Source organism: Globicephala melas, chromosome X (genome assembly GCF_963455315.2).
Source record: "Globicephala melas chromosome X, mGloMel1.2, whole genome shotgun sequence".
Lineage (NCBI taxonomy): Eukaryota > Metazoa > Chordata > Mammalia > Artiodactyla > Delphinidae > Globicephala > Globicephala melas.
Window position 1 is genome coordinate 57,665,798 of NC_083335.1, and position 288,358 is coordinate 57,954,155.

Sequence of the window (288,358 nt, forward strand, 5' to 3'; positions counted from 1 at the left end):
GCAAACTGATAAGTAGGCAAAATCTGTCTTTGCTTCCACTTTTTCTCTGTAGCATCTACCCCTCTTCATCTCCTATCCCTTTCATGGTCTTACTGTCTATGTGTTCTCTCCCTCTACACCTAGTCCAATAAAGGGACTCACCTGCTATCGTTAAAGTTCACTTTAGCATTAAAGTTTTCCAGAGCATAGGGTAGAAATGTAAGAAATTGTTTCTTTTTTTTTCTCCTTACTCTAGGGCAAGATGAACAAAGCTGAAGCAGGGTATCAGTCCCGGCCCCAGACCCAGGTAACAAATATACATCAGTGAACACTGAGTAAGGATCTCCATCTCTCTGAGGAGCAAGATACCTGGGGCCCTCTTTCCAACATTGTCAGTGACCTCAAGTAATTCTGGAGACTTCAGACACTGAGATTCTAAATCCTTTAATGGTCTGATTCAATGTCCTTAGCCTTGGTCCATGTAGACCTCTATCCAAGATTGAAGATGGTTAGAGATCCTCACTGTCCTAACCCTTCTTCAGAATGGGAATTGGTACTGTATTATTCAAGCCATCTACAACACCTGACACCTGAACACATTTGTACCACCATCATCAGCCATCACAGGAAAGCTACCTCTTCCTGAGCTCCCAACTTACTTATTTATACTTGAGCATGTAGTAATGAATCTTATGTATTAATGTTTTCCTTGCTTAGTGACAGAAATTCACAAATGATTGCAGCTAGCCCTTTATTCATTTGTTCATTCATTCAAAAAATATTTATTGAGTGCCTACTATTTGTCAGGCACTGTTCCAGCTTTTTGGAATGTAGGTGTAAACAAGTCAGACAAGATCCTTTCCCTCATGCAACTTATAGTATAGTGGGGGAAAAAAGACAATTAACATGTAAATATATAATATAATATCATATAGTGATAAGTTGTATGAGGTAAATTAAGTCTGTGTAAGGTGTTAAGAGAATGCCTAGGGAGTGTGACTTTTTTTTTTTTTTGATGAACCGACAGGGTATAATGAACATATTATAACTTTCTGTAGTTATAAATTTCTATTACCTTCAATACCTTTTGGCACCCAAGACCTAAAGTAGCTCATTCTTGTCAGGAAATAAGGAGTATGCACCTGTTTGTTCTGCTGTGTATGACCCCTTAGATAGAAGGCATGAGGCAGATAAGAATATGAGAACCTCTTCTCTTGGCCATTGAGGTGGAACTGAGGAACAATAGGGCCATAGAGGGCTGGATTATATTAGGTTCATGACTTCTTTAAAAATAATAATTATATAAATGTTAAATATACACAAATGTAAAGAGAGAAGAATGGTGAAGCCCCCATACATCCATAACTCAGATTCAACAGTTGTCATTACTTTGCCAAATTTGCTTTATCTAAACCATTCTTTTGCTGAAATAGTACAAAGCAAAACCCAGACATCACATCTTTTCACCTCTACATATTTCTGTATGTATCTCTTTAAGAATGGACATTTTCTTACATAATCACTGTTAACCTCATCCCTAATAAAATGGAAATGATTTCTTGGTATCATCTATTAGCCAGTACATAGTCAGATTTCCCCAAAAGTATCTCTTTTTAAAGAATGTGAATATCACATGAGCACAGAAGGCAATATAAAAAAGTGCTTATATAAATGATGGACTTTGAAGTTAGGTGCTGCTAAGTTTGTATCCTGATTTCCTTATTTACAAATGTCGTGAGGTTAACCTCTCTGAGACTTGGTTCCTCCTCTGAAAACAGGGATAATAATATCTCAACATTGTTGTGGAGCTTAAATGAGAGAATATATATAAAGAATTTATTTAATATCTGGTATGAGGTCATCATTCAATGAAAGGGCAAGTATTACCATCACTAGGTATGGTGTGAGAAAAGGGAAACAGAAATACAACCTAAGACAGGAAAAAGTGGGCTTTGCTTTTCTGTAAGTGCTGGTTATTAAAAAAAAATCTAAAACCTCTGTTTGACTATACAAAACTCATGATAATTAAGATCATTTAAATGAAATGTTTGCAAATTTTGCTTTAGTGCATTCAGTAACATAGTGATTACTCATATTTAATATTCTTAACTGTAAAACAGAGTTAACTCCCTCCTCTCCTGAAGATTAAATGTGATGACATATGGGAATATATCCAGGATGGTGTTCAATATTGTGGGAGCTTAATAAATGTAGATTAGATTTGAGTTAAAAAGGCCTGACTTTGTAAGTTTTATTTGATTACCACATCAAATTATTCATGTATGCTGAGTTTTTGTAGTTTATTGCTCATGACATACACAGATTAAAAATATTACTAGAATGTTGCTTAGGAACAGGTTTCTTTAGAAACAGGAGAATTGCCTAGATGAATGCTTGTGGTCCTTGGAAGCTCTATAATTCTAAGTTATATTAAACAATTTTTTCCATTAGTATTAGAATACTAATGAGGATTTTGTCCAGGTAAAGATTATCTTTAAGATTTGAGAGTTATTGACCATTATCTGCAGGGGAGCTTGTTCAGAATATCCAGGGTAGCCTCACTAATGAAGGCACTGAGTTACACATAGGTCTAAGCCACAGGTCTCTAAAAGAGAGTTCCCCTGGCCTGATGCTATCTTAACACCCACTTCAGATAAGCGTTACTTTTAGTTTCATAATATTTTACACATTATGTCAACATCCAACTCTGTTTCTGCAGCTCCTTCCTCCATTTCTGATCACTTAGTTCCAGGTCTTGCTTTAAAATTTCAGTCACAACCCTCACCCATTTGATGTAGACCTTGCCAGGACCAGCTTAAATTTAAAACTCTCTTGACCAACATCCTTGTCAATTTACCTCTCTCAAATCAACATCCTTAGAATAATGTGAAACCTGCTCTCCCAGGTTTCACATTATTTAAGAATATTTATGATATTTTTTTATCAAGTTAGAGGTAAAAGTTAAGATGAGGTGAATTATTCTCATTATCAAATAACTTAGTTACTCGATTACATTATTCCAAAAGAGTTAATTAGATTCAATTCACTTAGTAACTAAGTTACTTTATTTTAAATTAGAAAAGTGAATTTGTAAGCACAAATACAATGAAATGTTTTCACCCCTTCCAAATATGGACTCATTTTTTGGCTGTACCTCATATTTTAATTGTAACAAAAATAAGTTAACTAATCCCTTCCAGTTAGCTTCAAACTACTTCTCCATATTCTGTCCTCATATTTTCCTTTTCCTATACACTCGGTGTGCTTGTAAATACTTAAACTGGCTCTCTGGTGAAGATGAAGCCCTGATTTGTACTGTTTGCTGATTTGCATTATGTTACTATCCCCACCATAGCTGACTTGAAGCTATCAAAGTGACAGAATTGAAAAGAGATGCACACAATCAGTTCTCCTGAGGAAGTGCTAGTATGCTCCAGCATACCACTGTCATTATTCACCTATTCTTCTTCCTACCCACTTAGAAGAATATTTAATGTGTCTAGTTTTTAAATTTTCAAATTTCTTTGGATACAATGCTTTTGAGGACAAGAAGAGGGATACAGGTGGGTAGGGATATAAAAGACTCTACATTAATACTTAAAAATTAAAGATATTAAAATGGCAGATCCATTGAAGCTACCATTTATTAAATGTAGCAGATTCTCCAGGTTTTAAAGACACAAATAACTGCTTTTGAAATTGCTACACAAGATCTTAACACTAAAGGTTTGGCTGTGAAGAACAAAATAGAGGCAGACTACCATAAGCACCAACTATGCATAACCTAAGGCTAGATTGCCAATTGAATATGGTAAATGTTAAGAAAATGGCTGTTGCCATACTAAATTGCTGAATCCTAACTAGAAATCTTACTGCTCACACTGTCAATTTAGATTTTTAGAACCTATAGAAGGCTCTCATGTATCATATCAGCTGCGAAAAAAATGGGTTTTATTACAGCATAACTCAAACAAGCTAATTACATTTCCTGTCCTATACATTGTGTCGCCAAATAAATTTGTGGTGATGAAAAATTAAACTCGAGACTTCTCTGATGGTGCAGTGGTTAAGAATTCACCTGCCAATGCAGGGGACATGGGTTCGAGCCCTGGTCCAGGAAGATCCCACATGCCGCAGAGCAACTAAGCCCATGTGCCACAAATACTGAGCCTGAGCTCTAGAGCCCACAAGCCACAACTGCTGAAACCCACGCACCTAGAGCCCATGCTCTGCAACGAGAGAAGCCACTGCAATGAGAAGCCCGTGCACCGCAACGAAGTGTAGCCCCCACTTGTCGCAACTGGAGAAAAGCCCACGCGCGGCATCGAAGACCTGGCACAGCCAAAAATAATAATAATAATAATCTCAATTACAGTACTCAGCAAAGAGATGTGAATCTAAACAAAACAACACAGATGGGAAGCAGACTGGGGATTTCTATTGAAGGAAAAATATTAATAATAAAATTCCTCAGGACTTCCCTGGTGGTCCAGTGGTTAAGACTCCACACTTCCAATGCAGGTGGGGGGGGGGTAAACCCACACACTTAAGGTCAATTAATCTACCAGAAAGGAGACAGGGATATACAATAGAGAAAAGACAGTGTCTTCAATAAGTGGTGCTGGGAAAACTGGACAGCTACATGTAAAAGAATGATACTAGGACACTTCCTCACACCATGTACAAAAATAAACTCAGAGTGGATTAAAGATCTAAATATAAAACTGGAAACCATAAAAATCTTAGAAGAGAACATAGGCAGAACACCCTTTGACATAAATTGTAGTAATATTTTTTTGGATCTGTCTCCCAAGGCAAAATAAATAAAAGCAAAAATAAACAAATGGGACCTTAATGATAAATTGGTGCAGCTACTATGGAAAACTGTATGGAGTTTCCCGAAAAACTAAAAATAGAAATACCATATGATTCAGCAATTTCACTCCTTGGTATGTATTCAAAGAGAAGGAAAACACTAATTTGAAGATACATGCACCCCATTGTTCATAGCAGTGTTATTTGCAATTGCCAAAATATGGAAACAAGCTAAGTGTCCATCAACAGATGAATGGTAGAAGATATGACATATATATACAGTGAAATACTACTCAGCCATAACAAAGAATGAAATTCTGCCATTTGCAACAGCGTGGATGGACCTAGAGAGTATTATGCTTAGTGAAATAAGTCAGAGAAAGACAAATACTCTATGCTATCAGTTATATGTAGAATCTAAGAAATAAAACAAACAAATGTATATAACAAAACAGAAACAGACACACAGATATAGAGAACAAACTAGTGGTTACCAGTGGGGAGAAGGAATGGGGAAAGGCAAGATAGGGATATGGGATTAAGAGACACAAACTATTATGTATACAACAGGTAAGCAACAAAGATATATTGTATGACACAGGGAAATATAGCTTTATTTCATAAAAACTTTAAACGGAGTATAAGCTATAAAAATATTAAATCACTATGCTGTAAACTTGCAAATAATATAATATTGTAAATCGACCTTACTTCAATAAAAACAAAAGAAAAAAAAACTTCTTAAGGCAAGCTTATAAAATGATGATATATCACTTTCATACAGTCTATATAATGGAAGCCAGCTGTATAGAATAGTGTAAATTTTTCAAAAGGAATCATGAAAAATTTCTTTAGCAAATAAATTTTCTGTGTCATTTAGAAAATTAACTCTAATGGAAACAAAGATACTCATTTAAGTTTGAAAGAAAGATGTTATAAATTCTTATATGACATCCCAAACACTTCATATTTTCCTTTGGGTTTTTTTTTTTTACATCTATATTGGAGTTTAATTGCTTTACAGTGGTGTGTTAGTTTCTACTTTATAACAAAGTGAATCAGTTATACATATACATATGTTCCCATATCTCTTCCCTCTTGCGTCTCCCTCCCTCCAACCCTCCTTATCTCACCCCTCTAGGTGGTCACAAAGCACAGAGTTGATCTCCCTGTGCTATGTGGCTGCTTCCCACTAGCTATATATTTTACGTTTGGTAGTGTATATATATCCCTGCCACTCTCTCACTTTGTCACAGCTTACTCTGCCCCCTCCCCATATCCTCAAGTCTATTCTCTAGTGAGTCTGTGTCTTTATTCCCATCTTCCCTCTAGGTTTTTCATGACATTTTTTTTTCTTACATTCCATATATATGTGTTAGCATACGGTATTTGTCTTTCTCTTTCAGACTTACTTCACTCTGTATGAGAGACGCTAGGTCCATCCACTTCACTAAAAATAACTCAATTTCATTTCTTTTTATGGCTGAGTAATATTCCACTGTATATATGTGCCACATCTTCTTTATCCATTCATCTGATGATGGACACTTAAGTTGCTTCCATGTCGTGGCTATTGTAAATAGAGCTGCAATGAAAATTTTGGTACATGACTCTTTTTGAATTATGGTTCTCTCAGGGTATATGCACAGTTGTGGGGTTGCTGGGTCATATGGTAGTTCTATTTGTAGTTTTTTAAGGAACCTCCATACTGTTCTGCATAGTGGCTATACCAATTCACATTCCCACCAGCAGTGCAAGAGTGTTCCCTTTTCTTCACACCCTCTCCAGCATTTATTGTTTCTAGATTTTTTGATGATGACCATTCTGACCGGTGTGAGATGATATCTCATTGTAGTTTTGATTTGAAACTCTCTAATGATTAATGATGTTGACCATTCTTTCATGTGTTTGTTGGCAATCTATATATCTTCTTTGGAGAAATGTCTGTTTAGGTCTTCTGCCCATTTTGGGATTGCATTTTTTGTTTTTTTGTTATTGAGCTGCATGAGCTGCTTGCAAATTTTGGAGATTAATCCTTTGTCAGTCGCTTCATTTGCAAATATTTTCTTCCATTCTGAGGGTTGTCTTTTGGTCGTGTTTATGGTTTCCTTGGCTGTGCAAAACCTTTTAAGTTTCATTAGGTCCCATTTGTTTATTTTTATTTCCTGTTCTCTAGGAGGTGGGTCAAAAAGGGTCTTGCTGTGATTTATATCATAGAGTGTACTACCTATGTTTTCCTCTAAGAGTTTGATAGTTTCTGACCTTACATTTAGGTCTTTAATCTATTTTAAGGTTATTATTGTGTACGGAGTTAGGGAGTGTTCTAATCTCATACTTTTACATGTACCTGTCCAGTTTTCCCAGCACCATTTATTGGAGAGGCTGTCCTTTCTCCAGTGGACATTCCTGCCTCCTTCATCAAAGAAAAGGTGACCATATGTGCGTGGGTTTATCTCTGGGCTTTCTACCCCATTCCATTGATCTATAATTCTGTTTTTGTGTCAGTACCATACTGTCTTGATTACTGTAGCTTTGTAGTATAGTCTGAAGTCAGAGAGCCTGATTCCTCCAGCTGCATTTTTTGTTCTCAAGATTGCTTTGGCTATTTGGGGTCTTTTGTGTTTCCATACAAATTGTGAAATTTTTTGTTCTAGTTCTGTGAAAAATGTCAGTGATAATTTGATAGGGATTGCACTGAATCTGTAGATTGCTTTGGGTAGCAGAGTCATTTTCACAATGTTGATTCTTCCAATCCAAGAACATGGTATATCGCTCCATCTATTTGTCTCATTTTTAATTTCTTTCATCACTGTATTATACTTTTCTGCCTACAGGTCTTTTGTCTCCTTAGGTAGGTTTATTCCTAGATATTTTTTTCTTTTTGTTGCTATGGTAAATGGGAGTGTTTTCTTGATTTCACTTTCAGAATTTTCATCATTAGTGTATAGGAATGCCAGAGATTTTTGTGCATAAATTTTGTATCCTGCTACTTTACAAAATTCATTGATTAGGTCTAGTCACTTTATAGTAGCATCTTTAGGATTCTCTATGGATAATATCATATCATCTGCAAACAGTGACAGCTTTATTTCTTCTTTTCTGATTTGGATTCCTTTTATTTCCTTTGCTTCTCTGATTGCTGTGGCTAAAACTTCCAAAAGTATGTTGAATAAGTGTGGTGAGAGAGGGCAACCTTGTCTTGATCCTGATCTTAGCGGAAATGGTTTCAGTTTTTCACCATTGAGGACAATGTTGGCTGTGGGTTTGTCATATATGACCTTTATTATGTTGAGGAAATTTCCCTCTGTGCCTACTTTCTGTAGGGTTTTTATCATAAATCGGTGTTAGATTTTGTCAAAAACTTTCTCTGCATCTATTGAGATGATCATATGCTTTTTCTCCTTCAGTTTGTTAATTTGGTATATCAAGTTGATTGATTTGCATATATTGAAGAATCCTTGCATTCCTGGAATAAACCCCACTTTATCATGGTGTATGATGTGCTGTTGGATTCTGTTTGCTAGTATCTTTTGGAGGATTTTTACATCTATGTTGATCAGTGATATTGGCCTGTAGTTTTCTTTCTTTGTGACATCTTCTATTTTTGGTACCCGGGTGTTGTTGGCCTCATAGAATGTGTTTGGGAGTTTTCCTCCCTCTGCTATATTTTGGAAGAGTTTGAGAAGTATAGGTGTTTAGATCTTATCTAAATGTATGATAGAATTCTCCTGTGAAGCCATCTGGTGCTGGGCTTTTGTTTGTTGGAAGATTTTTAATCACAATTTCAATTTCAGTGCTTGTGATTTGTCTTTTCATATTTTCTATTTCTTCCTGATTCAGTCTTGGTAGTTTGTGCATTTCTAAGAATTTGTCCATTTCTTCCAGGTTGTCCATTTTATTGACATACAGTTGCTTGTAGTAATCTCTCATGATCTTTTGTATTTCTGCAGTGTCAGTTGTTACTTCTCCTTTTTCATTTCTAATTCTATTGATTTGAGTCTTCTCCCTTTTTTTCTTGATGAGTCTGCCTAATGGTTTATCAATTTTGTTTATCTTCTCAAAGAACCAGCTATTACTTTTATTGAACTTTGCTATCATTTCCTTCATTTCTTTTTCTTTTATTTCTGATCTGATCCTTATGATTTCTTTCCTTCTGCTAACTTTGGGTATTTTTTGTTCTTCTTTCTCTAATTTTTTAGGTACGAGTTAGCTTGTTTATTCGAGATGTTTCCTGTTTCTTAAGGTAGGATTGTATTGCTATATACTTCCCACTTGTAACTGCTTTTACTGCATCCCATAGGCTTTGGGTTGTCGTGTCTCCATCGACATTTGTTTCTAGGTATTTTTTTATTTCCTCTTTGTTTTCTTCAGTGATCACTTCATTATTAAGTGATGTATTGTCTAGCCTCCATGTGTTTGTAGTTTTTACAGGTCTTTTCCTGTAATTGATATCTAGTCTCATAGTGTTGTGGTTGGAAAAGATATTTGATACAATTTCAATTTTTTTTAAATTTACCAAGGCTTTATTTGTGACCAGGATATGAGCTATCCTGGAGAATGTTCCATGAGCACTTGAGAAAAATGTGTATTTTTTTGTTTTGTTTTTGGATGGAATGTCCTATAAAAATCGATTAAGTCCATGTTGTTTAATGTATAATTTAATGCTTGTGTTTCCTTGTATATTTTCATTTTGGATGATCTGTCCATTTGTGAAAGTGGGGTGTTAAAGTCCCCTACTATGAATGTGTTACTGTCGATTTCCCCTTTTATGGCTGTTAGTATTTGCCTTACGTATTGAGGTCCTCCTATGTTGGGTGCATAAATATTTACAGTTGTTTTATCTTCTTCTTTTATTGATCCCTTGATCATTATGTAGTGTCCTTCTTTGTCTCTTCTTATATTCTCTATTTTAAAATCTATTTTGCCTGATGTGAGAATTGCTACTCCAGCTTTCTTTTTGTTTCCATTTCCATGGAATATCTTTTTCCATCCCCTCACTTTCAGTCTGTATGTGTCCCTAGGTCTGAAGAGGGTCTCTTGTAGACAGCATATATATGAGTCTTGTTTTTGTATCCATTCAGCCAGTCTGTGTCTTTTGGTGGGAGCATTTAATACATTTACATTTAAGGTAATGATCGATATGTATGTTCCTATTCCCATTTTCTTAATTGTTTGGGGTTTGTTATTACAGGTCTTTTCCTTCTCTTGTGTTTCTTGCCTAGAGAATTTCCTTTAGCATGTGTTGTAAAGCTGGTTTGGTGGTGCTGAACTCTCTCAGCTTTTGCTTGTCTGTAAAGGTTTTACTTTCTCCATCAAATCCAAATGAGGTCCTTGTTGAGTAGAGTAATCTTGGTTGTAGGTTTTTCTCTTTCATCACTTTAAATATGTCCTGCCAGTCCCTTGTGGCTTGCAGAGTTTCTGCTGAAAGATCTGCTGTTAACCTTATGGAGATTCCCTTGTGTGTTATTTGTTGTTTTTCCCTTGCTGCTTTTTATATGTTTTCTTTGTGTTTAATTTTTGACAGTTTGATTAATATGTTTCTTGGTGTGTTTCTCCTTGGATTTATCTTGTATGGGACTCTCTGTTCTTCCTGGACTTGATTAACTATTTCACTTCCCATATTAAGGAAGTTTTCAACTTTAATCTCTTCAAATATTTTCTCAGTCCCTTTCTTTTTCTCTTCTTCTTCTGGGACCCCTATAATTTGAATGTTGCTGCGTTCAATGTTGTCCCACAGATCTCTGAGACTGTCCTCAGTTGTTTTTTCTTTATTCTTCTCTGCAGTAGTTATTTCCACTATTTTATCTTCCAGGTCTCATATCCATTCTTCTGCCTCAGTTATTCTGCTACTGATCTCTTCTAGAGTATTTATTTCATTTATTGTGTTGTTCATCATTGCTTGTTTCCTTTTTATTTGTTCTAGGCCTTTGTTAAATGTTTCTTGCATTTTCTCTATTCTATTTCCAAGATTTTGGGTCATCTTTACTATGAGTATTCTGTAATCTTTTCTGGTAGGCTGCCTATTTCCTCTTCATTTGTTAGGTCCGGTGGGTTTTTATCTTGCTCCTTCAACTGCTGTGTGTTTGTCTGTCTTCTCATTTTGCTTATCTTACAGTTTTGGGGGTCTCCTTTTTGCAGGCTGCAGATTTGTGCTTCCCGTTGTTTTTGGTGTCTATCCCCAGTGGGTAAAGTTGGTTCAGTTGGTGGTGTAGGCTTCCTGGTGGATGGGGCTAGTGCCTGTGTTCTTGTGGATGAGGCTCAATCTTGATTTTCTGGTGGGTAGGTCCACGTCTGGTGGTGTGTTTTGATGTGTCTGAGGTCTTATTATGATTTTTGGCAGCCTCTCTGCTAATGGGTGGGGTTGCTTTCCCGTCTTGCTAGTTGTTTAGCATTGGTTGTCCAGCACTATAGCTTGCTGGTCGTTGAGTGAAGCTGGGTGTTGTTATTGAGATGGAGATCTCTAGGAGATTTTCGCTGTTTGATATTACATGGAGCTGGGTGGTCTCTTGTGGACCAGTGTCCTGAAGTTGGCTCTCCCACCTCAGAGGCACAGCACTGACTCTTGGCTGCAGCACCAAGAGCCTTTCATTCACACGGCTCAGAATAAAAGGGAGAAAAAGTATAGAGAAATAAAGAAAGAGGATAAAATAAAATAAAGTTATTAAAATAAAAATTAAGAAGAAAATTTTTTAAAAAAGAAAACAAACAGACAAACAAACAAAAAAACGGACGGACAGAACCCTAGGACAAATGGTGAAAGCAAAGCTATACAGATAAAATCTTACAGAGAAGCATACACATACACACTCACAAAGGAGTAAGAGTTGAAAAAATAATAAATCTTGCTCTCAAAGTCCACCTCCTCAATTTGGGATTATTCATTGTCTATTCAGGTATTCCATAGATGCTGGGTACATCAAGTTGATTGTGGAGATTTAATCCATTTCTCCTTAGGGTGCTGGGAGAAATTTCCCTTTCTCTTCTTTGTTCGCACAGCTCCTGGGGCCCAGGTTTGGATTTCACCCCGCCTCTGTGTGCAGGACACCAGAGAGCATCTGTTCTTCGCTCAAACAGGGTGGGATTAAAGAGCAGCTGATTCAGGGGCTCTGGCTCACTCAGGCCTGGGGGAGAGAGGGGCACAGAGTGTAGGGCGAGCATGTGCTGGCAGAGGCCGGCAGGATGTTGCACCAACCTGAGGTGTGCTGTGCGTTCTCCCGGGGAAGTTGTCCCTGGATCCCGTGACTCTGGCAGTGGTGGGGTGCAGTTTCCCCGGAACAGAGGTGTGGATAGTGACCTTTGCTCGCACACAGGCTTCTTGGTGGTGGCAGCAGCAGCCTTCGCGTCTGGTGTCTGGTGCCCGTCTCTGTGGTCCACGCTGTTAGCCGCATCTCACGCCCATCTCTGGAGCTCCTTTAAGCAGCACTCTTAATCCCCTCTCTACACGCACCAGGAAACAAAGTCTATTCCCTCTTTGGCCGGTCCAGACTTTTCCCTGGCCTCTCTCTTGGCTACCCGTGGTGCGCTAGCTCGCTTCAGGCTGTGTTCACGCCAACAGTCCTCTCCCGGCATCCTAGCGAATTCCGAACCTCAGCTCCCACACCCCCTTCCCGGCCCCAGCGGGTGAGCGGACAAGCCTCTCGGGCTGGTGAGTGCAGTTGGCACCGATCCTCTGTGTGGGAATCTTTCCACTTTGCTCTCTGCACCTCTGTTGCTATGCTCTCCTCCGCCGCTCTGAATGTTCCCCCCTTCACCACCCACAGTCTCCGCCTGTGAAGGGCCTTCCTACTGTGTGGAAACATTTCCTCCTTCACAGCTCCCTCCCACTGGTGCAGGTCCCTTCCCTATTCTTTTGTCTCAGTTTATTCATTTTTATTTTGTCCTACATAGGTACGTGGGGAGTTTCTTGCTTTTGGGGAAGTCAGAGGTCTTCTGCCACCGTTGAGTGGGTGTTCTGTAGGAGTTCTTCCAAGTGTCGATGTATTTCTGATGTATCATTGGGGAGGAAGGTGCTCTCCGGGTCTTACTCTTCCGCCATCTTCCCCTTCTCTCCTTTCCTTTGGGGTTTATTGTCAGAATCCGACTTTCAGAAGCTACAACTTTTAGGCTTCTATAGCTGCCATTTCTTGTTTTTTTTTTTTTTTATCTTTAACTGGTTTCTACAAGTTTTTTTTTACATCTTTCTTGTAGTATAATTGCTTTACAATGGTGTGTTAGTTTCTGCTTTATAACAAAGTGAATCAGTTATACATATACATATGTTCCCATATCTCTTCCCTCTTGCATCTTCCTCCCTCCCACACTCCCTATCCCAACCCTCTAGGTGGTAAAAAAAGCACCAAACAGATCTCCCTGTGCTATGCGGCTGCTTCCCACTAGCTATCTGTTTTATGTTTGATAGTGTGTGTATGTGTGTATATATATATATATATATATATATATATATATATATATATATATATATATATCCATGTCACTCTCTCACTTTGTCACAGCTTAACCTTCCCCCTCCCCATATCCTCCAGTCCATTCTCTAGTAGGTCTGTGTCTTTTTTCCTGTCTTACCCCTAGGTTCTTCATGACATTTTTTCTTAAATTCCATATATATGTGTTAGCATATGGTAGTTTTCTTTGTCTTTCTGACTTACTTCACTCTGTATGACAGACTCTAGGTCCATCCACCTCATTAGAAATAACTCAATTTCGTTTCTTTTTATGGCTGAGTAATATTCCATTGTATATATGAGCCACATCTTTTTTATCCATTCATCTGATGATAGACAATAGGCTGTTTCCATCTCCTGACTATTTTAAATAGAGCTGCAATAAACATTTTAGTACATGACTCATTTTGAATTATGGTTTTCTCAAGATATATGCCCAATAGAGGGATTGCTGGGTCATATGGTAGTTCTATCTGTAGTTTTTTAAGGAACCTCCATACTGTTCTCCATAGTGGCTCTACCAATACACATTCCCAACAGCAGTGCAAGAGTGTCCCATTTTCTCCACAGCCTCTCCAGCATTTATTGTTTATAGATTTTTTATGATGGCCATTCTGACTGGTGTGAGATGATATTGCATTGTAGTTTTGATTTGCATTTCTCTAATTATTAATTATGTTGAGCATTCTTTCATGTGTTTGTTGGCAGTCTGTATATCTTCTTTGGAGAAATGTCTATTTAGCGCTTTGGTCCATTTTTGGATTGGGTTGTTTGTTTTTTTGTTATTGAGCTGCATGTGTTGCTTGTGAATTTTGGAGATTAATCCTTTGTCAGTTGCTTCATTTACAAATATTTTCTCCCATTCTGAGAGTTGTCTTTTGGTCTTGTTTATGGTTTTCTTTGCTGTGTAAAAGCTTTTAAGTTTCATTAGGTCCCATTGTTTATTTTTGTTTTTATTTACGTGTCTCTAGGAGGTGGGCCAAAAAGGATTTTGCTGTGATTTATGTCATAGAGTGTACTGCCTATGTTTTCCTCTAAGAGATTGATAGTTCCTGGCCTTACATATAGATCTTTAATCCATTTTGAGCTTATTTTTGTGTATGGTGTTAGGGAGTGATCTAATCTCATACTTTTACATGTACCTGTCCAGTTTTCCCAGCACCATTTATTGAAGAGTGTGTCCTTTCTCGACTGTACATTCCTGCCTCCTTTATCAAAGATAAGGTGACCATATGTGCATGGGTTTATCTCTGGGCTTTCTATCCTCTTCCACTGACCTAAATTTCTGTTTTTGTGCCAGTACCATACTGTCTTGATTACTGTAGCTTTGTAGTATAGTCTGAAGTCAGGGAGCCTGATTCCTCCAGCTCCATTTTTCGTTCTCAAGATTGCTTTGGCTACTTGGGGTCTTTAGTGTTACCATACAAATTGTGAAATATTTTGTTATTGCTCTGTGAAAAATGCCAGTGGTAGTTTGATAGGGATTGCAATGAATCTGTAGAGTGCTTTGGGTAATAGAGTCATTTTCACAATGTTGATTCTTCCAATCCAAGTACATGGTTTATCTCTCCATCTATTTGTATCATCTTTAATTTCTTTCATCAGTGTCTTATAATTTTCTGCAAACAGGTCTTTTGCCTCCATATGGAGCTTTATTCCTAGGTATTTTTTTCTTTTTGTTGCTATGGCAAATGAGAGTGTTTTCTTGATTTCACTTTCAGATTTTTCATCATTAGTGTATAGGAATGCCAGAGATTTCTGTGCATTACTTTTGTATACTGCTACTTTACCAAATTCATTGATTAGCCCTAGTAGTTTTCTGATAGCATCTTTAGGATTCTCTATGTATAGTATCATGTCATCTGCAAACAGTGACAGCTTTACTTCTTCTTTTCCAATTTGGATTCTTTTTTTTTCCTTTTCTTCTCTGATTGCTGTGGCTAAAACTTCCAAAACTATGTCGAAAGAGAGTGGTGAGAGTGGAAAACCTTGTCTTCATCCTGATCTTAGTGGAAATGGTTTCAATTTTTCACCATTGAGGACGATGTTGGCTGTGGGTTTGTCATATATGGCCTTCATTATGTTGAGGAAAATTCCCTCTATTTCTACTTTCTACAGGGTTTTTAATCTTAAATGTGTGTTGAACTTTGTCAAAAGCTTTCTCTGCATCTATTGAGATGACCATATATTTTTTCTCCTTCAATTTTTTTAATATGGTGTATCACATTAATTGATTTGCGTATATTGAAGAATCCTTGCATTCCTGGAATAAACACCACTTTATCATGGTTTATGATCCTTTTAATGTGCTGTTGGATTCTGTTTGCTAGTATTTTGTTGAGGATTTTTGCATCTATGTTCATCAGTGATATTGGCCTGTAGTTTTCTTTCTTTCTGACATCCTTGTCTTGTTTTGGTATCAGGGTGATGTTGGCCTCATAGAATGAGTTTGAGAGTGTTCCTCCTTCTGCTATATTTTGGAAGAGTTTGGGAAGGATAGGTGTTAGCTCTTCACTTAATGTTTGATAGAATTCGCCTGTGAAGCCATCTGGTCCTGGGCTTTTGTTTGTTGGAAGATTTTTTTTTTTAAGATGTTGGGGGTAGGAGTTTATAAATTAATTAATTTTTTTTTGCTGTGTTGGGCCTTCGTTTCTGTGCGAGGGCTTTCTCTAGTTGTGGCAAGTGGGGCCAATCTTCATCACGGTGCACGGGTCTCTAACAATCGCGGCCTCTCTTGTTACGGAGCATGGGATCCAGACGCTCAGGCTCAGTAATTGTGGCTCATGGGCCTATTTGTTCGGCCGCATGTGGGTTCCTCCCAGACCAGGGCTCGAACCTGTGTCCCCTACATTAGCAGGCATATTGTTGAAATATTTTTAATCACAGTTTCAATTTCAGTAATTGTGATTGGTCTGTTCATATTTTCGATTTCTTCCTGATTCAGTCCTGGCCGGTTGTGCATTTCTAAGAATATGTCCATTTCTTCCAGGTTGTCCATTTTATTGGCATAGAGTTGCTTGTAGTAATCTCTCATGATCTTTTGTATTTCTGCAGTGTCAATTGTTACTTGTCCTTTTTCATTTCTAATTCTACTGATTTGAGTCTTCTCCCATTTTTTCTTGATGAGTCTGTCTAATGGTTTATCATTTTTTTTTACCTTCACAAAGAACCAGCTTTTAGTTTTATTGATCTTTGTTACAGTTTCCTTCATTTCTTTTTCATTTATTTCTGATCTGATGTTTATGATTTATTTTCTCCTGCTAACTTTGGGGGATTTTTATTCTTCTTTCTCTAATTGATTTAGGTGCAAGGTTAGGTTGTTTATTCAAGATGTTTCCTGTTTCTTAAGGTAGGATTGTATTGCTATATACTTCCCTCTTAAAATTGCTTTTGGTGCATCCCATAGGATTTGGGTTGTCGTGTCTCCATTGTCATTTGTTTCTAGGTATTTTTTGTTTTCCTCTTTGAATTCTTCAGTGATCACTTCGTTATTAAGTAGTGTATTGTTTAGCTCCAATTGTTTGTATATTTTACAGATCTTTTCCTGCCATTAATATCTAGTATCACAGCGTTGTGGTCAGAAAGGAAACTTGATACAATTTCAATTTTCCTAAATTTACCAAGACTTGATTTGTGACTGAAGATATGATCTATCCTGGAGAATGTTCCATGAGCACTTGAGAAAAAAATGTATTCTGTTGTTTTTGGATGGAATATCCTATAAGTATCAGTTAAGTCCATCGTGTTTAATGTATCATTTAAAGCTTGTGTTTCTTTCTTTATTTTCATTTTGGATGATCTGTCCACTGGTGAAAGTGGGATGTTAAAGTCCCCTACTATTAATGTGTTACTGTCAATTTCACATTTTATGGCTGTTAATATTTGCCTTATGCATTGTGGTGATCCTGTGTTGGGTGCAGAAATATTTACAATTGTTATATCTTCTTCTTGGTTCAATCACTTGATCATTATGTAGTGTCCTTCTTTGTCTCTTCTAATACTCTTTATTTTGAATTCTATTTTGTCTGATATGAGAATTGCTACTCCAGCTTTATTTTGGTTTCCTTTTGCATGGAATACCTTTTTCCATCCTCTCACTTTCAGTTTGCATGGGTCTCCAGGTGTGAAATGGGTTTCTTGTAGACAGCATATATATGGGTTTTGTTTTTGTATCCATTCAGCCAGTTTGTGTCTTTTGGTGGGAGCATTTTATGCATTTACATTTAAAGTAATTATTGATATGTATGTTCCTATTCCCATTTCTTAATTGTTTTTGGTTTGTTATTGTAGGTCTTTTCCTTCTATTGTGTTTCTTGTCTAGAGAAGATCCTTTAGCATTTTTTTTAAAGCTGGTTTAGTGGTGCTGAATTCTCTCAGCTTTGGCTTGTTTGTAAAATTTTTAATTTCTCCATCAAATCCGAAAGAGATCCTTGCTGTGTAGAGTAATCTTGTTTGTAGGTTTTTCTCCTTTATCACTTTAAATATGTCCTGCCAGTCCCTTGTGGCTTGCAGAGTTTCTGCTGAAAGATCAGCTGTTAACCTCATGGGGATTCTCTTGTGTGTTATTTTTTGTTTTTCCCTTGCTGCTTTTAATATTTTTTCTTTGTATTTCATTTTTGACAGTTTGATTAATATGTGTCTTGGCATGTTTCTCCTTGGATTTGTCCTGTATGGGGCTCTCTGTGCTTCATGGACTTGATTAACTATTTCGTTTCCCATATTAGGGAAAATTTCAACTATAATCTCTTCAAATATTTTCTCAGTCCCTTTCTTTTTCTCTTCTTCTGGAACCCCTATAATTCTAATGTTGGTGTGTTTAATGTTGCCCCAGAGGTCTCTGAGACTGTCCTCAGTTATTTTTTCTTTATTCTGCTCTGCAAAAGTTATTTCCACTATTTTATCTTCCAGGTCTATTATCCAATCTGCTGCCTCAGTCATTCAGCTATTGATCCATTCTAGCATTTTTTTTTTTTTTTTTTTTTTTTTTGCAGTACGCGGGCCTCTCACTGTTGTGGCCTCTCCTGTTGCGGGGCACAGGCTCCGGACGCGCAGGCTCAGTGGCCATGGCTCACGGGCCCAGCCGCTCCGCGGCATGTGGGATCTTCCCGGACCGGGGCACGAACCCGTGTCCCCTGCATCGGCAGGCAGACTCTCAACCACTGCGCCACCAGGGAAGCCCCATTCTAGCATATTTTTAATTTCATTTATTGTGTTGTTCATCATTGCTTTTTTCATCTTTAGTTCTTCTAGGTCCTTGTTAAATGTTTCTTGCATTTTCTCTATTCTATTTCCAAGATTTTGGGTCATGTTTACTATTATTATCCTGAATTCCTTTTCAGGTAGACTGCCTATTTCCTCTTCATTTGTTAGGTGTGGTGGGTTTTTATCTTGCTCCTTCATCTGCTGTGTGTTTTTGTCTCTTCTCATTTTGCTTATCTTACTGTGTTTGGGGTCTCCTTTTTGCAGGCTGCTGGTTCGTAGTTCCAGTTGTTTTTTGTGTCTGTCCCCAGTGGCTAAAGTAGGTTCAGTGAGATGTGTAGGCATCCTGGTGGAGGGGACTAGTTCCTGTGTTCTGGTGGATGAGCCTGGATCTTGTGTTTCTGGTGGGCAGGTCCACGTCTGGTGGTGTGTTTTGGGGTGTCTGTGGCCTTATTATGATTTTAAGCAGCCTCTCTGCTAATGGGTGAGGTTTTGTTCCTGTCTTGTTAGTTGTTTGGCATAGGGTGTCCAGCACTGTAGCTTGCTGGTCATTGAGTGAAGCTGGGTGTTGGTGTTGAGATGGAGATCTCTGGGAGATTTTCGGCATTTGATATTATGTGGAGCTGGGAGGTCTCTTGTGGACCAGTGCCCTGAAGTTGGCTCTCCCACCTCAGAGGCACAGCACTGACTCTTGGCTGCAGCATTAAGAGCCTTTCATCCACACGGCTCAGAATAAAAGGGAGAAAAACTAGAAAGAAAAGAAAGAAAGAGGATAAATAAAATAAAATAAAGTAAGGTAAAATAAAATAATGTTAGAAAAATAAAAATAATTATTGAGAAAAACATTTTTTTGAAAAGTTAAAAAGAAAAAAAGGACGGGTAGAACACTAGGACAAATGGTGAAAGCAAAGCTATACAGACAAAAGCTCACAGAGAAGCATACACATACACACTCACAAAAAGAGGAAAAGGGGAAAAAATAAAAAATCTTGCTCTCAAGGTCCACCTCCTCAATTTGGGATGATTCGTTGTCTCTTCAGGTATTCCACAGATGCAGGGTACATCTAGTTGATTGTGAAGATTTAATTGGCTGCTCCTGAGGCTGCTGGTAGAGATTTCCCTTTCTCTTCTTTGTTTGCACAACTCCCCAGGCTCAGCTTTGGATTTGGCCCTGCGTCTGCATATAGGTCGCCTGAGGGTGTCTGTTCTTTGCTCAGAGAGGACCGGGTTAAAGGAGCTGCTGATTCCGGGGCTCTGGTTCACTCAGGCCGGGGGAAGGAATGGGTACGGATTGTGGGGCGAGCCTGCGGTGGCAGAGGCCCACACGACTTTGCACCACTGTGAGGCACGTTGTACGTTCTCTCGGGGAGTTTGTCCCTGGATCCCAGGACCCTGGCAGTGGCGGGCTGCACAGGCTCCTCGCAAGGGAGGTGTGGAGAGTGACCTGTGCTCACACACAGGCTTCTTGGTGGCGGCAGCCGCAGCCTTAGCATCTCATGCCCGTCTCTGTGGTCCGCGCTGTTAGCCGTGGCTCGCCCGGGTCTCTGGCGCTCCTATAAGCAGCTCTCTTAATCCCCTCTCCTTGCGCACCAGGAAACAAAGAGGAAAGAAAAAGTCTCTTGCCTCTTCGGCAGGTCCAGACTTTTTCCCGGACTCCCTTCCCAGTAGTCATGGTGCACTAACCTCTTCAGGCTGTGTTCATGCCGCCAACCCCTGTCCTCTCCCTTGGTTCTGACCTACGAAACTGGAGGCTCAGCTCCCAGCCCATACCCGTCACTGTGGGTGAGCAGACAAGCCTCTCGGGTTGGTGAGTGCTGGTCGTCCCTGATCCTCTGTGCGGGAATCTCTTGGCTTTGTGCTCTGCACTCCAGTTGCTTTGCTGTCCTCTGCGGCTCCTAGGCTTCCCCACTCTGCCACCCGCAGTCTCCGCCTGCGAAGGGGCTTCTAGTGTGTGGGAACCTTTCCTCCTTCACAGCTCCCTCCCACTGGTGCAGGTCCCATCCCTATTCTTTTGTCTCTGTTTATTCTTTTTCTCTTTTGCCCTACCCAGGTACATGGGGACTTTTTTGCCTTTTGGGAGGTCTTCTGCCAGTGTTCAGTAGGTGTTCTGTAGGAGTTGTTCCACGTGTAAATGTATTTCTGATGTATCTGTGGGGAAGAAGGTGATCTCTGCATCATACTCTTCCACCATCTTCCCTTAGGTCCGGCTGCCATTTCTTGACTTACTTAGGCTCCTGACCACTCACTTTCTTTTTTTTTTTACATCTTTATTGGAGTATAATTTCTTTACAATGGTGTGTTAGTTTCTGCTTTATAACAAAGTGAATCAGTTATACATATACATGTGTTCCCATATCTCTTCCCTCTTGCATCTCCCTCCCTCCCACCCTCCTTATCCCACCCCTCTATTTGGTTACAAAGCACCGAGCTGATCTCCCGGTGCTATGCGGCTTCTTCCCACTAGCTATTTATTTTACGTTTGGTAGCGTATATATGTCCATGACACTTTCTCACTTTGTCATAGCTTACCCTTCCCCCTCCCCATATCTTCAAGTCCATTCTATAGTAGGTCTGTGTCTTTATTCCTGTCTTACCCCTAGGTTCTTCATGACATTTTTTTTCTTAAATTCCATATATATGTGTTATCATACGGTATTTGTATTTCTCTTTCTGACTTACTTCACTCTGCATGATAGACTCTAGGTCCATCCACCTCATTACAAATAGCTCAATTTAGTTTCTTTTTATGGCTGAGTAGTATTCCATTGTATATATGTGCCACATCTTTATCCATTCACCTGTTGATGGACACTTAGGTTGCTTCCATTTCCTGGCTATTGTAAATAGATCTGCAATGAACATTTTGGTACATGACTCTTTTTTTTTTTTTTTTTTTTTTTTTTTTTTTTTTTTTTTTTCAGCACAGATTTAACACATTTAATATTTTGACATAAATAAATATTTACATTCTCAACTGATAGATCATTAAGAATCATCTTTAAGAAAGGATCATTTTGTAATTTTTAGCAAATAACTTAGAAGAGTTAAAAAATTGACATTGTGATAACAAAACTTTTGTATTCAATCCTGCTTGTTTATATAAAGAGGTTTTCTCCACACTTCTTTTTTTTTTTTTTTTTTTTTTAACATCTTTATTGGGGTATAATTGCTTTACAATGGTGTGTTAGTTTCTGCTTTATAACAAAGTGAATCAGTCATACATAAACATATGTTCCCATATGTCTTCCCTGTTGCGTCTCCCTCCCTCCCACCCTCCCCATCCCACCCCTCCAGGCTGTCACAAAGCACCGAGCCAATATCCCTGTGCCATGCGGCTGCTTCCCACTAGCTATCTACCTTACTGCGTTTGTTAGTGTGTATATGCCCATGACTCTCTCTCGCCCTGTCACAGCTCACCCTTCCCCCTCCCCATATCCTCAAGTCCGTTCTCTAAGAGGTCTGCGTCTTTATTCCTGCTTTACCCCTAGGTTCTTCATGACATTTTTTTCTTAAATTCCATATATATGTGTTAGCATACTGTATTTGTATTTTTCTTTCTGACTTACTTCACTCTGTATGACAGACTCTAGGTCTATCCACCTCATTACAAATAGCTCAATTTCGTTTCTTTTTATGGCTGAGTAATATTCCATTGTATATATGTGCCACATCTTCTTTATCCATTCATCTGGTGATGGGCACTTAGGTTGTTTCCATCTCCGGGCTATTGTAAATAGAGCTGCAATGAACATTTTGGTACATGACTCTTTTTGAATTTTGGTTTTCTCAGGGTATATGCCCAGTAGTGGGATTGCTGGGTCATATGGTAGTTCTATTTGTAGTTTTTTAAGGAACCTCCATACTGTTCTCCATAGTGGCTATACCAATTCACATTCCCAACAGCAGTGCAAGAGTGTTCCCTTTTCTCCACACCCTCTCCAGCATTTATTGTTTCTAGATTTTTTGATGATGGCCATTCTGACTGGTGTGAGATGATATCTCATTGTAGTTTTGATTTGCATTTCTCTAATGATTATTGATGTTGAGCATTCTTTCATGTGTTTGTTGACAGTCTGTATATGTTCTTTGGAGAAATATCTATTTAGGTCTTCTGCCCATTTTTGAATTGGGTTGTTTGTTTTCTTTGTTATTGAGCTTTCTTTATTGTTTATTAAAGCAAACTGACCTGGCCTGAATTTATCTTTTTTGGTCTCTGGGTTTTTTGTTTGTTTGTTTGTTTTTTAACTTGACCTTTGTATTTGAATCTTCCCAACTTTTTGCCTGCCAACTTAGATCCTAACGCTGTTTTCCCAATATTTTTCGTGCTTTCTGATGCTTATTTTCTTTAACTGAATTCTTGATTTCTGTAATCCAGTCTGGCACCTCTGGATCCAGAATTTTGCCTGCTGTCTTTTGCTACATGTCTGATACGTTTTCTCTAACTGCCTATAATTTTGGCCTCACTGTCTTGTTCTCACTATTGGACATTTTATGTGCACTTACTTTGTTTTATTCAAATGGTTTCAGACCATTGGTTCCACCTTGGCTTTGACACAGCACTTAGATCCTTTAATTCATCTTACCAGTCCTTAGCTCTTCAACTTTCATCCACTACCTAGTCCTGGAAATGACATGGTTGTTAATAGTCACTTTCAACAGATCGGGCTTCCCTGGTGGCGCAGTGGTTGAGAGTCTGCCTGCCAATGAAAGGGTCGCAGGTTTGTGCCCCGGTCGGGGAATATCCCACATGCTGTGGAGCGGCTGAGCCTGTGAGCCATGGCCGCTGAGCCTGCACGTCCGGAGCCTGTGTTCCACAACGGGAGAGGCCACAACAGTGAGAGGCCTGTGTACCGCAAAAACAAACAAAAAAACCCCAAAAGATCATCAACTGTATTTGATCAAAAGTATATCATTTAGTAAATTACTGATCCATTGACCTTAGGTAATTCATTTTTTCTTCCTTATCCAGAAAAAGTGATGGTAAGATGATGTGAAAAATGAGATAGGTGTTTCCTTGTTCAATCTACTTGAAAAGTAGCCACCTCAATCCTTTATATTTTTAGTGCAGAGTGGTTTTTCAAAAGCTTGTCAAATGATTTGAGGCATTCTGGGATGGCCCACACTTCATAGTGCTAATTAAATAACTAGTCCCTTTCCTGGCAATTTATCTAGTCTACTACTAGCACTCATTACCAAATAAATCATTTTGTGTATCATCTCAAAGCACATAACAGGAAAGTTATTTCCTAGAATATACCCAGGTCAGCAAGTTCACAGATAATCTATATGAAATCCATGGTCTCCTCCCACAATAAATGTCATGCAAATTTTTATGTGAGTATATTTCTGGGGAAAGTATCCATGGCTATGTCATATTAACAAAAGTATCCCTAATCCCCTAGATGGTTGAGAACCATTTTAGAATTTAAAGAAAGGCAGTTTAACCTTGATAAAGCAGTATATTTCTTTCCCCATATAAAGAAGTTTCAAGCTGCTTGTTGAAGTCAGTCAATGTAATTATGTAGGTGCCTTAGATATCTGTCAATATGCTACAAGTAAATTTCAATATGGAAATAGAGAAAAAAAGGAATCCATTTCATTGTGCCATCTAAAGAGAGATGTTTATAAGTGGACATTTTATGGATGCATGGAAAATGTTGAATTTTTTTTTTTGGTTTTGTTTTATTGTTTTTTGGTTTGGGCTTTTTTTTTTTTTTCCCTAGCGGTTTGCTTTGCAGAACTGCTAAAGTAGAATAACTAAGGCTCTGGCCCCTCACTTTATTCTGGCATCAGTAACATGACTAAAAGGAAAAACATTCAGAGAAATATCAGGAATATAGCTGTTGACACCTCAGAAGCAGAACTCCATGCTGCAAATGCTGATCACTCATATTTGTAGTTGTAGTTTTCCTAGATCCACTCTCAACCCCCGCTTCCATCCCATCTCTATCTCACTATTTTGCGTTTTCTCTTTAAGTCTGTGACTGCTGTACTAGAATATGAATATTTTGAGAAAAGAAATCATGTTTTAGTAAATTCTCTGTGGCTGACACATAACAGGAGCTAAATAAGTGTTTGTGGAATAAAATTGCCTCCATCATTCCCCCTCATACTTAGATCTTAATATACTGGATCCCAAACTTTTTCATACATAAGAGTTTCCTGTATGGCTTGCTAAACACTGGTTGCTGGGCCCCACTTTCAGAGTTTCTGAATCTGTATTTGGGGCCCCAAAAAGTGTATTCCTAAAAGTTCCCAGGTGATGATCCAGGGAAAATATGCTCAATTTAAGTAGAAACAAACAGGAATATTAATAATATATCATATCTCAAAAACCACAGTGGAGCTCAGAAATCAGTTTCATTTTGGAAATTTGCTAGGTGAACAAATTTCATTAATACTTTTTCTATATGAGCTACCTTAATAAGTAAAGTACAAAGTAGAAATTTAGTATTCTGCAGAAGTCATTTACAGAATTATTATAGCAGAAGAGGACAGACTAATGTTTCTCAGGGGTTTTCCCCTAAACATTGTATGAGAGAATACTTTCCTCTTAATTGTACTTTGACCTGCCCCCACAGTAAGGTGTAGGAAGTTCCTTCAAGCAACATCTCTTTAACTAACCAAAATACTAAGAACAAGACTGTCATGGATAATTGAAATCCATTGAGAACCTATAAATTTATTTATTTATTTTTCTCATTCTTTTTCTATTACTCTATTGAGATATAATTCACATGCCATACAATTCACACCTTTAAGGTGTACACTCCAATGTTTTTTAGTATATCCAGAGTTGTGCACGTGTCACCACAACCAATTTTAGAACATTTTCATCACTCCAAAAGGAACCCACACCCACCCTGCATCCACTAGCAATCACTCCAATTCCCTATAACCACTCTCACCACCACGCCCTAGCCAACCACCAACAATTTATTTTCTGTCTCCTTGGATTTGCCTATTTTGTACATTTCATGTAAATGGAATGGTGTAACACGTGGTCCTTCGTGACTGACTTCTTTCACTTAGCATGATGCTCTCAAGGTTCATCCATGTTGCAGTAATTTCATTCGTGGGAATCCATTCCATGGCAATAAAAGCATTTGTGCTTCAGGACAGATGCTTATTGTAGAAATTTTCATAGCCATTAAAAAAAGAAAAAAGAAGAGAAAGAAAAAAGAAAAACTGGAAATGGTGAGGACGCTCATGAACAGGAATGGAATACACACACCATGGAATATTATGCAATAGCAGAAGGATGCATGGGTGCCATGCCAGTTGCATCGGAGACAATTGCTTAAGCTAGAAAAGGGAAGATACAGAAGAATGCATATTATATTCTAACCCAATTTTCGATATATAAACTAATTTAAAAATTACTCTTGATTTAGGCCTTATGCCTGAAACTGAGAAGACCTAAACTGGGTTCAAAGATGGCAGAATGAAACTCTTGAATGCTGTTAGTCCTACTCACAAGCTCCATTGAACCTAAAAAGTATATGAGAACAGCCCAGACAAAGGGAACATCTGAAAGAGGGTGGTTTTTTGTGGTCACCTACTTTTCTTCCTGCAGAGGGCTCCAGCCAGGTGAGGAGGTTGCATTCCTGGGCTTTTGTTTTCTACCCCCATAAAGGCCTGCCAGCATCTGCTTATACCACACACACATCAGTCAGCAATCTTGCTCCTCCACAAGCCCTGTCTGCCAGGGTCACTGCTCAGGGCCTGGGAGCTGAAACTTGCTGGTCCACACTGAGGGAGCTCCCTTTTTGGTGCCTGAATCTCAGGTTGTGTGACTTCCTGCATTTGCAGGATCCAGGCCTTTACCATTTATATCCACTTAGGAGCTTTCTGTGGGCAGGCCTGGCTATGGCTTCACCCAGTATGTGTGTAGATGGAGAAAGATATGGACACACACCAGGTTGTAACCATGGGCTCTGGGAGCAAGTAGGTCGGGGGTAGAAACCTGGTGGTAAAGGAAAGACAAGAAAGGGAAGGGGGTGTTAATAATAAAAGAAAAAGAAAAAACAAAGAGGAACCACATACAATTGCATTTATGCATCTGGATAAAATTCTACATATTTTAAGACATATATAAAGAAATTAAAAGGACAAAGAAAATATATATGCTACTTGGCTAATTTTAAAAGGATTAACACAGAAAATGCCAGCTACCTGACTGCAAGAAGAACTCTACTCTTCCTTCCTGTTTTCCATATCTCACCCCCGGGAAGGGTTTTGTGTGGAGGACTGTGAGCACACAGGCTGCCATTTGGCTCCCTCCGTGTTCCCTTAATGCAGCTTCCTAGAGCGTATTAGCCACCTTCCTATAAAATTCTACCATGAATAATTGAAATTAAGCATTTCCAGTCAAAATAAGGCAACACAATGATACAGTGCCCTCATTTTTTCCTGTTTCTTATATCTTCTCTAGTCAACAAAAAATCATCATCTACAGTAAATTGAATTTCCCAGTTTTATTGCTGAATTTGCCAGGTTCCAGTAAATTGATTGTTAAGTAAAAGCAACAATGAACTGCAGGGAAATCTTGAGCATATGTGTCTGAAGAAGAATTGTTAGCTCTTATTCCAAAACTTCTTGATTAATTGAGGTGAGAAATTCCAGGCTTGTATGAGTGGCTCAAAAACCATCAGAGTGTATGATAACATCACAAACCCCAATCTTTCTAGCATTCTTCTCTGGCATTCTCAAATGTTGAGCTTCTATCCTAGATGTCTTACCTCATTGTGGTAGGTGAAACGGTGCTCTCCCAAAAGGTATGTCCACTCAGAAACTATGAAGGTGACTTTATTTGGATAAAGATTCTTTGCAGATACAATTAAGTTAAGGATCTCTAGATAAGGTCATCCTGGATTAGGATAGGCCCTAAATCCAATGACAAGTGTCCCTAGAAGAGAAGGGAAGGAGAAACACAGATAAAGGTGCTGTGAAGATAGAAGCAGATATTAGAGTGAAGTGTCTACAAGCCAAAGAACTCCAAGCATTGCCAACAACTAGCAGAAGCTAAGAGAGAGGCATGGATTCTACCTTAGAGCCTCTAGAGGGAACCAACCCTGTGGACTTGATTTAAGATTTCTGGCCTCCAAACGGTGAGGAAATTAATTTCTGTTGTTTTAAGTCACTGTGTTTGTAGTAAGTTGTTACAGCAGCCCTAGAAAACGAATACACTCAGGGTCTAAATATGGCTGTTGCACCGCAAACATGACATCCGACACCATTATATTCAATGCAGAAAGAGAAGAGGACAAGGCAGAATTTTATTTTTTATTAGTGGAACTTTACTCCCCTTTCTTCTTATTAGCCAGGTCATGTGGTCATCACTGGCTGCAAGAGAATTTAGGAAAGTGAATATTTGGCAAAAAGGAGTAACAGGAGTTTGAAAATGTAGGGGAGTGTGGGGGAGAGGGGAGGGAATTTTTAGTTATCAACAATGGCTATTGTCATTTAATGAGTGGGGACCAGAGATCCTAAAAGCCTTTTAATAAGCATCTGTTGAGACACACTGGAGATCAATTATGAGTTATTCCTGCAGGCTCAAACCTGCCTGTCCTGTTAACAAGAAACGGGAGGGAGGCGGGCAGGAGGGGAGGTGGATGGGTGGGCAACTGACAGCGACTGCTACAATGTGAGAACGGTGCACTGGGAGAACCTATACATTTAACATTGTGTTTTGATTTTTAAACTATTTCCTTCACGCTTTGAATCAAAAGAGTTTAAAAGGAGGACACTTTATTTTAATTTTCTCATCCATTTTTGGTGCACAACTTCTATTGGAGATGTCCGTAAACTCCAAAATGCCTAAAAGTTGTGCAGCAAAAAGTGAAAGAGACATAAAGAACATGAGCAATCTAGAAAAAAAAGCATTGAGCTTCTGGTTAATGACATCAGCTTGATCAGAGAAATTAACCTAATTTGAAATAGCTTAGAAATTAGTTTTTTTTAACCTACCAAGCTATATTGTTTAGAGCTGTGTTCTGGACTTATACAGGAAGGTTTCACCTGTATCAATAAATAGTTGCTTTGGTTAAAATGAATAGGTAAATGAATTGCTTACTAGTGGGAAAAGTTTAAACAGGGAAAATGAAAGTTGAAAGCACTTCCTTTGGTGTATGCAGCCCTATACTGACCCAAAATACACTGTGAAATGTTTTATTTAGATTCTACCTACTGAAGAATAGTAAATTTTTTGCCTTTTATTAGTGGAATTCCAACCTGGAAATTTCCTCCCATTCAACTCCACTAAACCAAATCCTAAGAAACCAAATCCACTTCTACCTTTAAGGCATTTTCTTAATTCCTATATGACATGATGCAGAAGTCAGTAAAGTCTATGTTGGAATGAACTTTAGTAGTCACTCAATATAATTAAGGCTTCATTAATTGATTGATATTCATTATTTGTGTACATTCCCAATGATTGAGGCCTTTTGACTTTACAAAGCAGTCCCTATCATTTTTGAATGCTTGAATGTAAGCTGAAACTTGTCTCCCTGTTAGTTGTCTGTTTTGGCCTTGGTTTTGCCTTCTGGAGAACCACACGATAAATCACATGTGTTTTTCCCCAGTAGTCTTTCAAATATTTGAAGATAGTTATATTCTCTCCAGATCTTCCCCTTTTTAAATTAAGCAACCTCAGTTCCTGGAGCCTTGCCTCATATCATATATTTTTTAGGTGCCCCATCATTCCTAATTGCTCTTCTCTATATGGAGCTGTTTGTGAATGTTTCTTTTAAAATGAGGGGCAATCAACTGAAAAGAGCAAATGTGTCTGATCAAGGTAGAGGATAGTAGAACTTCCTTGTTTTAGATGCTTTTTCTTAATGCAGTTTGTCTCAATTATCTTGCTTAACATCTATGGTATACTAGCTCATATTGAATTTATAACATTTTGAAATAAATTATTTCCCACCTTAGGTATTTATTGCCCATCCTGTACTTCTGCAACTGATTTTTGTAAACATAAATGTAAGACCTACTGTTGGGCCCTGCCAAACTTATTCTTGTTCCATTTGTATGTTGAGTCTTTTGAGATCTTTGAAATCTTGGTTAATATATATGCTTTAATTATTCCTCCCAGATTGTTTTCATCTAAAAATTCAATAAACATGGATTTAATTAATATATTGTGAACAGGGTAGGTACATATTCCTAAGCCATGATACTAGAAACATCTCTGACTTCTGAATATTTGTTACTCTAGCATAGATTATACCATACAATCTATGCTTTCTTATATCCATTCACTGAATAAAAAAGGCTCATTGAGTGCCTACTACATGCCAGGTATGGTTCTGGATACTGGAGCTATAACAGTAAATAAAAAAGATAAAATCACTACCCCTTTGGGGAAAAGCAAAATGAGCAAGTAAGCAAATTATATGATTTCCTACAGTGGTATAAGAAAAATAAAGCACAGCAGGAGGATAGAGGAGATAGAGAGTGATTTGAGGATGCTATTTTATTTATTTATCTATTTTTAACATCTTTATTGGAGTATAATTGCTTTACAATGGTGTGCTAGTTTCTGCTTTATAACAAAGTAAATCAGCTATACATATACATATATCCCCATATCCCCTCCCTCTTGTGTCTCCCTCCAACCCCTCTAGGTAGACACAAAACACCAAGCTGATCTCCCTGTGCTATGTGGCTGCTTCCCACTAGCTATCTATTTTACTTTTGGTAGTGTATACATGTCCATGCCACTCTCTCACTTCATCCCAGCTTACACTTCACTCTCCCCATGTCCTCAAGTCCATTCTCTACATCTGCGTCTTTATTCCTGTCCTGCCCCTAGGTTCTTCAGAACCTTTTTTTTGTTTTTAGATTGCATATATATGTGTTAGCATACAGTATTTGTTTTTCTCTTTCTGACTTACTTCACTCCGTATGACAGACTCTAGGTCCATCCACCTCACTACAAGTAACTCAATTTCATTTCTTTTTATGGCTGAGTGATATTCCATTGTATATATGTACCACTTCGTCTTTATCCATTCATCGGTTGATGGCACTTAGGTTGCTTCCATGTCCTGGCTATTGTAAACAGAGCTGCAATGGACATTGTGGTACATGACTCTTTTTGAATTATGGTTTTCTCAGGTTATATGCCCAGTAGTGGGATTGCTGGGTTGTATGGTAGTTCTATTTGTAGTTTTTTAAGGAACCTCCATACTGTTCTCCATAGTGGCTGTATCAATTTACATTCCCACCAACAGTGCAAGAGGGTTCCCTTTTCTCCACACCCTCTCCAGAATTTATTGTTTATAGAGTTTTTGATGATGGCTATTCTGACTGGTGTGAGATGATACCTCATTGTAGTTTTGATTTGCATTTCTCTAATGATTAGTGATGTTGTGTATCCTTTCATGTGTTTGTTGGCAATCTGTATATCTTCTTTGGAGAAACGTCTATTTAGGGCTTCTGCCCATTTTTGGATTGGGTTGTTTGTTTTTTTGGTGTTGAGCTGCATGAGCTGCTTGAAATTTGGAGATTAATCATTTGTCAGTTGCTTCATTTGAAAATATTTTCTCCCATTCTGAGGGCTGTCTTTTCATCTCATTTATGGTTTCCTTTGCTGTGTAAAAGCTTTTAAGTTTCATTAGGTCCCATTTGTTGATTTTTGTTTTTATTTCCATTTCTCTAGGAAGTGGGTCAAAAAGGATCTTTCTGTGAGTTATGTCATAGAGGGGATGCCATTTTAAATAGATTGGTCCCTGACGACACATCTGAGGAGGTAAATTTTAGAAGACAATCTGAGTGGAGAAGTGTGCTATGTGGAGATCTGAGAAAAGAGTTTTCAAAGAAGGCACAAGTGTAACATCTATAAAGAGGGAACAGGCTTTCCAGAAAGAGGGGAGTGGAGTAAAGGCAAAGGCCAGTGTAACATAGTGAACTAGGGCAGAAAAAAATGGTGGAAAATAACCATAACAAGGATTTAGAACTTTATTGTTAATCTAATGGGAAGCATTTGGAGAGCTTTAATCTGGGGAATGATATGATCTGATTCAACTTTGTGAAGACTATTTTAACTGATGATAAAAATAAGTATCAATATTAAAGAAGGACAATATAAGATGATAGGAAATCATGTACGATGCTTTTGTGTTGGTTCGATCTAGAAGTGACTGGTGTAGTAGTAATGGTGGAAGTGAGGAGTGCTCATCTTTGGAGCGTATTTTTGAAGATACAGCATACTGGTGGCTTGAATATGGAGTGTGAAGGGAAAAGAAGAATGATCAATAGATGAATTTAATTACCTCTTTTTGTACTCTGGTTTCATATATGTCTTCTCGTCATTTGGGCTATAAATTTTTCAAGGGTAGGGAAGCTGCCCTTCTTTTTCTCTCAGATCACCTCAGTTCAAGGTATGCAGTAGGTACTTAATGAATATGTTAATCCATCATAGGTTGGTCATCTCTGAATTCTCCACTTTCACCCTTATCATTCCTTCTTTGAAATGTCTCAACTTCAATTATTTCTCTTTATTTATGCTCTTAACATCCTGATCTCACCCCAAGTCATCTAGAACCTGGATTACTACTACAGTTATCTAACAGACCTCTCTCACTACAGCCTATCCCCAATCTGATTCAAACTGCAAATTGATGACTGACCGACCACTTGAAAAATTTTCTTTCAGTCATTCGTTCAAAAAGTGCTTACTGATTTCTCTACTTTGTGTCCAGGACTCTTCTAGATGCCAGGTATATAATAATAAAACAGACAGAAAAGCCCACTTTCATGGACCTTACATTTTCAATAACTAAAAATATAGAGTATATTAGTAATAAGTGTTATAAGGAAATATTAAAAGTGAAGGGGTATAGGTATGTATAGGGAGTGTTGAGAGGATCACAATTTGAAATATGGTTACTGTGCAACCTCCTTAAATTTTAAAGAAGTTACTTTTTAATCTGCAAACCATAAATGCTGGAGAGGGTGTGGAGAAAAGGGAACCCTCTTTCACTGTTGGTGGGAATGTAAGTTGATACAGCCACTATGGAGAACAGTATAGAGTTTCCTTAAAAAACTAAAAATAGAACTACCATGCGACCCAGCAATCCCACTACTGGTCATACAGCCTGAGAACACCATAATTCAAAAAGAGACATGTACCACAATGTTCATTGCAGCTCTATTTACGATTGCCAGGACATGGAAGCAATCTACGTGTCCATCGACAGGTGAATGGGTGAAGAAGATGTGGCACATATATACAATGGAATATTACTCAGCTATAAAAGGAAATGAAATTGAGTTATTTGTAGTGAGGTGGATGGACCTAGAGTCTGTCATACAGAGTGAAGTAAGTCAGAAAGAGGAAAACAAATACCATATGCTAACACACACATATATATAGAATCTAAAAAAAAAAAGAAAGTGGTTCTGAAGAACCTAGGGACAGGACAGGAATAAAGACGCAGATGTAGAGAATGGACTTGAGGACATGGGGAGGGTGAAGTCTAAGCTGGGACCAAGTGAGAGAGTGGCATGGACTTATATATACTACCAAATGTAAAATAGACAGCTAGTGGGAAGCAGCCACATAGCACAGGGAGAGCAGCTCGGTGCTTTGTGACCACCTGGAGGGGTGGGATAGGGAGGGAGGGTGGGAGACGCAAGAGGGAAGAGATGGGGGTATATGTATATGTATAGCTAATTCACTTTGTTATGAAGCAGAAACTAACACACCATTGTAAAGCAATTATTCTCTGATAAAGGTGTTTTAAAAAATTTTTTTAAAGATATAAATGGTCTGCAAAAAGATCAGCTGTGCTATTCTTTGGAATGGCATTCTTTCCTTCAGAAGAATTCAGGAAAAGAATAAAAATTAGCTGGTCAGTGAATTAAATCCATAGGATTGATTTCATAAGCATGGGGTTTGTATGAAAATATATCCAAGAGGTTTTCTCTTGTAACAATTTGACACTATAAACAGTTAGTTAAGACAAAAAGAATCAGCTAGAATATTATTTTCTCATGTGGGAAAAACATCTCTGTTACTTGTTATTTAAGATATTTCCAATGAGTTGTATTTTCCTATTTGTCCTCTGGGGCATCAACAAGCTTATTTCCTCAGTATGTTAAGACTGTCAAAAAAAGGAGCCATTCTGGGAACATTAAAAAAAAAATTAAAGAAGTTACTTTTTAAAGAAGTTACGTAAAATTAATATACTTTAAAGAGGTTACATTTGAGGAGAGATGTGAATCAAATGAAGAACTGCGTCCTACAAAGTTCAGAGGGAGCAATAGTGCAAGGGCCCTGATGTGGTCATGAATTTAACTTGTTTGAGAAATGGAGAAAAGGCTGGTGTGATTGGAAAGTTAGTTAGTGGCAGAGTGGCAGGAAGTGAGGTGAGAGAGATGGGAAGGGGCTAATTTGTATTTTGTAGTATATGTGAGTGGAAGCCATTGAATAATCTGGAGCTAGGCATGATCTGACTTTTGTTTAAAAAAAACACTCAAGCTGCTCTATAAATAATCGACTAGAGAGTTCTGATGTACCCTGCCCTAAGGCCTTTGGTGGCTTTTCAAAAAATCAAAGTTCTCTGCCTACTTTCAAAGGCTTTTAGTATCAGTCTGTCCTATCTCCCACTAGTCCTCAACATACACCCTCTATTCGTTCGGCTGATTTCATCATGGACCTCCTCACAGTTTATATATATATATATATATATATATATATATATATATATATATATATATATATATATATATATATATATACTTTTGCCTATTTCTTCCCCTTTAAGACAGTGTTTTCCATCCTCTCTTATCCACCATTCAAGAAATAGCTCAAATTTCAATTACAACATACAATGTTTCCCAACTCTCCTCACCTCACTGATGTTTTCAGTCATTAACGATGTAACTCTTGTCTGTAGTTCATGACTACATGACTGAGCACATGATCATGTACTTTATTATATTGTTGTGAAAGTTTAATGTGTGCTAGTCACATCTTCCGAATGATATTATAAGTTATATAATAGCAGAGGACCAATGAATTCTACATCTCTCATGGCATCCAGCATATTTTGGGAGTGTATCAAGTGTGTTAACTGATGTAACATATGGCTTGAGGGGTTTTTTCCTGTAATGGTGATTACTCAAGTAACTTCCAGCAGAACAGATATTAAGGTTAGGTGAACAGAAGCAATAATTTAAATTTCTTCAGTCGCCAGAGTCAACTGGAGACAAAAAACAGTACACTCACTCTTATCGACAAATTCTAAAGGCTCAGTGGACACCTTCTTGATTTCAGTAACACTGAATATACATTTGTCAATTGAACACTGACAACAAAAAAACTATATTTCTGTATGTTATCATCTGATTTTGGCAGCGTGCAACAATTCTGCTGCAAGCGAATCTCAAGTCGGAAGACCAGGCAGCACCTGCTGAAATGGCTGGCATATAACTACTATAGTCACAGGGATGCTGGGCGTTCACTTCTACTCAGGAAGGGAGAGGTACAGAGAGGCCTGGCTTTGGATGCAGCTGATATGTGCTGGGAAGAGGCAGCCCCACTGCAGGCAGCTATTTCTCCTCCCCCCTCCCCACTCTTGGGTTCTGGGCTGAGGCCAGGGACTGTCCGGAGCTGATCTCGGCTCCCATTGGCCGCTGTCTTTTGTGACGTCACGATCATGATGAGAATTGATGATCGGACACGCTGATTTCATTGTCTGAGGAGGCAGTGGAGACCCAGGAAAAATCTCGCTGAATACGCCTGCCCCAGCCCTGGCTTGATCTGGGATCCTCTGATCCCTCCCGTCACTGCACCACGCCCGAGGTAAGCACCCAGCATGGGTAGGTGTGAAGGGCGAAGGAGGGCGAGCAAGGCACCGATCTAATGCTCTGCCCAGTGGGGGGCACGGAGGTTCAGAGGCCTAAAGAGGCTGCCAACAAACTGGTGCGGTTTTGGGGGAGCCAACTGCCTCTATCCTCCGAGTGAAGCCTGGCGGCAGCGTGAGATTAAAAACGAGATGAGGATAGGGATACAGTAGACACTGGCAGAGAACGAAGGACCTTGCTCCGAGAGAGTGCGACGTTTGGGACGCGCTTCTGGCCCCTGAGTAGGAGAAAGTGGCGCCTCTGCCTCCGAAGAAAGGAGGGGGAGTGAATTCTAACACTTCTAGATTTCACTGGACTGCAGATTTCTCACAGCCCTGCTCGAACGCGCTGGAGGTGCTGCGCCTGCGCAATAACAACCTCTGCGGGGAGGTGGGGGTGGTAGGGCGGAGTTCGTGGCAAGGAGTACAGGCGTGGAGTTTGCGTTTGCGCATGCGCCTTTTCCGTTTCGCTAGAGGGGGTTGGGCTGAGGTCTGTCTGGGCAGAATATGCGAAGGGTTGGTAAGTTGGCCTTGTGATGTTTCAAGCGCTAGTTGATGGAAAGAATCTGCCAGTTACTTTGAATCTGGCCTAATGAGCATATGCAGCCCCAGAGTGGGCCTGAAAAATGTAAGAAGGCAAATTCTTAATCTACAGTTATCAGGTTTAGAATAATGGAAAGAAGTCAGGAGTTTGGAATAGAAATTACTGAGATGAAAAACCATTTGGAGAATAGAAACATTAATTATTCAAGTGAATCCAACTTTTAGTCTTCAAGGAACTCTGATTTGGCGTGCCGCTCAGTGATTTTTGAAACAAATTCTTTGGAGAGACTCAGAGTAAGAAATTTTCCTTTCTTGTCTTTTTTTTTTTTTTTCCTTCTTGGAAAGGTTTCTTTTAAAGCTTTGGTCTCGGTTTCAGGTTTGGCGCTAAGTCCTTCCTTCTTCCTCTGTGTCTCTGTTAGAACCACCAAGGTCAAATCCTATTTTGAGAGATCCTGTATGACTCCCCTTCATTGGGAGGGGCTATATCACTCGGCAACCATGAGGAACATCCTGCCTGTCTGTCCTTGGTGGAGAAATTGTATAGTAGTGTTAATACTTCTGCTCCACTGTCTGATCATGAACTCCTATTTTACAGAGGAATCTGGATTTTTCTCCATTTCTCATAGTTAAGGGATTATCAAGTTCTGGTGAGTTTTCCTTTGAAAGCCTCTCCTACCATTTTTCCCTTATTTTACAGTCTAGACTCTCATTACCACCCATCCAGTCATTCCAGGAGCCTCCTAGCCAGCCTTCTAATTCATCCTGTCAGACTAACGGCTTGATCACTTCCTTCATCAAGTCATTTTTCTCCACCAAAATACTATTGGCTTCTTATTTTCTATTGTTCCAAGCCCAGTTACACTTGGATTGCAAAGAGCTTTGTAATCTGACTTTATTATACCACAGGAACCTTATCTTAGTTTATTTCTCAGTGCACAACTCTCCCTAATGTCGCCAGAACAATCTACCTCCAGAGCTTTGCTCCTTGTATCACTACCATTCCCTTCACCTAAGATGCACTCTCTTTGCCTATTCACGTCTTACCCACTTTGGAAGCTCAACTTAAGTTGCACCTCTCTGTAAGTACCTTCCAAGTCTAATCCAACCATTATTAAGCTCACCTTTTCTAGAACTCCTATATCAGTTCTTATATTTGTCACTTTCTTATAGCCTGCCTTATACTGTCTTCTTATTTTTAAATTTTATTGTGTGTGTGTATGTATGTGTGTGTTAGACTAGACTCCTCAACTGGATTTTAAACCTGTTCTTAAGAGTTGGGACCATACCATCTACTATATACTTCTTTATCCAAAGCATCTGGATGACTATTTGAAATATCTACAGCTATATATGGTCTTTGTTTTCCAATTTCTTGGGAAACAAAGTAATACAGTTATCGAAAGAACTGTATATATGTGAAAAATTATTCATCATTAGTCAAGCAAGGGACCCTTCAGTGACTGAATAAACCTCAATATGATTCAAAGAAAATGCAATACAGAAAAACAGACATCTCTATATATTGGGTAGCCTGCAAATATGTTCTGTCCTGATAAATAAGACCAAGAGAACATTATCCCAGAAGTGGTTCTGTGTGTAATTTTCTCAGTTTGAAAAATACTAAGACATTTTCCATTGTCTATATTTCTCTTTGATAACATTTCATTATGCATCTTCTCTTAAATCCACTAATTATTCACTCTTTTTATTACAGGATGTCTTGTGTTTGCTGCTTTACATTGACTGTCACTGATAGTTTTCATCTTGAATCAGAGCTAATCATTGTGATGGCTGCCATAATTGCTATTTTATAATATATCAGTTGTCACTTCCCTACCCCTTGGGCTTCAAACTGCATTGTTCCATGGAGCTCAGTTTTATTTGAAAGAAAGTGAATGTGGTTTAATACAGAGGCTTTCTACAGATTTCACTTGGACTGCTGCTTCACTTTGAGCCACCATCCCAATATCCCATCAATGTTTGAGGTTTAGGAACATGGATGAAAAGCAGTCCAAAAGGGTATTATATTCTGTAAATTTGAAAGCTATTGTCATAGCCTATTGTAAGTAAACTATGAATATTTTAAATATATATATTTAATTAATTCTGCTTTTAAAATTGTATTCCCAGAGGGAATTATATTTTTATGTAGTGTAATCCCCAACAAGGTAAAAATATTTGAATTGTTGATTTTGATTTTACAGTGGAGTCAGTTAGCTAAACATGAAATTGGTGGTGTCTTATACTTGCACTGAGTACACTCTATCTAGGCATAGTGATATGGAAGTAAACAGTGAAAATTCTAGAGACATATATTCTGCATACAAAGGGGACTGGAGAGGCTAGTGTATTCAGATACTGTCACTGACTGAGACCTTTCTAGACTGCATAAAATTTCAAGACAATAAACTGAAACTTGTCTGTGCAAATGGAATCATCCTTGTGCCAACTAGTAGCAAAATTGCCTGGATTAACCAGAGATCTAAGTACATGGCAACTGAACAATTGGCATTATATTGTCAATCAAATACTATACATCTGACATCTGTAAAGAAATCTACAACAGCAGAGCTGTCTTACCTTCTTGATCTCCTGTTGTTTTACATGAGACTTATGTCCAATTGGGTTGATCCTTAGAATCTTTAAATGTGTTATTTGTTAGAGTGGCAAAAATTGAGGAAAACATTTTCTTAGCCTCTCTTCCCTTGGGATTGGGGGAAATTTATTTTATGGTTCTTAAAACAGCCATGGAAACATGTGACTTACATGCCCTGGGTAGGCACTTTTCTCAGGTAGACAAGCATGGTGCTTGTCCAGGGTCATACAAGTAGTAAGTGGCAGAGCCAGTACTTCAAAGCAAGTGTCATTCTAGAGGCTTCATTCTTAACTACTAGGTTATAGGCTGGAGAGCTAGAATGAGGCCCTTCTTCATTTGTTTTCAAAAATTGTGTTTGTCTGTGTGTAAAATTTCTCCCTGACTTACTCTCTTTATGAGTCTGTAATGCCTATGACATTTTCCTTTCTCTCTCAGTGGAAATGAAAATTTTGAACAGATAGAATGACTTTTAAGAGAAAGGGATCCTTGTTTTGACTCCAGTGCCTTCGGTGGCAGAAGGCTTGTAGACCCATACACTACTTTTTCTATTGTCAAGTACCAAGCAATGGTGAAAGTGTTTCTTCATTGGGTTTTGTGAAAGGATAGATCATAACTTTTCTCCAACACTAATATATTGCTTTAATATATTTCTTTATATATTATACTTTCTTACTTGGTTAGCTTGGTCTACCTACAGTGTGCTTCATGGATGAAATAGCTATGCCATTTAGGAAAGTAATTATCCCAGACCCATTCTCCAAATAGCTTTGCCCTTTCATAGACCAATCATTTATTGTGTTGAAATCTCCTCAACAGAGAAACAATTGGAAGAGATCTGAGGAATTGTAAAATGTGGAAGAAGAAATATATTCTACATTAATGGGAAGTATTACATTAGGTATAGAATGCTCAGACTTTACTCATCCCCACTATTCTAAGACAACATGAAGTTATTTTTGAATATGTATGTAAGTTATTAAAATAATCAGTCAAGCATTTTAATTAGAACCTAGAGGCTCACTTTTATCACCAATGAATGCTTAAGAGATGCTAAAGGTCATTTTTGTTTTTGTTTCTCCCTTTTTGCAATTAGTAGTACTTAATGTAGAGAAAGACTACTTTTGAACTCAGTATTGGTTGTGATTTGGAGCCAGTTTACTTATCTGGTAGGGTTTGGTGCATCTGTGTCTATTAAATCCTTGCAATTCAAAGTGTGTTCCATGGAGTAGCAGTATGGGCATCACCTGGGGACTTCTTAGAAACTGCAGAATCTCTGGCTCCACCCAAGACCTACTGAATCAGAATCTGCATTTTAATAAGATCCCTGGGTGATTCATATGCACATAAGAGTCTGAGAAACACTGATACAAAGTGAAATATGAATTCTTGTACAACTTAAAATTTTTAAGAGCTGGTAGTTATAGAAATCTCTGAATTTCCTTTTGTCCATTTTCACATGTGTAAAGTAATATGTAATCAAAGTATTATCTGGCTAATATACATCAGTTTTGCTCCATTCTGGAGTCAACATTGTCTCTTTGAGAAGATAGCTACACCTATGTGATGGGTAAAATTGTTAAGAGTGACTGAACCCACTTATTTTGTTGATAGTAATGACCTTACCATTAAAATGATATTTATCCTAATTACTTGACATGTCAACAGTGTTACAGAAGAGTATAGATTTATTGGGGTCACTGTTGCTAATACCTTCAAGAGGAACTGTATTAGTTTTCTATTTGCTCCTGTAATAAATTACCACAAACACATGGCTTTAAACAACACGTGTATTATGTTACAGTTCTGGTGGTTAGAGATCTGAAAGAGGTCTCACAGGGTGAAAATCAAAGTGTCTTCAGGGCTTTCCTTTCTGGAAGCTCTAGGGAAGAATCTGTTTCCTTTTCTAGCTTCTAGAGGCTATCCACATTCCTTGGCATGTGGCCCTCTTTCATCTTCAAAGTCAGCAATGTCTGATCACATCTTTCACATTGCATCACTGTGACACTTACTCTTCTGCCTCCATCTTCCACATTTAAAGATAATTGTGATTACACTGGGCCCACTAAAATAATCTAGGATAATCTCTTTATTTTAAGGTCAACTGATTAGCAGCCTTAATTCCTCCTTCAACCTTCATTCACTTTTCCCGTGGACTCTAACATATTCACAGGTTCCAGGAATGAGGATATAGATACCTCGGGGTGCAGCGGGGTAAGGGTCAGCACAGGAATTGATGGCCTTTTTGGCTGATAAAGGAAGCCAGCCTCTAATCTTGTTATTGGGATAAGTAATTGGTTAGTGTTCAGGGAGAATGCCATCTAAACATGAAGATGGCCACTTACAAGAGAGGCCTACAACCCATCCTTCCCTCATTGTCCTCAGAAGGAACCAACCCTACCAACACCTTGATCTCAGACTTCTAGTCTTTAGAACTGCAAGACAATAAATTTCTGTTTAAGCCACCATGTTTTTGGTACTTTGTTATAGCAGCTGTAGCAAACTAATATAGTCAGGGTAGTCCTTTAGTTGATATTTAAGTTGATATCATCCTCAAAAGCACTTATTTATTAAGTTTGTGTTCTTTAATAGTCTAGGTGTTGGATAAAGTGAATTAGGCATCAAAGAGTTTATAATACACATTAGACATTTTTCATAAAACAAGTTCTGAAATACATCACATCTCTGGCCCTCAGTTTATTCAACCGTGAAATGAAGGCATGATCTTCATAATACCTAAGGATATCCCTAGCTTTAAAATTCTATGATTTTATTTATTAATTAAATTTTAAGAAGTTATTAAATCCATATATTAATAAAAAGTATTAAGTACAGGCAAAATTGTGTTAATGTTCTCTTCAGGAAACAGTATTTTAATAACTACCATCCCTGCCATTCATCACCCACTTCCTAACCTTCAACTTTAAAAAGAAGTAATAAAGATATTATTGAGAAACACCTTTGTTCTTTTGACTCTCTTGACTCCTTTGAAATTGGTTTAAGACTTAGGTTCAGAACACAGTAAATTAATAGCTCTCTATATGCAAATATATGCTTAATAAATAAAATTTTAAGTGACTAAATTAAAATATCTTTGGTAATTCACTTATATATTGGCTGCTTTTGAGAGCAGTGACTTGGAGAAGAAAGGGTTATTTTGCAAAAAGTGTTTCTCCGACTTCTCACTACTGCAAAGTATATTGAAGCAATATGTGTTCTGACAATTCACAAGTGAAGCTATTGTTTCCAAATAGCCTTGAGAATATTTTTGCAAATGGTTATCTGGTTACCTGAATTAAATATTAGTGGTAAAATAACAATTGCTGAATATGGTCATGATTAAACCTTGGATAGTATAGTCCATGTGTTCAGATCTGGTCTGATTAACACCAGTGAATAGCATTGTGACGAAATACACAGAAGCACATTTGTTATGTAACAATATCTCATTTTGTGCTCATATCCAAGTGAAACACATGACTAGGCAGGAGAAATGCAGTGCTGGCAAAAACATTAGAGGTCACTGTTTATCCCATTCTTCAAACATATATACATCTATGATTTGGTAATAACGTATGTTTTCTATCTTAATGTCATAGGCTTAACATAGGGTGGAGTCTCTAAAAATTGAGGTCTGCAGACCCCTAGGGGTCCAAGGACGTGTTCTCAGAGGTCTGCAAGTTTTATGAAAATTTTTAAATTTGAGGGTTTTATTTCACTGATAACCTTGAAAAGAAAACCTCACAATCTGCATGTGTTCACTTACACACAGAGCCTTTCCTCCAGGTATAATGATAAAACTTCTCTTTTATAGTCATAAATCACAATTAAAATACATTTGATGGAATGAGTTGAGTACCTTAAGGCAGAGTTCCTCAGACAGAGACCCAAAGGTGGATTTGGACAATATAGGAAAGATTTTGTTTTTGATTTTGTTTTCTTCTTTTAAAGGAAGAAGAAAGATAAGACTTTACCTATGACTATCAGATTTTAGTTGCAATCCATGAGGCTTTTAAACCATTAAGCAGTACTTAGTCTATTAAAATTATTTGTAGGGATAAATTTATGCTTCCACTATTTGATGAATTAGATATGTGTGTGTGTTGGTTCAACACTATACATGTGTGTAATTATATACTGTTACCTACTTACCACCAGATGGGGTGCTTTGAGAAATCTTTGTCCAACCCCCAAAGAACAGGATGTATACTTTTTCCCCAAAAATTTTTGCAATAAAATCAGGAATGGAAAGTATGAGAGTCAAACAGTCCATCTCTTTGCTTCTAGGTAAAACTACCCTTAAATCTTAACATATACTATGTAAATCTAACTCATAAAACACCAAAAGAATATCTAGTTTAAGTGAATAAATATGGCTTTAACATTTTAAAAACAAATTTTAGTTACCAATGGAAATTCTTGCTGGGAGTGAGAGAAGAGGTAGGATAGAGTAGGAGAGAGTTGTGTGGATGATAGAAAAAATTAAGAGAGAACAAATAAGGATAAATTCACAGTATGGTGAAATTAAAGAGACATATTATTTTGATATAATGAGTAATTTATTAACAATCACTTTTGCAATATACAGCTATGAGAAATTTTATAAAGCTACCCTCAATAGTAAATTAAAATGCAACCTATATTTAAAGGTATTAGAATGTTAATTGCAGGATGTTAGGGGTCAGTGCTTATGGCAGTGGAATCACTATCATGAACTAGTGAAAGATAGAAATGATTTGCTTGCATGATTTGCTTGGGGCTAGAAATGTAAAACAGAAATAGAATTCAGTCACAAATATATATGGATCAAGGTAGTATTTAACTCATCAGGAGATGCTATATATCACTGGTCATTAATTGTCATTTATTCTGTTTGAGTGTATGCATGTGGGATTGTATGAAAGCAGAGCTAAAGACAACAGGAAATCAATTATCCGATTGAGGCCCTGTTTATGCTTCTGTTGTCCAACTGATTATCTGTTTGAAGTTGATCTTTCTTATTTTGTTATGAGTTTTGACATCTGAGTGTTTGATAAGGTATTTGTAGTTTAAAGGTATTTTATTATTTTAACATTACCACTTTGTGATAAAAGCAAGTGTCATTAAAAGCTAACAAATTATTATAATTGATGAAAAAATCTGAGATTAGTATATCTACTTGCCAGTGATTGTTTTTGAACAAACATTCATCATCTTTGAATTTAGACATTAGACATGTGGCTATAGAGATATATGTCACTGTAGATATATCTTTTCATCTATTTATATGAAAACTTTATACATAATATTATCTTGGAATTTGTGCCCCTGTCATTATGAATATATATTTAGCTTTCATGTAGCTGGAAAATATGAACGTTAATTATATAGAATTCTTAAGTGTTTTTTAAAGTGAGGTCAGTGTACAATTTCTTTGTGCCCTGAGAAAGTTTTCTGGGTTGTAGTTAAAATTTCCTGTTTCATGTTTCCACCTAAGTGATAGAGGCCAATTATACCTCTAAAATGGAAGATAAGAGATGTGTGCAATGCATTTCAGTAGTTATAGCCCAATGAACAAATAATGAATATCCTTTTATAGTATTTGAATAGATGCAATGCCTGTTACTTGACTTTATGCTTAGAAGATGTTGAAATTTATTTTTTGCAATATCTGCAAATTCTGTCAAGTTCATTATAAAATAACTAAATAGAGCTGCTGTTTGTAAAGATGAGGATCATTAAATGTAAATGATACATTAAAGTGACAGCTTCTGAAAACAGATTTACCATAAATTCTTTTTTTTTAATAAAGTTATTTATTTATTGGCTGTGTTGGGTCTTTGTTGCTGTGTGCAAGCTTTCTCTAGTTGCAGCAGTCAGGGGCTACTCTTTGTTGCACTGCGCAGGCTTCTCATTGCGGTGGCTTCTCTTGTTGTGGAGCACAGGTTTTAGGTGCACGGGCTTCAGTATTTGTGGCACGTGGGCTCAGTAGTTGTGGTTAGAAGGCTCTAGAGCACAGGCTCAGTATTTGTGGCACACAGGGTTACTTGCTCCGCGGCATGTAGGGTCTTCCCAGACCAGGGCTCGAGCCCGTGTCCCCTGCATTGGCAGGCAGATTCTTAACCACTGAGCCACCAGGGAAGTCCACCATAGCAATTATTTTACATGTATTCAAATTTCATTAAATTCAAAGTGTCAGTTCATTATTGTATATTTAATCAAGCGTTTGCTAAATATTACATTAAAAAATTATGCAGAGGCACCTACATACATGGACACCATGCCCATTGGTGGTGTGCTTAAGTTTTTCATTCTCCAAAACTTTAAAAGATCAAACTCTCATTACATAGAAGAGGGTCAGGATCTGTCTTCCTTTTGCCATGAGAATATATTAATGTATGTTTCCTTTATTTGAGGTTTATATACACATGATGTGGGAGTGGTTTGGTATATGTTAAATTAATTATTACTATTAGGAATGACAAGTTGGTTACATAAATGTTTACAATTAACAAAAATAACTTTTGCATAGCACATTATAGTTTACCAAGTATTTTAATTAAGATAATTCATCATGTGAAGAAGAGTAGGACAGATTTTATAACTTTATTTTCCAGATGAAACTAAGGCCCAAAAGGTCAATTATCTTTGCTAAGGTCACAAAACTAGCAAGTAGTGAAGCTTAATAGGAACAGAGATGTCCTCACTCCTAACATAGTGTTCCCACTCCACCACTCCAAAAGGCCACCTGAACTTCTGCTTACGGCTATGATGAAGTAAAAAGAACAGGGTTTACCCTCTCATCTTAAATATCTAAAAACAAACAAAAAAAACAGCAAAAATATGTATGAAACAGTGGATTTTGGACATTTGACAAAAAGTAGCACAGGACCACGATGTTTTGAGAGAAGGGAAACAAATAAGATAAGCCCTGTGAATGTCCCAACTCACTGCCTGGAGAAAGTATCCAGACCACAACCAAGGGAAAGGGAACCAAACAGCCTGGAAGTCTCTCTGAGTTGAGGAGACAGAATTCAGAGTTCACAGAGGACAGGGTGACTAGAATTTGAGGTATAGAGTACTGGAGGGGAGAACGCTCACAGGAGAAAACTGCACATAGATAGAGCTCTGGAGACTTGTAGAGGGGCCCCTTGAATCTTTGGCTGAATACTGATCAACGCCAGTGTGTTGCAGATGGGGAAAGAACCACCAGAAATGATCAGGCAAGCAATCCTCAGAGCTCACATAAGACGAGGAATAGTTTAGGTTTTCAACCACCAGGCTGGAAAACTATATTTCATGGAATATCTAGGAAGGTCCTCAGAAAGGTATTACTTTAGTAATGAGACAAATTAGCCCTAGACTAAAGGAAATTTTGGATTTGCCTAACAAAGCAAACCTCAGATGAATCAATTTCCAAGTAATTTAAATATATCCCAGAACAAAGTTCCAAAATATTTAAAGAATATAAAAACATCCAGTATCCAAGAGCATCATTAGCAATATCTGCCATTAAATGAAAAACTACAGAAAGTATGCAAAGAAACAAGAAAATACAGCTCATAATTTGGTGAAGAAATAATTTAAAAAAACAGAATGAACAATAATAGAGTTTAGAATTAGTAGAGAATGTAAAAGCAGCTATTAAAACTGTATTCTCTATGTTCAGGAAGGTAGAGGAAAGCACAAGCCTGATGAGGAAAGAAATGGAAGATTTATTAAAAGATCCAAATTGAAATTCTAGAGACAAAAGTAAAACTATGGGAAAAAAAAGTGAATGGACCAACAATGAGCTGTGGGACAATATCACTCAATGTAATATACATGTTTTTTGAGTCCCAGAAGGTGAAGAAAATTATTTTTAATTAACAGTTGAAATTTTTCCAAATTTGATGAAAACTATGAACCCACATAGTCAAGAAGCTTAACAACTTCTGAGAAGAAGGAAGCTAAAGGAAATGGCTCCAAGGCATCTCCTAATCTAACTGCTCAAATCCAGAGAAAAAAAGCTTAAAAGTATCCAGGGCAAAAAATATCACCTTTATGTACAATCACTTTTGGGGAACAAACATTAGAATGACAGGAGGCCTCTTGTTGAAAACAATGCAAGTCAGAAGACCATGGAATGACATGTTTAAAGCACTGAAAGATTAAAAAAAAATCTGTTAACCTAGAATTCTATATCAAAATATCAAAGCAAAACAAAGGTTTTCTTACTCATTCCAAAGAAAAACAAAATGCACTGACAGCAGAAACACACTACCAAAAATGTTCAAGGAAATCTTTCAGGCAGAAGGAAAATGATACCAAATTGAAATTAATTTTTCTTCATTATTATGTTTTTGTTTTGAATGTAACCTGTAGAGAATTAAAGAAAATGAAGGGCATTACTACAGTAAAGCTCCTTGCATTTGCACCTAAAAAAAGAACTTTGGACCTACACAATGGAAGTAAAAAATATGTAGGTAAATATGTATGATTTTTAATTTTTGAAAATCACTTTCAATGATAACTGTTTAATTTTTTTAAATAACCATTTATTGGAGGTTTTATAACATATGTAAAAGCAAAATGTATGACAACAATAGCACAAAAGACAGTAGAACAGAACTACAGGTATACTATTGTAAGATTCTTCTATTATATGTGAAGTAGTATATATAATATTATGATAAATTAACTTGATAATAAATTAAAGGTGTATACCATGGTCACTAAAACAACCATTAAAATAACATGACAAAGAGGGATGAGCTAACCAAGAAGATAAAATAGAATTATAAATAATGTTTAATTAAAATCAAAATAGAAAAAAGGAAAAAAAAGGAACAAAAAACATATGAGGCAAATAGAAAACAAATAGATTGTATCTAAGCCCAACCATATCAATAATTATATTAATTTCAAAATGGTCTAAACATACCAGTTAAAAGGCAGGTACTGTCACATTAGACTTTAACTCATCTATAAATGTCTACAACTAACCCACCTAAGTATAAAGAAATAGATAGGTTAAACATAAGTAAATGAAAAAATATATACAATGAATCTAAATAAAGTTGACTATATTCATATCAGATAAAGAAGATTTCAGAGAAAAAAATATCAGCAGTAAAGAACATCATTCATATTGATAAGGGGATCAATTAATTAAGAGAACATAAAAATCCTAAATATTTATGTACCTAATATCAGAGCTCCAAAATATATGAATCAAAAACTGTTAAAAGAGACATGAGAAACAGACTAGTATACAATTAGAAATGTTAACAGCTTCTCTCAGTAATTGCTAAAATAAGTAGAGAGAAAATTAATAACTGTTTAAGACTTGAACAACACTTTCAACCAACTCAACCTAATTGAATCCACCCAAAGAGAGCAGAGTACACATTATTCCCAGAAGCACATAGAAAATTGATCAACATGGACCATATTTTGGGCCATAAAACAAACCATCAAAAGTTAAAAAGTTGAAGTCATATGAGGGATGTTCTCTGATCATAAAGGAATTAAACTAAAAATCAATAAATCAAAGATATCTGGGAAATCCCCAAATAGTTGGAAAGTAAACAACACAGTTGTAGGTAACCAATGGGTCAAAGGAGAGCCCACAAGAGAAATTAGAAAGCACTGTATGATCAGTGAAAATGAAATTGCAATATATCAATATATGTGGAATACAGTTAAATCAGCACTTAAAGTTCATTTAGAGCATTAAAAACTTGTAGTAGAAAAGTAGAAAGCTTGAAAATCTGTTACTTGAGCTTCACTTTAACAAACGATAACTAGAAGAGCAAATTAAGCCCAAAGCAAGCAGAAAAAAGTAAATAATGAGAGCAGAAATAAATGAAACAGAAAACAGTAACAGATACAAACTACTATATATAAAACAGACAAGCAACAAGGATATACTGTATAGCACAGGGAATTAGACCCAGTATCTTGTAATAACTTATAATGGAATATAAGCTGCAAAAAATCCTGAATCACTATGCTGTACACCTGAAACTAACACAATATAGTAAATCAACTATACTTCAATTTAAAAAAATAGAGAAATGCAATGAAACCAAAACATGGATATTTGAGAAAAGGCTGTACACAGAAAAGAGAGAAGACACAAATTACCAATATTAGGAATGAGAGAAAGGATATCACTACAGACTGTACAGACATTTAAAAATATACTACTGGACTATTAACTTTACACCTATAAATAAACAACTTAAAGTAAATGTATATATTCTTTGAAAGACAGAAATCATCAAAGCTTGTTTGAGAAGAAATACAATAACTGAGCACTTTATTAAAGAACTTGAATTTGTGATTAAAAATCTTTCTTTTAAGAAATCTCCAAGCCCAAATTACTACACTAGTGAATTCTACAAAACACTTAAGAAAGATAAAAATTTACAGGTTCGAGATCCCTTGAAACAAGTTAAACTCAAAGGAAATCATGCCCAGACACATTATAATCAAATTGCTAAAAATCAAAGATATAGTGTTGAAAAAAGCTGGAGAAAAACAAAATACATAGGGAAACAAAGATTTGGAAATGACCATGGATTTCTCATGACAAAACATGGAAAACAAAGTCAGTGGAAAAACCACTTCAAAAATATGGAAAGAAATGTAGACCAAAAGCCAATGAATTAAAACATTACAAAGACATATTAAAATAATAAAAAAGAAGTTGGAGAAAGGGGAACAGCAAAACAAAAAATCAGAAGGACAAACAGAAAACAACTAATAAAATGGTGCACCCAAATCCATCCATATTAGTAATTACGTTAAATGTAAGTGATCTAAACACACTAACTGTCATACTGTCATACACATACTGTCATATTGGGTTTTTAAAGCCCAACTGTATTCTACTTATAGGAAATCTACTTTATATGTAAAGACATAAATTAAGATAAAATGAAAGAAAATTATATACTATGACAGGTTATTCAAAACAAAGCTGAAGTATATTCATTAGTGTCAGACAAATTAAAATACAGAAAAAGGAATCATATGAGGAATAAAGAAGGGGTATTACATAATGAATAAAGGATCAATTCACCAAAAATATGTAACAATATTAGTTGAATATGTGTCTAACAACAGATCTTCAAAATACATAAAGCAAAACTGATACAATTAAAAGTAGAAATAGACAAGTGCACAATTATACTTGGGGACTTCACCTTTCCTCTTTCAGTAATTGATAGAATAAGTCAGGAAATCAGTAAAGATACAGAAGATCTGAACAACACTATTAAGCAACGTGACCTAATTGACATTATTAGAACTATCTGCCTAACAATAGCCAAAGATACATTCCTTTCAAATGTTCATGGAACATTCTTTAAAAGAAACCATATTCTGCCTGTGCCATAAACTTTAAAAAATTTAAAACAGTTGAAATAATATAAAGTATATTCTCTATTCATAACCACACTAAACTAGAAATCGATAACAAAGATATCTGGAAAATACTTAAATATTTTAAACAATAAAGAGGAAAATTAATATTTTGAACTGAATGACAATTAAAACACACCCTGTGTCATGATAGTTTTTATTTGCATTTCCCTGATAATTAATGATGTTAAGCATCTTTCAAATACCTGTTGACCATTTGTTTGTCTTTTCAGAGAAATGTCTGTTCAAGCCCTTTGCCCATTTTTAATTGGATAATTAGTTATTTTGCTATTGAGTTTTAGGTGTTTCTTATATATTTTGGAAAGTAACCCTAATCAGATATATGGTTTCAAATATTTTCTTTCATTCTGTAGGTTGCCTTTTTTTTTTTTTTTTACTCTAGTTGGTGTTGACTGTCCTTTGCTTTGCAGAATATTTTTAATATGATGTAGTCCCACTTGTCCATTTTTGCTTTTGTTGCCTGTGCTTTTGGTGACGTATCCAAGAAATTGTTGCCAAGACCAAAGTCCAGAAGCTTTTTTTGTATGATTTCTTCTAGGAGTTTTACAGTTTTGGGTCTTATGTTTAAGTCTTCATTTTGAGTTGACTTTTTGGTGTATGGTGTTCACACCTGTTGGGAGGCCTATTATTAAAAAAACAAAAGATAAAAAGTGTTGGCAAAGCTGTGGAGAAATTGGAACCCTTGTACATTGTTGGTGGGAATGTAAATTAATGTTCAGCAGCTATTGTAAACAACATGGAGATTCCTCAAAATGGTTAAAAATAGAACTACCATATGATCTGGCAATCCCACATCTGGGTATATAGTCATCCCTTTGTTTCCATGGATGTGGAACCCATGGATAGGTGGATACAGAAGGCCAACAGTAATGGACTTGAGCATCCTTGGATTTTGGTATCTGTGGGGGTTCCTGGAGCCAATCCCCCAAAGATAGCAAGGGACAACTATCCAAAAGTATTGGAATCAAAATCTTGAAGAAATATCTGCATGCCCATGTTTATTGCTGCACTATTCACAATAGCCACGACATGGAAATAGCCAAGTGTCCATCGACAGATAAAGAAAATGTAATATATACATACAATGGGATGTTATTCAGTCTTTAAAGAGAAGGAAATTCTGCCATTTACAACAACATGGATGAAACTGGAGGACACTATTCTAAGTGAAATAAGCTAGTCATGGGACAAATACCACATGATTCCACTTATGTGTGCTATCTAAAATAGTCAGAAGCAGAGAATGCAACGGTGGTTGCCAGGATGGAGGGTGAGGGAAATGGGAAGTTGTTATTCAGTGGATACATAGTTTCAGTTATGCCAAATGAAAAAATTCTAGAGACCTGTTGTAGAACATAATACCTATAGTTAACAATACAGTATTGTGCAGTTCAAAATTTGTTAACAGGGTTAATCTCATGTTGTGTTCTTATTACAGAACAAATAAACAATGGGACATAAGGAAACTCTGGGAGGTGTTGGATATGCTGATTACTTTGATTATGGTGATGGTTTCACTAGTTTTTGTATAAGGCCAAACTCATCAAATTGTAGACATTAAATATTGTACAGCTGTATGTACATCAGATATACCTCAATAAGGCTGTTAAAAAATCCAACCTATCAAAATTTATAGAATTCAGCCAAAGCAGTACTTAGAAGTAAATTTATAGCATTAATTGCTTATATTTAGAAAAGAAGAAAGCTCAAAGATCAATAATCTAAGTTCCCACCTTAAGAAACTAGAAAAAAGAAGAGCAAATTAAGTCCAAATAAGCAGAATGAAGGGAATAGTAATGATAAGAGCAGGAGTAAATGTAAATGAAGACAGAAAAACAATAGACAAAAGTCAATGAAACCAAAAGCTAATTATTTCAGAAGATCAATAAAAGTGATAAGCCTCTTGTTAACTGACCAAGACAAAAGAAACAGATTGCCAATATCAAGAAGGAAAAATACAACACAATAGAACCTATAAATATTCAATGGATGATAAAGGAATAGTATATAAGAAACTTTACACCTTTAAATTCAGCAACATAGATAAAATGGGCCAATACTTTGAAAGACACAAACTGCCCAAACTCACTCAAGAAGAAACAGATTGTCTGAATAATATAGAAATGTAATGCATAGCTTAAAACTTTCCAACAAAGAAAATTCCATTCTCAGAGGGCTTCATTGGTGATTTCTAACAAAGATTTAATGAAAAAATAATAATTCTATGTAAACTCTTCCAGAGCATATAAGTAGAAGGAACACTTCCTAACTCATTGCCTGTACCAAACCAAATGCAATACAAGAAAAGAAAATCACAAACATCCCTCATGAATGCAGACTCAAAAATTTTCAACAATATATTTCCAAATGAAATAAATATATAAAATGAATAATACATCACCACCAACTGGGGTTTATTCAGGAACAAAATACTCATCCAACACTTGAAAATCAACCAGCATAATTTACCATATCAAAAGATTAAAGAACAAAATATGTGCAATTATCTCAATACAAACAGGAAAAAGCATTTGACAAAATTCAATATCCATTCATTATAATGATGATAGTAACAGTAATAATAATAAAAACTCTCAGTTTAATAGAAATAAAAGGAAATTTCCTTAAACTTGTAAAGCATGTGAAAAACCTACAGTTGATGTAACACTCAATGGTGAAAGACTGAACACTTTTCTTCTAAAATTGAGAAAAAGGAACAAATGTCCAATCTCACAGCTCTGATTAAAACATTATACTATAGGTCTTAGCCAGTGCAATAAAGAAATAAAAGACCAGTACCTACAGAAATGTAGATCAATGGAACCTGATAGAAAGCCCAGAGATAAATCCATGCAAATACGGTCACCTTATTATTAATTTTTTTTGTGTGGTATGAAGGCCTCTCACTGTTGTGGCCTCTCCCATTGTGGAGCACAGGCTCCAGACGTGCAGGCTCAGTGGCCATGGCTCACGGGCCCAGCCACTCCGCAGCATGTGGGATCCTCCCGGACCAGGGCATGAACCCATGTCCCCTGCATCGACAGACGGACTCTCAACCACTGCACCACCAGGGAAGCCCTGGTCACCTTATTTTTGATAAAGGATGCAAGAATATACAACGGAGAAAAGACAGCCTCTTCAATAAGTGGTGCTGGGAAAACTGGACAGCTACATGTCAAAGAATGAAAGTAGAACACTCCCTAACACCATACACAGAAATAAACTCAAAATGGATTAAAGATGTAAATGTAAGGCCAGACACAGATCCTTTTTGACCCGCCTCCTAGAGAAATGGAAATAAAAACAAAAACAAACAAATGGGACCTAATGAAACTTAAAACCTTTTGCACAGCAAAGGAAAACATAAACAAGACAAAAAGATAACCCTCAGAATGGGAGAACATATTTGCAAATGAAGCAGCTGACAGAGGATTAATCTCCAAAATTTACAAGCAGCTCATTCAGCTCAATATCAAAAAGCAAACAACCCAATCCAAAAGTGGGCAGAAGACCTAAATAGACATTTCTCCAAAGAAGATGTACAGATTGCCAACAAGCACAGGAAAGGAGGCTCAACATCACCAATCATTAGAGAAATGTAACTCAAAACTACAATGAGGTATCACCTCACACCAGTCAGAATGGCCATCATCAAAAAATCTACAAACAATAAATTCTGGAGAGGGTGTGGAGAAAAGGGAACCCTCTTGCACTGTTGGTGTGAATGTAAATTGATACAGCCACTATGGAGAACAGTATGGAGGTTCCTTAAAAAACCAAAAATAGAACTACCATACAACCCAGCAATCCCATTACCGGGCATATACCCTGAGAAAACCATAATTCAAAAAGAGTCATGTACCACAATGTTCACTGCAGTTCTGTTTACAATAGCCAGCACATGGATGCAACCTAAGTGTCCATCAACCGATGAATGGATAAAGAAGATGTGGCACATATATACAATGGAATGTTACTCAGCCATAAAAAGAAACAAAATTGAGTTATTTATAGTGAGGTGGACGGACCTAGAGTCTGTCATACAGAGTGAAGTAAGTCAGAAAGAGAAATACAAATACCGTATGCTAACCCATATATATGGAATCTAAAAAAAAAAGAAAGTGGTTCTGAAGAACCTAGGGGCAGGGCAGGAATAAAGACGCAGACGTAGAGAATGGACTTGAGGACATGCGGATGGGGAAGGGTAAGCCGGGACGAAGTGAGAGAGTGGCATGGACATATATACACTGTCAAATGTAAAATAGATTGCTAGTGGGAAGGAGCCATATAGCAGAGGGAGATCAGCTCGGTGGTTTGTCACCACCTAGAGGGGTGGTATAGGGAGGGTGGGAGGGAGATGCAAGAGGGAGGAGATATGGGGATATATGTATATATATAGCTGATTCACTCTGTTATACAGCAGAAACTAACACATCATTGTAAAGCAATTACACTCCAATAAAGATGTTAAAAAAAAGAAGAATGAAAAGGGAAATGTATTGGAAAAGAAGAAACAAGCCTTTCTCTGTGGATGACATATTTGTTTAGAAAATACCAGACAATCAACAAAAAAGCTGCTTGAATCAGTAAATTAATTTAGCAAGGTGAATATACCAAATTAAATTGTATGTTGATATCCTAGCAGCGAACGATTGGAAATTTTTTAAATTTCCAGCTCTATTGAGGTATAATTCACAAATGAAAATTGTATATATTTAAGGTATGCAATATGATGGTTTGATTTTATATATATATATATATATATATAATGAAATGATTAGTACAATCAAGGTAATGCATATATGATATCCATCACCTCACATAGTTCTATTTCTTTTTGGTGTAGTGAGGACACTTAAGATCTACTCTCTTAGCAAATTTCAAATATACACTACATTATTTTAAACTATAGTAACCATGATTTTAAAAATACCATTTACAATATCCCCCTTCCCCTTCAAACAAACAACACACACATAAGAAATACACAGGTATAAGTTTAACAGACTATGTACTGAATCTGTATACTGAAAACTATGAAACTCTGAGGAGAGAAATCAAACAAGATCTAAATAATTAGAGAGAAGTATATCATATTCATGATTTGGAAGACAGAGCAATTGTCCCTAAACTGATCTATAGATTCAATCCAATCCCAGCAGAATTTTTTGTTAGTACCAACAATCTGATTCTAAAATTCATATGAGAATGTAAAGGATGTAGAATAGCTAAATTGATTTTTTTTAATTACAGTATTAGAAGGCTCACACTTCCTGATTCAACAGTTATGATAAAACTACAGTAGTTAAGACAGTGTGGTTTTAATGAAAGAATTGACACATAGATCAATGGAACAGAAAAGAGTGTTCAGAAAAAGAGCCACACATATATAGTCAAGTGATTCTTAACAAAGATGAAAGAGCAATTCAATAAAAAGTTTTTTTCAATTAATGGTACTGGAACAATTGGATATCCATATGCAAAAAACCCCACAAAACTTCGACCTGTACTTCACACCTTACACAAAAATCAACTCCAAATGGATCCTAAACTTAAATGTGAAATGCAAAAATATGAAGCTACTAAAAGAAAACATAGGAAAAAGTTTCTGTGACCTTGTGCTAGACAAAGATTTCTAAGGTATGGCACTAAAAGCACAATCCATAAAACTAAACAGCAGTGATAAATAGGGTTTCATCAAAATTAAAAACTGCTCTGTGAAATACACTGTTAATAAAATAAAAACAAGGCACAAGCGAGGATAAAATATTTGAAAATCATATTTCTCATAAAGGACTTGTGTCCAGAATATGTAATGAACCTTAAAAGTTAAATAATAAGAAACAAACAATCCAATTTAAAAATTTGCAAAATATTTGGACACTTCTACAGAGAAGATGTATGAATGACAAATAAGAATAGCAAAAGATGCTCAATATTATTATCACTAGGGAAATACAAATTAAAACCACAATAATAATACACAATTACAGAACTATTAAAATGACTAATTTTTTAGAAATATGTGATTATAATTCTGGTAAGAAAGTGAAAGAACTGAAACTTTCATAGAATGTTGGTGCAAAAGCAAATTTGTACTTTTGGAAAGCGTTTATATTTGAATTATAAAGTTAAGTATACATTTACCATATGACCCAGCAGTCCAACTCCTAGGTATTTATTCAAGAGAAATGGAAACATATTTTCAGACAGAAACCTGCACACAAATGTTTTTAACAGTTTTATTCATAATAGCTAAGAACTTAAAACAGCCCACATGTCCTTCAATGGATGAATGGATAAACTGTGGTATATTCTTACAATGGAATGCTACTCTGCAAGAAAAGGGAGCAAATTACTGGTACAGACAACACAGATGAATCTCAAATACATTATGCTAAATGAAAGAAGCTAGTCTCAGAAAAAATACAAACTGTATTATTCTGTTTATATGGCATTCTATAAAAACAAAATAATAGGAACAGAATAGGGATTGTCAGGGGCTGGGTGGCTAAAGAGATTGATTATAAATAAGCAGCATTAAGGTTTTTTTCAGAATGATAGAACTGTTCTGTACCTTAATTGTGATGGTGGTTTCATGACTATATATGTTTGTTTTAACTCATAAAACCATGCATGAAAAATAGTGACTTTTACTGTATGTAAATTTAAAAGCGAATAATAATAATGGATTAAAAGGACAATGTTAATAGAGACATGTTGGCCAAGATAAAGTTATTCAAGGTATTATATTAACCTAAGCTCAACTCTTTGTAAACATACAAACAAAAAAGTTGATGGCTTACCCAAAATTCAAATATTTAGTGTTGGCAAGAATGTATTCTATTTGAATTGGTGATGATTTTATGGACTCATTCCATTTTTAAAACCAGGTTTTCCAAGAACGAGTCCTTAATGAGTAAAATTTTTTTGTACTTTTCAAATGATTTAGCCACTTTAAACATTATTAGGGCATTATTAGAGCTGGTTTTAAGTATGATATCAGATATATAAGGACAGTGTTACATAGGAATTTATCTGAAATATTCCAATGTAAAAATAGAGCCTTAGCTATATTTTAGCTATTTCATTCCTCAAAGCTGTATTTTTCAAGTATTTCCAAAGCAATACATCTAAAATATTTCACTCATTGCTCTGCTTGTTTGAATAGAACATACTGAGCATAGTTTAATCTTTTGCCAATGGCTCAGGGTCTTCATTAAAACACCAAATCCTAAAGCTGAGAGCAACCTAAGAAATTCCATATCTGAATATGATAGATAAACTGAAGGGCCTAGTTATCCTTTAAAATATAAATATGTTACAACTATAACATGCTTTAAAACTTAAGAAAAATGAGAATTCCCTGGCAGTCCAGTGGTTAGGACCCCATGCTTCCACTGCAGGGGGCACAGGTTCCATCCCTGGTTGGGGAACTAAGATCCCACAAGCCGTGGGGTGTGGCTGAAAAAAAATGCAAGAAAAATGAGTTCACATATCTTAAATTACTTTTAACAATCCATACTGGTAAGTAAAACAAGTCATATAATCCAGAATTTTACAAACTAGGAAATGGATGCTCATAGAAATTAAGTGATTTACCAAATAGTCTCCAGTGGAGTTGAGAGTAGGACACAAGTTGTCTTATTCCTTGTGGGCTGGCATATGCTCAGTGGGTAGTACAATGCAAAGAGGATTAGACTAGGAAATCATGAGGTAAAGCTAAATGACTTGTTATTTCAATATTTAATCCCCTAGTTCAGTTAATTACCTTCCCTACCCCAATACAGTAGACCTCACTTTCTATGAATCCAATGGATTTTCATTTTATCTTCCACATAAATAACAACCCAACTTTTAAAATGAAAGGTTTTACATTTTTTTCCTGATTTTTGTGCAAGCGATTAAGAACTTTGGCTGTGCAGTCATTCAATAACTTGCCACTCCATAGACCAAGATAACTAATCTGCCATGCTTTTTAAGATTCATATCATACTGGAGCAACAGTTGTAGCCAGCCAATAGGAAACCATTCCTACATAAGGCAGCTATAGTGATACACTTGGGGATCAGCCATATCTTGTACTCTAGGCTTTTTTATGGTAGTTACAGCCCTACAGAGAAGAATCAGAGCCATTACCCGTATTATGCATTAGTGAATTGAAATTTACCACACTCCTCAGATCTCATTCCAAAGTACTGGAATACCAATACCTTGCTTCTTAATCCACAACAGATGAGGTATTTCAGGTATTTGACCGTCATCTTCTGGCTCCTCTCCTGACTGTAGCTGAATCACTTAGGAAAAGGAACCCCAAATTGCTCTGAAAACTGGCAAACATGATAGTAATATTGCTTTGATGAATATCGTCCTCTGGCCCAAACATCCTTGAAAATTTGGTCTGGTTGCAGATAAGAGGTTTACATTTCCACATTGTTGTACTTGAATGAGATCCCCTTCATAAAGTGGAGTTATTTGTTTCTGAATGTTCCTGCCCTCTCTCACAGGCAATTTTCTCTCATCTGATCTCTTAACATTATATAGGAAAACGTTTGCATGGTCAAGAAAACAAGTCGTGTACAGATTTCACTGGATGGCTATGTGACTCTCTTTAATTTCTTTATGAAACTGCTTTATTGTTCAAAATATTCAAAAAATGGAAATTATTTTTTATTTCCATGTCAATGTACTTAGTTTTTTCCATACCCAGTATACTAGAATGATTTCTGTTTGGTTTGGCTTATATTGTTTTAGTTGCCACTGTTTTCCTAATTTTGAAGAGATTCATTCCTTGCAAAGGGTTTTCTTTCTGTCAGCTTTTAGGAATAACAATTTTAGTGTGACAGCTTTTAAGAGGAACCTGAAATTGCCTTTATCTAATTAGTGTTCTTCTTTATAAAATGCACTACTAGAATTCATCTCCTTTATGAAGAGTTTGACCTGCTTCTATTTGTGAGATTCACAGAGTTGTTCTCCCTTAATATTAAACATCTTGCCTATTGGCAAGAAGAGCAATGTGTTTTTAAAATTTCTCTTGTCTAATTATGATGTTGTCGATTAAAAGTACTTGGTATATTTTTAGTAAACTATACATGATTTTTAATTTTGGTTTATATACTACAGCTATTAAAAATAATTATTTTGGTTAGTATTGCCTAAAGCAAATACATTTTCAGTCACTAAAACTTCCTGTTTATTTTTAAGCTTTAAAGAGAGATTTTGACTTAATATATTAAATGAACCCCTTTAGCCCAGAAAAATAAAAGAATAAACGCACCCTTTTGTTTCGGAGCACAGCTTTTGGCTGTAAGACATATGCCAGATGCCTTGCTTGACAAAGAACAGTGAGTGTCCCTGTTGATAATTGACCACCTATGGCTACTACCATGCCACAATCTCTGGCTTTACTAGCCATAAATATTTATTTTGGTGAAAGAAGCTTTTTCTCTCCATGCACTGACACTAACCAGATAAGGGCTTTCTGCTTTTTTTTTTTTTTTTTTTTGTCTTTAAAGTTGATACTTTTTCTGAACAAATTCAATAAGGGTTCACATTATGCATAATATTCATTATTATGAGAACCTCTCTCCCTTTAGCACACAAATTATTGCCCATTACTGGGATTATTTCACTTAAAGAAATCTTGCAGCTTGAAAGCATTGAAATTGTATCAAAAAACAAAAACGTGCAAATTCTACACAAACCCAATTTTTATTCAAATTTTCAGAATATCTTCTTTTCTTTTTAGATGAATCTACGTTCTGTATTTACTGTAGAACAACAAAGGATTTTACAGCGTTATTATGAAAATGGAATGACAAATCAAAGTAAAAATTGCTTTCAGCTCATATTACAGTGTGCACAGGAGACTAAGCTGGACTTCAGTGTAGTCAGGGTAAGTATTGAGGTCTTAAACTCTTGAATTTATAGCTTTGTACTACAAGTCATAATTGCTTAATATGAAAAAAACTATCAGGGTGTGAAGTCACTAACTATAAACAGCTTCATTTTCCTGGTATAAAATTACTATTTTTTAATAAATACCTAATCATTTAGTATGTTTTTGTTTTCTATAAATACCTTGAAAGCACTAAAACTTTTGCATTTTAAATATATCTTTTAAAAATCCCAGTCCTTTGAACTAATAGGTACCTTTAGGATTAGTTGCTGATCTCATGCTTGGTTTACACCTAGAATTTATCTAGATATAATCCTCCAAACTGATATTAGTAAAACAAGCATTTACCAAGGGAGTTAGCATATTTTCTTGTTATGTTTAAATTTTTCCAGCAGGTATTTATGAATTTAGTATTTTTGTCTTTTTAGGAAAACCTATCCTTTTTATGAATATCTCTTCCTCCTTTTAAGTAAAATGTATGCATTTTAATGGGTTAGCAAGTAAGGGACAAGAAATCCCTAGGGAGGAAAATTTCCTTTATCACAACCATTGTTATTCAGCTGTAAAAATCAGAGCTGCTACACATTTGGGAAAGGCAGTGAGAAGGTGATAGAGAGGAGGCAAGAGATAAACCTAACAGAGCTAGTCACAGATTTCATAGTGAGTGCATAGGTCCTTTCATGATTGTCTGAACGGGCTACAAATCTCCCTGGAGCGAAAGCTTAGGGATTCAAAGATTAGCAGTTTTCCCATCCTTGTCATTCATTAGGCTAATTTGGTAAGAGAAGGACTTCTATTTAAGTTTATTTTTCTGTTGGAGGAACTTTTAAAGACCCCAAAGATAAAAATCTCTTGATAAGAAGAATTCTTTGGAAAATCTATTATTTAAAGACTGAAGGATATATTCACCTTCAAATAGGGAATTATGCCACCAGTTCTAGGAGGGAAATATCCAGGATATCTGTTTCTTGTTTGCTGAGATCAACCATCATACTCAGATTTTTGTAAGAACTAGAAATATCTCCTGTTGATAGCTCTAAATTCCCTATTTGCAATACCTTTAGTAAAACCTCGAGAAAAAATGTAATTGACTTAGAAAAATTATTTTAAAATGTGTAATATTTCAAGTTGATGAGTTTTCCATTTTATAAGTACAAACTCATTTTTTTCTGCAATAACTTCTTTCTTTTCTTCTGTCTTATTTTACCATTACTTTAAGATGAAAAGTCTTCTTAGGCAGCTGCTTTGTGGACTGTGACCTTTCATATTTACAATTTGCTATTGCAATCTTCCCCCTAATAATTTACTTGATTGTACTTGAATATTGAGAGTGTTGAAATACAAAGGTTTATATCTTGCTCCAAATGGTGTGAAATCTGTAACAAGTAATGGAAATGAAAGAAATAAACTTTCTAGAACGTAAGCTTACAAGTAAAATGTTATGTAAGTTATAAGGAATGGTGTGAAACAGATTCATTTTCTCTGTTCTAGGAGAGTGTTTATTCTGCAGAAATTCAGTCTTTCTAATCTAAATTTTAACACAATTTTGGCAGCTTTTCCAGCCAGAGGTGAAGGGAGTTGTTTATAGACCCATTATTCCACAACCTCCCCTGCCCCTGATATTCTGCTAGGTCTATATGTTCTACTTGAAAGGGACCTTCCTTTATTATTTTTAATATAGTATTTGAGCCTAGTATTTTGCTAGGTCTACATGTTCTACTTCAAAGAGATCTTCCTTTATTATTTTAATACAGTATTTATTGTGTTTTTTCCTCAAAAGAACTAAAATCTCACTGTACTAAGAACTTGATCCCAATGTAAAAAGAACTTAAAAGGTTAAAACATCCATGATATATATATATATATATATATATATATATATATACATATATATATATATATATAGTGGGGTAAAGGAACAGGAAAACAAAGAAGGAGGTATAGGAAAAGGAAAAGTTTGGAGACATTGACTTTCTAAAAAAGGACTGAAAAAGAATTTAATGGACACCAAGGATTGGTGACCCAAATTTATTGCCTTTCTTTTTTTCTATGTAGTATCACTTTATTAGTTCCAAACCCCAAATGCTCATCATATCAATTTGATTGACCCATTTTTTCTCTCTAACCAATGAAACATTTGGAATGAGAAATTTACATCCTATAGGCAATGGTAAATTTTGGATCCTGTAACTGAATGACTTTTAGTAAAATTTAATTCAGTTACTGATAACCCTTAGGTAATGCATTTTCTTTATTTTCAACATTTTACTAAAATATATTTCTTAACTATATACTTTCCTACTTTACTTCAATAGAGACTATTGAAAATAACTGAACCTTTACTTTTTGACTCAGGGTTTTACTATGGAAATCAATTATTGTACTGTGCTATAAAATAATAATGCTTACAACATGGTAAGTTATATGGAGTGACTTTCTCCTTTACTAAAGAACCCCAGACCATTTAATGATTTCTCACAACAATTCTCTTTTATTTTTCCTTTCTTCTCCTTTTTAGTGAGTAATATTTAATGAATATTCTTAGTTTTGGTGCTATCAAGGTGTTTTCAACAGCAATCACTATTACCAAAGCCCCATCCTGTTTTGTTAAAAAAAAAAAAAAGATACCAGGTTTGGTAAAATTATGTGTAAAATAAGATAAGGTATGTTTTAAGATCAAGTGTTGTCTTTTCAGTAAAGTACATGGGTCTTGTGACATCTATATTGGCTGCATTCTGCACAAGTGAAGTTGTTAGATAGCTGAGTTTCATATTCATGTGATATTCATTTTACTATTGCATTTTACTTTTTTATGGGTACACGATATAGATATCTAGTAAACTATATAAGTAACTATATATATGAACTATAAAAGTAAGCCATAAATTTGCAGTGCACTAAGATCACTTAAAATTCCTATGTTAAGGTAGGTATTGTGATGAGAACATGGTAGGTTGTTTGCTTTCTTAGAAATCTTGTCCAAAGTTGCCCTCCAGATGTAGTAGATCTTGAGTTTAAATCTTACCAATTCACTATGCTTTCCCATTGAAAGTTTTAAAATATTGAAATTACAAACAAATACATCATGCTTCCTATGCATATTTTTATTTGAAAAGCCATAACACAGTGACTTATTTTGAATATCTGTAATATTCACTTTTTTGAACCATAAATTGAAATTATATATATCCCCAAACATTTCCCTTTTTTTTAAACATCTTTATTGGAGTATAATTGCTTTACATTGTTGTGTTAGTTTCTGCTGTATAATGAAGTGAATCAGCTACACATATACATATATCCAGCTAGTGGGAAGCAGCCACATATTTCTTTTAAAATATTTCGAGTGTATACTTTAGAACCTTTTAGTTTTTCTCCCCTGCCTCCTTCTCTTGTGACATTTATATTCATTTGTCCCTCTGCTTATAATTCTCACTTCTGCTGTTTAGTAAAGCTAAATAAGAATGAGTTTTAAATTCCCATAGCCTCATGTGAAGCAAAATGGAGCATCTCAGTTTCTGGGACATTTTATTAGATAAGTACTAATTATAAAAGTAAAATGTCCAACAGAAGTGGCCAACTCCATTTCAGGGGTTTCTCACCATAGTGGAAGGAGAATGTTCTTTGAGGTCAAGTTAAATTAATTTTGATTCCTTGCTCTGCCAGTAGCTGACAGGATATCTTTCCACAAGCTAGTTAATATTTCTGAATCTCAGTTTCTTCATTTATACAATTAGAAAATAATACCTAGCAAAGGAGCTAATATATATGAAAACACATAATGGGGATTCAATACATGTTAGCTTTTATTTATAGTATTACAACATTTAATGTTGTATATAATATAAATATACATTGAAAATTGGATAATTTATGTGGTTTTCAAAAGCACATCACACAAAATTAACCAAATACACTCTGCACCGTGTTTGTGCAAGGCTAGTTCATTTAATGTTTTCACTTATTTATTTTTTGAAATTCTTAATAGATTAATGTGTTTTGGTAGTTTATAATATGGTATGCATTTTGAAATAATTATAAAGTTTACTAATAATTTTATGGAACATAATATTTCTTATTGCATATTTTAAGAAGAATCATGATTCAGTGTAATAATACTAAGATTATTATAATAAATTACTTATATAAAAGTACAGTTTGTAATCAAATTCTAAATGCCAACCACTGGTATTTTTATTAATTTTTGGTTTATAAAAGTAATACATATTCACTGTATAAGATTTGGTAAATCGAGAAAAACATAAAGAAGAAAATAACTACCACAAATTAATGACAAACTGGGAAAAATATTTGCAACTTGTGACAAAGTGCTGCTACCTCCAGTAGGAAATTGCTCTTATAAATCAATTAAAAATGACAAATACCCTAATATAAAAATTAGTAGAGGTAATCAGTAAGCAACTCTATCAAAGTGATATAGTAACCAGAGAACCTCAAATCAAAACAGCAATTATATACCTTTTCTTAACTCCTGGGCTAGTAGAGACTACAAAAAGATAATGCAAAGTGTTGTTGAGGGTGTGGGGAAACCAGAACTCTTATACATTGGAGGGTAGTTTGAAAATATCAAAAAGCCTAGCAATTTTCCTTCTAAAGATGGCATTCTAATGGACCAATAGTACAAAGATGCATGCACAGTGAAGTGTATTGCTATATGGTTTAAAATAGTGAATATTTCTAAAAGTAATCTAAATATCTAGCAATGTTAAATTAACCAAGTTATGATATATTCATAGAAGTTGTTAAATCTGAAGATGCCTAGTGTATATTTCTTTAACAATACTATGAGCATTTTCCAATGTCATTAAACATCCTACCTCTAGTATGTTTCCAATTTTTCACTATTATACATAAATATGATGAACATCTTTGCATATAAACTTTGTATACATCTAGGATTACTTTTAGGATAAATTCCCAGAAATGAATTTACTAGGTCAAGGGATATAAACATTTTAGGGTTCTTGCTACACATTAATTGGAAGGGTTTTGAGGAAAAGAAGAATAATACAATTCTCCTATCAAAGTTCCTAGATATTTATTACGTGCTGGTCCCTGATTATCTCTGACCTTATACTTTAGTTACTTTTTCTTTTATTTTTTTCTTTTAAATTTGTATAGGCCTTGATTTTATGACAAATGAGAATATAATTTATCACATAGGAATTGTTTTTTCTTGTTTTTTGGTTAAGAACTTTTCCATAATATCATTTTTTTTATCCTTCCAGACGTGGGTTGGCAATAAGAGAAGAAAAATGAGTAGTAAGAATTCTGAATCAGGAGCAGCAACAACAGGAACTGTTTCTGGTACTCCTTTGGCAGCTCCAGACGTTACAGTCAGAAATGTGGTTAATATTGCTCCAACCTCAAGACAACAGTCTTCTTGGATATCACCCAATAATGATGTCATTGTAACTGGTATATACAGTCCAGCCAGTTCATCAAGTAGGCAAGGGACAACCAAACATACAAATACACAAATTACAGAAGCACATAAAATCCCTAGTCAGAAAACAGCCAGTAAAAATGATACTGAGTTTCAGTTGCACATTCCTGTTCAAAGACAAGTAGCACACTGTAAAAATGCCTCTCTGCTCTTAGGTGAAAAAACAATTATTTTGTCCAGACAGACAAGTGTGCTAAATGCTGGAAACTCTGTATACAATCACACAAAGAAACACTATGGAAGCTCTTCAATGCAAGCCTCTGAGTTGACGGTACCACAAAAGCCATCTGTGTGCCACCAACCTTGCAAAATTGAACCAGTCGGAATTCAAAGATCATATAAGCCTGAACACACGGGTCTAGCATCACATAACTTATGCGGGCAAAAGCCACCTATTAGAGACCCTTACTGCAGAACACAAAACTTGGAAATCCGTGAAGTATTTTCATTGGCAGTTAGTGATTACCCCCAGAGAATTCTGGGAGGAAATGCCCCACAGAAGCCTCCTAGTTCAACAGAAGGAACTTGTTTGTCCATTGCAATGGAGACTGGAGATGCTGATGATGAGTATGCCAGAGAGGAAGAGTTGGCATTGATGGGAGCACAGATACCAAGCTACTCAAGATTTTATGAAAGTGGCAGTTCCCTTCGAGCTGAGAACCAAAGTACAGTTTTGCCCAGACCAGGAAGAAATATGCCAAATTCACCAATGGTGAATATTAGAGACTTGTCAGACAATGTACTGTATCAAAACAGAGAATACCATTTGACACCACGGACCTCATTACATACAGCATCTACTACAATGTACAGTAATACAAATCCATCACGGAGTAATTTTTCTTCACATTTTGCATCATCAAACCAATTGAGGTTATCACAAAACCAAAACAATTACCAGGTAATGTGTATGTTTATTTTATAAAGGTTTTATAAAAGTTTGTTTGGTCTAAAAAATTGTGTTGGTAATCAATTAGACTTGAGATCTGGGTCACAACTTATATTTTGAAGTACTTTGATTTGTTTGCTTCTAAATAGTGGTTTGGGGTCAACTCTTTAAAGAATCTTGTGCTTTCTTTGTCACGTTTAAAAATGGTGCATCCTTTTTTTTTCATGGAATATAATAATTTTTATAACATGGTAACTATCTCCTGACATTTCAAATAGTTTTGTTCAGGAAATAATAGCCTTATGGGAAGCATGGCATTTCCTATCACTAAAATAGGACTGAATTGGCTAGACTCATCCTCTTGAACATAGATTATTCCTGTTATGACTTTTACTTGCAGTTTAGGAAGATGTCACTAGATGAGTGGTGCTTTCCCTGAGTACATAGTCAGGCAAGTCAATCATTTCTCTAGGCGACAATGGTTGAGAAATCAGAGCCTGCAGTAACTCAGCCAGCTGTTTTTTTTCTAGAAGTAAATGCTTTATTAAAACATTAAGTGCAACGTTAATCAAATTGTCTTTTTTAAAATGTTTAGAGGGAAGAGACACATTCAAAGTACGAATTAAAGCAATTTTCGACCTGTGCAAAAAATAAGCATTATTTTTTTACTGTTTCACATATTTAGTTGTTTAGATATGCTTCAGATAATCTCAACAGTGAGGTATAAACCTACCTCAGAATATCTCTTAAGGCCATAGATCTTCTTTCTGAAAAAATCTGCTTTAGAGAATTTGAATAGCAAAGCAGGAATGTTTGCCATTTTTTCTTGCTGCTAGCTAGACCCTTTAATTTGTTCAACCACAGTATTTTTTATCTGTATTTAAAATGCTTCCAGGCTATTATCAACCAGTATAAGGAACCAACTTCTCTTGACTCCTTTTATCTTATAGCTCCCTGCTACAAAATGAAAAGCAATAATAGAGTATAGGAAGTATCCCTCTGGCACCTATCTCTAACAGAATAGTACTCCATCGTCATCATTAGTAGACATTTCTTATTAAGGATCTTTTCATTTTTCTGTGTTTGCTCTTTCCTAAAGCATGCTTAAAGTAACATTGAACTATACCTTTAAGATCCTTCCCAATGCCCCTTTTCATTCACCTCTTTTGTACTTTTTACCCCTTCAGCAGTGTTGTTCCTAATAATTGTAATAATAATAACATTTATGATTTGTTGAGGGCCTTGCATGTACTAGGCACCATCAGTAAATTTATATACCTGATCTAATTTAATCTTCATGGCAATCTGGTCATATAAGCATGTTATCCATGTTTTAATATCTTGTCTAGAATCATACAACCAATACAAGACAGAACCAGGATTCCAACTCAGAAATATATCATGTGGGTTTTTTTTTCTGCTTTACCATGCAGCCTAACAATTTCAACTTTATTAGAATATTTGGAGGCTTGAGAGTGCAAAGTTTAAGTTTTAATTTTTCATAAATCGATTGCTCCGTAAAGGATAATTTAGCCTAAAAAAAAGACCTTTTTACAATCTTTATCTTTTTTCCTGGCAGAACTTTTAAAGAAATAAAATTTATTTTATATAAAAGATCATTTTAAATGGAATAAAACTTAACAATATTTTTGGAAAAGTAATCTCTTTAAAGAAAGACAATCTGACATAATTTAGAGCATGGGCTTAAAGCCAGACAGACCTGGATTCAAATCTAGGCTCTGCTACTTTCTACTCATGTGACCTCAGGCAAGTGTCATAACATCTCTGGGTAACAGTTTCCTAATTTGAATAATGCACTTAATAATATATACTTCACAAGAATGCTATAAATAAAATAATACAATCTGTGCAAGCTTCCGTATACATTCCCTGGCACATAAATTTTCTTGTACTTATGACATCATAGTTGGAAAGTTAATGAAACTCTGCTAGTCCAGGTCTTCTTTATATTCCATTTCAAGTAAAATATTGCACAGCCCACAGTTATCACAGTGTGATTGAGGAAGAAATAGCTGTAGTGCTGGCTGAAAGAAGATTGGTGATCAGCTTTCAACCTCACCATAATCTATGTATTAAAAGCCCATATATTTCTATTTATATTATAACAGAACTCCTCCAACTTGATCTGAGACAGTATGGTAGAGAGTCTTTGCATAGAACTCTTGGGGCATCACTTTGCCCCACCTTTCTTTTTTGTTTGTTTTTATTTATATATTTTTACATTGAAGTATAGTAGACACAATATGATATTAGTTTCATGCCCCACCTTTATTTTAATTAGTAGAGATTTTAGGGAACCAAGGTAGCCTGGGGAAGTGTAGTCCATGAAGACTAATGTTTTAGTCCATTTGGGTTTCTATTACAAAAATATCCTAGACTGGGTGACTTGAAACCCAACAAACATTTATTTCTCACAGTTCTAGAGTCTGGGAAGCCCAAGATCAAGGTGCTGGCCGATTTAGTACCTGGTGAGTGCCTGCTTCCTAATTCATAGATCGCTATCTTCTCACTGAGTCTTTACGTGTCAGAAGTAGTAAGGGAGCCCTCTGGGGTCTCTTTTGTAAGGACACTAATCCCATTCATGAGGGCTCCATTCTCACAACCTAATCACCTCCCAAAACCTCTACCTCCAATTGCCATTACTTTGGGGATTAGGTTTCAACATATGAATTCAGCTGCGACCCAAACTTTCAGTCCATGGTAGTTATCCTCCAAGATTCTGATGACACTCTATTACCAAGCTATATTATTAGTAGATCTGGACTTAGAAAAATAAAACCTATGACCATCTTGTCAACTTTCTAGCTATGAAACTATAAGCAAGCAAGCAATTCTCTTTAGTTTCTGACCCTGGGACTATAATATAACAGAGATATCTGCCTCTTCTCTCTGTTGTACCAGGTATCTTCAAGCCGAGGTCCTATTCCTAGAGTATAGCCTAGTTGCAAGCTATATAGGTGACTGAGTACAAACTGAGGAAATCCATGAGAATGCTAAAGAGTTGAAATCAGCACTGTTTTGGAGTCACTTTGGAATACCATATTAAGAGTTGAAGTGATGGTAAGGAAACTGTCAGGAGGTAACTATACCAGGATACTATAGCCCAGTTCTATTTCAAAATCTCTATGGGTTGACCTCACTCCTTTGGAGCTAGATTGCAACTGTATTGGTCTCCAAAGTGCCTTTCACTTTTCATATTATGTCTATGTCAGCCCATCTTGAGTGCTGTGTTGATTACAGATTAATAATTGATGATAATCTATGTGAAGATATTGGGGTATTTTGGAAAACAAGTGCTATACATTCAGGATTTTGTTGTAATTATTATTGTTACTTAAAAATTAACTATATTCCCAACTCTTGTGAACTTCTTAAGAACTTAGAAGTTAATAGACATAGAGCACTTTGAGCTTTCTTTAAAAGCTACTAAAAAAGTACAATGTATCCCCCACCAGTGGGAGTAATTTGGTATTACCCTCCAAATTTATTCAGTATTTGTGTGCTTAAGTCCACTTTTTAAATAAACATGGAAATTTAATAGTTGTAAAAACTTTAAACATCATGACATTCTAAACCAATAAAAATGGTATTTTGACCTGAGGAAAGTGAGGGCCAGTAAGATTGACTTTGCTAAAATAACTCTCAGGCAAATAGTGAACTTTAAAAAAGCAATAGTAATCTGTGTTGAATAGGTGTAGTTATCATGGATCATTTTTAAATGACTTTATTAAGGTATAATTCACATAGTACAGCAGTCACACATCAGAAGTGTACAATTAAATAGTTTTTAATATATTCACAGCTCTGTTCAAGCAGTACCACAATCGAATTTTAGAACATTTTGTTACTTCAAAAATAAACTACATACTGATTAGCACAACAAATCCCCCATCCCAGTACTAGACAACCGTTAATCTTTCTCTATGGATTTACCTATTCTGAATATTATTATAAGTGGCATAATACAATATAATGTTTTTTATGACTGGCTTCTTTCAGTTAGCATAATGTTTTCAAGGTCCATGCTATAGTATGTATCAGCACTTCATTCTTTTACATTGCTCTATGATATTCCATTGTGTCTATATAGCATAAATTGTTTATCCATCCATTAGTTGATGGACATTTGAGTTGTTTACATATTGTCTATTATGAATAGTGCTGCTATGGACATTCATATACAAATTTCTGTGTGGAAATATGTTTTCATATCTCTTGGGTATATATCTATGAGTGCATTTCTAGTTCATATTGTGATTCTATGCTTAAAGTTTTGAGGAAATGCCAAAAGTTTTTCCAAAGTGGTTGTATCACTTTACAATCCAACCATCAATGTAAAAGAATTCTAATTTCTCCACATGCTGACCAACACTTGTCATGTCAGTCATTTGATTATAGCCAGTATCATGGGTGTGAAATATTTCAGGGAGATCTTGATTTGCATTTCCCTAACAGCTAACAATGTTAACTCCCTTTTCATGTGCTTATTGGCCATTCAAATATCTTATTTGGAGAAATGTCTATTCAGAGAATTTGGCCATTTTGTAAATTGTTCTTTGAGTTGTGTTTAGATCTTCATATTCTCTATACTGGTCCTTATCAGATATATGACTTGCAAATATTTCCTCTCACTCCATATGCTTCCTTTTCACTTTCTTGAGGGTATTGTTTAAACACAAATTTTAATTTTGATGAAGTCCAATTTATCTATTTTTTTCTGTCATTACTTGTGCTTTTGGTGTTGTATCTAAGAGCCTATTATCTAAGCCAAAATAACAAAGACTGACTTATATGTTTTCTTCTAAGAATTTTATACTTGTATCTCTTATATGTAGGCGTTTCAGCTGTTTTGATCTTGTTTTTGTGTATGATATGAGGTAGGAGTTCACCTTGATTATTTTGCATATAAATATCCAGCTGTCCCATCATCATTTGTTTAAAAGATTATACTTACCCCATTGAATGGTCTTGTCGTCCTTCTCTAAATCAATTAATCATATGGAAGAGTTTATTTCTGGACTCTCAGTTCTATTGAATTGATATATATGTTTCTTCTTATGCTGAAACAACACTGTTTGTTTGTATTACTGTACCTTTGTAGTAAGTTTTGAAATTGTGAAGTGTGAGTCCTCCAAATGTCTACTATTTTATCTAAATTATTTTAACTATTCTAGGTCCCTTAAATTTGCATATGAATTTTAAGATCAGCTTATCAACTTCTGCAAAAACGACAGATGGAATTTTGATACAGATCATATTCAATCTGTAGATCAATTTGGGGAGTATTGCCATATTAATAATACTGTGTCTTCTGATCCATGAACATGGTATGCCTTTCCACTTATTAGGTCTTCTTTAATTTCTTTTAACAATGTGTTAAAAAGAAATGTGTCTTGCACTTATTTTGCTAAATTTATATATAAGTATATAACTTTTAACATTATTTTAAATGGAATTTCTTTCTTAATTTAATTGTTGGATTGTTCATTGATTTTTGTACATTCATCTTGTATCCTGAAAAAGTACTGAACTAATCTATTAGTTATATTAGACACTAGTGGATTGCTTAGGGTTGTATTTATGTAAAATCATGCCATCTATAAGCACAAATAGTTTTACTTGTGTAAAAACTTACTACATTTTCTTTTTCTTGACTAATTGCTAGAACCTCCAATCCAATGCTAAGTAGAAGTGGTAAGACATCTTTCTCTTCTTCTTAATCTTAAATGGAAAAAAATTCAGCATCTCGCAATTAAATATGGTGTTACCTGTGGTGTTTTTGTAGATGGTCTTTATCAGGATGATAAAGAATAAAAGACCCCTTTTATTCCTGGTTTAGAGTGCTTTCATCATGAAAATGTGCTGGATTTTTGTCAAATGCTATTTCTGTATCTAAAGAGGTATATTCATGTGCATTTTTCCATTTATTTTTATATTAATATGGAGCATTACATTTTTTCTTTTCATTTTCTTTTTTTGATATTTATTTTGCATATATTTTTCAGTTTTACTAAGTACAGTACTGTATAAATTTAAAGTGTTCAGCATAATGATTTCATTTACATATATTGTGAAATTATTACTAAGTAATAAGTCTAGTTAACATCCATTATCTAATGCATAGATTTTAAAAAGAAAAAGAAAAAAAAATTTCTTTCCTTGTGATGAGAACTCTTGGGAACTACTTTCTCAACAACTTTCAAATACACCATACAGCAGCAGTGTTAACTATAGTCATGACACTGTACATTATATCCCTAGTACTTATTTATCTTGTAAGTGGAACTTTGTACCTTTTGATCATCTTCGTCCAATTCCCACTCCCCCACTTCCTGCCTCTGGGAACTGCAAATCAGATCTCCTTTTCTATGAGGCTGATTTTTTTGTCTGTTCATTTGTTTTAGATCTCACATATGAGATCATACAACTAATTGTCTTTCTTTGTCTGACTTATTTCATGTAGCATAACGCCCTTGAGGTCCATTCATGTTACTGCCAATGGCAGGATTTCATTCTTTTTTATGGCTGAATAATATTCAATTCTATATATATTTCACAACTTCTTTATCCATTAATCTGTTGATGGGCACTTAGGTTGTTTCCATGTCTTGGCTATTGTAAATAATGCTGCTATGAATATGAGCGTGCAAATATCTTTTCAAGTTAGAGTTTTCATTTCCATTAGATATATTCCCAGAAGTGAAGTTGCTTGATTATATGGTAGTTTTATTTTTAAATTATTGAGGATCCTTAATACTGTTTTGTGTAGTGCCAATACCAATTTACAATCCCACCAACAGTGTGCACATCTTTGACAGCATTTTTAATCTCTTGTCTTTTTGATGATAGGCATTATAACAAGCATGAGGTGATACCTCATTGTGAGATTAATTTCCATTTACCTTATGATTAGTGATGCTGAGCACATTCCATATACCTGCTGGCTATTCATTTATCTTATTTGGAAAATATCTATTGATATTTTAATTGGATTATTAAATTGGATTATTTGTTTTTTGCTATTGAGTTGTATGAATTTTTTAATATATTTTGGATATTAACCTCTAACCAGATACATGGCTTGCAAATATTTTTTCTAATTCCATAGATTGTCCTTACATTTTATCAATCATTTCTTTTGCTGTGCAGAAGCTTTTTAGTTTGATGTAGCTCCACTTGTCTATTTTTGATTTTGTTGCTTGTGCTTTAGGTGTCATATACAAAAAAATCATTGTGAAGATTCATGTCAAGGAGATTGTTTTTCTGTTTTCTTCTAGGGGTCTTATGGTTTCTAGTCTTATATTTAAGTCCTTAATCCATTCTCACTTAATTTTGGGGAGTAATGTAAGATAGTGGTCTAGTTTCATTCTTTTGCATGTGAATATCCAGTTTTCCCAGCACCATTTATTGAAGAGATTGTCTTTTCTCCACTGAGTGATCTTGTCTTCATAGTTAAATATTAGTTGAACATATATGGATTGGTTCATTTCTGAGCTTTTGATTCTGCTCCATTGGTCTATGCATCTGTTTTTATGCCAGTACCATGCTGTTTTGATTACTATCGCTTTTTTCCTTCCAGTTTTATTGAGATACAATTGACATACAGCACCATATAAGTTTTAATGTGTACAGCTTAATTTTTTTTTTTTTTTTTTTTTTTTTTTTTTAGCGGTACACGGGCCTCTCACCACTGTGGCCTCTCCTGTTGCGGAGCACAGGCTCCGGACGCGCAGGCTCAGAGGCCATGGCTCACGGGCTCAGCTGCTCCACGGCACGTGGGCTCCTCCCAGACTGGGGCACGAACCCGTGTCCCCTGCATCGGCAGGTGGACTCTCAACCACTGCGCCACCAGGGAAGCCCCCAGCTTAATGTTTTGACTTACACACATCATGAAATGATTACCATCATATCATATAGCCACAGATTTAAAAAAAGAACAAAGTGTTTTTCCTTGTGATGAGAACTCAGGATTTATTCTCTTAACAACTTTCATATATAGCATACAGCAGTATTAATTATATTAATCATGTTGTACATCATATCCCTAGTTCTTATTTATCTTATAACTGGAAGTTGGCACCTTTTGGACCACCTTCATCCAATTCTCCTTCTCCCCTTCCCTGACTCTGGTAACCACAAATCTGATCTCTTTCTATGAGCTTGTTTATTTGTTGGTTGAAGCATAATTGACCTACAACACTATGTGAGTTCCAGGTATAAAACATAGTGAGTTGATATTTCCATACATTACAAAATGATCACCATGATAAGTCTAGTTACCACGTCACCATACAAAGATATTACATGATTATTGACTATATTCCCTAAGCTGAACATTTCTTCCCCCTGACTCATTTATTTTGCAACTGGAAGTTTGTACCTCTTAACTCTCACCTATTTCACTCATTCCCCACCCCCCCAGCAACCACCTATTTGGTCTCTATCTCTATGGCTCTGTTTCTGTTTTGTTATGTTTGTTCATTTGTTTTGTTTTTTAGATTCCACATATAAGTGAAATCATGTGATATTTGTCTTTCTCTGTCTGACTTATTTCACTTAGCATAATGTCCTCTAGGTCCATCCATGTCACAGATGGCAAGATTTCATTCTTTATTATGGCTGAGTAATATTACAGTGTGTGTGTGTGTGTGTGTGTATCAGATTTCTCTTTATTCAATCATCTATTGATGGGCACTTAGGTAGCTTCCATATCTTGGCTATTGCGGATAATGCTGCAATGAACATAGGGGTGCATATATATTTTTGAAACAATGTTTTTGTTTTACTCAGCAAAATACCCAGAAGTGGAATTGCTAGATCATATGGTAGTTCTATTTTTAATTTTTTGAGGATCCTCCATCTTGTTTTCCATAGTGATTACTGTAGCTTTTTAATATAGATTGAAATCAGGGACTGTGATACCTCCTGCCTTGCTCTTTCTCTGAATTGTTTTGGCTATTTGGAGTCTTTTGTGGTTCCACATGAATTTTGGGATTATTTTCTACTTCTATAAAAAATGCTATTGGAATCTTGATAGGGATTGCATTGAATCTATAGATGGCTTTGAGTAGTACTGACATTTTAACAATATTAATTTTTCCAATCCATGAACACAGGATACTGTTTTGCTTATCTGTGTCTTCTATTTCTTTCATTAATGTCCTGTAGTTTTCAGAGTAGACATCTTTCACCTCCTTGGTTTAATACATTCCTAAGTATTTTATTATTTTTTTAAATTAATTAATTAATTAATTAATTTATGGCTTTGTTGGTTCTTCATTTCTGTGCAAGGGCTTTCTCTAGTTGTGGCAAGCAGGGGCCACTCTTCATTGCAGTGTGTGGGCCTCTCACTATCGCAGCCTCTCTTGTTGTGGAGCACAGGCTCCATATGCACAGGCTCAGTAATTGTGGCTCAAGGGCCCAGTTGCTCCATGGCATGTGGAATCTTCCCAGACCAGGGCTCAAACCTGTGCCCCCTGCATTGGCAGGCAGATTTTCAACTGCTGCACCACCAAGGAAGCCCTATTTTATTGTTTCAATGCTATTGTAAATGGGATTATTTTCTTTTTCAGATAATTCAATTGTTAGTGTATAGAAATGTTACTGATTTTTATATGTTAATGTTGTCTCAGTCTACTTTACTGAATTCATGAATTAACTCCAACAGTTTTTTGGTGGGCTCTAGGGTTTTCTATACATAAAATTTTGTCATGTGAAAATAGAGCCAATTTTATTTCTTCCTTTCCTCTTCCTTTCCACTTGTGATGTCTTTTATCTTTTTTTTTCTTGCTCTATTACTCTGGCTAGGACTTCCAGTGCTAGCTTGAATAAGAGTGATGAGAGTCAACATCATTGTCTTATTCCTGATCTGAAAAGTAAGGCTTTCAACCTTTCACCACTGAGTATAATGTTAGCTGTGGGCTTTTCATATATGGTCTCTTTATGTTTAAGTGTGTTCGTTCTATATCTAATTTGCTAAAAGTTTTTACCATGAGGATTCTGATGTCACCCATATGGCAAAATAGTTTGTTCCTGACTTCACTTCCCCTCACAACAAAAACAACTAACAAGAAATGAAAACTAACAACACCTAGCAACTCAAGAATAAGACACTACTGAGAGAATCCTTGAACATGGAGATAAGGATGAATCATCCTGCTGCACCACAGAGACCAAGACAGACTGCATTAGAAGGGTAAGAGAAGGAGCTACATATAGACTGCATTGTCTCTCACCCAGGCCAGCAAAGCACCATGTGGACAGGTCTCAGCTGAGCCTTTGGTTCCTCTAGTGGGAAGAGAGAAAATAGGGGGACAACCAGCCCACCCCCAGCATTCTTCAGCACTTTGAAGGAGCAACTACTCTGCAACATGGACGTTCTCAGGGGAATCTGTGTGGCTTGACCACTGGGAATCTGAATGTGATGGGGGGAGAAGCTTGCAAAAACCAACATACAGATCTTGGAAGACTGCATTCATACTTGCAAATATGATAGTATATTTGCTATATAGTAATCCCACCCAGCAGCTCTGCTCATCTGTGGAACCAAGTTGGGGCTACATTCTGACCATGGAACATGGCGGGGTAAAGATCTGCCTGATTTGGATTCTCAAAGAGGAGTTTTGCTGACACACCTGCTGTGGAGAGTGCCTTCTGGCCCTGTCTGCCCAGAAGGGCTGGTGACAACTCTTGGAAGCTGTGAGGCTCAGTAACACTTGAGGTAAGAGGTGGGCAGATAGAGCCAATAGTTGGCAGAACAACATCAGTGGTCCTGTTCAGTAAGGGAACTTGGGATATGGGTTGGCTTTGGTTAAGACAACAAACAAAGAGGCTTTCTGACCTTGGAGATGATTCTTTTGCTTAGCCTAGGCAGGGAAAATAATTCACAGCCCCATCCATTTCTGAATATAACCTTCAGTCCAACTGAAGAGGGAACCTAACCCAGTGCACATGAGAAGGTATATAGCCCATCCAACAGCCTGCTTACAGTAGAACTTAAATAGAGAGCACAGCCATGGCTTTCTCTAGCTGCAGAAGAAAATCTGTAGCCCTGTATGGCCACAGAAATCAGAACATAGTCTTGCCTGATTTTGGTCCTCAAACAAGGTGATATGCAAATTGTGGGGCCTTTTCTTCTGCCTTGACAAGGCAGGGAATCAAATTCGTAGCCATGCTTACACTGGAATATAAATCCCAGACCTAAACACTTAGTTAACCTGAACAAAGAGTCCAAGCAACTGCAGAGCACTTTCTATAGCCTCACATAGGTAGGAAACCAAGCCAGTGGTTCTATCCAACTATTCTAAACCAGTGGCACACACCTGTATCTCTGTCCTCAGAGCTCTCGGACAGTGACCTTGCCCAAAAAATAGACCCTGATAAAAGTCCCACTTGCTCAAGGACATTACCAGCAGACATGCCCAGAAATCCAACCTGAGTTAATGGGTGAAGAACTATCTCTGCCAAAGAGAAACTTTAAAGTCTGAGAGAGGAAACCACTTACTCAAATGCACAGATACCATCTTAAGGAATCAAGGATCACTAAAAAATTAGGTAAATGTGACATCACCAAAGGAAAATAATATAGCTCCATAACTGACCCTAAAGAAATAAAGACCTATGAACTGTCAGAAATAATTCAGTGATATCTTAAGGAAGTTTAATGTACTGTGCAAAACCACAGAGAAACAACTTAATGAAATAAGGGAAATAATGTATAAACAAAACAAGTTCAATGAGGAAATAACAGCATCAAAAAAAAAAAAAACCAACCAAACAAACAGAAATCCTAGAGTTGAAAAATAAAATAACTGAAGTGAAAAATTCAGTAGAGGTTAAAAAAATAGATTTGAAGATAAAGAAGAAACATTCAGTGACCTGGAGGACAGGACAATGGAAATTACCCAGAGGAGCAAAAAGAAAAAAGAATGAAAAAGAGTGAAAAAAGCTGATGGGAATTATGGGATATGATGAAAAGAAAAATATTCATATCATGAGAATTCCAGAAGGATAAGGGAAAGATACAGGGACAGAAAATATATTCATAACAATAATGGTTCAAAATTTCCCAACCCTGAGGAGAGGAAAGGACAGCCAGAGGCATGAGGCCCAAAGAATCTCAAACAGGTTGAACCTGAATAGGACCACAGTAAGAAACATTATGATTCAATTCATGGAAGTCAAAGGCAAAGATAGAATTTTAGAGCACAAGAAAAAAGAGAGTAGTTACATAAAAAAGAATACTCATACAACTATTGGTAGATTTTTCAACAAAAATTGTTCAGGCCTGGAGAGACTGGGATGACATATTCAAAATATTGAAAAAAAATAAGTCAACCAAGAATCCTATACCAGCAAAGATGTCCATCTGAAACAAAGGAGGGATAAAGACTTTCCAGAACAAATGAAAGCCAGTGGAGTTCATTACCACCACACCTGCCTTACAAGAAATGCTAGCGTTCTTTGAGTGGAAGTAAACAGACACTAATTAAGAACATACATAAAAAGGTAGCATAAATCTCACTGGCAATATTAAATAAATAGTCATAGTTATAGCCTGCAATATGGTAATAGCAGTGCATAATTTACTTACAACTAGTTTAAAAGTTAAAAACATAGCCAAAGTAAACATAACTGCAATACTATGTTATTAGTTACACAATAGTAAAAAAACTTGTAAATTGTAACAACAACTATATGAAATGTAAAGGGAAAGAGAATTAAAAGTGTAAAATTAAGAAATTCTATTAAAGTTAAGTTTATCAGTTTAAAATAAGGCATTATATATTTAAGATATTTTAAGTAAGCCTCATGTTCAGCACGAGGGTAAATCCTGTAGTAATTACACAAAAGAACATGATAAAGAATTCAAAGCATGCTGATATCAAATGAGACAAAAACACAAAAAAGACAGCAGCATAAAATACAAGGTACAATGGATCTACAAAATATTCAGAAAACAATTTTGAAAATGGCAATAGTAAGTGCTTACCTATTAATAATTATTTTTAATATAAACAGAATAAATTCTTCAATTAAAAGACATGGAAAGTCTGAATGAATGAAAGAACAAGATCCAATAATATGCTGCCTACAAGAGGCTCACTTTAGACTTAAAGACACACATAGATTAACAGAGAACGGATGGAGAAAAGACATTTTAAGCAAATAGTAACCAAAAGCAAGCACAGGTAGCAATACTTATATCAAACAAAATAGACTTTAAAGTGAAAATGGTAAAAGGAGACAAAGAGTGTCATATAATGATAAAAGGGTCAATCCATCAAGAAGATAGAACAGTTGTAAATATGTATGAACCCAACATTAGAGCATCTAAATATATAAAGGAAAAACTAACAGAGCTGAAGAAGAAATAAACAGTAATAAAATAATAGTTAGGGATTTTATACCTCACTCTCAGCAATGGATATAGCATCCAGAGAGAGAAACAATAAGAAAACAGTGCACATGAACAATACTATACCAAATAAACCTAACAGATATACACAGAACATTCTAACAACAGCAGAGTACACATTCTTCTCAAGCACACATAGAACATTTTCTAGGATAGACCACATGTTAGGCCACAAAACAAGTCTTAGCACATTCAAGAAGATTTACATCATACCAAGTATTCTCTGACCACAATGGCATGAAACTAGAAATCAATAACAAGAGGAAAACTGGAAAATTTAAGAACAAAATGAAATTAAACAACTCTTCTGAATAACCAAAGAATCAGAGAAGTAATTAAAAGGGAAATAAGTTTCTCAAGACAAACTAAAATGGAAACACAACATACTAGCACTTGTGGGATTCAGCAAAAGCAGTTCTAAGAGGGAAATTCATAGCAATAAATGTCTACATATTAAGAAGCAATTAAGATTGCAAGTAAACAATCTAATTCTATGCCTCAAGGAACTAGAAAATGAAAAACAAACTGAGCCAAAAGGTAGTAGATGGAAAGAAATAATCAATATAAGATCAGAAATAAATGAAATAGAGAGCAGGAAAAAATAAGAAATATTAAAAAAATCAAGAGAGAGTTCTTTGAAAAGTCAAACAAATTTGAGAAACCTTTAGCTATACTACACAAGGATAAAAGAGAGAGAAACCAAATCAACAAAATTATAACTGAAAAAGGAAACATTACTATTGATACCACAGAAATACAAAGGATCATGAGGCTACTATGAACAAGTATACACAAAAAATTGCATAACGTAGAAATGGAAAAATTCTTACAAACATACAACTTGCCAAGACTGAATCAGGAAGAGAAAGATATCTGAAAAGATCAATTGCTAATAAAATGATTGAATCAGTAATCAAAAATCTCTCAATGAATAAAGGCCCAGGACCATTTGGCTTCTCCAGTGAATTTTACCTAACATTAAAAAAAGCATTAACTCCTATCTGTCTCAAACTCTTCCAAAAATATCATAGAGTAGAGAACACCCACAAACTCATTTTAAGAAAGCAGTATTGTCCTGATACTAAAACCAGAAAAAAGGATACTGCTGGAAAAGAAAACTGCAGGCCAATATCCCAGATGAATATAAATGCAAAAATTATCAATAAAATAATAGAAAACTGAATTCAGCAATATATTGAAATTATGATTCACCATGATCAAGTGGGAATTATCCCTGGGATGCAAGGATATTTCAACATATCCTTGTTCAACATATTCAACAATTATATTCAACATATCCTATGTTCAACATATTCAACGTATTTAACATCAATATATTGGTGTTAATCAACATATTGTTACCATACATTAATAAAATGAAAAAAAAGAATCATGTGAACATCTCAATAGACACAGAAAAAAACATTTAACAAAACTGAACACCCATTCATGATAAAAACATTTGTTAATTTAAAATGAAGCAAGTTAAATTATTTAATTTTTTAAGGGACACACATCACTGTATAAGTTTAAGGCTTAGAACATGATGGTTTGATTTACATATATTGTGAAATAATTATCATAATAGGTTCAGCTAACATCCATATTCTCATATAAATAGAATAAAAATATTTCTTATGGTGACAACTCTTATGACTATTTAACAACTTACATCTTTATAATACATCAATGTTAACTATCATCATGATGTTGTAATTACATCCCTAGTATTTATTTATCTTATAACTGGAAGTTTGTAACTTTTGACCACCTTCCTCCATTTCTCCCTCCTCCCACATTCCAACTTTGGTAAACACAAGTCTAATCTCTTTTTCTATGAATTTGGTGATTTTTTTTATTTTGTAGTTTCCACATATAAGTGAGATTATACAGCATTTCATTCTCTGACTTATTTCACTTAGCATAATGCCTTCAGGTACCTACATGATGTTACAAATTATATGGTTTCCTTGTTTTTTTTTTATGTCTGAATAATATTCTATGGTATATATATACCACACCTGCTTTACCCATTCATGCATCAACTGACAGTTAGGTTATTTCCATTTTTTAAAAAACAAATCTGTAATTTATTTATTTTTTAACATCTTTTTGGAGTATAATTGCTTTACAATGTTGTGTTAGTTTCTGCTAACAAATTAACAAAGTGATTCATCTATGTATACACATATATCCCCATATCCCCTCCCTCTTGTGTCTCCCTCCAACCCTCCCTATTCCAACCCTCTAGGTGGTCACAAAGCACTGAGCTGATCTCACTGTGCTATGCAGCTGCTTCCCACTAGCTATCTATTTTATATTTGGTAGTGTATATCTGTCCATGCTACTTTCTTACTTCATCCCGACTTACCCTTCCCCTGCCCCATGCCATATCTTCAGGTCCATTTTCTAAGTCTGTGTCTTTATTCTTCTCCTGCCCCTAGCTTCATCAGAATCACTTTTTATTTACATTTCATACATATGTATTACCATACAGTATTTGTTGTTTCTTTCTGACACACTTCACTCTGTATGACAGACTCCAGGTGCATCTACCTCACTGCAAATAACTCAATTTCATTTCATTTTATGGCTGAGTAATATTCCATTGTATTTATGTACCAAAACTTCTTTATCCATTCATTTGTCAATGTACATTTATGTTGATTCCATGTCCTGGCTAATGTAAATAGTGCTGCAATGAACATTGTGGTACATGTCTGTTTTTGAATTATGGTTTTCTCAGGGTGTATGCCCAGTAGTAGGATTGCTGGGTCATATGGTAGTTCTATTTTTAGTTTTCTAAGGAACCTCCATACTGTTCTCCATAGTGAACATATCAATTTGCATTCCCACAAACAGTGCAAGAGGGTTCCCTTTCCTCTACACCCTCTTCAGCATTTATTGTTTGTAGATTTTTTGATGATGGCCATTCTGACTGGTGTGAGGTATTACCTCATTGTAGTTTTGATTTGCATTTCTCTAATGATTAGTGATGTTGAGCATTCTTTCATGTGCTTGCTGGTAATCTGTATATCTTCTTTGGAGAAATGTCTATTTAGGTCTTCTGCTCATTTTTGGATTGGGTCGTTTGTTTTTTGGATATTGAGCTGCATGTGTTGCTTGTATATTTTGGAGATTAATCCTTTGTCACTTGCTTCATTTGCAAATATTTTCTCTCATTCTGAATATTCTCTTTTTGTCTTGTTTATGGTTTCCTTTGCTGTGCAAAAGCCTTTAAATTTCATGAGGTTCCATTTGTTAATTTTTGGTTTTATTTCCATTTCGCTAGGAGGTGAGTCAAAAAGGATATTGCTGTGATTTATCTCATAGAGTGTTTTGCCTACGCTTTCCTCTAAGAGATTAATAGGGTTTGGCCTTACATTTAGGTCTTTAATCCATTTAGAGTTTATTTTTGTGGGTGGTGTTAGGAAGTGTTCTAATTTCATTCTTTTACATAAAGTTGTCCAGTTTTCCCAGCACCACTTATTGAAGAGGCTGTCCTTTCTCCATTGTATATTCTTGCCTCCTTTATCAAAAATAAGATGACCATATGTGCCTGGATTTACTTCTGGGCTTTCTATCCTGTTCCACTGACCTATATTTCTGTTTTTGTGCCAGTGCCATACTGTCTTGAATACATAGCTTTGCAGTATAGTAAGAAGTCATGGAGACTGATTCCTCCACCTCCAGTTTTTTTCTCTCAAGATTGCTTTGGATATTCAGGATCTTTTGAGTTTTCATACAAATTGTGAAATTTTTTGTTCTAGTTCTGTGAAAAATGCCATTGGTAGTTTGATAAAGATTGCACTGAATCTGTAGATTGCTTTGGGTAGCATAATCATTTTCACAATGTTGATTCTTCCAGTCCAAGAACATGATATATCTCTTCATCTGTTTGTATTGTATTTAATTTCTTTCATCAGTGTCTTATAGTGTTCTGCATACAGGTCTTTTGTCTCCTTAGGTAGATTTATTCCTAGGTATTTTATTCTTTTAATTGCAATGGTAAATGGGAGTGATTCCTTAATTTCTCTTTCAGATTTTTCATCATTAGTGTATAGGAATGCAAGAGATTTCGGTACATTAATTGTGTATCCAGCTACTTTACCAAATTCATTGATCAGCTCTAGTAGTTTTCTGGTAGAATCTTTAGGATTCTCTAGGTATAGTGTCATGTCATCTGCAAAGAGTGACAGCTTTACTTTTTTTTTTTTCCAATTTGGATGCATTTTATTTCTTTTTCTTCTCTGGTTGCTTTGGCTATAACTTCCAAAACTATGTTGAATAATAGTGGTGACAGTGGGAAACCTTGTCTTGTTCCAGACCTTAAAGGAAATGGTTTCAGTTTTTCACCATTGAGAATGATGCTGGCTGAAGGATTGTCATATATAGCATTTATTATGTTGAGGTAGGTTCCCTCTATGACTACTTTCTAAAGAGTTTTTAACATAAATGGGTGTTGAATTTTGTCAAAACCTTTTGCTCCATCTACTGAGATTATCAAAAGATTTTATCCTTCCGTTTTTTTTTTTTTTTTTTTTTTCGGTATGCGGGCCTCTCACTATTGTGGTGTCTCCCGTTGTGGAACACAGGCTCCGGACGCAGAGGCTCAGCAGCCATGGTTTACGGGCCCAGCCACTCCGTGGAATGTGGGATCCTCCCAGACTGGGGCACGAACCCATGTCCCCTGCATCGGCAGGTGGACTCTCAAACACTACCCTACCAGGGAAGCTCTATCCTTCTGTTTTTTTATATGGTTTATCACACTGATTGATTTGCTTATATTGATGAATCCTTGCATTCCTGGGATAAACCCCACTTGATCATGCTGTATGATCCTTTTAATGTGCTACTGGATTTTGTTTGCTAGTATTTTGTTGAGGAGGATTGCATCTATATTCCTCAGTGATATTACCCTGTAGTTTTCATTTTTTGTGACATCTTTGATTGGCTTTGGTATCAGGGTGATGGTGGCCCCATAGAATGAGTTTGGGAGTGTTCGTCCTGCTGTATTTTGGAAGACTTTGAAAAGGATAGGTGTTAATTCTTCTCTAAATGTTTCATAGAAGTTCACTGTGAAGCCATCTGGTCCTGGACTTTTGTTTGTTGGAAGATTTTTTTTTTTTACATCTTTATTGGAGTATAATTGCTTTACAATGGTGTGTTAGTTTCTGCTTTATAACAAAGTGAATCAGTTATACATATACATACGTTCCCATATCTCCTGCCTCTTGCGACTTCCTCCCTCCCACCCTCCCTATCCCACCCCTCCAGGTAGTCACAAAGCACTGAGCTGATCTCCCTGTGCTATGCAGCTGCTTCCCACTAGCTATCTACCTTACGTTTGGTAGTATGTATAACTCAATGCCATTCTCTCACTTTGTCACAGCTTACCCTTCCCCCTCCCCATATCCTCAAGTCCATTCTCTAGTAGGTCTGTGTTTTATTCCCATCTTACACCTAGGTTCTTCATGACATTTTTTTTTTAGATTCCATATATATGTGTTGGCATATGGTATTTGTCTTTCTCTTTCTGACTTACTTCACTTTGTATGACAGAATCTAGGTCCTTCATGACATTTTTTTTTTAGATTCCATATATATGTGTTGGCATATGGTATTTGTCTTTCTCTTTCTGACTTACTTCACTTTGTATGACAGACTCTAGGTCCATCCACCTCACTACAAAAAACTCAACTTCATTTCTTTTTATGGCTGAGTAATATTCCATTGTATATATGTGCCACATTTTCTTTTTTTTTTTTTTTCTAACATCTTTATTGGGGTATACTTGCTTTACAATGGTGTGTTAGTTTCTGCTTTATAACAAAGTGAATCAGTCATACATAAACATATGTTCCCATATGTCTTCCCTCTTGCGTCTCCCTCCCTCCCACCCTCCCTATCCCACCCCTCAAGGCTGTCACAAAGCACTGAGCCAATATCCCTGTGCCATGCGGCTGCTTCCCACTAGCTATCTACCTTACTGCGTTTGTTAGTGTGTATATGCCCATGCCTCTCTCTCGCACTGTCACAGCTCACCCTTCCCCCTCCCCATAACCTCAAGTCCGTTCTCTAGGAGGTCTGCATCTTTATTCCTGCTTTACCCCTAGGTTCTTCATGATATTTTTTTTCTTAAATTCCATATATATGTGTTAGCATACGGTATTTGTCTTTTTCTTTCTGACTTACTTCACTCTGTATGACAGACTCTAGGTCTATCCACCTCATTACAAATAGCTCAATTTCGTTTCTTTTTATGGCTGAGTAATATTCCGTTGTATATATGTGCCACAACTTCTTTATCCATTCATCCGATGATGGGCACTTAGGTTGTTTCCATCTACTGGCTATTGTAAAGAGAGGTGCAATGAAAATTTTGGTACATGACTCTTTTTGAATTATGGTTTTTCAGGGTATATGCCCACTCGTGAGATAGCTGGGTCATATGGTATTTCTATTTGTAGTTTGTTAAGGAACATCAATACTGTTCTTCATAGTGGCTGTACCAATACATATTCCCACGAGCAGTGCAAGAGTGTTCCCTTTTCTCCACACCCTCTTCAGCATTTATTGTTTATAGATATTTTGTTGATGGCCATTATGACTGGTGTGAGATGATGTCTCATTGTAGTTTTGATTTGCATTTCTCTAATAATTAATGATGTTGAGCATTCTTTCATGTGTTTGTTGGCAGTCTGTATATCTTCTTTGGAGAAATGTCTATTTAGGTCTTCTGCCCATTTTTGGATTGGATTGTTTGTTTTTTGGTTATTGAGCTGAATGAGCTGCTTGTAAATTTTGGAGATTAATCCTTTGTCAGTTGCTTCATTTGCAAATATTTTCTCCCATTCTGAGGGTTGTTTTTTTGGTTTTGTTTATGGTTTCCTTTGCTGTGCAAAAGCGTTGAAGTTTCATTAGGTCCCATTTATTTATTTTTGTTTTTATTTCCATTTCTCTAGGAGGTGGGTCAAAAAGGAACTTGCTGTGATTTATGTCATAGAGTGTACTGCCTATGTTTTCCTCTAAGAGTTTGATAGTTTCTGGCCTTACATTTAGGTCTTTAACCCATTTAAAGCGTATTTTTGTGTATGGTGTTAGGGAGTGATCTAATCTCATACTTTTACATGTACCTGTCCAGTTTTCCCAGCACCACTTATTGAAGAGGCTGTTCTTTCTCCACTGGACATTCCTGCCTCCTTTATCAAAGATAAGATGACCATATGTGCATGCGTTTATCTCTGGGCTTTCTCTCCTGTTCCATTGATGTATATTTCTGTTTTTGTGCCAGTACCATACTGTCTTGATTACTGTAGCTGTGCAATGTAGCCTGAAGTTAGGAAGTCTGATTTTTCCAGCTCCGTTTTACATTCTCAAGATTGCTTTGGCTATTCGGGGTCTTTTGTGTTTCCATACAAATTGTGAAATTTTTTGTTCTAGTTCTGTGAAAAATGCCAGTGTTATGATATGTTTGATAGGGATTGCATTGAATCTGTTGATTTCTTTTGGTAGTAGAGTCATTTTCACAATGTTGATTCTTCCAATCCAAGCACATGGTATTTCTCTCCATCTATTTGTATCATCTTTAGTTTCTTTCATCAGTGTCTTATAATTTTCTGCATACAGGTCTTTTGTCTCCTTAGGTAGATTTATTCCTAGATATTTTATTCTCTTTATTTCAGTGGTAAATGGGAGTGTTTTCTTGATTTCACTTTCAGATTTTTCATCATTAGTGTATAGGAATGCCAGAGATTTCTGTGCATTAATTTTTATCCTGCTACTCTACCAAATTCATTGATTAGCTCTACTATTTATCTGGTAGCATCTTTAGCATTGTCTATGAATAGTATAATGTCATCTGAAAACAGTTACATCTTTACTTCTTTTCCGATTTGGATTCCTTTTATTTCCTTTTCTTCTCTGATTGCTGTGGCTGAAACTACCAAAACTATGTTGAATAAGTGTGGTGAGAGTAGGCAACCTTGTCTTGTTCCTGATATTAGTGGAAATGCTTTCAGTTTTTCACCATTGAGGATGATGTTGGCTGTGGGTTTGTCATATATCGCCTTTATTATGTTGAGGAAAGTTCCCTCTATGTCTACTTTCTGGAGGGTTTTATCATAAATGGGTGTTGAATTTTGTTGAAAGCTTTCTCTGCATCTATTGAGATGATCACATGGTTTTGTTCCTTCAATTTTTTAATAAGGTGTATCACATTGATTGATTTGCATATACTGAAGAATCCTTGCATTCCTGGAATAAACCCCACGTGATCATGGTGTATGATCCTTTTCATGTGCTTTTGGATTCTGTTTGCTAGTATTTTGTTGAGGATTTTTGCATCTATGTTCATCAGTGATATTGGCCTGTAGTTTTTTTTCTCTGTGACATCCTTGTGTGGTTTTGGTATAAGGGTGATGGTGGCCTTGTAGAATGAGTTTGGGCATGTTCCTCCCCCTGCTATACTTTGGAAGAGTTTGAGAAAGGTAGGTTTGCTCTTCACTAAATGTTTGATAAAATTCGCCTGTGAAGCCATCTGGTCCTGGGCTTTTGTTTTTTGGAAGATTTTTAATCACAGTTTCAATTTCAGTACTTGAGATTGGTCTGTTCATATTTTCTATTTCTTCCTGATTCAGTCTTGGCAGGTTGTGCATTTCTAAGAATTTGTCCATTTCTTCCAGGTTGTCCATTCTATTGGCATAGAGTTGTTTGTAGTATTCTCTCATGATCTTTGTTATTTCTGCAGTGTCATTTGTTACTTCTCCTTTTTCATTTCTGATTCTATTGGTTTGAGTCTTCACCCTTATTTTGTTGATGAGTCTGGCTAATGGTTAATCAATTTTGTTTATCTTCTCAAAGAACCAAGTTTTAGTTTTATTGATCTTTGCTATAATTTCCTTCATTTCTTTTTCATTTATTACTGATCTGATCTTTATGATTTCTGTCTTTCTGCTAATTTTGGGGGTTTTTTTTTGTTCTTCTTTCTCTAATTGCTTTATGTGCAAGGTTAGGTTGTTTATTCGATATGTTTCATGTTTATTAAGGTAGGATTGTATTGCAATAACCTTCCCTCTTAGAACTGCTTTTGCTGCATCCCATAGATTTTGGGTCCTGTCTCTAGTGTCATTTGTTTCTAGGCATTTTTTGATTTTCTCGTTGATTTCTTCAGTGATCACTTCGTTATTATGTAGTGTATTGTTTAGTCTCCATGTGTTTGTATTTCCTTACAGATCTTTTCCTGTCATTGATATGTAGTCTCATAGCATTGTGGTCAGAAAAGATACTTGATACAATTTAAATTTTCTTAAATTTACCAAGGCTTGATTTGTGACCCAGGATATGAGCAATCCTGGAGAATGTTCCATCAGCACTTGAGAAAAATGTGTATTGTGTTGTTTTTGGATGGAATGTCCTATAAATATCAATTAAGTCCATCTTGTTTAATGTATTATTTAAAGCTTATGTTTCCTTATTTATTTTCATTTTGGATGGTCTCTCCATTGGTGAAAGTGGGGTGTTAAAGTCCCCTACTATGAATGTGTTACTGTCAATTTCCCCTTTTATGGCTGTTAGTATTTGCCTTATGTATTGAGGTGCTCCTATGTTGGGTGCATAAATATTTACAATTGTTATATCTTCTTCTTGGATTGATCCCTTGATCATTATGTAGTGTCCTTCTTTGTCTCTTCTTATATTCTCTATTTTAAAATCTATTTTGCCTGATGTGAGAATTGCTACTCCAGCTTTCTTTTTGTTTCCATTTCCATGGAATATCTTTTTCCATCCCCTCACTGTCAGTCTGTATGTGTATCCAGGTCTGCAGTGGGTCTCTTGTTGACAGCGTATATATAGGTCTTGTTTTTGTATCCATTCAGCCAATCTGTGTCTTTTGGTGGGAGGATTTAATCCATTTACATTTAAGGTAATTATTGATATGTATGTTCCTATTACCATTTTCTTAAATGTTTTGGGTTCGTTGTTGTAGGTCTTTTCCTTCTATTGTGTTTCTTGCCTAGAGAAGATCCTTTAGCATTTGTTGTAAAGCTGGTTTTGTTGTGCTGAACTCTCTCAGCTTTTGCTTGTATGTAAAGGTTTTAATTTCTCCATCAAATCTGAATGAGATCCTTGCTGGGTAGAGTAATCTTGGTAGTAGGTTTTTCTCCTTCATCACTTTAAATATGTCCTGCCACTCCCTTCTCACTTGCAGAGTTTCTGCTGAAAGATCAGCTGTTAACCTTATGGGGATTCACTTGTGTGTTATTTGTTGTTTTTCCCTTGCTGCTTTTAATATGGTTTCTTTGTATTTAATTTTTGACAGTTTGATTAATATGTGTTTTGGCATGTTTCTTCTTGGATTTATCCTGTATGGGACTCTCTGTGCTTCCTGGACTTGATTAACTATTTCCTTTCCCATAATTGGGAATTTTTCAACTATAATCTCTTCAAATATTTTTTCAGTCCCTTTTTTTTCTCTTCTTCTACTGGATCTCCTATAATTCGAATGTTGGTGCATTTAATATTGTCCCAGAAGTCTCTGAGACTGTCCTCAGTTCTTTTCATTGTTTTATCTTTATTCTGCTCTGCAATAGTTATTTCCACTATTTTATCTTCCATGTCACTTATCTGTTCTTCTGCCTCAGTTATTCTGCTATTGATCCCTTCCAGAGCAGTTTTTTTTTTAACATCTTTATTGGGGTATAATTGCTTTACAATGGTGTGTTAGTTTCTGCTTTATAAAAAAGTGAATCAGTTATACATATACATATGCTCCCATATCTCTTCCCTTTTGTGTCTCCCTCCCTCCCACCCTCCCTATCCCACCCCTCCAGGCAGTCACAAAGCACTGAGCCCATATCCCTGTGCCATGCGGCTGCTTCCCACTAACTATCTACCTTACGTTTGTTAGTGTATGTATGTCCATGCCTCTCTCTTGCCCTGTCACAGCTCACCCTTCCCCCTCCCCATATCCTCAAGTCCATTCTCCAGTAGGTCTGTGTCTTTATTCCTGTCTTACCTCTAGGTTCTTCATGACATTTTTTTTTCTTAAATTCCATATATATGTGTTAGCATATGGTATTTGTCTTTCTCTTTCTGACTTACTTCACTCTGTATGACAGACTCTAGGTCTATCCACCTCATTACAAATAGCTCAATTTCGTTTCTTTTTATGGCTGAGTAATATTCTATTGTATATATGTGCCACATCTTCTTTATCCATTCATCCAATGATGGGCACTTAGGTTGTTTCCATCTCCGTACTATTGTAAATAGAGCTGCAATGAACATTTTGGTACATGACTCTTTATGAATTTTGGTTTTCTCAGTGTATATGTCCAGTAGTGGGATTGCTGGGTCATTCCAGAGCAGTTTTAATTTCATTTATTGTGTTTTTCATCATTGCTTGTTTCATCTTTAGTTTTTCTAGGTCCTTGTTAAATGTTTCTTGCGCTTTCTCCATTCTGTTTCTACGATTTTGGATCATCTTTACTATCATTATTCTGAATTCTTTTTCCGGTAGACTGTCTTCTTCCTCTTCATTTGTTAGGTATGGTGGGTTTTTATCTTGCTCCTTCATCTGCTGTGTGTTTTTCTGTCTTTTCATTTTGCTTATATTACTCTGTTTGGGGTCTCCTTTTTTCAGGCTACATGTTCGTATTTACTGTTGTTTTTGGTGTCTGCCCCCAGTGGGTGATGTTGGTTCAGTGGGTTGTGTAGGCTTCCTGGTGGAGGGGACTGGTGCCTGTGTTCTGGTGCATGGGACTGAATCTTGTCTTTCTGTTGGCAGGACCAGGTCTGGTGGTGTGTTTGGTATGTCTATGAGCTTAGTATGATTTTAGGCAACATCTCGGCTAATGGGTGGGTTTGTGTTCCTGTCTTGCTAGTTGTTTGGCATGGTGTGTTCAGCACTGGAGATTGCTGGCTGTTGTGTGGAGCTGGGTCTTAGCTTTGAGACAGAGATCTCTGGGAGAGTTCTTGCTCTATGATATTATGTGGGGCTGGGAGGTCTCTCATTGTTCAGTGTACTGAACTCAGCTCTCCCACCTCAGAGGCTCCAGCCTGACACCAGGATGGAGCACCAAGACCCTGTCAGACACACGGAATTATCAAGATTGTGGTCACTGGCAAGTGAAATTACAAGAGAAGAGGCCCTTGCTATGCCTGGTCTTGCTGAGCAATTTTCAGTCTTCACCTCATTCTGTCAACTAGGCGACTGGGTCAGCGGCACAAGGCAGGATGGGGTCCAGGAGGCACATGACTCTCAGCTGGTACATGGCATAAGTGGTACAGTCGAAGGCCTTGGGTAAGGCCTGCAGCAGCCAGGACTCAGCCTCCTGTGGCTGCGGCCCCTTTGGGGTCTCCCTCCTGGCATCAAGTCACTCTCACTCCACCTTTGGTGGCCATGCAGTGTGCGAGGTGGCTCTGGCTGAGGTGGTGGAGAAGGGGACTGGTGGTGGGGGTGCTGCGGCTGAGGCTGGGGCTCCAGCCAGCAGCTCCAGGGCATAGTGACCTTAAGGAGGCTGCCGCGGTCTCTGCCTTCAATGCACAGAGATTGTGGCATATGGTGAAGTGGGGGCTTCAGCTGTACTCTTTAAAGTTTTTAGAAATCACAACACAGATATCAGTAAGTTCTTGGGCATTCCTTAGTAGAGTCATTCTCTGGCAACATTTCCACATCTGGTATGCCTGCAGCCATTACACCCTATGCAAGCGCCGCCATCTTAGGTCTTAGATGAGCCAGTAATTTTCATATCTTCACTACTGTAAATACTACTGCTATGAACATGGGGTAAATGTGTCTTTTCATTTTAGTGTTTTCATTTCCTTTGGACATTTTCCCATAAGTGGAATTGCTGGATCATATGGTAGTTCTATTATTAATTTTTTGAGGAAACTCCATACTGTTTTCTATAGAGGTTGTATCCATTTACAATCTCTCCAGCACTGCACAAATGTTCCTTTTTTTCCACATCCATGCCAGCATTTGGTTAGCTCTTGCTTTTTGATGATGGCCATTCTTATAGACTTGAGGTGATACCTTGTTTTGGTTTTAATTTGCATTTCCCTAATGACTAGTGAAGTTGAGCATTTTTTTTATGTACCTGGTGGGCTTTTATATATCTTCTTTGGAGAAATGTCTACTCGGGTCCTTTGCCCACGCCTTAATTGGGTTACTTGGGTTTTAGCTATTAAGTTGTATGTGTTCTTTATACACTAGGGATATTAACCTCTTCTCAGCTATATGGTTTACAAACATTTTTTTCCCACTCCATAGTTTGCCTTTTCACTTTGTGGATGATTCTTTTGCTGTGCAGCAGCTTTTTAGTTTGATGTAGTCCCACTTGTTTATTTTTTATTTTGTTGCTTGTGCTTTAGGTGTCATATATAAAAAAATTGTTGCCAAGATCCACGTCAGGAGAATTTTTCCTATTTTCTTGTAGGGGTCTTATGGCTTCTGGTTTTACATTTAAGACCATTTTCAGTTAATTCTTGTCAGTGTGTTAGATAGGGGTCTAGTTTCATTCTTTTGCATGTGAAATCCAATTTTCCAAGCACCGTTTATTGGACTGTCTTTTCTCCATTGCATACTCTTGGCCCCCTTGCCAAATATTAGTTGACCATAAATGCTTTGGCTTATTTCTGTTATCAAATGAAATATTCTGTATATATCTGTTAAAACCATTTTGTCTACAGTATTGGTTAAATCCTCTGCTTCTATATTGATATTCTTCCTGAATGACCTATTCCTTTTGGAAAGTAGGGTATTAAAGTCCCCAACTATTCTTGCATTGCTGTTTATCTCTTCTTTTACTTCTGTTAGTGTTTGCTTTATATATTTAGGTGCTCCAAAGTTGGGTGCATACATATTTATAATCATTATAGTTTCTTGATAGGTTGAACCTTTTATCATTATATAATGACTTTCATTTTCCCTTTTACCAATTTCATTTTAAAGTCTACTTTTCCTATTATAAGTATAGCTACCCCTGCTTTCTTTTGTTTACCATTTGCTTGAAATGTCTTTTCCCATCCCTTCACTGTAAGTCTATGTGTGTGTCTAAGGCTAAACTGAGGGTCTTGTAAGTTATCAGTGGATCTTGTTCTTTCATCCTTTCAGCCATTCTGTTTCTTTTGATTGGAAATTTAATCCATTTACATTTAAATTCATTATTGATAATCAAGGACTTAGTATTGCCAGTTGCTAATTATTTTCTGGCTGTTTTGTAGATCCATTGTTCCTTGTTTCTTATCCTGATGTTTTTTTTAATGTCCTTTAGTATCAGTATGCCTTGATTTATTATGTTCTTTTTTTGTAATTACTACATGATCTTTCCATTCTGGTTACTATAAGACTTACATAAAACATCTTAAAATTGTAACACCCTATTTTTAATTGATAACAACTTAACTTCAATAGCATTCCTAAACTTTATACTTTTTATTGAAGTATAGATCATTTACAGTATTGTATTAGTTTCAGGTGTACAACCTCATGATTCAATATTTCTATAGATTGTACTCCATTTAAAGTTATTACAAAATAATGGCTATATTTCTCTGTGCTGTACAATATATCCTTGTTCCTTATCTGTTTTATACATAGTAGTTTGTATCTCTTAATCTAATACCCTTATTTTTCCTGTACCTCCTTTCCTCTCCCCATTGGTAACCACTAGTTTGCTTTTTTATCTATGAATCTGTTTCTGTTTTGTTATATATATTTGTTTTATTTTTTATATTCCACATATAAGTGATGACATAGATTATTTGTATTTCTCTTTCTGACATTTCATTAAACATAATACTCTCTAGGTCCATCAATGCTGTTACAAATGGCAGAATTTTATTCTTCTTTATGGCTGAGTAATATTACATTTTAATATTCCATTCCATCCACATTTTTTTCCATTCATCTGTTCATGGACACTTAGGTTGTTTCCATAACTTGGCTAATGTAAATAATGCCGCTATGAACATTGGAGTGCATGTATCTTTTCAAATTAGTGTTTTCATATTCTTTGGATATATACACAGGAGTGTTAGTTCTATTTTTAGTTTTTTAGGAACCTCCATACTGTTTTCCATAATGGCTGCACTTTACACTTTTAATTCTCCTCCAACTGACATTTTAGGCTATAGACATTATACTTTACATAGTTTTATATTACACAACCAGTAACAAATTATTATAGTTATGGTTAATTTTTACTGTCTCTATTTTTTAACTTTTAAACTACAGTTGTATGTGAATTATGCACTACCATTACCATATTACAGAATCTAACTTTGACTATATCTTTACCACTTGCAGTGAGTTTTATGCTACCTTTGTACATTTTTATGATGTTAATTAGTGTCTTTTAACTTCCACTCAAAGAACTCCCCCTAGCATTTTGTTCTAAGGCAAGTCTAGTGAAATCCCTCAGCTTTCGTTTATTCAAGAAAATATTTTTTCTTCATTTCTGAAGGATAGCATTGTCAGATATAGAATTTTTGGCTGACAGGTTATTTCTCTCAATATTTTGAATATATCATCCCATTCTTTTCTAGGCTGAAGTTTCTGTTGAGAAATCTGCCTTTAGTCTTATGGGGGTTTCCTTGTATATAACTTCTCTCTTCTCTTTTGCTACTTTCAAAATATTCTCCTTCTGGAATTCCCATAATATATTCTTTTTCATTGTGTCATATAAATTATTTGGGCTTTCTTCATTCTTTTAAATTCTTTTTTTGTTTTTGCTTCTCTGACTGGGTAATTTAAAATGTCTTCCCGGTCTTCTAGGTCACTGAATCTTTCTTTTGTGTGATCAAGTCTTCCTTTGAAGCTCTCTATTGAATTCTTCAGTCACTGTAATTTGCGTCTCTAAGGTTAATTGTTGTTGTTGTTTTCTTATTGTTTCTGTTTCTTTGTAATTCATTTTGTTTATGTTCTGTTTTTCTAATTTCATTTGTACATATGTTTCTGTAGTTCACTAAACTTCTCTAAGAACATTATTCTGAATTCTTTGTATGAAAAGTCAAAGATTTCCATTTCTTTAGCACAGTTATTGGAGTTTTATTAGTTCCTTTTGAAGGTATTGTGTTTACCTGGTATTTTATGACTGTTGATTCTTTGGTATCTGCACATTTGAGTAAGTTGTGTCTTTCAGACTTTACAGGTTCTCTCTGGCAGAGACAGTTCTTCACCAGTCATCTCAGGTTGGGTTTCTGGATGTGTCTACTGGTTATGTCCTCAGACAGGTGGTAGAGCTTGCTATCAGGGTCTATTTTTAGGTGAGGCCACTGACCAAGCTTTTTGTTTGGGTGGGTTGCAGCTGGCCGAGAATGGTTGTATAGTACTGCTGGCTTGGTTTCCTACCCAAGTGAGGCTGTAGGATATAACAGCTCTGCAGTTGTCTGTATTCTCTGGACAGGCTTACTAGATAGTCAGATCTAGGTACTATACTCAGTAGTTGGTGAGGCTATGAATTTGATTCTCTGCCCTGGCAGGGCAGCAGGATAGCACCAAGGGCCTATACAGCTCATTCTTTGGGGAACAGAATCATGCCAGAGTGTGCACTGAATTCCCTGGTCAGATGAGTCCTGTGGTTTTGCTTTGCAGATGGGGAAGCCATGGGTTGTGCTCTCTTTGAGTGCCACTGTGCACGGGGCTGTTGAATTAGCTGTGTAGCTTTCTGTGTACTCTCATTAAGTTCCTTGATTGGGCAGACTGAGAGCTGTGAACAGGACTATGAGTTCATTCCCCTACCTGTGGGTAGCTGGAGAAACAGCTCCAAAGCTGGTAAAGCTCTTTGTTTTTGGTCTTGACTCAAGGTAATCCACTCTGTCAAGTTCCCTGGCTGAATGGGACCATTGGCTTTGCTCTGTCGATGATCAATTCTGCCTGCTGGACTCTCCACCCATTGTTGGGCTCTCCAGGTGTCTTGGCCAGGCTTTCTTATTGGGCAGGACAGAGAGGTACACTCAGCAGTGAGCAGGCTTGTTAACTAGCTCCCCTGCCTGGGAAGAACAGGAGGGCCAGCCCCAAGAAGGCTCTCAGGTATTCTGGGTCAGGGTCTCTTGTCTTGAGGGGCCTGGAGCTATACTTAGCAAAGGGTGGAGCTAGAATTAACTCCCCTGCCTGGGCAGAACAGGTAAACTGACTCCAAGCTAGGCAAGGCTCTTTATTTGTCATCTTGAATCAGCTGACCCCCTCGTCAAGTCTTCTGGCTGAACGGTGCCCCTAGGTTTTCTCTGTGGGTGATCAGTTCTGCCTGCCATACTCTGCTTGAGTGTTGTTGGACTATGTAGTTTTCAGGTCTTCTGACCAGCCTTTCTGATCAGGTGGGGCTGGGAGCTATGCTCAACAGTAGATTGGGCTATGACTCAGCTACCCTGCCTGAGTCGGGGAAGACCAGGCTCCAGGATGGGAATGCTCTTCCTTTTAGGACCAAAATCAGGCAGACCTGCACCCTGTCAAGTTCCCTGGTCAGACTATGCCATTGACTTGGCTTTGCAGATGAGCAAAGCCACTGTTTGGAGCCACTACTTGGGTGTTCCAGGTAGGAACTTGGTCTACAAAGATTCAAGTTCTGGTTGTTGCTAGCCTCTCCCCTTTCCTCCATCACAATCAGATTCATAGTGGTCAAGCCCCACAAATTACCCCATAATCCCTGTAGGATAGACCAGAGTGGGGAATACCAAGAAGTGACCCACAATGCAGGGGATGCTGGATGTCTACCCTGAGTGCTGTCTTTCCACTGGAAGAACTGTAGACTCAGAGGAAACCTCTTGGTGTGGTGCTGTGTCAGCTTGGGGGAGGGGCAATGTGGTCAGCATGTAGCCGTTACTCTTACCATTCTAATGTGGTCTGTCTTGTTCTCTGTGGTGCAAGGGGCTGCTCCATCCTCACTGCACTGTTCTAAGATTTTCTCTATGATGTCTTGTCCAGTAATAGTTGTTATTTGTTCTTGTGAGAGGGAGCAAAGTCAGGAAAGACTTATGTCCCATCTTAGTGGCTTCACTCCTGATTAGTTTTTATATGTTGAACCAACCATAAACTCTTGGGATAAGCCCCAGTGGGTCATTGTGAATAATCTTTTTAAAATGTTTTTTTCTATGCCCATTGAGGTTATCATGTGATTTTTGTCCATTATTCTAGGAATATGATATATTATGTTAATTGATTTTTAGATGTTCAGTCAACTTTGCATTCCTGGGATAAATTTCACTTAAACATGGTGTAAATCCTTTTTACATGTTGCTGGATTTTGTTTGCTTCTATTTTGTTGAAGATTTCTGGGGGTATATTCATAAGAGATATTGGCTTATAGCTTTCTTTATTATAATACTTTGGTTTGATATCAGGGCAATACTGGCCTCATAGAATGAGTTGTGAAGTGTTCTCTCCTGATTTTTGGATTAGTTTGTAAAGAATTGTTATTAATTCTTTAAATGCTTGGTAGAATTCACCAATGAAGCCATCTTAGCTGGGACTTTTTTTTTTTTTTTCGCGGTACGCGGGCCTCTCACTGCTGCGGCCTCTCCCGTTGTGGAGCACAGGCTCCGGATGCTCAGGCTCAGCGGCCATGGCTCACAGGCCCAGTCGCTCCGTAGCATGTGGGATCCTCCCGGACCAGGGCACAAACCCGTGTCCCCTGCATAGGCAGGCAGACCCTCAACCACTGCGCCACCAGGGAAGCCCGCTGAGACTTTTTTGTTGGAGATTTTGGTATTACAATTTTTTTATTTGTTTAAGCCCATTCAGATTTTCTATTTGTTCTTGGATCACTTTGGGGATTTTAGGTCTTTCTAGATATCTATTTTGGATAAGTTATCTAGTTTGTTGGCATAAGGGTTTTCATAGTTTCCCTTTTCATGTTTTAAATGTTTCTAAGTTTGGTAGAGAGTGCCTTCTTTCATTCCTAATTTTAGTAATTTGTGTTCCTCATTTCTCTTTCCTTTTCCTTTGGTTAGTGTATTAATTTCCTAGAGTTTCTATAGCAAATAACCACAAATTGAGTGGCTTACATCAGTAGAAACTTATTCTCTCACCGTTCTGGAGTCAAGAAATCTGCAATCAAGGGGTCATTAGGGTCATACTCCCTCTGATGGCTCAAGGGGGGAATACTTCCTTGCCTCTTTCAATTTCTTGTGGCTCCAGGTATTCTTTTACTTGTAACTGCATAATTCCAATCTATGCCTCCATCTTCACATGACCTTTTCTCATCTCTTCTCTTCTTTCTCTTGTAAGGATACTAGTCCTTGGATTTAGAGTCCACCTGAATAACCTGGGATGATCACACCTCAAGATCCTTAACTTAATTACATCTTCAAAGGCCCTCATTCCAAATAAAGTCACATTCATAGATTCCAGTGGTTAAGACATGGACATATCTTTTTGAGAGTCACCAGTCAACATACTACAGTCAATCTGCCTGAACTTTTTAAATGTATTGCTCTTTTAAAAAAATTTGTTTTCATTGATTTTTCTATTGTTTTTCTTCCAGTCTCTTTTGTATTTTTTTCTCTTCTTATACTTTCATTTCCTCCCTACTCCATTCTTTCCTTTAATTTGATCCTCCTTTGCCTTTTTAAAATCAGATTGCTTCTGTATTGTTGTAGATTGTAAGGGTTCTTTATATATTCTATATATTAACTCCTTATTGGATATATGATTTACAAATATTTTCTGCCATTTCATTGGTTACCTTTTCGTTCTACTGATAGTATCCTTTTGATTCACAAAAGTGTTTAATTTTGATCTAGTTCAATTTATCTAGTTTTTATTTTGTTCTTATGTTTTTGGTGTCATATCTAAGAAATCATTTGCCAAATCCAATATCAGGAAGCTGTTCTATTTTCTTCTAAAAAGTTTATAGTTTTAGCTTTTATGTTTAAGCCTTTGTCCCATTTGAGCTAATTCTGTATATGGTGTAAGGTAAGGTTCCTTAGATCTATAGTGAGTCTGTTGTAGACAGACTATGGTTGGATACTGTTTTTTTAATCCATTCTTCTAATCTGTCTTTTAATTGGGAAAGTCAATCCAATTACATTTAAAGTAATTACTGATAGTGAAGGACTTACTATTGCCATTATGTTACTTATTTTCTGAATGCCTTAAATATTCTTGTCCCTCATTTCCTCCATTACTACTTTCCTTCCTGTTTAACTGTCTTTTTTATAGTAACTCTTTTTGGTTCCTTTCTCATTTCCTTTTGTATATATTCTATACATATTTTCTTTGTGTTTACCATGGGGGTTACATATAATGTCTTAAAGTTATAACAATCTATTTTAAATTGATAGTAACAACTTCAATTGCATACAAAAACTTTAATCCTTTACAGTTCTGTCCTACCATTTTACTGATATCACAACTTACATTTTTATATATTGTGTACCCATTAACAGATTTATAATTATTTCATACCTTCATCTTTAAATTCCTGTAGAAAAATGAAAAGTGGAATTACAAACCAAACGTTACATTAATACTTGTTTTTATATTTGTCCATGTATTTACCTTTACTGGAGAAATTTATAATTTCATATGGCTTCAATTTAATGTCTAGTGTCCTTTCATTTCAACTTGAAGGACTCCCTTTAGCATTTCTTGCAGAGCATATTTAGTGGTAATAAACTCACTCAACTTATATTTATCTAGAAATGTCTTAATTTCTCCTTCATTTTTATTTTTCTTTTTGCGGTACGCGGGCCTCTTACTGCTGTGGCTTCTCCCGCTGCGAAGCACAGGCTCAGCGGCCATGGCTCACGGGCCCAGTGGCTCCACAACATGTGGGGTCTTCCCAGACAGGGGCACGAACCTGTATCCCCTGCATCGGCAGGTGAACTCTCAACCATTGTGCCACCAGGGAAGCCCTCTCCTTCATTTCTGAAGGACAGTTTCCTAGATATATAATTCTCAGCTGATAATTTTTTCTTTTACCACTTTAAATATATTATCCAACTTCCTTCTTGCCTGCAAGCTTTCTGCTATGAAATCCCCGTATAATCTTATTGAGAATCCCCTGTATGTGATGAGTCACTTTTGCTGCTTCCAGTACTCTTTCACTGTCCTTGTCTTTTGACAGTTTGATTATAATGTGTCTCTGTGTGGAATTCTTTGTGTTTATCCTACTTGGAGTTTTTTAAACTGCTTGGATTTGTATATCAATTACTTTTCTCAAATTTAGGAAGTTTTCAGGTATTTATTCAAATCATGTTTCTGTCTCTTTGCCTTTCTCTCTTCCTTCTGGGACTTCTATAATGCATATATTGGTCTGCTTTTGATGTCCCATTAGTCTCTTAGGCCCTGTTTACATTTTTATTGATAAGAATTATTTTTCCTTTTTGCTCCTCAAACTTCATGATATGAAATGACATCTTTTCAAGTTCATTGATCCTTTCTTCCACCTCTTTTGTCTTCTGCTGAACTCCTTCAGTTAATTTTTCCATTCAGTTACAGTATTTTCAGCTCTAAAATTTCTGTTTGGTTCCTTTATAATCTCTATTTCTGCTGATATTCTCATTTTATACATATATTGTCACCCTTATTTCTTTGTTTTTCTTTATTTCTTTGAGCAGATTTAATATAATTGTTTTAAAGTATTTGTGTAGTAAATCCAATGTTCATGTTTCTTCAGGGACATTTTCTGGACATTTATTTTGTTCTTTTGAATGGCTGATGTTTTCCTATTTCTCTGTATATTTTGTGATCTTTTTTTAAATTGGGCATTTGAATAAACCACCACTTCCCCCAGTCTTTGTAGTCTGGGTCTGCACAGTTGAAGACTTTCACTAATTAGACTGGTGTAAAGGCTTAAGGTCTTTGTAGGCCTTTCCTGGACATGTGTCTCCCCTGGTCCTGTGTGCATGCTTTGTACTGACTCCCCTCTGTACACAGCTACTTTTAAATATCTTTATTTCCTGAAGATTCTCATTCTTGCTTATCCTAGACCCTTAGATGATCTAGTATATTCATCAATCAGTAATCTCTTTCTCCAGGTGTATGTGGGTCTATAGTCTTCTTGCCATTTTCTTGAGTCTTGCCTGATGCTTCCTGCTACTTCTCCTAGCCCGAGATCTGAGTCGTCCCACTTTTGGCTATGTGAGCTCCAAGTTAGGAGCTAAAGAGATGAATCTCTCAAGGAGCCCAAAGCCAGGTTAGAATGTTGTAAATTCTGTCTACTCTGTTCTCTTTGGTTCACATAAGGGGACTGGTGACAAGGCCAATACTTTTCCTGATCCATGTCATGCTACACAAGGAAGAGAGTGTGACACTTTTTAAAATGCTGTGAAATTTCCTACATTTTTAGTATGGCTTTTTCTTGTTTATTTGCTTGGTTGCTGTAAGATATTTGACTAATTTCTACCATGATGTTATCCTTGTCAATCTGTAGTTTTTAATTTGATGTTTCCAGGGAAGAGGGATGAGACTCTAGGTCTGCTTAAACTTTCATCTTGCTGCTGTCTCTGCTGTTTGTTTTTTAAATTACAGAGTAAGTGTATCAGTACATATAGTGTTAGTGCAACAAACAACCAGGATGTTTGATTTCTTTTAAATGCCTATGTTTTGGTTCAACATGGATCCATGTGCAAAAGCAAAGACATGAAACCATGATTCATGTTAAGAATGCTAGTCTAGCCCAGCAAGGATTGTAGCTTGGTAAGAGCTATAAATCTTTTGCTGTATTTTAAGGAACTGATCTCTGAGTATACATGTAATAAAACATTTAATTTCAGTTGTAAAAATATATGTAGAACTTAAAGCTAACATTTGACACTTTATTTTCTAAAGTTAGTAAAGAATTTTTATATTTTCTCAATTTTTTTTTACATGAGTAGCATTGAGATAATATTTTAAAATATTTCAGGGGATCCAGATTTATAATTGTAAACTCCCCAGGTCCTTGGCATCAGAACTTAATCATTCCACATAATAATTTATATTATTTTACTTATATCCTTCCATTATTTTTAACAGCCAGTATCTCTAGAATCAGTGTGGTGAAATCAGGCTTGTTATGCCATGTATGTGTACTTTTTATAATTCCATTGAAATGTCTCAGAATTCCAGTTTCTCTGATCTTAATCTCTTATGGTTTGTGAATTTTTAACTAGTAAAATTATATAGAAAAAAACAAATGCATCTTGGTTGTCAATTACAAGAATTTGTCAGGCTAGTAAACTTTTCTAAACACTAATTTCATATGACTTAATATAAGAACAATCCATATGCTTAAAAAAGGGTGTTAGTTCCTTAGCCAAAAGTAGTAATATTAAAATTTCAATTGTAAGCTTATTTAGTTTCTGAAAGCTTTTCTAGACTTGGTAGAGAGACGAGGGGGAAATATTTTTAAATAAGCCAGTACTTCTTTTCTTCTTTGCTCCAGAACACATTGTTCTCAACCAGAAACAACGAACCCCCTTCCTCCCAACTGCCTACCCTATATAATGGTCTCTTGTATATTTCCACTCTTGGCCTTTTTTGAATTATGGCAAGTGAAGCTAGTTAATAATAAAGGCACAAGTTAATTCAATCAACATATATTTATTGATTGCCTACCACACGCCCAGCAGTGTCCTCTATGCTCTATAATTCATAATTGAAAGACGTCTATGAAGCCCTGCTGATTAAAGCAGAATGCTTGATAGGTTTGATAGGTTTTAATGCTCAAGTGATACCAAAACAACTGATGGAAAGCTAAAACATTAATTTATGAATCACTTACTGATGAACTTTGCTGAGAGACATGGTTATTGTCTGAGGGTTTCAGATAATCAATTTCTCTTTAAGCATATGCTTATTAATAATATACTTAATTTTCCTGGCTTATATAAAATATAGTATATTTCAGATAAGAGCTTTGTTAGACCCATGAACTGCCCTGAAGTTTTAAAAATATAATACCTATGATATGTGTAGAATTGTCTTTCTAACAAAGATTTTTGAAATCAAACAAATGCTTTTTTGTGTATATTCTCTGTGTTACTATATAAAAATAATTAGACTAAATTGTTTTAAACATGATACTTTGTCCTTAAGAATCTCATAGTCTAGAAGAAATATTACAACAGAGTCATATGTAGGGTCTAAATCGTATAAAATGAAATATAGTAAAAATGCTTTTAAAAATTCCTTAAATCATCCACAAAAGTAACTATATGCATGCTTTCCTGTGAATGTATAACCATGTATAATAATGTGTGTATAAAAAGTATAATTAATATTCTGATATATGGTATCTATTTTAAGTATAATTTTCCATGAGAAAGGTAAGTGTTATAGTTGGATTCACAAATCTTAACTATCCATATGATGTGACTCCAGTTTACATTAAAATTAGTGTGTTACATACGTTAGTGTATCCACTTTTAGCCAAGAGAAGCAGATTTCCAACATTAGGCACTTCCTTGCATTCACATTCAAAGTTGTGACTCTGCAACTCTCCATTAGTTTGAGCAGGACAGCCATTTGTGGAGGCAGTTTTATGATGGCCATAAAAAGACTATTCCAGTAATCTCCAGACTGTCTAGTTATCTTCTATCTCATGCACAAGACCTTTCTTTAGAAATATGTTTTATATTTCTCTTCTCAATTCCTACCTCCTTTAACCTAGTTCCAAGCCTAGATTACCTCTTGCCTAAATTATTGTGAAAGTTTCCATACTTATTCAATTCATTATACACATTTAGTCACATTAATCATCCTAATGTATAAAAGTACAATTCTGACCATATAACTCATCTGCTTAAAAACTTTCAATGACTCCCCATTTTCTATAGAATTAGATATAAATGTACCTTGGCATTCATGGCCTCCACAAAGACTCTAACTCCCTTTCTAGTTCTAGCTGAATTCACCATTCCCAAACACACCCTATCCTTTTATTCCACAGTATTCATGCCATTCTTTACTCCTGGAATGCTCTTTTATTTCTATCAAGATTCTACTCATGTTTTAAGGTTCAGCTGAGATATAAATTCTCAAGTTGATGTAATTTTGCCGTGTCTTTAACTCCTATTGCACTTCATTTATTGTACCTCCCTTGTGGCACTTATCATATTTATCTTTGTATTACAATCATTCATATACCAGTCTTATCTTTCCCTCTAGATCATAGTTCTTGCCCTCCAGGAAATTATGTTTTACCCATCTTTTTGTTTCCTGTAGCACCTAAAACAGCACCTAGTACAGAGATGCCTGATAAATATTTGAAGAGAATTCAAATTGGTTACCTTGGAAAGTTATCTATACTTATTTCAATAATGTTCAATTTGTCAAAAAGTTTTTGAAGTTCTTTTACAATTGCTTTAAGGACCTGTGGGATTCTTATAAGTGCTTTCAGTGGTGACAAACATTTCAGGGAAAATTTGATTTTGGAAAATAGAATTCATTCTGAGACAAGTTTAGTGAATAATATGGATGTTCAATCTGAGCTGTTATATTTTCAGTTAAAACAAAGAGAATATGAATGAGACAGAATATCTAGGTGAGTCATGAACTAACAACTCCAAAAGAAAAGTTCCCAAAGTGCTTTCAACAATAGCAACATCACTGTAATGACTTCATAACTTCCAAAGATTTTTATTTTGAAACACAAAGTACTCATTTGGATATGTAAATTCTAATATATTTGTTAAATTAGTCTTGTCTTGTAGATTCATTTTGCAGTTTTCCAAACCAGGGTGTTGAAAAGTGTGTTTGGAACTTAAATATCACTTAAATGATAAGTATATTTTCCGACTCATTTTAAATACTGTATTTTATAGCTTCTGGTGAGGGAGAAACCTTCTCATCATTCTCGCACCAAAGAAAACATTCCAAATTTGAGGGAAACATTTATACAGTACTATGATTCAAAAAAGCCTACAAATTTAGCTACTATGCTTGGCCATTCTTAAGTTTTAGCAGAAACATAAGGAACTGAAGAATAGATTTAAAGTAAATAATAGAGGGTAGTTGAATATAGCATTTGAGTATCATGTAACTGGTGTCACAGAATTATAAAACAAAAAAATGAAACTTCATCTCTTCCCAAATCACATGGAATTTATAATATTTGTATGTTAAGGTGTTTATAGGAGTCTTCCATTTTCTTGGTTACATACAACTGATTTAATCAAGAAACCACATTTTATATTCTTAAAATATATAAGGTCCATGTTTAAAGAAATTCAATTACCATGTTTATTATGTGTATCATTGTTATGGTTTCATGTTAACTTTTTATTAGTTACTAGTTTATGGGGTGGTTGCAATGCATTTGGTTTAACATGTTTTCTCTAGCAACTTTACATAATCAGTTTTAAAATATCCTCACTAATAGATGGAAGTATGTGCACAAATATTCCAAAATAGTTGGATATCTCTATTCTTTCAAGAGTATATTATGTGATTATTTTAGCAGATTTACCTCCTTCATTGAGACTAGCAGTCAATTTACTTTGCAAACATTGTATCATATACCAAGTATTAGTGGGAGGACAAGAAGTATACTTTTTAAAGAATTTTTCTGTAGAAATTTTCTCTTCACTCTTGTTCACCATTTAAAAAAATCAATTATTCAAACCTTCTCATGACCCTCAAGGATTCTAGTTAATTGTCATTTTACCATAATGGGATTTTAACTTTAGTAAAAATTTTCCTTACAACTATTATTTGGAGTTTATATCATTTTTAGCCTGTCCCTACCATACTGATGCATTTTGAACTCAAAGTAAAATGGAAGGTCTGGTGGCCAGGGGCAGTATTCTTTTACCTGAAATTTGAATAATTGAGGATATTACTCTACTATTTACTTTGACTGTTTGATCATCACTTCTTATCAGTAAGCATAATACAAATTAATTGGCCATCACTGAATATAATTTATCAAAACCAATAAACGTTTGATTGAATACCACATTCCCACCACCACTACCACTTAGCAAGGCTGATTTGACTTGTCGGTCTCTCAGGAAGCACATGTTTGGAAGGGGAGGAGAGGGCAAAGTGAGAGTATGGAGTACTCCCCAATTCTTGTGTGTCCCAGGAAAAGGTATGGTTAAGTCCAGACTAACCTGAGCCATAGCTCACAGAAGCACCTTGATCTCTTTAAACACTCCCCAGAATCCTGTGAGAGTAGCATCTATCTCCTTGAGCAGCAATGCTGATGTAATAAGGTGTTACTAGTTATTCACCTTAGTAGTTTCTATGTAAAAAGGGACTTGCAGTTATGTAAGATGAATAAACCTAGAGAGCTAATATACAGTATGATGACTATAGTTAATTATTTAATTATTGTAACATTTATTCCACAGAACACTGCATTTTTATTATAATAATTTTATTGTCCATAGATTTCCAAACCTTCCAAACCGGGTACTTCCAGGCCCGAAAAATGTCTTCAAAATTTTCTTGAATTTTCAGAGCAACTGCACTACTTCTTGAATTTTCCCACAAAGGAAAGCCTTTTAAATCTCTTGCTTTCAATAAGGTAACAGCATTGTCCACATGGGAGATATGCTCTGAATGCAGACCTATCTTGACATCTTGTATGAATTCTTTGGTGTTGATCAGCATTCCAATAGTGTCAATGCATACCTTACTGAGATTCCATTTGTTGTTTCCACAGATTTCAGGAAACCTTACTGTGCCTTGGATTACAGGGTGTTCTAGAAAAAGAGCAGTAAGTAATCTTTCATTTAAAGCAGCAAATGGGTTTCCCCCATCTCGTTAGTAAGAATGCCATTGAGAAAGTTGTTATGATATTTGTAAAGTTGACAAAACTGCACTTCAATAAGTTAATTAACCTCGAAGGACATATTTTGAGATTATAATATTTATATACACTAAAAAGATAACCTTAAATAAAATGCAGTAACCAGCACATTGTATAATCTTTGAGCAGATTTTTGTAGTTTAAAAAAATTTTTAAAGGTATTTCATAAAATACCATAATTTTTCTACATGTAATAAGCCCAGTTAATTTGATCATAGAATTGAATCATGATTGATATAAACATCTCAAAGTTAAATAATTTACATTACTATTTATTATTTGTGTGTATTTCAGTGTTTAGAAGTGATGAGTAACTAATATTTTAACAATACTATTTTCTGGCTTTCTGCTACAACTCTTATGATTCTTAAAATATTAATATAACAGAATTTCATTAAAATGTTTTTTGAAAACTTTTTTTTGAGTTTGCTCAAAGAAGCTCATTCAGTTGGTCTGTATAGGACCCATTAATCTGCATTTTAACATGCAGGAGATTTTGATGTAACTTTTCCTTAGAAGGGAAACTATTAAAGGATTTCAAAAGTAAAAAAATAAAAAGACATGAGCAGACTTTTAGAAAGATAGCTCAAGTTATTGTATGGTAGATAGCTTTGGAACAATGGAACTGAATTGAGAGTGCAGAAATAAGTTGTTATATTTATAGTCAATTGATTTTATACAAAGATGTTATGACAATTCATTGCGGAGGAGAAAGATAGTCTGTTCAACAAAGTATAGTGCATAGAATTTAAAAATGGATAAATTGGATCTCAACAAAATTCAAAACTTTAGCACTTCAAAAGACACCATGAAGAAAATGAAAAGACAAGCAACAGCCTAGAAGGAAATACTTACAAATCACTTATCCATTAAAAGACTTGTATCCAGAATATACAAAAAACTCTTACAGAGACAAACAATCTGATCATAAAATGGACAAAAGATATGAACATATATTTCAACAAAGCAGATACATAAAATTTTAATAAATACATGAGCAGATGCTCAAAATCATACGTCATTCAGGAAATGCCTATTAAAACCAAAATAAGGTATTTCACACTCTCTACAATAACAAATATTGGCAAAGATATGAAGATAAAGGGACAATCATACATTGATGGTGGGAATGTAAAATGATACAGCCACTTTGGAAAACAGTTTTGTAGTTTCTGAAAATGTCAAGCATAAACTACCATACAACCCAGCAATTCCACACATCAGTATCTGCCAAAGAGAAACAAAAACACTTCTACATGTGGGATTGAATGCATGTGTTCAGCAGTTGATGTAACAGCCTTAATAATAGTCCAAAATTGGAAACAACATAAAAGTCCATCAACTTGTAAATGGATAGACAAAGTACAGTATATCCATACAATGTAATAAAATTCAGTAATAAAAAGGAATTAACTAGTGACACATGATGCATCATAGATGAACCTCAAAAAGATTATGCACTGTGACAGAAGCTAGACACAAGAGACCACATATTATATGATTCTATTTATATGAAATGTCCAAAGACAAATACAAATTCATAGAGACAGGAAATAGATCAGTAGTTGCCTGAGGTTGGGGATTAGGAATATGGAATATCTGGAAATAGACATGAGAGATATATTACAGAGATTACAATGTTCTAAAACTGATAAATGATGATGTTTTCACCACTAAGTGAAGTTACTAAAAATCATTGAACTCTATACTTTAACTCAACATATTCAAAATTTTATTTAAGCATGTAATTAGTATAAAATTTGAGATTTTTACATATTTTTACTGCACAAAATCTTTGAAATCATGTGTATTTTTCCATTTATCGTCCATGTCAGTTTGATGTTAACTTTTCATCATACAAACTTGATCTCTATGTAAATTTCATGATTTACAGTTGAAAAACTGTTTATATTATGTAAACATAATACTGTAGTAAAGTTGTTTTTATAAACAGATAGCATTAAGAGAATGAAAGACAAACCACAGATAGGGAGAAAATAATTACAAATGGTACAGCTGATAAAGAACCTGTGTCCAGGATACAGAAAGAATTCTCAAAATTCAATAATAAGGGAACATGACATTTTTTTTCTTAGATTACATATATGTGTTAGCATACGGTAATTGTCTTTCTCTTTCTGACTTACTTCACTCTGTATGACAGACTCTAGGTCCATCCACCTCACTACAAATAACTCAATTTCGTTTCTTTTTATGGCTGAGTAATACTTCATTGTATATATGGGCCACATCTTCTTTATCCATTCATCCAATGATGGACACTTAGGTTGCTTCCATCTCCAGGCTATTGTAAATAGAGCTGCAATAAACATTTTGGTACATGACTCTTTTTGACTTATGGTTTTCTCAAGGTATATGCACAGTTGTGGGATTGCTGGGTCATATGGTAGTTCCATTTGTAGTTTTTTAGGAACCTCCATACTGATCTCCATAGTGGCTGTACCAATTCACATTCCCACCAGCAGTGCAAGAGTAATCCCTTTTCTCCACATCCTCTCCAGCATTTATAGTTTCTAGATTTTTTGAAGATGGCCATTCTGACTGGTGTGAGATGATATCTCATCGAAGTTTTGATTTGCATTTCTCTAATGATTAATGATGTTGAGCATTCTTTCATGTGTTTCTTGGCAATCTGTATATCTATCTTCTTTGGAGAAATGTCTATTTAGGTCTTCTGCCTATTTTTGGATTGGGTTGTTTGTTTTTTTTGTTATTGAGCTGCATGAGCTGCTTGTAAATCTTGGAGATTAATCTTTTGTCAGTTGCTTCATTTTCAAATATTTTCTCCCACTCTGAGGGTTGTCTTTTGGCCTTGTTTATGGTCTCCTTTGCTGTGCCAAAGCTTTGAAGTTTCATGAGGTCCCATTTGTTTATTTTTGTTTTTATTTCCATTTCTCTAGGAGGTGGGTCAAAAAGGATCTTGCTGTTATTTATGTCATAGAGTGTTCTGCCTACGTTTTCCTCTAAGGGTTTTATAGTTTCTGGCCTTACATTTAGGTCTTTAATCCATTTTGAGCTTCTTTTTGTGTATTGTGTTAGGGAGTGTTCTAATCTCATACTTTTACATGTACCTGTCCAGTTTTCTCAGCATCACTTACTGAAGAGGCTGTCCTTTCTCCACTGTACATTCCTGCTTCCTTTATCAAAGATAAGGTGACCATATGTTGGTGGGTTTAGCTCTGGGCTTTCTATCGTGTTCCATTGATCTATCTTTCTGTTCTTGTGCCAGTACCATACTGTCTTGATTACTGTATCTTTGTAGTATAGTCTGAAGTCAGGGGGCCTGATTCCTTCAGCTCCATTTTTTGTTCTCAAGATTGTTTTGACTATTTGGGGTCTTTTGTGTTTCCATACAAATTGTGAAAATTTTTGTTCTACTTTTGTGAAAAATGCCAGTGAACCTAGCGGTAAGATGGGAATAAAGACACAGACTTACTAGAGAATGGACTTGAGGATATGGAGAGGGGGAAAGTTAAGCTGTGACACAGTGAGAGAGTGGCATGGACATATATACACTACCAAACATAAAATAGATAGCTAGTTGGAAGCAGCTGCATAGCACAGGGAGAGTAGCTCGGTGCTTTTCAACCACCTGGAGGGGTGAGATAGGGAGGGTGGGAGGGAGGGAGATGCAAGAGGGAAGAGATATGTGAACATATGTATATGTATAACTGATTCACTTTGTTATAAAGCAGAAACTAACACACCATTGTAAAGCAATTATACTCCAATAAAGATGTTAAATAATAATAATAATAGTAATAAGGGAACACAACCCAATAAAAAAGTGGGCAAAATATTTGACAGACACTACACCAAAGCAGATATGGAGATAGCCAATAAGAGCATGTAAAGCTGCTCAACAACATTAGTCACAAGATAAATGTAAATTTAAACCACAATATGACCACTCATTATAATAGCTAAAATTTTTTAATCATACCAAGTTTTGGTAAGGATATGAAGGAATCGAAAATATAATACTATAAAGCTGACAATAACAAATATTGGCAAAGATATGGCGATAAAGGAACAATCAAACGTTGATGGTGGGAATGTGAAATGGTACAATCACTCTGGAAAACAGTTTGGCAGTTTCTTAAAAAGCTAAACATACACCTACCCTATGATCCAGCTATTCTGATAAGTATTTACCCAAGAGGAGTGATAGCACATATCCATACAAAGATTTGTACATGAATGTTTATAGCAGCTTTATTTATAATAGCCTAAAATTAGAAACAAACAATGTTCATTAATAGGTGAATGGATAAACAAATTGTTTTTGTTCATATAGGGAAATAGTACTCAACAATTAAAAACATGAACTATTGAGGCACACATCAACATGAACGAATCTCAAAATAATCAGCCTGAATGAAAGAAACCAGATGTAAAAAGGGTACATACTGTATGCTTCCATCTATATAAAATTATTGAAAATGCAAACAGGAAGCAGATCAGTGGTTGCATGGTAAGGTAAGAGGGCAAACGGTATGGCAAATTGATTGAAAGGGGGCATTAGGAAACTTTTAAGGATGATGGGTATGTTCGTCCAAGATTGTTTCTTGAGCATATACACATATCAAAACATCAAATTGTACAATTTAAATATGTGTAATTTAGTTTTCGTTAATTATACCTCAATAAAGCTTAAAAAAAACCAATTCAGTTATTAGAAAACGTAGGTATTTGAATCTTCTTTTTCAACTGTAAATCTTATGAAATTTACATATAGATCAAGTTTGTATGATGAAAATTTAACATTCAAACTGACATGTACTATAAATGTAAAATACACATGATTTCAAAGATTTTGTACAGTAGAAATAATATGTAAAATTCTCAATTTTTATACTAATTACATGTTTAAATAAAATTTTGAATACATTGAGTTAAAGTATATTATTAAAATTAATTTTACCATCAGTTTTTCATTTTTTTAATGTTGCTACTGGAAAATATAAGCCTACATATGTGTCTAATATTATATTTCTATTGTACTACACAGGTTCACAGTGTGCCAGACATTGTGCTTGATCTTAGGGATACAATGGTGAGAAAAAACAGATGTTTTCCCTGCTCTCATGGAGCTAATGACCTAGATTTAATAAGAAGAGAGGTATTCATGAAATAATTACATAATCAGATATAAAATGCCATTGTGAGAAACGCCCATGTTGGTCACTTTCTAGCCTCTTCTGGAAGCACACTTTATATACACAATGGAATATAACTATTGCCTCTGAAAATTCTCTCACCCACTTCCAAGGAAAATTTTACCAGTGTCAGTGTCCCTCAGTCAAACCCACTAAGAATAAACCAGTAGTTAAATAAATTGTGTTTATTACTTGTTGCAGCAAAGGAAAACACATACCATGGAGAACCATGACACATCAAAGTAAGAAGATGTTAGAAATAACTTACTGGAGGATTTGGGCTTTGGTTGGGTGATTTAAGGGAGGGTATAAGGAAGTGAGGATTTGCTCTAGATTGGATGCTGTGAGAAAGTGGGAGCAATTCTGTGATAGGGTATTTTGCGTGTGGCATTGCAAACTTGGTTTTGTCTGTTGAGGCAAAATTATGAAGAAGCCTTGTTTTGTTTCATCTTATCATAGTCTCTGAATAATCTTGTTTTAGATTGTAGTCTGTGAAATTAAACAATGTGTTCAACAAGAGAACAAAATAGCCTGACTGTGAGTGCCAGGCCAGCATGTAATAATATTGTGGTCTAGCTTTGAACATCCGTTTAATTTTGGATGACGGTGGCTGCTTTTTTTTTTTTTTTCTATCTCACTAGTATATATCTTGACATCATTATACACACTGTGTTTAACATTCTATTCATATTACAGTTACTGTCCATGCACACCATCCTGAAAAGTCATCTTTGTGAAACTGATTGTTAAATTGATGGTTAGTATCAGTAAGGGTCCAAGCAGGAAAAGAGAAAACTCGCCAGAAAAATTTAATATGATAAATTATTTAGACAGGTTTTAGAGGATTTTAAAAAGCATAAAGGAAACTGTGAAGCTTCAAGAGTGTTAAATTCAGGAAAGTAACTATCACCCCTTGGGCTAGGAAAACAAAGATAAGTTTGTATTTTCAGAAACTACAAAATTAGAGGAGAGGTTTGCTGAGATGGGACTCATTTCTGAGTTTTGTACACTGCCAGCTAATGCTGGTACCTCTGGGGGCACAATGAGGTTGATTCTGGTAGTGTAGAAAAGCAGGAACCAGCTGCGGCTATTACCAACAACCAATGTCAGGACGAAGGGTTGTCCCTTGGGTGATACTGATAGGAATAGGAAGCAAAACAGGAAGGACCATCTTCTCTTCCTCAGCCTTCCAGTCTCCTTCTACTGCTCTCTATTGTCAGAATCTCATTCAAAGACATTTGGTAAGCAGAAATATACTTTGCAGAGTCCCATGAAAAACATTGTATAGAAGAGCGCATTTGGAACTGAGAAAATGTAGTGTAATTACCAATACAGAAGAAATTAGGAATTTTCATTTGCTTGTTTTCTGTATAATCAGACTGTATGAGTGTATGCTGCCACTTGTGGAATCAAAGTAAGTCTATATAAATTAGGGAATTACTATAGAATTTTAAAAATCTGGTTAGTGTCTTTTTGACTTTTGAAAACTACAAATGGTTCTGGTTGTTCTTATTATAACAAACTATTTATGTATGTTAATACTACTCATATTAGGTTGTGGCTCTTCAATAGTAAAAATCATATTAGCATATGTATAGTATTTTATACTTCAAAGGCATTTTACTTAGATTATCTCATTCTAATCCTTGCAAAAATGTAGAGAGGTAGATAGGGTAGGCGTTTCTATTGAAACTTTATAGATGAAAAAGCTAAATTCAAGATGGTTAAGTTACTTGAAAAGATTGTATATCTAGTAAATGATTGAATTTGGATTAGAACTCAAGTCTTTTATGGCTTGTAGTTCCACTACCTTTAGTATTTTGCCTCATAGTAGCATCAGGAAAGGGGAAAAGATACTGTTTGTTTTCAGCAGAAGTCCTCAGCTTTTTGTTTTTCATTTTGTTTTGTTTTTGAGTAAGAACGCCTTTTTCTTTTTAGATTTAGTTGGAGTCTCAACCTTCCTGCAACAGGGTCTGACTAAAAGGAAAGTGAAAGGATGAATGTAGTTAATTATCTGTTTCAGTCAGTTTTGGAAGGATATGGAAGTATAACCTTTTAAGTAAGTCATTGCAAGTGGATTCTAATGGCAACTCTATTCTCTTCAGCCCCTGGAATGAAGGGCAAGCCTGGAGAAAAGTCAGTAACGTGAAGATCCGTCCAGTCAGTATGTGTTTCCCAACCTTGCCTGATCATAAGAATCATTGGAGTTTGTACATTGGGGGTAACGGTGACCTGTTAAAAATAAATGTCTGGATACTACCCAAGATATACTGAATCAGAAGCTCTAGAGGAAAACCTGGAAATAGTATTCTTAATAAATGGCCCAGTGGGTCTTATGATGAGCCAAGGTTGGGAAACACTGTCCTGGTTCTAGTGGTTGGTGGTACACTGATCAGACTCCATTGTCTAGCAATAACTGAGCCATATTGTGAAAATTAATTCCACCAAACTTTTTTGTTTGTTTGTTTTTGGTTTGTGGTTTTTGGCTTTTTTTGCGGTACGTGGGCCTCTCCCTGCCGTGGTCTCTCCCACTGTGGAGCACAGGCTCCAGACGCGCAGGCTCAGCGGCCATGGTTCATGGGCCCAGCCGCTCTGCGGCATGTGGGATCCTCCCGGACTGGGGCACGAACCCGCGTCCCCCGTATCGGCAGGCGGACTCCCAACCACTGCGCCACCAGGGAAGCCCTCCACCAAACTTTTTAAATGACTTTTTTCCCAAAAGGCTACAGGTCGATGAAGCTACATGATTTATTTACAATTTCAATTAAATCCTCGCTAATTTTCTGTCACTTCTATCTACATACTGAGATTTTCTTAAAATATATTCTCATATTGTAACTTTCAGCAGAAAGGATAACTTAAAAATACAGATTGGTACTTAGTGATCTACTCACTTAGGTTAATTGCAATATATTTTCAATTCTGCTAATAACGTAATTTCAGGATTTCTAAGAAATCCAGTGAAAGCATGAGAACACCATGTTTTAAACATGTAATACAATTTAAAACCACCAAAAATACAATGTGTTCCTCTCAGAAAAAAAGAGCAATACGAGTCACATAAAATAATATTAAACTAAACCTTTGAAACTCTAGTTTTACTCTCTTTAAAAAAATAATGGGAGCTTCCCTGGTGGCGCAGTGGTTGAGAGTCCACCTGCTGATGCAGGGGACATGGGTTCGAGCCCTGGTCTGGGAAGATCCCACATGCCACGGAGCGGCTGGGCCCGTGAGCCATGGCCGCTGAGTCTGCGCGTCCGGAGCCTGTGCTCCGCAACGGGACAGGCCACAACAGTGAGAGGCCCGCATACCGCAAAAAAAAGTAAATAAATAAAAAGTAATAATGGGAATGGTGTCAGCAAGATTCTCCTTCCCCACGTGACATCCCAATTCAACAGCAATACACAGTTCAGTTCCTTTTGTGAGAAATCAAGACAAAAGTTAGAGGCTCCTGCACTCAGGGCAAGTATGAAACTAGCCAAGTTAAACTGGTAAGAAAATTGGAGATACCTTCTCATCATAATCCCCACCCCTGGCACAGAACCATATGATTGGGAGGAAACCCTCAGCTCACGGCTTCTTCCTGAGTAGGGAAAGACATGCACCAACCATCCAATATCCTAATTTTTACAGGTGCTATCTGAAGAACTGGTTTCTATCTCACTTGTCTCAGAGTCCTGATGAGACACAGCATATACTAAACCTCTGGGAGCTACAGAAACAAAGGAGATAACACACCCAAACTCATTTATAGGGGCTAGCATTACCATGATACCAAAGCCAGAAACACTATAAGAGGGACTTCCCTGGTGGCACAGTGGTTAGGAATCCACCTGCCAATGCAGGGGACACAGGTTCAAGCCCTGGTCTGGGAAGATCACACATGTTGTGGAGCAACTAAACCCATGCACCACAACTACTGAGCCTGCACTCTAGAGCCTGCAAGCCACAACTAGTGAGGCTGCATGCCACAACTAGTGAGACCGCATGCCACAACTACTGAAGCCCACATGCCACAACTACTGAAGCCTTTGTGCCTAGAGTCCGTGCTGTGGAACAAGAGAAAGCATCACAATGAGAAGCCCGTGCACCACAACGAAGAGTAGCCCCCACTCGCTGCAACTAGAGAAAGCCCACATGCAGCAAGGAAGACCCAATGTGGCCAAAAATAAATAAATTAATTTATTAATTAAATTTTAAAAACTTAAAAAAACACTATAAGAAAACTACAAACCAATATTCCTGATGAATGTAGATGCAAAAATCCTTGAACATATACTAGAAAACTGAATTCAACAGCATGTTAAAAAGATCATACATCATGACCAAGTTGGATGTATCCCAGGGATGCAAGGATGTTTCAACATGTGAAAATCAATTACTGTAATGCAATATATTAAAATAACATAAGATACTCACATGATCATCTCAATAGATGCAGAAAAAACATTTGATAAAATTCAACACCATTTCATGATAAAAACCCTCAGAAAACTAGGAATAAAAGGATAAGACCTCAATGATATAGCTCATATATGAAGCTCATATATGAAGAGCCAAAAACTAACACCACACTCAATGGGGAAAAATGGAAAGCTTTCCTCTAAGATCAAGAACAAGTCAAGGATGCTCACTCTCACCACTTCTATTCAACATAGTACTGGAAGTCCTAGCCAGAGCAATTAGGCAAGATGAAATAAAAGGCATCCAAATTGGAAAGGAAAAAGTAAAATGATCTCCCTTTGCAGATGACATGATCTTATACACAGAAAGCCATAAATAACTCTACAAAAGACCCCGTTAAGACTAATGACTGAATTAAGTAAGGTTGCAGGATACAAAAATCTGCTGTGTTTCTATACACTAACAATGAACTATCTGAAAAAGAAATTGGGGAAATAATCCCATTTGCAATAGCATCAAAAATAATAAAATACTTAGGAGTAAACTTAACTAAGGAGGTAAAAGATGTACAGGCATGCCTCAGAAATATTTTGGGTTCAGTTCCAGATTACCACAATAAAGCAAATATTGCAATAAAGTGAGTCACACAATTTTTTTGGTTTCCCAGTGCATATAAAAGTTATGTCTATGCTATGCTGTAGTCTATTAAGTGTGCACTAGCATTATGTCTAAAAAAAATGGACATACCTTAATTAAAAGCACTTTATTGCTAAAAATAGCTAACCATCAGCTGAGCCTTCAGTGAGTTGTAATCTTTTCGCAATAGTAACAATAAGGATTACTGATCACACTATAAGAAATATAATAATAATGAAGGAGTTTAAAATATTGCGAGAATTACCGAAATGTGACACAGACTTGAAATGGGCAAATGCTGTTGGTAAAATGGCACCAATAGATTTGCTCGAAGCAGGGTTTCTACAAACCGTCTATTTGTAAAAAAAAAAACAAAAACACAGTATCCACAAAGTGCAATAAAGTGAAGTGCAGTGGAATCACAAAGGACTCAACCAAATCAGTGTTAAAGAAGACAGAGTTGAAAGCCTTACACTTCCACTTTTCAAAATATATTACAAAGCTACATTTAGATCTCATCTTAAGTGTCCTTACAACAATAAAATAAAAATAATTGTAAAAAATAATGATAGAAACACTGTTGAGAAATGACCCTTTACATGCCTCTAAATTTTTTTAATTTGAGTGTTTTTTTCTTACTTAGTTTCAAATGAAATAAATTTGTAAATCAATAGTTTAATTTGATAAATAGGAAGGAAACCTTCTGAGTTAAAACCATAAATCTAAACACTAAACTAAACTTGTAAAATGCCTCATGAATGCATGATAGTAGCAAGAGAGTATTATTTAGTGGCCATTTGTTTAGCCTACTTTGTTATTAATTTTGGTGTAATTGTCTCATATCTTGAACATGTAAAAGTGAAGTTCTGTGAACTTTTTAAAAACACCTATGTCTAGAGATATAACTGTATATAGATATTTTATATAGATATGTATTTATGTATGTAGTATATGTGTCTCACTATTCAAGGCACAGCTCAAATGTCACCTCTTTTGGGAGAGGTTTTCCTTTATCACTCTATCTAAAAACTCCTCTCTAGCCCAAGTTGCTCTTTATCCTACTACTCTATTTAATTTTCTTCTCGCACAAAACATTAACCCAAAGTAGCACATTTATTTGTTTGCTTGTGGTTTTTTTTCCACCACCAGATTTTAAACTCCATGAGAATATGAACCTTGTTTATCTTGGCCACAGTCTGTAGCTTAATAATTATTTTTGTATGAGTTATATTTGTTGCAATAAGCCATATGTCATATGCTGGACCTACACTGCTGACCAGATAGAATCTGAAATTTTTTAAAAGTTAGTCACCTAGGCAGGGGTCATTTAAATATTAAATTTACAAAGGTCACTTGAACATGGGATTCATGGATTCATGTATGCATGTGGTCTGTGGTTAATACTGTAGGCTTTTTAGATTTAAAACCATGTCCCACAACTTACTACTTGTGTAACCTTAAGCAAATTATTTAACCGCTCTAGACATCAATTCCCAAATCTGCAAAAATCTAGATAATAATATGTACCACTGATGGTTATTTTGGGGTTTAAATGAAATAAATTTGAAAGTGCTCAATAATGGTGTATGTTGTAGTTGAATGTATTTTTTAGGTTTACTAACTATGGTTCTGGGATTAGAGTCCAGCTTATTAAAAAGGATTATAGTTTATGCTTCAAACTAAGTTGGCACCAAGAGAAGAAAAAATATATTTTCCAAATAGATTAATAGCATTCTCTAATACTTTTGTAAAAATATAAAGCCTGTCAGACCCTCAATCCATAGCTCCAAAATAAGAAAGCAATAGGACAATATCACAAATCAATCTGCCACTGCAGTCATCAGACTGAGTCTCTGAAGAAGTCATAGTACATGTGCAACAACTAACCATGGAATACAAATAAAAATATAGTGGAAAGACATTTTTAATTCAGATAATGTTACTCTTAAGAAGCATTTCTTCTTTTTTCCATATCTGTTTAGGTGGACCTTTTTAAAGTTACTAACTTGTACGTAGACACATATTTAAAATGTGAAAACTATGTCAAAAAAGAAGATACTTGTCTGGTCTATCAGAGATTGAAATTTTTCTCATGTAAAATATTTAGAACTTTAAGGAAAATAAATTGGACTCATGAATATTTATATTTTTAAAAGGTGAATGACCTTGGTCATCTAAATTTTGGATGGGAATTAAGTTTTTCTAAAAAGAATAGATCATTGATAGATGGAGTTTGATATAAAATCTTATAATTCTTGTTTTGTAGCTCTTTTTCTTTTTAGAATATTGCCTATAAACAAAATTTTTTAACTAAATTTTTCCCTTCATATTTATGTAAAATCAATACAAGTAAAATCTCAATTCAATGATTATTATTCCATTAAAATTTTCATATAATATGTATGCAAAGATGGATTTTTTTTTACAACACAAAACCCAGTGGAACAAGTGTACGCTTCATTCTCTGCCTATTTAATTACCCTTCTATATTGTGAAAATAAGTGATATGCCCTTTCAATGAAGGAAAAGATCTCCTGTCAAGTTATAGTTAATTCTCCTTATTCTTTCTACTTCACACACCTCATCTTTCAACTTCTCACTCAAATCAAAGTAATTATTCAAGAAAATTGGAAGATAAAGGTAGTTAAACATATAAATATTTACATGGTACCTCCTGCTTTCTCCTTTTCACCTATTTTTAAACAACTCTTTATATCTTGCTTCTTTAAACTAAGAATACAATAGATTATAATTAATTTTAATAAAATTCCCATATTCATCCATTCATTCAATTATTCATTTAACAGATATTTTTATTTGAAGTTCCTACTCTGTTCCAAATTGATGTAAGCATTTGACATATATTAGGAACCATACAGGCAAAGATCCTTGCCTTTGTGGAGCTCACTTTGTAGTCAGGGGACATACACGGTAAACAAATAAAATAAGCAAATAAATTGTATTTCAGAAGGTTTTAAGTACTATGTAGAAAAAAGGAAGCAGAGTAGGGATAATTGCAAGGGTTTAGGGGTGGGAAGGACAGACCGCAGTAGTAAATAGTCCTCATTACAGTGAAAGAATATTTGCTGCAGTGTGTGTGCATGTTTATACTTAACTGTTCCATTACTCAAAAGGTATTTTGCTTTTGCAGTCTCAGCAACACTATTGTGGAATTTCTTTAGAGTTAACTATTATGAAATGTAACGGTTTAAAAAATATAGTGTATTACTTATATATGAATTATTTGTCCATTATTTAATAATTATATACCAGTCTTTGCTTTGATTTGGAATTCATAGTTATATTCCTTTCCCTTGTGATATTTGAAATATGTTACCCCAGTTTGGTTTCTATAACCCTGTTTAGCATTTATATAATTTCTTTCATGTCCTTCTTCTGTTGATGCAGCTACTGTGTCTCCTCATTGCCTCTGGAATCTAATAAAACTTATTCTAGCATTAGAGCTCGCTATTTTCTTGTTCCACCTTGCCTGTTTAAATACATTTTTCAGTGGAGGTTGTTGTCTCCTTTTGTCACTTGAGAAAATCTTTTGTATTCTCTGGTATCCTCACCTACACTTTCACTTTCTCACTTCCTCTATTATCTCTCTCTAGTCAACTGTTACTCATGCCTCAAGCCTCAACTCACAATCCTCCCCAGTGACCACCTACTAGCTCTCTTTCGTCTGAAATTCCATAGCACTTATTGTTTGTACCACACATTTCAGTCTTCAATTCCACTTAGCCTTCAATTTCTGTTTATCCAGTCTTCCAGCAAGCCTCTCTTCTATCACCTATAATACTTAGCAAAGTTCTGAGCCTTTACCTGTAAGCATGTTGAAATGAATGGGTAATGTATTACATTACAGTATTCTCTATCTGAGGACCTTAGATCTGCTATTTTGACTTAAGATTGATCAGTCAGTTACTGGACAATAATCAATTTGATGATTTTTCAAAAACTGTGCTGATTGTTTCTAAATTTGTTGACTCATACCATTGCTTAAATATACTATAGTTGTGACACAGCTATGGTATTGGGAAAATAGTATGAATTGTATGTAATAGGAATCACAGGAGCTATGTATATTTTTAACAACACAAAGTGTGTATTTTAAAAAGTATCTTTATAATTCAGATATTTTTTATGGTCTAAGAAACAACTAGATTAATCCTTTTTTTTTGTTCAGGAATTAGATGGTCAGAACAGTTACTTGCCAGTTAATTAAGATAGGCTCTCTTTATAAAGGGTTAGCCAAAAAATAAGAATTATGAATTTTTAAAAATAAGATTATCAGTCTGATTTATTCAGAGATACTTTAAGTTTTTTATAAAACTCTTTTTACTTATGTATTTATTTATGGCTGTGTGAGTCTTCGCTGCTGCCCACGAGAGTTCAGTAGTTGTGGCTCACGGGATCTAGAGCACAGGCTCAGTAGTTGTGGCACATGGGCTTAGTTGCTCCATAGCACGTGGGATCTTCCAGGACCAGGGCTCGAACCCGAGCCCCCAGCATTGGCAGGCGGATTCTTAACCACTGCACCACCAGGGAAGTCCCCAGAGATACTTTAAAGTATCACAGCGTCTTTTCCTTTCTGTCTTTTCCCTATTCTAAATTAATGTGTACTCTTTTTTTTTCTGACAGTATTGTGTGAAACTGGTAAAACACATCCATCTTCTGTCGAGTGGGTGTCATGTAAAACTTCTTTGAGACTTTAATATATCATGTTTACATGATAAACATTTTAAACTACTTACCTACATATATATTGGTTTGTTATTTAATTGTAATGGAGTTTAAATTTAAAGAGCTTAATTTACAGACATTGTGTATGTCTGTTGAAAGACATACATTATCTGGCTGTATATACCCAAAAATTGTTACTTAAGAAGTTGGTTACTAAGCCTATACTTTGTGGTTTACTGTTGAGCTATTAGATAACTCAAATTTCTGTACTTGGTGTCAAGTCTGTTGCAATATATCCAAATTAGTAAAAACTAAGGTCCGTACTAAATCTGATTTTGGTCTTACTCAGAACTTGAAATCTCTTTCGGGCACTGATTCCTCTTTGTTGTTTGTTAATATGGAGTAGGGACCTGGATTTTCTTCTGGTGGTGCTATAGCTCCCAAATGATAATTCTGCAATATATTCTTCTGGATTATTTAGTTTTATTTTTGTTTATTTTTCAGTTTTGTTTTTGAATTGGATGTCTCAATGTCAGCAAAATAAGTTTCAGCTTTTTAGTTTTATTGAGATATAATTGTCATACAGCACTGTTATAAGTTTGAAGTGTGCAGCATGATTTGACATATATATTGTGAAATGATTACCACAGTAAGTTTAGTCAATATCCATCATCTTATATAGATACAAAAAAAAATTTTTTTTTCTTGTGATGAAAACTCTTAGGATCTACTCTCTTAACAACTTTCAAATATACTATATAGCAGTGTTAACTATAGTCATCAGGTTGTACATTACTTTCCAATACTTATTTATCTTATATCTGGAAGTTTGTACCTTTTGACAACCTTCGTCCATGTCCTCCACCCTTTTTTTAGTGTTACATAAAGTACAAAGGACATTCTATTTAACCCTTATTTTATCTATCAGTGTTTCTTAATTTGCTTATTTAGATTACAATCACTTGATGTTTCAGAGTCAAATTTACTAGAAAACTTGACCAGAGTCTAACATTTTCTGTATGCAAGTAGCAAATAGTTCATTCTAAGGTGATTGATAAAATTAGTTACTTTGATTTCTCCCAAAGTCATATTGGAGCAAATAGTTCCAGACTTTTTAGAATATTTTCTAAGAAAGCATAAATTTTATCATAAACACACGTTTAAGCTCAAATATAAAATTATAATTTTAAAGGTTATTTGGGGGAAAATTCACACAAATATGACTTTGCAAAGTACCAGTGTCTTTTGTGTGAAAATTCCATGTGATTTTCGATTGTATGTTTTAGGTTAAAGATTATACATCCATTAGAATGGCTAAATTCAAAATGCTAAGATAGCAATTTCTGATGAGGAGCAACAGGAACTCTCATTTATTGATGGTGGGAATGTAAAATAGTACAACCACTTTGGAAGACAGTCTGGCAGTTTCTTTCAAAGCTAAACATAGTCTTACCATATGATCCATTAGTCACGCTCCTAGGTATTTACTCAACTGATTTGAAATTTTATTTCTACCCAAATCCTTAATGCAAACGCTTATAGCAGCTTTATTCATACTCACAAAAAACTGGAAGCAACAAAGATGTCCTTCAATAAGCAAAGGGATAAACAAACTGGTACGCTGAATAGAATTGGAATACTATTCAGTGATAATAAGGAATGATCAATGAAGTCATGCAAAGACATTGATGAATATTAAACATATATTGCTAAGAGAAGCAGCCAATTTGAAAAGGCTTTACACTGTATGATTCCATTTCCCATTCTTCAGAAGGCTGTAGAGATATGCATAATGCCTGCATTATATTGCACAATATTTCAGCCTTTCAAGTTAAATTCATTGAAGAGTATTTCTCAAGTTCTACATTTATCTGCTTTAATCAGTAACACTTATCCACATTATAGATTTAAGTCTTGTTATGAGACAAGTCTCCATTTGAATACTTTATTGTTAAGCATGATAAAGTTATGAATTTCTTCTGACTACCTCTCTAAACTATTTTCCTATTCAAGAAGATGTTTGTATGAAAAGTAATTAAGCCAATCTTTTTATTCTTTTACTTACAATTTAATTACAATAGATTGCAAAAGTTGCCACAAATTAAAATCTCCTGGTTACTTGCATAGATCCTCGTTTTGTACACTGGGTAACACTAGATGAATACTGATACTTATTTATTCTGGGTAATTTTGAAATTGTCCAGCCTTGACTGGGGAATTGCTAGAGATCTCTTTCTCTGCAGTTCTATGAGCCACATGCCCCTGAATTATGCTCTTAAATCTATGCTAAGCATTATACAAAGAAAAGCTAAGTCTTTCAATCTGTGCCCTCTAGTAGCTTACAGTTAAAAGCTAAGCAAATTTTTGGAATATGTTAAAAAACTTATACCATTACAAGTACAACACAACAGAGGCTACTAAGCTACAATATTGGAAACAGGAATTAACATTTTAAAATTTTTTTCTCTAAAAGTTTATTTAACATAGGACAGAGTAAAACTGGATATGAATTATTGCATTAATGACATTTATTTTTTATTTTATTTTTCCCAGTTTTATTGAGACATAATTGGCATATAACATTGCATACATCCAAGCATAATACGTACATGTTGAAGCATATGTACAGCATAATGATTTGATATGTATATAGCATGAAATTTTAACCACAATAAGTTTAGTTAACATCAATCACAGGTTAATAATTTACTGGAAAAAATAGAATTTTTTATTACACTTATCAACAGCAGCTTATTTTAAGATTCCATAGGACGATATGCTTTAGAACTAGATGTGTGTGTGAATAGAGATTGGGATGGTTGATGCTTCTAGGTATACAATGTAATATTAACAAAATAATAACAACAGTAGCAGGTAAATGTAGCCAAACATATGGCCTTGATGACTTTTAACATTTTTAGTACTTATTACTGAAGTTAACAGTGAAAACTGCATATAATGCATATTAATATAAAATTACAGTAGACTTGAAATAACTTTTTTTTCAATTTTACCACAAAAAGCAATAAACTAATGTACATTCTTTTGGAAGTTGTTTTTAGATCTTGATTGGGTGCAGATTTCTCTATTTATGGTTTATGTTATCATGTATGAAATCAGGTTTCAAAATTCATGTGTGATATTATAAAATCACCTAAGAAAAGTCTCTTCTCCCTTTGGGTGACTTAATTTCAGTCATCTGTAAACATTCATGTTAATTCTAAACATTTGCTAGTGTAAGTCTGCATTCCCAAAAGCTTTTCTTCCCGTATTGGTGATGGCATCATTCTACAGATAGATTAGGAAAGGCCAGAATTGAGAAGAAAGCTATCTTTTTATCTTATATATACCACTTTTGAAATTTATATAATTGTTCATATTTTCAAAATGGTCACAACCTAATTTGGTTATCAAAACTATTTTAAGAATTATTTTTCTTTTTTTAAGGTAAAGTTTCTAAGTGATTAAAATGCACTTTGTAATTTGGATTTTTAATATACATGCTATTTAGCTATCATGTTCAAAGTGTCAAGATTCAGAAACTAAATCTTTTTGCTTAGCCACATTACCTACTAGATTCTGGTGTTTCTAAACATGGATCGAAGCCCATTTAAAAGCAAGGTTTTCCAAACATATGGTTATTAAAGGGAATCACAGGGGGAAGTGGGAGGGCACGGGGAGAGAAATAAATTAGGAGTTTTGAATTAATATATACATACTACCATATATAAAATAGAAAATCAACAATGACCTACTGTAACTCTACTCAACATTATGTAATAACCTAAATGGGAAAAGAATTTGAAAAAGAATAGATATATGTATATGTATAACTGAATCACTTTACTGTACACCTGAAGCTAACAAAATATTGTAAATGAAATATACTCCAATATAAAATAAAAATTTAAAAATAATAAAGATAATACAAATTAAAAATAGATAAAAACAATGACCTACTGTATAGCACAAGGAACTATATTTAATACCTTGTAATAACCTATAATGGAAAAGAGTCTGAAAAATAATATATATATATGTATAACTGAATCACTTTGCTGTACACCTGAAACTAACACATTTTCAAGTAACTATACTTCAATTTCAAAAAATGTTTAAAAATATATATCATCTTTCACTTGCTATCAATTGATTTCAACTCCATGTAAAAAATAGATAAATTAAAAAAACAATAAATGTTTTCAATAAAAAATGCACCAGTCAAATGAATTTGGATTTTTAATCTATTGTGCAAGTCTTCAGAATAGCTCTGTTCTTCATTCTTTCACACTTGAGTAGGTTAGGGACATCCTGGCTGGTAAGACATAGTTTTCCCCTAAATTAGGCCTTATTCTTTAGAAAATGCTTATGGACTTGTTTTTGTTTTGTTTTAATCTGTTTTCAAAACATCAGCCTTTATGAATATGTTATTTTTAAATAGCATACTTTAAGGCAAGAAAAGTAGGTCTAAGTTTGGGCAATTTAATGACATTATATTAATGCTGTCATTTAAAGGTATAAATATTTTAAATACAGTTGTAAAAGTTATTATGGACTTTTTTCTTTCACCTGAGTGTTTTAGGATAGTAGTGTGGGTGGCAGGATAATTTCCTGCTGTATAGATATTTTATTAAATTAAACTGTCTTGTCTCTCACATGCTGAAAATGAAACATCTTAATTGTTATGATTATATTTGTTTTATACTCATTGCAAAAGCTTTCCCATTCTCAGGTAAGAACCCTGACTGAAAAGTCATACCTTCTGATAAACCTTTTGGAGTTTAATTACATTTTACAAGAATAATTCTCATTTTTAGGTCTGTGTTATACCTTAGTTCAGTAAGATAAAAATATTTTTTAAAAGAGAATGTAAGAACAAAAAAGAACCTGTACAATGCAGTGAAATTAAAGAAAAGAAGAATTTAAGTGGCAAAAGTCTGCTGGGGTTCAAACTTATATTACAGAATCCTCAGCCACACATGAGTTTTAGTGACAGCAAATGTAAACTTATAAACAGTAAACCTGTATGCTTATGTATCACGCAGTAGACACCCAGTAATGTTAATTGACTGTCTGACAAAATTTCGCATCTAGTGGAAGGTTTACCACTGATTTTTCTTCTCACTTAAGGTTATGCAAAAAGTTACTGTCATTTGATGTCTTAAAATTGCTTATTAAATATGGATGTACATAACTTAATATCCATATATGATGCCAAAAATGTACTTAACACTGAAAAATTTAACAGCACTTTCTGCTACTGGATTAAGATTGTGAGACATATGTAAGGAAAAATTATGTAAGTTTTCCTCAGTGCTGAACTACCTGATTTGCTACTATGCTTACCCGCTTTGTGTCTAATTCTATGATCCTGTATTCTCCTTTCTGTCCTAGTGTCTGCTGTTTTATTAGATCTGAACATTCCAAGATGTCTACAGGTTTATTCTATTGTATCAATAACAGACTCCTCTCAAATTACATTTTTAAAATTTTTATTGGTGTATAGTTGACTTACAATGTTGTGTTTGTTTCAGGTGTACAGCAAAGTGAATCAGTTATACATATATCCACTCTTTTTTAGATTCTTTTCCCATATAGGCCATTACAGAGTATTGAGTAAAGTTCCCTGTGCTATACAGTAGGTCCCTATTAGTTATCTATTTTATATATAGTAATATGCATATGTCAATCCCAATCTTCCAATTTATCCTCCCCACGCCCACGCTTACACCCTGGTAACCATGTTTGTTTTCTACATCTGTAACTCTATTTTTTTTTGTACATAAGTTCATTTGTATCCTTCGATGTGGGCATCCTATTTTGATTTATTTTTTAACTTTTTCCTAATTTTATTAATTACTAAATTAATAATGGAGAAATATAACCAATGTATAAGAACTATAGGAAGTAAGCAGCAGAAGTTGTGGCAAAGAGCAGATGACCAAGTGCCATATTGCAGAAGGATCCTGCAGCAGTTTGCCTTTTAGGTCCAGAACTTTGCTTCAGGACTCCCAAATATTGGACTCCCAATATTTAATTTAGTCAACAAAGAAAGTTCCTCAGACAGCACATAATAGCTGGCAGTACCAAATGTGAACCTGAGCAGCCATCACAGGGGGATCTCTAGAAGACGTTCTGAATGGTGATGTGATACTGGCAAGACAGGAAATCAGACTTTCTTCACATGCTAGCTATCATCCAAGTGACATCTATGTTCCCTGGGAACTGTGACTAAAATATAAATAGTAAAAAAAAAAAAGTTACATCCTCTGTCTTGAATATATGCAAAGGTATAATTTCTAAAATAAGAAAAAAATAGGCAGGATGAGATGTCCTTCACAAAGAAGCTGGGGCAAATTCCAAGCATGCCCAGCTACAGCTGTTTTTTGTTTTGTTTTCTAAAATAGCAAGTTATTCCCTCAGGTATATGTGATTCTTCTTTTAAATTAGTCTCCCCCTAATAGCACCTTGTACTTTCTTCCTGTTTAGGATAGAGGTAGGTGTGTCGGGGGTGGAGTAGGTGCCAGGGGGATACTAACGTTTATTTGGTCCCTCTATGAGCATGTTTTGTTTTATATGGGTTTTCTCTTTTAATCTTTTTAGCAATCTTATGAGGTAGGTAGTATTATTCCCATTTCCAGATAAGGAAACTAAGCCTCAGAGATTAAGTCACTTGCCCACAACTAAGAAGAGACAAAGTTAAGATTAAAATCTAGGACTTTATGATTCCCACTATTTTGCACTAAGGAGTAACATTACAGCTCACTACTTGTTACCAGATCTAAGCCCCTACTATATGCACGTCAAAATCAGAATCTCTGCTGCCTCTGGCTTTTAATTTTTGTTGCTAGAGAAGTTTTGTATACATGTTGAAGTGATGTGAGATTTTGTTGTCTTGTGTTTTGTTTTCAGCAAATTTGCTCTTGTATGTAGAGAGTTACCAACAATTCCTTTATTTTGTATTGAGACTACTGCCTGCTAAGTTTAGAGAAAAAAAAACCCTTATTTGATTCTTTCCAAAGAGGATGAGTCAGTTTCTCCAGGGAATTCTTTAAAAGTCTAGTTATCTGCATTCAATGTTTTTAAACTTACCTATGATAATAAGGGTTTTTGTTTTACATCTGCTCATCAGTATAAAGAAGTTTTCTGTTTCTGCCTGATACATTTTGTATGGTGTTCCTGTAGCAGAAGATTGTGATTGAAACTGTATGTGAGACAAGAAAAATGTCAGCTAGACACTGTCAGTTTAAATTCTAGAGTTCGCTGTTGATCTTTTTAAAAGAGTGAAACCAAAAATGACAGTAAGGTCTTATAAGTGGTGGCTTTTGAAGGACATTGAGTCAAGGATTTGGATGACAGTATTCCTAGGACTAAAGGTTCAAGATACCCTATGCCCAGACACCTATAGTGTAAAGTTGAAGGATGTTCTTCTCAAGATTAAAGTACAAGTGTCCTTAGGTTTATAAAGAGATTAGTCAGAGTTCTCCAGAGAAACAGAACCAATAAGATGTATGTATGTACATATGTGTATGTATATTTATATAAGGGGAGAGAGAAAGTATATATATGTGTGTGTGTATATATATATAGATAGAGAGAGAGAGAGAGAGAGAGAGAGAGAGAGATTATAAGGGATTGGCTCACACAATTATGGAGGCTTAAGATGTCCCAAGATCTGCAGTCAGCAAGCTAGGGACCTAGGAAAGCCAGAGTGTATTTCCAGCTGAAGTCCAAAGACTTGAGAATCAGGACAGCTGATAGTGCAAGGCTCAGTCTGTAAGCCAGCAGGCTCCAGTCCCAAGAAGTGCTAATGTTTCAGTATGAATCCAAAAGCTAGAAAAGACCAGTGTTCTAGCTCAAGCAATCAGGCAGAAGGAGTACCCTCTTACTCAGTGTTTCTATTCTATTCATGTCTTCATTTGATTGGATGAGGCCCACCCAAAGTAGGGAGGGTCATCTGCTTAATTCAATCTACTGATTGAAATGTTAATCTTATCTTGAAACACCATCAAAATACACTCATAATAATGTTTAACCAAATGTCCGGGCACCCTATGGCCCAGTCAAGTTGACACATAAAATTAATCATCATAGGAATATATCTCAGAACTTCAAGGAACAAAAATTATGAGAACTTAAAAGATAAATCTCTTATCTGATAAGGTGTTAATATTAGGAATATATAAAGAACTCCTACAACTCAACAACAGAAAAACAAATAACATGATTAAAAAATGGGCAAGGGGAGGAGCTTCAAGATGGTGGAAGACTAAGACACAGAGATCACTTTCCTCCCCACAAATATATCAGAAATATATCTCCATGTGGAAAAACTCCTACAGAACACTTACTGAACGCTGGCAGAAGACCTCAGACCTCCCAAAAGGCAAGAAACTCCCCACGTACCTGGGTAGGACAAAAGAAAAAAGAGTAAACAGAGACAAAAGAATAGGGACTGGACCTGCACCAATAGGAGGGAGCTCTGAAGGAGGAAAGGTTTCCACACACTAGGAAGCCCGTTCACTGGCGGAGACTGCGAGTGGCAGAGGGGGGAAGCTTGGGAACCACAGAGGAGACCGCAGCAACAGGGGTGCGGAGGGCAAAGCGGAGAGATTCCCGCACAGAGGATCGGTGCTGACCGGCACTCACCAGCCCAAGAGGCTTGTCTGCTCACCTGCCAGGGTGGGCCGGGCTGGGAGCTGAGGCTTGGGCTTTGGAGGTCAGATTCCAGGGAGAGGGCTGGGGTTGGCTGTGTGAACAAAGCCTGAAGGGGGCTAGTGCGCCACAGCTAACCAGGAGGGAGTCCAGGAAAATGTCTGGAGCTGCCAAAGAGGCAAGAGACTTTTTCTTGCTTCTTTCTTTCCTGGTGTGGTAGGAGAGGGGATTAAGAGCACCGCTTAAAGGAACTCCAGAGATGGGCGTGAGCCGCGCCTATCAGCACGGACCTCAGAGATGGGCCTGAGACTCTATGGTTGCTACTGCAGCCACCCAAAAGCCTGTGTGCAAGGAAAGGTCACTATCCACACAGCCTCTCCCGGGACACTGAGTAGCCTGCCACTGCCAGGGTCCTGTGATCCAGGGACAATTTCCCCAGGAGAACACATGGCACGTCTCACGCTGGTGCAAAGTCACGCTGGCCTCTGCCGCCACAGACTCACCCTGCATTCCATACCCCTCCCTCCCCATGGCCTAAGTGAGCAAGAGCACACAAAGCAGCTGCTTCCTTAACCCCATCTTCTCTGAGACGCCCTCAGGTGACCTGCAAGCAGAGGTGGGTCCAAATCAAAGCGGAACCCCAGGAGCTATGTGAACAAAGAAGAGAAAGGGAAATTTCTCCCAGCAGCATCATGAGCAGTGGATTAAATATCCACAATGAGCTTGATGTACCCTGCATCTGTGGAATACCTGAATAGACAACGAATCATCCCAAATTGAGGAGGTGGACTTTGGGAGCAATGATATATTTTTTTTTTCACTTTTTCTTTTTGTGAAGGTGTATGTGTATGCTACTGTGTGTGATTTTGTCTGTATAGCTTTGCTTTTACCATTTGTCCTAAGGTTCTGTCTGTCCGTGTTTTTTTTGTTTGTTTTTTGTTTTTAGTATAGTTTTTAGCACTTGTTATCATTGGTGGATTTGTTTTTAGGTTTGGTTGCTCTCTTCTTTCTCTCTTTTTTTATTACTTAAAAACAATTTTTAATAATTATTTTTATTTTTTATTTTAATAACATTATTTTATTTAACTTTATTTTATTTTATCTTCTTTCTTTCTTTTCCTTTCTTTTTCTTTCTTTCTTTCTTTCTTTCTTTCTTTCTTTCTTTCTTTCTTTCTTTCTTTTTCTTTCTTTCTTTCTTGTTTTTCTCCCTTTTATTCTGAGCCGTGTGAATGATATGCTCTTGGTGCTCCAGCCAGGCATCAGGGCTATGCCTCTGAATTGGGAGAGCCAAGTCAGGGACACTGGGCCACAAGAGACCTCCCAGATTCATGTAATATCAAATGGCAAAACTCTCCCAAGATCTCCATCTCAATGATAAGAGACTTGAGATTCAAGTCCCACTCAACAACCAGCAAGCTACAGTGCAGGAAACCCTATGCCAAAAAACAAGCAAGACAGGAACACAACCATACCCATTAGCAGACAGGCTGCCTAAAATCATAATAAGGCCGCAGACTCCCCAAAACACACCACCAGATGTGGACCTTCCCACCAGAAAGACAAGATCCACCCTCATCCACCAGAACACAGAAACCACTTCCCTCCAATAGGAGGCCTACACAGCCCACTGAACCAACCTTAGCCACTGGGAACAGGCACCAAAAACAACAGGTACTACGAAACTGCACCCCATGAAAAGGAGACCCCAAACACAGTAAGTTAAGCAAAATGAAAAGATAGAGAAACACAGAGCAGATGAAGGAGCAAGGCAAAAACCCACCAGACCTAACAAATGAAGAAGAAATAGGCAGTCTACCTGAAAAAGATTTCAGAATAATGATAGTAAAGATTATCTAAAATCTTGGAAGTAGAATGGATAAAATGCAAGAAACATTTAACAAGGACCTAGAAGAGCTAAATAGCAAACAAACAATGATGAACAGCACAATAAATTAAATTAAAAATTCTCTAGAACAGATGAATGGCAGAATAACTGAGGCAGAAGAATGGGTAAGTGACCTGGAAGATAAAAGAGTGGAAATAACTACTGCAAAACAGAATAAAGAAAAAAGAGTGAAAAGATTGAGTACAGTCTCAGAGACCTCTGGGACACCATTAAATGCAACAACATTCAAATTATAGGGGTCCCAGAAGAAGAAGAGAAAAAGAAAGGGACTGACAAACTATTCAAAGAGATTATAGTTGAAAACTTCCCTAATATGGGAAAGGAAATAGTTAATCAAGTCCTGGAAGCACAGAGAGTCCCACACAATATAAATCCAAGGAGAAACATGCCAAGACACATGTTAATCAAACTATCAAAAATTAAATACAAATAAAACATATTAAAAGCAGCAAGGGAAAAACAACAAATAACATACAAGGGAATCCCCATAAGTTTAACAGCTGATCTTTCAGCAGAAACTCTGCAAGACAGAAGGGAGTGGCAGGACGTATTTAAAGTGATGAAGGGGAAAAACCTACAATCAAGATTACTCTACCCAGCAAGGATCTCACTCAGATTTCATGGAGAATTTAAAACCTTTATAGACAAGCAAAAGCTAAGAGAATTCAGCACCATCAAACCAGCTTTACAAAAAATGCCAAAGGCACTTCTCTAGGCAGGAAACACAAGAGAAGGAAAGACCTGCAAACACAAACACAAAAGTTAAGAAAATGGTAATAGGAACATACATATTGATAATTATCTTTAATGCAAATGTATTAAATGCTCCAACAAAACACATAGACTGGCTGAATGGATACAAAAACAAGACCCATATATATGCTGTCTACAAGAAACCCACTTCAGACCTAGGGACACATACAGATTGAAAGTGGGTAGATGGAAAAATATATTCCATTCAAATGGAAATCAAAAGAAAGCTGGAGTAGCAATTCTCATACCAGGTACAAAATAGACTTTAAAACAAAGACTATTACAAGAGACAAAGAAGGGCACTACATAATGATAAAGGAATCAATCCAAGAAGAAGACATAACAATTGTAAACATTTATGCACCCAACATAGGAACACCTCAATACATAAGGCAAATGCTAACAGCCATAAAAGAGGAAATCGACAGTAACACAATCAGAGTAGGGGACTTTAACACCCCACTTTCACCAACGGACAGACCATCCAAAATGAAAATAAATAAAAAACCAAAAGCTTTAAATGATACATTAAAAAAGATGGACTTAATTGACATTTATAGGACATTCCATCCAAAAACAACAGAATACATATTCTTCTCAAGTGATCATGGAACATTCTCCAGGATAGATCATATCTTGTGTCACAAATCAAGCCTTGGTGAATTTAAGAAAATTGAAATCATATCAGGTATATTATCCAACCACAGTGCTATGAGACAAGATATCAATTACAGAAAAAAATCTGTACAAAATACAAACACATTGAGGCTAAACAATACACTACTAAACAACCAAGAGATCACTGAAGAAATCTAAGAGGAAATCAAAACATACCTAGAAACAATTGACAGTGAAAACACAATGACACCAACCTATAGGATGCAGCAAAAGCAGTTCTAAGAGGGAAGTTTATAGCAATACAATACTACCTCAAGAAACAAAAAACATCGCAAATAAACAACCTAACCTTACACCTAAAGCAATTAGAGAAAGAAGAACAAAAAAGCCCCAATGTTAGCAGAAGGAAAGAAATCATAAGAATCAGATCAGAAATAAATTAAAAAGAAATGAAGGAAATGATACTAAAGATCAATAAAACTAAAATCTGGCCCTTTGAGAAGATAAACAAAGTTGATAAACCATTAGCCAGACTCATCAAGAAAAAAAGGGAGAAGACTCAAATTAGTAGAATTAGAAATGAAAATGGAGAAGTTACAGCTGACACTGCAGAAATACAAAGGACCATGAGAGATTTCTAAAAGCAACTCTATGCCAATAAAACAGAAAACCTGGAAGAAATGGACAAATTCTTAGAAATACACAACCTTCCAAGACTGAACCAGGAAGAAATAGAAAATATGAACAGACCAATCACAAGCACTGAAATTGAACCTGTGATTAAAAATCTTCCAACAAACAAAAGCACAGGACCAGATGGCTTCACAGGCTAATTCTATCAAACATTTAGAGAGACCTAAAACCTATCCTTCTCAAACTCTTCCAAAACTGTTCCTTCCCCTTCCAGATGGAGGAACACTCCCAAACTCATTCTACAAGGCCACCATCACCGTGATACCAAAACCTGAGAAAGTTGTCACAAAAAAGGAAACTACAGACCAATATCACTGATGAACATAGATGCAAAAATTCTCAACAAAATACTAGCAAACAGAATCCAACAGCACATTAAAATGATCATGCACCATAATCAAGTGGGATGTTTCCCAGGAATGCAAGGATTCTTCAATATATGCAAATCAATCAATGTGATACACCATATTAACAAATTAAAGAAAAAACATATGATCATCTCAATAGATGCATATAAAGCTTTTGAAAAATTCAACACCCATTTAAGATAAAAAACCTCTTGAAAGTAGGCAGAGAGCAAAGTTAATAACATTGCTCAACATAATAAAGGCCATATATGACAAACCCACAACCACCATTGTCCTCAATGTTGAAAACTGGAACCATTTCCACTAAGATCAGGAACAAGATAAGGTTGCCCATTCTCACCACTATTATTCAACATACTTTTGGAAGTTTTAGCCACAGCAATCAGAGAAGAAAAAGAAATAAAAGGAATCCAAATCAGAAAAGAAGAAGTAAAGCTGTCACTCTTTGCAGGTGATATGATACTATAACTAGAGAATCCTAAAGATGCTATCAGAAAATTACTAGAGCTAATCAGTGAATTTGGTAAAGTAGCAGGATACAAAATTAATGCATAGAAATCTCTTGCATTCCTATGCACTAATGATGAAAAATCTGAAAGTGAAATTAAGAAAACACTCCCATTTACCAATACAACAAGAAGAATAAAATATCTAGGATTAAACCTACCTAAGGAGACAAAAGACCTTCATGCAGAAAATTGTAAGACACTGATGAAAGAAATTGAAGATGATACAAATAGATGGAGAGATATACCATGTTCTTGGATGGGAAGAATCAACATTGTGAAAATGACTCTACTACACAAAGCAATCTACAGTTTCAATTCAAACGTTATCAAACTACCACTGGCATTTTTCACAGAACTAGCACAACATAATTTCACAATTTGTTTGGAAACACAAAAGACCCCGAAGAGCCAAAGAAATCTTGATAATTAAAAACGAAGCTGGAAGAATCAGGCTCCCTGACTTCAGACTATACTACAAAGCTACAGTAATCAAGACAGTATGGTACTGGCACAAAAACAGAAATATAGATCATTGGAACAGGATAGAAAACCCAGAGATAAACCCACACACATATGGTCACCTTATCTTTGATAAAGGAGGCAAGAATATACAGTGGAGAAAAGAAAGCCTCTTCAATAAGTGGTGCTGGGAAAACTGGACAGGAACATGTAAAAGAATGAAATTAGAATACTCCCTAACACCATACACAAAAAGAAACTCAAAATGGATTAAAGACCTAATTGTAAGGCCAGACACTATCAAACTCTTAGAGGAAAAGATAGGCAGAACACTCTATAACATAAATCACAGCAAGATTCTTTTTGACCCATCTCCTAGCGAAATGGAAATAAAAATAAACAAATGGGACCTAATGAAACTTAAAAGCTTTTGCACAGCAAAGGAAACCATAAACAAGACCAAAAGACAACCCGCAGAATGGGAAAAAAATATTTGCAAATGAGGCAACTGACAGAGGATTAATCTCCAAATTTTACAAGCAGCTCATGCAGCTCAATATCAAAAAAACTAACAACCCAATCCAAAAATGGGCAGAAGACCTAAATACACATTTCTCCAAAGAAGATATACAGATTGCCAACAAACACATGAAACAATGCTCAACATCATGAATCATTAGAGCAATGCAAATCAAAACTGCAATGAGATATCTTCTCACACCAGTCAGAGTGCTCATCATCAAAATATCTCCAAACAATAAATGCTGGAGAGGGTGTGGAGAAAAGGGAACCCTCTTGCAGTCTTGGTGGGAATGTAAATTGATACAGCCACTATGGAGAACAGTATGGAGGTTCCTTAAAAACTAAAAATAGAACTGCTATACGACCCAGCAATCCCACTACTAGGGATTTACCCTGAGAAAACCATAATTCAAAAAGAGTCATGTACCACAATATTCATTGCAGCTCTATTTACAATAGCCAGGACATGAAAGCGACCTAAGTGTCCATTGATACATTAATGGATAAAGAAGATGTGGCACATATATAGAATGGAATATTACTCAGCCAGAAAAAGAAATGAAATTGAGATACTTGTAGTGAAGTGATGGACATAGAATCTGTCATACAGAGTGAAGTAAGTCATAAAGAGGAAAACAAATACTGTATGCTAACACCTATATATGGAATCTAAAAAAAAAAAGGAATGGTCATGAAGAACCTAGGGGAAATATGGGAATAAAGACACAGACCTACTAGAGAATGCACTTGAGGATACGGGGAGTGGGTAGTGTAAGCTGGGACAAAGTGAGAGAGTGACATGGACATATATACACTACCAAATGTAAAACAGATAGCTAGTGGGAACCACCCGCATAGTGCAGGGAGATCAGCAAGGTGCTTTTTGACTTAGCTGGAGTGAGATATTGAGGATGGGAGGGAGGGCGACGCAAGAGAGAAGAAATATTGGGATATATGTATATGTATAACTGATTCACTTTGTTATAAAACAGAAACTAACACACCATTATAAAGTAATTATACTCCAATAAAGATGTTTAAATTAAAAAATGGGCAAAAGACTTCAATAGACATTTGCCAAATAAAATATACAAATGGGTAACAGGTGTATAAAAAATGTCCAACATCACAGGAAAATGCAAATAAAAACCACAATGAAATATCACCTCATACCCATTAGCATGGTAACTATTAAAAAATTAAGCTAACAAGTGTTCGTGAGCCTATGGAGAAAGTAGAACACTTGTACATTGTTGATGGGAATGTAAAGTGGTGCAGTCACTATGGAAAGTGCTATGATGGTTCCTCCAAAAATTAAAAATACGACTAACATATGATCCAGACATTCAATTTCTGGGTGTGTACCCCAAGGAGTTAAAAGAAGGGACTCAAACAGATACCTGAACATGGACATTTTTAGTAGCTTTCTTCACAATAGCCAAAATGTGGAAGCAACCCAAATGTCCATCAGCAGAAACATTGATAAACAAATGTGGTATATACATGAAAGGGAATATTATTCATTCTTAAAAAGAGAGGAAATTCTGACACATGCTATAACATGAGTGAACCTTGAGGAAATTATGCTAAGTGAAATAAAGCAGCTACAAAAAGACCAATACTGTATTGTTCCACTTTGATAAGCTATCTGGAGTATTCAAACTCATTTAAACAGAAAGTAGAATGCTGGTTGCCAGGTGGCTGGAGAGATGAGGAAATGGGAGTTGTTGTTTAATGGCGATGAAAAACTTTGGAGATTGGTTGCACAACAATGTGAATGTATTTACCACTACTGAATTGTACACTTAAAAATAAAGTGGTACATCTTATATTAGTGTGTTTGATCACAATTTGGAAAAAAATAGTTAAATTAAATTTCCACCCAGAAGTCACAAAATAGTATTCTTTATGAGGACCCCATATTCAATCTCTTATAGATAAGAAGACATTTTCACTGGAGGTGGGTACTGTATCAATAAGTAAATTGAATGGAATAATATATCTGTAAAGCATACATTTTTTAAATCATACAGTTTAAAAGGGTAATGCATTGATAATCATAGAAAATGTATTTCATATGATTTAAAATATCATTGTTTACAAAAAAGATATCTAACATATGTTTAGCACATTCCTGGTCACTAAGGATATACAAATTTTTAAAAAATAATAAATAAAAAAGAAAAGCATTTCTCAGAAAAATAAGGCCAATAAGCATATAAAAACGCTTGGTCTTTCTTAAAGAAATATAAATCAAAAGAGCACGATACCATGTTTCACTAAACTAGCAAAAATTATAAAGTTGTATAATACCTAGCATTGATAAAGATGTAGGAAAATAAGGACTATCATACATTTCAGCCTTTGTTCAGGCAATTTCTCTATGTTTACAAAAAAAAGAAAATTAAATGCACATACTCTTTGGCCAACCAATTCCATTTTGTGGTATAAGACCTAAAATTAAATCCCCATATTATATGTGTCTTGATATCTAGGGAAAGCCGAGTGGGTCTTGAATGATGGCCCAATCACAAGTTCCCCTTATCATCGTGTTCCTGAAGATAAAGTACCATATTCAAACAACTCTCCTTAGCATGGGGACCAGGCACAGTGGCTGCTTATCCCTGAATAGCAAGCTACAGTTCCCTGCTAGCCCACAGAATGATTCAAACAAGTCAATCACATTCTCCTGTGGGAAACAGAGATTTCACCATGCCTAGGGGTTACACCACAGCCTCTGCTTGTTCATTCTGTTTCCAAGTAGAATTATCCTATGGCCCTGCATGGCATACAGTGTTCTCCTCTTATAGGCTGTGAGTATGTGTGACTAATACACTACTGTTGATTTCATCTGTCTAGTGTTGAGAATCAGTTGTTTATCAATCCCTATAACTTTAAGCAGGAATCCCTTCCTTGTCAACTGGAAGAAGTGGAGGTGATAAAAACATATGGCTTGGAATTTCCTATTATATATAATTGCAAATATAAAGCAAGATATAGGTACCAGAATGTCCATTTCAGCATTGATTTTAATAGCAATAACCTGAAAACCACCTAAATGTTCGCCATTAGATAACTAAATTAGATAATATAATTAGAAAATATTAGATAACAATTACATAAATTGTATAGTGTCCATATGATGGAGCACAATGTAGAAGTTAAAAAGACTGAAGTATATCTGTATGTGATGATATAGAAACATCTTCAAGATATACGAAGTGAAAAAAATTAAGTTATAGTATCATTAATTTTTTTCTAAGTGTATATGCATTTTTACCCTGGAAATTTACCCAGGAAACTACTGACAGTGGTTGCCTTTGGTGTCAGGATTGGAAGTTTGTAACTAAGGAAGGAGAGAGACTGTAGCTCATTTTATACCTTTCTAATTGTTTGGCTTTTTTTTAATCAAGTGCATATTTATTTTTACAATGAAAATAAAAGTAAAAAGGCATGATACCTGCTATTAAGCAGCACATTGTCTAGTGGAAAAATGAACAAGCTTTCACAAAACAAGTTTGAAATCTCAATACCATGGGTTAATATCTGGACTGATTATTGGGATAAGGCAGAGTAGTGCACAGCATATGGAAAGCTGAGGGAGTAAGGTGAAGGAAGTGCTAATTGAGCTAGAATTTTTTTAATAGTTCTCACTTCGAAAGGGTTACTCCTATGTACAAATATATAATTCAGTTCCACATTTAACTAAGATACATACTTAAAACAGGAAACTCTGCTCCCCAATATCAGAGTTTTGTCACTTAGTTTTATTTTTAAGAGAAAAATAAAAGAACTAAATTCCTGGAAGTGTCCTAGAGGCTGGTGAAGAGGCCAGAAGATTTTTTTCTATTGTGTTACAATATAATCCAGGTGAAATCAAAACAATTGTCTTGTCACATGGGCCAAACCTCAGCTTTCACCTGGATTTCCAGGGTTACTGGAATGTTACTCTGAACAAAATCAGCAAGATAATTGACTAACATGTCTCCCTCACTTAAGTCAGCAGTTAAGGCTGAGGGTTGTCTTGTAAAGTGAAAGTGGCTTTATATATATATATATATATATATATATATATTTTTTTTTTTTTTTTTATCCCGGTACGCGGGCCTCTCACTGTTGTGGCCTCTCCCGTTGCGGAGCACAGGCTCCGGACGCACAGGCTCAGCAGCCATGGCTCACGGGCCCAACCGCTCCGCGGCATGTGGGATCCTCCCGGACCGGGGCACAAACCCTTGTCCCCCGCATCGGCAGGCGGACTCCCAACCACTGCGCCGCCAGGGAAGCCCTATATATATATTTTTAAACATCTTTATTGGGGTATAATTGCTTTACAAGGGTATGTTAGTTTCTACTTTATAACAAAGTGAATCAGTTATACATATACATATGTTCCCATATCTCTTCCCTCTTGCATCTCCCTCCCTCCCAACCCTCCCTATCCCACCCCTCCATGCGGTCACAAAGCACCGAGCTGATCTCCCTGTGCTATGCAGCTGCTTCCCACTAGCTATCTACCTTACGTTTGGTAGTGTATATATGTCCATGCCTCTCTCTTGCTTTGTCACAGCTCACCCTTCCCCCTCCCCATATCCTCAAGTCCGTTCTCTAGTAGGTCTGTGTCTTTATTCTTGTCTTACCCCTAGGTTCTAGATTTCAGTAGAGAGACAAAACTGATTTCAACTTCAGGCTCCTCGGGGAAGAATTCGCCTTCTCCTTTAAGTGCCCACATTTTATTTCTTCAGTAAATGAGTATTCAGTTTTAATGTTAATTGATTTTTATTACCTTATTTATTTTCTTAGTTAAAATATGCTCTTAGGAGCTTTAAAAATAACTGCCCTTTCCCCCATAAGCTTCTACTTATCAGGCGTTGTCATAAGTTGCCTTCAGCATTGCTAATGCAGGACATTTCCAACAAATCAAATCAGCTTTTATTTAGTTCAATTTAAGGGATGAATCAGCTTTGGATGTCCTCTAAATGAATTACAAATTAATTGGCTCAGTGTGTTCAGTGTTCTGTTCATTATTCCTTCCAATTGACAATAATGTAGGCTAAATTATATTGGAGAATCTGGTTCAATGGAAAAATATGGGAATATTTATGCTGCCTGTTATGAATTGTTTGAATCTACCTAGAACCTTACTACCATTTATTTTGCTCTTTGTTTTGCTTTGAGAATTTTAGCTCCACAAATATTGTACAATCAATATAGGAGGGACATGTAATGAGATTTTTATGTTATAAATATTATAACTTGAGGGTTATTTCACTTGATTAAAAAAGAAACTTGGATGACATGTTTTGATTCTTTTATTGGAAACATGTAATTTAGTACCAATACTTGTAATAACTGTTACTCATCAGGTTTTTTTTTTTAACTTGGGGAAGAACAGATCTAGCTGGAAAGGAAATTGATTGACACACACTCAAAGAAAAACTGTACTATATGTCTTATGAAAAGACACATGCTAATTGTACAATCTAATTTCACTTTCTTGGTGGTAAACTGAGAATTCATATATTGTTTTTCCTCCTGATAGCTAACATTTCTTTTCAAAAGATTGTAGCTTTAAGACAAATTTGCACCTGTTGTTTAGTATTGTATCAGTTTTAGTTATGATAACTCTTTTATTTGAGTCATGGTTTATATGTTGTGTACATTATTTTCTGTTGTTACCTATATCTAATTTAGGAGAGGGTTCCATTTTAAATTTCAGTTAGGAAGGAAACATTGAAAGCAGTTTATGTCTAGGAAGTCTTTGAAGTCTAACCTCTCTGTGGGGCCAGATCATTTATTCTTAGGTAGAAGGCAGCAACAGAACCTCACATCTCATGACATAATGATTTGCCACTTTTGTCCTCAATTCATTCAGTCTCACAGGCTTTTTCTGTCTCTCACTCTCGCTCTCACCACATTCTTTCATCACAAACACACACATACAGGATTTTGCAGCATATAGTTAGATAGATAGATAGATAGATATAGATATAGATATTCAGTTTTCAAATTTTATTTTTATTTAAAATTTTGGTCATAAAGGTTCCTATTAAATTGTTTAAACAATATTTAACTTAGGAAGTGAAAATCTTCTGTTTTCCCTATATACAGTTGGTTATTATATATTCTTGCAGAATTTCTTCCACGTGTCAGCATTTTTCTTTTGTTTTCCTTTTTATTTTTTTAACATCTAATTGCTTTACAATAGTGTGTTAGTTTCTGCTGTAAAACAAAGTGAATCAGCTATATGTATACATATATCCCCTCAACAGCATACATATATATATATATTTTTTTAAATAAATTTATTTATTTATTGACTGCATTGGGTCTTCATTGCTGTGCACGGGCTTTCTCTAGTTGCCATGAGCAGGGGCTACTCTTTGTTGCAGTTGAGGTGTGCGGGCTTCTTATTATGGTGGCTTCTTTTGTTGCGGAGCACAGGCTCTAGGTACGGGGGCTGCAGTAGTTGTGTCATGCAGGCTCAATAGTTGTGGCTCAGGCTTAGTTGCTCCATGAGAGCATGTGAGATCCTCCTGGACCAGGGCTCGAACCCATGTCCCCTGCATTGGCAGGCAGATTCTTAACCACTGCACCAGGAGGGAAGTCCCTATATTTTTAACTAAAGTTAATTTTCAGATTTTTTTACCACCCCTTGAGTTAATTGGAGACACCATAGGGATAAAGCTACTAGAAAATAATCAGATATATTTCTACTTCTAGCTCTGCTATGGTCTCTCTGTGCCCTGTTGAATAAGTCCTTTGACCTTTCTTTTCATGACTCCTTATTCACAAATAGAGGTCATTATTCTATCATGCTTCTAATTTATTTCCTAGGGATGCCTCCAGGATTCGTTGAATTCAAACAATATATAAAGTCCATAGTTTATTGGTTCAAAAAAACCCTAAGAGTAAAAAGGATGGGCTTATTCTGAAACTTTCTGAAGCCATAAATATGATTGTTCTTTGAAAACAACATTATCTTATTACATTTATCTTATTTAGTCTTTTAATTTATTATAACATTAGTAGGAGCCAATCTGTGGTAAATCTAGATTAATTTATCAAAAGACAACACTGTGACATGATCCTGACTGGTATGTTTTTAAATATATGTAGTGTGAATGTGAATATACGTGTTATAGAAAAAAGTTTGAAAGAACATATATTAGAATTAACAAGTGTAATTTCCAGGATTGTTAGTGATTTAAATTCTCTTCTTTTTAAATATATCTGTATTTTCTACAATTAATATGTATTATTTATGTGACTACAACCATTTTTATCAACATTGCTTAATTGTTATCAGGTAAATTTTTTACTCATTTTATTCTAGCACACTTTCATGTCATAGTAATAAATACCATGATAATGCCCATTTCAGGAAGGGGGAACACAGAGTAAGAATTGTGAAATAATTTATTTGTTGAAAGTAACCTAGCACATATCACTCTGATGATTTAATATTTTTCCTTTGAGTATTCTAATTTTTTAAAATGTTTTTTACAGCTACAAGACCGCACTCAGTTCAGTGACCAAGACTTAGCCACCCTTAAGAAGTACTGGGACAATGGCATGACCAGCCTTGGCTCTGTTTGTAGAGAGAAAATTGAAGCAGTGGCAACTGAATTGAGTGTTGACTGTGAAATAGTTCGGGTAAGGTATTTTCAATAATTTTCATGTTGTGGTTGAAGAGTGTCATAAATGAAAGCCTTAAAAAGTTGTATGGTTGGCATTTCTCTAATTAGTGATGTTGAGCATCTTTTCATGTGCTTTTTGGCCATCTGTATGTCTTCTTTGGAGAAATGTTTATTTAGAGATTCTGCCCATTTTTTGGTTGGGTTGTTTGTTTTTTTCATATTGAGCTACATGAGCTGTTCATATATTTTTGAGATTAATCCCTTGTCAGTCGCTTCATTTGCAAATATTTTCTCCCATTCTGAGGGTTGTGTTTTCATTTTGTTTATGGTTTCCTTTGCTGTGAAAAACATTTAAAGTTTTGTTAGGTCCCATTTGTTTATTTTTGTTTTTATTTCCATTTCTCTAGGAGATAGGTCAAAAAAGATATTGCTGTGATTTATGTCAAAAAATGTTCTGCCTATGTCTTCCTCTAAGAGTTTTATAGTGTCTGGCCTTATAGTTAGGTCTTTAATCCATTTAGAGTTTATTTTTGTGTATGGTGTTAGGGAGGGTTCTATTTTCATTCTTTTACATGTAGCTGTCCAGTTGTCCCAGCACTACTTATTGAAGAGATTGTCTTTTCTCCATTGTATATTCTTGCCTCCTTAGTCATAGATTAGTTGACCATAGGTGAATGGATTTATCTCTGGACTTTCTGTCCTGTTTCATTGATTTATGTATCTGTTTTTGTGTCAGTACCATACTGTTTTGATTACTGTTTTGATTATGGTAGCTTTGTAGTATAGTCTGGAGTCAGCCTGATTCCTTCAGCTCCATTCTTCTTTCTCAAGATCGTTTTGGCTATCTGGGGTCTTCTGTTTTTCCATACAAATTCTAAATTTTTTTGCTCTAGTTCTCTGAAAAATGCCTCACACTGGTCAGAATGGCCACCATCAAAAAATCTACAAACAATAAATACTGGAGAGAGTGTAGAGAAAATAGGACCCTCCTACACTGTTAGTGGGAATGTAAATTGGTACAACCATTATGGAGAACAGTATGGAGGTTTCTTAAAAAACTATATATAGAGCTACCATATGATCCAGCAATCCCACTCCTGGGCATATATCCAGAGAAAACCAAAATTCAAAAAGATACATACACCCCAATGTTCACTGAAGCACTGTTTACAGTAGTCAAGGCATGGAAGCAACCTAAAAGTCCATCAACAGAGGAATGGATAAAGAAGTTGTGGTACATATATACAATGGAATATTACTCAGCCATAAAAAGAGAATGAAATAATGCCATTTGCAGCAACATGAATGGACCTAGAGATTATCACACTAAATGAAGTAAGTCAGACAGAGAAAGACAAATAGCATATGATATCACTTATATGTGGGATGTAATTTTAAAAATGATACAAATGGACTTATATGCAAAAGAGAAACAGACTCACAGATCTTGAAATCAAACTTATGGTTACCAAAGGGAAAATGTGGCAGGAAATGATAAATTAGGAGATTGAGATTAACATATACACACTACTATATATAAAATTGGTAACAAAAAGGACCTACTCTGTAACACAGGGAACTTTACTCAATACTCTGTAATAATCTCTATGGGAAAAGAATCTGAAAAAGAATGGATATATGTATAACTGATTCATTTTGCTGTATACCTGAAACTAACACAACATTGTTAATCAACTATACTTCAATAAAAATTAATTTAAAAAATTGTATGAGGTGCTTTAAACAATGCCATCAATAAAGTGAAAAAGATAACCCACAGAATGGGAGGAAATATGTTCAAATCAAATATCTGATAAGGATCTTATCCAGAATATGTAAAGAACTCTTACATATCAATAATAAAAAGGCAAATAGTGCAATTTAAAAATGGGCAATAGATTAGAATAGTCATTTTTCCAAAGAAGATGTACAAGTGGCCAATAAATACACTAAAATATGTTCGACATCATTTGTCATTATGGAAATCAAAACCACAATGAGATACCTCTTAACACCCACTATGATGGCTATAATAAGAAAGACAGGTAATAAGTGTTGGCCAGGATGTGGAGCAATTGGAACCATTATACACTTCTGGTGAAAATATAAAATGTTTTAACCACTTTGGAAAACAGTCCTCAAAATTTTTAACATAGAGTTACCATATGACAGCAATTCCATTCTTAGGTATACACTCAAAAGAAATGAAAAGTATGTCCACTCAAAAACTTATACATGGAGATGCAAAATCTCTCGTATGGAGGGCCAACTATGGGACTTGAGTATCTGTGGATTTTGGTATCCCCAATGGGTCTTGGAACCCCCCCAAGGCTACTTCCCAACTGTAGAGTCACATAACTAAGTTGTTGCAAACATACTTAAAATGTTTCCAATAATTGCATCAAGCAAAAAAAAAAAAAAAAAAGGTATTTCCTTTAGTGTTTACATCTACATTGATAACATCAATTCATCATTTTTTTTTGTTATTCAGACCAGAGCAGCTTGTTTCTTTATTGCAGATAATACAGTTTGTTCAGAGCTTTGTGACCTCCTAGAGGTGTGGGATAGGGAGGATGGGAGGGAGGGAGATGCAAGGGGGAAGAGATATGGGAACATATGTATAACTGATTCACTTTGTTATAAAGCAGAAACTAACACACCATTGTAAAGCAATTATACTCCAATAAAGATGTAAAAAAAAATGTGCTTGAAGAGAGAGGTGTAGAATTATGCAACATCATTTCAACATATATGACTACAGAACACTTTTTTCAAAAGACTGACATTGCACAGGGACATCAGTTAAGGAGTCATTGCTTTAAGTGTCTTCACATTTGTGACATTTTATTTTTCCTTTGCAATAGTCCTATGAGGTATAGAAGAACAAGGTCACACCTTTCAGATAAAAATGTTGCTAATAAATAATTAAAACTAACTGATATATCAAGTATTAATCGAATATATAGGATGTCATTTACTATTCTAGTCACCATAGGGCTAGAATGAAAATGTAAATCTTAGTTCTTGCTCTACTTGAAGAGATAAGTCATACAAGAGGAAAACAACCATGAAATGGTACTTTCTTTTTATCCAACAATATTTTTATACAAGTTTTAGTGCATAATGGCATCTGATGTTGCCTGATTACTGAAAATAACACTCATGGATGGTAAATTATTCACTGAAGTTATAAGCAGGTCAGTTCTGGACCTTACATTACCACTTGAACTTTGTGAATTCCAAAAGAAAATCACTAACTGGTATAATGTCTATCATATAAAGAAAAGAAAGGATAACTATATCCCCCAATAATTAGTCAGCAATATCAATGCACCAGCACTGGAGTATTGTTGAATCCAACCTCGTGATCTTCTAAAAATGACCATTCAAAAGTCCCTGGGAAATCACCAAACTCCTTTAGAAGGATTTAGCTAGAACTCTCTGTGTTTCTATAATAATATTTTATTGATCAAGATTGACAAAGTAGAACATTACCCTTTGTTTCCAAAGTGAGACACAAGGCCCTTGGTTTTGTTATTTAAGAAGTGTGTCCTCACCAAATGAACCTACCTACGAAACAGAAATAGACTCACAGACATAGAGAACAGACCTGTGGTTGCCAATGGCAGAGGATGGGGGAGGGATGGAGTGGGAGTTTGGGGTTAGCAGATGCAAGCTATTATATACAGAAGAGATAAACAACAAGGTCTTACTGTATTGCACAGGGAACTGTATTCAATATCCTGTGATAAACCATAGTGGAAAAGAATATAAAAAAGAATATGTATATATATATATATATATATATCTGAATCACTTTACTGTACAGCAGAAATTAACACAACATTGTAAATCAACTATACTTCAATTTAAAAAAAAAGAAGTGTGTCCTGTAAAATTAACATTATCTTTAGTCTTAATGAAAGATTATTACAAGGGCTTCTAACAATGGGGAACTTACACTACAAAATTTGGCCAGCATGTAATAACGAGAGATATTCTTCTGTCATAAAATTTTTAAAAGACAGTATATTTGCTTTGTTTGGAGGTTTTTGGCATTCTCCACTAATGGCCTCTCTACTACATGTTACATTATTAACATTAACTTGTTTGGAAAGTTGGCAAAAAGTTGCTATATCGTATTACTTCAAGTGGTTCTATGGTACTACAAACATAAACTAGGGACCAAAGAAACAATAAAAATATTCATCTATGTTAAGAGACTGATTATTCATAATGGTCAGAAATTCTGAATTCTACATATAATACAAGGTGGAATTTCAATTAACACTTTAGTATTACGGTGACAGCGTTCACAGCTCAACCAGTAACTAATGGGATAACTTTGGGTGTCACTCTCTAAAATTCAGTGTTCACAGCTGTTTAAAAAGAGAGAGAGAGAGAGAGAGAGAGAACAAATTACCTGCTTCACTGGGATGAAAGAAATGAGAACTGAATATATTCTAAGGATCACTGGTCCCTTCAGGGAGCCAGTTCCAAATTACTTAGGAAAACACTTAATACTATACTTTCCCATGTCCCAAGGAGATTAGTATAAGTATCAACATACTCCAAGGCTCTGTGAAGTTCTGCTGTAATGAAATTTATTAACTTTCCATAACCAAGTGTTTCTCCAGTCTACTTGTTCCCAAAACAATTCTGCTTTTTCCTGTTGGTACCCCCAAGAATCAGTGCTACCCAGAACGAACTTGAGGGTGATGCCTCATGAAAACAAAAAGATGAATTTTAATGACCTCCAGGAATAAAAGTTTTGAACTTGATGATGTATTATTTCTGATTATAAGTAACACACACAATAAGACACCCTTGCCACCCTTGCTGGAGATAGCTGCAGAGTTCAAGTACTGATAATGTAACAGTAATGAGTTTGTACGGAGAGCAAATTGGATGCATCTTGTGACGCTACCTATACAGAATGAGGTAAAGCTATCTTGAGTGTGAACATTGATTCATCTTTTTTAGGAAAAATTGATTTGACTTTGAAGAAAAGTTTATCAATTTCAAGATTATATCTATTCAAATTAAATAAAACTGCCAATTCTTGTGTCAGCTTACCATCATTAACATGAAAATCAAAAAGGCATACTATAAATTGAAAAGAAACTCTAAGCTTATGAATATCAACAAAGTATCCTTCAAATTTTTCTTGTAATTTTTGAAATCCTTGTATATAGAACTGGTGACTACGCCTACAATCTGCACATTGATTCATGTTAGAAAAGTGTATAAAATAATCATTTTTATTGATATGAAAAGTTTTAATCTTAGCAAAAATTATCACACTTGTCTGGGTAGTTCACAAATAAGCTCTTCCTTTCATTGAATCTTCAAGTATAACTTGATCTTATGCAGTGTGATCTCAGTGAAAAAAGTAGAAATCACATTGCCAGTTTTGTCTTTTATTAGTGAATATTCGGTAAACATTACTACTGTGGACTTATTGTTTGTGTCACTTCCAAATTCAGATGTTGAAACTCTAATCCACAATATGATGATATTTGGAGGTGGGGCCTTTGTAAGGTAATTAGGTTATGTTAGTTCCTGAGAGTGAGGACCTCAAGATGAGATTAATGCCATAATGAAAAGAGCCACATCTCTCTTTCTCTCTCTTGGCCCTGTGAGGACACACGGAGAAGTTGGCTGTCTACAAGCCAGGAAGTGGACTCTCACCAGACACCAGGTCTACTGGTGCCTTGATCTAGACAAATATTTGTTGTTTAAAGAAAACTTATACATGGATGTACACAACAGCATTATTCATAATAGCAAAAAAGTAGGAAAAAATGTTCATCAAGTGAATGAATAGACAAAATGTGATATATGCATATAATGGAATATTATAGAGCCATATAAAGGAATGAAATACTGAAACATGCTATAAAATAGATGAATCTTGAAAACATTATGCCAAATGAAAGAAGCCAGTCACAAAAGACTGCATATTTTATAGTTCTATTTATATGAAATGTCCAGAATAGGCACATCTATAGAGACAGAGGGTGGATTTGTGGCTGCTAGGGGCTGGTGGGAGGGAGGAATGAGGAGTGACTGCTAATGGGTATAGGGTTTGTTTTTGGCATGATGAAAATGTTCTGGAATTAGCTAGTGGTAATTGTTGCACAACTCTGTGAATATGTTAAAAATATTTTCACTGTACACATTAAATGAGTGAGTTGTATGGCATGTTAAATATATCTCGATAACACTGTTTTTAAAATTGCATGAGATATCTGCCCTCTTAGCACAGCTGGCAGCACATAAGTCTCATAAAATTGCATGAGGTGATCTGAAATACAGTACTCCCCCCTTATCTGTGGTTTTGCTTTCTGCAATTTCAGTTACCTGTGCTCAACTGCAGTCTGAAAATATTAAATGGAAAATTCCAGAAATAAACAATTCATAAGTTTTCATTTGTGCTCTGTTTGGAATAGCATGATAGATCTTGTGTCCTCCTGCTCCATCCTAGGATGTGAATCATCCCTTTCTCCAGTGTATTTATGCTGTATATGCTACCCACCCATTAGTCACTTAGTAGCCATCTAAATTATCAGATTGACTGTCATGGTATCTCAGTGCTTGTGTTCAAGTAACCCTTATTTTACTTAATAATTGCCCCAAATCTCAAGAGTAGTGATGCTGGCAACTTGGATATTCTCTTACTGTGCCTAGTTTATAAATTAAACTTTATTGTAGGTGTGTGTATAGAAAAAAAAAACATAGTATATATAGCGTTCGATACTATCCCTGGTTTCAGGCATTCATTCAGATAATAGGGGAGTACTGTACATCTCACATATTATATAATGAATGATAGATTGAAAAATTATATTGATCAGTCGTGGGAACTGTAGTTTACATTCCATTTAAAAGATACTTGTATAAGATTTAGATAGTGGCAGACGTATGGTGGTATTTAACAACCAGCTATTTAAGGAAAAAAAAGCCCTGATTTATAACATTTGTTGATTTCTATGATATAAAGATTCCTGCCATGGCTGATTCCATGGCTTCTTCAATGCAGAGTTCAAAAGAGATGCTAACAATTGACTCTTGTGAGCAAGTATAAGTAGGATTCAGCTCACACTGGAGGATCATTACAGAAAATCAAGAATGAAGTACTATTAAAGAAAAAGGACAAAATGCAGAACTCTTCCAGAGGAAGAAATAAAGTATTTTCTCATACATATATGAAGAAAGAGGGAGAAATATAGGGAGAAATCATAGAGCACATTTCTCAAAATAAATAGTGTTCTCAAAATAAATACTGCTCTGTCCAGAGCCATGCTTTTTATTTTTTTTTAGGATTCAGATGAGAAATCAAATAAAATCCTGTATTTACTGAGCATGCTATGTGTTATATATATGAACAGGGAACTAGAAATGCGTTAGACACTTGTCCTATTTCTAAGGAGCTTAAAGTCTAGCAAAAGGGGTGACAAAAGAATATAAATGACTGAAGAGGAATTGGAGTGGTATCATGGTATGAGGAGCCTAATCAAAAGCCACAATTAGGGAAATACAGAGCATGTGTTTTTGTTGTCACTGTTTTTAATGTTTCTTTAAATCAAAGTTATACATGCACATAGCTTAAGGAGCTAAGTTCTGTAGAACTTGCTACAAAACCAACATTCTTTACTCCTCTCCTCCTACCATTTCCCGATAGCCAGAGTACTTTCTACTCTTTAAGATGATTCCTTTGGTATTTACCACCATCTGAATAATGTGGTATATTAATTAGAATTAGGTTTTGCTGTGAATAACAAAAAGACTCAAAATAACAACGGCTTAAACAAGATATTTCAATTCCATGTACAAGTCCAGAGCTGGCATGGCCCTTCTGCCTTGTGAAGTCCTCAAGAGACTCTAATGCCTTCCATCTTCCATTCTGCCATCCCTATGATGTAGCCCTGGTCCTCAAGGTCCAAAATTATGGCATTTATAGTCCAGGCAGCATGACAGAGATGGGGAGAAAGAAGGGACAAAAAGTGTGTACTAGCTATCTTTTAAAAGGGATTCCCAGAAACTGCCACAAGACATATTCACTTAAATCCCATTGGCTAAATATTAGTCACATGGTCATACCTAACTACAAGGGAAGCTGCAAATGTAGTTATATTGTAGAGAGTCATGTGCCCAGCTAAACTTTCAGTTATTATTGGAAGAGGGAGAAAGATATTGGGGAACACCTAGCTGTCTCATCTATCTGTTTATATCACTACTTCTTGATTTTTCAGTGTTAGGCATTGTTGATTGATTTTTGACTATGAAATGCAAGGCATTTTGTCTAACTCTTTCAAGATCTCTTTATTGATCCTTTCACCTACATGCATACTTCTTCTCTTCTTATCCTCACAGTATAATTATTCCATAATTTTGGTTAGTTTGATATTTTGTGTTAACATTATTATGACTATGTAAATGCTTTACACATTTGACTTGCGTGGTATAATATTATTTTTGTCCTTTTCTGCATACTATTATTCTGTTTCCTTGGAGTTCTTTATTTACTTTGGTTTTGGTTTTTGTATGTTTGCTTGCTTAATTTTCTAGGTACTACTACTAATTTATCCTCAAAACCTTCCCCAGTTGTACATACTTCCTTTCAATACATTCATACACATTTGGTAGTACAACAATTTTATCATCTTAAAGAAATTTTCCTGGAACTTCTGATCTGCTCCAAACTGTTACTCTGCACCTGGAGCACAACTGTTACCCTGAGATTTCCATATTCAATCTGTCTGTTCTTTTGCTATACTTTCAGTAAGATATTCTCAAATTTATCTTCCAACTTTTCTTTTTTGAGGTTTTTTCATTTTTGTTTTTATTCAATCTGCCACTGATACTAATAAACTCCACGTGCCATGACAGCAGCTTTCAGGATCCATGGACTGTCATAAGGGTTCCTTGAGACCCCATACTGCAGGAGAGAGGACACAGAGACAGAATATTACTAAAAACATACTCTTCCAAAATGAAAGATAAGATAACCATAGGGTTCCTCACTAAGATTCTATTTGATATAAAGGAGTTTTAGGCATAACTGAGGTTAAAAAATTTCAAAGCCATGGATACTGTGCAGAAATTTTTATCCCTATAAAAATACTAACATACAGAAAAAGAAAGAAGTATTACCATTTTCTTCTTGCTTATGGCTTATTAAAACTTCTACTAGAGGAAAGAATAGTGAACAGCTTACTATCTTTTTATTTTTAATGGTTTTCCAAAATGCAGCATGCCCACAGCAGAAAGAAACTTTGAAAAGGTTATGTGCTGTAATAGGACTTCTTTTGTAATATTAGATAAACTGCAAATAAAAATATGTTTCCCACATAAATATATTCCTGAGATTGTGGTAGAAACTATGTAGATGTTTAAAAGTCTAATAGACCTTCTAGTTATTGATCACCAAAATGAACTTTGCCTCAGGATGTATAGTTAGCCATTACTTGTGGAATAATGTGGAAATTTTAGATTCATGTTTCCTTGTTATATCTTACATTTCTAAAAAAGTCTAAGAAGCAAATTTGGTATATTTCCCCTTTAATTTCATTGAATATTATGTACATACATTTCTTTAATGTGGAATGTTTTCCCAGGTTCCTGCCTAATATTACTGACATTCATTCATGAAAGGTAAACCGAACACCTATTATGTGCCAGAACTCTTCTAGATGCCATGAGAAAAACGCAGTTCTCCTTCAGAATTTGCAATATAGCATGGTCAAATTTTTTAGTCTCTGTGCTTCAGTTAACAGTAAATGGACATAATATAACAGAGGGTGGTTTTGAGATAACATATGTGGATAATAAGTGTAAAGCACCATAAGTCACCCGTAAAAGTTTGTTCCCTCCCCTATCTCTCTGCAATTCAGTTTAATGCCTGCCTTTTCCATCTGTGTTTTCATTGTAGTGGACATACATAAAAACAAACTCTTGTATGGTCAAATATTTATATAAACAACACATGTTTGAATGTTAAAAACACATTTTGAAAGACAAGTAAATTTCATGGTAAACAGATGTATGTTTTTACATTTTAGATTATGTTTATTTTCCTAGGATCATGGCTAAATTTGAAATGAATTTAAATAGAAGAATTCTTTGCACTTATACTGTTTTTAGCTTGTTTTTTCATTAAATATAACCCTCCACCACCAATGTGTATGAAAAACAAATTGTAAACTCTCTATTATATAACATGGATATTGACTTAAAGCTGGTGGGCATCTTGAGATTGAATACCATACTCTTATTTTATATAAGAAAAGTGTAGATAGGTGGGAGTATGGCTCACCTAAGGTCACACAGCTGATCAGTGATTAGAGGCCAGATCTCTTTATTACCAGTCTACCATTATTGTCATTTCCATTTCACAAGTCTATGCCTTGCCATAAGAATTACTTTGCATATTTCTTAAAAATACAAAATCTTGTTAAAGCTAAAGCCTCTGGCAAGTATTGAAATTGGAATTGATCATTTCCTAAGGTGCAGCATTTATCTCTCTTACTTAATTTATCACCCTGTACATATTTTTCTACATGAGCTTCTCTGAGGACAGCAGTTATAAATGCTTGATGGGGCATATGTCAGAGTGTAAAAAAGAAAAATATACTGATTAACAAGACTCAAAAACAAAGGTGGGGGGGACCTTCAAGAAAGCGGAGGAATAAGACGTGGAGATCAACTTCCTCCCCACAAATACATCAAAAATACATCTACATGTGGAACAACTCCTACATAACACCTACTGAAGGCTGGAAGAAGACCTCAGACTTCCCAAAAGGCAAGAAATTCCCCACGTACCTAGGTAGGGCAAAAGAAAAAAGGAAAAACAGAGACAAAAGAATAGGAATGAGACCTGCACATCTGAGAGGGAGCTGTGAAGGAGGAAAACTTTCCATACACTAGGAAGCCCCTTCAGTGGTGGAGACAGGCAGTGGGCAGGGGGGAAGCTTTGGAGCCATGGAGGAGAGTACAGCAACAGGGGTGCAGAGGGCAAAACAGAGATTCCTTCACAGAGGATCAGCGCCGACCAGCACTCACCAGCCTGAGAGGCTTGTCTGCTCACCCGCCAGGGCAGGTGGGGGCTGGGAGCTGAGGCTCTCGTTTTGGAGGTCAGATCCCAGGCAGAGGATTGGGGTTGACTGTGTGAACACAGCCTGATGGGGGCTAGTGTGCCACAGCTAGCTGGGAGGGAGTCTGGGAAAAATCTGGACCTGCCTAAGAGGCAAGAGACCATTGTTTCAGGGTGCTCGAGGAGAGGAGATTCAGAGCACTGCCTAAACGAGCTCCAGAGATGGGCACTAGCAGGCTAAAAACACAGACACCAAAGATGGCCATGAAATGCTAAAGCTGCTGCTGCAGCCACCAAGAACCCTGTGTGCAAGCACAGGTCACTATCCACACCTCCTCTCCCAGGAGCATGTTAAGCCTACCACTACCAGGGTCCCATGATCCAGGGACAACTTCCCCAGGAGAACACACGGTGCACCTCAAGTTCTTGCCACATCATGCCTGCCTCTGCCACCACAGGCTCAACCTGCATTCCATACCGCTGACTCCCCTCGGGCTGAGTGAGCCAGAGACCCCTGAATAACTGCTACTTTAACCCCATCCTGTCTGGGCAAAGAACAGATACCCTCAGGCGACCTACATGCAGAGGCATGGCAAAACCCAAAGCCAAACCCCAGGAGCTGTGCAAACAAAGAAGAAAAAGGGGAATTTCTCCCAGCAGCCTCAGGAACAGTGGATTAAATGTCCACAATCAATTTGATGTAGCCTGCATCTGTGGAATACCTGACTAGATAACAAATGATCCCAAAATTGAGGTGGTGAATTTTGGGAGCAACTGTAGGCTTGGGGTCAGCCTTCTGCATCTAATTTGTTTCTGATTTTAGGTTTATTTTAGTTTAGTATTTAGAGTTTATTATCATTGGTAGATTTGCTTATTGATTTGGTTGCCCTCTTCCTCCTTAGTTTTCTCTCATATACAGATTTATTTTTCCTTATTCTCTTTTTCTGATGGTGTATGTGTATGATTCTTTGTGTGATTTGTCTGCATAGCTTTACTTTTACCATTTATCCTAGGATTCTCTCTGTCCATTTTTTGTTTGTTTGTTTGATTTTTAGTATAGTTTTTAGCACTTGTTACCATTGGTGGTTTGTTTTTTGGATTGGTTGCTCTCTTCTTTCTATCTTTCTTTGCTTTTCCTTTTTTATTACCTTATATTATTTTAATTTTAATAATTATTTTTTATTTTAATAACATTTTTATTTTATTTTATTTTATTCTTCCTTTCTTTTTTTCTCCTTTTTTTTTCTGAGCTGTGTGGCTGACATGGTCTTGGTCCTCCATCCAGGTGTAAGGCCTGTGCCACTGAGGTTGGAGAGCCGAGTTCAGGACATTGGTCCAAAAGAGACCTCCCAGATACATGTACTATGAACCAATGAAAGCTCTCCCAGAAATCACCATCTCAATGCTAAGACCCAGCTCCACTCAATGACGAGCAAGGTACAGTGTTGGACACCCTATGTAAAACAACTAGCAAAACAGGAATACAACCCCACTCATTAACAGAGAGGCTGTAAAATCATAAAAAAGGTCACAGACACCCCCAAAACAAACTACCAGATGTGGCCCTTCCACAAGAAAAAAAGATCCAGCATCATCCACAAGAACACAGGCACCAATCCCTTCCACAGGAAGCCTACATAAACCACTGAACAAACCTCAGCCACTGGGGGAAGACACCAAAAACAACTGGAACTATGAAGCTGCAGCCTGCAAAAAGGAGACCCCAACACAGTAAGTTAAGCAAAAGGAGAATACAGAGAAACACACAGCAGATGAAGGAGCAAGGTAAAAAATCACCAGATCAAACAAATGGAGAGGAAATAGGCAGTCTACCCGAAATAGAATTCACAGTAATGATAGTAAAGATGATACAAAATCTTGGAAATGGAAAGGAGAAAATACAAGAAACGTTTAACAAGGACATAGAAGAACTAAAGAGCAAACAAACAATGATGAAGAACACAATAAATGGAATTAAAAATTCTTGAGAAGGAATCAGTAGCAGAATAACTGAGGCAGAAGACCGAATAAATGACCTGGAAGATGAAATAGTGGAAATACCTATTGCAGAGCAGAATAAAGAAAGAAAGAATCAAAGGAATTGAGGACAGTATTAGAGACCTCTGGGACAACATTAAATGCACCAACATTCGAATTATAGGGGTCCCAGAAGAAAAAGAGAAAAAAGAAAGGGATGGAGAAAATATTTGAAGAAATTATAGTTGAAAACTCCCCTAATATGGCAAAGGAAATAGTCAGTCAAGTCCAGGAAGCAAAGAGAGTCCCATATAGGATAAATCCAAGAAGAAACACACCAAGACACATATTAATCAAACTATCAAAAGTTAAATACAAAGAAAAATTATTAAAAGCAGCAAGGGAAAAGCAACAAATAATATACAAGGGAATCCCCATAAGGTTAACAGCTGATCTTTCAGCAGAATCTCTGCAAGCCAAAAGGGAGTGGCAGGACATATTTAAAGTGAAGAAAGAGAAAAACCTACAGCCAAGATTACTCTACTCATCAAGGATCTCATTCAGATTCAACGACAAAATTAAAATCTTGACAAAAAAGCAAAAGTTAAGAGAATTCAGCAGCACCGAACCAGCTTTACAACAAATGCTAAAGGAACTTATTTAGGCAGGAAACACAAAAGAAGGAAAATACCTACAATAACAACCCAAAACAATTAAGAAAATGATAATAGGAACATGCATATCGACAACTACCTTAAATGTAAATGGATTAAATGCTCCAACCAAAAGGCATAGACTGGCTGAATGGATACAAAAGCAAGACCCATATATATGCTGTCTACAAGAGACCCACTTCAGACCCAGGGACACATACAGTCTGAAAGTGAGGGGATGGAAAAAGATATTCCATGCAAATGGAAATCAAAAGAAAGCTGGAATAGCAATTCTCATATCAGACAAAGTAGACTTTAAAATAAAGACTATTACAAGAGACAAAGAAGGACACTACATAATGATGAAGGGATCAATCCAAAAAGAAGATATAACAATTGTAAATATTTATGCACCCAAAGTAGGAGCACCTCAATACCTAGGGCAAATACTAGCAACCATAAAACGGGAAATCGACAGTAACACAATCATAGTACAGGACTTTAACACCCCATTTTAACCTATGGACAGATCATCCAAAATGGAAATATATAAGGAAACACAAGCTTTAAATGATACATTAAACAAGATGGACTTAACTGATATTTATAGGACATCCCATGCAAAAACAACAGAATGTACTTTCTTCTCAAGTGCTCATGGAACATTTTCCAGGTAGATCTTATCTTGGGTCACAAATCAATCCTTGGTAAATTTAAGAAAATTGAAATCATACAAAGTATGTTTTCTGAACACAACACATTGAGACTAGATATCAATTACATGGAAAAATCTGTAAAATACACAAACACATAGAGGCTAAACAATACACTACTAAACAACCAAAAGATCACTGAATAAATCAAAGAGGAAATAAAAAAATCCCTAGAAACAAATCACAATGAAAACACAACAACCCAAAACCTATGGGATGCAGCAAAAGTAGTACTAAGAAGGAAGTTTATACCAATACATTTTACCTCCAGAAACAAGAAACATTCCAAATAAACAACCTAAACTTATACCTAAAGCAATTAGAAAAAGAAGAACAAAAAAATCCGAAAGTTAGGAGAAGGAAAGAAATCATAAAGACCAGGTCAGAAAAAAAATGATAAAGAAATGAAGGAAACGAGAGCAAAGATCAGTAAAACTAAAAGCTGGTTCCTTGAGAAGATAAACAAGATTGATAAACCATTAGCCAGATTCATCAAGAAAAAAAGGGAGAAGACTCAAATCAGTAGAATTAGAAATGAAAAAGAAGAAACAACTGACTCTCTAGAAATACAAAGAATCGAGATTTGGAAGCAAGATGGCAGATTAGAAGGACATGCTCTCACTCCCTCTTGAGAGAAGACCAGAATCACAACTAACTGCTGAACAATCATCAACAGGAACACAATGGAATACACCAAAAAATATATCCCACATCTAAAGACAAAGTAGAAGCTACAATGAGATGGTAAGAGGGGCACTATCACAATAAAATCAAATCCCATAACTGCTGGGTGGGTGACTCACAAACTGGAGAACACTTATACCACAGAAGTCCACCCACTGGAGTGAAGGTCTTGAGCCCCACGTCAGACTTCCCAACCTGGGGTTCCAACAACAGGAGGAGAAATTCCTAGAAAATCAGACTTTGAAGGCTAGTGAGATTTGATTGCAGGACTCTGACAGGATTGGGGGAAACAGACACTCCACTCTTGGAGGGCACACATGAAGTAGTGTGCACATTGGGACCCAGGGGAAGGAGCAGTGACCCCAGGGGACACTGAACCAGACATACCTGCTAGCGTTGGAGGGTCTCCTGCAGAGGCAGTGGGTGGCTGTGGCTCACCATGAGGGCAAGGACACTGGCAGCAGAGGTTCTGGAAAGTATTCCTTGGTGTGAGCCCTCCCAAAGTCCACCATTGACCCCACCAAAGAGCCCGGGTAGGCTCTGGTGTTGGGTTGCCTCAGGCCAAACAACCAAAAGGGAGGGAAACCAGCCCCACCCATCAGCAGTCAAGCAGATTAAAGTTTTACTGAGCTCTGCCCACCAGAGCAACAGCCAGCTCTACCCACCACCAGTCCCTCCCATCAGGAAAGTTGCACAATCCTCTTAGATAGCCTCATCCATCAGAGGGCAGATAGCAGAAACAAGAAGAACTACAATCCTGCAGCCTGTGGAATAAAAATCACATTCACTGAAAGATAGACAAGATGAAAAGGCAGAGGGCTATGTACCAAATGAAGGAACAAGATAAATGCCCAGAGAAAGAACAAAATGAAGTGGAGGTAGGCAACCATCCAGAAAATGATTTCAGATTAATGATAGTGAAGATGATCCAGGACCTCGGAAAATGAATGGAGGCGAAGATCAAGAAGATGAAAGAAATGTTTACTAAAGACCTAGGAGAATTAAAGAACAAACAAACAAAGATGAACAATACAATAACTGAAATGAAAACTACACTAGAAGGAATCAATAGAAGAATAACAGAGGCAGAAGAAGGGATAAGTGACCTGGAAGACAGAATGGTGGAATTCACTGCTGCGGAACAGAAAAAGAACAAAGAATGAAAAGAAATGAAGACAGCCAAAGAGACCTCTGGGACAACATTAAATGCAACAACTTTCACATTATAGGGGTCCCAGAAGGAGAAGAGAGAGAGAAAAGACTCAAAAAAAATATTTGAAGAGATTACAGTCAGAACCTTCCCTAACATGGGAAAGAAAATAGCCATCCAACTCCAGGAAGCACAGAGAGTCCCACACAGGATAAACCCAAGGGGAAACATGCTGAGACAAATAGTAATCAAATTGGCAAAAATTAAAAACAAAGAAAAATTACTGAAAGCAGCAAGGGAAAAATGACAAATAACACACAAGGGAATCCCCATAAGGTTAACAGCTGATCTTTCAGCAGAAGCTCTACAAGCCAGAAGGGAGTGTCATGATATACTTAAAGTAATGAAAGGGAAGAAGCTGCAACCAAGATTACTCTACCCAGCAAGGATCTCATTCAGATTCGATGGAGAAATCAAAAGCCTTACACACAAGAAAAAGCTAAGAAAATTCAGCACAACCAAACCAGCTCTACCACAAATGCTGAAGGAACTACTCTAAGTGGGGAACACAACAGAAGAAAAAGACCTACAAAAGTAAACCCAAAACAAATAAATAAATGGCCATAGGAGCATACATATTGATAATTACCTTAAACGTGAATGGATAAATTGCTCCAACCAAAAGACACAGGCTTGCTGAATGGATAGAAAAACAAGACCCATCTATATGCTGTCTACAAGAGACCCACTTCAGACCTAAGGACACATACAGACTGAAAGTGCAGGGATGGAAAATGATATTCCATACAAATGGAAATCAAAAGAAAGCTGGAGTAGCAATACTCATATCAGATACAAAAGACATTAAAGTAAAGAATTTTATAAGAGACAAGGACGGACACTACATAATGATCAAGGGATCAATCCAAGAAGAAGATGTAACAATTATAAATATATATGCACCCAACATAGGAGCACTTCAATACATAAGGCACCTGCTAACAGCTATAAAAGAGGAAATCAACAGTAACACAATAATAGTGGGGGACTTTAACACCTCACTTACACCAATTAACAGATCATCCAAAATGAAAATAAATAAGGAAACAGAAGCTTTAAAAGACACAATAGACCAGATAGATTTAATTGATATTTATAAGACATTCTTTCCAAAAGCAGCAGATTACACTTCCTTCTGAAGTGCACATGGAACATTCTCCAGGATAGATCAAACCTTGGGTCACAAATCAAGCCTCAGTAAATTTAAGAAATTTGAAATCATATCAAGCAGCTTTTCTGACCACAATGTTATGAGATTAGAAATGAAATACAGGGAAAAAATGTTAAAAAAAAAAACCCAAACACATGAAGGCTAAACAATACGTTACTAAATAACCAAGAGATCACTGAAGAAATCAAAGTGGAAATCAAAAAATACCTAGAGACAAAAGGCAATGAAAAAAAAGACGATCCAAAACCTATGGGATGCAGCAAATTGATAAACCATTAGCCAGACTAATCAATAAAAAGAGGGAGAGGACTCAAATCAATAAAATTAAAAATGAGAAAGGAGAAGTTACAACAGACACCACAGAAATACAAAGCATCCTAAGAGACTACTACAGGCAACTCTATGCCAATAAGTTGGACAACCTGGAAAAAAATGGACAAATTCTTAGAAAGGTATAACCTTCCAAGACTGAACCAGGAAGAAATAGAAAATATGAACAGACCAATCACAAGTAATGAAATTGAAGCTGTGATTAAAAATCTTCCAACAAACAAAAGTCCAGGACCAGATGGCTTCACAGGTGAATTCTATCAAACATTTAGACAAGAGCTAACGCCCATCCTTCTCAAACTCTTCCAAAAAATTGCGGAGGAAGGAGCACTCCCAAACTCATTCTATGAGGCCACCATAACCCTGATACCAAAACCAGACAAAGATACTACAAAAAAAGAAAATTACAGACAAATATCACTGATGAATATAGATGCAAAAATCCTAAACAAAATACTAGCAAACAGAATCCAACAACACATTAAAAGGATCATACACCATGATCAAGTGGGATTTATCCCAGGGATGCAATGATTCTTCAATATACGCAAGTCAATCAATGTGATACGCCGTATTAACAAGTTGAAGAATAAAAACCATATGATTTTCTCAATAGATGCAGACAAATCTTTTGACAAAATTCAACAACGATTTGTGATTAAAAACTCTCCAGAAAGTGGGAATAGAGGGAACCTACTTCAACATTAAAAAGGCCATATATGACAAACCCACAGCAAACATCATTCTCAATGGTGAAAAATTGAAAGCATTTCCTCTAAGATCAGGAAAAAGAAAAGGATGGCCACTCTCACCATTATTATTCAACATAGACTTATAAGTGCTAGCCACAACAATCAGAGAAGGACAAGAAATAAAAGGAATAAAAATTGGAAAAGAAGAAGTAAAGCTGTCACTGTTTGCAGATGACATGATACTATACATAGAGCATCCTAAAGATGCCACCAGAAACCTACTAGAGCTAATCAATGAATTTAGTAATGTTGCAGGATACAAAATTAATGCACAGAAGTCTCTGGTATTCCTATACACTAATGATGAAAAATCTGAAAGGGAAATTAAGGAAACACTCCCATTTACCACTGCAACAAAAAGAATAAAATACCTAGGTATAAACATATCTAGGGAGACAAAAGACCTGTAGAAAACTATAAGACACTGATGAAAGAAATTAAAGATGATACCAACAGATGGAGAGATATACCATGTTCTTAGATTGGAAGAATTAATATTGTGAAAATGACTACACTACCCAAAGCAATCTACAGATTCAATGCAATCACTATCAAATAACCAAAGGCATCTTTTACAGAACTAGAACAAAAAATCTGAAAATTTGTGTGGAGACAGAAAAGACCCTGAAGAGCCAAAGCAGTCTTGAGGGAAAAAAGCTGAGCTGGATGAATCAGAGTCCCTGACTTCAGACTATACTACAAAGCTACAGTAATCAATACAATATGGTACTGGCACAAAAACAGAAATATAGATCAATGGAACAAAATAGAAAGCCCAGAGATAAACCCACACAGCTATGGTCAACTAATCTATGACAAAGGAGGAAAGGATATACAAGGGAGAAAATACAGTATCTTCAATAAATCATGCTGGGAAAACTGGACAGCTATATGTAAAAGAATGAAATTAGAACACTTCTTAACACCATACACAAAAATAAACTCAGAATTGATTAGAGACCCAAATGTAAGAACAGACACTATAAAACTCTTAGAGGGCTTCCCTGGTGGCACAGTTGTTGAGAGTCCACCTGCCGATTCAGGGGACACAAGTTCATGCCCTGGTCTGGGAAGATCCCACATGCCATGGAGTGGCTAGGCCTGTGAGCCATGGCCACTGAGCCTGTGCGTCCGGAGCCTGTGCTCCACAATGGGAGAGGCCACAACAGTGAGAGGTCCACATACCACAAAAAATAAACTCTTAGAGTAAAACATTGGAAGAACACTCTTTGACGTAAATTACAGCAAGATCTTTTTTGATCCACCTCCTACAGTAATGGAAATAAAAACAAAAAAAAACAAATGGGACCTAATGAAACTTCAAAGCTTTTGCACAGCAAAGGAAACCATAAACAAGATTAAAAGACAACCCTCAGTATGGGAGAAAATATTTGCAAAGGAATCAATGGACAAAGGATTAATATCCAAAGTATATAAATAGCTCATGAAGCTCAATATTTAAAAAACAAACATCCCTAACCAAAAATGGGCAGAAGACCTAAATAGACATTTCTCCAAAGAAGACATACAGATGGCCAAGAAGGACATGAAAAGCTCCTCAATATCAGTAATTACTAGAAAAATGCAAATCAAAACTACAATGAGGTATCACCTCACACCAGTTAGAATGGGCATCATCAGAAAGTTTTCGAACAACAAATTTTGGAGAGCGTGTGGAGACAAGGGAACCCTCTTGCCCTGTTTGTGGGAATGTAAATTGATACAGCCACTATGGAGAACAGTATGGAGGTTCCTTAAAAACTAAAAATAGAATTACCATATGACCCAGCAATCCCACTACTGGGCATATACCCAGAGAAAACCATAATTCAAAAAGACACATGCACCCCAATGTTCCTTGCAGCACTATTTACAATAGCCAGGTCACGGAAGCAACCTAAATGCCCATCAACAGACGAATGAATAAAGAAGATGTGGTACGTATATACAATGCAATGTTACTCAGCCATGAAAAGGAATGAAATTGGGTCATTTGTTGAGACATGGATGGACCTAGAGACTGTCATACAGAATAAAGTAACTCAGCAAGAGAAAAAAAATGTGTATATTAACGCATATATCTGAAACCAAGAAAAATGGTATGGACGAACCGCTTTGCAGGGCAGAAATTGAGACACAGATGTAGAGAAGAAACATATGGACACCAATGGGGGAAAGCAGTGTGTGGGGGGTGGGGGGGTGATTAACTGGGCAACTGGGTTTGACACGTACACCATGATGTGTATAAAATTGATGACTAATAAGAACAAGATGTATAAAAAAATAAAAATAAATAAAAGTCAAAAGTTCAAAAAAATAACAAAAAGAAATACAAAGGATCATGAGAGATTTCTACAAGCAACTATATACCAATAAAATGGACAACCTTCAAGAAATGGACAAATTCTTAGTAAAGCACAACCTTCCAAAACTGAACCAAGAAGAAATAGAAAATATAAACAGGCCAATCACAAGCACTGAAATTGAAAATGTGATTAAAAATCTTCCAACAAACAAAAGCCCAGAACCAGATGGCTTCACAGATGAATTCTATCAAACATTTAGAGAAGAGCTAACACTGTCCTTCTCAAACTCTTCCAAAACATAGCAGAGGGAGGAACACTCCCAAACTCATTCTATGAGGTCACCATCACGCTGATACCAAAACCAGATAAAGATGTCACAAAAAAAAGAAAACTACAGGCCAATATCACTGATGAGCACAGATGCAAAAATCCTCAACTAATTACTAGCAACCAGAATCCAACAGCACATTAAAGGGATCATAGAACATGATCAAGTGGGGTTTATCCCAGGGTTGCAAGGACTCTTCAATATACACAAATCAATCAATGCGATACACCACATTAATAAACTGAAGTATAAAAGCCATATGATCATCTAAATAGATGCAGAAAAAGCTTTTGACAAAATTCAACACCAATTTCTGATAAAAACCCTTCAGAAAATAGGCATAGAGGGAACTTACCTCAACATAATAAAGGCCATATATGACAAACCCACAGGCAGCATCGGTCTCAATGGTGAAAAACTGAAACCTTTTTCACTAAGATCAGGAAGAAGACACTCTCACTACTATTATTCAACATAGATTTGGGAGTTTTAGCCACTGCAATCAGAGAAGAAAAAGAAATAAAAGTAATCCAAATTGGAAAAGAAGAAGTGAAGTGTCAATGTTGTCAGATGACATGATACTATACATAGCGAATCCTAAAGATGCTACCAGAAAAGTACTACAGCTAGTCAATGAATTTGGTAAATTAGCAGGATACAAAATTAATGCACAGAAATCTCTTGCATTCCTATGCACTAATGATGAAAAATCTGAAAGAGAAGTTAAAGAAACACTCCCATTTATCATTACAACCGAAATAATAAAATACTTAGGAATAAACCGAAAGGAGACAAAAGAGCTGTATACAGAAAATATGACACTAATGAAAGAAATTAAAGATTATTCAAACAGATGGAGAGATATACCATGTTCTTGGACTTGAAGAATCAATATTGTGAAAATGACTCTAGTACCCAAAGCAATCTACAGATTCAGTGCAATCCCTTTCAAACTACCAATGGCATTTGTCACAGAGCTAGAACAAAACATTTCAGAATTTGTATGGAAACACAAAAAATCCCAAATAGCCAAAGTAATCTTGAGAAAGAAAAATGAAGCTGGAGGAATCAGGCTCCTGGACTTCAGCCTATATTACAAAGCTGCAGTAATCAAGACAGCATGGTACTGGCACAAAAACAAAAATATAGATCAATGGAACAGGATAGAAAGCCTAGATATAAACCCACACACATGTGGTCACCTTATATTTGATAAAGGAGGCAAGAATATTCAATGGGGAAAAGACAGACTCTTCAGTAAGTGGTGCTGGGAAAACTTGACAGCTACATGTAAAAAAATGAAATTAGAACACTCCCTAACACTATACACAAAAATAAACTCAAAATGGATTAAAGACCTAAAAATAAGAACAGACACTATCAAACTCTTAGAGGAAAACATAGGCAGAACACTGTATGACATAAATCACAGCAAGATCCTTTTTGATCCACCTCCTAGAGAAATGGAAATATAAACAAAAACAAATGGGACCTAATGAAACTTAAAAGCTTTTGCACAGCAAACGAAACTATAAAGAAGACAAAAAGATAACCCTCAGAATGGGAGAAAATATTTGCAAGCAAAGCAACTGACAAAGGATTAATCTCCAAAATATACAAGCAGCTCATGCAGCTCAATATTAAAAAAAACAAACAACCCGAGCCAAAAATGGGCAGAAGACCTAAATAGTTATTTCTCCAAGGAAGATATACAGATTGCCAACAAACACATGAAAGGGTGCTCAACATCACTAATCATTAGAGAAATGCAAATCAAAGCTACAATGATATATGACCTCACAACAGTCAGAATGGCCATAGTTAAAGTATGTACAAACAATAAACGCTGAAGAGGGTGTTGAGAAAAGCAAACCCTCTTGCATTGTTAGTGGGAATATAAATTGATACAGCCACTATTGAGAACAATATGGAAGTTCCTTAAAAAAATAAAAATAGAACTACAATATGACCCAGCAATCCCACTTTTGGTCATATACCCTGAGAAACCATAGTTCACAAAGAGTCATGTACCACAATGTTCATTGCTGCACTATTTACAATAGCTAGGACATGGAAGCAACCTAAGTGTCCATTGATAGAGGAATGGATAAAGAAGATGTGGCACATATATACAATGGAATATTACTCAGCCATATAAAGAAAGGAAATTGAGTTATTTGCAGTGAGGTTGGTGGACCTAGAGACTGTCATACAGAGTTAAGTAAGTCAGAAAGAGAAAAACAAATACCGTATGCTAACACATATATATGGAATCTAAAAAAAAAAAGGTCTGAAGAACCTAGGTTCAGACAGGAATAAAGACACAGATGTAAAGAATGGACTTGAGGACATGGGGAGGGGGAAATGTAAGCTGGGATGAAGAGAGAGAGTGGCTTGGACATATGTACACTACCAAATGTAAAATAGATAGCTAGTGGGAAGCAGCCACATGGCACAGGGAGATCCGGTCAGTGCTTTCTGTCCACCAAGAGGGGTGGGATATGGAGGGTGGGAGGGAGACACAAGAGAGAGGCGAAATGGGGATATATGTATATGTATAGCTGATTCACTTTGTTATACAGCAGAAACTAACACACTATTGTAAAGCAATTATACTCCAATAAATATGTTAAAAAAATATACAGCTCACTCCATCCTAGGCCTACTAATCAGGATTTTCAGGGAAGGACCTTGGAATCTATATATTTCCTTTGCCCCAGCAATTCTGATGATAGGCAAATTTGGAAAGGATTTCACTTCACTACACTATGTCACTGTGGCTAAATATTCTAGTTGGTTCTTTCCCTCCATAGTAATTGGTCAAATTTTGTGATTTGTATTTTTCTTGTCTATTTGTTTATTGTGTATACATCTTCTGGATTGTAAATTCAAGCTCTACAAGGGTGTATATCAGGCCTGCCTTTTCACTATTCTATCCCCAGCACTAGAACAGTGCTTGGTATGTACTTGATGTTCAGTAATATTTGTGGAATGAAAGAATGAAATTTTTATACTATTTTAAATGTTATACTCCATTTACAGTTATTACAAAACACTGGCTATATTCCCTGTGTTATACAGTACGTCCTTGTAGCCTGTCTTTCACCCAACTGTTTGTACCTCCCACTGCCCCATCTCTATATTGCCCTTCCCCTCCCCACTGGTAATCATTAGTTTGTTCTTTGTATCTGTGAGTCTGCTTCTTTTTTGTTATATTCACTAATTTGCTGTAGTTTTTAGATTCCATATATAAGTGATATCATACATATTTGTCTTTCTCAGTCTGACTTATTTCACTTAGCATAATGTCCTCCAAGTCCATCCATGTTGCTACAAATGGCAAATTTTTTTGTTCTTTCATGGCTGAGTAGTATTGCAGTGTGTGTGTGTGTGTGTGTGTGTGTGTGTGTGTGTGTGTGTGTGTGTGTGTTCCACATCTTCTTTAACCATTCATCTGTTGATGGACACTTAGGTTGCTTCCTTATCTTGGCAATTGTAAATAATGCTGCTAAGAACATTGAAGTGCATGTATTTTTTGAATTAGTGGGTTTTTTTTTTTTTTGGATATGTACAGGAGTGGAATTGCTGGGTCATATGGTAGTTCTATTTTTAGTTTTTGGAGAAATATCTATACTGTTTTTCATAGTGGCTGCATCAATTTACATTCCTACCAACACTGTAAGAGGGTTTCCTTCAAACAAATGAATGTTTAACAGAAAGGTGTGCCCTCTATTTATAGCACACAGAATAAAAATATATAATAATATACATTTAAACTAATGGCAGTTTGGAATATTATTTTTTAATTATTTTAATAGAAATGTACTTAGAAACTTATAGGGCCTGAGAGTCATCATTTTAAATAGCCAATATATTTGAGCTGTCAATACATTGGAGTTATGGTTATAGAAGATACTTATTCTACAAATGGTTATAGAAGATACTTATTTTATAAATTTATGAGCAACTCTGGAGGGATAAAGTTTATCCAGGAGACTAAAGATTTGGAAACCAATTATCTCAATTTCCAGTTTCCTCAGTTAAGGAATCTGAGTCCCAGAGTGATAAAAAAAACTTGACCATGGGTCATATAAAATGGTTGAAAAACTGTATTATACAAAATTTTGAAACAAAGAAATAAATACTTGAATTCCCTGGTGGCTTAGTGATTAGAATTTGGCGCTTTCACTGCCGTGGCCTGGGTTCAGTCCCTGGTCGGGGAACTGAGATTCTGCAAACCACATGGCACAGCCAGAAATAGGAATAAATACTCTTTACATAATTGATAGCTGGAATGTAGAAGAGGCTATTTGGAGTAAGGTGGATCCAGAGTGAAAAACTGGAACCAAGGCCTAGAATTAATAAGACAATAGATACTGATTCAGTTTTAGGGAGAACATTTTTGGAAAAAAAAACTATCCAAAAACTGGACTGAGGAACCTTATAAAGTAGTATGTTCCATGTTCCTATTATTTTCATGCAAAGACTGAATAGCCATCCACCTATAATGCTGAAGAAGAAACTTTTACCTTAAATGGAAGGTTAGGCTAGTTGGCTTCCAAGATCTCTTCCATCGTCTATGATTCTTTGAAAATGTAATAAACCCATTAAGATTATGTTTGTATACTGAATTATTTTCCTGGTGCCTTCCAGTTTTGAGAAATAGCCAGAGAGGAACTATGTCAGCCCTAGTATGTAATAAATTTCCATATAGTCCCAATGTTCACATATTATTATACCTTTATCATTATACAGTATATAATCATTCATTTCTCCCAAGAAGGGTGAAAAAAAGAAGTTGAAAATAAATGGACATTGGCTTCTGTTTTCTGTCTTCTTCTCTCTTCCCAAGCCTTTATGACCCAAAGGAAGCCAAAAGCATCCTAAGAAAACTGGTATCGTTCTTCTTCTGCCCACACCATCATTTTCCCAAGCATCTGTGTCTAAGATTATTGTGAAAAAGAAGCATCAGTATTTGATAAGCGTCGTATTCAAAGACAGGAAATAGAGAAAGTACATGACAATTTAATGGAACTTTAGTAAGAAGTTGAAATTCTTTACTTTTTCTGAAGTCTAGTAGCTTATTCTCAATGAGACCATATACTGGGAAATTGAAATGGAACTATACTCTTTAAAATAGTGTTTCACCTATGGGAGAATTTAGCAAAACTAGAAAAATTAATATCCATAAATATTTTCCTTTTCTACCAGGTAATATTCACTTGGGAGCCTACAAAGCAATCCATATGTTTCAGGTTTCACATTTAGCATTGAATGCTAAATACATCAAAGGTACTACATATCCTGAATTTGAAGAGAAAATGCCCCCCCAAAAAAAATTATAAAGAAGAATTAATCTTCTTGGACTAACTGAATAGTTCTTCTGTTTTGCCCTGCATTTTTTTTTGCAAAATCTTACCACGTAAAAGTTAACTTTATTCATGTTTTTTATTTACATTAGAGAATATCTAAGGTGGCTTTGTATTGAAGTGGACCTTGTTGTATAGAAGCAATTCTACTTGGTATACAAAGAAATGGTACCATAATCAAATTTAGATCTGAAATTATGAAATGCTATTGAATGACTTTCTACACTAAAAGAGAATATACAGGTTTTAAGAATTCTTCTTCCACTTTGTAGATTGGCGTGACAATTCTACTTTGTAGAGTCATATGGCAAAATTATAAAGGTTACAAACTCTAATCATATAAAATGAGCTTTTTGAAAATTACATGAGAAACTTGAGAATAAAATTGGTTTTAGACTGCAGCTTCCAAAAAATGTTGGAGTAGACATAATTTTCCCTATCCTTCCCAGTAAGTACAACTAAAATCCCTAGACATTATATATAAAACAAATATAAGAAGACTGTGAAGGGTGGAAAGACCTCACATCTGCTAGGGACCACAGGACCTAAAGAATAACATAAAAATATATACATTCATTTATTTATTATTAACCATTTTTTAATTGAAGTATAGTTAGTTTACAATGATGTGTTAGTTTCAGGTGTACAGCAAAGTGATTCAGTTACATGTATATACATATATATGTATATATATATATATATTCTTCTTCAGATTTTTTTCCATTATAGGTTATTACAAGATATTGAATATAGTACCCTGTGCTATACAGTAGATCCTTGTTGGTTATCTATTTTATATATAATAGTGTATATATATTAATCCCAAACTCCTAATTTGTCTCTTCCCCCACCCCGCTATCCCCTTTGGTAATAAGTTTATTTTCTATGTCTGTGAGTCTTATTTCTGTTTTGTAAATAAGTTCATTTGTATCATTATTTTAGATTCCACATATAAGTGATATCATATGATATTTGTCTTTCTCTGTCTGACTTCACTTAATACAATGATCTCTAGGCCCATCTGTGTTGCTGGAAATAGTATTATTTCATTCTTTTTATGGCTGAGTAATATTCCATTGTATATATATACCACATGTTTATCCATTCATCTGTCAATGGACATTTAGGTTGCCCTATAACTATTAAGGAAATTGAATTCAAAAAAGTCTCCCCAAAAAAGAATCTACAAGTACCCATAACCTACAGCTAACATCATACTTTAACGGTGAAAAATAGAATGCTTTTCCTCTGAGACCAAAAACAAGATGTCCACTCTAAACACCTTTATTCAATATAGTAGTAGAAGTTCTAACCAGCACAATAAATCAAGAAAAGGAAATAAAAGATACACTTGATTAGCTGTGTAGAAAATCATAAAGAATCTACAAAACACTCTTACAACTAATAAATGAATTCACCAAAGTCTCTGGATACAAGATCATCATATAAAAATCAATTGCATGTCTATATAGTAAAAATAAATGCAATGAAATTGAAATTTAAGATATGAATAAATTATTTGCAATCCCTCAAAAAATCAAATACTTACATGTAACTCTAACAAAACATGTACAGGATTTGTATGCTGAAAACTACAAAACACTGATGAAAGAAATAAAAGAAATTCTAAATAAATGGAGAGACATTCTGTGTTCATGTACTGGAAGACTCGACATAGTAAAAATGTAAATTCCCCCCAAATTGATATTCAGGTTTAACATAATTCCTATAAAATTCCAGCAAGATTGTTTGTTGATGTAGACAAGATAATTCTAAAATTCACATGGAAAGGAAATATGCTAGTATAGCTAAAACAGTTCTTGACAAAAACAATAAAGTGGAAGAAATCCATCTACCCAATTTTGAGACTTATTATATAACTACAGTAACCAAGACTGTGGTATTGGCAGGGTGATAAGACGTATAGATCATTGGAACAGAATGGAGAGCCCAGAAATAGTCCTGCACAACCATGGCCAACTTAGTTGATTTTTGACAAAGGTGCAAAAGCAATTCAATGGAGGAAGTCTTTTCAAGAAATGGTGCTGGAACAATTGGATATCTATAGGAAAACATAAATTAACCTTGATGTAAATCTCACACCTTATACAAAGTGAATTCATAATGGATCAGAGATTTAAGTGTAAAAAATAAAACTATAAAAATTTTAGATAACATAGGAGAAAATCTTTGTGGCCTAGGGCTTGGTGAAGAATTCTTAGGAATAGGACTAAAAGCATAATCCATAAAAGAAAAAAGCAGTAACTTGGACTTCATCAAAATTAAAAAAAAAACTTTTGTGCTGTAAAAGACAAGGATGATGAAAATACAAGCTACAGATGAGGAGAAAATATTTGCAAACCACATATCTGACAAAGAACTCATATCTGCTACAGAATGGGAGAAATTTTGCAAAACCACTTATCTGACAAAAATTCATATCTAGAATATATAAGGTACTTTCAAAACTTAATATTAAAGAAAAGACAAAAATTACAAAATGTACAAGAGACATGAAGAGACATTTCACTGATATATGGATGGCAAAAAGCACATGAAAAGATTTTCAACATCACTAGCCATTAGGGAAATTAAATTAAGAACTTGATGATCTATTGCTACATGCACCAATGAGAACAGCTAAAAGAAAAAGAATTACTTATAATACGAAGTCCTGGCAAGAATGCCAAGAAACTGGATCTCTCATACATTGCTGGTAGAAATATAAAATGGCACAACTTTTATGGAAACAATTTGGCAGTTTCTTTTAAAATTAAACATATAATTACCATTTGACCCAGCAGTTGCATTCTTGGGCATTTATCTCAGAGAAATGAAAACTTACATCAGCACAAAAACCTGTACATGATTGTTCATAGAAGATTTTTAGCTGTATATAATAGCCAAAAATTAGAAACAACCCAAGTGTCCTCCAAGTGAAGGGTTAAAAAAACATTGCAAAGAAACAGAAACAAAATGGTACATAAGTATCATGGAAGAATACTTAGCAATAAAAATGAATGGACTATTGATATATGTGACTTTAATAAATTTCCAGGAAATTAAGCTGAATGAGAAAAGCCAATTTTTTGAAATTTTTGAAGTCACATGTATGACTCCATTTATATAACTTTCTCAAAATGACACCATTATAGAGGTGGAAAACAGATTGGTGGATGCCAGGAGTTGAGGATGGTGGGAGGGAGGAGAAGAATGGTGTGATAAAGGAACATAGAATTGTACACATATATTGTACAATATCAATTTCCTTTTTCTGTTATGGTGCTATAATTATGTAAAATGTAAACTGGAGGAAACTGAATGAAGACCAATTTTTGCAACTTCCTGTAACTCGAAATTTATTTTACTATAAAAAGTTTTAAAAATTGATTCTAAATCTAATAAAATGCAATTTTAGAATACTTAAAATACGCAGGTAGTCATTATGGAGCCAAACAAAGTTACTAGAAGGCACATTTTCACGTACAAAGAGCAAGACTGGAAATGGGATATGAACTATAGCTAGAGCTGCATGTCTGGTCCCTTTCAGAAAAGAAACAATTCATGTTTCTTTTGAAATATTTGGTGGATAATTTTCACCAGAAATAAAAACAAAAACAAAAAAGTGTTCTGCGACAGGTTGCATGTTGCTTGAAAGTCTGAGTATTTAGATAAATATTTATTCTAATAAGGTATTTTAAAATAAAAGCAGCTACTTTTATTTTAGCTTATTGAGTAATAATAAAACTGCATTATTCTAGGTATCTACTTATTCTTTTTAATCATATTTTATGCTGTATCCATTCATTATTTTAATGGCTAGAACTGCTAAGGTTTCTATTTTTACAAAACTTTCTCTTCTATTTCTCTTATAAAGACTTGGATTGGGAATCGAAGAAGAAAATATCGTTTAATGGGGATTGAAGTTCCACCTCCAAGAGGAGGCCCTGCTGATTTTTCTGAGCAGCCCGAATCTGGTTCTTTATCTGCACTCACACCAGGAGAGGAAGCTGGTCCTGAAGTAGGAGAGGATAATGACAGAAATGATGAAGTATCCATCTGTTTGTCTGAAGGAAGCTCGCAAGGTATTTTATATGCTCCATCTCCTAATGATATCTTCCGTGAATTTGATGGTTTTTTACTTGCTTTTCAGCTTACTGCACTTCAAATCTAAAGTCCTCAAAACATTTGGTTAAATATTTGAAAAGAATAGACATATATTTATTCTATTTTAAAATGATAGTTGTATATATTTAAAGTGTGCAACATATTTAGATATACATGTACATAGTGAAATGATTACTACAGTCAAGCTAATTAACATATCCATCTCCTCACATAGTTACCTTTGTGTGTGTGTGTGGTGAGAGCACCTGAAATCTACTTCCAAAGCAAATTTCCAGCATTCAATATAGTACAGTAGACCCTTAAACAACATGGCTTTGAACTGCACTGGTCTACTTTCAATAAATACATTGGAAAAACTTTTGGAGATTTGCAACAATTTGGAAAAACTTGCAGACAAACCATGTAGCCTAGAAATATCGAAAAAGTTAAGAAAAAGGTATGTCATGAATGCATAAAATATATGTAATATACATATAACATACAAAATATGTGTTAATCAACTGTTTATGTTATTGGTAAGGCTTCTGGTCAACAGTAGACTATTAATAGTTAAGTTTTGGAGGAGTCAAAATTTATACTTGGATTTTTAACTGTGCAGGGTGGTTGGTGCCTGTAACCCCCATGTTGTTCAAGGGTCAACTGTATTGTTAACTTTAGTCATCATGCTCTACATTAGTTATTTAGACTTATTCATCCTATGTAATTGCAATTTTGTACCCTTTGGCCAATATTTCCCCATTTTCCCCACCTCCTCACCCTGGTACCTACCATTCTACTCTCTGCTTCTATGTATTTGACATTTTTTGATTCCACATGTGAGATCATGCAATGCTTTTCTTTCTGTGTTTGGCTTACTTCAGTTAGCATAATGTCCTCTAGGTTCATCCAAGCAGTTGCAAATGGCAGGATTTTTTTTAAAGACTAATATTCCATTGTATATGTATACCACGGTTTCGTTATCCATTCATCTGTTAATGGACACTTAGGTTGTTTCCATCCCATGACGAATGCTGCAATGAACATGGAAGCACAGATACGTCTTTGGGGTACTCATTTCATTTCCTTTGGATATATACAGAAGAGGAATCGCTGAATCATATGGTAGTTTCTTTCTTAATTTTTTGAGGAACCTTCATACTGTTTTTCATAATGGCTCTACCCCGTTTTTTCCATATCCTCACCAACAGTTGTATTTTACCTTTTTGATCTTTAATGCTTCCACCTAAGCAGTCTCCCACATTGTCATCACAAAAAGTGACACTCATCTACCACAATAATGATCTCCATGATTCAAAATATTGGTTATTACAACAATCCATAAATTATAGTATATGATCGTTTTAATTTTATTGGAATTCTAGTCAATTTGGGTCAGAGCAATTTAAATGCATTGTAATCAAAGAGAGTATGATGTAATGTGACAAATACCAGACTAGTAGTTGGACAATCTGGGTACGAGTCCTAGATCTTCCACTAGCTGATTATGTGACTTCAGGCAAAGTATTTAATTCATCAGGCTTTAGTTTTCTCATCTGCAAAATAAGGGAATTAGGCTGGATCATCTTTATAATACTTCTCAGTGCTTCCCTAAATGAGAATTCAAATAATAACATGTAATCATACCATTTGTCCATGAGAAGTATTTTTCATTTGACTTCAAGCATAGAAAGAGTCCTCTTCTGACACCTTTTTTATGAACACTTTTATTGAGGTTTAATTTACATAGAATAAAATTCATCCATTGCAAAAGTAGAGTTCAATGATTTTTAGTTAAGTTTATAGAGTTGTACAACCATCACCATCACTAAAATCAAATTTTAGAATAATCTCTTCAAATCACTAAAATCCAATTATAGAATATTTTCACCACTTCAAAAAATTTCCTTGAGCCCATTTTCAGCCAGTATCCACTCCCACCTCCAAACCTAGGCAACCACAGATCTGATTTCTGACTATATAACTTTGTCTTTTCTGGGCATTTCATATAAATGAATCATATAATATATAGTGGGGGTGTTACATCTGTAATAGAGAGAGAGAATTTTGCATTGGCCCATTTTGTTTGTTTTTATTTTATCGGTCAGGGTATTATTCACACTATATTTTCCAGTTTATTTTTGCCTTCTAAATTTGCTTATGGGGTTTTCAAATGTCAGAACTTTTGTTTGTAATTTTTATATTGTTAAATATACCAATTCTTTCCTTTATGGTTTGTGACTTTGGTGACAGGATTACAAAATCCTTCCTTGTACTACAATTATGTAAACATACCCCATATTTGCTTCATGTATCCTTATGGCTTCATTTTTACAACATGATATTTATCCCACCTAGAAATTGTTTTGCTTTAAGATACGTGAAGACAATACCTAATTTTGTTTTTTCCAAATGATTAACCAAGTGCCCCTACACTATTTGTTGAATAAGTCAGCATTTTTCCAGTGAGTTTGTGTAGCTTTTTTTAATCAAAGATAGATAGATAGATAGATAGATAGATAGATAGATGATAGAGAAATAGAGAGAGAGATAGACACAAATTCATGTATGTATACATACGCACATGGATTAAATTCTGGATTTCCTATTATGTTAGATTGATCTGATTGTTTATAATTGTGGTTTTATAAGATATCTGAAGATCTGGAAAGGCTCTCATTCTTAGCTCTTGTAGTACATTGATTCTTCTAGATGAACTTAGTTCATACCTTTACCCAATACCCCTCCCCAAATTCATTTAAGATTTTTGTTACTGCACTAAATGGATAGGATAATGTGGGAAGATGAATGCAGTTTTGCATGGGCTGAGTTTTAAATGAGGACAGGACATCCATGTGGAGCTGACCAGCATACCCTTGGATAATATGGGTCTGGAGCTCAGAAGAAGGGGTAAGATATGAGAAGAAATATTGGAGTCACCCATATCGAGGCCAAAAAAAAATGTCTAGCCATAGAAATAGATGATTTAGTTAGGTGAGAAATGGAAAACAAGAAAGGAAGATAGACAAGGACAGTGTGTTGAGAAATATCCAGATTTCTGGAGGAGAAAAAGGAGCCATTGAAAGAACATTCAGATATAGGAGAATCAGGATAGTATGTTATTACCAAAACCAAGGAAAGAAAACGATTTCAGAAGGAAGAGGCATCATTATCTCAATGGTCTCATAGAGGTTGCGTATAAGGCATCTAAAGTGGTTAAAGGTACATAAGTGGACGATAGAACAGTGGTATGAAGGAGTGGAGGGAGAGGGATATGGGGAGCTGTTTTTCAATGGATATAAAGTTACAGTTACAGAAGAGGAGTAAGTTCCAGAGAACTGCTGAACAACTCAGTGCCTGTAGTTAGTAATAAGTGATTGTATTCTTAAAAACTTAAGAGGGTAAATCATGTTAAGCATTTGTAACACAAAAAAAGGGACACAAGGAAACTTTTGGAGGTGATGGATACATTTATTACCTGGACTGTGGTGGTGGTAACAAAAGTATATACAAGTTCAAATTCACCAAATTGTATACATTAATTATGTGCAGCTTTTGTGTACAAATATTTTCAGTGATTCTAAATAGATCCTTAGAGAATGATGTCTGGCAGCTATTTGAGGGATAGTGGGGAGGTAGGGATTTGTGTGTTTCTATGCGTGGGTCAGAGAACTGTGAGGAAATATTCTGATAAAAGGAAATTATATAAGCCCTTAAGGGGAGTTTCATTCCCCAACTCCATCTTCCCCACCTAAAAGGGAATTTTAAAAAATAAAATAGTTAATGGGAAAAAAGTGAGTTAATTTTAAGGTTGCTAATGGACCACTGCTCCTACGCTAGCATCCTTTGTCATTTAATAGCTTGCTCTCTAGACAGCTGATATAGTAATCAAGATCTAATGAGAAAAATGAGAGATAATTTAATGCATGAATCAAAAAACACTTGATGGGAAGTGAGATTGCCTAGGATTCCTCTCGGTGGCTTATTTTTCACAGCTGCATGGTAACCTTTTCATTCTCATCAGAAATTGCAAAATAAAAGCATAAAAGAATTTTCAAATACTGAGAAGAGTCTTTTTCCGTATGGTTTCCTACTAGTGCTGTCCTGTTATCATCCTCATTTTACTGATGGAGAATACTAATCTGATTTAACTGTGTGATTCTTTTGTGACAATTAAGGGAATTGTATCATCCGGCCTAGATTAACATAATACCTTTAAAATATGCTGACCATATTCTCTTCCAATTATGAAACTGTAGTCGAATGTATGTTTACTTTGAGTTTCCATTAATTACATCTTAGAGATATGGAGGCAAGATAATCAGAGTAGCTTCCCATACTATTTCAGAAAACTAACAACTTGAAACTCAAGGTCCTTTATAATACAGCTGTTGATTCAATAGGGTTAGAGTCTTTTAAATGTCTAAGAAGAAAAAAAATGTCTTTAAATCAGGGCTCACATTTTACATGTCAAAAAACAATTAAAATCACTTAAAAATATTCTAGAAAAGAACTCTACGAGCAAAAACAAGGATTATTTTTTAAAATACAGTAAAAGGCAGGGTTAGCCAAAGTCACAAAAAAGTGCTGTTGATCTTTTAGCGGTTTCAAGTCCATTCTTTTGCTTCTGGGAGAGTAGGTACTTCCCTGATACAGAGCTTCTGACTTACCTCTAATTTCCTCCTACTTTCCACCTTCGCTTCTCCCATTTCCTTTGCCTTTCCATGTGTGGAGGTGAAGTGAAAGGATATGTGGTTGGCATTGAAAACGAAAAGACTACCTGGATTCACCCCCCACACTGAACTGCAAACTTTAGCAAATGTAATAGATGACTCAGCTCCTTAATTTCAAGTTTTGTGTCTACCAAAATATATTTATGGTTGAGCAACTTTAAAGATTTATACTATCCTGAGAAGTGAACTGTCTAAAGTATAGAAACAACATCTATAATGTTAAATTCGTTAAATTTTATAACAAAGCCTCTTTTCAGCTGTACCTATTATGTATGTGGATATGCACATGAAAGATAATTCTGCATACAGCTACTTAGTGTGAGCATGTGGCCACCACATAAAGTGCCCACTAGAGCTTTCACTGATTAGTATTCTACTTATTTATTTTCCATTTAAGAGAGCTGCTTTTGTTGAGTAATAACCAGACATATTGACAGTATTTAGCTTTCAAACTTTTACAGATGTGTAAGCTACCTATAAGCAAAAGAAAACATGCTTTATTCAGCTGTATAATTTCATACCTTTTTACTTTAGAAATCCTCAAAACAGTTTTTATATGCATCTTATAAAAGAATCATCAAATCATGGATGAATCTGTTGCTGGTAAAGCAGAACTGTTTACCAAGCTATGAGCAAGTGAGAACAGAAATGTAAGGCAAACCTCTAAGGAATGATACCAGTAAAGATCTGTTGATGAGCAATATAACTCCTATTTATAGGGCACCAGTACTAATACCAGCTCTGCATCTAAATCTGATGACAATTTTCCCTTCCTTCATTTCATTTAGTTGCTGATTACACAGGACTTGAAATACGGTGATTTGAAATGTCCTAATAATTAATAAAATTTCCTCTATCTAGGAACCACTTTTTTTAAATTTTTTATTTTATATAGGAGTATAGCCAATTAACAATGTTGTAATAGTTTCAGTTACACAGCAAAGCGACTCAGCCATACATATACATGTATCCATTCTCCCCCAGTCTCCCCTCCCATCCAGGCTGCCACATAACATTGAGCAGAGATCCCTGTGCTAAATAGTAGGTCCTTGTCGGTTATCCTTTTTAAATATAGCAGTGTGTACATGTCAATGCCAAACTCCCTAACTATCCCTTCCCTCCACCCTTCTCCCACTGGTAACCGTAATTTCATTCTCTAAGTCTGTGAGTCTGTTTCTGTTTTGTAAATACGTTCATTTTTATCGTTTCTTTTTAGTTTCCACATATAAACGATATCATATGATATTTCTCTTTCTCTGTCTGACTTACTTCATTCAGTATGGAAATCTCTAGATGCATCTATTTTGCTGCAAATGACATTATTTCATTCTCTTTTTATGGCTGAGTAATATTCCATTGTATATGTGTACCACATCTTCTTTATCCATTCCTCTGTCAATGGACATTAAGGCTGCTTCCATGTCTTGGCTATTGTAAACAGTGCTGCAATGAACATTGGGGTGCATGTATCCTTTTGGACCATGTTTTTCTCCTGATATATGCCCAGGAGTGTGATTGCAGGGTCATATGGTAGCTCTATTTTTAGTTTTTTAAGGAACCTCCATACTGTTCTCCATAGTGGCTGTACCAATTTACATTCCCACCCACAGTGTAGGAGGGTTAGGAACCATTCTTTTATAGAAAAAAAATCAGTTGAATTTTTAGTGGACTTTGCATTAAAACTCTGGTAAAACTTCCCTGAATATCTTTAATTCTCAATGCACTCATATGTGAGTTCCTGGATGAGCAATGTTTTCCTCCTAGTCATTTCCCATGTTCATACACTGCACCCTTATATGTCTTTCCATGGGAAGGAATGGACTCAAAAAATCTTAGGAGAACTGATAACTATTTCTGTTCTGCTTTCTATGGTGAAATAAATTGTTCATTACCAAGAGGCTGAGAACTTCCACTAGTATTTATCCAAACAATCTATGACATGGCTGTGCAGAAAGAAAAGAGAGAAACATTAGCCCTATTTTTCTAAGGGATAGAGGTAGGGGAAATCTTAAGACAGAGGATTATCTTGTAGACACACTATACTGTGAATTAGCCACTTCTCCTAGCTCAGCACAGAGAACTTTTTAGTACACTGATTTTTCTGAGTTAACTTTTCTTTTATTTTTTCTTTTCTCATTTTTAAACTATCAGGGTTTTTAAAAAAATTTCATTGCTGTTTTATTAGTATGACAGCCAGTGATTGACTACTCATTCATACTTACAGTATGCAAACTTCTTTTTCCAGTTTTGTTGAGATATAATTGACCTACAGCACAGTATAAGATTAAGGTGTACAACATAATAATTCGAATTACATATATCATCAAATGATTACCACAAAAGTTTTAGTAAAAATCCCCCACCTCATATAGAAACAACATTAAAGAAATAGAAAATTTTTTTCCTTGTGATGAGAGCTCTTAGGATTTACTCTCTTAGCAATTTCCATTTATAACACACAGCAGTGTTAGTTATCTTTGTCATGTTGTGCATTACATTCCTAGTATTTATTTATCTTATAACTGGAAGTTTGTACCTTTTGACCACCTTCATCCAATCTCCCATCCACCCACCCCCTGCCTCTGGTAGCCACAAATCTGATCTCTTTTTGTATGAGTTTGTTTCTGAAGTATAATTGACCTATGATGCTTTGTTAATTCCTGATATAAAAAATAGTGATTCAATATTTCTATACATTTCAAAACGTTCACCATGACAAGTATAGTTGTCATCTGTCACTACAAAGATATTACATAATTATTGACTATAATTCCCCACACTGTACATTTCATACCTGTAACTAATTTATTTTGTAATTGAAAGTTTCTTCCAATTAATCTTCCTCAACTATTTCTGTCCTGCCCACACCCCACCCCATCTGACAACCACCTGTTTGTTCCCTGTATCTATGACTCTATTTCTTTTTGATTAGTTTGTTCCTCTGTTTTGTTTTTTAGATTCCACATATAAGTGAAATCACACAGTATTTGTCATTCACTGTTCGACTTATTTCATTTAGCATAATACCCTCTAGGCCCATCCATGCTTTTGCAAATGGCAAGATTTCATTCTTTTTATAGCTGAGTAATATTCCACTGTGTGTATATGTGTGTGTGTGTGTGTGTGTGTGTCTGTGTGTATACCAGATTTTTCCTTATCCATTCATCTAGCAATGGGCACTTAAATTGCTTCCATTTCTTGGCTATTGTAAGCAATGCTGCAATGAACATAGGGGTGCATATATCTTTTTGAATTAGTGTTCTCATTTTCTTTGGTGAATACCCAGAAGTGGAATTGCTAGATCATATGGTAGTTTTATTTTTAATTTTTGAGAAGTCTCCATGCTGTTTTCCATAGTATCTGCCAGCACCAATGTACATTCCCACTAACAGTACACGAGGGTTCCCTTTTCTCCCCATCCTCGCCAACAGTTGTTATTTCTTGCCTTTTTGATAATAGGCATTCTGACAGATGTGAAGTGATATCTCAAAATGGTTTTGATTTGCATTTCCCTGATGATTAGTGATGTTGAGAATCTTTTCCTGTTGGTCATCTGTATGTCTTCTTCGAAAAAAAAAATGTCTATTCAGGTCCTCTACTTATTTTTTACTTGGGTTGTTTGTATTTTTGATATTGAGTTGTATGATATCTTTGTATATTTTGGATCTTAACCCCTTATCAGATACATCCTTTGAAAATATTTTCTCCCATTCAGTAAGCGGCCTTTTTGTTTTGTTGACAGTTTCCTTTACTCTGCAAAAGCTTTTTAGTTTGATGTAGTTTTATTTGTTTATTTTTGCTTTTGTTTTCCTTGACTGAGGATATATATCCAAAAAATACTGCTAAGACTGATGTCAAGGAACTTATTACCTATGTTTTCTTCTAGAAGTTTTATAATATCAGGTCTTACAGTTAAACCTTTAATCTGTTTTGAGTTTTTGTATATGGTGTGAGAAAGTAGTCTATTTTGATTCTTTTCTATGTAGATGACTAGTTTTTTAAACACTATTTATTGAAGAAGCTGTACTTTCCCTATTGTATATTCTTGCCTCCCTGGTCATAGATTAATTGCCCTTATAAGTGTGGGTTCATTTCTGGGCTCTCTGATTCTGTTGATCTATGTATCTGTTTTTGTACTAGAATCTTACTGTTCATTACTGTAGCTTTATGGTATAGTATGAAATCAGGGAGCGTGCTACCTCTTGTTTTGTTCTTCTTTCTTAAGATTATTTCAGCTATTTGGGGTCTTTTGTGCTTCCATACAAATTTTAGAATTATTTTTTCTAGTTCTCTGAAAAATGCCATTGGTATTTTGGTAGGGAACGCATTGAATCTGTAGATTGCTTTGTGTAGTATGGTTCTTTTAACAATATTAATTCTTCCAACCCATGAACGCAGAATTTCTTTCCATCTGTTTTGTCATCTTCAATTTATTTCCTCAGTATCTTATAATTTTCAGAGTACAGATCTTTTACCTCCTTAGTCAGATGTATTCCTTAGTAATTTATTCTTTTTGATGCGATTGTGAATGGGATTGTTTTCATAAATTCTCTTTCTGGTAGTTCACTGTTAGTGTATAGAAACACAACAGATTTCTGCATATTAATTTGTTATCCTGCAACTTTACCAAATTCATTGACGAGTTCTAGTACTTTTTAGGGGTATATTTAGTATTTTCTATGTATAGTGTCATATCATCTGTAAACAGTAAGAGTCTTCCTTATTCCTTTCCAATTTAGATGTCTTTTATTTATTTTTCTTATCTGATTGCTATGTCTAGGACTTCCAATACTATGTTGAATAAAAGTGGTGACAGTGCCACTCACTGATGGGCAGAGTTGTGTCCCACAGTCTCTGGCTATAGGGCCCTGGGAGTCCTGGGGTTAGCACAGGTGCACTGGTGACCTGGGCCAGGTCCTGGGCACTCTGGTGGATGTAGTCAGGTCCTGGAGCAGCTGGGAGCTTAGGAGATCCTAAGGCAGTCAGCCTGCTCATGGGTGAGGCTGTGTCCCTTCCTGGCTAGCTGTTTGGTCTGCGGCATCCCAGAACTGGTGCCCACTGGTTGGTGGGCAGGGTGGGTCCTGGCACTAATAAGCTAGAGGGGGGATTCCAAAGTAGTGCTTACCAGCAACAATGTCCTTATGGTGGAATGAACTCCCCCAAATGGCTACTGCCAGCGTCTGTGTCTCCAAGATGAGTTTTAATCACCCCCTGCTTCTCCAGGAGGCTCTCTAAGATCAGCAAGTACATCTGAGCCAGGCTCCTTTCAAATTATTGCTTCTGCCCTGGATCTTGGAGGGTGTGAGATTTTGTGTGTGCCCTTTAAGAGTGGAGTCTTTTTCCCACAGCCCTCTGGCTCTCCTGAAAGTAAGCCCTGCCTTCAAAGCCAAACTTTCCGGGTAGCTCATCTTCCCAGTGCAGGACCCCTGGGCTGAGGAGCCTGACGTGGGGTTTCAATCCCTTGCTCCTTGGGGAGAACCTCTGCAATTATAATTATCCTCCTGTTTGTGGGTCACCTTCCCCAGGTGTATGGTTCTTCACTATACTGTGTCTTTGCCCCTCCTACTCCTCTTCTTGTGGCTCCATCATTATATGTCTAGCAGTAAAGATTCTTTCCTGCTAGTCTTCATGCTGCTCTCATGGGTAGTTGCTCTGAAATAGTTGCAATTTTGGTGTGCCCATGGGAGGAGGTGAGCTCAGGGTCTTCCTACTCTGCCATCTTGGCCACTCCCCCTACAGTATCAGAATACTAAATTTTGATCATAAAAAGAATACATGTTCATTATATAAAATATTGGAACATACAATGAAAAAGTTAGAAATATTCCTACCCCTCAGTGATATCCTCTCTTGAAATGGGGTTGAGAGAATATTTATGCCAGTGTTTTCTCTGCATATATACAGGATTATTTGTGTGTGTGTACACGCATATACACATCCCTTTTTACAAAATTGAAAATGTACTATATTTATAGCTTTATATCATGTATTTGAACATTATTTGTATCACTTTTTTCTTATTAAAATGGGCAATACATGTTTATTGTAGAAAATATTTAAATATAAATAAGCAAATGAAAGAAAATAAGAATTATTAAAGCAAGTAAATTAGACAAAATGAAGAGTAATAAAAGTTGCCTGTAATTTCAATCAGAAATAATAATGGCAATGTTTTGGTGTAAATAACATCAGTATTTCTTTTCTCCATGAAAATGTGTACTTGTTTTCTTTTATAAAATTAAGATCACAGTGTACCTATAGAGTAGATTTTGTCACCTTCAGTTTTTCTCTTTCCAATAGATCATGAATATTCTCTTTATTATCAACTATTATTCTACTTTATTTTTAGTGGCTTTCTAGTATTTATTGTAAGGATAAGCCCTACATGATTTATCCAAGCCTTCATTGTTAAGCATATAGGTTACTTCATTTTTTAAATTATAAGCAGCACAGTGATGACCATTCTTAAATTCAAATCCATCCACATTTATTTCATTAGAATACATTGTTAGAAGTAGAATTGCCATTTGTGTCTTTTTACAATAGAGAAATTATTTAAGTGATTTTGAAAAAAGCATTCTCAATAAAGTTTTAAGGAATGAAAAATGAAATCATGGCCTTCTTTGTTTCTGTAGAGGAGTCCAGTGAAGTTGTTCTAAATGAGGCAAGGGCTCATAAGGAGGAGAACCACCATACAGTATCCTCAGATAATGTGGTATGTACGTTTTGAAATTCTTTCCTCATTGTATGATGGATTCCAAGGATTTGTTTCCAGTTGGTGACAATATCAGCATTGTCAGAATAAAGTCTTGCTCCACTTCACAAACCAAAACGGATCTGTTACCAATGCAATGATATGTCTTATAGGGTTTAATAAATGAAATTTAAAGCAATGTCATTTATACCGTTTTTTTTAATTTAGGAGCTTTGCAAATATAAAAACCTAATGCTTACTACACATGTGACATTTTATACATAACAAGTTATTTTGCTTCAACACATTTAGCAAAGAGCAGATTTTTTCTCATTTGACAGATGGCAGAGTTAAAAAAGTTTAGCCTGAGAACATGGAGGAAGGCTTACTTAGTTCTGGGACTTGTATCCAAGGATTCCTGATTCTTGTGTTCTTTGTTCAGACCATACCTATCTATACTGTTTTTGGAAACTTTTCTTCTTTTTAGTTAAATTGGACTCTGCTGGTCATCTTAAAAATTGCAGCAATGGAAGAAAGGCAGTATTAAGAAACTGAATAGCAAGCAGATACAGCCTACATGTGGATTAAACTGAGTTTTGTGAAAATGTAAACATTGATATGTAGAGATCTTCTCTAAGCAGCTGTATCAGCAGCATCTGTTTATATTCTGACTCCAACAAATAATACAGAAATCAAGATGGTATTAACCTAAAGTCAGACATAAAGGCAAATGTCATTGTGCTTTTGCTTTTGCTTTTGAATCAGTGTTTTGTGCTTGTGCTTGATTGTAAACTTTACAAATGGTCCCTATAATGGATTTTTCTGTTACAAAATGGCTGTAACTTCAAGATTTACCCTGGCTTCCATTACAAACATTATTTATCTGACACTATAATTCTGTCACATCTCCTTAATAAAAGTTGAGCACATAAAATACAGTTTTGTTCTTTTTTTGTTAGATATCAACAATATATAACAGTATTTTCCACATACAGAGTGTAATTTAGGATTGCATTTTACTGATTTCAGTCCTGATTTAAGTTTATATTTGGCCCTTCTAAGAGTAAATTCAATGGACATATAGGAAAACATACTTTTATTCTGAGGCAAAGTTGTGTTTTCATTAGATAGCTAGTAATAATTGTTTTCCACAATTATTAATTGTGCTAATATTCTTAATTTCACCAAGTAATAATCTCCTTTGCTCCAGATTTGAGTAATACTATTACAAATTATATACAATTATTTACAAATTGGAACTCTTTTCCCCTAAAGACATGTTCACTTTTAGTCTGAATTTCTCAGCATTGGATCTCCCCTGTGGCAGACATTTGAAGATAATGAATGAAGTCGTGGCATGGGATGATCCACAGTCACTTAGGCACCTAATTTTTCAAGAGCAATTGATTTTCAGAGACAAAACTCCAAACTTTCAAAAGTTGATCTCCTCTGCCTATAACTTTTGAGTGTCCCCAATTATTCATGGATGACAAATCACAAAGACATATAAGACCTATTTATATGCGCAAATCTATACAGTGGTCCTTGGGGCCTTCCTCCCTGGATTACTTAGCTCTTTTTTCCAAGAACCAATCCAAATAGAAAAATCTAAAAAAACAACATCAAAAAAGATATCAAATCTGCATTCTGGTGAGAGCTTACACGATTAAGCCCCAAGTTTATAGTGATTATAATAGAAAACAAAACATTAGATTCATCTCCAGGCAGCAGTAGAAAGCAACTTCATTGCAGCTGTCCTCCTGACTCAGAAACCAGCAGGTCACAAACGCTGTTATGGTATCATATCCTCATAGGCAATATATCAAATATGATCATTCCCAGTTCATTTGTGATTTTTAATCACCATATCTATTGCTGGGTAGGAAACTTGATTTCAAATTCTGCCTACGACATGTTGCTATTAATGTGATTGTTCTTAAAAGACTGCCTAGTGACTAACTCTAGCTTAGCTTTTCTCTTTTTTAAATTTTCTTTTGGGTTGGCAGGACTTAAATGTTTAAAAGTGTTTTTTCTTAACTGTGTTTTTCATATGCAAAAGAAAAATTAAAGCCAATTTTGTTTTTTCGTTTTACTTTTTCTTTTTTTAAAAAAAGTTCTATGATTAGAGAACTTGCCTTTCCTCCATGGTTGGAGCTTATTGGTCATTTTTTTTTCCATCAGTGCTAAGCTGTTTTGTTCATTCTTTTGACAAATATTTAATTAGTACCTACTGTGTGCAAGATACTGTACAAATTATGCTGTACCTTAATTCTAAAGCTAAGGGCAGTTTAGTGTGTCTCTTGTTCTTGCTCTCTTCTCTTTCTCACTGTCTAGTGAAGGAAACAAATCATCCTGCTCTTTTTGCCATTACACTATAAATGTCTGTTTTTAATTGTATAACTAATGGAGTGCCGTAAGTAAGTGAATTTCTTTTTAAAGCTGTATTTGACTTTGCAATACATGTCATATGTTGATATTTTACATTACAATTTGCAAAGAGATATATGGAAACTTAAAAAAGAAAGCCCTTCCAACCAATTAAATTTGGTTATTGTTGAATAGACTACCCTTATAGGAAGCAAGCTCCCTTCCTGGAGGGCACTATTTAAGCAGAGTTCGAATGCCTATTATTTCAGGGATATTGTGAAAGTGTTTTTTTTCTGTTTTAAATAGTATTACAATAATTTTCTGTTACTAAGGGAGGTGGCTCAGACACATACTGGGTGTAAAGCTGAGGAACCAGTCAGTTAGAGTTATTCTGGATAACCTAGACTAGATAACCTCATCACTAAAACTGAATATTGAATGTATATATGCTCTATACATTACTGAGTATAGTGATGATCAGATATATATTTAGGAAAACTTCTTTACTTGTGTTACAGAAAATAGAAATTATTGATGATGAAGAAAGTGACATGATAAGTAATTCTGAAGTAGAACAAGTGAATTCTCTCTTGGATTATAAGGTAAAAGTATTTTCAGATTCTGAATTTTTTAAAAGAAGGTATTAAAGGAGGCAGACTTTTACAGTACCTCCATACCGGTTTATTTCACTTCTATTTGATAAATTAGGTATACTGGGACTCTGCATTGACTCTCTCAGGCACTTGGATATCAGTCAGAGTGCTGGACATTTTAATTAATGCTGGCTGGTTTAGTGGTTATGGTTTTAAGCACAGTTTGCTGAACAGGAGTAATTATTGATGGTGTATGGCAAGATAAGGCATAGTGGTGGTTAATGTGAAATGTATGACAATGGCTTTTTAAAGTCCATGTTCATTTTTAAATGATGGTAAAGGGGGTATTTTCTCCAGTGTCCCTTGCTAATTTTATCTTGAATTTCAATTTCTGAAGACATTTTTTGAATATAAGAATATACCTGTTTTAGAAGTTTAAAAACAATTCCCAAAGCAAATACTGAATGAATATTAAAAGAAATTACCTTTTCTTAATGTCATTTGTTACTGAACTGAAAGACTTACTTTGACAGTGTGCCATACATAATTTTGTTTTTATTAAATTTTGACATAAACTATCAGTCTAATATGTCAATATGTTTTCTGCATAGAGGTGTAATTGTTTTCCCTTTGTTAATCAATATCCTGTCTTACTAGGTAATTTGGGGCCTTCTGAAATTTGGCAACAGATTCATCCATTTCATGTACAAAAGCTATTTTCTTAAATATCATACATCTTCAAAGCAGAGACTAGTAATCTTAAGATATTAACAATAAATAACATTTAATCAGAAAAGACAACAGCTGTCATTTTCTCAAAAATATTTTCAGTTTTACTATAATTGAAAGTTATGTCATTCAACAGATTCTGTTTTCCAAATGTTCATAACATGTCAGACTTTAAAATATTGAACATTGTAAACACAGAAGGAAATTAGTTTTTGAAATTTATTTGCTAAGTGGTCAAAGAGCACAATATAATCCTATATTTAAACTGTATTTTCAGCTAATAAAATTATAAAGTTGTTGGTTCTGAGGTACAGGAGATCCTTGTAATCACTCCCACATGGTCATACAATATTTCTAAATGCCCAGTTCAGAATTAAAATGGCTCTGCAAGCCACCACTTGGCACAGGCTATGGAAACTACAAACGAGAGGACCGGATTGCACAGCTGTTAAGTGTGCTCCACTTAGTACACGCAAACAGTTCAGATAAGGCTGGAACCAGACTCAGAGGATTCTTTCTAGTACATTTCCACTCTGGGGCATGAGCCCACTTGAGAAGGTTTCAAGCTGAAGACCTGGACAGGCCAGAGTATCCAGCCCAGAAATTTGAATTATCATTTTAATTGACTTCTAAAGGACATTTAATGATCCAGTGTTTTCTTTTTTTTTTAAACATCTTTATTGGTGTACAATTGCTTTACAAGGGTGTGTGAGTTTCTGCTTTATAACAAAGTGAATCAGTTATACATATACATATGTTCCCATAACTCTTCCCTCTTGCATCTCCCTCCCTCCCACCCTCCCTATCCCACCCTTCCAGGTGGTCACAAAGCACCGAGCTGATCTCCCTGTGCTATGCAGCTGCTTCCCACTAGCTATCTAACTTACGTTTGGTAGTGTATATATGTCCATGCCTCTCTCTTGCTTTGTCACAGCTCACCCTTCCCCCTCCCCATAACCTCAAGTCCGTTCTCTAGTAGGTTTGTGTCTTTATTCCTGTCATACCCCTAGGTTCTTCATGACATTTTTTTCTTAAATTCCATATATATGTGTTAGCATACGGTATTTGTCTCTCTTTCTGACTTACTTCACTCTGTACGACAGACTCTAGGTCTATCCACCTCATTACAAATAGCTCAATTTCGTTTCTATTTATGGCTGAGTAACATTCCATTGTATATATGGGCCACATCTTCTTTATCCATTCATCCGATGATGGGCACTTAGGCTGTTTCCATCTCTGGGCTATTGTAAATAGAGCTGCAATGAACATTTTGGTACATGACTCTTTCTGAATTATGGTTTTCTCAGGGTATATGCCCAGTAGTGGGATTGCTGGGTCACATGGTTGTTCTATTTGTAGTTTTTTAAGGAACCTCCATACTGTTCTCCATAGTGGCTGTACCAATTCACATTCCCACCAGCAGTGCAAGAGTGTTCCCTTTTCTCCACACCCTCCCCAGCATTTATAGTCTCTAGATTTTTTGAAGATGGCCATTCTGACTGGTGTGAGATGATATCTCATTGTAGTTTTGATTGGCATTTCTCTAATGATTAATGATGTTGAGCATTCTTTCATGTGCTTGTTGGCAGTCTGTATATCTTCTTTGGAGAAATGTCTATTTAGGTCTTCTGCCCATTTTTGGATTGGGTTGTTTCTTTTTTTTGTTATTGAGCTGCATGAGCTGCTTGTAAATATTGGAAATTAATCCCTTGTCAGTTGCTTCATTTGCAAATATTTTCTCCCATTCTGAGGGTTGTCTTTTGGTCTTGTTTATGGTTCCCTTTGTTGTGCAAAAGCTCTGAAGTTTCATTAGGTCCCATTTGTTTATTTTTGTTTTTATTTCCATTTCTCTAGGGTGTGGGTCAAAAGGACCTTGCTGTGATTTATGTCATACAGTGTTCTGCCTATGACTTCCTCTAAGAGTTTGATAGTTTCTGGCCTTACATTTAGGTCTTTAATCCATTTTGAGCTTCTTTTTGTGTATGGTGTTCGGGAGTGATCTAATCTCATACTTTTACATGTACCTGTCCAGTTTTCCCAGCACCACTTATTGAAGAGGCTGTCCTTTCTCTACGGTACATTCCTGCATCCATTATCAAAGATATGGTGACCATATGTGCGTGGGTTTATCTCTGGGCTTTCTATCCTGTTCCATTGATCTATCTTTCTGTTTTTGTGCCAGTAACATACTGTCTTGATTACTGTAGCTTTGTAGTATAGTCTGAAGTCAGGGAGCCTGATTCCTCCAGTTCCTTTTTTCGTTCTCAAGATTGCTTTGGCTATTCGGGGTCTTTTGTGTTTCCATACAAATTGTGAACTTTTTGTTCTAGTTCTGTGAAAAATGCCAGTGGTAGTTTGATAGGGATTGCATTGAATCTGTTGATTGCTTTGGGTAGTAGAGTAATTTTCACAATGTTGATTCTTCCAATCCAAGAACATGGTATATCTCTCCATCTATTTGTATCATTTTTAATTTTTTTCATCAGTGTCTTATAATTTTCTGCATACAGGTGTTTTGTCTCCTTAGGTAGGTTTATTCCTAGATATTTTATTCTTTTTGTTGCAGTGGTAAATGGGAGTGTTTTCTTGATTTCACTTTCAGATTTTTCGTCATTACTGCATAGGAATGCCACAGATTTCTGTGCATTAATTTTTTTTTAACATCTTTATTGGGGTATAATTGCTTTACAATGGTGTGTTAGTTTCTGCTTTATAACAAAGTGAATCAATCATACATAAACATATGTTCCCATATGTCTTCCCTGTTGCGTCTCCCTCCCTCCCACCCTCCCCATCCCACCCCTCCAGGCTGTCACAAAGCACCGAGCCAATATCCCTGTGCCATGCGGCTGCTTCCCACTAGCTATCTACCTTACTGCTTTTGTTAGTGTGTATATGCCCATGACTCTCTCTCGCCCTGTCACAGCTCACCCTTCCCCCTCCCCATAACCTCAAGTCCATTCTCTAAGAGGTCTGCGTCTTTATTCCTGCTTTACCCCTAGGTTCTTCATGACATTTTTTTCTTAAATTCCATATATATGTGTTAGCATACGGTATTTGTCTTTTTCTTTCTGACTTACTTCACTCTGTATGACAGACTCTAGGTCTATCCACCTCATTACAAATAGCTAAATTTCGTTTCTTTTTATGGCTGAGTAATATTCCATTGTATATATGTGCCACATCTTCTTTATCCATTCATCCGATGACGGGCACTTAGGTTGTTTCCATCTCCGGGCTATTGTAAATAGAGCTGCAATGAACATTTTGGTACATGACTCTTTTTGAATTTTGGTTTTCTCAGGGTATATGCCCAGTAGTGGGATTGCTGGGTCATATGGTAGTTCTATTTGTAGTTTTTTAAGGAACCTCCATACTGTTCTCCATAGTGGCTGAACCAATTCACATTCCCACCAGCAGTGCAAGAGTGTTCCCTTTTCTCCACACCCTCTCCAACATTTATTGTTTCTAGATTTTTTGATGATGGCCATTCTGACTGGTGTGAGATGATATCTCATTGTAGTTTTGATTTGCATTTCTCTAATGATTAATGATGTTGAGCATTCTTTCATGTGTTTGTTGGCAGTCTGTATATGTTCTTTGGAGAAATGTCTATTTAGGTCTTCTGCCCATTTTTGGATTGGGTTGTTTGTTTTCTTGTTATTGAGCTGCATGAGCTGCTTGTAAATTTTGGAGATTAATCCTTTGTCGGTTGCTTCATTTGCAAATATTTTCTCCCATTCTGAGGGTTGTCTTTTGGGCTTGTTTACGGTTTCCTTTGCTGTGCAAAAGCTTTGAAGTTTCATTAGGTCCCATTTGTTTATTTTTGTTTTTATTTCCATTACTCTAGGAGGTGGGTCAGAAAGGATCTTGCTTTGATTTATGTCATAGAGTGTTCTGCCTATGTTTTCCTCTAAGAGTTTGATAGTTTCTGGCCTTACTGTGCATTAATTTTGTATCCTGCAACTTTACTGAATTCATTGATTAGCTCTAGTAGTTTTCTGGTAGCATTTTTAGCATTCTCTATGTATAGTATCAGGTCATCTGCAAACAGTGACAGTTTTACTTCTTCTTTTCCGATTTGGATTATTTTATTTCCTTTTCTTCTCTGACTGCTGTGGCTACAACTTCCAAATCTATGTTGAATAAGAGTGGTGAGAGTGGGCAACCTTATCTTGTTCCTAATCTTAGTGGAAATGCTTTCAGTTTTTCACCATTGAGGATGATGTTGGCTGTGGGTTTGTCATATATGGCCTTTATTATGTTGAGGAAAGTTCCCTCTGTGCCTACATTCTGCACGGTTTTTATCATAAATGCGTGTTGAATTTTGTTGAAAGTTTTCTCTGCATCTATTGAGATGATCATATGTTTTTTCTCCTTCAATTTGTTAATATGGTTTATCACATTGATTAATTTGTGTATATTTAAGAATCCTTGTATTCCTGGAATAAACCTCACTTGATTATGTTGGATGATCCCTTTAATGTGCTGTTGGATTCTGTTTGCTAGTGTTTTGTTGAGGATTTTTGCATCTATGTTCATCAGTGATATTTGCCTATAGTTTTCTTTTATGTGACATCTTTTTCTGGTTTTGGTATCAAGGTAATAGTGGCCTCGTAGAATGAATTTGGGAGTGTTCCTCCCTCTGCTATATTTTGGAAGAGTTTGAGAAGGATAAGTGTTAGCTTTTCTCTAAATGTTTGATTGAATTCGCCTGTGAAGCCATCTGGTCCTGGGCTTTTGTTTTTTGGAAGATTTTTCATCACAGTTTCAATTTCACTGCTTGTGATTGGCCTGTTTATATTTTCTATTTCTTCCTGATTCAGTCTTGGCACGTTGTGCATTTCTAAGAATTTGTCCACTTCTTCCAGGTTGTCCATTTTATTGGCATAGACTTGCTTGCAGTAATCTCTCATGATCTTTTCTATTTCTGCAGTGCCAGTTGTTACTTCTCATTTTCCATTTCTAATTCTATTGATTTGAGTCTTCTCCCTTTTTTTCTTAATGAGTGTGGCTAATGGTTTATCTATTTTGTTTGTCTCCTCAAAGAACCAGCTTTTAGTTTTATTGATCTTTGCTATTGTTTCCTTCATTTCTTTTTCATTTATTTCTGATCTGATTTTTATGATTTATTTCCCTCTGCTAAATTTGGGGGGTTGTCTTTGTTTTTCTTTCTCTAATTGCTTTACATGCAATATTACATTGTTTATTCGAGATGTTTCCTGTTTCTTAAGGTGGGCTTGTATTGCTATAAATTTCCCTCTTAGAACTGCTTTTGCTGCATCCCATAGGCTTTGGGTCATCATGTCTCCATTGTCATTTGTATCCAGGTATTTTATGATTTCCTCTTTGATTTCTTCAGTTATCACTTCGTTATTAAGTAGTGTATTGTTTACCTTCCATGTGTTTGTATTTCTTACAGATCTTTTCCTGTAATTGATATCTAGTCTCATAGCGTTGTGATTGGAAAACATACTTAAAACAATTTCAATTTTCTTAAATTTACCAAGGCTTGATTTGTGACCAAAGATATGATCTAACCTGGAGAATGTTCCATGTGCACTTGAGAAAAATGTGTATTCTGTTGTTTTTGGATAGAATGTCCTGTAAATATCAAATAAGTCCATCTTGTTTAATGTATCATTTAAAGCGTGTGTTTCCCTATTTATTTTCATTTTGGATGATCTGTCCATTGGTGAAAGTGGGGTGTTAAAGTCCCCTACTATGAATGTGTTACTGTTGATTTCCCCTTTTATGGCTGTTAGTATTTGCCCTATGTTTTGAGGTGCTCCTATGTTGGGTGCATAAATATTTACAATTGTTATATCTTCTTCTTGGATCGATCCCTTGATCATTATGTAGTGTCCTTCTTTGTCTCTTGTAATAGTCTTTATTTTAAAGTCTATTTTGTCTGATATGAGAATTGCTACTCCAGCTTTCTCTTCGTTTCCATTTGCATGGAATATCTTTTTCCATCCCCTCACTATCAGTCTGTATGTGTCTCAAGGTCTGAAGTGGGTCTCTTGTAGACAGCATATATATGGGTCTTGTTTTTGTATTCATTCAGCCAATCTGTGTCTTTTTGTGGGAGCATTTAGTCCATTTACATTTAAGGTAATGATCGATATGTATGTTCCTGTTCCCATTTTCTAAATTGTTTTGGGTTTGTTACTGTAGGTCTTTTCCTTCTCTTGTGTTTCTTGCCTAGAGAAGTTTCTTCAGCATTTGTTGTAAAGCTGGTTTGGTGGTGCTGAACTCTCTCAGCTTTTGCTTGTCTGTAAAAGTTTTAATTTCTCCATCAAATCTGAATGAGATCCTTGCTGGGTAGAGTAATCTTGGTTGCAGGTTTTTCTCCTTCATCACTTTAAATATGTCCTGCCACTCCCTTCTGGCTTGCAGAGTTTCTGCTGAAAGATCAGCTGTTAACCTTATGGGGATTCCCTTGTGTGTTATTTTTCCCTTGCTGCTTTTAATATGCTTTCTTTGTATTTAATTTTTGATAGTTTGATTAATATGTGTCTTGGTGTATTTCTCCTTGGATTTATCCTGTATGGGACTCTCTGTGCTTCCTGGGCTTGATTATCTATTTCCTTCCCCATATTAGGGAAATTTTCAACTATAATCTCTTCAAATATTTTCTCAGTCCCTTTCTTTTTCTCTTCTTCTTCTGGAACCCCTATAATTCGAATGTTGGAGCGTTTAATGTTGTCCCAGAGGTCTCTGATACTTCCTCAGTTCTTTTCATTCTTTTTTCTTCCTTCTGCTCTGCAGTAGTTATTTCCACTATTTTATCTTCCGGGTCACTTATCCGTTCTTCTGCCTCAGTTATTCTGCTACTGATCCCATCTAGAGTATTTTTCATTTCATTTATTGTGTTGTTCATCATTGTTTGTTTCATCTTTAGTATTTCTAGGTCCTTGTTAAAAGTATCTTGCATTTGTCTATTCTATTTTCAAGATTTTGGATCATCTTTACTATCATTATTTTGAATTCTCTTTCAGGTAGACTGCCTATTTCCTCTTCATGTGTTAGGTCTGGTGGGTTTTTATCTTCCTCCTTCATATGCGGTGTGTTTTTCTGTCTTCTCATTTTGCTTATCTTACTGTGTTTGGGGTCCTATTTGCAGGCTGCAGGTTCATAGTTCCCATTGTTTTTGATGTCTGTCCCCAGTGGCTAAGGTTGGTTCAGTGGGTTGTGTAGGCTTTCTGGTGGAGGGGACTAGTGCCTGTGTTCTGGTGGATGGGGCTGGATCTTGTCTTTCTAGTGGGCATGTCCACATCTGGTGGTGTGTTTTGGGGTGTCTGTGGATTTATTATGATTTTAGGTAGCCTCTCTGCTAATGGCTGGGGTAGTGTTCCTGTTTTGCTAATTGTTTGGCATAGGGTGTCCAGCACTGTAGTTTGCTGCTTGTTGAGTGAAGCTGGGTGGTGGCGTTGAGATGGAGATCTCTGGGAGATTTTTGCCGTTTGATATTATGTGGAGCTGGGAGGTCACTTGTTGTCCAGTGTCCTGAAGTTGGCTCTCCCACCTCAGAGGCACATCACTGACTCCTGGCTGCAGCACCAAAAGCCTTTCATCCACATGGCTCAGGAAAAGGGAGGAAAAGTAGAGAGAAAGACTTAGTAGAATTATAAGAAAGAAAGAAAGAAAGAAAGAAAGAAAGAAAGAAAGAAAGAAAGAAAGAAAGAAAGAAAGAAAGAAAGAAAGGTGGGAAGGCAGGAAGGAAGGAAGAAAGAAATAAAGAAGGAATGAAAGAAAGAAAGGAGGGAAGGAGGGAGGGAGGAACAGTTGGAGGAAGGAAGGAAGGAAGGAAGGAGGGAAGGAAAAAAGAAAGAAAGAAAGACGATAAAATAAAATAAAGTGAAATATAATAAAGTTATTAAATTAAAAAATAATTATTAAGAAAAATAATTAAAAAAAAACAAAAAACGGATGGATAGAACCTTAGGACAAATGGTGAAAGCAAAGCTATACAGACAAAATCTCATACAGAACTTACACATACACACTCACAAAAAGAGGAAAAGGGGAAAAAATCATAAATCTTGCTCTCAAAGTCCACCTCCTCAATTTGGGATGATTCGTTGTCTAAAGGAGGGAAGGAAGGAAGGAAGGAAGGAAGGAAGGAAAGAAAGAAAGAAAGAAAGAAAGAAAGAAAGAAAGAAAGAAAGAAAGAAAGAAAGAAAGATAGAAAGAAAGAAGGAAAGAAAGAAAGAAAGGAAGGAAGGAAGGAAGAAAGAAGGAAGATAAGTAAAATAAAATAAAGTTATTAACATTAAAATTAATTATTAAGAAAAAAATTAAAAAAACAATGGACGCATAGAACCCTAGGACAAATGGTGGAAGCAAAGCTATACAGAAAAAATCTCACAGAGTAGCATACACATACACACTCACTAAAAGAGGAAAAGGGTAAAAAAATCATAAATCTTGCTCTCAAAGTCCACCTCCTCAATTTGGGATGATTCATTCTCTAAAGGAGGGAAGGAAGAAAGAAAGAAAGAAGGAAAGAAAGAAAGAAAGAAAGATAGATAGATAGAAGGTAAGTAAAATAAAATAAAGTTATTAAAATTAAATATTAAGAAAAAAATTAAAAAAAAAACAAAAGAAAAACGGACAGATAGAACCCTAGGACAAATGGTGGAAGCAAAGCTATACAGACAAAATCTCACACAGAAGCGTACACATGCACAAAAGGAGGAAAAGGGGAAAAAATCATAAACCTTGCTCTCAAAGTCCACCTCCTCAGTTTGGAATGATTTGTTGTCTATTCATGTATTCCACAGATGCAGGGTACATCAAGTTGATTGTGGAGCTTTAATCGGCTGCTTCTGAGGCTGCTGGGAAGAGATTTCCCTTTCTCTTCTTTGTTCTCACAGCTCCCAGGGCCTCAGCTTTGGATTTGGCCCCGCCTCTAAGTGTAGGTCGCCGGAGGGCAACTGTTTTTTGCTCAGACAGGATGGGGTTCAAGGAGCCGCTGATTCGGGGGCTCTGGCTCACTCAGGCCGGGGGGGAGGGAGGGGCACGGAGTGCGGGGCGAGCCTGCGGCGCCAGAGGCCGGCATGACAATGCACCAGCCTGAGGCGCGCCGTGCATTCTCCCGGGGAAGTTGTCCCTGGATCCCGGCAACCTGGCAGCTGTGGGCTGCACAGGCTCCCCAGAAGGGAGGTGTGGATAGTGACCTGTGCTCGCACCCAGGCTTCTTGGTGGCAGCAGCAGCAGCCTTAGCTGTCTCTGGGGTCTGCGCTTTTAGCCGCAGCTCGTGCCCGTCTCTGGAGCTCCTTTAAACATCGCTCTTAATCCCCTCTCCTTGCGCACCAAGAAACAAAGAGGGAAGAAAAAGTCTCTTGCCTCTTCCACAGCTCCAGACCTTTTCCCGGACTCCCTCCCGGCTAGCCGTGGTGCACTAACCCCTTCAGGCTGTGTTCACGCCGCCAACCCCAGTCCTCTCCCTGCCCTCCGATCAAAGCCCGAGCCTCAGCTCGCAGCCCCGCCCACCCCGGCTGGTGAGCAGACAAGTCTGTCGAGCTGGTGAGTGCCGGTCAGCACCAATCCTCTGCGTGGATCTCACCGCTTTGCCCTCCGCACGCCTGTTGCTGCGCTCTCCTCCGCGGCTCTGAAGCTCCCCGCCTCTGGCACCCACAATCTCTGCCCGCGAAGGGGCTTCCTAGTGTGGGGAAACCTTTCCTCCTTCACAGCTCCCTCACACTGGTGCAGGTCCCATCCCTATACTTTTGTCTCTGTTTTTTCTTTGTTTCTTTTGCCCTACCCAGGTACGTGGGGAGTTTCTTGCCTTTTGGGAGGTCTAAGGTCTTCTGCCAGCGTTCAGTAGGTGTTCTGTAGGAGTTGTTCCACGTGTAGATGTATTTCTGATGTATCTGTGGGGAGGAAGGTGATCTCCGCGTCTTACTCTTCCGCCATCTTCCCCTCGTCCCAGTGTTTTCCATTTTGGTAAATTCTGCGGGAACAAGGGGTCTTTCGCTACCTTATTAAGGATATCTTTTATAAAACATCACCATCCTACATGACCTTTTTTTTTTTTACATCTTTATTGGAGTATAATTTCTTTACAATGTTGTGTTAGTTTCTGCTTTATAACAAAGTGAATCAGTTATACATATGCATATGTTCCCATATCTTTTCCCTCTTGCGTCTCCCTCCCTCCCACCTTCCCTATCCCACTCCTCTAGGTGGTCACAAAGCACTGAGCTGATCTCCCTTAGCTATGCAGCTACTTCCCACTAGCTATCTATTTTACATTTGGTAGTGTATATGTGTCCATGCCACTCTCTCACTTTGTCACAGCTTACCCTTCCCCCTCCCCATATCCTCATGTCCATTCTCTAGTACGTCTGTATCTTTATTCCTGTCTTACCCCTAGGTTCTTCATGACATTTTTTTTCTTACATTCCGTATATATGTGTTAGCATACGGTATTTGTTTTTCTCTTTCTGACTTACTTCACTCTGTATGACAGACTCTAGGTCCATCCACCTCATTACAAATAGCTCAATTTTGTTTCTTTTTATGGCTGAGTAATATTTAACTCTCAAAAATTAGCACGTATATAGAAAATATGTCTCTTTATAATCATTATTTGAGATATTTCGGTTCACTTCATCAGTGAATTTTGTTACCTTAATTCTGAAGTACCTGTAAGTGAAACCTCATATAGCAGTTCTCAATGCTGATTTCAGTAAGTTGATTTAAAATAGCCTTACCAGGGACTTCCCTGGTGGTCCAGTGGTTGAGACTGCACTCCCAGTGCAGGGGGACACAGGTTCGATCCCTGGCCAGGGAACTAAGATCCTGCATGCCGTGTAGTGCAGCCAGAAAAATAAATAAATAAAATAGACTTACCAGTTTGGAAATGTAATCTTCATTGAGAGAACATTCTTTTATTCTATTTGCATACACATGCTAGTGTTCTTTGTTTTGGGATCAAAATCACCTTGCTGGTTTCTTGAATATATTCATCATAAGCTTCTTGTAGATACTTATCTTATTCATGTTTATGTTACCTGGTCTAGTGCCTAGGACATAGGTGTCCTGTAAGTAGTTCCTGAGTGAGTGAATAAATTAATTTATCCTTGGAAATACTTTTAATATTATTATGCAAGTGCTCAATTATATAAAATCAATTAAGATCTGCAGCTGTATTATTATAACTTATTTCCCCCCACACTAAATTGAACAATGTCTCGTTGTTCTTGGGATTCACTGTAGCAAAATGAAAGAATGTTTTTTATGTGTGTTTGGTAATTACTACTATGCAAACATCACTATTCAGTGTGGGCATAGTGGAGTTTCTGACTGAGATATTTGCTAGAAATCCATATTGCTAGGAGTTCTAACTAACCCCAAATGTTTATAACACAAGTTGATGAACTGAGTTTCTGAGGCATGAGTAGCTATATCATAAAATAACACCTCATGTTTGGCATCCATCAATAGCCTGCTCAGAGATCAAAGCCCCGGTTCTCATGAAGCCTTGAGTGCTCCCTACAGTTATCTTGGAGAATTGACAAAGTTTAGTGGGAATGTAGGGAAGATTTTAAAAAGAAAAATGAGCTAGGTCTTTTTTCGTGAAATGCAGTGACTGATGTTATCTTACTAGTTCTTCTCGCAAACCATTTGCTTAGGAAAATCTCGAAAGTACACATAAATTACTGCCTGTAATCTAGGAAGTGTTTAATAGGCTTGCAAAAAGCAGCTCCAAGAAGAAAATGTCTGAAATATTAAATTATCTTAAAGCTGTTTATGTTTTAAAAACATTGCATAAATACTGAGGAGGAGGAATATTTGCATGAGAAGAGATCTGCATACCAAAAGATGCTTCCTGACTTTTGCAAATGTGAATTACTGTTTTTAAAATGTTTTCTAATGGACTGTGAGTGTAGCTCTAGGGGACTGCACTTTCAAAGGACACTATGATAATGATGATAGATATCTCCTGTATTCAAAAAGACTTCCTGGTCAGCACTTTACTAATACTGCTGTTCTGACAATGAATACTAAAAATACAAAAAGTTTAGAATTAGTCAAGTGTATTACAGCAGGAGCACATGGAATTTTATTATAATGCTTGCTTATAACTTAGATTACTGTAGAGTGCCTTTGAACAAGGAATTTAGCTTGAATCATCATTTGCAGATCATTCACTTGATATTAAATGGTCTGAAAAGGAAGCAGTTTTATTAGGTAAAATAAGTTCTAAACTGAGCTGATAAAATAATTGATGCAGTAAACATATTCATAGATAGAATATGATTAATACAACTGTATCCTCTCAATTGAAACAAGAATTCCCATAGAATTAACTAATTTTATGCAGCTTTTTGAGCAAATGCTGTTAAAGGTCCTGCTATGCTCTTTGAGACAGATTCTCTTGTTGCAGAGAATACGTACAGCTTATTTTCAAGTTTTTGGCAAGAGGGCTGGGTAATAAATTTTTTAATCAGTTTTTTTGATATGTAAGTTACATACAATAAAATTCACCTTTTCATACATTTAGTTTTGACAATTGGACACAGTTGTGTAACCATGAACACAATTTGTTATTCATCTGCTGATGAACACTTGTGTTTCTTCTAGTTTGGGGTTATTATGAATAAAGCTGCTATGAATATTCATGTCTGTCTTTTTGTGGACATGTGTTTTTACTTCCCTTGGGTAAATACTTAAGAGTAGGATTGCTGAGTCAGATGGTAAAAAAGGGTATGTTTAATTTTATAAAAAACTGCCAAAACATTTTCCAAAGTTGCTGTACTGCTTTACACTCCCACCAGCAAAGTATGAGACTTCTAATTGCTCCACATTCTCATCAACACTTGCTATTGTCAGTCTCTTTAACATTAGCCATTGTAGTATGTTGGTGGTAGTATCTCTTTGGGATTTTAATTTGCATTTCCTTAATGATAAACAATATTAAGCATTTTCACATATTTATTGGCCATTCACATTTCTTCTTTGATAAAGTGTATGTTCAAATATTTTGCCTGCTTTTTATTCTGTTGCTGGTCCTATATTTGTGCTGCAAGAGCTCTTTATGTATTCTGAATGTAAGTCCTTTATCAGATATGTGATTTACAAATTTTTTCTCCTAATATGTAGCATGTATTTTTATTTTCTTAAGTGTTTTTTGAAAAGCAAAGGCTGTGTTTTTTTTTTTTTTTATGAAATCCTTCTTTTAAATTTCATGCTTTTTGTGTCCTATTGAAAAATCTTTGCCTAACCCAAGGACATAAAGATATTTTTCCTCTGTTTTCCTCTAGAAGTTTTATAGTTTTAGGTTCTACATTTAGGCCTACGATCCATTTCTTATTAAATTTTGTATATGGTGTGAGGTAAGGGTTAATAATCATTTTTGGAGGGGGTATGGATTTACAATTGTTCAGCCACTGTTTTTTGAAAGACTGTTCTTTCTTTGTCCATTGAATTACCTCAGCATCTTCATCAAAAATCAACCAAATATGTATATGTACATATATATATGTATTATATATGTATAAAGTAATATATAATAAATATTTCTGGACTCTCTATTCTGTCCATTGATCTATATGTCCACCCTTTTGACAATACCACACTTTCTTGACTATTGTAGCTTAAATAGTAAATCTATTCAGAGCAATTTCATGGCCATTATCTTATTTGAGCCTTATAACCCTCAAGCTAGAATTCCCAAAGACTGCTAGTATTATATCCATTTTATTGATGAGTAAATAGAATCACAGGTTAATTGGTCTGCCCAAGTTTACACAATTATCAGTAGACCTGACACTAAAATCCTCCCAAAACCTAGTCTATTGTTCTTTTCCTACACAACTAGGAAAAATAGTGGAGACTGGGTTTCAAATCAGTGGTAAATTTGGAGATATTTTCTAAATAAAAAACTCTTACATAAATGTGGGGACCTCAGAAAACTACTTAAGACAGTCTTATTAAAATTTTGAGTCCTTTCTTGGTACAAAATAATAACCTCAGTATTTGGCTTTGTGAATAGTACATTCAGCATTACTGCATCTGCTATCACTCTTTACTTGGGGTTAATTGAGCTCTATTATTAATCCTAATCCAAATGCTAATTAGGTTTAATGTAGGAGGAGTCTTTCCAAGAAGGGAACTGTTTCTTGATTTTTCTCTTACTGGAATTTATTTGATTGGATTTTTGACCTTGCAGATTATTTTCTGTTGGTGATTTGCTTAAAAGGCAGCCTTTGAGTAAAAGGATAATTTACTTCTGTGCTTTATATTCCTTTATGGTAAAATGTTATCTTCTTTATTGTCCCTCTAAGTTGATTGCTTTTTAAAAATTTTATTGTACATGAAACATGTACAGTCCTAGGTTTGCATAGAGTAATTGTATTATTCGATGTTTTCTCCTTCAGAATGAAGAAGTCAGATTCATTGAAAATGAACTAGAGATTCAAAAGCAAAAATATTTTAAACTTCAGACGTTTGTAAGAAGCTTGATACTAGCTATAAAAGCTGATGATAAGGAACAACAGCAGGTAAGTGACAGAAGAGAATAGTAAGCTGTAATGTATCATGTTGAAAAGTAGCATGTCACACTTGGGTTCTACATTTTTTTTGTTTTTATACCTCATTCCTACTTGGCATCAAGGAAGAGTTTGTTACTTTGTGACTTTTTTTAAAGCACAGTTTGATTGGGAAAAAATACTCAGATTTTGTGTGCTACTTTAGTGGAAAATCAAAATAACTGATTAATATACTTTGTTAATTCCAAGCCACCACTAAGTAGGGAAAACATTTAAAATATTTTTTACATAATTATTGACTGTATTCCCCATCTTGTTCATATTATTTCATTTAATTAGTTTTAAAGAAATTCTCAAAATGTTTGTAGAGATTGGGCTACACTAACTGGAGAGACACATATTTGGGGACCTTTCGTGAATGAAAGAAGTGAGGCATTTGCCTCTCTTCTGGATTTCAGTTACATTCCAGCCCCTACTAGAGTTCACAAGTGTTTGAATACCTTTTATTTCATGATATGTTGCTCATCACTAAAAAAACGTGAGATTACTTTGTGAAATTCTTTGTGACCACAGTGCAACATTCACTTTTCCCAATTTAACGATAGTGTTTGATTCCTCTACCCCAGCCGTCCCCAACCATTTTGGCACCAGGGATTGGTTTCACGGAAGACAATTTTTCCACGGAACAGGTGGTTGTGGGGGAGATGATTCAGGTGGTAATGCAAGCGAGGGGGAGCGATGGTGAGATGAGCGGCAGATGAAGCTTCCCTCTCGCACCCGCTGCTCACCTCCTGCTGTGTGGTCCGGTTCCTAACATGTCGAGGACCGGTACCAGTCTGCAGCCTAGGGGTTGGGGACCCCTGCTCTACCCCAAAGATGAAATGCAACATCTTTTGTTTGTCGCTGTGGATTTTTGTTTACAAATTCCTCCCAAAGCACATTTTCTGTCTCATTTCTTCAGTTAAAATTTGTGAAATAATTTATTAATCTTGCTAAAAAGGAATATAGAATTATGTTAAATGTTCCATTTAATACTAAAAGATACTAAATTTGCCTCTGAGTCGTATACTACCATGTTGATTCTTTATCAGAGAAATCCAGTGTAAGTAGTATGTCACACAGTCTCAGAGTTTTTTATTCAGCCGGAGTACAAACATTTATCCCTTATATTCAAGCAAGCCTGCATGTATGCAGCCTAACCGAGTTATCTCTAGGGAAAAAGATTAGTGTTTTAGCTTCCAACAATTCTCCTTTTTTTATAAGAAAAAAGTCGTTATATATTTCACCAAAGTACTGAACCACAAAATTTAAACTAGAAAAGAATTTACTCATGAGGCTTAAACCAGCATGTACATTATGTGTCCAGTTTCATGAATTGTGCTCCCCCCATGCTGTACATACACAAACATCCCAAGACAGTAGTTTTCAGTTACCTTTGCCAGCTTTATTTAAGCATTTTGCTTTATTATGTGAGTTATGCATATTCCATGGCATATTGAACATGTATTTGTTTTTTAGAACCAAAACTACAGATTTGTAAACAAATAAGGTGGTAGTGTTTTGTTTTGTTTTTCTGCTTTTTTTTTGCGGTACGCGGGCCTCTCACTGTTGTGGCCTCTCCCGTTGCGGGGCACAGGCTCCGGACGCGCAGGCTCAGCGGCCATGGCTCACGGGCCCAGCCGCTCTGTGGCATGTGGGATCCTCCCGGACCGGGGCACGAACCCGTGTCCCCTGCATCGGCAGGCAGACTCTCAACCACTACGCCACCAGGGAAGCCCTTGTTTTGTTTTTTTTTAACATCTTTATTGGAGTATAATTGCTTTACAGTGGTGTGCTAGTTTCTGCTTTATAACAAAGTGAATCAGCTCTACATACACATATATCCCCATATCTCGTCCCTCCTGCATCTCCCTCCCTCCCACCCTCCCTATCCCACCCCTCTAGGTGGTCACAAAGCACCGAGCTGATCTCCCTGTGCTATGCAGCTGCTTCCCACTAGCTATCGGTTTTACATTTGGTAGTGTATATATGTACCTGCCACTTGAACATGGTCCCAAAGGAACTGTAAATTTTAATTAAATAAATGTTAAAAAGAAAAAAAAAATCAGAATTAGGCCCAACTATGGGAGTAACTTGGAGTGTGGTCCTGGTCCCAAAAGTCTTAGAATGGTTTGGAATGGTCAGCTTCTTAGCAGTTGTTTACGTCTCTTGATATCAAGGTGTGGCACACAAACTGCACGTTATTTTCTAATTCTAACCTGGCTTTATTCTTTCCCCAAAACCACTAACAAATAAGAAAAGTACCTATGGTACATTGTATTTTTCTCTTTTTCTTGTACTTTTCCTCTGATAAAAGGCTGATGAATTAAGATATGAATCAAACATTGGCTAGGGGGAAAGAGAGACAATTATATAAAAATTGTACTGAAGGGCTTCCCTGGTGGCACAGAGGTTGAGAGTCTGCCTGCCGATTCAGGGGACACGGGTTCGTGCCCCGGTCCAGGAAGATCCCACATGCCACGGAGCGGCTGGGCCCGTGAGCCATGGCCGCTGAGCCTACGCATCCAGAACCTGTGCTCCACAATGGGAGAGGCCACAACAGTGACAGGCCCACGTACCGCAAAAAAAAAAAAAAAAAAAAAAAATTGTACTGAAAATCATGGCCTATATAATCAGCCCCCAGATAGAAACTACTGATTTTCATAGTTGAGATTGGGTATAATGGATCTCAAAATATGGTCTAAAAATATAGAAGACACCTATAGTAGTCCACAAAAGTTATCCAGGTCATCTCTTAAACTACTAATCTTTATACTATGAAATACTTAGAGGTTTATTTCTGGAAGGAATTAATTTTTATTCTGCCTAATAAAAGAGAACCATATTGTCACTGGTTTCTCATTTAAAAAGCCTGTTTTTCTATTAATCTTGATTTTGGTAAGTTGAGTGAGATGAGTGTTCCACAGAATACTTTGCTCCAATGAAGCAGTCCAGGATTTAAAAATATATGATAATGTCTGACTGAAATATTTGATTATCCAAATAAATTTTTAATCAATAACCATTTTAAAATAAAAATAATGTTCCCAGAACTGTGCTAAGTCATTAGTTATGGTCTTTCTTCCCTTGGTAATTCACTATGTGATTCTAGCCAGGTCAATTGCCTTTCTTGAACTTCGATTTCTCCACTTTTCAAGGAGGATAAGAATGGTTAACATTATGGAACTTGGCATTCACACCCTAGGGCCTAGAATAAGTATTATAGAGACTGATGATATATTTGGGAAATGCCTTAATCTCTTAGGAAGAGTGACACTAGGTCAGGCTCTGACTGATGAAGAACCTGAAGTGAAGAGAGCTCATTGTGTTCACTTTGGTCTATGAAAAAGACAGTTCTAGCAACTGACATAATCTGAAGATTTGTTCAGTGTGCCAATGTTGCAATCCAGAAGATACTGAAAAGGAGAATTTTAAAGTGGACTTCATGCATTAGTTGTGCCTTATACTGCCTCAGATATTAAAGTTTTCCTATTTCATACTACACTCATTTTAGTCAACTACATTAGGTGCAATAAGTGCAATGAGAAAGAAATAAAAAGTAGTGCTTCTTTGATTTGAAGGTCTCCCCACTAGAATTTAGAATGTCATTAACTTTGCTCATCTACTTTGACTTTCCAGTACTCTAAGCTATGTTAATTGTAACACTTTGCCCTCTTTAATGGGGCTTCTTCACACTTGCAAAATGAAATAAATCCGGTGATGTATTTCTCGTAAACTATGATCAACCAATATCAGCAAAGTCTTTGTTTCACCTAGACTGGGTTAGTGGTAAACAAGTGATCTAGCAGAAAAGGGCTCTGTGTCCTATGACTGAGATCTAGAAACCTTAGAGAGTATGTAGTACCTTTAGGTGACTGCTTTGTAAATAGTACTCTCAGTTTCATCAAGAAGTTCATGGACAATTTAATAGCATAAAATAAATAATACATTTTTGTTCAGAAGGAGTTATTCTTTCCTTTTGAAGCCTGACAGAAAGCTCTAATCTTTCCTCTTTGCTCTAAGACAAAAACTGTAGGATTTATAAGCTGTCACTTCTTTTAATAAAGAGAATAGGAGAGTAATGTCTTATTTCAACAGTGGATTTCATGTGTTCTCTAACATGCCCTGTTTTTCTGTTCCGTATTTGGGTAGTGGCAAGCTTACATTTGTTCCTGTTCCCTTGATCTTTGTTTACTACTGCACCCAAAGCCCACACTACAAGTAACGTTGTCTAAAAATTGCCGAGATATGCTACATTATTTTTGGTATTAGGAGCATCAAATTAATCATTTAATTTGCAATTTCTGATGGTCAAATGGGCATCAGCACTACCAACCAGATAAAACTTGATTAATTATTTATTTCTCTAGTATGAATGCATGTTCTGCAACTCCAGATGAAACAATTACACCATGGCAAAGTTTAGTTCATGGCTCTTGGCTTATCCTAATTACTCCAGCAGAAAAATGAGCAGCCCTCTAGATACATCATTACACAGCCAAATTCACTGGTTCAGCAGTGTCTTGGTGAATTCTTGGCCATCTGTAGATATGGGCATGACCTAAGAAAAGAAAAAAAATCACTTGGACTTTTAAATTGTTAAAGTTTAATCTAAAGTAGAATAGCTGAAATTTCCCCCTAACTGCTAAGTTCTTTCTCCCACTGAAGTACAAAATACTCTTTTGTGAAATGTGTTTTAGTCTGAAGGACACAGCATAACCAAGCAGGACTATTTTAATAAGGAATATAATGTTAAAGCCCTTTAGCAGTTATCAGTGAACACTCAAAACTAGTATGAAAATCACTTATCTCAAACACTTCAAAGCATTTGGTTCAGAATAGTTGCTCATTTCTCTCCTTATTTCCCTTTTGTTCAGGATTCCACTCTATATAATCCACGCTCTCAAGATCTAGTATTTTGTTACTTCCTTAATAATGTATGAAGAATTTTTCTCTTAGGTAAGATATTGTATAAGGCCCTGAAAGAGAAATGCTCCTTTATTTAAATCTGTAAAAATAAATCAATGTGAAAGGACCACAACTATAAAATTGGAAAAAATATGTCCACATACTAATTCAAAACAATTGATTTTTCTGACTCAGGCACTGCTGTCAGATTTACCTCCTGAATTAGAAGAGATGGATTTCAATCATGCCTCACCGGAGCCTGATGATACCTCATTCAGTGTGTCTTCTTTATCAGAGAAAAATGCCTCAGACAGTTTGTGATTGGGTGGGGGGAGGATATGTGATACAGCCTTTTGGCTACCTAACAGGTATGCATTTCAAGATAGTTGCATTCTGTTGTCCCGAAATTCTTCAGTTGGAAAAAGATATTATCGAACAACGTATACTGAAGGATTAACAAGATATGATGGCTGTGGTGCAAAAAGATGTATGTAAAATTTAAAAGCATTGTTTGAGAGTTTTTTCCAAACTGATGGAACTCTGGGAAAAAAATGTAATTAATTTTGAGCAGTTTAGCTATGAAATGAATAATGTCTAATTTCTGAAAGGTCTTTTTGGTTTTATAGAAGAATCTTAGTTTTAGTAATAGTTTTGACCAGACACAAAAACAAAGATATTTCAGCATAGCTTATCAAGTTACTGAAGCTTGATTAGTCTTGTTTTTGTAGCCATTACGTCTTCTTTCTTCCTCTCTCCTTTTCCTGTTATCTACATACACCTTTATTCAGGAAAGTGGACTGAAAATTGAAAACAAAACCTTAAAAATGTTTTTTAACCTGGATGAATCTTGGGATTTATTTTTAAACTCCTATGAGAATTTGACTTAAGTTAATGTTTGAAAATTGAAGTGATTACTACTATATAATTGTAAATTATTGGTATTCTTCCATTATGTAACCCAAATATTTTGGGAAGGGAAGCATTATGGAAAAGTAATTCATGGACATGAAGTCAAATAAATTATTAAGTGTATAGAACAAAATGTTGTAAAAGATTAATCTTAATGGGAGTCTTCATTGCTGCAAATGACAAATATTGATAAGATTCACATTCTACTGGTAAATTTATATAACTGAGTTAGACGAAATGTTGCACAAATATTACAAGTTTATCACCATCACCATAATATTTCTTCAGTTCTTACACTTTATGAAACAAGAAGTCAAGGTAAGCCACTGAGTTTTCTTTGTGTTGTTTTTTTTTTATCTAGTCACTTAACTTTGCCACAAAATTTACCTCATTTCCATGCAAGACTTGTACAGAGTCATCAGCCAAGGATAATATCCAAAAAGAATTATACTACTTTGGTTGTAAATCACAGTCCTCTGAATTTCCTGGATACTATTCTATGAGTACACTCCTAAAATGGGCATGCTACCCAGTTGCTCTATTAGTAGCTACCAGATAGCACCACACTGTAGACAATTTTTTGCAGACCTTCCCTTCCAGGGTACCAGATGGCATTACCATGACCCATAGAAGGGAAAATGCTAGTTTCTCCCTGAGCACACAGTATCACATATTTGTGAGTTGGCAGTGTGTAATTGTATCACATGATTAAATTACTATCTATACCTAAAAGATTAATGAAGTAACTAGATGTCTCTTTTGGCCATCAAGCTTCTATGTCAGATATTTTTGTAATTTGTAAGTAAAATCAAGTTTGATCTTGGAATTCACAGGTACCAACTTATGAATACAAAAATGCAGTCATGAATGTCTTTGACCTTGAAATGTCCCCTCCCACACACACAAATAGGTAAGGTTCATTGATAATCATTCACTTTGTCAGCTATTTGTTTGATTTAATATTGCTGCCATGCTACTGTTATGGTTCTTTGTTAGCAGAAATATTTCAGTTGTTAGGTATGCTCCCTTTTAGCTGAGAGCTGTATGGTTCTTCATAAACAATTTTTAGTACTCCTTGTTGACAGGACAAATTCCATTCAGAGAAAAGAGGGCTGAGTAACAGAACCTTGGATATTACGTTTAAATTTATCAGTCACTCTAATTCCCTATGAGATAAAGAGTCTCTACTATATACAGCAAATAGAGAAACCATTTCTTGAGGTAACATGAACAAACTCCAGCTCTTCAAGTCTCTCTTACCATCCTTTTTACTAGTTGTTGAGTTTATCTTTAAACTATAATTTCTCCTGCTTCAATTTAAGCACCTTATTATTGAGTTTTTGTTACTAAGTAAAGATAGGTGATTCTCTCCTGCATCTTTGAACTCTATGGATTACGCTTGTCACACTTCAGCAATTAGTCAATAAATCAAAAAATATTCATTGAACTCCTGCAATAGGGACATTGGATTTCTACTCCTCAGCAAGCCATAAACTTCCAAATAAATTATTTCTTTTCACTTTTTCAAGGATAGAAATAAAATTCTTTAAGTAGAAATTTTAATAGACTTAAGGATTTTACTAGGTATGGCATAGATGATTCCCTTGTCCCTGTTTAAAGTTCCATTAAAATAGAAACTGCATAAATCATAACAGTACACTTAAGAATCCTTTTGTCTTGACATTTGTGTTTCAGCCCTAAAATTATTTATTTTACTATCATTGAATGTAAAACATTTCTAAAACGAAATACAGTTTTTCTGTAGCAGGAACCAAAGGAAATAGATGTATCCAGAAAAAGAAATCAAAATTGGCAAATTGAAATTATACACCATAGATTTTGAAAATGATGCCAAGGTCAAGTATTAAAAATCTACTTTGAAGAAAATATATTTTCACATGTATAGATTGGAATTGATTTTGAGACTTTTAGAGCAGGAAAATATCAGTTTATGGACTCCTTTTGTGAACATCATCATGACTGGGAGGAGAAAAACAACTAGTGTTTCTTTCTTTAGGGCTTTGACACAATAATAAAACAGAGCATAGTATCTGACGCCATACTATCTCTCACAAAGACAGATGCCAACATGATTTTTTTTCCTTTTCTTTTAACTATCCTTTGATGTCTGCTTTTGGCCTGTTTCTAAACAGGGAATGTGTATCTAAAAGCAGTTACCAGGACTTCCCTAGCAGTCCAGTGGTTAAGACTCTGAGCTCCCAATGGCTCCGCCAGAAAAAAAAAAAAAAAAAAAAAGAGAGCACTTACCTTTCAAAATGTGTATAAAAAAAAAAACCTGAAGTACCTCTCTTATTTCAGCCAAGCTAACATTAGTCCCAAGAAAATGAGAACTGCAGTTACCCTGGAGAATAGGAAAATTAGCACACGCAAGGAAAACATTGAAAGGAAATCGGCCTCTTCATGGAACCTAGGGATGTTTTGTTGTAACGTCAGTTATCAACAGAAGGAATTTTGTACTATCATTGAAATCTTGTGATAGAAATGTTTGTTATTGTTGGAGAAGAAAAGGCTGCAACCCAATTACATCCTAAGCTCTGTATACTACCAAGACCTCAAAAGATGTCCAAGAGGTAATTTCTCCAAAGACAGTAACATCTATTTTAAGACACTTTCACAGTCAGCAGTATGTAAGTTTGTAGGAGAAAGCATAAGTGGTATATTTAAAAGAATTCTAGCCTCTAAGATTGACTTTGTTGCCCTTTTTAGGGAGGAGGGAGCATTCAGCCCATTTCCAGGAATAGTTTCCTCACCTTGGCCTGACAGCTTATGATCATATTTAAGAAGAATTCTGAAAACTCTAACTCCTGTCCTTCCTCCATATTGCAGTGGTGGTATACAGGGAATATTGCTTATTTTTTTTAAATATTAGATTTTCATTCAGATCCTAAAAGTACCAAATTCTGATAGATTAGCCTTTTAAGGGAGTTATCAGTAGGAGTTATGAATAAATGGGTTTATCTTTGAAGTTGGTGTTATCCTTGGCAGACAGCACTGTATCATGCTCTTCACTAAGCTATGCTCTGTGATGTTATAATGGAGGAGCCTACTAACTTGTGAGCCTACAGTCAACATACCATTGCCCAAAACAAACCTTTATTAAGAACAGATTTGCTAAGGGATAAAAGAGAATAAAGTGATATTTTCATGGAAATATATTATGATTGTTCCATTAAAGTGTATACTGAGTATATATTTCTCCACATTGAAATTTTATTTTGCATTAACTTGTTAATTACTTTTAGTAATCTTGTGTCCTATTTTACTGGCACTACCTCTGAAACATACTATCATGTTAAAACCACATCAGGCTGTATAATGTGAAATTTTGTAGTGTTTTTATTTAAACTTTTATAGAGGCAATAAATGATTTCCAACTAATAAAGGCATCTCTTTCTTGTAATGTTTATTTTTCTAAGTCTTTGTGTTTTAATCATTGTTCCCCTTTTACAGATAATTTTTTCCTCCCCAAAATAAGGTTGTGATAAAAAGACCAAAAAATGCAGAGAATAATAAGGTATTTGGAGTCAGAAAAGGGAGAACACAGAGTGCTCAAGTGGAAATTTGGTTGATTTCCAAGCTGACATGTGTATCATCTTTAATTGGCTTTACATAACAAAGAATTACTCCAACACCAGTGGAATAGAGTGAATATTCAGTAATAGACAACAGATTCAAATGGTAAAAACAGCAAGTAAATCTCCACAGTATAAACAAAGAATGCTATTTTTACAACAGATTTTTTTTAAGTGTCAGTGGTTGCATCTAACTTCTGGCTCTCTTTTTGACATCCGTTGAACATGGTTTTAGTTTGGGTGAAATACACCCATATTTTTTTGGTTAAAGTCTTATGCCAATTAAAACTTTTCATGTTATCAAATGTGGGAGGGCATGGGATGAGCTTCAAGTAGCACATCAGCAGTTTTCCTTCTCAGTTGATACATTTTCAGGAATGTTGGAAGGACAAAATGCACTTCAAATGACCCATGTCTTTCTCAGATCTGCAGTCATTGACTTAAGGTGGTGAAATCCTTTGATTTTTATTAAAATGAATGGGAATCATTACAAATATATTTAAAATACAAGTCGATGGATGAGTATGTCCATAAAATTGAATGATGTTTTTCACACTCTTTGAGACTAGTTTTTTATATTTCTTGTTTATATCATATTATAAAAGTAATAGATGTTCTTTGCAGACATTTTAGAAAATGTAGCTAATATAAAGAAAAAAACACTTGCAATCCCACTCCCCAATAATAATCATTGTTATCATCTTAGTATATTTAAGTCATTTCTTGTGCATATTACATATATTCAGCAATAGTGAGATTATACTGATTATGCAGTTATGTGTCCTGCTTTTTCTCTTAACAATGTATTGAGAGCATTTTCCCATGTGACCATTTGTCACAAAGATATTTTAGTCTCAATTACATTTGGACCTAAAGGGGATTTTTTTTTAATTTATACAGGAAAAAATCAAACCTTCTACTGATGAAAATACATTTATTCTAGAGAATTAACAAGTAGCTGCTTTACATAAATACTGTACTTTTAAACTTAGATTTAAAACAAATGATGCTACTAATCTACTTTCACAATAATAAAGTAGCTATATTTTGGCTGCAAGTTACAAGGTACTTCTCCTTGATATTTCTACCTAAGTAATGTTTTTATTACCTATACTAGTAAACTATTCTAAACTCGAAAAATAAAACAAAATCATTTTTAGGTATGAAAGGTCACATACTGTGTACACCAATATGAACTGGGAGTAATAATTTTTTGAAATCAGTTGGAATGTAATTCCAATTTTTCTCTAAAGAGTAAGACTGTTTCTTTTTATTACAGTGTTCTGTTTCATCCAGTTTTGGAAGTTTGGAAAATGTTACCAATTCTGGATTTTGTTGTGAAATAGCAATCAATATTTATATCTCCATTTTATGATATAATACAATGTATACCAAGACTATCATAATCAAGTACCTCCTCTGTGATCTAGGCCATGTGAAACTCTAATCTTTCCCAGTACCCAGGTCACTCCCTATTTAAAAGTTACATCTGTAGGGAGGCTTATTAATACTTACAAGCTGTTAGGAGACCATTCAATGCAGTGCTTCAATAATGTCAGAACTGGTATCAATAACTCTTGTTAGCAGAGTTCTGAGACCCAGGTCACAGGTTTGATCTCCATTCAGATCAGTTAGTTTATACAAAAGGGAAAAAACCTTCTGCTACAGGGTCACCATGTTCAAATCTTGTCTTGAAGTCTACAGTAGTCACAGAGCACCCGGGGGGAAGATGTGGGTGGATATAGTCAACTGTATATGTGGCTTAAATGGTATAAAATAATCGATGTTGGGAAGGTTCTCTTGTCCCTACTCACCTCCCAGGTCTCTTCTGGAAGTTTATTGGTAGTAATTAATTGGGAATAATTTGGTATAAAATGTGATCATCTTTGACAAAGATAAGGGGATCTATAAGGTATTCATACCATAATAGCATTTGCCTAATCAGCTGCATTCCTTTTTTTCCCCCAGATTCTCCTGTTCTTTTTTCAGCTTTATTGAGGTATAATTGATGGATAAAATTGTAAGATTTTTTTTCACACACACACACTGTATTTCATTTTTACAAGAGATAAACTGACACCAAGCATCGTAAGTGGATGACCACAACAAAAGCAACAATGATTGCAATTACCAAACACGAAACACAGTCATACTATGTCATAATATTGACATTCAGTCCAGTAATCCTCCACTGTAACAGCTCCTTTACTTTGAAGTGAAAATTGATTTGTATATTTTTTTGCCTCGGAGTCCTTGTGGGATTTTTTTTTTATTCAAACAGAAAGTCACAAAATTTATAATCATCCTCATCAGTTCACTCAGTCCCATGTAATTAAATTTTCTTTTTATATTGATCTTTTGTTAGCACTTTTATAAATTCATTAGTTTTCCATTAGAGTTCTGAAAATGCTTATTCATTCAGTTCAGCAGTATAGTCAGTTACCAGAAACTTGTACTTTTTAGTCTTTTCCATGAATTCCTTGAAGATGAAACCCTTTAATAGAAACATTTTTGCGAAAGCATCAGAGTACACCCAGAACTGTCTGTAAATGACAAAAGACTTAAAAATGACCACAGTTAGGGCTTCCCTGGTGGCGTGCAGTGGTTGAGAGTCCGCCTGCCGATGCAGGGGACACGGGTTCGTGCCCCAGTCTGGGAAGATCCCACATGTCGCGGAGTGGTTGGGCCCGTGAGCCATGGCTGCTGGGCCTGCGTGTCTGGAGCCTGTGCTCCACAACGGGAGAGGCCACAACAGTGAGAGGCCCGCGTATGGCAAAAAAAAAAAAAAAATGACCACGGTTAAAGATTTGATGAAAGTTCATAATGATGCAATTGACAAGGAAATTTAGTTATTTCTGAAATATATATTTTAAAGTAATAACTAGAATTATGACATAACATTATACCAGAACATATAAGATTTTTAGAAATTTCATGTAATGTCTGAAACATTTATATTAACATTTTCCATACAAATAACCCAAAGAAAGTTTAGTATTAGTTGTTTTTTTTATTGTTTTTTTATACTGCAGGTTCTTTTTTTTTAACATCTTTATTGGCGTATAATTGCATTACAATGGTGTGTTAGTTTCTACTTTATAACAAAGTAAATCAGTTATATATATATATATATGTTCCCATATCTCTTTCCTCTTGCAGGTCCTTATTAGTCATCAATTTTATACACATCAGTGTATATATGTCAACCCCAATCGCCCAATTCAGCACACCACCATCCGCACCCAACAGCGGTTTTCCCCCCTTGGTGTCCATACGTTTGTTCCCTAAATCTGTGTCTCAACTTCTGTCCTGCAAACCAGTTCATCTGTACCATTTCTCTAGGTTCCAATACATGCATTAATATACGATATTTGTTTTTCTCTTTCTGACTTATTTCACTCTGCATGACAGTCTCTACATCCATCCACGTCTCAAAACATGACTCAATTTCGTTCCTTTTTATGGCTGAGTAATATTCCATTGTATATATGTACCACATCTTCTTTATCCATTTGAATGTCGATGGGCATTTAGGTCGCTTCCATGACCTGGCTATTGTAAATAGTGCTGCAATGAACATTGGGGTGCATGTGTCTTTTTGGATTATGGTTTTCTCTGGGTATATGCCCAGTAGTGGAATTGCTGGATCATATGGTAATTCTATTTTTAGTTTTTTAAGGAACCTCCATACTGTTCTCCATAGTGGCTGTATCAATTTACATTCCCACCAACAAGGCAAGAGGGTTCCCTTTTCTCCACATCCTCTCCAGCATTTGTTGATTGTAGATTTTCTAATGATGCCCATTCTAACTGCTGTGGGGTGATACCTCATTGTAGTTTTGATTTGCATTTCTCTAATAATAAGTGATGTTGAGCAGCTTTTCATGTGCTTCTTGGCCATCTGTATGTCTTCTTTGGAGAAATGTCTTTTTAGGTCTTCTGACCATTTTTGGATTGGGTTCTTTGTTTCTTTAATATTGAGCTGCATGAGCTGCTTATATATTTTGGAGATTAATCCTTTGTCCGGTGATTCGTTTATGAATATATTATCCCATTCTGAGGGCTGTCTTTTCATCTTGTTTATGGTTTCCTTTGCTGTGCAAAAGCTTTGAAGTTTCATTAGGTCCCATTTGTTTATTTTTGTTTTTATTTCCATTACACTAGGAGGTGGATCAAAAAAGATCTTGCTGTAATTTATGTCAAAGAGTGTTCTTCCTATGTTTTCCTCTAAGAGTTTTATAGTGCCTGGTCTTATATTTAGTTCTTGAATCCATTTTGAGTTTATTTTTGTGTATGGTGTTAGGGAGTGTTCTAATTTCATTCTTTTACATGTAGCTGTCCAGTTTTCCAAGAACCACTTATTGAAGAGACTGTCTTTTCTCCATTGTATATCTTTGACTCCTTTGTCATAGATTAGTTGACGATAGGTGCATGGGATTATCTCTGGGCTTTCTATCTTGTTCCATTGATCTATATTTCTGTTTTTGTGCCAGTACCATATTGCCTCATTACTGTAGCTTTGTTGTATAGTCTGAAGTCAGGGAGTCTGATTCCTCCAGCTCCTTTTTTTCCCCTTAAAACTGCTTTGGCTATTCCGGGTCTTTTGTGTCTCCATTCAACTTTTAAGATGATTTGTTCTAGTTCCATAAAAAATGCTATTGGTAGTTTGACAGTGATTGCATTGAATCTGTAGATTGCTTTGGGTAGTATAGTCATTTTCACAATATTGTTTCTTCCAATCCAAGAACATGGGATATTTCTCCATCTGTTGGTATCATTTTTAATTTCTTTCATCAGTGTCTTATAGTTTTCTGCATGCAGGTCTTTTTTTTTTTCCTAGGTAGGTTTATTCCTAGGTGTTTTATTCTTTTTGTTGCAATGGTAAATGGGAGTGTTTTAATAATTTCTCTTTCAGATTTTTCATCATTAGTGTATAGGAATGCCAGAGATTTTTGTGCATTGATTTTGTATCCTGCAACTTTACCAAATTCATTGATTAGCTCTAGTAGTTTTCTGCTGGCATTTTTAGGATTCTCTATGTATAGTATCATGTCATCTGCAAACAGTGACTCTTTTACGTCTTCTTTTCCAATTTGTTTTGCTTTTATTTCTTTTTCTTCTCTGATATCCATGGCTAGGACTTCCGAAATTATGTTGAATAATAGTGGTGAGAGTGGACATCCCTGTCTCGTTCTTGATCTTAGAGGAAATGCTTTCAGTTTTTCACCATTGAGAATGATGTTTGCTGTGGGTTTTTCATATATGGCCTTTATTATCTTGAGGTAGGTTCCCTGTATGCCCACTTTCTGGAGAGTCTTTATCATAAATCGGTGTTGAATTTTGTCAAAAGCTTTTTCTGTATCTATTGAGATGATCATATGGTTTTTATTCTTCAATTTGTTAATATGGTGTATCACATTGATTGATTTTCCTATATTAAGGAAACCTTGCATCCCTGGGATAAATCCCACTTGATCATGGTGTATTATCCTTTTATAATGTGTTATTGGATTCTGTTTGCTAGTATTTTGTTGAGGATTTTTGCATCTATATTCATCAGTGATATTGGTCTGTAATTTTCTTTTTTTGTAGTACCTTTGTCTGGTTTTGGTATCAGGGTTATGGTGGCCTCATAGAATGAGTTTGGGGGTGCTCCTTCCTCCGCAATTTTTTGGAAGAGTTTGAGAAGGATGGGTGTTAGCTCTCCTCTAAATGTTTGATAGAATTCACCTGTGAAGCCATCTGGTACTTGACTTCTGTTTGTTGGAAGATGTTTAATCACAGTTTCAATTTTGTTACTTGTGATTCATCTGTTCATATTTTCTGTTTCTTCCTGGTTCAGTCTTGGAAGGCTTTACCTCTCTAAGAATTTGTCCATTTCTTCCAGGTTGACCATTTTATTGGCATAGAGTTGCTTGTAGTAGTCTCTTAGGATGCTTTGTATTTCTGCGGTGTCTGTTGTAACTTTTCCTTTTTCATTTCTAATTTTATTGATTTCAGTCTTCTCCCTCTTTTTCTTGATGAGTCTGGCTAATGGTTTAACAATTTTGTTTATCTTCTCAAAGAACCAGCTTTTAGTTTTATTGTTCTTTGCTATTGTTTTCTTTGTTTCTATTTCTTTTACTTCTGCTCTGATCTTTATGATTTCCTTCCTCCTGCTAACTTTGTTTTTTGTTTGTTCTTCTTTCTCTAGTTCCTTTAGTTGTAAGGTTAGATTTTTTACTTGAGACTTTCCTTGTTTCTTGAGGTAGGCTTGTATAGCTATAAACTTCCCTCTTAGAAATGCTTTTGCTGCATCCCATAGGTTTTGGATCATAGTGTTTTCATTTTCATTTGTCTCTAGGTATTTTTTTTATTTCCTCTTTGATTTCTTCAGTGATCTCTTGGTTATTTAGTAACGTACTATTTAGCTTCCATGTGTTTGTGTTTTTACGTTTTTTTTCCCCTGTAATTCATTTCTAATCTCATAGTGCTATGGTCAGAAAAGATGCTTGTTATGATTTCAATTGTCTTAACTTTACTGAGGCTTTATTTGTGATCCAAGATGTGATCTATCCTGGAGAATGTTCCATGCGCACTTGAGAAGAAAGTGTAACCTGCTGTTTTTGGATGGAATGTCCTATAAATGTCAATTAAATCTATCCAGTCTATTATGTCATTTAAAGCTTCTGTTTCCTTATTTATTTTCATTTTGGATGATTTGTCCATTGGTATAAGTGAGGTATTAAAGTCCCCCACTATTATTGTTGTACTGTCGATGTCCTCTTTTATAATCAGCCGCATTCTTTACAACATTAGGTGAAGAAGATCGGGGCACTGAGAGAAGGATAGCTGGGGAGGTGGGTAATTAAAACCAGAGAGGGATAAATACCTCTAGAACCTCTAGAAGTCTTGAGGGAGGCATAACAATGGAAGGCACTAAGTGTCTGGTGGGCAGGAAAGAGGGAAATCTAGGCTCTAAAATATAGACGGTTAAATGTATGTAGAGTATTATAGTGCAGGGGTTAGGATAGAATATTGTAGGAGTTAAGTCATGGGATCAAATCTGAGTTTTATAGTTACTGGCTCTGTGATCTTGGAGAAGTTATTTGAACTCTCTGTGTTTAAGTTTCTTTGCAAAATGTGAACGTGATAATACCTATCTCATGGCGTTGTTGTGAGGAATATGATAACCTACCATAAAGTGCTTAGCACAGTGCCTAGCACACAGTAAGTGCTCAGTAAATGTTAGCCAATGCTATTATTATTACTTACAGAAAGGAAATTGAGGGGATCCAAATGTAATACCCAACTACCAATTTTACCCTGGACAAAAATGGCTCAAAACAAACATCTAGGAGAATCAAAACACAGTTCAAAACAATTTCACCTATATTTGGTTTCTTACTAGCAGGGTTGTCACATTTAAAGGATGGCACAGTTTATTGGTAGTGCCCTCAGTATTCTTCTTACTGCCTTAAAGATTTAATAGCTCTTCCTCTCTATCAAAGAGCTGCCGTGGGAACTGGAGCAAATCAGACGTATCTTGCATTGAATAAAATATTGATGCCATATAACATATTTCATCCACTTTCATTGATCTGTTATCTGTATGTGTACAGTTTTATAATCTTACATGAGTTAAACTCGTTGTGGAAAATGATATTTCTTTAAACATTCGACTGTTTATACACCAAGTGCTGGTCTCCAGCTTAATGATGTATGTGTATGCAGGTGAATTTCCGACAGATTTTTGAAATTACCTGCAGAAATTTTAGATTACTTGCTTTTTAGTGGTTTGTCTTCAGTTTCTAATCAAGTGAATCAAGGAACAAATCACTGAGACATGCAACAACTTGGATGAATCTCAAAGACATTATTCTAAGTAAAAAGAAACCAGACACAAAAGGCTACATACTGTATTATTCCATTTATATGAAATTCTGGGAAAGAAAAAACTATAGAAACAGAAATCAGATCAGTGGTTACCAGGGATTGGGGTAGGTGCAGGACTTAGACTGTAAGCTGGCACAAGGGAATTTTTTAGAGCAATAGAAAAAAAAAGTGAATTCTAGCCAGTTATTACTGGTTCTGGAATACATTAACTTGTTTTGTTCAAGCACATGTTATTTATCATTTGAAAACACATTATGGTTTTCTAACTACATGTTCTATATTTACAGGCAGGTTTCCTTCCAGTCTATTCATAGGCACACATTTTGCTTTCTAAGGAAGGGTTATTCTTTCTAATCAAATGCCATTGAAAATACTTAGTTCACCCCTGTGTCAAGGATTGTACAACCTGTATCTTCACTGACACACTGGGTCAGAGGAAAGGGCTGTTTACCTTCCCTAAGGCTGGTTACTAGATGCAAGGCTCTTTTACTAAATCTATTAATATAGGTGCTGGAGAAATTAGATAAATATTTCAATGGATTTATTTTATTATATGGCCTTATAAATTTTTATATTCATATTTTATTTTTAAAGCATTAACACACATCTTAACTGGAAAACTGGCAACAACAGCAATAACAAAATTTCAGACATAAGAAGAAAGAGACCTCGGGTTCACTAGGATAAGATACATTGACCCATCTGGATATAAATGCTTGCTGGAAACCAGGAAGGAAAAAAAAAGTCTAGGTAAAGGAATTTAGAAAACCTTAGAACCAAGACAATATCAAGGTCAAAATGTAATAAAGCTACTTATCCAGTAATTAATGTTCTTCCTCATCCTAATTTGAAACTCAAAATATTCTGGGCTTTTATCTCCCCACTCCTTTTGGTATTTTCTAGTACCAACATTTTTAGTAGAAGGGGCTGAAATTCTTGAGATGGAAAGTTCCTGGATCTTAAAACCTATGCCCCAGCCTCTCTTTTCTCCAGTAAGATACATTGTAGTGTGGTAGAAAAGAAAGGTCACTGGTTATGTGATTTTGCTCAAGCTGTAAATTCTTTAAGCCTCAATTTCTTCATCTATGAAATGGAAATAATATGTGTTCTGATTGCCTCTCACAGTGGTTGTGAAAATCATGAACTAGTTTTAAAAGCACTTTACAACTTACAAAGCAATACAGAAAAATGATTACCATCTATTAATACTCATTGATTGCCTATATATTCAACATTATATAGGCTCTGGGGGCCATATGGAAAGGAGTATTTTCACTGGCTTCCAGGATCCTGGTGTACTTTTAAAAATTATGCTTAAACAGATAAAATGTAACATACAAGGCAACTTACAATTGAGTGTTAAATGTCATGGTGTGGTTACTAAGAGGTTGGTGAGGAGTTGTTTGGAGGGGACCTAAATCAGGGGCAGTTGTCAAAAGAAGCTTTGTGTAAGAGGGTTAGCTTGAGTTGATTGGATCCAGCCAAGAATTCATCCCTGAGAGTCACCAAAGATGATGTGGGGAAAAATACATGATTTGTCTTCATGGGTTTAAAGAGAGCTCCCAAACATTTTCCTAGCTTTTATTAAGGCATTGTTCATTACATATCTGTCACCTGAGAACTTATTCAATTCCAGTTTAAACATGTTTATATTTTCTGTTTTCATTCACATAATTGATATTGAATCCATATTATGTGCCAGGAATTGTGCTGGGTGCTAGGTTCTATGACCTCCTGGAAGAAGTTCAATTAATTTAATGTCCTCTGTGTAGATTCATACAATATTAGAGCTGAAGACCTTAGAGTTTCTCTGAATCAAATCTCTCATTGTAAAAAGAAGGAAAATGGGGCTCATAGAGATGACATCACTTAGCCAATATCTCACAGATGATAAAAGGCAAAGCTAGAACTAGACCCTAGGTCTCCTCCTACCCAGATCAGTATGATTTCCATCATACTAGATTATAGAATAGTACCTTATTTTACTGATTCTAAACTACCTCTTTAAAACAATGGTTCTCAAAGTTAAAATTGCATAAGAATCATTGGGGAGGGAGTTGTTTAAAATGCAAGTTCTTAGGCCTCATAGCCAGAGATTCTAGAAACCTGAGACTTGGGGTTTTGGTTTGTTTGGGGTTTTGTTGTTTGTTTTGCTTTTTTACTTTCTTTTAACCTTGTCATTTACCCAAGTGATTGTGATATAGTGGCCCTCAGCTCACACTTGGAGAAACTCTGTATTAAAGTTTTAAGTAATGACTATACATAGTTTCATTGTTCTGTGATTTGCCGTTACTCATTAATAATCTTCATAATTTTAAGGACTTCATTGATATGTATCAGCCTTGGTCTTTGCATATATAAAAAGCCTACACTTTAAGTTCTTTTCTTACATTGACGTCTTCCATAGCCTTGAAAATTTTAATTCCTTCATCATAGAATAAGAAATGACTACCCCATACCCTTACTACCACAGCAGTGACCCCAGACTGAGTTGGTTGTTCATGAATCAATACCTGTCTGGGTTTTCAGAAAATTAGAAAGGATTCTATGTTAGAACAGAACAACTGGTGCCTAGTGCAGACACTAAAACCATGTCTTGATGACAATAGATGTAGGCTTCTAAGGAAGATGTAGGCCTCTAAGGTCACAGTAAAAGTCTATCTAAAGCAACACACACACACACACACACACACACATAACACACATAACAACAATCCACAAATAGGAATGGCACCAGCTGATGGATCAGATTCTAGGAAAATAATTGGGTCACCTATTGCTAGTGGGTGGGGCAACGATCTGTGAAAATATCATTAATGTTGGTGTCTCTGTCTCTCTCTCTCTGCACCTTTTTTACCTCCTCCTTCCATGAACTAAAGAGTGTCAAAAGGCATGGTCCACTGATGCCTGCTCACCTCTTCTCAAGCACATCTTTTCAGTATGCTATACTATGCAGCCAGTTGGTGGCTGATCTGACTGATTTGGGCTCAGGAAAAAGACCTCTGTTAAGTTCCCAGTCTAAACTTGTTTTCCAATCATTTTTACACTAATCTCAGCACTAGGTTTTTACAAACCCAGTTAATAATACAGTCACACTTTACTTTCTCATTTACCATTGTTTCTCATGTGATTTCTCTTTCAGTGACCTCACAGTGGGGAAAGGGTTATTGGTATGGTAGAGTTTGGATATTCTTGAGTCTCCATAGCACTCCAAAGCCTAACAGTAGCACAGAAATATTTTAAGACAGAATATCATTGAACTTTTTTTTTAAAGAAGATGTTGGGAGTAGGTGTTTATTAATTAATTAATTAATTTAAGCTGTGTTGGGTCTTCGTTTCTGTGCGAGGGCTTTCTCTAGTTGTGGCAAGCGGGGGCCACTCTTCATCGCAGTGCATGGGCCTCTCACTATCGCGGCCTCTCTTGTTGCAGAGCACAGGTTCCAGATGCGCAGGCTCAGTAGTTGTGGCTCACGGGCCTAGTTGCTCTGCGGCATGTGGGATCCCCCCAGACCAGGGCTTGAACCCGTGTCCCCTGCATTAGCAGGCAGATTCTCAACCACTGTGCCCCCAGGGAAGCCCTGAACATTTTTTATCATGAGGAAAGTAAGTTGTCCAAGGTCCAAGAGTTACATAAGAGCTCAGGAGCCAGGATAGAACCCAGGAATCTTGTGTTCACTGTCTTATACCCTTTGTACCAAACAATTATATGTTAAGCGGCTACTTGAGGTTACCTGTTCCCAGAGTTAGTAGTTCTTGTGTGTGTGTGTGTGTGTTTTACACTTCCCAGAAACAAAATGGAATCACAATATGCAATGTTTAGAAAGCAGACTTTCTCACATTTTATCTTAAGGGCTGGAGGTTTTGTTTTTCACCAATATCTAATCAAAAAATTGTGGTGACCATATATCTAATTTTAAGAATGAATACAGTACTCTATATACAATATTCAATCAAATATACTTGTTGATAGTGATATCTTATTCTAAAAATACTAATCCTATGGACAAAATCCACTAGGTCAATTTCGGTATAGAGCCTCAGACTAGAAAGACACTTTAAACAACACCAGATCAATTTTTAAGCTAACAAAGATCCTTTCAAATATCACTGGCATATAGTCCTCCAGATTCTACTTGGACACTTCTAGCGATCTCTCCTTAAAAAGACAGTCTATTCCATTGTGACATCCTTCAAGCATTCTAAATAATTAAATTCAGACTTTTTATAACGTCTACATATTAATCTAAATTTTGCCTCTTAATTGACACAGAGGAATTCTCCATTTTGTATGTAAAATCCCTGTAAATACTTGAATCCAATAAGCATGGCCTCTCTCTCCATCCAGAACTCAAATTTTCATCCCTAAAAAGCATTTTCCCATGTCAAACAGTCATAGCAATTTCCAACAATTCCACATTTGACTTCATAACTAAACTCAAAGCTAACCTGGTCACTCTCCTGTAGAATATGAGATTGTTGCACCTGGAAAGAAATAAAATTCCAGTTGCAATATAGTCAGTCAGGAGTAAAGTAGAGCTACTAATGGTGTTGCTCTGGATTTCTATACAATTAAAGAAGCCTGAGCTACATACTAGAAAAGCTAAAATACTGAAACCATACTAAAGAACCTCTCACATCTTTTACTTTATTCAAATTAGCATCCTATTGAAATTTGGAGATCTGTATAACTAATAACATGTTTAGGAATGGCCAACTATAGTCATTTACATCCCTTAAAATCTCTAAATTGCTGAGCAAAGAAATATTCTGCTTCTTGAATTCTTAACAACTGGTCTTAAAAAAAAAAGAACGAAGTCTTCTATTTTCAGGAGACATTAATTATGCCTTCCTCTATGCCTGTGTTATAAAACAACCTATCATTGATTACAACTGTACTTAAACTTTCTGCACAGTTGCAGAAAGGTTAATATAAAATAGATCTTCTTATACAGTGTGCAAATTGCCTTTAGAAAGATGGATGTTTTAAGAACATGACTATTTCCAAAAGGGAATAAAGAGTAAAGAGTAAATTTTCAATACTTTTGATATGCAAGCTAAACCACAAGATCACAAAATTACTAATAAAGAAGAAAATTAAACTATTAGCATTAATTAGTAGTTATCAGAGCTGTTTCTAGAAGAGTATGGACTATCTCTAAGAGATAGTGATAATATTGGGAGTAGTGGTGGTGCATATTATTGTACAGTTTCCACATTGTACCTATGTACCCAGGCAAGGGATAAAATGGGTGCTGAAATGCAATTTGTGCACCCCTTGTTAAGACTTGCAACCTCAGAATGGAAGGCAGCATAAAAGGGGCACCCTTTTAAAATTCACCAGGCCAGAAGAGACACTGTTTTGTAATGTTGATCTTAAACAAATATACTGTCAGTTATTTCTCCAGCAAAAGTGGGCTTATTTGGGATTAGCAAATAATTGCAATTTGGGGTCTGCAACCATGGCAAGCCACATGCAAGTCCCCACACAGCAAGCAAAGGAGAACATTTTTAAAGAGGGGAAAAGGAAGTTGGGATGGCTGTGTTAAACAAAAAGTCCATTGGAGGAATTGAGAATTCAAAGTATAGTGCCTTTCATTGGATGAGTTGTTACAGTCCCTCACTGGCTGAGCTCTTACCAGGCAAGAAGAGGGAGAATTTCTTCTTCCTGTTGGGCCCTGCTATCATCATAGGGCTTGAGAGCACCCCTTTCTAAGCTCCCAACTCTATTTTAATTGATGTTTCTACTTATTAGTTTTTACATTTCCCTCTTTTGATCACGATTTTTCTCTGAAAGCATCACTGATCAAGAGTCAGGTTTTCCAGTTTCAGCAGCTTCTGTCCGTCAATGCCAGGAAAGACCTTTCTTGGGTGTAGTGTCCCATGTCAGAGGGAAAGTGCACAGATTGGAAACCTATTGAGGTCTCATTCAAGTAAAAAGGAGGGATAGGAGGGAGAACTGGGTTGTAGTCCACACTAAGTTTGGTATCAATATGGTGACCTCCCAGGAATAGGGGAACACCTGATTGCCTAGGGGGAGGTGAATTGGCCCAGGTCAGAAATGGAACAGGTCAACAGCATTTGTATAAAACCACTTTGATTGGGGACACTAGGACAATACTTGTGCTTTACCCCTTGCTCTTCCTCAGACATTTATATTTAGATTAAATTAGTCATTAAACAGAAACGAAGACACAAAAAAATGTACAAATTTAGAAGGCTTTGTGGGAGGGTTAGTTAGAGTTGTAAAGTCCTTCCCTTTTTTATAAGATGAAGGTCAGTGAACAAATATTTATAAAACATTTACAATGTGCCACTCATTAAGACAATTATTAGCAAGGCAGGAACCATCTTTATCCTTATGTCTCTTTCAGTCTATTCACTTTAGTGTGAAGGTTTATGGACTGGACTTAGGCCTCTATTTTTTTGTTTGTTTGTTTAAATATCATCTAAGAGAGTCATCATCTTCTCCTCTGTAGTCTGCTTCTCTTAGTCACTTCCTAGTTCCTAGAGTGAGCTTCCACCACACACACACAAATCCTGAGGCCTCGAGTAATAACCACCAACCCTTAGGGGCAGCTCTACTACTCAGACATGTTTTAAACTCAAAGCAAAATAGATGAATTGGAGATTAGAGGAATAAAAAAGACCATCCAGAAGGAAATATGGATGACCTTGAGCCTGCTTAATGCATTGCTGTAAATAAGGGGGTTTTGCAGGGTTGTTTTATTTTGTTTTTGCCCTTGACTTGAAATATCTCTCTTCTCCTTAGGTTTCTACAACAATTCTTTGAAAATTTCCAACAGCTTAACTTTAACCAATACAGATTGATCCTTCTGGATATGCAGGCTGAAGAAGAAAAAAATTTCCTTTTTATAGTTAAAGAGTCTTTGGCAGATTAACAAGGGTGTTCATATCCATTATTTATTTTGATTCTCATAACAACCTCATGAGGTAGACAAGGCAGCTTTATTTTTCATATTTTCAATAAAGAAATTGAGACTCATAAAGAATTAAATGACTTGCCTCTGGTCATGTGACTAATAAATTGTAGAAGTGAAAATTATACCCAAAATTCTCACTCTAAATTCAGTGCTCTTTTTATTGATCATCACTGTGTCAGTTAAAAACCAACAAAAAAAATCACACTATATATTTAAGAACAAATATAACAGATTTTCCTCATTGGAGAATGGTAGGTAAATGAGCCTTTTTTTTTTTTTAACGTCCTTATTGGAGTATAACTGCTTTACAATGGTGTGTTAGTTTCCGCTTTATAACAAAGTAAATCAGCTATACATATACACATATCCCGATATCTCTTCCCTCTTGCGTCTCCCTCCCACCCTCCCTATCCCACCCCTTTAGGTGGTCACAAAGCATCTAGCTGATCTCCCTGTGCTATGCGGCTGCTTCCCACTAGTTATTTATTTTATATTTGTTAGTATACATAAGTCCATGTCACTCTCTCACTTCGTCCCAGCTTACCCTTCCCCTTCCCCGTGTCCTCAAGTCCATTCTCCACGTCTGCGTCTTTATTCTTGTCCAGCCCCTAGGTTCTTCAGAACCTTTTTTTTTTTTAGATTCCATATATATGTGTTAGCATACGGTATTTGTTTTTCTCTTTCTGACTTGGTTCCTTAAAAAACTAAAAATAGAACTACCATACAACCCAGCAATTTCACTACTGGGCATATACCCTGAGAAAACCATAATTCAAAAAGAGTCATGTACAAAAATGTTCATTGCAGCTCTATTTACAATAGCCAGGACATGGAAGCAACCTAAGTGTCCATCAACAGATGAATGGATAAAGACGATGTGGCACATATATACAATGGAATATTACTCAGCCATAAAAAGAAATGAAATTGAGGTATTTGCAGTGAGGTGGATGGACCTAGAGTCTGTCATACAGAATGAAGTAAATGAGCCTTTTAATGATCAGATTGCATGGTTCATTCTAACTCTTAGATTCTTGGACTTCCTTAAAGAGAGAAAGAAAGATTCAATTCAATGATTAACTACAACTCCTCAAGCAAACTGACTTTAAAAGGAACACTTCTCTTGAGGTAATCCATTCAGTTACTGGGAGTTTAAAATAAATCAGTATATTGTTAAATGTTTAAAAGTTTTCAAATAGCTCCATCTATAGGTTAATATGTTTGTTTTCTATACCCATTCTAGATTTCACATGTAGATATACTGAAAATAAATGTAGGTTACTTTGTTAAGAGAAAGCACAGAACCCATAGTACCTGACGTGGTATCTGAAAATGTACCTACTCTGTAAATGGTTTTTTAATGGATAGATGCACAGATAGATGAATGGACGGATGGATGGATGGATAAAGATGGCAGACATCAAGGACTCAGTTCTACATAAGAGTGGGTGTACAAGGAGGAAACTATTTAAAGCAATGACTTGGTTTGCATTTTCATTTATTTAAATGTTCAGTGGGAGACAAATAAAGCAACAACTCCCATTCCCAAATGTTTTATAGACCGGAGTGTGTGCGAAAATGAAGTGGAACTAGAATGAAGAAATAAAAATCTCACTGTTGAGATCTGCTAAAGAAGAGAACTGTTCTCAGGTTCACATATATTCCTCTAAGAAGGCATTGGTACTATCCTTGAAATTGGGTAACCAGCTGAGACTGACCCTAGTGACCTCCTTCTTACATATTTCTTCTGATCATTAGTCTTTGGAAAGCATTTTCTCAAAATCTCATTTACATTTTCTTTGCCAGAGTTTGATACTATTTGATTTGTACTGATTTGTGGAAATTAAAACACAATAAAATATAAGTAAGTCTCTGGTCAAAGTTATGAAGACCACACAACAAAAGGAAATGTCTTATTTCTGCTGTTCCCTGTTTTATCTGAGATTTTCCATTGCTGGCAAAAAAGCAAAAACAAAAACAAAAAAGCGGATTCTCCAAACATGTCAAAACTGTTTTCTACAGGGTCAGAAAAGATCTTTGAATAACACCAAACTCTCAGACCCTATCTTTTGTTATAATTGGATTTTAAAGTAAAATAACTTAACCCTGGCAACAGCATTAAAAGGTCAGGAAATAATGGGTCCAAACTGAACTTCTAAGTCATCAAGTCTAACCCATGCTTCCCAGCAATATTGTACAATACTCCTCTTTCTTCAAACAGGAATATTGTTTAGCTGAATTATTCTGGTATTCAAAGCCCTCCCCAGTATGGATTCAACCATTTTCTTTCTCTGGATCCTATGCTCCAGTTATATTGAACTATCTGGATTTCCCAAATGTACCTAAACCTTCCTACCTTTTATGCTTTGCTCATGAGACTACTTCTGCTTAAAATATTTTCATCTCATCTCCACTGGCCCAAATTTGGCCCATACTTCAACGTCCAGATTAAATGCCAACTCCGTGAAATCTTATAGAGTCACACAGAACTTTGCTTATAACTCTTTCATATTTCTGTTCACACTCTGCCTTCTATGTTAGATGTCTGAGCATTTTCTTTTCACCTTTGGATCCTCTGGTGTCTTACTCATGGTAGGAACTCAGTAAATATTTGTTGAATACTGACTAAAGTACTATATTTTCTCCTAGGTATAGCCATTCATTCATTCACTCATTCAACAAACATTTACTGGGGATACAGCATTAAACATGATAGACTACATCTCTATCTTTTTAAAGCTTTCATTCTAGTGGAAGAGACAAAAAAACATATTGATTAATATATAATTTAGGGAGTGATAAAGTGCTATGAAGAAGGTTGGAAACTCCTTACAAGCAGTAAAGTTGTGAGATTCATTTTTATTTCACTACAGTGCCAATAAATATGTGCTGAAAGTTTTGAATGGTTTCATTTTTACAAAAAATGAATTAATAACAATACCTTACATTTTTATAGCATTTAGCTATTTCAAAGCATTTTTTCAGTTTTTCTGATTTGGTCTTCACAGCATGCTTGTGGACTAGATATGATTGTTACTGTTCCCATTTCATAGATGAGGCCCAGAAAGTTTTTTATTCAATGTCAAAAGATGGTTCCCTTTGGGTCTTTCATTCATTTATTCATTCAATAAATATTTGTTGATAGCCTACTCTGTGAGAGATATATAAAGCTAAATAAGACATGTTCCTAAGGAGGTTTATTTAAAAGAGGGAAAGGTGTAGAATTAACTGTAACCAAAAATAATATGACCTCAGTGTCCTGAGAAAGGTATCAACGAGGTACCCTGGCAGTTCAGAGGAGGGAGGGTTTGCCTCTGATTGAAGAGAATCAGACAAAGTTTTCAGAAATAGTTGGGCATTTAAGCCAGGTCTGAATTTTCCCTCATTTATAATGGTAGCAAGGATGTAATCACAGATGAGTGCCCACTGAGAGAAACAGTCCTGCCATTTTGTCCCGAACATTATACGAGGCATGACTATAAAGTGGTAGGACTGATTTCCTCATGTTGCTCATAAATTTGCTCTGCTGGAAGCTCCAAAAGAGAAGTTCTTGCATTGTTTAGAGCAAAGGCAGCACCATTAGAACAAAACACATAGCTCTCAAAGTTATTACTTTGAAGGGAGCACCACTCATTTGACTGTACAATTCCAATAATTTATAATAAGTTGACACCTCATTTTCAGATAAGGATTATTCCAGTTTTACAAGGGTGTTGTCTCCATGTGGCTGAATTATATACAAGGAGTTGAGAGCGCATAAAATGATAGCATCTTAGAGCTGTAATGTAATCTGTATCCTATCATCTTAAAGAAAAAGGTAGAGGGGACTCAGAGGTGAATTGCTATGACATGACCCTTTGAGACTCCTGAGAACCTCCTGACTAAAGTAAAGCTCCTGTGTTGCCAGAGTCAGGAGACCAATATAATAACATTTAGAGTGAGACTGCATAACTATAAATTTGAGAATACAAGATGAAGAAATTTGAATGAGCAGCACCTCCTTCTTTGACTGCAGTAATTTACTGCAATAAAATAGTTTTACACAGATCATATGACTAAGCCAAATGTTACAATTAAGTCATGCTTTAAAGATTGAAATACAGTATCTTAGAAATGTATACAAAGATGTGAACCTTTTTTTTTCTTTTTTTATTGAAGTATAGTTAATTTACAATATTGTAATAGTTTCAGGTGTACAGCAAAGTAATTCAGTTACTTTTTCAGATAATTTTCCATTATAGATTATTACAAGATACTGAATATAGTTCCCTGTGTTATACAGTAAATCCTTGTTGCTTATCTATTTAATGTATAGTAGTTTGTATCTGTAAATCCCATACAACTAATATACCCCTCCACCCCTCTTTTTTCCTCTTTGGTAACCACAAGTTTGTTTTCTATGTCTGTGAGTCTGTTTCACTTTTATATACAGATTCATTTGTATTATTTTTTAGATTCTGCATATAAGTGCTATCATATCATATTTGTCTTTCTCTGTCTGACTTACTTCACTAAGTATAATAATCACTAGGTCAATTTATGCTACTGCAAATAGCAATATTTCATGCTTTTTATGGCTCAGTAATATTCCATTGTGTGTGTGTGTGTGTGTGTGTGTGTGTGTGTGTGTGTGTACCACATCTTCTTAAGCCAATAGTCTGTTGATGTACATTTAGATTGTTTCCATGTCTTGGATATTGTAAATAGTGCTACTATGAACATTGGGGTGCACATGTCTTTCGAATTAGAGTTTTCATCTTTTTCCAGATATATAGCCAGGAGTGGGATTGCTGGATCATATGATAGCTCTATTTTTACTAAGGAACCTCTGTACTGTTTTCCATAGTGGCTGAACCAATTTACATTCCTGCCAACAGTGTAGAAGGGTTCCATTTTCTCTACTCCCACTCTAGCATTCTTTGTAAATTTGTTGATGATAGCCATTCTGACCAGTGTGAGGTGATACCTCATTGTGGTTTTGATTTGCATTTCTCTGATAATTCGTGATGTTGAGCATCTTTTCATGTGCATGCTGATCATCTGTATGTGTTCTTTGGAGAAATGTCTATTTAGGTCTTCCACCCATTTTTTGATTGGGTTGTTTGTTCTTTTGATATTGAGTCATACGAGCCGTTTGTATATTTTGGATTAACCACAGGTCGACTGCTTCTTTTGCAAATAATTTCTCCCATTCCATAGGTTATCTTTTCTTTTTGTGTGTGTGGTTTCCTTTGCTGTACAAAAGCTTTTAAGTTTGATTAGGTCCCATTTGTTTATTTTTGCTTTTATTTATTTATTTTTCCCCCTGGGAGACTGATCTAAGAAAAGATTGCTATGATTTATGTAAAAGAATGTCTTGCCTATGCTCTTTTCTAAGAGTCTTATGGTGTTATGTCTTATATTTAGGTCGTTAAAACATTTTGAGTTTATTTCTGTATATGGTGTGAGGGAGTGTTCTAATTTCATTGATTTACATGTAGCTCTACAGGTTTCCCATCACTACTTGTTTAAGTGCCTGTCTTTTCTCCATTGTATATTCTTGCCTCCTTTGTTGTAAATTAATTGACCATAGGTACATGGGTTTATTTCTGGGCTCTTTATTCTTTTCCATTGATCTATATGTCTGTTTTGTGCTAATACCATGCTGTTTTGATTTCTGTAGCATTGTAGTATAGTCTTAAATCTAGAAGGGTTATTCCTTCAGCTTTGTTCCTTTTCTTCAGGATTGCTTTTGGCAATTCTGGGTCTTTTGTAGTTCTATATAAATTTTAGGATTATTTGTTCTAGTTCTGTGAAAGATGTCATGGGTTTTTGTTTACCTCTTCCCTTTCAAATTGGATAACTTTTATTTCTTTTTTTGTCTGATTGCTCTGGCTAGGACTTCCAATACTATGTTGAATAGAAGTGGTGAGAGTGGGCATCCTTAGCAGGAAGGCTTTCAGTTTTTCACCTTTGAGTATTATTTTGTCTGTGAGTTTGTCATAAATGACTTTTATTATGTTGAGATATGTTCACTCTGTGCCCACTTTGGTGACAGTTATCATAAATGGATGCTGAATTTTGTCAACAAAATTCTGTGACTATTGAGATGAGCATGTGGTTTTTGTTTTTCCTTTTATTAATGTGGTGTACCATGTTGACTGATTTGCATATGTTGAATCATCCTTGTGACAATGGAATGAATCCAACTTGATCATGGTGTATGATCCTTTTTATATATTGCTGGATATGGTTTGATAGTATTTTGTTGAGGATTTTTGCATCTATATTCATCAAAGATATTGTCCAGTAATTTTCTTTTTTGTAGTGTCTTTGTCTGTTTTTGGTATCAGGGTGATAGTGGCTTCATAGAATGAATTTGAGAGTATTGCCTCCTCTTAAATTTTTTGGAATAGTTTGAGAAGGCTAGTTTGAGAAGTTCTTCTCTTTATGTTTGGTAGAATTTCCCAGTGAAGCTCTTCAGTCCTTCAAATTACGTTTCTTTTTGACTCAGTTTTGACAGGCTGTATGTTTCCAGAAATTTGTCCATTTCTTCTAGGTTGTCCAATTTGTTGGCATATAACTGTTCATAATATTCTCTTATGATTTTTTGTATTTCTATGGTATCTGTTGTTATTTCTCCCTTTCATTTATTATTTTATTTATTTGGGCCCTCTCTCTTCTTCGTGAGCCTGTCTAAATATTTATCAATTTTGTTTATATTTTCAAAAAACCAGCTCTTGGTTTTATTTATCTTTTCTATTTTTTTAATCTCTATTTTATTTATTTCCTCTCTGATCTTTATTATTTCCTTCCTTCTGCTTCATTCTTCTTCATAGCCAGATCTCTATGAATTTAGGAAAAATAGTTATCTACTGTCATCTTGAAGGGGTGTTTTTATGTGGGAGCCTCCCTGTGTAGACTGTGTGTGTCCAATAGTTTTGGTGCAAGGGCTGGTTTTAGTACGGATGCTAGCCACATCTTTCCTCAGGGTATGCTGGCCATTATCCCCTTGATAGGGGCTGTGATTGGTGTTGTGGTGTCCATAGTCTATGCTGGATGTGAGGTGGGGCCTCCTCTTTGCTCTGAAACTGTCACCATCCTATCAGGAGTGTGGTCTGCTCCACAGTTGTTGGAGTAGAAGCCCTGAGGGTGGGACTTGATCAGGCTACATTGCCCTTGAGAGCATGCCCTGCCTCAAAGGAGGTGACTACTGAAGCAAGTAAGGCCTCTGTGGTCACAGTGCACTGATGCACTTCCCATGCAGCATCCAAGGTTCCCCCCAGAAGCAGCCCAAGGTCATTCCCCTTTCTCTGTTGTGTTTGTCCCAGACCTGGTGCAAGACTTTGCTGTGAAATAGACTGGTGCTGGGGGCCGGGGCATTACGGTTACAGGAATTGAGGTGGCCATGCTGCCACCTAAGACCTGGGCTGTCTCTGTGGCAGACTTCTCCCAGGACATGTCAGCCCCTGATCCGGGGCCAAGCTGAGTTGGGGAGTGGGAGGATCCCTCGAGGAAATGAACCATGAGATGACATTCCAGACCCTCTGGGCTTTCTCCATGTAGTTAGATCAAGTCCTCCCCCAGGGCCTGTCTGCCCGAGATTCAGTGCCCAATCACTGCACATTCCTGTGGTGCTGCCCTGTGCAGGCACTGACAATGTTCACCATGGTCAGACCTGCCCCCACTCTGTGTGCACTGACAACGGGCTCCACAGTTCCCCCTGGATCACACCCCAGCTGCCCTTGTCTGTCTCTGCACAACTAGACCAACTTTCTGCCCTGATCTCATTCCAGTCTGTGGTGTGGAGTGGACCAAGGTGTTTGTCCCTTTAGATGGGGAAGTACAGGGAGGCAGCAGCTGCCAGTGAAAATCTCTCTCCACCCTGGTTGTTAGCAAGCCAGCACAAATGCTCCTCCTGAGTAGAGTCTAGGCTTTTCCATACCCTCTATTTGTCCCAGTGGATTTCTCAGCAGGCAAAGTGTCTCCCCAGGGTGAGTGTCTGCCTTTGTGGACCTTCTCTTCCTTACAGATCTCTCCCAGGGGCACTGATGCCTTTTTTTTTCCTGTCCTACTCAGTTATGTGGGGGTCTTTCTTGCAGCTTTGCTCATAGAGGAGACCTTCTGCCAGTTTCCAGTTAGCTTTTTATGAGAATTGTTCCACATGTAGATGTATTTTTATGTGTTTGTGAGAGAAATGAGCCCCACGTCCTCTTACTCAGCCATCTTGATCTCCATCCAAAGATGTGAAACTTTAAAGTATTAATTAAAATGATTTGGGGAGCATATAGCATGACATTTCATGAAAATGATTTCTCATTTAATTATTCATACCGTTTATTTTTAAATGTTTATCATTCTTTCTAGAATATTTTTAAATTGTGGTAAAAAGACACAAAATATACAATTTACCATCTTAACCATTTTTAAGTATACAGTTTAGTAAAGTGTTAACTATATTCACATTGCTATGTAACAGACCTTTAGAACTTCTTTATCTTGAAAAATTGAAACTCTATACTGATTGAAAAACAACTCCCAATTTTCCCCTCACCTTAACCCCTAGAAACTACTATTCTACATTCTGTTTTGATGATTTTGCCTATTCAAGATATCTCATTTAAATGGAATCATTCAGTATTTGTTCTTTTGTAACTGGATTATTTCACTCAGCATAATATCTTCAAGGATCATACATATTGTAGCATCGGACAGGATTTCCTTCTTTTTAAAGGCTGAATAATATTCCATTGTATGTATATACCACATTTTCTTTATCCATTTAACTGTCGATGGATATTTGTGTTGCTTCCACCTCTTGAGTACTGCAAATAATGCTACAATGAACACAAATGTGCAAATACCTATTTGAGATCCTGCTTTCAATTATTTTGGATATATATCCAGAAATGGGATTGCTGGATCATATGGTAATTCTATTTTTTAGTTTTTAGAGGACGTTCTGTACTGTTTTCCATAGTGGCTGCACCATTTTATGTTCACACCAGCAGCACAAAGAGTTCCCAATTCTCTACAAATTCATGACACTTATTTTGGTTTTCTTGAAAATGGTGATACTAATGGGTGTGAGGTGATATCTCATTATGACTTTGATTTAAATTTCTCTAATGATTAGTGATTTTCAACAGCTTTTCATATGTTTGTTGGCCATTTGTATATCTTCTTTTTTTAATTTTTGAATTTTAATTATTTTTTTATACAGCAGGTTCTTATTAGTCATCAATTTTATACACATCAGTGTATACATGTCAATCCCAGATCATCCAAATCATCAAACCACCACCCCCACCACCCCGCCGCTTTCCCCGCTTGGTGTCCATACACTTGTTCTCTACATCTGGGTCTCATTTTCTGGCCTGAAAACTGGTTCATCTGTACCATTTTTCTAGGTTCCACATATATGTGTTAATATATGATATTTGTTTTTCTCTTTCTGACTTACTTCACTCTGTATGACAGTCTCCAGATCCATCCACATCTCTACAAATGACCCAATTTTGTTCCTTTTTTATGGCTGAGTAATATTCCATTGTATATATATACAACTTCTTCTTTACCCATTCGTCTGTTGATGGACATTTAGGTTGCTTCCATGACCTGGCTACTGTAAATAGTGCTGCAGTGAACATTGGGATTCAGGTGTCTTTTTGAATTATGGTTTTCTCTGGGTATATGCCCAGTAGTGAGATTGGTGGATCATATACTAATTCTATTTTTAGTTTTTTAAGGAACCTCCATACTGTTCTCCATAGTGGCTGTATCAATGTACATTCCCACCAAGAGTGCAAGAGGATTCCCTTTTATCCACACCCTCTCCAGCATTTGTTGTTTGTAGATTTTCTGATGATTCCCATTCTAACTGGTGTGAGGTGATACCTCATTGTAGTTTTGATTTGCATTTCTCTTATAATTAGAGATGTTGAGCAGCTTTTCATATGCTCATTGACCATCTGCATATCTTCTTTGGAGAAATGTCTATTTAGGTCTTCTCCCCATTTTTGGATTGGGTTGTTTTTTTTTTTTAATATTGAGTTGCATGGGCTGTTTATATATTTTGGAGATTAATCCTTTGTCCGTTGATTAATTTGCAAATATTTTCTCTCATCCTGAGGGTTGTCTTTTCATCTTGTTTATGGTTTCCTTTGCTGTGCAAAAGCTTTGAAGTTTCATTAGATCCCATTTTCTTATTTTTGTTTTTATTTCCATTACTCTAAGAGGTGGGTCAAAAAGGATCTTGCTGTGATGTATGTGATAGAGTGTTCTGCCTATGTTTTCCTCTAAGAGTTTTATAGTGTCTAGCCTTACATTTAGGTCTTTAATCCATTTTGACTTTATTTTTCTGTATGGTGTTAGGGAGGGTTCTAATTTCATTCTTTTACATGTAGCTGTCCAGTTTCCCCAGCACCATTTATTGAACAGAATGTCTTTTCTCCATTGTATATCCTTGCCTCCTTTGTCATAGATTAGTTGACCATAGCTACGTGGGTTTATCTCTGGGCTTTCTATCTTTTTCCATTGAACTGTGTTTCAGTTTTTGTGCCACTACCATACTGTCTTGATTAATGTAGCTTTAGAGTATAGTCTGAAGTCAGGGAGTCTGATTCCTCCAGCACCACTTTTTTCCCTCAAGACTGCTTTGGCTATTCGGGGTCTTCTGTGTCTCTATACAAATTTTAAGATTTTTGTTCTAGTTCCATAAAAAATGTCATTGGTAATTTGACAGGGATTGCATTGAATCTGTAGACTTCTTTGGGTAGTATAGTCATTTTCACAATATTGATTCTTCCTATCCAATAACATGGTATATCTCTCCATCGGTTGGTATCATCTCTAAGTTCTTTCATCAGCGTCTTATAGTTTTCTGCATACCAGTCTTTTGTCTCTGTAGGTAGGTTTATTCATAGGTATTTTGTTATTTTTGTTACTATGGTAAATGAGAGTGTTTCTTTAATATCTCTTTCAGATTTTTTATCATTAGTATATAGGAATGCAAGAGATTTTTGTGCATTAACTTTGTATCCTGCAACTTTACCAAATTCATTGATTAGCTCTAGTAGTTCTCTGGTGACATTTTTAGGATTCTCTATGTATAGTATCATGTCATCTGCAAACAGTGACAGTTTTACTTCTTCTTTTCCAATTTAAATTGCTTTTATTTCTTTTTCTTCTCTGAATGCTGTGGCTAGGACTTACAAAACTATGTTGAATAATAGTGGCGAGAGTGGACATCCATATCTTGTTCCTGACCTTAGGGGAAATACTTTCAGTTTTTCACCATTGATAATGATGTTTGCTGTGGGTTTGTTGTATATGGCCTTTATTATGCTGAGGTAGGTTCACTCTATGGCCACTTTCTGGAGAGCTTTTCTTCATAAATGGTGTTGAATTTTGTCAAAAGCTTTTTCTGCATCTATTGAGATGATCATATGGTTTTTATTCTTCAATTTGTTAACATGTTGTATCACATTGATTGATTTGCATATATTGAAGAATTCTTGCATCTCTGGGATAAATCTCACTTGATCATGGTGTATGATCCTTTTAATGTGTTGTTGGATTCTGTTTGCTAGTATTTTGTTGAGGATTTTTGCATCTATATTCATCAGTGATATTGGTCTGTAATTTTCTTTTTTTGTAGTATCTTTGTCTGGTTTTGGTATCAGGGTGATGGTGGCCTCATAGAATGAGTTTGGGAGTGCTCCTTCCTCCGCAATTTTTTGGAAGAGTTTGAGAAGGATGGGCGTTAACTCTTCTCTAAATGTTTGGTAGAATTCACCTGTGAAGCCATCTGGTCCTGGACTTCTGTTTGTTGGAAGATGTTTAATCACAGTTTCAATTTCATTACTTGTGATTGGTCTGTTCATATTTTCTATTTCTTCCTGGTTCAGTCTTGGAAGCTTATACCTTTCTAAGAAATAGTCTATTTCTTACTGGTTGTCCATTTTATTAGCATAGAGTTGTTTGTAGTAGTCTCTTAGGATGCTTTGTATTTCTGCAGTTTCTGTTGTAACTTCTCCTTTTTCATTTCTAATTTTATTGATTTGAATCCTCTCCCTCTTTTTCTTGATGAGTCTGGCTAATGGCTTACCAGTTTTGTTTATATTCTCAAAGGACCAGCTTTTAGTTTTATTGATTTTTGCTATTGTTTTCCTTGTTTCTATTTCATTTATTTCTGCTCTGATTTTATGATTTCTTTCTTTCAGCTAAATTTGGGTTTTGTTTGTTTTTCTTTCTCTAATTGCTTTAGGTGTATGATTAGATTGTTTATCTGAAATTTTTCTTGTTTCTTGAGGTAGGCTTGTATAGCTATAAACTTCCCTACGTTCCCTAAGTTCTAAGCAGTTCTCTTAGAACTGCTTTTGGTGCATCCCATGGGTTTTGGATCATCGAGTTTTCATTGTCATTTTTCTCTAGGTATTTTTTGATTTCCTCTTTGATTTCTTCAGTGATCTCTTGGTTATTTAGTAACATACTGTTTAGACTCCATGTCTTTGTGTTTTTTATGTTTATTCCCTGTAATTCATTTCTAATCTCATAGCATTGTCATCAGAAAAGATGTTTGATATGATTTCAATTTTCTGAAATTTACTGAGGCTTGATTTGTGACCCAAGATGTGAACTATCCTGGAGAATGTTCCATGCAAACTTGAGAAGAATGTGTAACCTGCTGTTTTTGGATGGAATGTCCTATAAATATCAATTAAATCTATCTGGTCTATTGTGTCATTTAAAGCTTCTTTTTCCTTATTTATTTTCATTTTGAATGATCTGTCCATTGGTGTAAGTGAGGTGTTAAAGTACACCACTATTGTTGTATTACTGTCGATTTCCTCTTTTATAACTGTTATCATTGCCTTATATATTGAGGTGCTCCTATGTTAGGTTAATATATATTAATAATTGTTATATCTTCTTCTTGGATTGATCCCTTGATCATTATGTAGTGACCTTCCTTGTCTCTGTAACATTCTTTATTTTAAAGTCTATTTTATCTGATATGATTAATGCTACTCCAGCTTTCTTTTGATTTCCATTTGCATGGAATATCTTTTTCCATCCCCTCCCTTTCAGTCTGGATGTATCCCTAAGTCTGAATTGGGTCTCTTGTAGACAGCATATATATGGGTCTTGTTTTTGTATCCATTCAGTGAGCCTGTGCCTTTTGGTTGGAGTATTTAATCCATTGACATTTAAGGTAATTATTGATATGTATGTTCCTATCACCATTTTCTTAATTGTTTTGGGTTTGTTTTTGTAGGTCCTTTTCTTCTCTTGTGTTTCACACTTAGAGCAGTTCCTTTAGCATTTGTTGTAGAGCTGGTTTGGTGGTGCTGAATAATCTTCCCTTTTGCTTGTCTGTAAAGCTTTTGATTTCTCCATCAAATCTGAATGAGATCCTTGCTGGGTAGAGTAATCTTGGTTATGGGTTCTTCCCTTTCATCACTTTAAATATATCAATCCACTCCCTTCTGGCTTGTACTGTTTCTGCTGAGAAAGCAGCTGTTAACCTTATGGGAGTTCCCTTTTATGTTATTTGTTGTTTTTCCCTTGCTGCTTTCAATTCTTTTTCTTTGTCTTTAATTTTTGCCCATTTGTTTACTATGTGTCTCAGTGTGTTTCTCCTTGTGTTTATCCTGTAGGGACTGGCTTCGCTTCCTGGACTTGGGTGGCTATTTCCTTTCCCATGTTAGGGAAGTTTTCAACTATAATCTCTTCAAATATTTTATTGGGTTATTTATCTCTCTCTTCTCCTTCTGGGAGCCTTATAATGCGAATGTTGTTGTGTTTAATGTTGTCCCAGAGGTCTCTTAGGCTGTCTTCATTTCTTTTCATTCTTTTTTCTTTATTCTGCTTCACAGCAGTGAATTCCACCATTCTGTCTTCCAGGTCAGTTATCTGTTCTTCTGTCTCAGTAATTCTTCTATTTCTTCCTTCTAGTGTAGTTTTCATTTCAGTTATTGTATTTTTCAACTCTGTTTGTTTGTTCTTTAATTCTTCTAGGTCTTTATTAAACATTTCTTGCATCTTCTCGATCTTTGCCTCCATTCTTTTTCTGAGGTCCTGGATCATCTTCACTATCATTATTCTGAATTATTTTTCTGGAAGGTTGCCTATCTCCACTTCCTTTAGTTGTTTTTCTGGGGTTTTATCTTGTTCCTTCATCTGGTACATAGTCCCCTGCCTTTTAATCTTGTTTATCTTTCTGTGAATGTGGTTTTTGTTCCACAGCCTGCAGCATTGTATTTCTTCTTGTTTCCACTGTCTGCCCTCTGGTGGATGAGGCTATCTAAGAGGCTTGTGCAAGTTTCCTGATGGGAGGGACTGGTGGTGGGTAGAGCTGACTGTTGCTCTGATGGGCATAGCTCAGTGAAACTTTAATCCACTTCACTGCTGGTCGGTGGGGCTGAGTTCCCTCCCTGTTGGTTTTTGGCCTGAAGCAACCCAACACTGGAGCCTTCCTGGGCTCTTTGATGGGGCTAGTGGCAGACTCCTGGAGGGCTCATGCCAAGGTGTACTTCCCAGAACTTCTGCTGCCAGTGTCCTTGTCCCCACAGTGAGCCACAGCCAACCACTGCCTCTGCAGGAGACCCCCCAACACTAGTAGGTAGCTCTGGTTCAGTCTCCCCTGTGTTCACTGCTCTTTCTCCTGTGTCCCAATGCACACACTACTCTGTGTGTGCCCTCCAAGAGTGGAGTCTGTTTCCCCCAGTTCTGTCAACGTCCTGCAATCAAATCCCAGTAGCCTTCAAAGTCTGATTCTCTAAGAATTCCTCCTCCCATTGCCAGACCCCCAGGCTGGGAAGCCTGGCATGGGGATCAGAACTTTCACTCCAGTGGGTGGACTTCTGTGGTATAAGTGTTCTCCAGTCTGTGATTCACCCACCCAGCAGTTATGGGATTTGATTTTATTGTGATTGTGTCCCTCCTACCATCTCATTGTGGCTTCTCCTTTGTCTTTGGATGTGGGGTATCTTTTTTGGTGAATTCCAGTGTCTTCCTGTCAATGATTATCCAGCAACTAGATGTGATTCTGGTGTTCTTGCAAGAGGAGGTGAGAGCATGTCCTTCTACCTTGTATATCTTCTTTGAAGAAATGTCTAGTCAGTTCCTTTGCCAATTTTTAATTGGATTATTTGGGATCTTGTTTTTCAGTTGTAGGATTTCTCTGTACATTCTAGATATTAACCTCTTATCAGATATGATTTTCAATTATTTTCTTTCATTCCATAAGTTGCCTTTTCACTTTGTTGATTGTTTCCTTTGTTATGCAGATATTTTTAAGTTTGATGTAGTCCTATTTGCGTTATTCTTTTGCCAGTGGTTTTGATGTCTTAGCCAAGAAATCATTGACAATGCCAATGTCCAAAAGTATTTTCCCTGTGTTTTCTTCTAGGAATTTTATAGTTTAAGATTTTAATTTTAAATCTTTATTCCATTTGGAGTTAATTTTTTACATTATGTAAGAGAAAGGTCCAACTTCATTCTTTGCATATGGATATCCAATTTTCTCAACACCATTTACTGAAGAGACTGTCTTTTCCCCCATTGTGTGTTCTTGGTACCATTGTCAAAGACTAGCTGACTACACAAGGGTTTATTTCTGGACTGTCTATTCTGTTCCATTGTTCTATGTGTCTGTCTCTATGCCAGTACCACACTGTTTTGATTACTGTAGATTTGTATATTTTGAAACTAGGAAGTATGTGGCCACCAAATTTTTGAGTTTTTTTTTTTAAGATTGTTTTGGCAATTTGGATTCTTTGAGATTCCATATGAATTATAGAATTTTTTCCCTCTATTTCAGCAATAATGTCATTGAGATTTGTTAGGGATTACACTGAATCTGCAGATTTCTTTAGGTAGTATGGACCAGAAATTTATTTATGTAGTATGGACCAGAATACTATATATATATTTCTATAGTATTTAATAGATAGATGGTGTAAATGTTGATAACCATTGGTAAATACTGTTATATATGTTATTTTCCTCATTTTACACGTGAAAAGTCTGGAAAATGAGAGGTAAGTTTGACTACATTTTAAGCAGTGAGAAATAATTCTGCCTTCTAGTTCTTTAGAGAACTAGATGACACTACCTCAGTGTTCTCTTTCCCGTCTTTAAGCAATAAGAAATAATGATTCTGCTCTGTACCTTCATAAAGAATACAATGATGTGATGTACATGAATCTCAGTCAAGAGATTGAAACCATGGATAGGTTAGCTCTCAGCCAGTTTGTGTGAACTATGGTAGAATCCCTTTTATGCTAGCCAGCAGTGACTCCAATAGTACGATCTCAGGGGCCTATTTGTTGGAAGTGACCGTATTGAAGATTTGATGCTTGAACTGATATGGATACATAGCAGATATTGAAAAATACAGCCATAAAATACAATGACATCACATTAAAGAGCTGGTATAATTTTATATTTTGTAAATGAAGAAAATAAGGCCACTCTGAGGTTATATGACTCATCCAAAGTCATGTTAAGAATGGAAAGCTAGGGACTTCCCTGGTGGCACAGTGGTTAAGAATCTGCCTGCCAATGTAGGGTACCTGGGTTCAATCCCTGGTCCAGGAAGATCCCACATGCCGCGGAGCAACTAAGCCCATGCACCACAACTGCTGAGCCTGCACTTTAGAGCCCACGCATCACAACTACTGAGCCCATGTACCACAACTACTGAAGCCCGCACACCTGGAGCCCGTGCTCCACAACAAGGGAAGCCACTGCAATGAGAAGCCCAAGCACCCCAACGAAGAGTAACCCCTGCTCACCACAACTAGAGAAAGTCCACACACAGCAACGAAGACTTAACACAGCCAAAAATAAATAAATAAATAAATATTTAGAAAATGGTAAGCAATGCTTGAAATAAAATCTGAAATTCCTAATCCCCTGATATAAACTGCAGCCATTAATTCTTTAAAAGATATTTCTTTTTCTATCTATAATGAAATATATTGTCTATAATGTGCTCACTAGAAAGATTCCCTGAAGATATTAAAGCTGAGCCTACTTGGTATCAAAATAACCAATCGATTCTGTCAGCTGGGTAAAAAGAATCTGTCAAACTAGTTGGCTGTATGACTCAATCAGCTGAGAAAAGCGGGCAACCTTTTAAAAGGCCAGCAAAATGAGCCAAATGATGGTGAGTGATTGATCACTGTTCTATCTTTGGAAGCCTAAAGTTTTATATCCCATTCATCTCAAGCATTGAATGGGGCTTAATTTGTGAAATTTAAATGAATGATACTGCTGTTCTCCTTAATGTTTTTTATCTGCATTCACTACAAGGGGGCAGCACAGCCATACAGATACATTCACATTGTTTCTCCAGAGGTTATAAATATTCAAGGTCACATTTCCTAAGACCTCCTCTGGGCTTTCACTTCATGTGTGTGTAAAATTTCTACTTGCACTTGAGCTAGGTGTGAAAAGTTTCCAGTATGACTTTCAGGCTGACCTTTAGTGCGAAGTCCATCTGACTTTCGGAGAACAACTTAGAAAATTGCATTTTCTTTGAAAATAAGGTCAGAGTGTGGGTGGGGTGTGTAAGGGAAAAATGTTTCCTCCCCTCTTCTAGGTTCTTTTGGTTGGCTTAAGAATTAAACTGACATGAGACAGATTAAGTGGAGGAAATCACACAAAATTTTAATGACTTGTATACATGGGAGAGATGTAGGAAAACTGAGTAACTCACCAAAATGACTGAAGCCCTCACCTTAAATACCATCCTCAGCTAAAGACAAAAGGGGATGTTGAGAATGAGGAGTCAGTTATGGAATGCCATCAGGAAAAAAGCAGAGTAAACAAGGATAAGTTTGTTATTCAGATTTGTCCTTGCTTTTTCTGATAGATTTCTAGAGGTTTGGTCATTATCCTCTTCCTGGTACAGAGAGGGAGACATGCTTACAAATGGAGATTTTTCTTATAAGTGTAAACATTTCTTACAAAAGAGTAACTGCTACTTGGTTTTCAGAGTTTTTTTCCATGTGCCTGCTGTTTCTTAGACAATAACCAGCTTAAAATAATTAACATGCCAAGAATACATATTTTAGGGTGGCAAATTCTACTCCCCTACAGGTGGAAGTGTTCAGAGAACTTCCAGGGAGAGGATATTCCTTGTGCCTAGGCTCCTAGTACTAGTGTTTGAACTAATAATCTACTGTTAAGGAAAGGTGAAAAACACAACTAACCATCACAGACTTAGCTTTTACATTGCTCACTACTCTTTTAGTGAAAAGAAATTTGTACTTCATTTTTATTTCTGTTCCCCCATGGTAATTGTATGGCTTATAAAATTAGGATTAATTATTGTGTTAAACTAAAGAGAAATAACATTAAAGAGCATCATGAAGACTCAAAGAAGGAGACTATCATATCCAGTGAGAAGGAATTAAGAAAAGCTTCATGGGAAAAAATGGTGATTAAAACAAACTTTGAGATGCAGATGGAGAGAATGGACTTGAGGAAACAGGAAGGGGGAAGGGTAAGCTGGGATGAAATAAGAGAGTGGCATGGACATATATACACTACCAAATGTAAAATAGATAGCTAATGGGAAGCAGCCCCATAGCACAGGGAGATCAGCTTGGTGCTTTGTGACCACCTAGAGGGGTTGGATAGGGAGGGTGGGAGGGAGGGAGACGCAAGAAGGAAGAGATATGGGGATATACGTATATGTATAGCTGGTTCACTTTGCTATAAAGCAGAAACTAACACACCATTGTAAAGCAATTATACTCCAATAAAGATGTTAAATAAATAAATAAAGACAAACTTTGAAAAATTAGTAGAATTCTAATTGACAGAGATGGAAAGTGATGGGGCTGGTGTTTTCCAAAGAGAAAAAATGGCATAAACGAAGAACAAAAGCATGAACATTAAGGGGTCAATTTTGGCCAAATGGAAGTTTCATGTGAGGAAGAATTGGGAGGCAAGACTGGAATGTTAGAACTAATTAACTTTCTATGGAAAATACTTTGTTCAATAAGATACTACAGTAATTAGCAAAGAAAGTAGATCTTTATTGTAATATTTAAATTTTGGAGGATTTTTTTTTCATTTGGCTACATCACCTATAGCAATATGATGACCTATGGACAAACATTCACCCAACTAACTTTGTGAATCAAGCCTTTAATGGACTACCCTCCACCCCCTACCTTTGCCTCAAGAGTTGCGCTTTTAAGGAGCTTCAATTCAACTAGCTAGCCAACATCCTTGCCTGAGTGGCAATGCTAAAGTTTTAGTGATATAAAATCTTTACCAGGAATTAGTGAGAATGTATGGCAGAACAAGCTCTGGATAAACAAAGACAAAAGGGATCTGCTAAAGTTTGGAAGGGGGCACCAAAAATTGATTTGCAAATTTCTCAATCTTGTCATAAATTTACTTGAATTTGTTGCAGGAAGGGGGACCCCGTCCAGGGCCTGAGAGTGGGCTCTTGTCTAACACTCGGAAAGGAATTGTCTGAGGAGACACACGTACTGACAAAGCAAGAAACTTTTTTGGGAAGGGGCGCCCGGGTCAAGAGCAGAAGGGTAAGGGAACCCAGGAGGACTGCTCTGCCACATGGCTCACAGTCTCCAGTTTTATGGTGATGGGGTTAGTTTCCGGGTTGTCTCTGTCCAATCATTCTGACTCAGGGTCTTTCCTGGTGGTGCATGCATCTCTCAGCCAAGATGGATTACAGTGAGAAGGATTCTGGGCGGTTGGTAGGACATATGGGTTGGTGTCTCCTCTCTCCTTTTGACCTTTCCCGAATTTTTTCAGTTGGTGGCAGCTTGTCAGTTCCGCATTCCTTACCAGGACCTCCTGTTGTTAAGATAACTCATGCAAATGGCTACTATCTTGCCTGGCCAGGGCAGGCAGTTTCAGTCAGCGGCTCTCCTAACAAATTTACTGGTAAATCTTATGAAGACCCATGAAGTTCAATACGTTAAATTATCAATTAGTTGTCTTTTATATTTTAAATGCCCCCCTGAATAAAATATTAGTGTTAGAAGTGACTATTTAATATTATCTAGACCAGTGATTACCAAATGTGAGACCTGTCCTGATCTATGAGTTTTCTATGAGAAATATAAAGACAAATTTAATTGTTCATAAACCTGAATTTAAGTAACTTTGAGAATTATTTTTTCCTATAATTTTGCTCTTATTAATCCTATTAATTTTGTTAAAATATCTTTTGTGTATTGAATTAATGATAATGATGATAATAACAATCATAAATTAAATGTTTATTATGGGCCACGTGCTGTTCTAAACACTTTACATATATTAATTCATTTAATCCTCACAACAACCCTGTGAGGTAAGTACCATTTTGTTCCTAGTTTCTTGATGATGGCAATAGTAGATGGTAGAGTATTTTTTAAATTATCTTCTAAAGTATCTTTATTGGTAAGATAAAAATTAAGCAACCCCAAATTTGCACCCCACCATTTTATTAGGTCTGAAAAATACAAAGAAAGAATAAATTATTTAAAAATTAAAGAAATTGGGCTTCCCTGGTGGCGCAGTGGTTGAGAGTCCGCCTGCCGATGCAGGGGACACGGGTTCGTGCCCCGGTCTGGGAAGATCCCACATGCCGCGGAGCAGCTAGGCCCGTGAGCCATGGCCGCTGAGCCTGTGCGTCCGGAGCCTGTGCTCCGCAATGGGAGAGACCACAACAGTGAGAGGCCCGCGTACCACAAATAATAATAACAATAATAATAAATTAAAGAAATTGAGGCCCAAAAAGAAGAAGAAAATTGCCCAAGACCAAATAGCTCACCAATAGCAGAGGCCAGGACTAGCACTCAGATATTCTTTCACCTAGACTAGCCCTTTTTTCCTAATGCCCTAAGATGCCTTGCAAGGGAACTTTACAACTTTGTTCATGAACATGTTGAAAGTGTTAACATTTGACTTATTCCCACTGCACAACTCTGAGGTGCTTTCCCCTGCCTCTTATAACAGTTAATTTAAATCCAGGACCTTGAGCAAAATATCAAAATGGAACCCCTTAGATATTTAGTCAACTGTCATCTCCCTATAGGAGAATCAAGGATCTCTCATTCTTTGATCCTCCCTTAACACACACAGCTGTGCAGTGGGTATTTCTAATCATGCTGTTACCCAGAAGACACACCTGTCACTCCTCAGGTCCTGAAAATGTTCTACTCTGCCTTGAGTCAAAATAGCTTTTATGCTTTTGGAATTTCCTGCTGCAAAAGAACTCTCTGCCTGTGGCTCTGACATTCAGGGGATTGTGTAAGACACATATTATTAGTCCAGCTTTCCCCTGAGTCTGGTGTATTGAGAGACTTAGTTGAGAGTACTTTGTCTTCTGCTTTCTCACCACCTGCATGCTTCACATATACACTCTTGCATTTATTTCTGATTTGGGGAAAGTCAGGACAACCTTGTCATCTGTTTGATTTTACTAAACTCATGGCCCCACCTGCTTCCTAAAAAATGTTTTTCTGGGTTATATTTATTTCTTTCTGTTAAGAATTACATATAATTTCCTTTTAGAGAATGTCACGCTGCCCCTGGAGACAATTTGCCTCCCCAGGGCTGAGATGCACAACTCTGTTACTTTGAACCTATTACAGGAACAGTGGAAAGAAATGAATAACAAATTGACTATGGTGCTGTTTAATTTGTTTAAAGTGGCTCCCAGTTTCTGATTTACCATCTCAAAAACTGATTTGTAGCCAATATATAAAGCAGAAAATCCTATTCATATGATAGCATCTGAATTATGAATACTTTCCCTGGCTCAGAATGGCTAGAACCATCTACAAAGCAGCTACATGAGATAAAGATTAAAAGTCCCATACCTCATGGTTGTTCTCATAATTCTCAGATGGTGCCCATCCATAAAGATGACTAAATAACAGAATCCAGAGTGGGGTGGGTTAGAAAAAGCTAAATAATGAATATTATGTTGGAAATTATTTTAGCAATCCTAGGGGAGATCGCAAGGGGATATATATATATATGGGGAGGGTGGGGATAATTCAAGAAAAACTCAAATTAGTAACTCTTTTCCTCACTGAATCTAACCACATGTTAAAAACTCAGCTTGATATGTTTGTTCTTTGCATTATTAACTCATTAAGCTATACCCATGGACTATAGAATGGGAAACTGGCTGTAGTGTCCTTGTTGTTAGCACTATCCAGATGGCTCCCTACTATACTGCGCAGCCTTACGCATAGAGTGAAATAGATGGCCAGCTCCATGCAGTGATATGAAGAGCAGTAAGAGGCATCCCATCCCCAAAGTGTTGCCCCTTCCTTAGCTTGCTACTTCCATCAACAAAGGATTAAAAGCCGTTGTTAGAATATAAATGTTACCTGAAATGGGCAGGGGATTAGTGATTGACTAATTACAATCATTAGTCTCAACCATCTCAACTAGTTTTTCCTTGAGCAGGATTCTGAGAAATTGTGACAGAGGACAGGCAAATATTGGTGGTTGGAGGGAAAGGAACTGAGAGTAGTGTTAAGTAGGAAGAGAAAATTGGAAATGAGTATTTTTTTCCCCAGGCATTTCTGTCAGTGGAAAAGAACTGAAGTAGATGGCATGGAAAATTTGGAGATCTACAAAAACAAGAATGGTAACATAAGACTTTAATCTTGACCTCCTTCATCATATCTGTCCTCAATTTACTTTCTTGAACATACTAATTTTGGGGATACATGCACATCAGCCTGGAAGTCAGGATTTTCTGAAGCTCTGGCTGTGATCCTGATCATAAAGAAGCTGCTCCTGAATAGGAGAGTTATAAAGCTAGCTGCTTTTTTCCCCCTTCTTTAGTAACCCATTAACAATGGAAACCTCAACGTTTCTTCTGCTGAGAAAGGACAAGTTCTGCTTCCATTCCCATCATCTCTTTGTTCTTTTCTAATTACTATTCACCGCCAGCTTGGTTTCTTGGGATCAAACTTAAATGGACTTAACCTTGAATTTAGGCATGACTGAGGCTAGTTCCACTGAACTATGAATCTTAAGATTTACCAGCAGACTGCTTAGAATTCCAAAAGGGTCTCTAGGCCTCCCTTTGACCCTGCAGGCCTAGTGAGCAGTAAGGTGAGAAGATCTCTAAGTCTCCATTGCCTCCTTCTCACAATTGACTGAGCTATGTGCACAAATTTTACCTACACTCATGAAGATAATAGGGAGGTTTTTACAGTGAGGAACAAATTGTCTGATGGGTCTTCAGAGAAGACACAGTCAGTTGCATGTGTAAGGAGTAGAAAGTATTAATTCCCAGCCTCTGACTTAATTCCCTCACTCTCCTTCTCTGGTGCCCTGGCATGGCTTCATGCCTTCTGAGGATATTATTATTTTAGCAAATGCATTTTCAGAATTCATGTCATCTCTTCAAAAAAGAAAGCATGTGAATCTGAAGGAAGGGTGTGTAGGATGGTTATGAAGGCTTTACCTGAAAAGATACAAATGACAGGATAATTTGGCTTTCTGTTGATTGTTTTGTTTCAGACTAAGGAATGATTCATCAACCAATTATAGTCAGAAGAAATGAACACATGAGTGGCCTTACATGAGAATAGAATTTCAGCGCCATCAAAGTTAGCTAATAGCTGGCTACTTGCTGGCTGTCACAGAGCACCCTGAAACTGTGCCTCTCTGCCCAATCTTCAGTATAAAACTTCATAAGGAAAATAGGAGGGGCATAGGAAAAGGAGGACAGAATTGCAGTATGACTAGATTCTGGGGGTGATAGAAATCTGGAGAATTCCTGTATCTGCATGGTAATGTGTCTGGCTGATATCACAATGCTTATTTATAAGTTTCACAATGTTAGAGTAGATAGAATACTAAAATTAGAAGTAAAAGCTCTGAGTCCTAGTTCTACTTCTGTTACTAACTGTGTGAATCCTTATAAGAAAGAGCCTCTTCATTTTCTCCAGCACCAAAATGAGGTAGCTGGGTAAGAAGACCTCTGAGGTACCTTCCAAATCTAGTGTATTGTGGATATGAGCCTACAGTTTTCATGAGCAATCAAAAATTATAATAATCAAACAATATCCCAATAAGGTGACCCAAAACAAAATGTACAAATGTGTTGTGTTGGAGCCATTGAATTTTCTTTCTTCCTCTGAAGTTTATTCATGCTATTCTCTTAACATTATATATACTTTACCACAATATCCCCAAATCATGCTTGTCAAAATCCTGCCCTCCTTCGAAGCCTAGCCCAAAGATTATTTTAACAATTGCATTTTCTCTGATACTCTAAAGCAGGAAATAAGCTCTCCTTCTTCTGAGTGCCTGTAACACGTGATCTGCCTTTCTCTTATAACAGTATCCACAGCTCTTCATCTTGGTTGAGTATGTCTTTTTTTTCTATTACCCTGAGACGTGAGACTAGGTCTTACTTATTTTAGTGTCTTCCACATTTCCCAGTACCTATCATATGGGACGTGCTCAATACATGACATATTGACATGTCATTGACATGACAAGCCAATATTAAGGAGCATCTTGTCTCTCTGAAATGTGATAACAAGTTAATAAAAGAACAAAAGTATCTGCTGTGTTCAGAAATATGAACCAATTTTTAAGTTTTATTTTAACTTTGCATTTTACAACAATTTCAGACTTACAGAAAGAGTTGCAAAGAATTATCAACTACCCTTCATCAGATTCATCATACATAACCATAGCATGACTATCAAAATCAGGAAATTAACAATGATCCAATGGTAGTATCTAACCTACAGACCTTATTTAAATTTCACCAGTGACCCCACTAATGTGCTTTGTGCGATCCAGCATCTAATTCAGAAACACATGTTACGTCCGATCGCCTCACACCAGAGCAGCTTCAGCCTGCCCTTACACGCCCTGCCAACAAATTTCTTTTCATTATTTTTAAAGAGTTTTCCCCAACGAGACCTTCAAGATGGCAGAGGAGTAAGAGGTGGAGATCACTTTCCTCCCCACAAATATATCAGAAATACATCTACATGTGGAACAACTCTTACAGAACACCTACCGAACTCTAGCAGAAGACCTCAGGCTTCCCAAAAGGCAAGAAACCCCCCCACCATGTACCTGGGTAGAGCAAAAGAAAAAACAGAGACAAAAAATAGGGATGGGACCTGCACCTCTGGGAGGGAGCTGTGAAGCAGGAAAAGTTTCCACACACTAGGAAGCCCCTTCCCTGGTGGAGACAGGAGGGTGGCAGTGGGGGAAGCTTCAGAGCTACGGAGGACAGCACAGCAAAGGGGTGCAGCGGGCAAAGTGGAGAGATTACCACACAGAGAATTGGTGCCGACCAGCACTCACCAGCATAAGAGGCTTGTCTGCTCACCAACAAGGGCAGATGGGGGCTGGCAGCTGCGGCTCCAGCTTGGGAGGGCAGATCCCAGGGAGAGGACTAGGGTTGGCTGCATGAACAGAGCCTGAAGGAGGCTAGTGTGCCACAGCTAATCAGGAGGGAGTGCAGGAAAATGTCTGGAACTGCCTAAGAAGCAAAAGACCATTGTTTCAGGGTGCACAAGGAGAGGAAATTCAGAGTACCACTGAAACGAGTTCCACAGATGGGCACAAGCTGCGGTTATCAGCACAGACACCAGAAACTGGCGTGAAACTCTAAGGCTGCTAATGCAACCACCAAGAAGCCCGTGTGGAAGCACAGGTCACTATCCACATCTACCCTCCCAAGAGCCTGTGCAGCCCACCACTGCCAGAGTCCCATAATCCAGGGACAACTTTCCCAGGAGAACACACAGCCTGCCACAGGCTGTTGCAACATCATGCCAACCTCTGCCACCACAGGCTCACCCCACATTCCATACCCCTCCCTCCTCCAGGCCTGATTGAGCCAAGCACCCTAATCAACTGCTACTTTAACCCCATCCTGTCTGGGCAGGGAACAGATGCCCTCAGGTGACCTACATGCAGAGGCAGGGCAAAATCCAAAGCTGAACCCCAGGAGCTGTGTGAACAAAGAAGAGAAAGAGAATTCTCTGCCAGCAGCCTCAGGAGCAGCAGGTTAAATCTCCACAATCAACTTGATGTACCCTGTATCCGTGGAATAGCTGAATAGACAATGATTCATCCCAAAATTGAGGCGGTGGACTTTGGGAGCAACTGTAGACTTGGGGTTTGCTTTCTTCATCTAAATTGTTTCTGATTTTAAGTTTATTTTAGTTTAGTATTTAGAGTTTATTATCATTGGTGGATTTGTTTCTTGATTTGGTTGCCTGCTTCCTCCTGCTGTTTTCCTTTTTTTTCTTATATATAGATATATTTTTTCCCCTTTTCCCTTTTTGTGACTGTGTTTGTGTATACTCCTTTGTGTGATTTTGTCTGTATAGCTTTGCCTTTACCATTTGTCCTAGTGTTCTGTCTGTCCGTTTGTTTATTTGTTTGCTTGTTTTTTAGTATAGTTTTTAGCGCTTGCTATCATTGGTTGTTTGTTTTTTGGTTTCGTTGCTCTCTTCTTTCTTATTTTTTCTTTCTTTTATTACTTTTTAATTTTTAAATTTTTAATAATTATTTATTTTTAAAACTTTATTTTATTTTATTTTTTTCTTCCTTCCTTTTTTTCTCCCTTTTTCTCTGAGTGTGTGGCTGACAGGGTCTTGGTGCTCTGGTCAGGTGTCAGGCCTGTGCCTCTGAGGTGGGAGAGTCGAGTTCAGAACATTGGTCCACCAGAGACCTCCTGGCTCCATGTAATATTAAACGTCTAAAGTTCTCCCAGAGATCTCCATCTCAAAACAAAGACCCATCTCCTCTCAATGACCAGCAAGCTACAGGGTTGGACACTCTTTGCCAAACAGCTAGCAAAACAGGAACACAGCCCCACCCATTAACAGAAGCTACCTAAAATAATAAAAAGTCACAGACACCCCAAAACACACAGACGGCTATGGTCCCTCCACCAGAAAGACAAGATCCAGCCTCATCCATGAAAACACAAGTGCCAGTCCCCTCCACAGGAAGCCTACACAACACACTGAACCAACCTCAACCACTGGGGCAGACACCAAAAACAACAGGAACTATGAACCTTTAGCCTGCAAAAAGGAGACCCCAACACAGTGAGTTAAGCAAAATAAGAATACAGAGAAACACAAAACAAATGAAGGAGCAAGGTAAAAACCCACCAGAGCAAATAAATGAAGAGGAAATGAGCAGTCTACCTGAAATAGAATTCAGACAAATGATCATAAAGATAATACAAAATCTCGGAAATAGAATAGAGAAAATACAAGAAACGTTTAACAAGGACCTAGAAGAATTAAAGAGCAAACAAACAATGAGGAACAACACAATAAATGAAATTAAAAATTCTCTACAAGGAATCAATAGCAGAATAACTGAGGCAGAAGAACGGATAAGTGACCTGGAAGATAAAGTGGAAATAACTACTGCAGAGCAGAATAAAGAAAAAAGAGTGAAAAGAACTGAGGACAGTCTCAGAAACCTCTGGGACAACATTAAATGCAACAACATTCAAATTATAAGGGTCCCACAAGAAGAAGAGAAAAAGAAAGGGACTGAAAAAATATTTGAAGAGATTATGGTTGAAAACTTTCCTAACATGGCAAAGGAAATAGTCAATCAAGTCCAGAAAGCACAGAGAGTCCCATACAGGATAAATCCAAGGAGAAACATGCCAAGACACGTATTTATCAAACTATCAAAAATTAAATACAAAGAAAAAATATTAAAAGCAGCAAAGGAAAAACAACAAATAACACACAAGGGTATCCTCATAAGGTTAACAGCTGATCTTTCAGCAGAAACTTTGCAAGCCACAAGGGAGTGGCAGGACATATTTAAAGTGAAGAAATGGAAAAACCTACAACCAAGATTACTCTACCTATCAAGGATCTCATTCAGATTCAACAGAGAAATTATAACTTTGACAAACAAGCGAAAGGTAAGAGAATTCAGCAGCACCAAACCAGCTCTACAGCAAATGATAAAGGCACTTCTCTAGGCAGCAAACACAAGAGAAGGAAAATACATACAATAACAAACCCAAAACAATTAAGAAAGTGGGAATAGGAATATACATATTGATAATTACCTTATATATAAATGGAATAAGTGCTCCAACCAAAAGACATAGACTGGCTGATTGGATACAAAAGCAAGACCCATATATATGCTGTCTACAAGAGACCCACTTTAGACCTAGGGACACATACAGACTGAAAGTGAGGGGAGGGGAAAAGATATTCCATGCAAATGGAAATCAGAAGAAAGCTGGAGTAGCAATTCTCATACCAGACAAAATAAACTTTAAAATAAAAACTATTACAACAGACAAAGAAGGACACTACATAATTATCAAGGGATCAATCCAAGTAGAATATATAACAATTGTAAATATTTATGCACACAACATAGGAGCACCTCAATACCTAAGGTAAATGCTAATAGCCATAAAAGGAGAAATTGACAGTAACACAATAATAGACAATAATAGTAGGGGACTTTAACACCCCACTTTCACCAATAGCCAGATCATCCAAAATGGAAATAAATAAGGAAACAGAGGCTTTAAATGATACATTAAACACAGTGGACTTAATTGATATTTATAGGACATTCCATCCAAAAACAACAGAATACACTTTCTTCTCAAGTGCTCATGGGACATTCTCCAGGACAGACCATATCTTGGGTCACAAATCAAGCCTTGGTTAATTTCAGAAAATTTAAATCATATTAAGCATCCCTTCCGACCACCACGCTATGAGACTAGATATCAATTACATGAAAAAAAAAACTGGAAGAAACACAAACAAATGGAGGATAAACAGTGCAGTACCTAATAACCAAGTGATCACTTAAGAAATTAAAGAGGAAATCAAAAAACACCTAGAAACAAATGACAATGAAAGCATGATGACCCAAAACCTATGGGATTCACCAAAAGTAGTTCTAAGAGGGAAGGTTATAAAAATACAATCGTACCTCAAGAAAAAAGAAACATCTCAAATAAACAATCTAACCTTTACCTAAAGCAATAAGAGAAAGAAGAACAAAAAAAACCCAAAGTTAGCAGTAGGAAAGAAATCATTAAGATCAGATCAGAAATAGATGAAAAAGGAATGAAGGAAACGATAGCAAAAATCAATAGAACTAAAAGATGGTTCTTTGAGAAGATAAACAAAACTGATAAACCATTAGACAGGCTCACCAAATAAAAGGGTGAAGACTCAAATCAACAGAATTAGAAATGTAAAAGCAGAAGTAACAACTGACACTGCAGAAATACAAAGGATAATGAGAGATTACTACAAGCAACTCTATGCCAATAAAATGGACAACTTGGAAGAAATATACAAATTCTTAGAAAAGCACAGCCTTTGGAGACTGAACCAGGAAGAAATAGAAAATATAAACAGACCAATAACAAGCACTGAAATTGAGACTGTGATTAAAATCTTCCAACACACAACAGCCCAGGAACAGATGGCTTCACAGGCGAATTCCATCAAACATTTAGAGAAGAGCTAATAAGTATCCTTCTCAAAATCTTCCAAAGTCTAGCATAGGGAGGAACACTCCCAAACTCATACTATGAGGCCACCATCACCCTGTTACCAAAACCAGACAAAGATGTCACAAAGGAAGAAAACTAGATGCCAATATCACTGATGAACATAGGTGCAAATATCCTCAACAAAATACTAGCAAACAGAATCCAACAGCACATTAAAAGGATCATACACCATGACCAGGTGGGGTTTATCCCAGGAATGCAAGGATTCTACAATATATGCAAATCAATCAATACAATGCACCATATTAACAAATTGAAGGACAAAAACCATATGATCATCTCAATAGATGCAAAAAAATCTTTAAACAAATTTCAACACTCATTTATGATAAAAACCCTGCAGAAAGTAGGCATAGAGGGAACTTATCTCAACATAATAAAGGCCATATATGACAAACCCACAGCCAACATCATTCTCAATGGTCAAAAACTGAAACCATTTCCTCTAAGATCAGGAACAAGACAAGGCTGTCTACTCTCACCATTATTATTCAACATAGTTTTGGAAGTTTTAGTCACAGAAATCAGAGAAGTAAAAGAAATAAAAGGAATCTAAATTGGAAAAGAAGAAATAAAGCTGTCACTGTGTGCAGATAACATGATACAATACACAGAGAATCATATAGATGTTACTAGAAAACTACTAGAACTTATCAATGAATTTGGTAAAGCAGCAGGATACAAAGTTAATGAACAGAAATCGCTTGCACTCCTCTATGCTAATGATGAAAAATCTGAAAGGGAAATTAAGGAAACACTCCAATTTACCACTGCAACAAAAAGAAAAAAATACCTAAGAATAAACCTACCTAAGGAGAAAAAAGACCTGTATGCAGAAAACTATAAGACACTGATGAAAGAAATGAAAGATGATATAAACAGAAGGAGAGATATACCATGTTCTTGAATTGGAAGAATCAACATTGTGCAAATGACTATTCTACCCAAAGCAATCTACAGATTCAGAGCAATCCCTATCAAACTACAAATGATATTTTTCACAGAACTAGAAAAAAATATTTCAGAATCTGTATGGAAACACAAAAGACCCAAAATAGCCAAAGCAATCTTGAGAAACCAAAATGGAGCTGGAGGAATCAGGCTCCTGGATTTCAGACTACATTACAAAGCTACAGCAAACAAGACAGTATGGTATTGGCACAAAACAGGAATATAGATCAATGGAACAGGATAGAAAACCCAGAGATTAACACATGCACATATGGTCACCTTATTTTTGATAAAGGAGGCAAGAATATACAATGCAGAAAAGACAGTCTCTTCATAAGTGGTGCTGGGAAAACTGGAGAGCTACATGTAAAAGAATGAAATTAGAACCCTCCCTAACACCATGCACAAAAATAAACTCAAAATGGATTAAATATCTAAATGTAAGGCCAGACACTATTGAATTCTTAGAGGAAAACATAGGCGGAACACTCTATGACATATATCACAGGAAGATCCCTTTTGAACCCCCTCCTAGAGAAATGGAAATAAAAACAAAAATAAACAAATGGGACCTAATGAAACTTAAAAGCTTTTACACTGTAAAGGAAACCATAAACAAGACCAAAAGACAATCCTCAGAATGGGAGAAAATATTTGCAAATGAAGCAAATGACAAAGGATTAATCTCCAAAATTTACAAGCAGCTCATGCAGCTCATTATCAAAAAAACAAAGAACTCAATCCAAAAATGGGCAGAATACCTAAATAGACATTTCTCCAAAGAAGATATACAGATTGCCAACAAACACATGAAAGGGTGCTCAACATCACTAATCAGTAGAGAAATGCAAAACAAAACTACAATGAGCTATCACCTCACACCCGTCAGAACAGCTATCATCAAAAAATCTAGAAACAATAAGTGCTGGAGAGGGTGTGGAGAAAAGGGAACCCTCTTGCACTGTTGGTGGGATGTAAATTGATACAGCCACTATGGAGAACAGTATGGAGGTTCCTTAAAAAACTAAAATAGAACTACCATATGACCCAGAAACCCCACTACTGGGTGTATACCCTGAGAAAACCATAATTCAAAAGAGTCATGTACCACAATGTTCATTGCAGCTCTATTTACAATAGCCAGGACATAGAAGCAACATAAGTCCATCGACAGATGAATGGATAAGGAAGATGTGGCACATATATACAATGGAATGTTACTCAGCCATACAAAGTAATGAAATTGAGTTATTTGTAGTGAGGTGGATGGACTTAGAGACTGTCATACTGAGTGAAGTAAGTCAGAGGGGGAAAAACAAATACCGTATGCTAACACATATATTTGGAATTTTAAAAAAAATCGTTCTGAAGAAACTAGGGGCAGGACAGGAATAAAGATGCAGAGGTAGAGAATGAACTTGAGGATACAGGGAGGGGGAAGCATAACCTGGGATGAAGTGAGAGAGTAGTATTGACAAATATATACTACCAAATGTAAAATAGATAGCTATATACACTACCAAATGTAAAATAGCTAGTGAGAAGCAGCCGCATAGCACAGGTGCTTTGTGACCACCTAGAGGGGTGGGATAGGGAGGGTGGGAGGGAGACACAAGAATGAGGAGATACGGGGATATATGTATATGTATAGCTGATTTACTTTGTTATAAAGTAGAAACTAACCCACCATTATAAATCAGTTATACTCCAATTAAGATGTTAATAGAAAAAAAAGAACACGTTACATTTGTAGTTGTCATGTCTCATAAGTCTCTTTTAAACTGTAACCTGTCTTAGTCTTTCGTTGTCTTTCTGAGCCTTGAAAACTTTAAAAAGTACTGGCAGTTTTTTGTAGAATGGTCCTCAATTTAGGTTTTTGATCAATTTATACATTTTGGTGGAAATAGCATAGAAGTAATGCATGCTTCTCGGTGGATCATATCAGGAATCATATCATGTCCTTTTGTCCCATTACTGGTGATGTTGTTAACTTTGATCATTTGGTTGAGGATTTCTCCACTCTAAATTTATTATTTTTTATTTGGATAACCGATAATTACCTTGTTGGGGGGGATGCTTTGAAACTATGTTATTATTGTGGTGTTTGGCAGATAGTGGTTTTCTATTTCCATCATTTTTTCTACATTTGCTAGCTGAAAATCTACTAGTAGATATGAGCTTTCTCTTCTCTCCCATTTGTTTACTTATTAAATAATTTTTATATCAGCATGGACTCATTCATTCCTTTTTTTTTTTTTTTGCAGTACGCCGTCCTCTCACTGTTGTGGCCTCTCCCGTTGCTCCTGACGCGCAGGCTTAGCGGCCATGGCTCACGGGCCCAGCTGCTCCAGCTGCTCCGCGACATGTGGGATCCTCCCGGACCAGGGCACGAACCCGTGTCCCCTTCATCGGCAGGCAGACTCAACCACTGTACCACCAGGGAAGCCCCACATTCTTATATTATATATACAATGGTTTATAATTCAACATCCCAATTCTTTATTTTGTTTCAGTCAACTTTTAAAGAGAAATTTTCAATTCTGATTTTATTGTATTGTCTCTTCTGACCTAACCTTGGCCATACGAAGCTCTAACTCTTGATTAGGGCTACCCAAAGAATTGGAGGCCCATTTTTTCTTAAACAGCATCAAATCATGGGAGCACCTACTATAATATCATGCAGCCGGTGAATATTCAAGAAGTATATTTTTTTGTTACTGAAGCAGGTAGTTCAGAAGCCTTAACAAAATGAAAGCCCCAAATTCTGATCATTATAAGTAATTTTATTTTGAGGCATATGTTCAGGTACTATTCTGTTCATCATTGTAGATATTGAGTACTGATGTAAGTTCTTTGCATGGAAAAATTTTCTAGAAGCACTGCTCACAGAATAGGAGGTAAATAATGTGGGCCTTGCTTCAAGATTAGATTGGAACACTGGTGTGTGTTGCTGTGCTAAATTTAGCCTTCCATGAAGGCTACTAAATGCATTCATCTCAATGTAGAACATGATTAAATACTGATAACTAGGACAGAAAAGAAAGCAAAGCTTGGGCCAGGTTCATGACCCTTCCTGTTGGTAGGGAAACAGCTTAAAAATAGGGAAAATCGTGAAATAGAGAGCTATTTGCATGAGCCATTTCTCTCCCTGTGACTCCAAAGGGCAGAAAACAACCTACAGTTGCCTTCAAAGCAGTCAAGTGAAGAAAATAATTTATCAAATGCAAAAAGAAGATTTTTTTCTTTCCTGTGTATTCTGACAAACTCAGAGCTACAAGCTGGAGAGTCACACTTCAGGTAACTAAGGTTATTCACTCTAAGCAGGATATGGTAAAATAGTGTCTATTTGGAACCCAGTCCACAGGGTTCTAACTACTTAGGAGCTAGAGCATGCTTGTGATATGGTAGACACAGAATAAGTCTAGTTTTGTAGGGCCTGAAATGTATATAACATGACATTCCCTATTTAAGAAAAATAATATGTGCAGTTTACTTGCAAATTTTACACAAGCATGTGAACATGTGAACACATTGCTAAGGTGCCTCTCACAGCCTTGGAAAGCACCTATGCAAGTGAGGGTTCCTGGAGCTTCAACTTTATTAGCTTCACAGTAAATCTGCATCTGGATGGATCCACAGCATGGACAACCTGATATGAGGCTCCAATAACTTTCTTTGCCTGCTACAAGTCTATAGGTTGATTGCCATAGTTGTAACCAGATCTAGAGATGCCAAAAAGAGACTGTATTGTTTCTGTTGGAATTGTAGGACCACTGGATGGCTTTTGAAAAAGCAGACTACCCTGTGGAAGCTGCTGCCCCAAAGCAATGATTTGGTAGATTTCCTGTAGCAAAGGAGTGGTGTAGGATAAAAAGTTGGACAGTCAATGCTATGGGTGGATTATATTTAAAAATGTACTAATAAGTATAACTTTTTGTGGTTTGTGAGTTTATGGTTTTAGCTACATGAAGATTTAACAAGAAATTATTTCAACTCACAAGTTTTGAACTTTAACCCTGCCTAAATCATCTCTCTCTGTCTTCATAATTCTGAGGTTTTGTGTTCCTCTAAAACACCTGCTATTGCAAGTTTTGTATAGCTTTTAGGAAAAATGCTAAAAGTTGAGGTACAAACTTCTTTATTAGTTTTAACTGTTTGTTAGATTTTCACAGATACTCCACAGCCCTTATAAAATAACAGAAGACAAGAGCATTTCATTTCCCCTCAAGGCTGCAAAGAGCTTTGAGAAAAAGAAATGACTGGACTTTCGATAACTTTCTGAGAGAGAATGTGTATTTCTTGTAGAATCAGATTCTCCCTGATTGGAGGATGCAGGCTGACAAACTTGTGGTATCAGATATTTGCCATATATTTAAGAAATTAAGGGGTGCATTGTTCCATACTAGGAAACCTGGCATGAGATTTGTGACCAAACTATGTCCAAATGCACTCAACCTACCAGTATGCTTTACTGTAGTGAGGCAATATAAAATAGTGGTTGAGTGCTGATATTAGAATCAAAAAGACCTGTGTGACCATTTCTGCTGTGTGATCTTGAGCATATTACCTCCCTGAGCCTCACTTTCCTTGTCTGAAAATTGGAAAGATAATATTATATTCTTGCATGACTGGGGACTATTGTGAAGGTTAAATGCATGAAGAATTATTAGCATAGTGCTTTGCACAGGAAATCATGTGTGTTTGTTAGCTGTTATTGTTATTGTAATAAGTTAGCATCAATCTTACTGGTAGGCTGATTACCATGTAGATGAGTGACACAGCAAGGAAACTCCCCATATTGTTTTCCTGTGAACCCAGAAAGGGACTTAACAGTTAGCCCACTGCATGTAAAGGAGAGAATAGAGTCCATAACACATGGGACATTTGTCTATGTGATTCATGCAGTCAAGATGGAGGCTTTCTCCAATCTTATTTTCCTATACTAATCCTATTGTAAAGTAAACCATTCTTATTCTTATGTTATCAATTGGACTTTTAAAAAATAATCTATACAATAAAATATAAAGTCCAGAAATAGACTGAAACTACTTTATGTATATATAGGATTGTGGATAATGAGAGCCAGGTTTCTCATTGTGAGAGAAAGAAGGTACAAATAAGAAAAGGGGGAGGGCTAGAATGAACCCTGTTGTGTTGGATTGGAATTGGGGATGAAAGTCGGAGACATCAAAATGAACTCGTGTTTTGTTTAATATGTATACAGATGGATAGACACTGAAATAATTATAGAGCTGTGTGCCAAGGAGCACCTAGAAGCAGCGAATCCCAGTAGCAATGAGTATACATAGTTTTCAGATCTTGGTTTCTAATTACCATTCTCTAATAAAAGGAGCTGAGACTCCAGGGAGAAATTCCTGATTCCAGGGCTGGGGCAGGGAATATAAAAAATGAGTGTGTAGCATCTTGTTGTCCCAGAAAGTAATGAAGTGCTCAATAAAGGAAGAAGGCATGTCAACGGTACAGAGGAGCCAGGCTGAAGGAGATCCCAATGGCCCAAACTAGAACAATCTGAACAACAAAATAAATAATGATACTATTGGATTATAACCCATAGCATAAAATAAATCTTCCTCTGTCCATAATTGTGTAAAACAATGATTGGATAAATAAACAAATAAATGAGAAAGAAGAAGTGACTCTTCCTTTTAGATTAATTTTAATCAATACATGTAGAAGAAATGAGGGAAATAAAAAAAATCACTTAGGTAAACATCACAGTAATAATTGTTGCAAGCAAGAATCTTAGATGGATGTTAAAATCAATGGGCAAAAGTATAATGAGGAACAGAATATCTGCATAATTTCAAAGTACCTCTCCCACAAGATATTATTAGGTAGAAGGGGGTGGATAGTAACTATACAGTGTAGAAATCTCTCAGACATCACCTTAACCAAATGATCAAAGTTAACATGACCAGTGTAAGACATATGATGAATTGAGATGGATATGTCAACTCTGTGGTGTTCATACAAAAATACATAATCTCAACCTAATCATGAGCAGTTCATGAAAGACAGGTAAAGATGGAGGAACTGTCACAGGCCAGAGGAGACACAGAAGACATGACAACTAAGTGGAATGTGGGATCCTCCTAGAGAAGAAAAAGTGTATTCCTATAAAAATTGATAGAATTCTTAAAAGGTCCATAGATTAGTATGTATGTATTGTACAATAAATAGTATTGTTTCAACATTAATTTCTTAGTTTTTCTAAACAAATATCTTTCATTCAATAAAAACCAGAACGTTTTGGTTTCCTATGTGAATATTTTCCTTTCAAAATTCAGTAAACAGATTTCTCCCTTCACAGGGCATAACAATTTTCCAAAACAGATTAATTGAACAGGGAATTATTTTGAAGAACTGTTGATTGAAAACTCCCAAGTGAGTAAAACTGAATCTAATAAACTGATCTGGTGCCAATAGTACTTTTTTGGATAGTGTATTGGAAATTGACAACTTTAACATCACTAAAAAATATCACATAAAATGTACCATCACTATGGTTTTGATCTTATGTTAAAGAGCAATAGTACATTACACACAAACTAAGGTAATATTTCACAACCTAGATAAATGTTTTATTGCGATTATACTTTTTTGTGGTGCCCTCAGCAGTGAGAGAATAGAGTCCTAACCACTGGACAGCCAGGGAATTTCCTGATTATACTTTTAATTTTTTTTTGAATTTTTATGGTATCAAGTCTACTAAGGAATGAATCGTTTATATTTCAGGGGAAGAAATCTGTTGATTGTCTACTTAAGTAGAGAGTAAAGAAGGTTTAGAAAGCAAATTTCTAATCTTCAAATGTCAGCCATCTCAGGCTGTGTAATTTCTATGGCAGGGTAGGTTTAATTTACTGGTGTGGTCCAGAAGTATTATTGGTATCATTGCCTACAGGTCTTAGGAATCACGTAAAACATGCTGGTAAAACGAATGTCAGTCCTTTTGCGAAATTGTCAATGACAACAATGTGTAATGGGTGATCCTTGAATACATTCAAATTTGGTTGACAAAAAATATATACCCTAGAGTCATGTGTGATCAGGAATTAGAAACAAAACTTAGAGAAAAACATTGATAAGCTATGCCAAAATACTTACCTGCTCTCTCATGTTCAAAAAGGAGTGCTGAATCAGTTACATGCTAACAACATGGGTGAATATTTAATTACTGAATTGAAGTTAATTTACCTTAAATTAGATAAATTCATAAATTGCCTGTTCAACAATCATTCCAAAACCCTAAAAGTAAAAAAAGAAAACCTAGAGAAGCTTCAAGATGGCGGAAAAGTAAGATGCGGAGATCACCTTCCTCTCCACAAATACATCAGAAATACATCTATATGTGGAACAGATCCTATAGAACACCTACGGAATGCTGGCAGAAGAAGACCTCCCAAAAGGCAAGAAATTCCCCACATACCTGGGTAGGGCAAAAGAAAAAAACACAGACAAAGAATACGGACGGGACCTGCACCAGTGGGAGAGAGCTGTGAAGGAGGAAAGGTTTCCACCCACTAGGAAGCTACTTCACAGGTGGAGACTGTGGGTGGCAGAGGGGGGAAGCTTTGGAGACACAGAGGAGAGCGCAGCAACAGGGGTGCGGGGGGCAAAACAGAGAGATTCCCGCACAGAGGATCAGTGTCAACCAGCACTCACCAGCCAAAGGGGTTTGTCTGCTCACCCGCTGGGGTGGGCGGGGCTGGAAACTGAGGCTCGGGCTTCGGAGGTCAGATCCCAGGGAGAGGACTGGGGTTGGTGGCATGAACACAGCCTGAAGGGGGCTAGTGCGCCACGGGTAGCTGGGAAGGAGTCCAGGAAAAAGTCTGGAGCTGCCAAAGAGGCAAGAGACTTTTTCTTCCCTCTGTTTCCTGGTGCACGAGAAAGGGGATTAAGAGCACCTCTTAAAGGGGCTCCAGAGACGGGTGTAAGTCGCAGCTATCAGTGCAGACCCCAGAAACGGGCATGGGACACTAAGGCTGCTGCTGCCACCACCAAGAAGCCTGTGTGCAAGCACAGGTCACTATCAACATCTCCCCTCCTGGGAGCCTGTGCAGCCCGCCACTGCCAGGGTCCCGTGATCCAGGAACAGCTTCTCTGGGAGAACACACAGCACACCTCAGGCTGGTGCAACGTCACGCCAGCCTCTGCCACCACAGGCTCGCCCAGCATCCGTACCCCTCCCTCCCCTGGGCCTGAGTGAGCCAGAGCCCCCGAATCAGCTGCTCCTTTAACCCCGTCCTGTCTGAGCGAAGAACAGACGCCCTGAGGCGACCTACATGCAGAGGCGGGTCCAAATCCAAAGCTGAACAATGGAGGCTGTGCGAACAAAGAAGAGAAAGGGAAATTCCTCCCAGCAGCCTCAGGAGCAGCGGATTAAATCTCCACAATCAACTTCATGTACCCTGCATCTGAGGAATACCTGAATAGACAACGAATCATCCGAAATTGAGGAGGTGGACTTTGGAAGCAAAGATATATATTTTTCCCCTCTTTCTCTTTTTGTGAGGGTGTATGTGTATGCTTCTGTGTGAGATTTTGTCTGTATAGATTTGCTTTTACCATTTGTCCTAGGGTTCTGTCCATCCATTTTTTACTTTTTAATTTCTTTTCCTTAATAATTATTTTTCATTTTAAAAACTATTTTATTTTACTTTATTTTATTTTATCTTCTTTCTTTCATTCTTTCTATTTTTCCCCCTTTTATTCAGAGCTGTGTGGATGAAAGGCTCTTGGTGCTGCAGGCAGGCGTCAGGGCTGTGCCTCTGAGGTGGGAGAGCCAACTTCAGGACACTGGTCCACAAGAGACCTCCCAGTTCCACATAATATCAAATGGTAAAAAGCTCCCAGAGATCTCCATCTCAACACCAGCACCCAGCTTCACTCAACAACCAGCAAGCTACAGTGCTTGAAACCCTATGACAAACAACTAGCAAGACAGGAACACAAACCAACACATTAGCAGAGAGGCTGCCTAAAATCATAATAATGCCACAGACACCCCAAAACACACCATCAAATGTGGACCTGCCCACAAAAAAGACAAGATCCAGCCTCATCTACCAGAGCACAGGCACTAGTCCCTCCACTGGGAAGCCTACACAACCCACTGAACCAACCTTAGCCACTGGGGACAGACATGAAAAACAATGGGAACTATGAACCTGCAGCTTGCAATTAGGAGACCCCAAACACAGTAAATTAAGCAAAATGAGAAGACAGAGAAACACACAGCAAATGAAGGACCAAGGCAAAAACCCACCAGACCAAACAAATGAAGAGGAAATAGGCAGTCTACCTGAAAAAGAATTCAGAATAATGATAGTAAACATTATCCAAAATCTTGGAAATAAAATGGAGAAAATACAAGAAACGTTTAACAAAGACCTAGAAGAACTAGAGAGTAAACAAACAATGATGAACAACAAAATAAATGAAATTTAAAATTCTCAAGAAGGGATCAATAGCACAATAACTGAGGTAGAAGAATTGATACGTGACCTGGAAGATAAATAGTGGAAATAACTACTGCAGAGCAGAAAAAAGAAAAAAAGAATGAAAAGAACTGAGGACAGTCTCAGAGACCTCTGGGACAACATTAAACGCACCAACATTCGAATTCTAGGGGAAGCAGAAGAAGAAGCAATAAACAAAGGGACTGAAAAAATATTTGAAGAGATTATAGTTCAAAAATTCCCTAACATGGGAAAGGAAATAGTTAATCAAGTCCAGTAAGCACAGAGGGTCCCATTCAGGATAAATCCAAGGAGAAACACACAAAGACACATAGTAATTAAACTATCAAAAATTAAATACAAAGAAAACATTAAAAGCAGCAAGGGAAAAACAGCAAATAACACACAAGGGAATCCCCATAAGGTTAACAGCTGATCTTTCAGTAGAAACTCTGCAGGCCAGAAGGGAGTGGCAGGACATATTTAAAGTGATGAAGGAGAAAAACCTACAACCAGATTACACTACCCAGCAAAGACCTCATTTAGATTTGATGGAGAAATTAAAATCATTACAGGCAAGCAAAAGCTGAGAGAGTTCAGCACCACCAAACCACCTTTACAACAAATGCTGAAGAAACTTCTCTAGGCAAAAAACACAAGAGAAGGAAAAGACCTACAGTAACAAACCCAAAACAATTTAAAAAATGGGAATAGGAACATACATATCGATAATTACCTTAAATGTAAATAGATTAAATGCACCCATCAAAACACATAGAAAGGCTGAATGGATACAAAAAGAAGACCCGTATATATGCTATCTACATGAGACCCATTTCAGACCTAGGGACACATAAAGACTGAAAGCAACAGGATGGAAAAAGATATTCCATGCAAATGGAAATCAAAAGAAAGCTAGCGTAGCAATACTCATGTCAGACAAAATAGACTTTAAAATAGACTATTACAAGAGACAAAGAAGGACACTACATAATGATCAAGGGATCGATCCAAGAAGAAGATATAAAAATTGTAAATATTTACGCACCCAACATAGGGGCACCTCAGTACTTAAGGCAATTACTAACATCCATAAAAGGGGAAATCAACAGTAACACAGTCATAGTAGGGGACGTTAACACCCTACTTTCACCAACGGACAGATCATCCAAAAAGAAAATAAATAAGGAAACAAAAGCTTTAAATGATACATTAAACAAGATGGACTTAATTGATATTTATAGGACAGTCCATCCAACAACAAAAGAATACACATTCTTCACAAGTGCTCATGGAAATTTCTCCAGGATAGATCATATCTTGGGTCACAAATCAAGCCTCGGTAAATTTAAGAAAATTGAAATCATATCAAGTATCTTTTCCGACCACAACACTATGAGACTAAATATCAATTGTAGGAAAAAATCTGTAAAACATACAAGCACATGGTGGCTAAACAATACAGTACTTAATAACCAGAAGATCACTGAAGAAATCAAAGAGGAAATTAAAAAATACCTAGAAACAAATGACAATGAAAACTCGCTGACCCAAAACTTCTGAGGTGCAGCAAAAGCAGTTCTAAGAGGGAACTTTATAGCAATAAAATCCTAAATTAATAAACAAGAAACCCCTCAAATAAACAACCTAACTTTACCCCTAAAGCATTTAGAGAAAGAAGAACAAAAAATCCCCAAAGTTAGCAGAAGGAAAGAAATCATAAAGATTAAATCAGAAATAAATGAAAACGAAATGAAGGAAACGATAGCAAAGATCAATAAAACTAAAAGCTGGGTCTTTGAGAAGGTAAACAAAATTGATAAACCATTAGCCAGACTCATCAAGTAAAAAGGGGGGGCTTCTGGGGAGATGGCGGAATAGTAAGACGTGGAGATCACCTTCTTCCCCACACATACACCAGAAATACATCTACACGTGGAACAACTCCTACAGAACACTTACTGAATGCTGGCAGAAGACCTCAGACCTCCCAAAAGGCAAGAAACCCCCCACGTACATAGGTAGGGCAAAAGAAAAAAAGAATAAACAGAGACAAAAGTATAGAGATGGGACCTGCACCAGTGGGAGGGAGCTGTGAAGGAGGAAAGGTTTCCACACACTAGGAAGCCCCTTCGCGGGTGGAGACTGCGGGTGGGGGAGGGGTAAAGCTTCGGAGCCGTAGAGGAGAACACAGCAACAGGGGTGAGGGGGGCAAAGTGGAGAGATTCCTGCACAGATGATCAGTGCTGACCGGCACTCACCAGCCCGAGAGGCTTGTCTGCTCCCCGCGCCGGGGCGGGCGGATCTGGGAGCTGAGGCTCGGGCTTTGGTCAGAGCGCAGGGAGAGGACTTGGGTTGCTGGCGTGAACACAGTCTGCAGGGGGTTAGTGCATCATGGCTGGCCGGGAGGGAGTCCAGGGAAACGTCTGGACCTGCCAAAGAGGCAAGAGACTTTTTCTTCCCTTTTTGTGTCCTGGTGCGTGAGGAGAGGGGATTAAGAACGCTGCTTAAATGAGCTCCAGAGACAGGCACGAGCTGCGGCTAAAAGCGTGGATCCCAGAGACAGGCATGAGACGCTAAGGCTGCTGCTGCTGCCACCAAGAAGCCTGGGTGCGAGCACAGGTCACTATCCACAGCCCCCTTCCGGGGAGCCAGTGCAGCCCGCCACTGCCAGGGTCCCGGGATCCAGGGACAACTCCCCCAGGAGAATGCATGGTGTGCCTCAGGCTGGTGCAATGTCACGCTGGTCTCTGCCGCCGCAGGCTCGCCCCACACTCCATGCCCAACCCTCCCCCAGGCCTGAGTGAGCCAGAGCCCCCGAATCAGCTGCTCCTGTAACCCCATCCTGTCTGAGTGAAAAACAGATGCCCTCCAGTGACGTACACGCAAAGGTGGGGCCAAATCCAAAGCTGAACCCCTGGGAGCTGTGAGAACAAAGAAGAGAAAGGGAAATCTTTCCCATCAGCCTCAGAAGCAGCAGATTAAAGCTCCACAAACAATTTGATGTACGCTGCATCTGTGGAATACATGAATAGACAACGAATCATCCCAAATTAAGGAGGTGGACTTTGAGAGCAAGGTTTATGATTTTTTCGCCTTTTCCTTTTTTTGTGAGTGTGTATGTGTATGCTTCTGTGTGAGATTTTGTCTGTATAGCTTTGCTTCCACCATTTGTCCGAGGGCTCTATCCATCCACTGTTTGTTTTTTTTTTCACTTAATAATTTTTTTATTTTAATAATTTTATTATATTTTGTCTTTATTTTATTCTACTTTATCTTCTTTCTTTCTTTTTTCCTTCCTTCCCTCCTTCCTTCCTTCCTTCCTCCCTCCCTCCCTCCCTCCTTCCTTTCTTTCTTTCTTCCTTTCTTTCTTTCTAATTCCACTAATTCTTTCCACTTTTTCTCCCTTTTATTCTGAGCCATGTGGATGAAAGGCTCTTGGTACTCCAGTCAGGAGTCAGTGCTGTGCCTCTGAGGTGGGAGAGCCAACTTCAGAACACTAGTCCACAAGAGACCTCCTAGCTCCACATAATATCAAATGGTGAAAATCTCCCAGAGATTTCCATCTCAACACCAGCACCCAGCTTCACTCAACGACCAGCAAGCTAAAGTGCTGAACATCCTATGCCAAACAACTAGCATGACAGGAATACAACACCACCCATTAGCAGAGAGGCTGCCCAAAATCATAATAAGTCCACAGACATGCCAAAACACACCACCAGATGTGGACCTGCCCACCAAAAAGACAAGATCCAGCCTCATCCACCAGAACACAGGCACTAGTCTTCTCCACCAGGAAGCCTACACAACCCACTGAACAAACCTTAGCCACTGGGGACAGACAACAAAAACAACGGGAACTACGAACCTGCAGCCTGCAAAAAGGAGACCCCAAACACAGTAAATTAAGCAAAATGAGAAGACAGAGAAACACACAGCAAATGAAGGACCAAGGCAAAAACCCACCAGACCAAACAAATGAAGAGGAAATAGGCAGTCTACCTGAAAAAGAATTCAGAATAATGATAATAAAGTTGATTCAAAATCTTGGAAATAGAATAGATAAAATGCAAGAAACATTTAACAAGGACCTAGACGAACTAAGGATGAAAAAAACAATGATGAACAACACAATAAATAAAATGAAAAATACTCTAGATGGGATCAATAGCAGAATAACTGAGGCAGAAGAACACATAAGTGACCTGGAAGATAAAATAGTGGAAATAACTACTGCAGAGCAGAATAAAGAAAAAAGAATGAAAAGAACTGAGAACAGTCAGAGACCTCTGGGACAACATTAAATACACCAACATTCAAATTATACGGGTTCCAGAAGAAGAAGAGAAAAAGAAAGGGACTGAGAAAATATTTCAAGAGATTATGGTTGAAAATTTCCCTAATATGGGAAAGGAAATATTAATCAAGTCCAGGAAGCACAGAGAGTCCCATACAGGATAAATCCAAGGAGAAACACACAAAGACACATATTAATCAAACTGTCAAAAACTAAATACAAGGAAAACATATGAAACAAAGCAAGGGAAAAACAAAAAATAACACACAAGGGAATCCCCATAAGGTTAACAGCTGATCTTTCAGCAGAAACTCTGCAAGCCAGAAGGGAGTGGCAGGACATATTTAAAGTGATGAAGGAGAAAAACCTACAACCAAGATTACTCTACCCAGCAAGGATCTCATTCAGATTCGATGGAGAAAATAAAATCCTTACAGACATCAAAAGCTGAGAGAGTTCATCACCACCAAAGCAGCTCTACAATAACTGGTAAAGGAACTTCTCTAGGCAAGAAACACAAGAGAAGGAAAAGACCTACAATAACGAACCCAAAACAATCAAGAGAATGGGAATAGGAACATACATATCGATAATTACCTTAAATGTAAATGGACTAAATGCTTCCATCAAAAGACACAGATTGGCTGAATAGATACAAAAACAAGACCCATATATTTGTTGTCTACAAGAGACCCACTTCAGACCTAGAGACACATACAGACTGAAAGTAAGGTGATGGTAAAAGATATTTCATGCAAATGGAAACCAAAAGAAAACTGGAGTAGCAATTCTCATATCAGACAAAATAGACCTTAAAATAAAGACTATTAAAAGAGACAAAGAAGGACACTACATAATGATCAAGGGATTGATTCAAGAAGAATATATAACAATTGTAAGTATTTATGCACCCACCATAGGAGCACCTCAATACATAAGGCAAATACTAACAGCCATAAAAGGGGAAATTGACAGTAACACATTCATAGTAGGGGACTTTAACACCCCTTTCACCGATGGACAGATCATTCAACATGAAAATAAAGTAGGAAACACAAGCTTTAAATGATACATTAAACAAGATGGGATTAATTGATATTCATAGGACATTGCATCCAAAAACAACAGAATACACATTTTTCTCAAGTGCTCATGGAACATTCTCCAGGATAGATCATATCTTGGGTCACAAATCAAGCCTTGGTAAATTTAAGAAAATTGAAATTGTATCAAGTATCTTTTCTGACCACAACGCCATGAGACTAGATATGAATTACGGGAAAATATCTGTAAAAAATACATACACATGGAGGCTAAACAATACACTATTTAATAACGAAGTGATCACTGAAGAAATCAAAGAGGAAATCAAAAAATACCTAGAAACAAATGACAATGGAGACACGATGACCCCAAATCTATGGGATGTAGCAAAAGTAGTTCTATGAGGGAAGTTTATAGCAATACAATCCAACCTTAAGAAACAGGTAACATCTCGAATAAACAACCTAACCATGCAACTAAAGCAATTAGAGAAAGAAGAACAAAACAACCACAAAGTTAGCAGAAGGATTGAAATCATAAAAATCAGATCAGAAATAAATGAAAAAGAAATGAAGGAAACAATAGCAAAGATCAATAAAACTAAAAGCTGGTTATTTGCGAATATAAACAATATTGATAAACCATTAGCCAGACTCATCAAGAAAAAATGGGACAACACTCAAATCAATAGAATTAGAAATGAAAAAGGAGAAGTAACAACTGACACTGCAGAAATACAAAAGATCATGAGAGATTACTACAAGCAAATCTATGCCAATAAAATGGACAACCTGGAAGAAATGGACACATTCTTAGAAATACACAACCTGCCAAGACTGAATCAGCAAGAAACAGAAAATATAAACAGACCAATCACAAGCACTGAAATTGAAATTGTGATTAAAAATCTTCCAACAAACAAAAGCCCAGGACCAGATGGCTTCACAGGTGAATTTTATCAAACATTTACTGAAGAGCTAGCACCTATCCTTCTCAAACTCTTCCAACATCTAGAAGAGGGAGGAACACTCCCAAATTCATTCTACGAGGCCACCATCACCCTGCTACCAAAACCAGACAAGGATGTCACAGAGAAAGAAAACTACAGGCAAATATGACTGCTGAATATAGATGCAAAAATCCTCAACAGAATACTAGCAGACAGAATCCAACAGCATATTAAAAGGATCATACACCATGATCAAGTGTGGTTTATTCCAGGAATGCAAGGATTCTTCAATATACACAAATCAATCAATGTGATACACCATATTAACAAATTGAAGGACAAAAACCATATGATCATCTCAATAGATGCAGAGAAAGCTTTCAACAAAATTCAACACACATTTATGATAAAAACCCTGCAGAAAGTAGGCATAGAGGGAACTTTCCTCAACATAATAAAGGCCATATATGACAAACTCACAGCCAACATCATCCTCAATGGTGAAAAACTGAAAGTATTTCCACTAAGATCAGGAACAAGACAAGGTTGCCCACTCTCACCACTCTTATTCAACATAGTTTTGGAAGTTTTAGCCACAGCAATCAGAGAAGAAAGGGAAATATAAGGAATCCAAATTGGAAAAGAAGAAGTAAAGCTATCACTGTTTGCTGATGACATAAAATTATACATAGATAATCCTAAGGATGCTACCAGAAAACTACTAGAGCTAATCAATGAACTTGGTAAAGTAGCAGGATACAAAATTAATGCACAGAAATCTCTGGCATTCCTATACACTAATGATGAAAAATCTGAAAGTGAAATCAAGAAAACACTCCCATTTACCATTGCAACAAAAAGAATAAAATATCTAGAAATAAACCTACCTAAGAAGACAAAAGACCTGTATGCAGAAAATTATAACGCACTGATGAAAGAAATTAAAGATGATACAAATAGATGGAGAGATATACCATGTTCTTGGATTGGAAGAATCAACATTGTGAAAATGACTACTACCCAAAGCAATCTGCAGTTTCAATGCAATACCTATCAAACTACCACTGGCATTTTTCACAGAACTACAACAAAAATTTTCACAATTTGTATGGAAACACAAAAGACCCCAAATAGCCAAAGCAATCTTGAGAATGAAAAATGGAACGGGAGGAATCAGGCTCCCTGACTTCCAACTATACTACAAAGCTACAGTAATCAAGACAGTATGCTACTGTCACAAAAACAGAAAGATAGATCAATGGAACAGGTTAGAAAGCTCAGAGATAAACCCATGCACATATGGTCACCTTATCTTTGATAAAGGAGGCAGGAAAGTACAGTGGAGAAAAGACGGCCTCTTCAAGAAGTGGTGCTGGGAAAACTGAACAGGTACATGTAAAAGTATGAGATTAGATCACCCCCTAACAGCATACACAAAAATAAGCTCAAAATGGATTAAAGACCTAAATGTAAGGCCAGAAATTATCAAACTCTTAGAGGAAACCACAGGCAGAACACTGTATGACATAAATCACAGCAAGATCCTTTTTGACCCACCTCCTAGAGAAAAGGAAATGAAAACAAAAATAAACAAATGGGACCTAATATAACTTCAAAGCTTTTGCACAGCAAAGGAAACCATAAAAAAGACCAAAAGACAACCCTCAGGATGGGAAAAATATATTTGTAAATGAAGTAACTGACAAAGGATTAATCTCCAAAATTTATAAGCAGCACATGCAGCTTAATAACAAAAAATCAAACAACCCAATCCAAAAATGGCAGAAGACCTAAATAGATACTTCTCAAAAGAAGATATACAGATTGCCAACAAATACATGAAAGAATGTTCAACAACATTAATCATTAGCGAAATGCAAATCAAAACTACAATGAGATATCATTTCACACCAGTCAGAATGGCCATCATCAACAAATCTACAAACAATAAATGCTGGAGAGGGTGTGGAGAAAATGGAACCCTCTTGCACTGTTGGTGGGAAAGCAAATTGATACAGCCACTGTGGAGAACAGTATGGAGGTTCCTTAAAAAACTACAAATAGAACTACCATATGACCCAGCAATCCCACTACTGGACATCTACCCTGAGAAAACCATATTTCAAGAAGAGTCGTGTACCAAAATGTTCATTACAGCTCTATTTACAATTGCCTGGAGATGGAAACAACCTAAGTGTCCATCATTGGATGCATGGTTAAAGAAGATGTGGCACATATATACAATGGAATATTACGCAGCTATAAAAAGAAATGAAATTGAGCTATTTGTAATGAGGTGGATAGACCTAGAGTCTGTCATACAGGGTGAAGTAAGTCAGAAAGTGAGAGATAAATACCGTATGCTAACACATATATATGGAATGTAAGAAAAAAAAATGTCATGAAGAACCTAGGAGTAAGACAGGAATAAAGACACAGACCTACTAGAGAATGGACTGGAGGATATGGGGAGGGGGAAAGGTAAGCTGTGAGAAAGTGAGAGAGAGGCATGGACATATATACACTACCAAACGTAAGTTACATAGCTAGTGGGAAACAGCCGCATAGCACAGGGAGATCAGCTCAGTGTTTTGTGATCGCCTGGATGGGTGGGATAGGGAGGGTGGGAGGGAGGGAGGCGCAAGAGGGAAGAGATATGGGCACATATGTATATATATATATATATATAACTCATTCATTTTGTTGTAAAGCAGAAACTAGCACACCATTGTAAAGCAATTATACTCCAATAAATATGTTAAAAAAAGAAAAAATGGAGAAGACTCAAATCAATGGAATTAGAAATGAAAAAGGAGAATTAACAACTGACATTGCAGAAATACAAAGGATCATGAGAGAGTACTACATGCAACTCTATGCCAACAAAATAGACAACCTGGAAGCAAAGGACAAATTCTTAGATATGCACAACCTTCTGAGAATGAACCCAGAAGAAATAGAAAATATGAACAGGCCAATCACAAGCACTGAAATTGAAACTGTTATTAAAAACCTTCCAGGAAACAAAAGCCCAGGACCAGATGGGTTCACAGGCGAATTCTATCAAACATTTAGAGAAGAGCTAACACCCATCCTTCTCAAACTCTTCCAAAATACAACAGAGGGAGGAGCACTCCCCAACTCATTCTACAAGGCCACGATCACCCTGATACCAAAACCAGACAAAGATGTCACAAAAAAGAAAACTAGTGGCCAATATCACTGATGAACAAAGAAGAAACATCCTCATCAAAATACTAGCAAACAGAATCCAACAGCACATTACAAGGATCATAAACCATGATCAAGTGGGGTTTATCCCAGAAATGCAAGGATTCTTCAATGTATGCAAATCAATCAACGTGATACACCATAGTAACAAATTGAAGGAGAAAAACCATATTATCATCTCAATAGATGCACAGAAAGCTTTTGACAAAAGTTAAAACCCATTTGTGATAAAAACCCTGCAGAAAGTCGGCATAGAGGGAACTTTCCTCAACATAATAAAGGCCATATATGACAAACCCACAGTCAACATCGTCCTCAAAGGTGAAAACCTTAAACCATTTCCACTAAGATCAGGAACAAGACAAGGTTGCCCACTCTCACCACTCTTATTCAACATAATTTTGGAAGTTTTAGCCACAGCAATCAGAGAAGAAAAGGAGATAAAAGGAATCCAAATCGGAAAAGCAGAAATAAAGCTGTCACTGTTTGCATGTGACATGATACAATACATAGAGAATCCTAAAGAGGTTACCAGATAACTACTAGAGCTAATCAGTGAATTTGGTAAACTAGCTGGAAACAAAATTAATGCACAGAAATCTCTAGCATTCCTATAAACTAATGATGAAATATCTGAAAGTGAAATTAAGAAAACAGTCCCATTTACCGTTGCAACATGAAGAATAAAATATCTAGGGATAAACCTACCTAAGGAGGCAAAAGTCCTGTATTCAGAAAACTATAAGACACTGATGAAATAAAGTAAAGGTGATACAAATAGATGGAGAGATATACCATTTTCATGGATTGAAGGAATCAACATTGTGAAAATGGCGCTACTACCCAAAGCAATCTGCAGATGCAATGCAATCCCTATCAAATGACCACTGGCATTTCTCACAGAACTAGAACAAAAAAATTCACAATTTGTATGGAAATGGAAAAGACCCCAAATAGCCAATGCAATCTTGAGAAAGAAAAACGGAGCTGGAGGAATCAGGCTCCCTGACTTCCGAATATACTACAATGATACAGTAATCAAGACAGTATGGTACTGGCACAAAAACAGAAATATAGAACAATGGAACAGGATAGAAAGCCCAGAGATAAACCCATGCACATATTGTCACCTTACCTTTGATAAAGGAGGCAAGAATATACAGTGGAGAAAAGACAGCCTCTTCAAGAAGTGGTACTGGGAAAACTGGACAACTACATGGAAAAGTATGAGATTAGAACACTCCCTAACACCACACACAAAAATCTCAAAATGGATTGAAGACGTCAATATAAGGCCAGACACTATCAAACTCTTAGAGGAAATCATAGGCAGAACACTCTATGATATAAATCACAGCAAGATCCTTTTTGACCCACCTCCTAGAGAATTGGAAATAAAAATAAAAATAAACAAATGGGACCTAATGAAACTTAAAAGCTTTGGCACAGCAAAGGAAACCATAAACAAGACCAAAAGACAACCCTCAGAATGGGAGAAAATATTTGCAAATGAAGCAACTGACAAAGGATTAATCTCCAAGATTTACAAGCAGCTCATGCAGCTCAATAACAAAAAAACAAACAACCCAATCCAAAAATGGGCAGAAGACCTAAATACACAATTCTCCGAAGAAGATACACAGATTGCCAACAAACACATGAAAGAATGCTCAACATCACTAATCATTAGAGCAATGCAAAGCAAAACTACAATGAAATATCATCTCACACCAGTCAGAATAGCCATCATCAAAAAATCTCCAAACAATAAATGCTGGAGAGGGTGTGGAGAAAAGGGAACACTCTTGCACTGCTGGTGGGAATGTATATTGATACAGCCACTGTGAAGAACAGTATGAAGGTTCCTTAAATAATTACAAATAGAACTACCATACGACCCAGCAATCCCACTACTGGACATATACCCTGAGAAAACCATAATTCAAAAAGAATCATGTACCAAAATGTTCATTGCAGCTCTATTTACAATACCCAGGAGATGGAAGCAACCTAAGTGTCCATCATCAGATGAATGGATAAAGAAGATGTGGCACATATATACAATGGAATATTACTCAGGCATATAAGAAACAAAATTGAGATATTTGTAGTGAGGTGGATTGACCTAGAGTCTGTCATACAGAGTGAAGTAAGTCAGAAAGAGAAAAACAAATACTGTATGCTAATACATATATATGGAATGTAAGAAAAAAAATGAAAAACAAAGGAAAACAAAAACTTCATGAAGAACCTAAGGGTAAGACAGGAATAAAGACACAGACTTACTAGAGAATGGACTTAAGGATATGGGGAGGGGGAAGTGTAATCTGTGACAAAGTGAGAGAGTGGCATGTACATATATACACTACCAAACGTAAAATAGATAGCTAGTGGGAAGCTGCTCCATAGCACAGGGACGTCAGCTGGGTGCTTTGTGACCACGTACAGGTGTGGGATAGGGAGGGTGGGAGGGAGGGAGATGCAAGAAGGAAGAGATATGGGAACACTTGTATGTGTATAACTGATTCACTTTGTTAGAAAGCAGAAACTGACACACCATTGTAACTCAATTATACTCCAATAAAGATGTTAAAAAAATCTACAAACAATAAATGCTGGAGAGGGTGTGGAGAAAAGGGAACACTTTTTTACTGTTGGTGGGAATGTAAATTGATACAGCCACTATGGAGAACAGTATGGAGGTTCCTTAAAAAACTAAAAATAGGACTACCATATGACCCAGCAGTCACACTACTGGGCATATACCCTGAGAAACCATAATTCATAAAGTGTCATGCAAGAAAATGTTCATTGCTGCTCTATTTACTATAGCCAGGACATGGAAGCAATCTAAGTGTCCATCATCAGATGAATGGATAAAGAAGGTGTGGCACATATATACAATGGAATATTACTCAGCCATAAAATGAAACGAAACTGAGCTATTTATAATGAGGTGGATGGACCTAGAGTCTGTCATACAGAGTGAAGTAAGTCAGAAAGAGAAAGACAAATACCGTATGCTAACTCATATATATGGAATTTAAGGAAAAAAATGTCATGAAGAACCTAGGGGTAAGACAGGAATAAAGACACAGACCTACTAGAGAAACGACTTGAGGATATGGGGAGGGGGAAGGGTAAGCTGTGACAAAGTGAGAGAGTGGCATGGACGTATATACACTACCAAACGTAAAATAGATAGCTAATGGGATGCAGCCGCATAGCATAGAGAAATCAGCTCGGTGGTTTGTGACCACCTAGAGCGGTTGGTTAGGGAGTGTGGGAGGGAGGGAGATGAAAGAGGGAAGAGATATGGGAACATATGTATATGTATAACTGATTCACTTTGTTATGAAGCAGAAACTAACACAACATTGTAAATCAATTATGCTCTAATAAAGATGTTAAAGAAAAAAAAATGAAAACCTAAATGTAAAATGTTACTTTTTTCAGAATAATTTTCTTCCCTAACTAAGAAGTGTACTAGCTGGTTAAGAGCTATGATCACCAACTGAACTAGCTAATTGCAGCGGTAAATGAGACATATATGCATATTGCCATTGGGACCACAATTGAGAAATCAGGAAAATATGTTGCTCTTGCCTTTCTGAACTTTTCCTTCTCTTGGCCGTATACTTTTTTCACTCCCCTACCCCATTACCCACAGGTCAGCTTCCAAGTGCTTTTTTATATGCCCCTTCACCTATTCGAAGATGCCCTCAACTTTTTTCGTGTTCCTGAGAATGTGCCTGGCACATGGTAGACACTGTAAGTGTTTTATTGAATGAATAAACAGACATTGGAGCATTAGCAGTTTAATCGAGGAAGACATTTTGGGAATAATTGTGCTTTCTCACTGTACCCTTAAACCACACCGTAAATGATCCTCCTTCTTCTTATTAGTACAGTTCTTAAAATCAGAAGAAACATAAGTGGATTTAGAGTCCCTTAATTTTACTTTGACTTTCTAGTGGTAAATTTCCTTTCACACCACAGACTAGATCAGAGATAGATTTGTGGAGGGAAAAGGTATATTGCTGATTTTCGTTCTTAGGTCTGTTGACTGAAAAAAGATGCACAACCTAAAAGTTGAGAATTATGTTTTATTTGGGGCATTACTGAGGACCATAGCCTGGGACACAGCCACTCAGCTATCTCTGAGAAACTATTCTAAAGAGGTAATGGAGGAGACTATATATATATACATACACACATACACTTATTTATTTATTTATTTATTTCAGTTTTGCTGGGAAAAAAAAGTGTAGTTGAACATCGAAAGATTACTGCTAATAACAAAAAACAGTCCTCTCAAGTTAATGATTTTAGTGCTGTTCTATGTATAGGAAGATGCAAGAGTACCGGCTCATTGAAATTATTCCTTTGATATGCATCTTAACTATCTAGGACCAGAATCTTATTTTTCTACATTCTGAATTCCCCTCAGGGTACACTGTTGGGGGCTGCTGCAGTGGCTGATGGCTTTATGGCCACAACATCCTTTGTTTACTGAAATGTCAGGTGACATTTTGTGTCCACAGGTCAGATGTAAAACAAAACTCATTTTGGAAGAGTGGTGACATGATAACAGATATTAACACTTCATAGTCTCAAAGTTTATTTGTTGGTATATCCATTCCACTGGCTTAGTTTATTGTTTTTCTGGTCTGAGTCAGGACAGTGAAAGACTTAAATCCATCTGACAAGTATGTCAATTACAGCAGGAACTGCAATTTCCAACTCTCAGGGGAAGTCACACCTTGTTGTAATGACTAAAGCAATGAGAAAGCAGCAGATAGACTTGGGGTGCCTATGGAAATAGCAATGTGAGGCCAGTGACACACATCATAGTGGAGCAGTGTGTGTGTGAATATCATTGATATATTTTCTTCTGTTCAGAGCTCCATTTCAAGGTAAGTCACTTGGAAACCAATGAAATCGTTGAATGCAAGCCACCTTGGATCTCAATGTACAGCACTTCTCAAAATGGCCACAGCTCTCTTTAGAGGAGTTGGAAAGGAGAATCTTCACATTTTGATTCGTTGAGTTAAAGATTTGGCTGACCTCTGGCACAAGTATCAGGTGAGGAAGTGTTACACTCAGGGCCCTTCCACTTCTGTATGCAACCCATACTAAATCCCTGGGTAAGGCACATCAATAGGCAGATGCCTGAGTGATATCATTTGAAATATCCCTTCTTTTTTAATGGGAATCATAGATACTTCTAAAAATGAAGAAAATTAATACTAATAACCTACCGAGGAGTCAGAAACTTCATGCAAAAGAAATAGAGGGGTGTCTTACAGAACATGGGAATTCCAGAGGGGATCTCACTCCAGATAAGAATCCCTGTCCAAGTAACTGGCTTGAGTCCTCCCCCTTTTGTGGTTTTCCCTGTGCTCTACTCCCTGCTGGTGGTGCTTCTCCTACTCAGCTTCCAGGGCTACCTCAGAATTAGACAAGCTGTGAAATGCCCACGGTCGCGAGACCCCTCCACAAGACCACCAGAGTCGAGAGTCAAAGCCAAACGGCAAGGGTCATTTATTGCAGGTTCGAACCTGGACCTCCGCTCACTCGTTGCCGGTGACGCTAAGAGGTCCCGATGGAGTTTAGTTCAGCTCTTTTATAGACAGGTACAAACAAGTTCGGGACTTTCCAAGGGTGGGGAGTACTGATTGGTTAACCTTTAAACAAAGACACTAGTCGCCGTCTGATTGGTTGGATAATTACAAGGGGGGGTCAGCAAGCGTAGTTACAGAAGCAAGAGCGGCTGGTTAAGTTTCGGTTTCCTGAGGTTTCGTTTCTCAATTGGAGATACTTAAGACGGGGCCATGGTTACAAAAAGAAATAGTGCAAACAGGAAAACTGATGCAACCCTAGCAGCGCTGCGGCCTCCACCAGCCCAACGGCAGGGCGGCGGGAGGCTGTGCGCCCAACTCCGGGCGGCGCTCCCAAATGTGGCAACCCAGCGCCGCGCCCTGGAAGGGCCCTTTTTCGGCCCTTCTCCTCCGAACAAAAAAGAAACTCCAGGATAAAGCACAGACTGAATGCAGGGCGTCAATTCAGTCTTATTCCCACCAAAGTAGAACGCAGTCCCCTCATTCCCCCCTTTCTCATGAACCAGAGGAGCCAATCTTGGGTCCTCAAGGCTCAGTTTCTTCAATTTCTGAGGTCTCACAGGGCTGATATTGTGTTCTTAATATCATTAGCTGGACTGTATTTATTCTTTCGCGAACAAAATCCATGACTTTACTGAGTATGCAGGGGCCTATAGTGAAGAGGAGAAGGAGGCATAGTAGAGGGCCCAGGATGGGGAGGAGGTAGGGGAGCATCCCATGAAATCCTGACCAAAGGGGGTTATCCGCTAATTCTTGCCGGCGGCGAGCTAGGTCTTCCTGGAGCTGGTGGATCTTGGTTCTTACAATGCCTGATTTATTTGCATAGAAACAACATCTTTCTTTTAGGGCAAGGCATATCCCACCCTGTTCAGCTGTCAGCAAGTCTAAGCCCCTCCTATTTTGTAGGACTACCTCGGCCAATGAATCTAATTGGTCCTGTAAGTCCTGAATGGTACCAGAGAGGGCTCCTATATCTTCTATTAATTGCCTAGATAGCTGATTATAGGAATGAAGGGAAACCCCAAGGCCTATACTTCCTGTGGCCACAGCTCCCGTAATTCCTAATCCTACCAGGAGGGGTATGACTGTAATGGCTCGTTTGGTTCTCCCTGCCCAAAGGTCAAAGCTGGGAATGGGCAATGGGGTGTCTCCCGAGATCAGGTCTACATTGGGGAGGAGGGTGGCTAGGGTGCAGACCCCTGTCCAGTTCGGGGGTAAATAGGTGTATGCTATGTTATTTCCGCAGACAAAAACAGTGGTGTTAGGACTACAGAGGGAGGAGTTCACGGGGATATACTGACTACATCTAGTGAATGAAAGGATTCCCAAGTCAATACTGGCGTTAGAGAGGGAATCGTTCTTGACAAAGCACGAGGTATTAAAGGTGGTTGAAAATTCTGAAAATTGTATGGGGAATGGCTCGGGGAGTAAAGTAGGGGTACATTGTTCGTTGATATTTAAATTGGAGAAGGTGGGGATGGCTATAGGGCGGGGCGGTCCTTGTGGAAGGCAAAGCCAGCAATCCTGTGCTAAGTTGGGGTTGGTAGCATTCAAAAGTATAAAAGTAGCTTTTAGTATAATCATGGTCCGGGGGTCCAATTCAGAGGGATTGACCTTAGGGAGAATTAGGGGGTGGTAGTTAAGCTTTGGGTACAGATGTCGATAGACCTCTTCTATTTGTCTTCGGGTTTCTATCTGGCGTATTCCGTCCTGGGGCCCCCCACCGTCTGACATATGTAAGGGGGCCCTGATATTCCAGCATACCGGGGTCCCGGGGGTGCCAGTGCATCCAGCCTGAAGGTATCTATTACCTTCATTAATGGTGGGGCTTTTATTATTCTGTAGTATGTCAGTGAAATAAGTCTGGTTATTGGCCCCTATACATTGTTGGTAAGAGGAATAGCACATGCTATGCATTGATTCCTGGAAGGTAGAACAGGGGCAAGTAGCAGGTTCACGAGGAGGGAGTGGGCATGGCTGAGGGTTATGGTAGCATTTCCAGCCTGAAGGGGCCCTGGTAACCCCATATGTCTGCTCAAGATATGCAATTATGCCCCCGCAGTTCTGCATAAGAGCATGAGCATGGGGGGGGGGAGCAGGAGTCTCGCTAGTACCTCCCCTACAGTCGCACGGTGCACCATATAGTTGTTGCATTAAAGTATTTTTATCGGGGGGAGGGTTGAGTCCTCCCCTCGTGGCCCAAGGATTGAGGGTTAGGACTATCATTAGGGCTATCAGCAGTACCTTGGTCATCATGTGGGAGGGTACGGCGCAAGGTCAGTTTGAGGGGATTGTCCTTACTCCGGTCAACAGTCCAGGTGACGTCAGCTTTAGTGGACTTGATGAGGTCAGAAAATGGATCCACCGGCTTGACGTGGGTGTAATGGATCCAGGCAGCTATGCTGTCCACCTTGATGGCTGTCAGCGTTGTCAGGATGATCTGGTAAGGTCCTTTCCACCTGGGTTCTAGGGTCTCTTGTCGGTGGCGTTTGACAAGGACCCAGTCACCTGGCCGGAGCTGGTGTGGAGTAGGCGGGGGTCCTGTTGCATATAGCTCTTTTAGTTTGGGCCAGATTGTCTCGTGTGTCTGTTGTAAGGCTTGGAGGGAAGACAGGAGATTATTTTCTGGGTCCAATTGGATAAGGTTAGTCTTTAGGTTAGGGATGATAGGAGGAGGCCTACCATGCATTATTTCGTAGGGAGTAAATCCTAGCTTATAGGGGGAATTTCGCACCCTAAACAGAGCGTAGGGGAGTAGGACTACCCAGTTAGCACCAGTCTCCATGGTCAATTTAGTCAAGGTCTCTTTTAGAGTTCTATTCATTCTTTCTACCTCTCCTGAACTCTGGGGGTGGTATGCACAATGTAATTTCCAATTAGCCCCAAGTATGGAAGCCAGATCTTGACTTACCTTAGAAACGAAGGCTGGCCCGTTGTCGGACCCTATCATAACTGGAAAGCCATACCTGGGCAGGATCTCTTCTAGTAGTTTCTTAGCTACTATTTGTGCAGTCTCTTTCTTGGTTGGGAATGCCTCAGTCCAACCTGAAAAAGTATCTATAAACACCAGTAAATATTTATACCCATATTTGCCAGGCTTTACCTCCGTGAAGTCCACTTCCCAGTAGGCTCCGGGCTGGTTTCCTCTTTCCCGGATGCCAGTGGTTGACGGGTGGGTGCTGGCATTATGGAGTTGGCAGACTGCACAGTCAGCAACCAGTCGTTCAGTCTTCTCGGAGACATTTTTAATTTTAAGTCCAGTCTGCCTGATGAGATCCTGTAGCCGTCGGGCGCCCAAGTGGGTGCTACGGTGGATCCGTTCAAGGACCAGGGTTCCTAGTTTCTCAGGAAGGAGGATATTGTTCTTAGCGTCCCACCACCATCCGTCTCTAACCTGGGTTAGAGGGAGCTTGCTCATCCATCTGATGTCATCCTCCGAGTAGTCGGGTTGGGGCGGTAGTTCCCGGGGCCCTGGATCCGGCAGTTGCAGGGGAAGTAATGGTATTGGAGTGTGTGCCGCCTTTCGAGCCGTCTGGTCTGCCAAATTGTTGCCTCGGGTGACTGGATTCGTGGGTTTTTGATGCCCCGGGCAGTGTACAATGGCTAGCTTTTTGGGTTCCCATATGGCCGCTAGCAAGGCCAGGATTTCCTCTTTGTTCTTGATGTCTTTGCCCTCTGCTGTGAGTAGTCCCCGCTCTCGGTATATTGCCCCATGTATATGTGCGGTAACAAAAGCATACCGGCTGTCTGTATATATGGTGGTTTTTTGGCCTTTGCTCATCTTGAGAGCCTGGGTCAGGGCAATTAATTCAGCTTTTTGGGCTGAGGTCCCCGGGGGGAGAGTCTCTGCCCATATCACCTCAGTCTCTGATGTTACCGCTGCCCCCGCATACCTCTGACCTTGCTGGACAAAGCTGCTGCCGTCAGTGAACCATGTGACTTGTGCATCCGGTAGGGGCTGGTCACGTAGGTCTTCCCGAACCCCATGGATCTGGGCCAGTACCTCTGCACAGTCATGGAGTGGGGAGTCTAAATCTGGGTCAGGTAATAGGGAGGCAGGGTTTAATGCCCGCGGCGGAGTGTAGCTGATTCTGAGGGGATTTAACAGTAGACCCTGGTAGTGGACCAGTCGAGCATTGCTCATCCATCGGTCGGGAGGCTGTTTGAGAACCCCATCGATGGCGTGGGGGGTGGTGACATGCAACTCCTGTCCCATAGTTAGTTTGTCAGCATCCTTTACCATTAGGGCCGTGGCGGCGATCATCCGGAGGCAAGGAGGCCAGCCGGCAGCCACTGGGTCCAATTTCTTTGATAGGTAAGCGACAGGCCTGGGCCAAGGACCGAGGGGCT

At 36.5% G+C, this 288,358-nt stretch overlaps 2 protein-coding genes across 3 annotated transcripts; one reads left to right on the forward strand and one right to left on the reverse strand.

Moving 5' to 3' along the window:
• The first annotated feature begins 35,112 nt into the window (after positions 1–35,112).
• On the forward strand, positions 35,113–212,723 carry HDX (highly divergent homeobox). Of its 2 annotated transcripts, XM_030850157.2 has the most exons (10): positions 35,113–35,250; positions 59,584–59,730; positions 64,983–66,101; positions 107,124–107,177; positions 144,166–144,312; positions 174,765–174,972; positions 186,360–186,439; positions 189,304–189,387; positions 204,501–204,623; positions 209,754–212,723. In XM_030850157.2, exons 2-10 carry the CDS (start codon positions 59,584–59,586, stop codon positions 209,877–209,879), a joined length of 2,088 nt encoding a protein of 695 aa, XP_030706017.1. In that variant the 5' UTR covers positions 35,113–35,250; the 3' UTR covers positions 209,880–212,723. The 2 variants fall into 2 exon arrangements, with proteins under 2 accessions (XP_030706017.1, XP_060148896.1); XM_060292913.1 differs by lacking the exon at positions 107,124–107,177.
• Positions 212,724–284,533: 71,810 nt separating this feature from the next.
• LOC115849158 (syncytin-1-like) lies at positions 284,534–286,078 on the reverse strand. Its single transcript, XM_030850156.1, has one exon. It carries the CDS (start codon positions 286,076–286,078, stop codon positions 284,534–284,536), a length of 1,545 nt encoding a protein of 514 aa, XP_030706016.1.
• Positions 286,079–288,358: the final 2,280 nt, after the last annotated feature.

Bases quoted from the DNA above. Each gene is read 5' to 3' on its own strand.
- LOC115849158 (XM_030850156.1), bottom strand. From the start codon at position 286,078: ATGCAGAACTGCGGGGGCATAATTGCATATCTTGAGCAGACATATGGG.
- HDX (XM_030850157.2), top strand. From the start codon at position 59,584: ATGAATCTACGTTCTGTATTTACTGTAGAACAACAAAGGATTTTACAG. The intron at 66,102-107,123 runs GTAATGTGTATG...TTGTTTCCACAG, and splicing joins AAAACCAAAACAATTACCAG to ATTTCAGGAAACCTTACTGT. The intron at 186,440-189,303 runs GTATGTACGTTT...CTTGTGTTACAG, and splicing joins CAGTATCCTCAGATAATGTG to AAAATAGAAATTATTGATGA.